At 54.4% G+C, this 237,933-nt stretch overlaps 6 protein-coding genes, 1 long non-coding RNA gene and 1 other non-coding gene across 12 annotated transcripts; 4 read left to right on the top strand and 4 right to left on the bottom strand.

The window, feature by feature from the left end:
- Window positions 1–649: 649 nt before the first annotated feature.
- POP1 (POP1 homolog, ribonuclease P/MRP subunit) lies at window positions 650–21,135 on the bottom strand. The gene is made up of 16 exons (XM_055126837.1): window positions 21,030–21,135; window positions 19,593–19,736; window positions 18,261–18,407; window positions 17,330–17,505; window positions 16,119–16,367; window positions 15,372–15,459; window positions 14,795–14,982; window positions 12,344–12,585; window positions 11,845–11,938; window positions 10,798–10,903; window positions 10,324–10,443; window positions 6,370–6,485; window positions 5,255–5,446; window positions 4,002–4,156; window positions 3,196–3,399; window positions 650–2,273 (listed from the first exon to the last, which is right to left on the bottom strand). The coding sequence occupies exons 2-16, from the start codon at window positions 19,732–19,734 to the stop codon at window positions 1,700–1,702; spliced, it is 2,793 nt and encodes a 930-aa protein (XP_054982812.1). The 5' UTR covers window positions 19,735–19,736; window positions 21,030–21,135; the 3' UTR covers window positions 650–1,699.
- An 82-nt stretch (window positions 21,136–21,217) lies between these two features.
- RIDA (reactive intermediate imine deaminase A homolog) lies at window positions 21,218–31,544 on the top strand. Its single transcript, XM_004619887.2, has 6 exons — window positions 21,218–21,425; window positions 27,594–27,696; window positions 28,528–28,582; window positions 28,770–28,838; window positions 29,820–29,875; window positions 30,850–31,544. The coding sequence occupies exons 1-6, from the start codon at window positions 21,361–21,363 to the stop codon at window positions 30,904–30,906; spliced, it is 405 nt and encodes a 134-aa protein (XP_004619944.1). The 5' UTR covers window positions 21,218–21,360; the 3' UTR covers window positions 30,907–31,544.
- A 22,221-nt stretch (window positions 31,545–53,765) lies between these two features.
- Window positions 53,766–69,222, bottom strand: ERICH5 (glutamate rich 5). Its single transcript, XM_055127119.1, has 3 exons — window positions 68,864–69,222; window positions 57,425–58,078; window positions 53,766–55,995 (listed from the first exon to the last, which is right to left on the bottom strand). Exons 1-3 carry the CDS (start codon window positions 68,919–68,921, stop codon window positions 55,856–55,858), a joined length of 852 nt encoding a protein of 283 aa, XP_054983094.1. The 5' UTR covers window positions 68,922–69,222; the 3' UTR covers window positions 53,766–55,855.
- A 9,300-nt stretch (window positions 69,223–78,522) lies between these two features.
- On the top strand, window positions 78,523–80,528 carry RPL30 (ribosomal protein L30). 2 transcript variants are annotated; one of them, XM_055127700.1, is made up of 5 exons: window positions 78,523–78,597; window positions 78,687–78,739; window positions 78,873–79,018; window positions 79,716–79,846; window positions 80,435–80,528. In XM_055127700.1, exons 2-5 carry the CDS (start codon window positions 78,719–78,721, stop codon window positions 80,482–80,484), a joined length of 348 nt encoding a protein of 115 aa, XP_054983675.1. In that variant the 5' UTR covers window positions 78,523–78,597; window positions 78,687–78,718; the 3' UTR covers window positions 80,485–80,528. The 2 variants fall into 2 exon arrangements, with proteins under 2 accessions (XP_054983675.1, XP_054983674.1); XM_055127699.1 differs by lacking the exon at window positions 78,523–78,597 and having other exon boundaries at window positions 78,604–78,739.
- On the top strand, window positions 80,178–80,313 carry LOC129402961 (small nucleolar RNA SNORA72). Its single transcript, XR_008628972.1, has one exon. It is a non-coding gene; the product is annotated as a small nucleolar RNA SNORA72 (small nucleolar RNA).
- Window positions 80,529–85,005: 4,477 nt separating the features above from the next.
- Window positions 85,006–173,949, bottom strand: MATN2 (matrilin 2). Of its 4 annotated transcripts, none has more exons than XM_055126765.1 (19): window positions 173,823–173,949; window positions 164,306–164,473; window positions 151,161–151,730; window positions 142,077–142,199; window positions 129,904–130,026; window positions 127,995–128,117; window positions 122,770–122,892; window positions 116,343–116,465; window positions 113,322–113,444; window positions 112,350–112,472; window positions 102,517–102,639; window positions 100,652–100,774; window positions 98,567–98,689; window positions 94,854–95,267; window positions 92,446–92,598; window positions 90,642–90,710; window positions 88,962–89,033; window positions 88,205–88,303; window positions 85,006–85,406 (listed from the first exon to the last, which is right to left on the bottom strand). In XM_055126765.1, the coding sequence occupies exons 2-19, from the start codon at window positions 164,451–164,453 to the stop codon at window positions 85,351–85,353; spliced, it is 2,811 nt and encodes a 936-aa protein (XP_054982740.1). In that variant the 5' UTR covers window positions 164,454–164,473; window positions 173,823–173,949; the 3' UTR covers window positions 85,006–85,350. The 4 variants fall into 4 exon arrangements, with proteins under 4 accessions (XP_054982740.1, XP_054982739.1, XP_054982741.1 ...); XM_055126764.1 differs by having other exon boundaries at window positions 88,962–89,090; XM_055126766.1 differs by lacking the exon at window positions 100,652–100,774 and having other exon boundaries at window positions 88,962–89,090.
- Window positions 173,950–186,429: 12,480 nt separating this feature from the next.
- LAPTM4B (lysosomal protein transmembrane 4 beta) lies at window positions 186,430–213,072 on the bottom strand. Its single transcript, XM_004619888.2, has 7 exons — window positions 212,807–213,072; window positions 199,962–200,073; window positions 193,203–193,276; window positions 192,855–192,977; window positions 191,328–191,426; window positions 190,748–190,843; window positions 186,430–186,738 (listed from the first exon to the last, which is right to left on the bottom strand). Exons 1-7 carry the CDS (start codon window positions 212,903–212,905, stop codon window positions 186,661–186,663), a joined length of 681 nt encoding a protein of 226 aa, XP_004619945.1. The 5' UTR covers window positions 212,906–213,072; the 3' UTR covers window positions 186,430–186,660.
- Window positions 213,073–213,229: 157 nt separating this feature from the next.
- Window positions 213,230–220,173, top strand: LOC129402167 (uncharacterized). Its single transcript, XR_008628573.1, has 2 exons — window positions 213,230–213,794; window positions 217,519–220,173. It is a non-coding gene; the product is annotated as an uncharacterized LOC129402167 (long non-coding RNA).
- The last annotated feature ends 17,760 nt before the right edge of the window (window positions 220,174–237,933 follow it).

Here is a 237,933-nt window from a genome sequence, read left to right on the forward strand (position 1 = left end):
TACAGTAACCAAAACATAAACCGTTTACATCCAGGCCTAGCTAGGCCTGGGATTATGAGGTGTTGTATACCAACAGATACAGAAAAAAATTTTCAAAACCAGTGTTCTCTGGGCCATCGGGATGGCAAAGGGTCCGACAAAGGTGTCTGCGCACAGTCCTTCCTGCAGGGGCTGGACGGACCAGGCCGCCGCCCCCGCCCCCTCAGCTGCACACACGCTTCTCACCCGGCCAACATCTGGGGGCCCCTCTCCCAGGGGCGCACAGCGAAGCCCACCCATCTCTCCCATCACACTGGCGTTTGCCCTCCTGAAGCCAGGGCCTAGGCACCGCGGGAGCCGCGGCAGGAACCCCGAGGAGGAGGTCAGGCGCCTCCCCCAGCGGCCCGGGGCCTGGGAAACAGGTAAGGGACGGCGAGCCCCCGCTGACCGCTGGTCAGGGATGGTGTGGGGGCTGGGCGGGGGGCCGCACCCAGGAGGCCACCTCCCCCCGCACCACAGCACCCCCCCCCCCCGGGCGCTGCTGGGAGGTGACGCCCAGCACCCTCCGGTATGACCCCAAAACCCAAACAATAAAATGACTAGAACACAACCGGCTGCAGGTGATGCTTTACTTCGTTCTTGTTACAGACACTGTGGCGGCAGATTTCTCCCCCACCCCCGTCCCCGCTGGGCTGGGCAGAAGGCACTGGCACAGGAGGCGGCCCAGCCGGCCACGCCCAGTGCCCAGGATAATACTTGCCCCGTCCCACCCAAGTCATCACTCCCAGCCCTCCTGCAGAGAACCAGTGCATTTCCCAAACACCAAGACATGGACATTAAAAAGGGGGAAACAAACACATCCCACCCAAATTTGGCAAGAAGAGTGGGTGAAAAGAAAAACAAGACATGCAGAACAACAAATTAATGACCCAGAAAATTCTGACAAAACTGCCATGCACTGGCGCCCCCTAGGAGGCCCCAGCACCGAGCTGGCAATCAGACTGGGACCCACCCCACCCCCAGTCCCCAAACAAACAAAAGCAGCATTTGGTCATTTTCATCATCACTGAGCTGTGGCCTGGACCTCGGGGGTCAGAACGATGGAGAAGACATAAGCGGACGCCCTCCACTGCCTGGCAACTCGCATCAGCACACGGAAGGTTCTAGAGAGAAAACGCTTGGCTTCCTGTAACCCGGCTGCTTCCTAAATCAACCCGACGCGGGCATCGTCCTTCTTTTCTCCCCTCGGTGACACGCTTCCCGGCACGTGAGACGCGTGGGGCGCCCTGCAGCGCCACCGCCGCAGAGACCTCTCAGGGCATTCCGCGGGGTCACGTGCTGGCCAGCAACCAAAAGGAAGCAGGTGCGGAAAAATTCAGAAAACTCTGACCCGGTTCTAATGCCAGCCCGGGGGAGGCAGGGCCCAGGGCCGTCCACACTCAGACACCCTCTGGCCACCCACCCGGCCCAGCAGGCAGCAGAGGTCCTTTCTCCAGACACTCGACAACTCTGTTCTGATGCTAAGAAGGGGACGAGACACGGTCCCAGGGGAGCACGGGGTTGGGGGTCACATCCGCCCAATGACGCTCTGCAGGCCGGGGAGGCCAGAGGAGCCAGGCGGGGGCTGCAACGCAGTGGACACTTCATCCACAGGCCCCAGAGGTCACTGGAAGAGGGTTGGGGGGAGGGAGGGGGTACAGGGCCCGGCTCTCCGCTGGCCTCACACCTCGATGGCGATCCTGGCGAACCGGTACTGCGGGGAGGCGGGGGGCCGCAGCAGCACCAGGCCCCGCTGGGCGGCCGGCTGGCCGGCCAGCATGTCCAGCAGGCCTGTCACGCTGACGAAGCCCAGGGCCTCACCGCGGCCCACAGCCATGGAGAAGTCTCCCTGCGTGACGAAGCCGAGGAGCGTGCGGGCGCCGTGGGCCGTGAGGGGCGGCAGCGGGCTGGGCCACAGCCCTTGCGTGGGGACCGGCGTGGGGGCCGGCGGCGCCCCCCTCCTCTTCTCGCCCTTCTCCCTGCGGACGCGGCTCTTGAAGGGGTCGCTGTGCTTGGGCTCGTGGGGCCCCCCGTAGCCACGATCCCCCCGCAGCCGCTGCAGGTCGGCGGCGGCCGGGATGCAGATGAGGGTGTGCGGCTCCGGGCTGCCCCGGTGCAGCGGGAAGAGGCTGACCCACACCAGGGCCCGCGGGAAGCGGCCACACAGGGACCCACGGGCCTCGGCGCTCATCTCCGGCCCTCGCGCTCCTCCGGGCCCGCACCAGGCCGACAGCTGCTTCAGGCCGCGCCTGCTCCTGCGGGCGGGAGGGAGGGAGGGAGGGACACGGTCAGGGCCCCGCAGTCAGGGCCCCATGGCCAGGCGCTGGGCAGGATGTCTCGGGGACAGGGCAGGGGCCACACCCCGCAGTGCTCGTTACTCCTGGCTCTGCACTCGGGAATCACTCCTGGTGGCTCTCAGGGTACCACGTGTGATGCCAGGGTTGGATTCAAACCAAGGCTGGGTGGTGTAAGGCCCGTGCCGCCGACCCGCTATACCACAGCTCCAGCCCCGAATTCTAAAAATTTTTTTTAACTTCCACGGGGATCTGAAGTCTGGCATACTGGGTAGGGCACTTTCCTGACACACAGCCAACTAGGTTTAATCCCCAGACTGCAGATTTGCGGTCAGCACACAAGGCCCTTCCCAGAGCCCCACAGGGAGAGACCCCTGAGCACCAATGGGTGGGGCCCCAACCCCTCCCCCACCCCAGCTGCAATCAAGACCCAGCCCCAAATCAAAGAGCTTTTCTTTTTTTTTTTGCTTTTTGGGTCACACTCGGCGTTAGTCCTGGCCCTGCACTCAGGAATTACTCCTGGTGGTGCTCAGGGGATCATTTGGGATGCCGGGGATCGAACCTGGGTGAGCCATGTGCAAGGCAAACGCCCTCCCCGAAGTGCTACTGCTCCAGCCCCTAAAGAGTGTTTCCTTCGCTCTTCCTAGCGGCCTCCCTGGACCAGGAGTGCTGGTGAACTGACTGCCTGGGGAGTCACACAAGGGGCCCTGGTCACCCCTGTACCTCACCCATGAGGCACCGGCCCCGTGGGAGTCAAGGGGCAGCACACAGACACTCGGGTCTGCTCCCAGCTCCACAGGCCCCTCCCTGGCACCTACATGGCACCTTCAGACCCCCTGGCCGGAAATGGCTCCCAGCCCCCCTCTGGGCCCCCGGGACTCACCTAAGGACACAGATGCCACCAGCGCCCGCCTGGCCCGGACTCTCTGGGGCCCTGTCACCGGCCTCCTGGCCTGACCCCTGGGGCCCGGAGGCCACTCCCGCCTCGGCGCGGACCGCCCACTCCTGGGTCAGCTGCTCCCAGGGGCACCGGAAGGGCGCCAGCGTGCCCAGCTTCACGTAGTTGGGCCGCTTGGCAGGGGGCCGTCTACGGAGAGGAGAGAGAAGCAGGTCAGACGCAGTGGGGGGCCAAAGGCCCCGACCCCACTCGGCTCCTCGTTTCTCTCTCTAGCTGCACCCGTCAGTGCTCAGGGCTGACTCCTGGCTCTGTGCTCAGAGATCACTCCCGGCAGTGCTCCCTGTAGGGAGGGACCCTACAGGGCTCCGGGGATTGAACCTGGGTCGGCCAAGTGCTGTGACCTGTCCCCCCCGCCTGGCCCCCTTCTGTCCCCGTGTAGGGGACACGGCAATGGCCAGGCCCACGGCCAGCACCCGCAGGGCCCCAAGTCGGACCCCTGTCCCGCCTGTGCCCAGCACTATGCTGACAACAGCCCCTGTTAAAGGAGACGACGCATGTGCGAAGGTCCCCTCGGAGCCAGCTCTGGGCCCCACAGCGGCTGACGGGAGACCCGAGAGAGGCGTCTCCCAAACGGGGCGACGGAGAGGGAGGACAGGGCCCATCCCCCGCCCCGCGCAGGGCCCCGAGCACAGAGCCCGGGGTGAGCCCTGAGTTCCACAAACGAAAGAGAAGTCGCAGGCCACACCGCCCCAACCACTGCGCTTCCCCCCCTCCGAACACCCGTTCCGTACCTTCTGTACTTTTCCAGAAGCTCCTTCGCTCGCTCCTCAGCAAAGCGGGCCCCGGCGGGGGCGTCGGGACAGTCGCCAGGCACGCTCGGCGACCTGGTGTACTGAGAATGCACCAGCGTCTCCTTCAGGCCTCCGACTCTGGCGCCGCGGTAGATCTACCAGAAACAGCCCCGGGTCGCTCAGCCACCGCCTCCAGGGACAGAGACGGGGCTGCCCCCGGGGTCCCTTTCAGGGACTTCGAGGGTGTCTGGTTCTGGCACAAACGGAGCCCGTCACCCAAGCCCGAAACACCACCAGGCAGAGGGAGAGAGCCACGGGGGGAACACAGACGCCAAGGGCACGTCTAAGTAAATTTCACTCGGTAAAAACCAAAGAGGGCAGGGCACTTGTCCAGCACGCGACTGACTCAAGTTCGATCCCTGGCACCCCAGAGGGTCCCTTGAGCCCCGCTGGGAGTGATCACTGAGTGCAGAGTCAGGAGTCAGCTCTGACCACCGCCTGGTGTGGCCCAAAAACAAAACAAAAACCAAAACAAACAAAAAAACCAGGGGCTGGAGCAATAGCACAGCGGGTAGGGTGTTTGCCTTGCACGCGGCCGACCCGGGTTCAATCCCCAGCATCCCATATGGTCCCCTGAGCACCGCCAGGAGTAATTCCTGAGTGCAGAGCCAGGAGTAACCCCTATGCATCGCCAGGTGTGACCCAAAAATAAACGAAAACATAAACAAATAAAAATACATACCTTGCTGCGCACACACACACACACACACACACACACACACACACACACACACACACACACACAAAACAAAGCCCTGTCAAGCAGAATGCCCTTGTTTGGGGGCGGCCGGGCACACCTGGTACAGCAGCACGAGGGCCAGGGAGTCAGGACACGGGCACGTGAGCGGCCACCCCAGTCCCACCCCGGCCACGTCTCCCTCCTGGGCAGACGGCACAGAGGAGGCCGGTCTGCTTCCCAGCACCCTGGGGGCTCACAAGCACCTCCAGGAAAGACCCCCGAGCACGGGCCAGGAGTAGCCCCTGGGCAGGGCCAGGTGCCGCCAGCTCGCACAGCCGTGGCACAGAAGAAAGGCCTTTGGCGCTGGGCCGGGACCCGCTCGGGTGAAACGTTCCTGCCGGGCTGCAGAAGGCGCGCTACAGGCCGGGCTGTGTCGGGCCCCGGGACGGCACCAGACCCCAGGAAGGTGTGGGAGGCAGCTCGTGGCGGGGCGGGGGCCCCCGCGGGCACTTACAAAGGGGATCCAGAAGGCCATGCCCCAGCCCTTGGGGAGCAGCACGTCCCAGCCGCTGCCCCAGCCGAGACAGTCGTCACCAGCCACCTTCCCGGGCTGCTGCACCAGGAGCACGGGGATCTTGGACTCCTGCGGCCCCAGCACCAGCTGCGACCCCGGCACCAGCAGCTCGCTCCTCCTCCGGTTCAGCTCCTAGACGGGAAGGGCATCGGTCAAGACACCTGGGCCATCTGGAAGGTTCCCTGGGGTTCCCTAGGGCGGCTTCAGGAGCGCCCATCCTGAGCTGGTCCTCAGAGAAAGCACCGTGAGCCCTTGTGAGTCCAGAATCCACGGAGAGCTGAGTGCTCCCGAGTGCTCCGGAGCAGACAAGGTGCCACGTCTCGGGGGCCCCAGAACATGCACACACACAAACACATCAACATGCATGTATACACAGACACATGCACACACATGCCAGCAGATTCAAGGACACATGTGTACACACCAGCAGATACATACTTCATTCACACACATGCACACACATGCACATTCATGCGCACACACATGCATACACATGGACCTGCATGTGCACACATGCACACATGCATACACACGTGCACGCACATGTATGCACACATACACATTCATGCACTCATGCATGCACACACATATGCACAAACATGCACACGTGTGCATTCACGCACACATACACATATACACGTGCATGCACACATGTACCCGCAAACATACCTGCATGCACACACACACACGCACGCGTCTCCACACAACTGCCCCCATCTCTGTGCTCCGTCTGTAGCCGCACCCAAACCTCTTCCCACACAGGCGGCTGGGGGCACTGACTCGGCTCTAACAGCGGCCGCAGAGGGGGGAGAAGCCCGGCCCCCACACGGGCCCCCTGCTGCCTGCAGGGAGGCTGTGAGCACCCACAGGGCAGCCCAACGGGACCCTCATCTTCAAGCACCCCTTTCTACATACTCCACTCTCCCCTACTCTCTCTATACCCCACTCCCCCACCCCCTGCACACTCACCTCTCCCCTCCCCCCTCTCCGGGCCTAGGGGTCCAGGGAGGGGGCTGGAAGAAGGAGTACCCGGTGGCCTGAGAGAGGGGCGGTACCTGCTCGGAGAGTTTCTTCTCAGTGACGCTCCTACATACATCCGGGTCCCAGAGCAAGCTGTGGGCGCACTCGGCGGGCACACCCTCCAGAAGCAGCCGTTTGACCTCGTCCTGGTCTAAGAGGGAAGAGAAAGACCCTTCAACCCACATTCCTTGGTCGCTTCCCCAAAGAAGGGGGCGACGGCCCCTAGGGTATCGGACAGATGAGGGGTAGTAACAGCCTTGCAGGCAGGTGGCCGGGGCAGCAGGGGCACTGCCTGTTCTCTGCGAGAAGGTAGGTTTCCAGGGGCCAGAGCAATGCTACACAGGGAGGGCACTGGCCTTGCCTGTGGCTGGCCAGGGCTCGATCCCGATATCCTACATGGTCCCCTGAGCCCCGCCAGGAGTGATCCCTGAGTCAGGGCCAAGAGTGACCCCTGAGCATCGCCAGGTGTGACCCAACACATAACGGTTCCCATCTCGGCCACGCTGACGCCTCCGGGCACCACCGGGCTCACCCTTGACCGTGGCTCGCTGGCAGCGCCCAGACTACCGTGTCGGACAGGTTTCTGTCGGTCACGTTTTCTCTAGAGCGAGACAACGAGGAGGGGTCAATCCCACAGAGAGACCAGAGCCACAGCTCAACACTGAGGGGAAAGCCTCCCAACGCCTGGCTGAAGGAGTCGGGACGTGCCCAACAATGGGGGGCTGCATGGGAGGGTCACTCGGGCACCACCTGATCCACCTAAGGCCGGGGACAGAATAGGCTGGACATGACAGGGGCACATGGGGACAGACTGAACAAAGACAGACGGACAGACGTGATGGAAAGATGGACCCTGAGAAATCCTCACGAGCGGCTAAGCGCTGGCCCGGAGCTACAGCCTTACCCAGGCCGGCCTGTGTCCATCCCCGGCAGCCTCCCCGGTCCCCGAGCACCACCAGCTGGCACCCCTGAGCGCAGAGCCAGAAGTGACCCCTGAGCACTGCCTGTGTGGCCCCCAAACACAACAAGTACACACAGTCGTTGAACTCTCTCGGGCTGGGTTCCTCCCATGATGGGAGCGAGTGACCCCAGGACAGACACACAGACATGGGCACACACAGGGGTGGGCGGGGGGCTGGCCAATCCCCAGTGGGAAAGGAGGCCGGGCATCATCTCCAAAGAGCCTACACAAAAAAGAGACAAGGAAGAAGCACAGGGTCGGAGCTAGCAGGAAAGGAATGTGCAGTTCACATGGTAGAACATTCTAGAAGAGAGAGAAAAAAAAAAAGGCAGAGTGACAAGACCAGGGGTTGTAGGCCAATGGGGCTAGGGCCGGCAGGCAGAGCCCAAAGAGGGTTTTGGAGGGTGAGGCCACTCTGTGACGCCAACGGCCGCCAGTGAGCCCGGCAGAAAGTCACCGCCGAGAGTGACTCAGCTAGCCCAGGTCTGGCGGCTACGTGGGCTCGTGGCCCCTGGGGACGGATCGCTGAAAGGCGTGTGTGTGTGTCAGGCCGAAGCATCACCCTATTCTGAGTCCCCTGCAGAGCCCTGGACTCGGGCCCTGAAGGCCAACCGCAGAAGCCACCTTCCTCCTCCCTTAAGTGCACTTGAGGGGCCAGAGAGAAAGGGAGTAAGCGGAGAGAGCGCTGGCCTCTCATGACCCAATCCAGGTTCGATCCCCAGCACCCACTGGTCCCCCAAACCTACCAAAAATGATCTCTGCGTGCAGAGCCAGGACTAAGCCCTAAAAAAAGATGTGCCCCAAAAACAAAAACCAAATACAAAAAAACCAAAAACCATGAAGTATATTTGAAGATTGATAACTCAAAGCTTCATCTTTATCTTTTTCCAAACTCAAAAGTTTGATATAACTCAAAGTTTTACCTAGAAAGGTGAATGTACACGAAGGCTTTATTATTTAGGGTTTTAGTTAAGTCGGGATACACCTACTTCCCGTGAATTATGCAGATTTTTTTTTTTTCTTTTTGGATCACACCCAGTGAAACACAGGAGTGACTCCTGGCTCTGCACTCAGGAATTATTCCTGGCGGTGCTCGGGGGACCATATGAGATAATGGGAATCAAAACCCGGTCGGCCGCGTGCAAGGCAAACACCCTCTCCAGCCCCTGCAGAACTATTTAAGGGCCCAGCCAAAGCCCCGAGGTTTCTTTCTCCCAAGACCAGAAAGTGAGAATTGGGGCAACGTGAGAATGAGCCAGCAGGAGCCTCCAAACGTTCCAGAGAAGACAAGAAGACAATGGTCCTGCCCCCCTCCCAAGGCCCCTGTCTGGGGCAGGGACCCTGAAGAGTGTGGTTGAAGGGCAAGGCCGAGACGGGTGCAAGGAGCCAAACCACCCCCCCAACTGTGCGTGCACAAGCCGCCAGCTCCGTGAACACCGCAAGCCAGCCCGGCTCTGGAGGGCAGACGAGCAGATTAGTACTCGGAAGAGAAGCAACTCCTGCAAGAATGCCACAGAAAATTCGGGTTTTAAAATCTCCCCCAGAAAACCAGTTACTTACAGTGAGAAACTCTGGGCTAAGGAGGCCGGACAGAGTGAACGAGGCTAAGAAGTGACTCAAGTCCCAGGACCACGGGATCCCAGAGCACGTGCGCTGGGGGCGTCTCTGAAGGCCGGCGAGGAATCCAATTCCTAATCGGCTCTGCTCCTCCTCCTGCTCCTCCTCCCCTCCCCTCCCAGGCCCCCCCTGCACCTCACTTGTCCGTCAGCCTGGTCCCCGCCCTGAGCCACGCTTGGGCTTCAGGGATCTGCCAGAGCAGCTCCAAAAACTCAGGCACAGGTCACTGGTTTGGGCTGTCTTGTTTTTTAAAGACTCCAAGGGGCCGGAGAGATCGCACGGCAGGCAGGGTGCTGGCCTTGCATGCGGCCAACCTGGGTTCAATCTGTGGCATCCCTAAGAAAGACTGCCAGGAGTGATCCCTGAGCACAGAGCCAGGAGTCAGATCTGGGTACCGCCGGGTGTGGACCAAAAAACAAACCAAAAAAAAGATGAAAGAAACCTTAGGAAGGATGATACCAGATCACCACCTCTGTCTGGAAAAGAATGTGAGGCAGTCAAAGAAACTAGAGTGTAATTATTTGTAGTAAATTACCCCTTTACACTGAAACAAAGATGCTTTGAAGCAACTCGGAGGGCCTCCATCCAGAACCGGAGTGGCCCGTGGCCTTTACACCTCAGTCAGTCAAGAGACGCTCCAGCGTCAGACTAATTACCAGCCAGACCCACACAAGCTCCCCCACCCACTTTTCCTGTGATGTTCTGAGGCCACTTTTTTATTTTGGTTTTTGGCCCACGCCCGGTGATGCTCAGGGGTTACCCCTGGCTCTGCACTCAGGAATTACTCCCGGCTGTGCTCAGGGGACCATATGGGATGCTGGGATTTGAACCTGGGTCGGCTGTGTGCAAGGCAAACACCCTACCTACTGTGCTATCGCTCCAGTCCCCCAGACACCACTTTACAGCCACCCCCATAATCTCCATGTAACAGTTCCACGTGGAGGTTGAGGACGGAGAACGCACCCCCCTCCGAAACTCACAGGCTGATGTTAATTATTCCCCCATCAATTGTGTCTAAATAACCAGAAATAAACCCTGGGTGCGACTCACCCTTTAGCCAGTCCCTGCCCGGGACCCTCTCCCTCGGGCCACTGTCCCGCCTGAACCCAGACTCGAGTCACTGCAGCCCGGGATGGCCTTGCCAGGATTCGAACCTGGATCATCTGTACGGTCGGACAGAGGCTTCCACTGAGCACAAGACCAGCTGTGGGCGCAGAGAACCTCCCTCGTCTCCATCTGCCGGTGGCGGGCAGAGACACCCTACGACTCGCGGGGAGCCACGTGCCCTGCCGCCAAGGGCCTGCCCCTCACGGCGTCCCCTCCCTGGGGCAGGCAAGGGGGAAGAGAGTGGCCCGGGGGAGGGGGTGCTGGGGAGGCCGGGAGAGTCGGGGGGCCATGGGACACACTTTACCTGGACAGTTCTCCGGGCTGGGCAACACTCTGGCCCGCGTCTGAGGCAGGTTGACGCGCGGGTCCCCCACCGTCAGTCCCAGCACTGTACCTGAGGGGAGCTCTGCCGGGGACGATACGCCTTGGGGAGCAGAAGCAGAAACAGACATGGCACGAGGCCCCCATGGCTGCTGGCCGCTGGCCGTGCCTCGGGCCGATCCGGGATACGTCCCCGGCTCCTCAGAGGGTCCCCTGAGCACTGCCAGGAGGGATCCCTGAGCACAGAGCCAGGAGTCACCCCTGAGCATCACCGGGTGTGGTACCCAAACCTGATCACCCCCCAGCCAAGAGGAAGAGTCCGAGGAGCCTGTCCCTTTCGTGGACGGGTCCACACCCAACAGTGCTGGTCTCTGACCCCGGGGACGGTTCCGAGCCCCCTCCCGCCACCTCCCTGCCCGCAGTGGCACACAGCCCGCTCTCGCTCCCACCCACCTACCTGCCAGCAGCCGGAACGTGGCTTCCTGTCTGCGGTGCAGGTCCACGTGGGCCGGGCTGCGGCAGGCGTTGGCCCACCAGCCGTGCGGCGTCTCCTCCTCGGCCCCCTGCAAAGGAAGCTCTCCTGGTGACCACAGGGGCTCGGTTCTGGGGGCCCAGATGTCCCGACCTCACCCTGAGACCTCACAGGTGGGTGTCCTATGGGGGCCAGACCAGGACGCCCCACTCCATCCGGAGGGGGAGACGCGCCCCAGGGCCCCGGGTCTGGTGGTGGCTGTGGCCAGCAGAACGCCCCCCTGGGGAGGCTCCAGTGTCCTGTGCCATGGGAAGGGCAGCGGTGGCCACTCAATGTCTGCGCACAGTGGACCAGCGGCCAGGAGGCAGGTGCAGGAACACAGGGAGCAGGGGAGGAGCAGCCCTCAGGCTCCAATCTGCCTGTTGGCCTGTGTCAGATCAGGGGTGCGGAGGGACTGACGCCCTCTCGTCACAGAGCAGGGGTGCGGGGGAACGGACGCCCTCTTGGTCACAGAGCAGGGGTGTGGGGGACTGATGCCCTCTCATCAGAGCAGGGGTGCGGGGGCCCGGACGCCCTCTCGTCACAGAGCAGGGGTGCAGGGGGCTGGACGCCCTCTTGGTCGCAAATCAGGGGTGCAGAGACGGACACTCTCTTGGTTACAGAGCAGGGGTGCGGGGGGACGGACGCCCTCTCATCACAGAGCAGTGGTTCGAGGAACTGATGCACTCTCGGTTGCAGAGCAGGGTTTCGGGGGGATGGATGCACTCTCAGTCACAGAGCAGGGGTGCAGGGAACAGAAACCCTCTTGGTCACAGAGCAGGGGTGCCGGGGGGCTGGATGCACTCTCAGTCACAGAGCAGGGGTGCAGGGAACAGAAACCCTCTCAGTCACAGAGCAAGGGTGCAGAGGGACAAATACCCTCTCGGCTCCTCCTCCCGACCATCCTGGCTGGGACAGGAGAAGCACCAGGCCAGCCCGGGCCCAGACTGACCGTAGCCCGAGAGGTCCCCAAGGACTGAGTCAGAGGCTTACGGTGTGGACAGGCGCCGCCCTCAGGGCCTCCGTCAGGATGCAGTGGGACAGGGGACCGATGAGGCGGAATCTGTTGAACTCCATTGTCAGGTCACTGAAGACAGAAAAGCGCCAGCTGTGGAACTCCCTGCACTGGGGGTCTGAGTGGGGCCGCTGTCCCCGCTGAGAACGTCCCCACCACTGAGAACGTCCCGTCACCAAGAAGGTCCCCGTGACCAAAGACACCATCCCTGTCCCTGAGAGCATCCCATCATATTGGGTCAGAGCGATGGAACAGCGGGGAGAGCGTTTGCCTGGCATGCGGCTGAGCCGGGTTCAAGCCCAAGCATCCCATCTGGTCCCTCGAGCACTGCCAGAAGTGACTCCTGAGTGCAGAGCCAGGAGTGACCCCTGTGCATCACCGCCGAGTGTGACCCAAAACAACAACAAACTCCCCATCACCAAAACCGTCTCTCCCCCAGATCGCCCCGTGCCCACAAGCCCGCAGCCCCACCCGCACCTGACGGTGATGCCAGTGGCCAGGGAGAACCAGGCCCGGGGCTGGTGTGGCTGAGTCGCGTCGCCGCAGACCTTCTTGGCTGCTCTGGCACCTTCCCCACCGTGCCCCCGCCTCCTCTTCCGGCCAGGCTGCTCGACGGGCGATTCCGTGGGCTGTGCGCCGGGGGCTGGCGTCGGGAGGGGGTCGGGGGCGCCGGCCGGCTCCGTGCACTGGCACGCGGCCTGGATGGCCTCTAGGATGTCCTACGGGGACAGGCACATGGTCGAATGTTTTCAAGCTTGAATGCGTGACAACCTGAAGGCGTTTTCCTCTACTGCAGGCGGTTTCCTTTACTGCGTGTTTTCATCCTCCCTTTCAAAACTGCCCATCCTCTGGGCTGGAGCAATAGGACAGCGGGGAGGGCACCTGCCCTGCGGGGAGGGCACCTGCCCTGTTCGGAGCGACCAGGATACAATCCCCCGGCATCCCACAGGGTTCCCTGAACCCGCCAGGACTGATCCCCAATGCAGAGACAGGAGAAAGCCCTGAGCACCCCTGGCTGGGACCCTCTCCCCAGTCCCAACTCCCGAAATTCCCATTTTAGGGGCCAGAGAGATAGTATAGGGATTAAGGCATTTAATGCGACCCAGTTCAATCCCTGGCACCCGAGCACTGCCAGGGATCACTCCTGAGCACTGGGTCAGGAGCAATGGTACAGGGGGCACCCCACAGAATCCCCCGAGCAACACTGTCAGGAACAGCCCCCAAGCACCCCTGGGTTCGCGCCCCCCCCCCCCCCGCAAGATGCACAGTAATAAAATTCAAATTCCCACATTAAGCTGGGAACAAGGTTCAAGAGTTGAGTACATGGATGAGACCCGGTATCCTTCCCTGCCGAAAAAAAGATTTAAATTAAAAATTCCGATTTTTCTCCCTTCACAGGCTACACTAAATTCAAGGTGCCCAGGGGGACAGCACCAGCATTCACGTGTGAGGCCCTGGGCTTCCACCCCGGGCTCCAAAACAGAAAGACAAATTCATCAAGCTCAGAAAGCTTTAGGATATTCTGAAGGGTGCACGGCACCTGAACAAAAAAATAACTCCCCTGTATATCACAGGGAAGAAGAGAAGAGAAGAGAAGAGAAGAGAAGAGAAGAGAAGAGAAGAGAAGAGAAGAGAAGAGAAGAGAAGAGAAGAGAAGAGAAGAGAAGAGAAGAGAAGAGAAGAGAAGAGAAGAGAAGAGAAGAGAAGAGTCATCATTGGCGTGGGGGCCTGGGTGCGGGAGCACTGCACTTCTGACACTCCTCAGATCACACTGCCTTAAAAAGCTTTAATGAATTCTGTTGTGCAGGTTTTTTGTGACTGAAATCTCCAGGCTTTCTCGGGGCCAGGATGGGCTACCTCCACCCACCTCCCTGTACTTCCAGAAGCCTCGACAGTCACATCCACCCCCCCAAAGCAGCCACCCAATTGAAGAGCTACTCTAGCCTTACCACCCCCATAAAAATACCAAATACCCTGAACCTCTTATTTAGCACCTGCATTGCAAACCATAATGCACAAAAGGAAAAGGAGAGAGAGAGCAAGAAGGAAAGTTTCCCATAGAGGGAGGAAGGGGGTGGGGGTAGGGAAACGGGGGATATTGGTGGTGGGAGATGTACACTGGTGGAGGGATGGGTGCTGGATCATTGGATGACTGAAACGCAATTATAAACAGCTTTGTAATGGTCTATCCCACAGATATCCAATTTTAAAAAATAAAAAAAAAGTAATGCAGAGTTCATGCCCAATTCAATCAGCTTAATCAATGGCTGAATAGCAGTACTCCTACATTAAAAAAAAACTTTAATTTGAAAACAATAACAATAACAAACACCTCAATGCCCAATATTAAGGCAAATCATAGTAGTACACTGGCCAAACTTTTTGTTTATTGTTTGGGGGCCACACCCTGCAGTGCTCAGGGCTTGCTCCTGGCTCTGCACTCAAGAGATCACTCCCAGTGGACTCAGGGGACCATATGGGATGCCGGGGATCGAACCTGGGTTGGCCACACACAAGGCAAGCGCCCTACCCACGTGCTCACACTCCAGCCCCATTAAAAACATAATAATAAATTTAGAATTTTTTCAAGAGAAACTTCATTTCCGCCGTATGTGGGGACAGCAATGAAGGGAAGCTGTGCTAACCGGGAGTCTTTAAAACCATCAAGTTCCTCATCTTCAAAATAGGCTCTACCGGGACCCTAGATGCAAATGAACTGCCCAGGTGGGCCAAGGCTGAGACGGACCACCTTTCCCGGCACGGCCGTCTCCGCTTCTCCTTCTAGGAGGTTTACTGATGGGGGGAGACCAGACGGGCTCCATCCACTGGCCACACAACCTTCCCGCCCACGTCCAGACTGAGCTCTGGCCCCACCTGATGCTCCCCAAATCCCCACGGTGCAAAGTTCCGCGGCCGAGGGGGGCTCACCTGCTTCAGAGCAGGATGCAGCCAGATCCACAGCTGCCTGGTCTCGGCTCCGTCCCCGGGGCAGCTCGCGGGCTTCCAGATGAAGGTGACGGGTCCCAGCGCTGCCCGGGGGTACCCGTCTGCCCGGTACAGCGTGAGACTGCCCTGGCGTTTCCCAGACAAGCACTGGACGGCCGCGAACGTCAAGCCTGAGGGGAGCCAGGAACAGAATTCCTACCACGTCAGGTGTGGGGCCGCGTACAGAGCATCTCTGCCCCACGCCGTGGCCGTCTGCTCGGGGGTCAGGGGTCGGAGCCGCTGCCTTGGCCTCCCTGCCCTCGAGCCCGTGGCGTCTGACACCCGGGAGAGAAACGCTCGCGGAGATCAGTGACTTGGGGAGTGCTTCCTGCCTGGGCACAGCCCACCAAGCAGAGATGCTTCTCACCTGACACTGGCCAGGGCCAGCAGGGACCTCCCGGGTCCCGCAGCACCACAGACGGGGAGCAGGGACGGACTCCAATGCCGTTTGGATGGGTGCCCAATCCCAGAGCGCTCAGGGCAGCAGCCCGGGGAAGGGGCCGACGACAGGGTTACTTACCCGTGTCCGCGCTGCACAGGGGCGCCAGCGCCTGCAGGATGGGCCCCTCCCCGCCCCGCAGCTCCAGGCAGCAATAGTAGGACAGGTCCTGCGGGGAAGGACCCACAAGTCACGGCGGGGGAAAGGACACAAAACAGGGACAGAGCCACAGCCCAGAGGCATCCCGGGACCGAGACAGGCCAGCACTAAGCATCCAATAAGCATCCAAGCACCCCACGCCCCACCACCCCAGCACAGAGCCAGGAGTCAGGGCCCTGAGCACTGCTGGGTGAGACCTAAACCCAAACCACCACCATCTCCCCGGATCAGCAAAAAAAAAAAAATATAAATATATATATATATATATATATATATATATATATATATATATAAAGATCCAGAAAGGCCTAAACCAGACATTCCTGCTTATTTGGACGACCAGCCCTTTTCTTTTCTTCTTAGTTCTCAGTTTCTGGGCCACACCTGGCGGTGCTCGGGGCTCAGTCATGGCTCTGTGCTCAAGCATCTCTCCCAGCGGGGCTGGGGGAAGGACCCGGGGCGCCGCCGCCTGCAAAGCGCCCTCCACTCCACTCTCCCTCCGGCCCCCAGGACCCCTCCACAGAAAGGAAAAAGCTACTGAGCTCGCTCCATGCCAGCTGTCTCGAAGCCGACAGAAAGAAAGCAGCCCCGTCCCCGCCTCCCCGCCCTGCCCCACCCCCCCACACCCGGCCCGGGCCTCTGTGGCCCCTGTGGGTGCCGGCAGCCCACCTGCAGGAGGCAGCGGCTGCTCATGGCCCGGTAGCAGGCGCGGTGGCTCTTGGCAGTGGGCCGGTGGCCCAGGCAGTACCCCCAGCGCTTGACCATGTGGAACCGCTTGGCGTGCCAGATATGCGTCTCCAGCCACCGGTTCTTCCGCTGCCGCCGGTTGAACTCCAGCACCCTGTCGGCGTGGCAGCGCCGGGCGCGGTGGCACTTGCTCTTGGAGTGCTCCTTCTTCTGGTGCTCAGCCTTCTCCGCCTGCAGGCGCCAAGCAGGGGTGGGGCAGGCCAACAAGGAGCTTCGTGTTAAGTTGCGAACCCTCGGTTTGCTTCGATATTTTTTTAAAACTTTCTGGTTTTGGGGGGGTCACCGCTGGCAGTGCTCAGGCCTTAGTCCTGGCTCTGTGCTCAGGAGTCACCCCTGGAGGGTCTCAGGGGACCCTCTGAGCCACCTCATGTAAGATACTATCTTATATCTTGCGAGGGGGTGGGGGCAGTATTGACAATTTAACAGTATTTTCAAGACAAGGTGGGGGCGGGGGGTGTACCGTGCCTAAGGCATGTAGCAGGCTCTGACTAGTCACCCCAGAACCCACATTAGGGCTCACTCAGCCACAGGGAGCCAGGAATAACCCCTGGGCACAGCCAGGTGTGCCACGCGCCCAGCCCCCAATCTCTGCCCATAACAACGCTTAAAAATAATCTCTTTTTAAGAAGTTGGTCTTAAGGGTCAGAGAGATAGACACAGTAGCCAGGGCTACTTAGTTACCTTGGGCAGCCCACCCGGGATCAGTCTACAGCACCCCATGGGGCCCCCAAGCCCTGCCAGGAGTGATCCCTGAGCACAGAGCCAGGAGCAAGTCCTGAGCACTGCCGAGTGTGACCCCAAAGCCAAAATGATAGCGATTACAAAGATTTTAAAAGTGTTCTAAATGCTGTACCTAAAAGTAGCTGCATTATCCGACAGCTTGTTAATTTGGAGGGGGAGGGCAGAATAGTGACTAAAATCAAGTATTTTGCAAAATGAGCCTGTAGTTTCGGGTTGTGGTTGTTGTTGGGGGTGGGGGAGGGCACGGGAGGTCACACCCAGGGGTACCCAGGGGACCAGGCGGGGCTGGGGATCAACCTATATGGCAAGCGCCTTCACACCCCCGTGCCCCCCAGCCCGGGCTCCCGGCTTTCCTTCTAGAACATTCCATCAGGGTAAGCGGAGGGGCGCACCTCCTTCTGGGCCATCTCCTGCAGCCGCCGGGGCAGGCGTTTGACGTCGTGGCTCATGGCTCGGCGCCTCATGTGCCGCGGCAGCGTCTGGAACACCAGCGCGTTAGATGAGCGCTGGCCCACGGCCTTCAGCATGGCGCTGATCTCGGCCGCCCGGGCCTGTGCGAACGTGGCCGCTGCGGAAGGAACCGGCGCGGGGTGAGGTGCAGGGCATCCCGCGGGCCGCTCCACACGGAGAGAGGGGAAAGGAAGAGTGGCAGCGAGGGCAGGGGCTACGGGGGCCCAGGCGCTGGCTGGGGCGTCCCTGGCACCCGTGTGACCCCCAAGCACCGCTGAGAGCAGTTCCTGAGCAGAGCCAGGAGTAACTTCTGGACACTGCCAGGTATGGCCCCAAAACACAAAAGAATAGGTCAGATAGGGCCGGAGCAATGGAACAGCAGGTAGGGCATTTGCTTTTGCACATGGCAGACCTGGGTTCGATCCCTGGCACCCTTTATGCTGCCCCACACCCCCTGAGCCCACCAGAAGGGTCCTAGGGCACAGAGCTAGGAGTAAGCCCGGAGCAGTGCTGGGTGGGGCCCTATAACCATACATGAACAGAGAGGTCAGGAGGTACATGGAAGGTGCATGCATGAAGCAGGGGCTGGGGGTCAGGGGATGCCCACAGGTACAGCAGGGACAAGTGCCCCTGGGGAGAGTCCTCTGGTGTCATTTCTGGCTGAGACTGAGCTGAGGAACGGGGACGGCATTTTACCATGAGTTGGGGGGCGGGGGCTCGGAAGCTTCTAGGCCCAAGAGGAACCAGTTTCTAGCAGGGCCGGGGAGAGGCAGGTAGAGAAAGGTGCTTAGGAAGAAGGGAGAGGCAGTGGGGTCCTGCAGGGGGCGCAGAGCGGGGCGCTGATGGGAGCAGGGCAGGGGCGCCCACACCTACCCGTCAGATACTTGGGGATGTCCTGAGACGTGCCCTCAGGCCCCGCCTTCCAGCCCCCTTTCTTCTTGAACAGGACGGTGGACGAGGACTGCTCCCTGGCGTCCGGCTCACCCCTACCAGGCCGCTGTCTCGAGGGTCCGGAAGGCTCTACGGTGCATTTTTGAAAAGGACAAAGGAAAAGAGAAGTCACTGGCATGGCCCGGGGCAGGGCTGCTGTGTGCGGGGAATCTGGTGGACTGGACAATCCCAGGCCGGGGTCAGGGAACAACCCGTCCCGCATGGAGTCACCAAGGGCAGCTCTGAGCAGAGCCAGAGGAGGTCACACACGTGCTCCTTGGGTCGGGAGCCCCAGGAGGACACTTCCGAAGGGAGCGTTCTCAGACCAACAGGGAACATGGCCGCAGCACAGAGGGGAGGGCGCCTGCCAACCCAGGTTCAATCCCTGGCATCCTATAGGGTCCCCCCGAGCACTGCCAGGAGTGATTCCTGAGTACAGTGCCAGGAGGAACCCCTGAGCATTGCCCTTTGAGAGTTTCTGTTAAATAATAAACGAGCTGGGGCTGGAGTGATAGCACGGCGGGTAGGGCGTTTGCCTTGCACGCGGACGACCTGGGTTTGATTCCCAGCAACCCATATGGTCCCCTGAGTACCGCCCCAGGGTAATTCCTGAGTGCAGAGCCAGGAGTAATCCCTGAGCATCACCAGGTGTGACCCAAAAAGCAAAATAAATAAATAAATAATAAACGAGCTGATTTGAAAAGAGATGCGATAGACCCTCAAATTTTGCAGAGTTTTATGTATCTTTTTCATTTCTACCTTCATTAACAATAGCGACTACTCAGTCCTACGCCCTTGTTTCCTTAAAGCAGGGCAGTCATCATCCGTGTGTGTCTAAAATCCCCAACGTGCCGGGGCTGGAGCCACAGCACAGCCTTGCATGCGGCCGACCCAGGTTCGATCCCCGGCATCCCACAGGGTCCTCTGACCACCACCAGGAGTAATTCCTGAGTGCAGAGCAGAAGGAACCCCGAAACATCACCACGTGTGGCTAAAGAACAAAACACAAAGTCCCTGATGTTAGAACTGTGTAAGGCAGCAGGACGGTGATAGCGCATTTGGGGAGCAGCAGCAGAAAATAACCAAGTGGAGATTAGGGTGCCGGAGCCTGGGCTGGGGGCATATTCCGTCTGATTATGACCATTTTAGGGTCAAACGCCTGCGCGCTGGATGCAGTTCCTGCCACTGGTGTTGGTCAAGCTGTGGGATAAACTGGGGGGAGCTCCCCGGGAGCAGCGATCCAGGCCCCACAGGAACTGAAAGTGTTTCTCTCACCTGTTTTCTGCGGACAAAAGGGCTTTCCCCCTCCATTATGGAGCTTCCGGCCTCTCTCTGCCCCGAAGCCCGAGGATAGGGTCACATTGGTGGGCTGGTTTCTCATTTTCTTGGCATGCTTTCTTTCTTTTGCGTTCGACATTTCTGGAAGGGGAACGATAAAGTTAGTACTGCACGAGGGCTCTAATCCCAAAGCACCACTTTATTTTTATTTAGGGGGAGGAGAGCTTGGGACCACACCTGACGGCGCTCAGAGCTTACTCTGGGCTCTGGGGTCACTCTAAGAAGTGCTCAGAGAATTAAACACGGTGCTGAGGATTTGAACTAGGGTCACAGCTACCATAGCTGCATGCAAGGCACATGCCACATCCCTGTATATTATCTCACAAGGGACGTCCAGGATAGAACAGTCATGACTGCAAACTTGATTCTTCAATGTAATCTTCATATAACAGACGAACTGACATCAAAATGCTACCAGGATGCAGACCCACCACACGGCTGCATAACCAGGCCTCCCCCAGGGAGCCTCTGGGATTTAGGATATACTCCTTAAAGAACTTCATCAGGGCCAGAGCGATAGTACAGCGGGGATGGCGTTTGCCTTGCACACAGCCGACCCAGGTTCGATCCCCAGTATCCCTTATAGTCCCCTGAGCACCGCCAGGAGTAACTCCTGAGTGCAGAGCCAGGAGGAATCACTGAGTATCGCTGGGTGTGACCCAAAAAAAAAAAGAACTTCGTCATCAGGCCAGAGAGACAGCTGCGAAGGAGCAGAGGACACAGCGACCTTAACAGCAGTGGGGACAGAGTGACCTTAGCAGCAGGTGGGACCAAACCCAGGGGGACCCCAGGGGTCATTTTCTTGCAGGGGGCGTCCCGCACAAAACCGCTGCAAGGACACACACTCGCGTCCACAGCAGGGGCTGAAAAGCGAATCCAGACCCACTTATAAGATACCGAAAATTTTTAAAAAATTAAAAATTAATTGTGGGGCGGGCCGGTGGCCAGGCTCGCGCCTGGCTCGCTCGGCATGACGGAGCATTTGCACAGCCCAGCTCCGGAGCACTCTCGGAGGCAAGATCGGACACTCGCGCTGACGCCCGGTGACGAGGGTCCGGGCCAGGGGAGGGAACAGAGACCCCCGGGAAGTTCCCAGGAGACCCCTCCACCCGCGGGTGAGCCCCGCCCCGCCCCGATCTCGATGCGGACCCCCAAAGGGCCCAGCCCACCCCGTTAGTAGGCAGGAGAGGGAGGTGCAAGCCCGTTCCCTTAGACGGCCCTGGACCGGAAAATGACAGGTCCCGGGAGGGCTCGCGTGCAGGGGGCCCAGGGCAGAGGCGATCGGGGCAGGGTCTCAGCGAGAGCCCGGGCCAGGGGCGCGCCCCACACACCTCCCCCAGGTCTGCAGTCCCCAGCCCCTCGGGATTTACTCACTGCACGAGTGCAGCCGGGGCTTTCCGGGGTCCACACGACTCGTGCAACGCGACGATCCCCTCCTCGGCGACGTGCGCAGGAGAGCGCTGGAGGGCGCATGCGCCGGGGCGGCCGCCGCCTCCACGTGGCGCGGGGTCGCGCGGAGACTACAAGTCCCAGAATGCCGAGCGCGAGGCGCGGCGATTACATAAGTCCCAGGATGCCGGGCGCGGCCGCCCCGGGGAGGACTCGTTTCCCCCTGTGACTGCAGCCCGGGTCGGGTCAGTCCTGCGATCGCGACTCGCGCGTGCGCTCGTTCTCCTTCTGGCGCTGCAGAGAAACCGGCTGAGCCATGACTTCCTTGATCAAGAAGGTGATCAGCACCAACAAGTCCTCAGCGGCTATTGGGCCCTACAGGTAACCCGAGGCTCTGGGCTGCAAGGTGCAGGGGCTCGGGCGGGCCTCGGGGGCCAACGCGGTCAGCAGCCTTCGGAGGCTGCAGGAAAGGGGGCCCGGGACAGGGGGGTCGTACCCGGGAGCCCCCCCACCGGGAGCCTCGCAGCCGGACGCTCGGTGCCCGGGCAGTGCTGCGGGGGCACGTCCAGGGGCTCCAGGGGCGCGTCCAGCTCAGCTCTCTGCCCCGGCTGCAGTCCTGCAGCCCCGAAGCATGTTTTAGCAAGTCCACCCTTCTTTTTTTTTTTTAACCAAATCTTTTTTTTTCTTTAAATTTGTTGGTTTATTTCTAAGCGCAGAATTTGAAATCTTTCGTTAATTAACACTGTACTGATTTTTTTCCCCAAAAAGCTCAAACCACGTTAATACCAGAGCGTGGAAAATAAAAGGGGAAAAATGGGCCTGAGGGACAGTACAGCAGGGAGGGCGGTCGCCTTGCACGTGGCCGACCCAGGTTCGATCCCCAGCATCCCATATGGTCTCTCGAGCACCGCCAGGAGTAACTCCTGAGCATCGCCCAGTGTGTCCCAAAACCCAAAAAATAAAGTAAGCAGATGGGGTGGGGGGACATATGTGACACCCCCCCAGCAGAAAAAAAAGAAATCAGTTTGGCCAGACAGTCTAGCAGGTAAGGTGCTGTCCTGGCACCAGGCTGACCAGTGTTCATTCCCGGCTCCCCATATGGTTCCTGGTGCAGCTAGGAGTGATCCTTGAGCACAGAGCCAGGAGTACGGGCTGAGCACCACAGGGAAATGAGGGGCCGCTGATTTGAGTCCAAAATTCAGGCACTCTTCGTGTGTGGCTGGCCCCAGTTCCATCCGTGCACTACACACGGTCCCCAAACACCACCAGCAGTGACTCTGAAGAGCTAGGGGTAAGCCTGTGAGCTGCAGTTCCCACAACAAAGCAAAAATACATGAAAGGGAAATGATGTGGGCGGGAGGCTGGGGAGTCTCTGAAGCAGGCTACTCCGTCCCTGCCCGCTGTTTGACCCACCCTCTCCCCAGACAGCCCTGGGGGGTTGGGGGAAATAGTAATGCCAGTTTGAGCACTACACCAAGAATCTTGTAGAGACAGACAAGGGTGCCCCATCCTTCCCCCCAGGTCAGCTGTTGAGGTCCCCAGGAACTGGTCCCCAACCTGAGTTTTGAGGGTAGCTGACAATTTGCTCTTTGCAGAAGGGAGGTGGGTTCGCTTGCCTTGACACAGTTGGGTTTTTTTTCTAGACTGCCTCCCTAGCTTGGGGTTTTCTGTGGAGAGCAAAAGTCTGTTATTACGGTGTTGTGGAGGGGACGGGACCTTGAACCTTTGCTTATCTCTGTACTTTCTTCTGGGGTTTATGTCCCTAAACTGTCCACCTGCAGGGGTCCAGCTGACACTGCACTGGCCACATTAGCATCCTGCTCTGGTTTGGCAGCTTGGCTGACTTGGCTGGTGACAGAGTAGGGGCCTCCCTCTCTGTACCTACCTGTTTCTGAAACTTTACAGACATACTCCGAAGAGGGAGACAAACAATGGGAAAGGGGCATTAAAAAAAAAATGACAGAGGGGCTGGAGTGATAGCATAGCGGGTAGGGCGTTTGCCTTGAATGCGGCCAACCCGGGTTCAAATCCCAGCATCCCATATGGTCCCCTGAGCACCTCCAGGAGTAATTCCTGAGTGCAGAGCCAGGAGTAACCCCTGTGCATCGCCAGGTGTGACCCAAAAACCAAAAAATAAAAAATAAAAAAAAAAATTTAAAAAAAATGACAGAGACCAGAGAGATAGTACAGCAGGCCTGAGGTCGATCCAAGCTCAGTCCCCACATGGCCCCCCGAGCACCACCAGGAGTGACCCCCTGAGCACATCTGGGTGTGGCCCAAAAGCAAAAATAAAAAAGTGGGGGTTTATGAGATTCTAGCTGGGCACAGCGAGTTGGCCCTGAGCCCCAGGCCGGCACCATGTTTGTGCAAAGTGATGGTTCCCTTGTTGAAATCTCTCTCCTCCAGAGCCAGAGCTGAAGGCCCCGGGAGAGGCGCCCAGTGATGCTGACTCAGCGCCAGGCACTGCTCAGGGCTGTTTGGGCACAAAGCTGGCGCTGTCCCTGTCCAAGGTCACACCACGGGGTGCCGGAATGTGTCCTGAGTCTGGGTGGCAGAGCTCACTCTTAATCAGTAACTCTGCCGACCCCTGCACCCAAGAATTGCCAGGGAGTGGAACAGGAAGCCATGTCCTCGCCGTGACAGCTTCTGCGTCTGACCTCGGCCTTGGGAAATGCTGGTTAAGAGCTGGGCTGTGAACCCGATTTTTCCTTTCCTTTTGGCTTTTTGGCCCCAACTTTCCTTTGAGACTGGAGAGATGGTACAGCACGTCGGGCATTTGCCTCGCACGCAGCTGCCTTGGGGCGGATCCCCGGCACCCCAGATGGTCCCCAAGCCCCATCATTAGTGATCTCAGAGCTCACAGCCCTAAGCACAGCCGGGTGGGGGGGTCAAAGCAGAAAAAAAAAATTCAACAAGAATTAATGTCCATCATCTTTTTGCTCTTGGCCTGATCCCTGCCCCTTCGTCATGGCCCTGGGCTGAGGGGAGAGCTCAGGGTCAGAACATTAGCCCATGCATCAGATGGCCCCACAGGTGTCGCCCTAACAAAAGTAAGACGGCAGAAGGCCAGTGCAGAGTACAATGGAGAGGACACTGACCTTGCACAAGGTTGACCAGTCAATCCCCGGCACCCCATAAGGCCCCCCAAGCACCGCCAGGAGTAATTTCTGAATACAGAGCCAGGCGCAAGTCCTGAGCACTGCTGGGTACAGCCCAAATTTTTTTTAATGAATTAAAAAAGAATAGAGTTCAAATGTGTTCTTGGTCTGGGAAAGCAAGCCTGGAAGTGATACGCCTGGTGGGCTAGGAAGTGGGTCAAGTGTCCTTATAAAGATGCCAGCAAGAGAGCAGGAACTGTCCAGGGAACAGCGATGCCCTCTGGGCTTTTGAACACCAAAGACCATCTGCTAGTTTTCGTCATTATATACTGGAGGGGACAAAAATTACACACTCCAACTCACTAGTTAAACCCTGATGGAAATGTGTCTTAAGAGTCATTTGGTGGGGCTGGAGCGATGGTACAGTGGGGAGAGCATTTGCCTTTTATGAGGCCAACCTGGGTCAGACCCCCAGCATCCCATATGGTCCCCCAGAGCACCGCCAGGAGTGATTCCTGAATGTAGTGGCAGGAGTAACCGTGAGCGTCGCCAGCTGTGGCTTAAAAAACAAAATCAAAACAAAAAAATTCCGGAGACCGGAGTTCTGTGCGTGGCATTTCTAACAAGTACTCATTCTGAAAATTCTGGGCCTTCTCCAAGAAGGTTAGACCTGCTGGACTTCAGCCCCTGTGGTGGCCGTTGTCACTAATTAGCTTATCAACTCAGCACTTTTCAGGGCTTCTCCAGGACAGAGCCTGCCCGTGGCCACATCATGTGACCCGTATGTGCCTTTCCCTTCTACCCCCAGACTGTCTGAAAACTCAGAGCGTTTCAAAGCCAGCAACTATGTGGCACGGTCCATGTGGGTAGACAGTTCTTACCACGGTGCTTTGGAAAGTGAAGTAGAATGATACACATTGAAATGTTCTGGAACCCAAGGGCTTGGCTGTGGATAGGATTCTTAGGCTCCGGAAGTATCAACTCGGATTATTTTTGTGAAAGAGGCCTTTTTATGACCTGTGAGATATACCTCGCATAGCTCACATCATCTGCCAAGTCCAGCACTTAGCCTTTATTTGTTGGATATTGAGCCAGTGTTTGTGGACTGCCAGGGTTTTTGATCAAAGAAATCGCATATGGGCTTAGACTCGGCTGCCAAGCGGGGGCGGTTGAAGGTACCCCAGAGGGCTGGGGTATCCTAATTCTCTGGAGGACACAGACTGCTTGCTGAAGTTGCAGTTCAATGTGTGACAAGCTTACACATTAACACGCTCCGGGGTTGTCCATTGGTGGACCACGTTGAAAGCCAACGAGTGGAGAATCCCCAGACTCTCAACATTTTTAACAAGTGACTTAATGCCACAGAATTGAAAACCTCAAAAATGGTTGGAATGGTCAGTGTCTCCCCCCACCCCAGCCCGGCTGGGGTGGTCCTGACAGTCCTCAGCACCGCATCCCCTCACCCTAGCACTGACCCATCAGCCCTGTCAGCTGAGTGTCACCGAACAAAACAAAGGTGAATGATCTGTTCTGTTTTACCACCATTTACACAGAGGGGTTTGCTTTATCCAAAACCAAACGAAGGCCCTTGAAAATTGATTTGTTGGGTCCTTTGCAGATCTTAGTGCTGTTCTCTTTATCTGTGATTTTATCCTGATTCTGTAACGTAGCGTCCTCACCACAGAATTCCCCAGAAGCCACTTTGCAGCAATGCACCAGCCCTCAAGGACCTCAGAGGAATGACATTTCCACAGGAAGATGCCTTCTCCTCAGGGGTCTTGGTGTAGAGTTTGCCGAGGTGTAAGTGACACTAGAATCCACCCTCTTTCCATGAGGGTTCCCTGAGCTTTGCACCCTAGCCACAAACATAGCCCCATCTGTCAGCTACCTCCTCCTCGCTGTTACTCAGCCTTCTCTGAAACTTTGTATACCTGAAGTCAGCCTTTAGCCAAAACTATTGTTTCAGTAGGGATGTTTAAGTGGTTTTCTTTTTGGTTGCAACAAAGAACTTTCTGAAGACTTATTTATCATCTTTGCATTCATCACTTCTCTTGCGTGTCTGCTAAGGAAAAAATAAAAATTATTTATTTAAAAGAAAGAGAACACACACAAAAAAAAGTCACTGAATTAGAGAGAGAGAGAGAGAGAGAGAGAGAGAGAGAGAGAGAGAGAGAGAGAGAGAGAGAGAGAGAGAGAGAGAATGTGGCCAAGACTTGTACCCAGAGCCTCACACATACCAGGCAAATGCTGTTCTGCCGAGCTGCATCGCCAACTATAAATGTATGCATTTGCTTTTTTTTGGGGGGGTCACAGCCGGCAATACTCAGGGGTTGCTCCTGGCTCTGCATTTCAAGAATTACTCCTGGCGGTGCTTGGAAACCATATGGGATGCCGGGGATCAATCAAACCCAGGGTGGCCGTGTGCAAGGCCTTCCCCGCTGTACTATCGCTCCAGCCCATGTAAATATATGCATTTGTAAGAAACTGCCAAACTAGGTTCCAAATGGCTGTAGCATTTGGCATTTCTACCAGCGGTGTCTTTGGGTTCTACCCTTATGCTCCCCACCCACGCCCAGGGCATGTCCTGGTAATACCTGGCTATGGTTCGGGTTTGCATCTCTAATATTGATGATGACAGAGCCAGCTCCTCCTGGGTCTCCTGTGAATTACCTGTTCCTCCCGTACGCCCACTTTTTTATTGGGTTGTCTTCAGACTATTGCGTTTTACGATATTTTTTTCTTTTTCATTTTTGGGTCACGCCCGGTTTTTGGGTCATGCTCAGGGCTTACTCCTGGCTCTGTGCTCAGGGGGTCACTCCTGCTAGGGTGCAGGGTGGCCTCAAACCCCAGTTGGCCTCATGCAGGCAAGTGCCCTCCCTGTTGTACTGTCTCTCCAGCTCCAAAAATTCTTTATAGATTCTAGATAACAATCTTTGAGTTCATAAGCTCAAAGCTTTTAGCAAAAGAATGTTTTGCAGATATTGCTTCTCAGGCTATGGCTTGCCTTTATTTCCTTAAATAGGTCCTTTGGGGCCAGGGAGACAGTTCAAAGGGCACATACCAGGGCCAGAGATATTACAGTGGGTAGGGCATTTGCCTTGCACACAGCCGACCCGGGTTCAATCCCTGGCATCCCATATGGTCCCCCAAGCACCACCAGGAGTAATTCCTGAGTACAGAGCCAGGAGTAACCCCTGAGCATTGATGGATACGGCCCCCCAAAAAAGGGGGGTCACATACCTCACATATAGAAGGCCTGGGCTGGATCCTGACATCACGGGTGTAACCTAAATCCATACCAATAACTAAAAATGGCCTGAAATCCGCATGAGTTTGTCACTTACATGCCTCTGCTCAGGCACACCAGGCTTCGGACCGTGTGTATCTGAGCAGAGACCCTCAGGCTGTAGCTTCCTATGTTCCTCTCACTACGGGTTTCTGTTCTCTGCAGTCAAGCAGTGCTGGCCGACAGGACCCTTTACATTTCTGGACAGGTGGGCATGGACCCTTCTGGCCAACTGGTGCCCGGAGGCGTGGTGGCAGAGGCTAAACAGGTAAGTCCCTTCGCAGCGTTCTGCAGTATTGAGAGCTTCCTGGCATAGCTGGTCACTGGTCATTACTTATTGCACAACTCAAGACAGTTTTATGTCCACAGAAACCTAGAAATTTGGGGGCAGAGCAATAGTGCAGCGGATAGGTTGTTTGTCTTGCACAAGCCTGACCCAAGTCCAATCCCTGGCATCCCATGTGGTCCCCCAAGCCGCACCAGGAGTGAGCCCTGAGCCCAGAGCCAGGAAGAAGCCCTGAGCATCGCCAGGGGTGGCCCAAAACCAAAACCTAGGGGCTAGAAAGAGTACAGAGTTACGGCACTTTTCTTGCAGACAGCCGACCTGGGTTCAATCCCCAGCATCTCAGACGGACCCCTGAGCACCACCAGGAATGATCAGTCCTGAGCACAGAGCCAAGAGTAAGCTCTGAGCAATGCACTTAGACCCAAACAACCCTCCAAAAATAATAAGAATCAAATGGAACCTTGTTTAGTGTTCCCGAGCTCATCCTTATTCTGACGCAGAACTGGGAACCCCGTGAGGGATTCTGACTGGGGTGTAAGGGTCGTTGGCTAAGAGCTTCACAGGTCAGCAGGGAGAAAAGACACTGAGTCTCTCTCCCCATAAGGAAAGGGCCAATGTGACCATGTTACAGGATTCACACGTTCTGTCACTGGGAACTACAGAGGAGTCCTCGTGGGCAGGTGGCCTGGGAAGTGTCAGATGTCCTTGAGACAAAGACCTTTCCTGGGGCATAAAGCATTCGGAGGTGGGGGGACGTCCTTAAGCCACCCACACTCTAATCCCATGTCTGATGTCTTCCTGCCGTGCTTCCAGGCCCTGACCAACATAGGCGAGATCCTGAAAGCCGCGGGCTGTGACTACACCAACGGTGAGCAGCTGGCCCCAGGTCGTGCCAGAACTCCATGGCTGTCTCAAGTGGTTCTCATTTGAGTCCCGTTTCCATCACGTCGGTCGCCGGGCCGCACGCTGGGGTGGTCTTTTTTTTTTTTTTCTGTATGTGATGGTTGGGCTGCCACCAGATGCCTGAACCTAATGCCAGGGTGTGTTTCTTCCAGTGGTGAAGACCACCGTCTTGCTGGCCGACATCAACGACTTCAATACTGTCAACGAGGTCTACAAGCAGTGTGAGTAGCTCGGCCGCACTCCTCGTTCCCGTTGTAGAGAGAACCGAGAGGGTCTGGAGAGATAGCACGGGGTGTCGGGCCCTTGCCTTAACTGTTGCCAGTCGGATTCAGTCCCCAGCACCCACTCTGGTCCCCTGAGAACCACCAGGGGTCAGTCCTGAGCACAGAGCCTATAATAGTCCCTGAGCCCTGTGAGACGTGACCCTAAATAAATTTTTTAGAATTTGAAAGCTGGGCTCGGAGCAATAGTACAGCTGGTAGGGCCACTTTCCTTGCACGGAAATCTGTATTTGATCCATGGCACCCCCTAGGGTCCCCCAAGCCCACCAGGAGTGATCTCTGAGCACAGAGCCAGGAACAAAAACAAAAAATAATTTTTAAAGTCAGACCCCCCCGACCCAAGGTGTAACTCACCAAGAGAACAATTCCTTTGCATGTAGGAGGCCCCAGTTTTAGGCCCTGACAACACACACAAACGTGCACATACACACACACACACACACACACACACACACACACACACACACACACACCCCCAAATAAAACAACACACACAGGTTAAATGAGGTCAAAGTGTCAATGTGTGTTTTCTTTCTTTTTCCAAAAACCTGAGACATTTCTGAGAGTATAGAATTTGAAGTGATGTGGCAGTGTTTTGTCAAGCAAATACAAACATGAGCAGCTTTTTTCCAACGTTGCTGGTACCTGAGAGCTGATCTTTTTTTTCTTTTTTTTTTTTTTTCCTTTTGGGTCACACCTGGCTCTGCACTCAGGAATTACTCCTGACGGTGCTCAGGGGACCATATGGGATGCTGGGATTGGAACCCAGGTTGGCCGGGTACAAGGCAAATGCCTTACCCACTTTGCTATCACTCCAGCCCCCTGAGAGCTGATCTTTGAGGCACTTCCCCTTGTCCTATCTGGTCTGAAGGGTTGGTGTACTGTCAAAAAAAGACTAAAACGAAATTTCTTACAATGCAGTTTTCAAGAGCAACTTTCCTGCAAGAGCTGCTTACCAGGTGGCCGCTTTGCCCAGAGTGAGTACCTTTCAGAACCTTTCGGGGGCCAGGGACACTGCCTCCGGGTCTACGCTGTTAGCTGACCACCACAGCTGAAGCACCAGGGGAAAAGGTTATAATATATATATATTATATATATTATATATATATATGAAATAATCCCTGATTTCCAAGAATTTAAAATCTAAAAGGCCACACTCAACATGATGTGCATGTGGGGGGGGGGGGAATTGATGAATTTAAGGCATTTTAAAGCCTTGTCTTCACAATGAAAGCCACACGTAAATGTGACCAAATGAGTCCTTAAACTGAGGGAACGTAGTGGGCCAGAGGAGAGGGCACTTCCCTTGCATCCTGCTGACCCCTGACTGAATCCCTGGCACCACGTATGATCCCCTGAGCACACGGCCAGGAGTAGTCCCTGAGCACTGCCAGGTGTGGCCTGGAAATGCAAAGAAACCTGTGAGAGAAAGTGAAATAAGCCAGTGAGTCGTTTTCAAATTTCGTCAGTCTCGTTCTGGGCAAAGGCTTTGAGCTCTGACGTAAGACATTTGACTTGTCCGTTGTACAATAAAAAAGACCCAGATCTTCCATGGGAAACTGATCTCAAAAGCCATGGTGGCCATTTCCAACCCCGTCTGACTTGGGGGTCCTGATCCTCCCCTCTGCGTGTCCCTCAGGCTCACAGCTGTCCTCCCCTGAAGAAGGGCCCTGAGTGATATCCAGCATGGCCCTCCCGTGAGGCCTCTTCATGCATCTGTTGGTTGCCCCTTGGGAGTCTCGGCACCAGCAGCTGAGGCAGGTGGTGCCGTGGGAAGGACTCGGGGCTGGGCTGGAGCCCACGGAGCATGTGTCTAGGCCGGGCTCGTTCCTGTCCTCAGCTGAGGAGAGTGGAGTCTGACAGACTGGCCGTGGGGGGGCTGCTCCTTGCCCGCCTTCTTGGCGCACGTCTGTCCAGTGACCTGAGCTTGGCTCTGTTGTGTCCCCTCCAGGGAAGCCGGGTAGAGATCGAAGCCATCGCCCTCCTGGGCCCCCTCACCACAGCATGACTAAGCGGCCCCAGTGTCCTCTAGCCCGAGGCCTCGTGCCGTTTCCAAATCAACACCTTAATTTTCACCACTAATCTCCGAACCAGGAAGAGTGGCCATCTGCCATTCTGACGGGAAATACCACGTGATTGAATCGGAGTGAATGAAGGTTAGGTGAGGAATCCCGTCACGGAGGCCTCAAATCACACCCGAGACACTCGCCACATCGCCACTCGGATCAAGAAGAGCAAAGGCACAAGCAGGAAAGACGCATGCCTGCTCCGGAAGTGACAGAGATGACGCTTAATCCGATTAATTCCTACTCCTCTCACTAAGTGGACTTTTTACACTTGTGTCTGATTTTGCTTTGATTTAAACAAAATCCAGGTATTCAGGTTTGACTGCAGCAAAAGAGAAATAATTGTGCCAACACTTTACATAGGTCGTATTTTTCTAATGGAAATAAAATAAGTATTCAGATTAATTCCTCTTCAGCCAATAATGTGAACTTTTTTTCAGGTCAAGTATGATTTTGCTTGGATTTAAGTGAAATTCAGGTATTCAACTTTGATTGCAGTAAAGGAGAAATAATTGGACCAACATTTTATATAGATAATACTTTTCTAATGGAAATAAAATAGATACCAGATTTTCCTTGGCGTGACTTGTTCCCTCATTGTTTTTTATTAGCAGTTCAATTGATACACTAAAGCACACTGTTGAATTAGTGGGGAAACATGAAGGTGCAACTCCACCTGCTTTTTCCGGAAACTTCTTCCTGCTAACTTGTTACAGTTTGTTTGTTGGGGCACACACCTAGCAATGCTCAGGGCACGGAGCCCAGGGAACCATGGGGATGGAACCTTTGTCAGCCACGTGCATGGCAGGCACCCCACCCACTGCACGCTCTCTCAGACCCCTTGACTTCTGTTCATTTTGGTATGGTTGTAACCAGACTGCACATAACCGTTTTGAGTTGTTCTTTCAAGTCCTCACATTTTTCGGAGAATTGTTTCATGAGGAACTCCTGAGTGTTGAGTCTAACAGAGAGGTGCGTTGGCAGAAAGATGAACACGCCCTTCCCCGACATACCCATGTGAAAGGGCACGGAGCTGCTGAGGTTTGACGCCTGGTGTACTAGAGCATCTCGACTTGCTGACATAAATGGAACTTGGTTCGCTGCTCTGCAGATCAGTTTTGTTTTTGTGTGAGGGGCGGCATACCCAGCTCAGGGGTTATTCCTGGCAGTGCTGGGGGACCAGATGGGGTGCCTGGGATCGGACCCCGGTCGGCCACATATAAGGCAAGCACCCTCCCCACTGGACTATGGCTCCGGCCCTAGCCCTACAGACCTACAGATTTCTTTCTGAAGCATCTTCCCCATCTGAGTCGTAGAGCACAGGCCTTATATGGGGAAGGCCCGGGCTCAGTGCCAGCATGCACATATACACAAAGATCTTCCAGCACACCAAGGCCCCGTGACTGGATAATCCCTTTATGTCCCTTTATTTTATAGGGCTCTCTGTCTCTCTCCCTCCTACCCCTCTCTCCCCCGCTCTCTCTCTCCTTCCTAATTAGAACTATTTCCTTCCGAACATCTGCTGTCTACATAAAGACTTCTCTTTTATTTCAAAACCACCGGCCTGCTCTTCAGTGTGGAGATCCTTCTGTGCTAAACGCTTCTTCTCAGAAAGTAGCATGGAACGGCGACCCTCCCCCGCCTCGCTCCTGAACACACATACTGTTTCTGCTGATTTTAGATGTGGCCTGCTCATGTGAAGAGTTCAGCCCAAAGATGATATCAAAGCAGTTAACAACTTATAGAGCTGGAGACAGAGAGCACAGTTTTAAACTGAAAAAAGCCACTGGCCTTGCATGTGGCTCACCCAGGTTTGATCCCCGCACCCATATGATCTCCCTTCCTGATAGGCTGCAGTAGGGAGTGAGCACTGAATGGGTAAGTCAGGATCACGCAGCAGCATTTCAGATGTTTTGCTAAAGCAAGACAGTGTAACTCTAAAGGGCTGAGCCCAGGGCTGGAGCAATAGCACAGCAGGTAGGGCGTTTGGGCGTTTGCCTTGTACATGGCTGACCCAGGTTTGATTCCCAGCATCCCATATGGTTCCCTGAGCACCACCAGGAGTAATTCCTGAGTGCAGAGCCAGGAGTAATCCCTGTGCAATGCCGGGTGTGACCCAAAAAGCGAAAAAATAAAGGGCTGAGCCCAAACCCTCCCCACCGTTTATTAGGTTCACGGCCTTGGGGAAAGTCAGCTGTAGCTTCATTACTTAAGAGACAAAAACCTGCCATGAGGATAAAGAAAGACCTGACTGCATATCTCACACCTTCCACAAATGTTACTTCCTAGAGGTTAAAGCTCTTAAATTGAAAACCATATATTGACAAACATAAACAATGCTCTTCAGGATACACACCAATCAGATGTCTTCTAGGATTTGACAAAATAAATGGGACAACATCACTGTATCACTGTCATCCCATTGCTCATCGATTTGCTCGAGTGGGCACCAGTAATGTCTCCATTGTGAGACTTGATGTTACTGTTTTTGGCATATTGAATACGCCACGGGTAACTTGCCAGGCTCTGCTATGCAGGCGAGATATCTTGGTAGCTTGCTGGACTCTCCAAGAGGGGTGGAAGAATCGAACCTGGGTTGGCCGCATGCTAGGCAAATGCCTTACCCGCTGTTCTATCACTCCAGCCCACAGACAAATGCCAAAGGGAAAAAAAAAACATAATAGCTAAAAAGTGGAACTCAGGTGTCCACCGATTGGCAAAGTGATAAGTATTATCTATCCACACAAGGATTTTATTTGGTAATAAAAGGAAATTATAGGAACCAGAGACAAAGTTCAATGATAAAGTCAAACAAACAATGCAGGCAAACAAACATACAAGCCCACATTCACTCTTAGGGACCCATGATGACTCAATGACAAGATCACCTGCCTGCAAGCATTTATCAGATGAGGTTGCCAGTTCGATATCTGCCACCACTTCATGTGACCAAGTATGATACCAGCATATCGGCTGTTTGGGAAATCCAAAGTACCACAGCGAAAATGATCAATCTCTTGCAAGTACTGCAACAAGTATACAAGCCTCACAATCAAGTATGGCAAATACCACAGCCAAGAAACAACCCTCTGGCAAACACCACAAAATAAATGGGGCAACACTACCTCCAATTCACAGGTCTTGCACGATGAAAGCTGGAATAACAGTCCCCTCCACCGCACCAGGCCGACTCACTTGCCTCACTTGCCAGCTCTGCTCTCCAGATCCGAAAGCCAAGCCCCACAATTAATGGACATGCAGGTCTCTAGGGCCCCCTCAGGAGCGGGACGGGCGAGACCCCATCCTGCCCCACCAGCTGTACCTGCACCACCCCCCCATCAATGTGGCTGCACTAGCAGCCCAATTCCTCTTTGTAATCTCTGCAGAGACACCAAACCTCGAAAATTCCAGGTACACACCAGTTTTGGGGCCAGGAACTCTGGGGCCTTCTCAGAGTGGGGGTGGGCATCTCTCCTACCCCAACCCTATGCTTCTGGAAGCCTGGCCGCCAAGCCCACCTCCCACAGCTGCAGTCAACTCCTGGTCCCATTCTGTTGATCTTGAATAGAAGATCTGATCTCCAAATTAAAATATTTAAAGCTTAATGCATGACCTAGCATTAACTGAATTGTAAATCTCAGTACCTCAAATAATACTAAAATTAATTATTTGAATGTTTAAAGCAGAGGCCCGGAGTACAGCGGGTAGGACATCTACCTTGCATGTGACAGACCTGGATTTGATCCCCACAGTCCCATATGGTCCCCAAGCAGTGTCAGGGGTAATTCCTGAGTGCAGAGCCAGGAGTAACCCCTGAGCATCGCCGGGTGTAGCTTCAAAAGCAAAAATTTAAAGCAGAGCCAGAGAGATAGTAGTAAAGTGAGTTAGGTGCTCACATACAACCCAGGTTTGATCCCTGGCACCACATATGATCCCCTAACCCCTGTCAGGACTGATCCCTGAGCACAGAGCCAGGAGTAAGCCCTGAGAACCACTAGGTGTGGTCCCAAAAAAACAAACTATAGCAGTCTAAATATAGAGATAAAGCAGAATAGTATCTGACACAGAGCTGATAAGAACAGATGCTTTCTGTCACATGGTAAGAAAGGAACTATCCAGCCCCAGGAAACAGGCGGCACTTCAGTGAGTGGGTGGTGCTAAGGAGAGGAAGCCACAGCCCGCATTGCCCCATGTGGGTGCCAGAAAGATGCTCAGAAGACAGCACAGGCTACGGGCTCCAACCCCAGTACCACATCCTGTCATGCAAGACATGAGCTGGGAGTAGCCTCCGAGCACTGCTAGGTGAGACCCGAAATCAAACAAGGGAGAGTATCATGCTGAGTGAAATGCGTCAAAAGGAGAGGAGCAGATATCGAATCACTGCATTCATTTGTGGTATATAACAAATATATAGTACAAGACTAATATTTAAGACCAGGGAAAACAAGAGCTAGGAGGACGGGTCAATGGCTGGGATCTACCACAGGTGTGGGCGGAGGGTAGGGGAGATAGAGAAGGGACCAGTATGACAGTAATAGCTGGGAATGATCACGCTGGATAAGAACTGTGTTAAAAGTAGGTAAAAGAATATACATGATAGATAGGCTCTTCGCCCAGATGTGATCCGAGCGGCCACACATATGTGGCCCCTCTGGTGCTGAACGACCATGATCCCAAAGGCCATCTAACTTCCTTCAGCACCAGCAGCTTCTTGCAGAAATGCCTCCAGACTGTGAACTAAGCCATGGCCCCATGCCGCCCCAGGAGGGGAAAGGTTTTTCTCTCTTGGCTTTTCCTTTCCTGGGGGCAGTGTGGGTGCCATCGTATAAGGCCCACTAAACAGAGGTACGAGCTTGCAATGATGCGATTTTTGGCAGAAATTTCCCTGGACTTAGTTACTAAAATACAGAAATCCAAAACCTCATGTCTCTTCATTCTCAGCAAGGGAAAGCGAATTATCAAATGCTGCCTTTTCAGCAGGTTCGATTTGGGGGGGAAAATTCCAAATAATAATAGTGAATTTTATGTTGAAATATTGACTGTAATCAAAGTAAAGAGAAAGTAAAGTGAAAATTATCAGCTACACAGACAGGAGGTGGGGGTGGGGTGGGAGGTATACTGGGGTTCTTGGTGGTGGAACATGTGCTCTGGTGAAGGGATGGGTGTTTGAGCATTGTATGACTGAGTCTTAAGCCTGAAATCTTTGTAACTTTTCACATGGTGATACAATAAATTTTTTAAAAAGAATATACATGATAATCTTTCAGTATCTGTATTGTGGACCACAATTCCCAAACCGAGAGAGAGAGAGAGAGAGAGAGAGAGAGAGAGAGAGAGATTGGGGAGGGCGTGGGGATGATGGGAGGGAACCTGGGGACACCGGTGCTGGGAAACGTACACTGGGGGAGGGACGGGTGTTGGAACACTCTATGACTCAGATCAGAAGCAGTTAGTAAGGGTCTACCTTGCAGTGATCCGATAAGTAAATTTTAATTAATTAATTAAAAACTAAAGACTAAAATCAAACAGGGAAAGGGCGACAACTCTCCAATGTGCTGGAAGAGGCTGCATATGCTTCCAGAGCAGGGCTGCCGGGGGGCGAGCAGAGACGGAGCAGGCTGGCAGAGTGCAGCCGTGTGTCGGGCCAGTGATAGGCACACCACGGGGCACTGTGTCCATGCCCACAGAAGGGACAACACCCCAAACTGTGTCAGCAGGAGACTTTCCTCCACACGGTGACACTGGTGTGTGGCCATAAAGCCACACCCCGGCATGAGCCACCTGTGGTATGCAGCGACGGCAGCATCTTCAGTGGCAGTCGTGAGGGGGCAGGGGAGAGAGCCCGCCCAGGCCACGTCTCAGAGGAACTTGGTACCACTGAGCCTCCCCAGGCAGACGGGTCCAGGCTGAGAACTCACAGGCCTTCTTGGAACAGGGGCGGGCAGGGACACCCTCCAACACAGAAACTGCCCAGCTCCACAGCTGGGCCCCGTGGAACTGCCAAGACACCGGGTGGTTCCAGCAACACGGCTCCTGGACCCAGACATTTCAGAATTTCAGCCCAGTAGGATCACAGCAAATCTGATACAAACTTATTTGTTTGGGGTCCAGAGTGATAATAATAATATGGTGGGGCGTGTGTTTGCTTGCATCTGCCGACCTGAGTTCCACCCCTGGCACCCCATGTGATCCCCAGAGGCCGCCAGGAGTGATCCTGGAATGCAGAGCCGGGAGGAAGCTCTGAGCACATTGGGTGTGGCCCCAAAACCAAAACAAAATAAAAATAATCAGTATTACCTAGTTTTGAATTTTAGTAGAATACTCTATTTATGGACTGGAGCAATAGCACAGTGGGTAGGACGCTTGCCTTGCACTCCCCAGGTTCGATTCCTCTGCCGCTCTCGGAGAGCCTGGCAAGCTACCAAGAGTATCCCTCCCGCAAGGCAGAGCCTGGCAAGCGTATTCGATATGCCAAAAACAGTAACAACAAGCCTCACAATGGAGACATTACTGGTGCCCGCTAGAGCAAATTGATGAACAATGGGATGACAGTGCTACAGACAGTGCTGCTCTATTTCTGGACCAGAGTGATAGAATGGGAGGTAGGGCGCTTGCCTTGCATGAGGCTGAATCACGTGATCCCTGGCATCTCCTCGGGTCCCCTGAGTACAGCCAGGAGTAAGCCCTGAGCACCACCAAGTGTGGCCCAAACAAAACAAAATACCATTTTTATAACAAACCAAAAAATACCCTATTTGTCTGAGTTGTTTTCACTCCCCATGGTGGCTTTAAATTTGTTAGACATTTCCTTCCAACACTTAGTGGTGCGAAGAACAGAGACCTCTCAGCACTGGTGAGAAAATGTCTCTGGCTGAAGTCCTGTGACGCTCAGGTCCCGACCCTCCACCTCAGAGAAAACCAGTATCCTCAACTGCACATCCAGCATTTCTTCTTCTCTCACCTGGAGCTGAGATTCTGCTTGTCTTGATTTAGGGGCCATACCCAGCCGTGCTCAGGACTTACTCCTGGCTCTAGGTTTGAGGATCACTCCTGGCAGTGTCCGGGGACCATATGCGGTGCTGGGGATGAAACTGGGGTGAGCCACATGCAAGGTGAGCACCTCCCCCCCTCCGCCTCTCCCTCCAGCCCTGTGTCATGTATGTGTGAATCACTAACTAAAACATCGGTTGCATTGAAGATGCATGCTGAAAGTAGACTAAAGACCAGACATGATGGCCTCTTGGTATATGTATTGCAAACCACAACAACGCCCCAAAGTAGAGAGAGAGTAATAAGAAATATGCCTGCCACAGAGGCAGGGGGTGGGATAGGGTGGGGGTGGCAGGAGGGATACTGGGAATATTGGTGGTGGAAAATATGCACAGGTGAGGGATAGATGGTCGATCATTGTGTGACTTAAACATAATCATGAAAGTTTATAACTGTATCTCATAGTGATTTAATTTTTAAAAAAATTAATTAAAAAAATGGCATTAGGGCTGGAGCAATAGCACAGCAGGGAGGGTGTTTGCCTTGCATGCAGCCAACCTGGGTTCGATTCCCAGCATCCCATATGGTTCCCCAAACACCACCAGGAGTAATTCCTGAGTGCAGAGCCAGGAGTAACCCCTATGCATCACTGGATGTAACACAAAGAGAAAAAAAAATGACATCATTTGCCTTTTGAGATACTGGAAGGGGACAACGAGACCCCATTGGCGCGGGGCTGGTTTTGAAAGGAATGCCAGCATTTCCTGGCCGGACAGGCTGCTTCCTCCTGGGGTTGCTTTTTCTTCACCTGCTCAGAAGTTCTTCCGTGTCTCCCCCGAAGACACCGTCACGAATGCCGTGACTCTAAGCCGTAAGCAACCTGCCAGTCTTGCTTCCAGGGAGCAGGTGAGAAGACAGACGGTCACCTTATTTCCCAAGCCCCGTCAAGGTGACAGCAAACGGGCGAGAGGCGCCAGTGGTGAGCCATGGGGCACACTGTTGCTTCATGGGTCAGAGTTTCTGTTTGGGAGGACGGGAAAGTGCAGGGACATGAACCACGGTGGCGCAACCAGGTGAGTGAATGTCACTGGACCGAGTGCTTACAGGTGGAAGTGGAGGATTCTGTTTATTTTATCAGTTTTGCCAACTAAAGAAACTGCAGTGTCAGGCTGAGAGGTGGCGGGGAGCCCTGGGAATGGAGGATGAGACGAATGCGGGGTCCCGGGAAGGGCAGCCTGAGGAAGGGGTCCTGGAGTTCAAGTGCTTGATTCTCTGGGAGCCCCCCGCACCCCGCCTTGTTTCTCATTCAGCTCCCCACTCTGGTCAAGTACAGCTGACCTCTGACAGGGCAGAGTCGCTCACTCGGCGTGGTCAGTATTACATACACTCTAATTCAGTTGATTTCGCTTCCTTCTACTGGGTTTGGACTCATTATGGATGTCTATGACGTTGGCTTTTCTATCAGTTGTTTCTGGTTTTAAGTATCTGCCCTTGAACATTTGATACAACTCACCTACAAAAGTGGGCCATGGTGGGGCTGGAATGATAGCACAGTGGGTAGGGCATTTGCCTTGCACACAGCTGACCTGAATTCGGTTCCCAGCATCCCACATGGTCCCTTGAGCACTGCCAGGAGTGATCCCTGAGGGCAGAGACAGGTGTAAGCCCTGAGCATCATCACTGGGTGTGACCCCCCCCCCGACAAAAAAAAAGTGGACCAATCATTTTTTTAAAAAAATCTTAAGCTTTGGATTCCGTTTCTTTTTTTTTTTTTTGATTCAGTTTCTTTTCATGATATTTTTATCATTAAAATTTTGTTGTTCGGGGGGCTGGAGCAATAGCACAGCGGGTAGGGCATTTGCCTTGCATGTGGCTGACCCGGGTTCGATTCGCAGCATCCCATATGGTCCCCCAAGCACCGCCAGGGGTAATTCCTGAGTGCAGAGCCAGGAGTAACCCCTGTGCATCACCAGGTGTGACCCCAAAAAGCAAAAAATAAAAATTAAAAAAAATTGTCGTTCAGGGCCTGGAGAGATAATACAGGGTTTAAGCATGTATCTGCACATGGCTGACCCAGGTTTGGTCCCGGGTCCCCATATGGTTCGCTGAGCCCCACCATGAATGATCCCTGGGAGCAGTGCCAGGAGTGAATCCTGGGTACCATCAGGTGTGCCGCCCCCCAAAAAATACACCAAGTTTCTTTATGTTTCTATAGCAAACACTGGAGAAATAACATACTGAGAAAAGCTTTAAAACACTTTATTCCTAATACCACCTGTTCTATCCAACTTGTAAATATTGAACCAGAAGTACAAAATAATTTTATAAAATCTGTGGCTGTGTTTTCCTGTACAGCTAGTTTTATCCTATTCTGAGGAAATTATCATGATTATGTAAGAATAACACGTATGTGGCATCAACAAATATTGACAGGACACCAAAAGTGTGCCAGGAGTGAAAACTACTTCTCTTGCCCTCTAAAGAGTTTAGTTTTTTTTACTCGACCATTAGGAAGCACTAAAAGATAATTCCAGGGACCAGAGCAGTTGAACAGTGGGTAAGGCACTTGCCTTTCATGCAGCCAACCCGGGTTCGATCTTCAGCATTCCATATCTGCCTGAGCACTGCCAAGAGCGATTCCTGAGTGCAGAGCCAGAAGGAATGGGCCCTGGTCACCGCTGGATGTGGCTCAAACACAAATTCCATGTAATATTGAATTTCAGGTTTTTCCCTATCATGGCAAAAGTTGTGTCTCCTAAACTGTGATCAGCTAAGAGCTAATATACCAACACCGTTGCTCTCTAGCATGAAACAAGACTGGTAAAGCAAGGGTTGGAATCTTCTCTGGAACCCAATAGATCAGGGAGAAGAGTTCAGAAATACTGGACTCATTGATTCAAGAGATTTCAAGTTCCAAAATAGTTAAGTTTTTTTTTTTACTGAATTAAGGATAATATTTCACTTGCTATTATTTTTCAGGGTTTTTTGTTTTTGGTTTTATAATCTCTGGATGTTGGCTGTTGATGGGATTATACATAATCATGGGATTATATAAAACCAAGCTCCAGGAAGAGAGCGACGCAGAGTCTCTTGCCCCCGTGCCTAGCTGTCTTCACCAGGGCCCCTCGGAGAGGGTGGGTTGAATCTCCCTCCCTGCCCCAAGCAGAGCTCCAGCTTCTGGAACCTAGCCACAGCCCTGCTCAAGGCCACTCTCTACATACTTGGATGAGCCTCACACATGAAGGAACCGGCAGAGGAATCCAGGTGTGCGGGACCCAGGGCTGAGATCTCCAAGCCTGCTTGGATTGGGGCTGGGCCTCTTCTGCCCAGATCCCTCATTTTCCAGTAGCTTGGCAATTACACCCAGAGACTGCCCCCAGTGCCATGTATTCATTTTATAACCTAGTTTTCCCTCTCAGAGAACCTGGAAAGCTACCAAGAGCTTCCTGCCCGCATGGGAGAGCCTGGCAAGCTCCCCATGGCATATATATATGCCAAATACAGTAACAATGATGGGTCTCATTCTCCTGACCCTGGAATGCAGCACCACTGGGAAGGACAAGTAAAGAGAGGCTGCTAAAATCTCAGTGCTAGGATGAATGGAGACGTTACTGGGCCAGCTCAAGCAAATCGATGATCAACAAGATGATAGATAGTGATAGTGATTTTTTGGGGGGTCACACCCGGCGATGCTCAGGGGTAACTCCTGGCTCTGCACTTAGGAATCACCCCTGGCAGTGCTCGGGAGACCATATGGGATGCTGGGAATTGAACCCGGGTCCGGCCGCGTGCAAAGCAAACACTCTACTCACTGTGCTATTGCTCCAGCCCCGATAGTGATTATTTTTCAATTTTTAAATTATGCCTTCTTTGGTTTGGGGGCCACACCTGGTGGTGCTCAGGGATCACTCCAGACTGTGTGTTCAGGGATCACTCCTGGCAATGTGTGGGGGACCATATGGGATGCTAATAATCAAACCAAGGTCAATTGCATGCAAGGCAAGTGCCTTCCCCACTATACTATCTCTTTGGCCCTGAATTATGGATAATAATTCTATTTCCTCTTTCAGAATTGGCGTTTCTGGACTGGAGAGAGAGCTCAAGAGGCTGAGTGCAGACTTTGTGTACAGGGGACCCAAGTTCCATCCGTGGCACCACATGGCCCCTGGAGCACTGCTAGGAGCAGCCCCCTGAGCACACAACCAGAAGTCATCCCTGAGCACTGCAGGACATGCCCCAAAAACCAAAAGATAAAAGATAAGTTGATGTTTTTTGAAGTTTTTGCAAAGAACGTGCATTCATTGTCGAGTATGAAGTGAACAGTGACTCGGGGGGTCTCCAAGCAGTGAGGGTAGCACCGCTCCTAGCAATACTCATTCTGATGCTGCTCGTGCCGACCATGCTGGGGACCCCCAGGGTCACCCCAGCAGTACATGGGGAAGATATGTTACTGGGAATCACACCTGCGGCCTCCACATGCCAGGGTCTCTCCCTGGCTTAGAAATGATTCTTTTATTTTATTTTATTTTATTTTTTTCCTTTTTGGGCCACACCCGGTGATGCACAGGGGTTACTCCTGGCTCTGCACTCAGAAATTAACCCTGGCGGTGCTCAGGTGTAGGGAGCCATCTTACAGAGCTTGGCTCTTATCGTCTAGTCAAGCGGAGGCTGCTTGGGATTCCTGTGATCTTATCATTTCACCACTTGTCTCACTAGCCAACGGCCATGCCTGATCAACATTTTACTATTGTTCCTGTGGGGGTCCAAGCATGCATACCACCCCCTCCCACCAAGAGGTATAAGTATTGTAACTGCTGTGAATAAACTCTCTCTCTCCTCCTCCTTCTGGCGCTGCGTCTGTTCATTCGGTTACGTCCCCTCCTTAGCCCCACGAAGGGTCCTCCCTGCGGGACAGGATAGGACCCCACAGCTGGCGCCCAGCGTGGGGCACTAGGGGACCACCGAACGCCCGGTCAAGTTCACGTCGGCCGATGAATTCATGGAAAAGTGAGTGTCTCTGAGGGTCGCCTCTCTCTTGGCGCACACCCTGGTATGGGACCGGGCTTGAATACAGTCTCGTGTTAAGGACGAGACGGTCACTGGCGGAAAGGCTTGAATTCCCTTGTCTTGTGTGTATGTGTGAGTGATTGTGCAGTCTTGGACGTCCTCATCCTTGTACTGAGTCTGTGGCTCCACGACTTGGCATCCTTAAGATCCCTTTAAGGTTACGGAGTCCGATTGGGCTGTCTGCGATTCCACGAGGAACATATGGTCTAGGGTGGTGCTGGTTTAGACACCGGCCGCAAGTCACCTCTCAGGCTGATCCACTATGGCTAAGTTCCTCACCGGCCAGACATGCATCTGAGTGGTTTGTTATGAGTGTCCCCATCCCCCCCCCACCCCCTTCTTGTGTCTTTTGTGTTTTCATTTCTGTCGAGTTGGCAGAAACTACCTCCCAGTGTAGACAGTCACTGGTGGAAGGTCGAATCCCTTTGTCCTGTGTTTTCATTTCTGTCGAGTTGGCAGAAACTACCTCCCAGTGTAGACAGTCACTGGTGGAAGGTTGAACCCCTTTGTCCTGTGTTTTCATTTCTGTCGAGTTGGCAGAAACAGCCTACCAGTGAAGCAGCCACTGGTGGAAGGCTTGAACCCCTTTGTCCTGTGTTTTCATTTCTGTCGAGTTGGCAGAAACAGCCTACCAGTGACCCTTTCTTTTCTCTTCTTGCTTTATGGCCTGCTTATCCTCTGTTTCCAAGGCTCCCTCAGTCTGTGGGGATGAGGCCACCCCCATGCACGGAACTGACTCCTCAAATTCTACTACTATAGACTCTGACCATCCTGCTTTCCTACCTGAGCCCTCCCAAGCGGAGGCGCCTCCAAGACTTTAAAAAGAAAAACGGCAGTTGGCGACTGCTACAGGATCTACGAGCAGCAAATAAAACCATAGTCATTTTTGGGGCGCTTCAACCTGGACTGCCGTCCCCAGCAGCCATTCCTTCAGAAATGTATAAGACAGTACTTGATTTAAAAGACTGCTTTTTCTCAATTCCCTTGCATCCTGATGATCACCCCCGCTTTGCCTTTAGTTTGCTAGCTTCTAATTAGAAAGAGCCCAATGTACATTAGAGCAACCCCATTGTCAGGGGGATAAGACCAAAGATAATGTGGACGTGCGTAGGGCAGGTTCAGGAATTTCAGTGTGAATGTGGTGAGTGGGTGTGCACCCTCGTGAAAGAAGGACCGGTCCGAGCGAGTGCAGGAGTATGCTTTGTGCGTGTGCCTTTAGTGTGTGTGTAATTGTCTCATTATCTTTCTCTTAGTTCTGCTTATTATTATCAGCAGAGAAGGCAGGAAAATGCAAGATCATGTGGTTAAGTGTTTAATAGTATCAGGAAATAAAAGTATATCACTAAGGTAGCCTATCCCCAAATCTGATAAGAAGTCACGAGTTCCCTGCCTCAGAACTAGTCTTGACCAAGAAAGAAAAATGCTAGCATCTGACCACCTTAGGTTTCAACAATTTTGAAAAGGTTTTGCCGGCTTATATCAACAAAAGCACTTTCTTGACCCATTTTTAACAAGCAGGAAACGGGCTGGTCAGGCAGAGAAACGGGGAGCAATGTTCCCAATCGGCCGACAGGGCTTAACTTTGCCCTGGGGACTTGTTCCTTCCTTTCTCTGTCTATCAGTTTTGTCCTTGCCGTTTCTGAAGGGTCAGATCAATAGATCAACTGCAGATGTGTGCACATGCACGTGTGGTGTTTTTAGTGAACTTATTGTCTGTCTGTTTGTTTGTCTGTCTGTCTCTCTATGTGGAACACTTGAGTGCTGGAGCGAGAGTGAAAATCAGTGGTAAAAATTAGGCCTGGGGAAAACAGGATCATCTCGAGAGATCAGAGTGATACGCAGTTCAGCAATTTAAAGGATCTATGTGATTTTGGAACCTGTTAGACCAGGTTTAAACAAAGATTTCTAATTAGAATGTGGCGCCTACAACGAAATTGAAATTTTTAGTCTAAATTTCTTATTGGAAGAACATTAATAGTTATTAACAGTTGAAATTCTTTTGAATTCCAGTAGCTGTACTATCTAGAAAAAGCTACAGAGCTAGAGCCAGAAAACTAAAAGTGAAATAAGAATTCAGAGAGTGCAAGGCTTTATCTTATAAGCCTCAGCCAATTTTAATGAGGAATTTAGCTGTTTTTCAAGCAACAGAGGTACAGAAACCCTCAAAATAAACAAAGTTTACTTGTGTTTCCATAAACATTTGACAGTCCAAATGCTTTTCTTTCTATGCTATTATCAAAGTTTGGTTAAAAAAAATATATATATATATATAAATACCCAAAGGGCTTTTTCTGTGTTTGAAAGCATATTTGTATTGTGGAATTGATAAAGTTAGAAAGCTTGTGATTTGAACTAACTAAGGTACGAGAACTATTGAACTTAAGCCAAAGAAGATTTACTCATGTTTCATAAAAATTGATGGTTTAAAGGTCTTATGCTGTTGTGTAAATGTACATATGCATCTATATTGGATTATTAGAATGTGAGCTGAAATAGTTGTGGTTAAAAACAGGTTCGAAGAGTAATGGTTTAGTTAAAATATGTTTTTCTAGAGTTATAAAATTGGTTGCAAAATTTATTCTACAAGTGTTTTATTTGATCTGAGACTCGGTAACTAAAATTTCTATTGATACTTAGCAAAGAATTATAATAGATTAATCTCAGGTGTCAGCCTGATAGTCTAAAGCCATAGTATTGGGCCTTGGTTAAAGTTTGAGATGTGGGAACTTTTACTGACTATTGTTAAGTCAGTCTGTCCAGTGCATGAAAATGCATGTTATTATTCTGATAACTTTATTCATTGCAAAGCTTTGTCACCAGGTATCATACCTAGCTCGGACCATCAGAGAACTTTGTACACAAGTGTGAGATCCTTAATGTTTTATGGTAATCTATGAGTGTTTTAATCTTTATATTTGTGTTTTCCTAGAAATCAGAATTCTAAGATGTCTCCTGGTTAATTTCTAATGTGAAGTGAACTTTTGCCAAGTGAATATATGTTGTAAGAACTTTCTAAACCTTTTTGAATATCTATAGAACTGACAATGCTTTTGAAATGGTATTGCAGAGTAGTTTTGTCGTGTTAAATGAGATGATTGATAATTAGTGTCCAAATTTGGGAAATCATGTTGTACTGAGTTTAGTAAAATAAGAGTTTAAATTTGTGGGACGACTATAAGGAATATAGATGTATGTCTTAAGTCAGAAAGATAATGGATGCAGATATCATCAGTTGGAAAAAGGAAAGTAATCCTGTTAAAGTGAAGTTGATTTTGAAATGGGTTGAAGGAAAGTTACAGGACAGAATGAATATAAAGGAAAGTATAGAAGGTTTGAGGTTGTGTTTGAAGGAAAGAAACTGATCACTGTTTTAAGAAACTCTTTAAATCACATGCAGAATTGTTCTAGTATGTTTTTTGGTGGGATCTATGGAAAAGATATTGGATGGATTGTCTGGACTCCTGTTACAGTGCTCTTAGATAATTGAATTCTTCAAAAGTTGCAGAAAATCAAGGGTTTTTCAAATGAGATTAAATGAATTAGACATGTTTAACTGTACACTGGACTCCCAGTACAGTACTCTTATTAATGGGAAGTCAAGGTTTTCAACATGGGATTGAATGGGTTAAATATGATGTTAAACTGTACACCTTTTTCTCTACAGATTTTAGCGTCTTTGACTAGGACCCACAACAAATGAGTGTGTTGTATCTCACTGTGAGTAAAGTGAAATGTTTTTCTCTTCTTTGTATCTTCGGTATGTTTTTGATGCTTCATGGCACTATGTTGGTTTGCATAAATCCAGACAAAAGTCTTTTCTCTCTGTAATAGGGTCTACCCCTCATGCAGACAGGAAAATCAATTATGGGACCCCAAAGCCCTCTTTCAGGGAAAGAGTCAAGGGATTGGTCTAAATGACAGGAGCAGGTATTTAACAGGTACTGTTTCAAGTACCCTACAAACCTCAGGGAGACCCTAGAGGCCAGTTGGCTTAAGGAAAGAATGGAAATCATCACTGCTATGGAAAATGAGAAATCTGGGAATCTGTGTGACTGACACAATCTGGGCCTACTCAGCATCAAGAAAAACCCTGGAAACCAGGATCTCTCCCAGCCCTGAAAAAGGGAAGGGATGGACTCCTTTCTGCCAGGATGCATCTACAGAAAAGGCCACCTCCAGTTCAACCTGAAAGCTCGAGACCATCCAGTTCATCATGGGACATTTATGGCCAGGCCTGGGTAACTCTGACGTGCCACATAAGATTAATGCCGTTATTGGTGTGCCTCCTGTCTTTAGCCCAACCCCCAGGACTTCTCAGTAAATAATGGGGTACCCCAAAATGGAGAGTTCTCCAATCTTGCTGTGTTTATGCAAAAGAACAAGTCAGATTTGTTAAGCCATCAGGCAAATTTTACAATGAAGGTGGAGAGAAAACCATGTTTCTGTAACTTGCCTTTTAAAGAATCAGATTCAAATTCTACAGAGTGATCTAGTAAATGTATTCTAATCTTGATCTAAAAGGTATCCCTTCTGGGTAATTCAGGTAAAATTTGTTTTGCTGACTGTAAAGTAAGCAGCCTAGTCTTTGGGACTCAATGTTGAACTTACTATCACTAGTCTGAAAGCCATCTTTCATGGGAAGGAACTCAGTACTGTGCTTTCTGTTTCATTAATGAACCTAGTGGAAATTCTGGGCTTCCTTTCCTAACACTTGTTCAGCATCAAGGAACTCACCAAGGAGAGGATTGGCAGCTTGACATGCAAATTATCAAACACTCATTCAAGGTATAAATATCTATTGGTTCCAATTGATAGCTTCAGTGGATGGGTAGCTTTTCCAACCTGAGAAGTGGCTTGGTGCTTCTAGGCCACTAGAAAAATCTGGACATAGGAAGTCATTTTCTATCTACCATGGGTAAAGCAGTTATTCTTTTCCATTGTTTTTATGACAGAAATGGGTATGGCATTATGTTGCTTTGGTTTCTGTTGCTTTAACTCTTATGTTTCCTAAGACAGCAAACTATTTTGTCCTTACTAGGTCAGAAAGGACCTTCCACATCTCCAGAGTCTAATCATTTCAAAGTGCCATCCCTCAGTCTAACTGATCTGATCTTTTCTTTCAGATAACTTCAGGAACCCAACCAGTTCATTGCCTGGGGTCCACTAAAACTAAGGTAGCTTGAGGTTTCACCCTTTGTGCAGGCAGGGTCTGCGCCCCTCTGTCAGCATGAAGCAGCTTCAGAAGATGGATCACCGACCATTTTCCCCTTAAAGATTTAAGGTGGTGAAATCTCTAGGGGGGAATATGATGTAGGCAGGTAGATAGGGAAAGGCCCATGGCAATGAAACAGATTAACAAAGTCTCTGGGAAGGAGAATCCTGAGACTGACCCACCCTGTGGATACAGAAAACAGACCTGATAAGACTTTCTAAAGAAGACCATCACCACTCCCAACCTCCCTGGTAACCTCCTTAGCAATGGACTTTTACCCAAGAAGAAGCCCCCACATGGGGGCAGGTTGAAGAGACCCTATAAAAGACACCTTGAACAAAGGAAGTGTGCGCATATGCTGCCTGAGCCCATGTGCTGCTTGTGCCATGTGGCCGAGCACATGTGTCGCCCGCATCTCCCCCCTTGAGATGTGTACTTTCATGCTTTCGTGTTTGTGTCACAGGGGATACCAGACAATGCCTCCCCTGACCACATTTAATTTAAAACAAAACAGGGGGAGATGTAGGGAGCCATCTTACAGAGCTTGGCTCTTATCGTCTAGTCAAGCGGAGGCTGCTTGGGATTCCTGTGATCTTATCATTTCACCACTTGTCTCACTAGCCAACGGCCATGCCTGATCAACATTTTACTATTGTTCCTGTGGGGGTCCAAGCATGCATACCACCCCCTCCCACCAAGAGGTATAAGTATTGTAACTGCTGTGAATAAACTCTCTCTCTCTCCTCCTCCTTCTGGCGCTGCGTCTGTTCATTCGGTTACGTCCCCTCCTTAGCCCCACGAAGGGTCCTCCCTGCGGGACAGGATAGGACCCCACACTCAGGGGACTATGTGGGATGCCAGAGATTGAACCCGGGTCTGCCGCGTGTGAAGCAAATACCCTCTCCACTGTACAACAGCTCCAGTGCCCAAATGATGATTTTAATAGTGAAGTAACCCACCCTTACTGCATGACCTAAGCTCCCATTCTCTACCACTTTCAAGCACTCACACGAAAAATTTTGGCTTTTGTGTTTGTGTTTTTGGGCCACGCAGCAGCACTCAGGGTATACTCCTGGCTCTGCACTCAGGGGTCACTGCTGGAGGTGCTCAGTGGACCATATGAGGGGCCGGGAATCGAACATAGGTCGGCCGTGTGCAAGGCAAATGCCTTACCCACTATACTGTCTCTCCAGCCCCAAAAGTTTATTCTTACCCTCTGCCCCCCAGAAAAGACTCTGATATTCAGAAATTTGAATATCAAACTCAGTCCACCCACTACACAGTGCTTGTCCCCCACTGAGCGGCCCAGGGCGGGTCACTGTCACCTCCCCACAGCCAGAGCCCCAGACGACAGTATGGCGAGAGTAAGACAGCAGTGCAGTATGACTGGGCGTGACAGTTCCCAAAGTGACAGCGGTGACCCCACTAGCGACAGAGCCTGACAATCTAAGTCTTGGATTAAATGTGTTTGGGGTGGTGGTGGGGGGTGGGTTGAAACATTTTTTTTTCCGTTTGTTTATGTTTTTGAGCCACACTGGCAGTGCTCGGGGCTTACTCCTAGATCTGTGCTCATTAATCACTCCCAGCAGTGCTGGGGAACAAACCAGGGCCGGCTGCAAGTGTGGCAAGCACCTCATTTCCTCTACCACCTCCACGGCTCCTCTAAAAGAAAATCTGAATCCATGGCCAAGTAAAGTGTCTGTGAAGGGTGACGTGTGCATCCGTGTAGAGTTGGGCTTGGGTTTGCAGTGGGGTTGGGTCACACCCGGTGATGCTCAGGGGCAACTCCCAGCTCTATGCTCTGGAGAGGCTCCAAGAATCATATGCAGTGCTGGAATGGGGGATGGAACCGGGGTTGGCTGCCTCCAAGGCACGCACCCTGCTGCTGTACTGCCTCTCCGGCCCATGCACTTGTCTGCTCACTGCACCAGGATCTACGCATTGTGCTCCTGAGTCAAAGTCTAGCTGAGGGAGCAATAATGTCCCAGGTTGACTGTCCACATTCTCCAGTGCATGCATTCCCTGCCCGAGTTAGTCAGAGATAATTATCATTTTAATGTCACAGTGCCCTCTAGTGGTCAGAGAGAGTGTGAAGTGTGTTAGTGTGTGTGTGTGTGTGTGTGTGTGTGTGTGTGTGTGTGAACTGTATAGTCTGGGAGCAAAACTGATCATCTTTTGTAGGATAACATTGGTTTTTCCTTTCTGCCTTGCCACAGGGAGCTTAGATTTATTGGGTTACTCCCATCACAGTGCTCCCATTCCTCTGTGTTTACTTGTAACCTCTTCTTTGTGCTCTGCTTCTCCAATCAGTCAATCACCTTTATCTCCTAATCAGACTCTGTTGACTTGTAAATATTGCTTTTCTCTTCTCCTTAAGTCCTTTGCATAGTTAATTCAAAGCAATGACCTTTCTGTGTAGACACAGGAAGACAGTTAATGCTATGCTTTTGTAACTTGGGAGTTATTTGACTCCGAATGGTATTCACTCCGAATGGTATTCACTCCTGGGCATCTGTTCTCTCGACTTAAGCTTCAGTTGCCCTTACTTCCTAGCATCCCAAAATCAGGGTCCCGAGGAGGGACTGGATGGATCCAGGGCAAGCTGTGAGCTACCCTGGCATCGAAATGGGCCTGGCCAAAGTGCCATAATACTCAACTATAAGTTAAGAGCATGGTCATGGACAAATTCTGTCATGATCCAGAAAGTAACAGCTGGATTAGGACCCTGCTAGGGTTAGGAAAGATTAATCTGGCCTGAGCACTGTAGTCTGAGAGCTATAGCGAGATGTCCCCAGGAAAGCCACCCTACAAGCTTAACGTATCTCTTAGTGTTCCATACAAAATAACTAATATTCACGTATCACACTGTATCACTGTCATCCCATTGTTCATCGATTTACTCAAGTGGGCTCCAGTAACATCTCCATTTGTCCAAGCCCTGAGATTTTAGCAGCCTCTCCTTACTCGTTTTTCCCAACGATTGGAGGCTCTTTTCAGGATCAAGGGAAAGAGACCTGTTATTGTTGCTGTATTTGGGATATCAAATATGCCACAGGGAAGTTGCCAGGCTCTTCTGTGCGGGCAGGATACTCTTGGTAGCTTGCCAGGCTCTCCAAGAGGCATAAATATATATATATATATATATATGTGTGTGTGTGTGTGTGTGTGTGTATGTATATATATGTGTGTGTATATATATATGTGTGTGTGTGTATATATATATATGTGTATTTTTTTTTCCTTTATGATGATGTGTTGCGACTGCAAAGCGGTCCAGGAGTATGTTCACTCCTGCATGAGACTTGGCCCAGGCGTGTGGAAAGCGGCCTGAAGTGTGGCGGCAGTGGTGTAGTGGCGGTCAGCTGCAGGGATGGGTCCCTTGGGGTGGGGAGGGCTCTCACCCACCCCCCTCTGAGGCACCCCTGGCATGGAGTCTGTGGCATGGTTACGGGGGCCTCATTTTATGCTCCCTTCTGGGAGAAGCAGCCGTGAGTTCTGGAGGGTGGCCGATGAGGAGATGAGGCTAGTGAGGGTGTGACCCCCGGGTCACAGGAGACTGGGGGAAGCAGGCAGAGGATCTCTGCTCCCGGGTCCCGTTGAGCCCAGAGTCCAAGATCACAAAGTTCCGCATTACCTGGGTTCCGTGGGACTTCGCTCACGTACACACATGCATGAACTAATATTAAGAAGTAGAATTAAGATATTAAGATGTTAATTATGTTAGTAAAATTAAGGTATTAATTAACATGTTCATTAAGTTATTGAACTAAGGAGAGGAGAAATACCCCTAACTGTATTTTGTCCTTGAGCAGAAGAAGGGCTTTTATATGTTGATTGTTCTACTGGGACAGGGATGGTGGTTGCCCCCAATTCGGGGAGTTGGGGAGAAATAAGAGAGAGAGAGACCGAGAAAGAGAAAGACTGAGAGAGAGAGACTGAGAGAGAGAGAGGCTGAGAGAGAGAGAGAGAGAGAGAGAGAGAGAGGGAGAGAGAGAGAGAGAAAGAGATCAAGGCTGCAAGAGGGAGCACGGAGAGATGAGCGAGGGAGCCGGGATTTCCTGGTCGTCTCGTGACTGCAGTCTCTGACAGTCTGGCTCCTGGCTCCTTAGAAGGCAAGAGAAAAAATCCTAACAGGGAAAGAATAGGTGGGCAATTTTACATAGATTTTTCACAAAGAAAGGGCCATGTGAATTGTTACTTGTCTTTTAAAATGTAGATAAATATACATGCTTTAACATGTGTGTATCTGGTGAAATGTATATTACCCTTTGCTTTGAAACTAAGAAAAGTTATACATAAAAACTTTGGGTTTTTTGTAGAGCAATCAGAAGATCTGAAAGGGAGGTGTTCACTGATGATTTGATACTTTCTGTACTACTTGAGTTTTTCTGCAGGCATTATTTTAATCTGTTAAAAATTAATTTATAATGTATAGGGAGTAATAGTAACGTGGGTGGGGAGTTTGTCTCAGGCACACGGCTGGCCTGGCTTTCATCCCCGGTACTCCATATGGTTTCCCCGAGCACTGCCAGGAGTGAATCCTGAGCACAGAGCCAGAAGTAATACCTGAATATTGCTGGATGTGGCCCAAAGCCAAAACAAAAAAATAAATCGTACATGGAATATTTAAATTTTGAAATACTAGAACATTATGTACTATCTGAACTGTCTTCAAAGGTTGGACCTTATTAATACTGGGGCCAGGGCTATAGATCAAAGGGCCAAGCACCTGCCCCATCCCTCTGTCCTGTCCTCTGCAGGGAGTACATGCCACCCTGAAGTCCTCCCAGCTGCTCCGTCCCTCCCTCACAAACAGGACCAGGAGCTGGAAGTGGTCCAGCAGTACAACACTTGCCTTGGGTGTGTGAAACCTGGATTTGATCCCACCACCACCATAAAATAAAATAAAGTTGGGCTAGAGTGATAGTATAGTGGGTTGGGCATTTGCTTTGCATTCAGCCAACAAGGGTTCGATCCCCAGCATCCCATAGGGTCCCCTAGCACTGCCAGGAGTGATTCCTGAGTGCAGAGCCAGGAGTAAGCCCTGAGCACAGCCTCAGTGACCCAAAAAGCCAAAATAAATACACAAAATAAGGCAGACCCATAGGCTCATGATAAAACCAGAATAAAAAGGATTGGCTCTCCCCTTAGGGTCTCAAAATTCACTATCGGGGGACCAGAGCAATATTATAGCAGGTAAGGCACCTGCCTCGCACGCAGCCATCCTGAGTTTGGCCCCCAACATCTTATATGTTCCCCCAGCTTACCAGGAGTGATTCCTGAGTGCACAGCTTGGAGCTTGGAGTAACCCCTGAGCATCACCAGGTGTGCCCCCCAAAAAACAGAAACAAATCTGTTATCAATCATTTTAGTTAGTTTAATATAGAAGCTCCAGTGGAAAAGTTCAGGTATTTAAACCTGAGAAGTTATTCTAAAACGGGGTATTTACCCCAAAAATAAAGGGGTCTAGAGAGAGAGAGTGCAGTGGGTAAGGTGCTTCCTTTGCATGTGACAGACCCCGGCTCAACCCCTGGCACCGCCAAGCATGACCCCTGAGCACAGAGCCAGGACTAAGTGCTGAGCACCATGTGGTGTGGCCCCAAAGCCAAGAAACCAACAAACCGAAGATGAGCCCGATGCTGGGCTACAGTGACAGCGCGACGGACCAAAGGGCGAGCTCTGCGCATGGAGTCCCGGGTTTGACCCCCCCCCCGCACCACACGGCCCCTGGAGCCCCACCAGGAAAGAGCCCTGAGCCGGGAGCAGACCCCGAGAACTGAAGGTGTTACCCCAAAACAGAAACAACAAAACACTCATATGTTTCCAGAATTTAATTCCAAACCCAGTTCGTTCATGGCAGAAGGCACTTGGGGGGTAAATTTTGCCCTCCTGACTTGGGGCGATTCTGGTAGTTCACATTCAGCTCTAACCAAACACTAGATGCCCTAGTCTCCACCTTCGAGCCCAATATTAAGTCCTGGAGCTCTAAAAAGGCTTGGGTGGGGCCCACAGCGCTGGAAGATGACAGGGGCTATGGCAAACCTAGGACACACCGAACCCGGGTTCCAGCCAGTATCACAGGGTCTCTGGAAGCACGGCCAGAGGGACCCCTGAGGTCCCTGTCCAAAAGGGACACCTGCGTAGCCCCAGCACCCTGGCCGGAGCAGCCCTGCTGCCTCAGGCACTGCCTTGGGCCACTGGTGAGTCCCTTAGACCTCCTGAGCATTGCCTGAAGCCCTCCCTCTCTCGCCCAAGAGATGGGACCCAAAGGCAGGGTTCTAACCAAACGCATCTAAAGTTCATGAACTCAGGGCTGGAGCTATAGTACAGTGGGTAGGATGTTTGCCTTGCACGTGGCTGACCCAGGTTCGATCCCCAGCATCCCATATGGCCCCCGAGCACCGCCAGGAGTAATTCCTGAGTGCAGAGCTAGGAGTAACCTCTGAGCACCGCCAGGTGTGACCCAAAAAGTAAAATAAATAAAATAAAATAAAGCCCATGAACTTGTCATAAGGAGCACACCACCGGGAACCCCGCCTTGGAGGACACAACGGCCAGCTGAGGGCAAGGGGCACCTGGGTCCCACATGGCCTTTCACTGTGAAAAAGCCACACCTGTTAGAGTGTGCAGCCCATGTCGTAAGAGCGCCCAGCTATGATCCTCGGAAAGGACTCGCTCCGCACACCTCCTAACTGTGGCCCAGACAGCTTTCCGGCTTCCTGGCCTGTGAGGGCTCTTGGGGGCGGGGGAGCTACACTGGGTGTGCTCAGGGCTTACTCTTGGCTCTGCTCAGGGTCACTCCTAGTGGGGCTTGGGGGACCATATTCAGTGATGGGGGTCAGCCCGGGGCGGGGGCCACTTGCACGCGCAGGAGCCCCTGTGGTCTCCCGCCCGAGCTCCCCCTGTCCCCAGGCTCACATGCAGGCCACGTGCGGCCTTCAAAGCCTGCAGTCAGCCTCGTCCTTGCCCCAGCACGGCGATGCCGTGACCGAGTTATCACTCGCTTCTGAAAAGTTGTCAACCCCTTTCTCTGACCTCTTCTCTCTTTATTTTTATGTTTTGGCTTTTTTGGCTCTCACCTGGTGATGCTCAGGAGTTACTCCTGGCTCTGCAGTCAGGAATCACTCCCGGCGGTGCTCGGGGGACCTGATGGGATGTCAGGGATCCAGTCTGGGTCAGCCTGTGCAAGGCAAACGCCCTACCAGCTCTACTATCACTCCGGCCCCCTCTTAGCTCTTTATTGGGAAGTGTCTCAATTTTTGATTCTGAATAGACCCTGGGCTGCCCCCTCACTTTTGGGGGGGTTTGGGGGCCCCATCTGGCAATGCTCAGGGGTCCCTCCTGGCTCTGTACTCAGGGGCCACTCCTAGGGGTGCTATGGGATGCTAGGGATCAAACCCGGGTTGGCCACATGCGAGGCCAGTGCCTCCCCACTGCCCAGTGGCCCCAGCCCTCCCCGTCACACTCTCACGTGAACCGAGGCCCTGAGGTCTCTGAGCTCGAAAGCCACGTGTATTCCAAGAGGCAAAGAAAACAGCACGGCTCTGCCGTTTCCTGGGAGGACCGGGACGGACGCCGGCCAGTCCCAGCTGCACACACAGAAAGGCTGAAAGGTCACGTCATCACTGGCTCCATGCATCTCCACCTTCTGGCCGCCCCGCGGGGACCCCCACAGCTTCCCCCGTTTCTTCCTCCTGTGTTTCGGCCCCTCCGCTCACTTTCTCATCGGCCGTCTCTGTTCTGACCACATCTCCCGTCTCGCCTGGGAAAGGAAGCAACAGACATCATCAGATTCCCCCCGTTAGCATGGACAGGCCCGGCGCCCTTGGCCGGGGTGGGGCTCAGAGGCAGGGCACACGCCTCGCACGTGGGAGGTCCTGGGGTCGGTCCCTGCAGTGCAAACCAAACGAACACTAAAGTGCCCCCAAAGCTGGCATCATCCCAGAGGAAAATGACCCTCGTGGCGGGAGCAACGATGCAACTGGGAGGCGTCTCCCTTGCGATCCCGAGTCCCCTGGGTCCCTGAGTGCAGAGCCAGGAGTCAGCTCCGAGACAGAAACTGAAAGGCAAAGAATTGTCTCTGATTCGATGGCTGAGTATGTGTTCATTAGAGGCTGGATTCCTCTTCAGCTTCGCTCTGGCTCCACGACACTGAGCATCTCATACGGGGCCCGGGAGACAGCGGCCTTGGGGAAATTCCCACTATTCAATTCTAACTCCCTGCATCTAGGCAAGGAACCCGTCTCAGCCACGCAAAAGGAGACTTGGCGCTCCAGCCTCCTCCTTCCCAGGGAAGCCCACAGACTCCCTGAGAGAGACAGACAGACAGAAAGAAACAGACAGAGAGACAGAGACAGAGACTGAGACAGAGACAGAGAGAGAGACAGAGACAGACAGAGAAAGACAGAGACAGAGACAGAGAGACAGAGGCAGAGAGAGATAGAGACAGAGACAGAGAGACAGAGGCAGAGAGAGATAGAGACAGAGACAGAGAGACAGAGGCAGAGAGAGATAGAGACAGAGACAGAGAGTTGGACCCAGGTCCTCCCACATGGGCGGCGCTCTCCACACTGAGCCATGTGTGTTTGTGTATGTGTCTGTGGGGGGGTGGGGTGCGTGGGTTTATGTATGACTGTATTCGAGTATGTGTGGGTGTGGGGGTTATGTGTGGCTGTGTGTGAATATGTGAATGTGTGACTGTGTGAATGTATGTGCGGGGGGTGTGTTTGCATGTATGATTGAGTGACTGTGTGCGACTGTGTGAGTACGTGTGTGGTGGTGATTGTGTGACTATGGGAAGGTGTGGGAAAGCTGAGAGTGAGTGATTGGGTGACCAGGTGTGGCTGTGTGAGTACCTGTGAGGGTATGTGTGTATGTGAGTGTGAGCATGTGTGCATGATTGTATAACTATGTGGGTGTATGTGTGGGAGTGTGGGTGTGATTGTGTGAGTATATGTGCAGGTGTGTGTTTGTGTGTATGAGTGTATGCGTGGGGGTGATTGTGTGAATGTGGGGGGGTGTGATTGTGTGACTGAGTGTATGTGTGGGTGTGACTGTGTGACTGTGGGGTATGTGTGATTGTGTGGCTGTGGGGGGCTGATTGTGGGACCACGTGATGGTGTGAGGGTGTGACTGTGTGACTTCTTGGGGGTGGGGTTGGACCCCTCCACCCCCGGCAGCAGAGTCTTTACCTTCCCTGTCTTGGCCGCCTTTGTCACAGGCATGGAGTCCCCCGACGGCGTCCTCACTGGCTTCTGTTTCTAGAGTTCCTGCTGGACGTCCTGTGGCCGCTGCAGCCAGGGGGCCCTGCCCCGTGGCCCCCGGGCCTGTGGCCTCCTGCAGGGGAGCCTCTGCCCCCATCTGTGAGGGAGTTGTTTCCTCCGGGGGCGGGGGTGGTGGCTGGCCCAGGGCTTCTGTCTCTGAGTCTGGGGGCCCGTCCCCAACCGCACCCCCAGGGGGCACTTCTGCAGGCAGGCCCTGGTTTCCATCCTCTGCTGCAGGACCCTCGGGCTCCCCCGCCGTCCCACTCGCCGGGCCCTGGGCCTCCGGGACCCCTTCCCCAGGGGGAGTCTCTGTCCGGGCCTGGCCCTCGGCCTTGCTCTCTGCCTCCCTTCTGCCGCCCGGCCGAGCCGCGCCCTGCTCTGTGGGCCCCGAGGGCGGTGGGTCCGCAGTGCCCTGACAGGGGGGCTGGCCAGGGTGGGCGCCGAGGCCATTGGCGGCAGACGCGGCCGACACCTGGAGCTTCTCCCGCGGGGCAGGGTGTCCCCTCTGCACCGGGTCATACGAGTTCGATTCTTTTGACACTGTCTGTGGCTTGGGCTGGGCGGCGCCTGACGCACTTTCTTCTGCGGTTGAAAAACACATATTTGCAGTTAATTTCTGGACAAATAAAGAAGAAAAGACAGGGGCTGGAGAGCGAGTTGTGGGGACGGGGCCCTTGCCTTACACAGGGCCGACCGGGTCTGGTGCCCAGAATCCCACAGGGTCCCCTGAGCTCCACCAGGCGTGAGCCCTGAGCACAGAGATGAGAGTAATCCCTGAGCACTGCCAGGCCTCGCCCTGAGAGCAGGGAGCCTGGTCTCTGCACTGAGGACGTGTGCTGGTGCCCAGAGGCACGGGGGCCCAGAGGTGTGCTGGGCACCACAGTGTGGGGCCAGGAGCAAGTCCCCCTCCTCAGCCGCCTCCCCTGGTCCTGGCCCATGTTCCCATGATCAGAAGTTCCCAAATGGGTCTCGTCTATGACCCCTCTCAAGAAACAAAATTGCTCTGCACATCTCGGAAGATCTCATTTTTTGTTGTTTTTTGATTTTGGTTTTGGGGTCACATCTGGTACTCGGGGTTTACTATACTATATATATATAACCTCAAAGCATGCACCAATGAATGATTTAGAATGAGACCTGGAAACTTTTCAAAAGAACCGCCAAGGTGATATGTGAAAGCAATTTATCCACATGGATAGGAAGCCCAGGGCCCAGAGGAACCAGGAGGGGGGGACAAAGAACACCTGCCTTGCAAGGATGCGGTCATGAGTGCGAGTCCCTGGGTTCCCACATATGCAAGGCGGGAGCTGGGCAGCCTTGCTATCTGCAATCCCAACTTCCCAATATTTGGGGGGAGGACCACACCCAGCAGTGCTCAGAGCTTACTCCTGGCTCTGTGCTCAGAGGGCCATAGGAAGTGCTGGCGACTGAACCTGGGTCAGCTGTATGCAAGGTGAGCACCCTCCCTACCTGCCATACTCTCTCCCCGGCCCCATTAACACACATTTTAAAATAGGATTGTGGGGGCTGGAGAAATAGTGTAGCAGTTAAGGCATTTGCCTTGCACACAGCCCACCTGGGCTCCAACCCCAGCATCCCATGTGGTCCCCTGATCCCGCTGGGAGTGATCCCTGCATGCAAAGCCAGGAGTAACCTCTGAACACCACCAGGTGTGGCCCCAAACCCTAAAATAAATGAATAAAACAAAACAGGATTGCTCGTGGCTAACAGTGTTCCAGATGCCAACTCTGGCATGATCACGCTGGCCTTCGCAAAGGCCAAGGAAATCTTCCCCAGATACCTGAGTTCCATCCTGCTTTTTGGCTTTGACTCTTTCACCAAGAAATCGTGCAACATCTGCTACTGGCCAGCTCCAGGCTGGACACCGGGCGACAGCCTCCGACCACGAAGGTCTGGCTCCTGAGGACCGTGTAGTTTCTCGTCTCCAGGGAAATTCAGAGACCACCTCCTTCCCTCATCGGGCCCTTGTGGTCCCTAGGCGTGGTCACCAAGGGTCTGCTCAGGCCAGGCACACGCCCGTGGCTTTGTCAGCCCCCGACCCGCGGCCTGGAGGAAGCAGGGAGGATCGCACGGCTTCACTGGCACGCACGCTCCTGTCCACATCCGGGAGACATTCTCTACAGAGTCCACGTTAGTAGGGAACAGATCCTGGGCCCTGAAATATGGTTCCTGCCCCAAGCCGTCCACGCTCTCTGTTTTCTGAGCCCTCCCTGCTTTCAAAGAACCCCGGTGAGGGGGTGAGGGGTGGGGGGCCCTTTCTCACCTGGCTCTGGGTCAGGCCAAGGCCCTGGTGGCTGTTCAGAACCTGATGCGCCAGCTCAGCCAACGGAACCGGGCGGCTTAGGCACCGCAGTGACAGATGCACAAAGGTTGGAGCAACGGGCCACATTGCAGAAGGGATTAGAGCCAGGGCAAGAACGCCTGGAATTCAGCCCCCGGCACCCCCTAACCAGACGCCCAAAGCCTGTCCCTGGCAACGAGAAACACTGGAGCTCACTCTCACCTGGCCATGCACGAAGCTGACCCTCATGGGCCCCTGAGCCCTGGGCGAAGGGATCCCTGAGCACAGAGCCAGGAGTAAGCTGAGAGCACCAGTCGGTGGGGTCCCTCCCAGTCCTACAGAGGAACCTCCAAGACGGGAGTGTCTTTTCAGCCACACGCTGCAGCTGTCTTTGGGCCTTCAGTGGGGACGGCGGAGAGAACAGTGATATGGAGGCTGGCCCCGCTTCCTCCCTCTGCCTGGCCCCCACCACGATTCCCCGATTCACCACAACACTGCCAGCAGGCTCACTCCCTCCCCCCCAGAGGGAAGATTTCCCATGGAGTTTGGGCTAAACCAACCGTGGGCGCTCAGAGCACTGGGGCATACGCTTTGTATGCAGGACCCCAAGATTCCATATGTGGCACCACATAGTCCCCTGAGTACTGTAGCACTGTAGCACTGTCCTCCCGTTGTTCATCCATTTGCTCAAGCGGGCACCGGTAATGTCTCCATTGTGAGACTTGTTACTGTTTTTGGCATATCGAATACGCCATGGGGAGCTTGCCAGGCTCTGCTGTGCGGGCGGGATACTCTTGGTTGGTTCCCGGGCTCTCTGAGAGGGACAGAGGAATCGAACCCAGGCCGGCCGCGTGCAAGGCAAACACCCTACCTGCTGTGCTATTGCTCCAGGTCCCCTGAGCATCACTGGGAATAGTGTCCAAGCATCCCCTGATGTGGCCTCAGAACAAGACAAAACAATGATGGTTGTCTGGGAGACGACCCAGTAGGCCAGACACATACATTGTATGCGGGAGGCCTGGATTCCAGCCCAGGACCCTGGGTGTAAGAAAAGTCAAATCAACTGCAGGGGGGTTTCTTCTCCCTTTGGTTTCCATCCTTCTAGGGCAAAGCTCGCGCTCCCCGAATATGCAGGAAACAATGAGGCTGACAGTGGAAGAGGAGGCCTCAGTTTCCCCTTGCCAGCTCCTGTGAGCACTCCCACTATTGATTGGCCTCTCCTACTTTTTTTGACCTCCTGCAAATTCCTGGGCTTTTCTCATAAACAGGGAGTTAACAATTGTTCATCATAAAAATTCTGCCCCAGAGCTTAAGCTCAGAAGGGAGGCTAAGACAGTGAACAATGGCCAGGAAGACGCCAACCAGCCCAACCACCCTACCGGTCCCCCTCATTCTCTGCAATATTTGTTGATGGATAAGAAAGGCAAAGGGCCTTTAAAAAGGCCTCCACAAAACTCTTACCTTTTTTTTTTTTTTTTTTTTTTTGCTTTTTGGGTCACACCCAGCGATGCACAGGGGTTACTCCTGGCTCTGCACACAGGAATTACTCCCTGTGGTGCTCAGGGGACCATATGGGATGCTGGGAATCGAACCCAGGTTGGCCGTATGCAAGGCAAATGCCCTCCCTGCTATATTATTGCTCCAGCCCAGAAACTCTTATTTTTAACTTAGCCCTAGGCTAAGTTCCTCCCCACCCACCCGGGGGGCTCCTTTTTCCTTCTCTTCTACTTTCCAATCAACTCTCCTACTTTCCAACTGAGTCTGAGCATCTTTATTACTCAATATTTTCATTCTTGAAAATATGGAAGGACCTGGAAGCACAGAACCAAGCCCGCTTCTCAAGCCCAGGTCCCCGCCTCGAACGTCGGTCTACTGGGAGCGTGGGACAAACAGACACATGCCCGCCCCTGCCTCTCTGCCCCAGGGGCCGTTCCCAGGCAGGGTTTCTTGCCAAGCGCACCAGAGCAGGGCCGAGGAGGAGAGGCACAGGCAGAGCCCGAGAGACAGAGAGAGGGTCACTCTCCTCCTTCCCAGACACGAAGCCCTGCTCCCAGGCCTGCACTCTGGGATTCTGCTCCCGAAGCAACCAGAACTGCCTTCCCTTAGCCCGCGTGTTCCCAGCGGCTCACAGGTGGCGCCTTTGTTCTCAGCTCAGGTGCGCTATCCAAAAGGCCACCAGAGCCTGGGCCTGAGAGCCCGCTGGGTCACACATTAACAGAAGGGAGAAGGGGACACAATGCCGCTCTGTCCTCCCTCGAGCGCTGGCCACTCCCCTGGGCCCAGCACCGCCTTCCTCTCCGAGCTCTCCCTAAGGGTCGCCTTCCTGGCTGCGCCTCCTGGGCCCTGGCCCCCACTCTCCCCCCTTCCTTAGCAGTGTTCTCTCGATCCCCGCATGCCCGCCTACCCATCCTCCCTCCGCACGGCCCCGCCAATGGCGTTTCTCCTCCGTGCAAAGCCTTGGAACCAGACTCGGCCACAGACAGGAACGGGGTCAGTGAGAAGACCAGGGCCCCGGGGCCCCGTGTTCCCGTGGCAAGTTCTCCATCACTCTCACATCTGTGTTACAGCAAAATGGGATAATGCTAATCTTTGCCTTTTATTTTCATTTGTTTGGGGTCACACCACGCTCAGGGCTTACCCCTGGAGAGGCTCGGGGAACCACAGGGAGCAAACCCAGGTGGGTGCTATGCTAGGCAAGTGCCCTGCCACTGTACTGTCTCACCAGCCCAGCTTGTGTTTACTGTAACAGGCTCTATGGGGACAGGAGGCCGACTCAGCGCCAAAGCACCTGCCTCATGAACGAGAGGCTTTGAGTTCGATCCCCAGTGCTGCCTCTGTGTTTTCCGCACAGTCCCAATGGTTCCACTCTCTGAGACTCCTGGGGCTTCAGCAACGAGTGCAATCTCTGAGCATTGCTGCCAAGCGTGTGTGTGTGTGTGTGTGTGTGTGTGTGTGTGTGTGAGCATCACAACCTACTGGGAGGGGGGGGTGATCCCCGGATATCACAAACACCACAAAGGGAATGAAGGGAAAGGCTCTTGTGGAGATCAACAAACTCCACCAGCAAGCCCGGGGGCGGCGGGGGGGTGCTCCTTCTCTGCACCCCACTCCAGGCCTGTTTCCAGACAGTTCTTCACTCACAGAAGATAATGCCTCTGGTGGGGGAGGTGTGCCCAGCACAGCCCTTGGATCACCGGATTACAAGCCCTCACACTCGTGGGCCTGCCCCTGCCACCCGCGAGCCCCCTTGGCACACCTGCGCATTCCAGTGAGATAGGCACAAAGGAATTCACCACCGCCCAGAAACCCGCAGAAGGCCCTCGGTGGGGGGCCTGGTTCAATAAGTCACACGGTGGGTGAGCGAGCCTGGGAGCTCTCTGCACTGCCACAGGGAAGGGCCTCCGGAACTGGAGAAAGAGCCACGGTGAGGAAGCACAGGAATACCCCGCGTTTCTGAGTCAGGACTGTAGCACTGTCGCACTGTCCTCCCATCGCTCATCAATTTGCTTGAGCGGGCACCAGTAACATCTCCATTGTGAGACTTGTTACTGTTTTTGGCATACTGAATACGCCATGGGGAGCTTGCCAGGCTCTGCCATGCGGGCGAGATACTCTCGGTAGCTTGCCGGGCTCTCCAAGAGGGATAAAGGAATCAAACCTGGGCCAGCAGCATGCAAGTCGAACGCCCTACCCGCTGTGCTACCACTCCAGTCCTGAATCATAACAGCAGACGAAAATGGTGTTTGCTGAGCATTAAAAAACTATGGACAAAAGGCCAGGGAGAGAGCTCAAGGGCTGGGCATGTGCTTTGCATGCATGGGGCCTGGGTTGAGTCCCTGGCATCACATGGTCCCCTCGTCTTCACCAGGATGGATCCCTGAGCACACGCCAGGGCCAGGAGTAGCCTCCAAGCTGCCCTGTATGGCCCCAAATTAACCCCTCACAAAAGCAAACAAGGGTCAGAGTGATACTGCCTCGGGGAGAGCATTTGCCTTGCACACAGCTGAAATGGGTTCCATCCCTAGCACAGCCCTGGTCGTCGTGTAGTGACAAATAAGGAACTGAATGTAATGAGAATCACGAAACTGTAAAGAGCATGAAGGGAATGTAATGAGAACTGAGACACCAAGATCAATGAGGGCCAGCCAGAGAAGGGAGGAGAGTGTTTCCTTTGCATGACCCTAATCAGCTGGGAAAGGGGCCCCCAGATGGACGGCCACACCGAATGGGCAAAAGATACTGACACCTGAAGGCTGGAAGAGAGGCTTCGTGTGTGTGTGTGTGTGTGTGTGTGTGTGTGTGTGTATGTGTGTTTCCTTTTGTAGATTATCGCCCACTCTCAGAGAATAAAAGAAAGACCCTCTCAGCAGACAGGGCTCCACTTCACTCTTTCAACTGGGGGTCCTCAGTGCTGAGCCTCTGATGAACTCACTCTCCTCTCCTGAGCTGTTTGCTCTCTCTGTTCCTTCACGGCTCATGCCAGTGCAACAGTAAGAGTCCTCCAGGAGTGACCCCTGAGCACTGCTGGTGTGACCCAAAACCAAGACAAAACCAACAACAACAACAACTTTGGAAAATATAGTAAAAAAAAAAAAACCCAAAGAAAACCTTTTTATTGGCCAGAGAGGTAGAACAGGGGACAGGCATTCGCCCTGCATGTGGCAACATTGGCTTAGTCTCCAATGCCTCGTATGGTCCCTCGAGCACCCCAGAGCTGAGCCTGAAGCACAGAACCAAGCTTGCTCCTCCAGCCCAGGTTCCCCCTTGAAGGCAGGTCTACTTGCTAGTCTCGAGGTATCCTGCCTGCCTTTTCCTACTCGAGAGAAACAGGTGCTTCTCCCTCTCTCTCCCCTCGAATCTTGAGTAAGCTTCAACAAACCCCACCTGGCGTCACACACGCACACACACACACACACACACACACACACACAAAGCACAGAACCAGGAGTAAATCCTGAACATAGCCAAGGGAGAACCAAACACCTGCTCCCCACAAAAAGAAAGTGGGGGTGACTGTGCCAAGCAATTAAGCAGAGAGTGGGGCTGGGTGGAAACATACTTCTACTGCAAGCATGCATCATGTCATGCTGGGCCAGGTGTGCAGTGCTGAGACTGTATTGCATGTCTAACATCTATAAATCTATAAATCTTATAACTATAAAATGCTCTGTCATTCAATGTATTAATACAATAATTTACTCTACCCTTCCCTCCTTCCTTCCCTCCTCCCTCCCACCCTCTTCCTTCCTTTCCTCCTTCCCTCCTTCCTTCCCTCCTTCCCACCTCCCTCCCTCCTTCCCTCCTTCCCTTCTTCCTCCCTCTCTCTCTCCCTCCCTCCCTCCCTCCTTCCCTTTCTTTCTTCTCCCCTTCCTTTCTTCCTTCACACCCAGCACTACCCAGGGCTTACCCCTGGTTCTGCGCTCACAGATCACTCCTGGCAGGCTCAGGGTACCACATGTGGGGTCACCTATTGAACCCAGGTCAGCCACATTCAAGGCAGCCTTGTGTCCCCGCTGTCCTATCTCTCTGCCCACTATATATATATATATATATATAATATATTTATATACTGCACTGATACTGTCATCTCGTTGCTCATCGATTTGTTCAAACGGGCACCAGTAATGTCTCTCATTGAGAGATTTATTGTTACTGTTTTTGGCATATCCAATACGCACAGGTAGCTTGCCAGGCTCTGCCTCGTGGGCTCGATACTCTCGGTAGCTTGCCGGGCTCTCCGAGAGGGGCGAAGGAATCAAACTCGGGTCGGCCGCGTGAAAGGCAAACGCCCAATCGCTGTGCTATCGCTTGGTGGTATAGTAGTGAGCATAGCTGCCTTCCAAATATATTTATATATATAAATAAATATATATATTTCTTTGTTGGCATGTAGGTGGTCACACATCTAACAGGCTCCTGACTAAGCTGAGGCAAAACGTAAACGTACGTATAGCATCTGGCTTAAGGAGAGTGCCACAGGAAGGAGAGGTCAGGAAATGGGGTGGGGTCCGGACAGCGGCCCCTGGCCCTGCTCCTGGGAGGCCAGTGCCCTTGGGCAAAGTTACCGGATCTGTCAACTGGGGTCAGGGTAATGCTTAGTCATATATCATTATCCAAATTAAAGGAAGCAATTCACTCAAGAAGTATTGTCAGGCGCCTGGTTACAAAGAGGAAACGCATTTCATAAACTTGGGCTGAGCAACATTCAATCAACAGTAGGAGGGGCTGATGTTGAGAAGTGCTAAGCAGCAGAACCAGGAATGAATTATTTACAGGGCTCTAAGATCATGGGCTGACACGCTGAACACACAACAGTATCACTTACAGCAGAGTGCCCACTCACGGGAGAGCACTGGTGCAAAGATCACTCACACGAGAGTGTTCCCACTCATGGGAGAGCACTCATGTGGGGGAGCACTCATGAGGGAAGCACTCTCGTGGGGAGCACTCCCACAGGGGAGCACTCTCACAGGGAGAACTCACACGGAGAACATTTACACAGAGGAGCACTCCTACAGGAGAGCCTTCACACAGGGGAAAGCATTTAGATGGGAGAGCACTCACAAGGGGAGCACTCACACTGGAGAGCACTCACATGGGGGAGTCGTTAAGGGTGGGTGGGGCCAGTCCCCACTGATGACGCGGGTCCCAATGGGGAACGATGGAGGCAGCCTGTCAATGGCCTTCCTATGCACTGGGGCTGGCTGGAGGGATTTTACTATATCAGAACAACATCTCTGGGGACTGGGGGTGACAGTGAAAGCGTGAGAAAGCTATGGGGCTGGGACTTGGGCTGAGCGGCAGAGCGCACACCTTGCGTGCCTCAGGCCCTGGGTTCCAGCCCCGGCACTGCAAAGAGGACCAGTGACGTAGACAGCTACTCAACATGGTGAGAAAGATCATTGGCGGCGTGCAGGGCAGGGGAAACCCAGAGCCCACCCGTTCGAACCCTTTTCCCTCTCACACCAGCTTAAGTCCGGGGAAGACAGGCTTTTAAAATCTACAATAGGGGCCAGAGAGATAGTACAGCAGGAAGGGCACTTGCTAGCATGCTGCCGACCCAGGTTCGATCCTCAGCACCCCACCTGGTCCCTGAGTACAGAATCAGGAGTTAGCCCTGAGCACCACAGGATGTGCCCCTCAATTAAATAAAGATAAAAGACAAAAAATAATTAAAAATTAGATAAAATCTAGAATGAACTATTATTTAGTCTCTGCTTTCTAAGTCAAGAAGCTATTTTCAGGGGCTGGAGAAAGTCCAGCAGGTAAGGTGTGTGCCTTGCATACCACCTGGCCTGGGTTTGATCCCCGGCATCCCATATGGTCCCCGGGATACCACCAGGAGCATTCCTGAGTGCAGATCCAGGAGTAACCCCTGAGCATCGCCAGGTGTGGCCTCCCACTGCCCTCCCCCCCAAACAAAAAGCAAAAGAAAAAAAAAAGAAGCTACTTCCAGGGATCAGAGCAGAGCAATTAGCAAGTAAGGCACTTGCCTTGTGCACAGTCAACCCAGGTTTGATCTCCACCACCATACAGTCCTCCAATGCCCACTAGGAATAACTCCTGAGAACAGATGTAAGCCCTGGGCACCACTGGGTGTAACCCCCATCCCACCACCACCAAAAAAAGAAGAAGAAACTACCTTTGGGATATCCGGGACAGAACAAAAGAGAAGCCAAAATAGTGTCAGGTATGACCCCAAAGTTTCCCAGACATTTCAGTATGGGAACTGAATCCAAGAAGGACTTATCCTGGAGAGACTGCCAATGCCATCTCATCTCAGAGAATAAAACACAAAGCACCCAAGAAATCGCCCCAGGCACGAGTGTCTCGAGAGCCCAGTTTGGGGGTCCAGCCTCCTGGAGGCTGGGCAGGCTGGTTGGCGGTCCCTGGAAGGGGGGCTGCCTGCTCCCTTCGCATCGCGGTCAGCATCAGAGGGCTGGGAACAGTGCCCAGGCCCAGCTTCAGGCCTTTCCCCTACTCCACATGATGCACTGCCTTCTGCCACACCGCTGAAGTGAGAAAAGATCAGACGGCACAAACACGACATCAACATTTCTGTCTGGGACAGTGTCTGGGCTTCGCAGCAGGATTCCTGAAAGCCATGAGCCCTCCAGCCAAGCTGGCCAGGAGGGCATCTCTGCGGTGCTGGAAAGATACCAGGGGCCACGCACGAGAGCACAAATGGTAAGCCACACGAAAGGAACGGGCTTAGACCTCAGGGCTGTGTCCCAAATACTAGTCCTGGGAAAACGACCAAGGAAGTGTGATCTCTCACGCCCGTTTCCTCTAGCCTATAACCAGCTTTCACCATTTCCCCAGCACACACATAGGCTGTGTGTCTTCACCCGGGGAGAGCAGGGTCTCTCGTACCTCCAGCTCAGACCCAGCCAAGCCTCTGTTTATGATACAGACGAGGCTCCGAGCCAGACTCCACGGAGTTCCTAAGAGTAGAGGTGACACCCTATTGTCACACATATTTATGCATGTGTGACAATAGGGTGTCCCAAGTCTGAGAGCATGCATCTGTACTCCGCATCCTGTGCCATCTCAGGCGGTGATACCCAGACAGAAAGGCACAGCCAGGAGGTGTGGACCCCAAAGGGCATGGGCTCTACTGGGTCATCAGGGGCCGTGAATCTGCTGGGGTGGGGGGTGGGGTCCACACCCCTTGCTATCTGAAGTGCATGATTTATATTCTTCACTCCCGAGGGTTCTGGGGGTGGGGGCTGGGCTGATGTGATTCCAGAGAATGGAACTCTCCCACTGAATAGCGTCTCCAGGGCTCTGAGATGAACTCTGAGGGGTTTCAACGGGCCCTGCTGTGGGGAACTGGGCAGGTTGTGACCAGGGAACCGCGGGGCATCCCAGCAAGCAGGTGTTCCCCATGACGGCGGGCGCCCAGGAGCATCCCAGCCCCCAGGAGCTAGTCGCGCCACGGGGGGGAGGGGGAAAGGGTGGGGGCGGGGAAACCCACTGGCACCCTCAGGGAAAGCTGACCCCTGCCCCACCCAACCCGAGAGAGCGCCCCAGCCGCCAGCCCCTGGGCAGGGTTCCCTGCTCACCGCGGTGGCGCCTGTTGCTGTCCCGGGCCTTGTGGAGGGCGCTGCTGGAGCAGCCCATGGCGACTGGCCGAGGCCACGGCCACGGCCACCGCCGCCGCCAGGTGAGCGCGACTCCGGTCCTTGGCCTTCAGGTGGGCACGACCCGGGTCCCCTGCAGCCAGCTGAGCGCGACGCTGGTCCCCTGCGTCCAGGTGGGCGCGACCCTGAGCCCGGCTGGATGGGGCGGGCGCGCAGGTGGGGCGGGGGGCGCCCTGGGCCCCCAGCGGGGAGGCAGTGGTCGCGGGGCGCGGGCAGAGAGGGACAGCCTGGCTGCGGCGGGGCAGAGCGCGGCGGGCGTGTGGGAGGGCTGAGCGAGTCATCACTCAACACCAGCCAGGGGGCGGGGGACCCCGCGAGGGTGGACAGTGGCTAGTGATTGGCCGGCCAACCCCGCGGTGCCGGCTTCTTGCGTAACCCCTGCGCGATGACGGGGAGCCGGCAGGAATCCAGAGCCCGGAGACCCCAGCCCAGGGGGCCCGCCAAGCCCCTCCCGCCCCCACCTTGGCTTTGAGTGACCCGGGAGGTTCGGTTTGGGGCGTTTGTTTGGGTGGCGTGGAAAGGGGGCACGCCCAGCCGGCTCTGGTGGGGGTCCAGCTGCCTACCAGGCAAGCCCCTGCCCGCTTAACTCTCTCCTGCACAGGTCCCCTCGCCACCGCCAGGCTGGCAATGATGGGGGTCGGCTGACGCTTACTGGCTCTTGCTCTCAAGTGATGCGCTTTGGGCAGGAATACCCAGACTGGGCGGGCTTGGGTTTATTATTAGTATCATCATCATCATCATTATTATTATTATTATTATTTCTCTCTTTCCCTTCCTCTCTCCATCCCCCCACCTCCACATCCCTTCCCAAGAGGTGATTGGGAATCACACCTAGCAGTGCAGAGGATAGAATCAGGGTCTTACTCATGGTACCAGGGGGATCACCTTAACCCCAGGACTATTTCTTCTGAGGTCCCCAAGCACTTTGATCAGCCAGTTGAGGAAATGTTGGCTGTTTGACTCCTTGTGATTTATGGTGATTTTTTGGGAGAACTCCTGGCACACTCCTGCAGGCACATGGGGTGCTCAGGAGACCTTATGGAACTCGCATGGGGGTGGAAGGCAAGTGGCTGTAACTGTAACTGGCTGTAACTGCTCTGGCCCTTAAAGGGAGAAACTTTGTTTCGCTGTGGGGCACACCCACTTCCTCCTGGCTCCCGGGGGCCATATGGAGTGCCAGGGATCCAGCCCAGGTCTGCCCCATGTAAGGCAACACCCCACCCACTGAGACGTTAAGACTAAGGGGCCAGAGCAACTGTACAGTGGGAGAGAATGTCTACCTTGCATGTGGCCGACCCAGGTTCGATCCCCAGCATCCCATATGATCCCCCCAAGCACTATCAGGAGTGATTCCTGAGTGCAGAGGCAGGAGTAACCCCTGAGCATTGCCAGGTGTGACCCAAACAAACAGACTAAGTAAATATGCTCATCAACCTTTTACCTGCTGCTTTTAGCAAGCATTAATTGTTGGGGGGGGGGGGGTACTGCAGCTGTGGGGGAGCCCAGGGCCCTCAGGAGAGCTACATGCCAGCCCCTGTATATAACATTCCTGCAAGGATGCATTACTCTCATGGTGATCAGTGATTTTTCTAAAGACTTTATTCCTTCTGTTTTGCTAGTCGACATTCTACCAAGAGGGGACATGTCCCCTTCTCGGTTTACTGTGCACTCATGCACATGGTAAACACACATCCTTCCACTGACACCACGCGTTAGTTTTCAGGCCTGCCAGAACTGAGCTCCACATTCTGGGTGATGTAAGCAACAGAAATGACACATCCACGGCATAAGCTCTCCCACCGAGCTGCATCGCAGCCCTGTCCTACCATTTGATCAGGACACGGGTCAGGCTGGAGGCTGGAGAGCTATGAGAGAGGCAGTAAGAGGTCTGCCCGCCTTCCAAGCAGCCGACCTTGATTCAATATCGCAATACTACACAGTCCCCTGAGCACCGCGAGAGGGTGATCCCCAAGCACAGAGCCAGGAGCACCCCGTAACTACCCCAAGCCCCAAATAAAGACACCGAGACAAGAGTTCCAAATGCACATGATGGCACTGAACCTTCCCAGGTAAGCTGGCCCCGCGGTCTGAGAATTCTGGGACCTTCTCGAAATGGGGCGGGCAGATTCCCCTTCCAGATCGAAGCCCATGGCCATACCCGGCACTCCGACATAGAAACTGCCCAGCTACACAACTGACCCTCATCCAGCCATTCAGCTCCATAGATGCTGGACCACACAGCATACAGTGGCTCTAAATTTCACCATAGGGCCAACCCAGTGGGATGAGAGCAAGCCTGATGGGAAAGGTGCAGGGAAGCCCACCGAACACATTGAGCAAAACAGTAACACGGAAGGTTCAACAGGCACCAACCAGCCCAGTGGATTCTCAGCCAAGGACTTCAAGTAACACCATTGTGAGACGGAACAATGATCCAGATTAACTCTTTATTTATTTATTCATTGGCTTTTTGGGTCACACCCGGTGATGCACAGGTGTTACTCCCGGCTCATGCACTCAGGAATTACTCCTGGCAGTGCTCAGGGGACCCTATGGGATGCTGGGAGTCGAACCCGGGTTGGCTGTGTGCGAGGCAAATGCCCTACCTGCTGTGCTATCGCTCAAGACCCAGTTCATGAATTAACTCTTATCGATCCAAGTTTTGAATATTCCATTTGCCCCTGTGTTGTAGCAGTATGAAGTAAATCTGCTGGTTCCTGATAAGGGGGCAGGTGGGGGGTAAGTGGGGACATTGGTAGAGACGAGGTCACCCTGGGATTGGTGTGGTTGGTGGGATTAGTGCTGGAGTACTTAATGCCTGAAACAATGTATCATGAACAACTTGGTAAATCATGGTATGATCATAAGCAATTAAGTAAAAATGTCCCAGATGCAGTTATGTTATGAGGTGCAGGGGACATCGACTTCAGGATTTGTGGGGTTAGTGGGGGATTATAATTCAGTCCACAACATTCTTTATTTTGATACTCAAATTGCCTAAACTTTGGCCTAGTTCCCTTCAAGGGCCAAGTGACACACAGCTATGGTCCTTAATGAATATTTATGCATAATACTATTTGAACTACACTGTATTATACTACTGGCTCCCTTTCCCCCTTCCCCTCCTGATCCCCCCTTTTTTTCCTCCCTCTTCCTGCACTCCCCCTGCAGTGCAGGCTGCCCAGCACTCTGAGGAAGGAGCATTCCCAGCCTTCCGATGTGTCCCAGACCTTCCTTCTCCTGACTGTCTCTGGGCCCAAGGAAAGAGCAGCATTCTGCGTGTAGCTGATTCAGCTGGACTTCATGGGGGGACTTCAAAGGCGAAAGATGACTGACCAGCTGGAGAATGTAGGGTGTGTGTGTGTGTGTGTGTAGGCAGACTTTGGGGTAATCAACATTCTGCATCACAAAACGCTGAAGTAGGGCTGAAGAGATAGTGCAGTGGGTAGGGTGTTTGCCTTGCACCCAGCCCACCAGGGTGTGATTGCTAGCATCTCACATGGTCCCCTGAGCACTGCTAGGAATGATTCCTGAGTGCAGCACTGGGAGTAATCTCTGAGCATCGTCAAGTGTGGCCCCCAAAACAAAAAAAAAACCCAAAAGCCCTGTAGAGCTGCGGAGATGGCTCAAAGGGCTGGAACTCAGCTTTGCGTGAGGGAGGCCTGGTTCCCTCCTCAGTACCACAAGGTCCCTGACGCACTCCCAGAGCACTGTGCTTAGAGTCATCAGCATGGGCTGCCACAACAAAATAACACACTCGAGGGTGCTTAGACCTCAGACAGTGACCTTTTCTCAGTGTCCTGCCAGAGGACAAGGTGATGGCCACTGGTGTCAGGCGAGAACTCTGCTCTGTAGAGGGCAGCCTTTCCTCTCCCACACCTCAGAGGGATGGAGAACTGCCTGTTGAGAGGCCCCACTCTCAACACCTGGCTGACCAGGCCCTTCCCTCCTGAACAAGCTTCCTCTAGAACCGAGTATTCTGGGGGTGAGGGTTCCACACACAAACTGGAGGGGGAGTCACAGGTTCTGCAGAACAGATCAGTCCTCCTGAAGGTGCATTTAAAGGGCCAGAGGGATAGCACAATGGGGAGGGCACTTGCTCTGTACGTGGCCCATCTGGGTACGATCCCTGTGTTCCATATGGTCCCCCAAGTACCACCAGGAGTGATCCCTGAGTGCAGAGCCAGGAGTAACCCCTGAGCATCACCTTATGTGTTCCAAAAACAAACAAAAAATAATGTCTTCTCATTGCCACCTCTCTTATCTCTTCCAGAGAAAATTTTTAATTAGCGTTGAGACCATTTTTCTATACATACATAACACTTGATTTTTTTTTTTAATGATGAAGGGCCAGAGACATAGTAGAGGTTGGGGTGTTTGCCTTGCCACACCTGATTCTGGTTTGACCCTAAGCACTGCTGGGTGTGGACCAATGGACTAATTCACTTTTCTCCAAAACAATGCTGAGATAAATATCTTTGTTCACACCCACTAAGAAACTTTGCCATTCTGTGGAGTAGATTTCTAAATGTTTAAATGCTTGGGTCAAAAGATCCTATTACCAGGGCAGGAAGGATAGTACAGAGGACAGGACACTTGCCTTGTATGCAGCGGGCTCAGGTTTGAGGCCCAGGATGGCGCTCAGCCCACCAAACACTGCCAGGAGTAAGTCTGAGCACAGCTGGGTATGACCCAACCACACTCCTATTCCAGAAAGAAAAGGGGGAAGATTCCTTAGCACAATGGCAATGAAGTGTTTCTCTGTCTCCTTCCAACCTCCAATATCCAGAAGAAACTTCTGTTATCTTGTTGTGCATACAAAACGTGTATGTGGGCGTGCTCCTTTACACACACTTGGGCACACACATTTTGGGGAGGGTTTAGATGCATACACAAATATGTTTAAAGAGGGCACACTCGCACAAATGCATTTGGAGGAACTGGGTTATTTCCTGTGCTCTTAGGGGTCCATGCAGTACAAACAATCCAATCCTGGCAGTCTGAGCATGCAGTCTGAGCTCCAGGGTCTGGCAAGTTCAGTGGGGAGAGCATTTGCCATGCAGGTGTCTGACCTATGTTTAATCCCTGGAACCAACCACATATGGTCCCCTCATCCCTGCTAGGAGTAATCCAGGAGTACACAGCCAAGTGTAGCCCAAAAGCCAAAAAAGGATTAATAAAAATTCTTAAAAATTAAGCAAAATCATTTTTTAAAAGTCTGTACAACAGTCCTTTGAGCTCTCCAAACTTTTTTTTTCATTTTTTGGGTCACATCCGGCGATGCACAGGGGTCACTCCTGGCTCTGCACTCAGGAATCACCCCTGGCGGTGCTCAGAGGACCATATGGGATGCTGGGAATCGAACCCGGGTCTGCCCCGTGCAAGGCAAAGGCCCTACCCGCTGTGCTATCGCTCCAGCCCTCTCCAAACTTTCTTTTAAAAAAATTTTATTAAAAAACAAGTGATTGGGGCTGGAATGATAGCACAGCGGGTAGGGTGTTTACCTTGCATGCGACTGACCCGGGTTCGATTCCCAGCATCCTATATGGTCCCCCGAGCACTGCCAGGGGTAATTCCTGAGTGCAGAGCCAGGAGTAACCCCGTGCATCGCCAGGTGTGACCCCCCCCCCAAAAAAAAAGCAAAAAAAAATGTGATTTACAAAGTTGTTCATTATACAGTTTTTTTAGGCATTCAGTGTTCCAACACCGCCAGTGTGACCTTCCCTCCACCAGTGTCCCCCTTTTTCTCCCCATCCTCAACCTGCCCCATTAGGCACAGAACAAATTTACTTTATAGTACTTGGTCAGAAAATAAATCAGTAAAAGCTAATTTGTGATTGCTATATTTTGACCTATGTAAGTAAGGAAAATAAAATCCTTTAATACAATAAAATATTTATTCTCATTTACATAAGTTCTCAACTCTGGAATCTAAAGTATATTGCATTAAATTTTATTTAATGTTTGGATCACATAATGGTAATAATCCTGCCTTATCTGTCTTTAAAAAACTTCTAAAGAAATTCTGTGCTATTTTGGAGTTTATATGAACTGGGTAAGGCTTACTTATGTAAATTCCCCCCCCCTACATTTTATATATAAATACAGTGGTTTGCAAAGTTGTTCATGATGATGTTATAGACATTCAATATTCCAACACCAATCCCACCACCATTATCACCTTCCCTCAACCACTGTCCCCAATTTTCCCAACTACCCCTTCAAGCTTGCCCCCACTGCACATCCACAATAATTTATCTTGTTTGTTATCAATAAATTACTAACAGAATGATCAAAATATATTCCTTAGAAGAAAATGTGTAAATTGTTGTATCTCACCATGGAGACATTCAGTCCTTGTATGAGGGATTATTGAGATGTTACAGGTTAAGCCTTGTTTGCTTAGCTGAGCCTCTCTATTACATTTCATCCAATCTGGAGTGCTATTACTAGATTATCTGTGTTCCAGAGTCTGCAGACGTTGTGCAGTCACTAAGGTAACCACGCACTCCAGGAAGTTCAGAATTTTTAAGTGGGTGGTACAACTGGAGTAAAAATTTTAACTGGGCAGCGGCTTTGAGGTGTGGATGTGACTGTTGGGGCTTCCAGAAGTACAGGGAGGTTGGGAGGTAGCCTGTTAAGATTCCGAGAAAGCCTAGGGATTTCAGCAACAAAATCCATACACCTAAATTTTCAGCAGGTTGATTTCTGGGTAAGGCTCTGTCCAAGACTAGAGTCCAGTCAGAAACAGGGCTGTGATTTTGCAGTGCAAAAGACATAGCAAGCAGCTGCCAAGGCTCTGACTGGGTTGGCCCTGGACTGGCCTACCCCTGCTCTGGGTACCCCAAATGTCTCCGCCACGCACAAATTTTCAAAGGATTTTTCTAGTGGTTGGTTGATCTCTTTTGAGATTTATTTACCTGGAGCAAGATCACCAGACGAGCTTACATGGTGCCAGAGGTGGCTCATGGGAGTGACTGACTGCCAAGACATCCAGAAGTACAGGGAGGTGGGGGTGGGGGGGTGGGAAGGGGTAGTCCATCCCAACTCTGAGAAAACCTCTCCAGACTTTTTTCCCCTCTTCTGGTGTCTGGCTTCAAACCTAGGACCTCATGCATGTAAGGCAAGTGCTCTACCACTAAGCCACATCTCCAGTCCTCATCGTTTTCCATTTCATCTCCAAATTTCCATCTTTTGGGTGACAGCCCCCTTTCTCCCGAGCCATGATGGGGGTCAATCGGGAATGTCTGAAGAATGGCCTTTTCCATTAGTCCCGAACCCCCTTTTCTGAATCGGGCTGGGTAGAGAAGTCAGGACCCCCACCCCAGGACTTTAAAGCCTCTGCAGAAAATGACAACTCAAAACTCTGACATTTACCAAATTACAACATTTAAGTCTTCACTGTTAATGTTTTCCCATTCGCCTCATGAATGTTACATTTCCACCTAATGCACAATCCATTTCCCGGTTTCAGCTCTGTTTCTGCTTTCTTCTCTGACTACATGCAACCCCTCTGGATTTTAGTTAACCCTGTAGATGACCTAGCTTTAAATCTCAGCCCTCATGTGTTGTTTTATTTTTTTGGGGGGAAGAGGGGGGCACTGCAGGTGGTGCTCAGGAATCATATGTGATGCTGAGACTAGAACTGGTGTTAGCTGCCTACACAGGTGTCTTAATCCCTGTACTATCCCTCAGACCCCAGATGATATGTCTTATTTAACCACTTTTCTAATTGTTGACTTGCTAAAGATGAGGCTAATGCTTATGAGGCTGTTACACAAACTAGTTAAGATTTGTGAAAAGATGGGATTGGATAAATAATACAATGGGAAAGGCATCTGCCAGTTTTGAATCCCCATATAGTCCCCCAAGCCCCACCAGGAGTGATCCTTGAGCACAGCGCCAGGAATAAGCTCTGAGCACAATCGGGCCACAATCCAAAACTTAAAATAAATAAATAAATAAATAAGAGTTGTGACAAGCCAGGGATGTGGCTCAAAGAAATCATGAATGTAGATGTGTGGTACATGAGTCTGGGCTCAATCTCTGCCACTGCAAAATAACAATAATCACAATAAACTTTCATGGGGCCAGAGCAAGAATACCGTGGGTAAGACATTAGCTTTGCATGTGGCTGACCCAGGTTCCATCCGTGGCATCCTATATGATTCCCTGGGCATCAATCACCAAGAATAATTCCTGAGTGCAAAGCCAAGCACTGAGCATCACCAGGAATGACCCCCAAAACCAAAAAAAGAAACAAAAACAAAAAATTACTCTCATAATAAACTTTTGTAAGACACAGTTTTGGATTAAATCCAGGTCCTCATACCTCCTAGGCCATGAGCACCACAACCCCACCCGAAACTTAAATGCTCAATATCTTTCCTCTAAGACACAGCTGTACCGTAGGCAGTGTCTTATCCCTGTATATCCCTGTATGTTCTTGGTCAGGCTGGAGCAATAGCACAGCGGGTAGGGTGTTTGCCTTGACACGGTCAGCCCAGGTTTGATTCCTCTGTCCCTCCCGGAGAGCCTGGCAAGCTACTGAGAGTATCCCGCCCGCACCGCACGGCAGAGCATGGCAAGCTACCCATGGTGTATTCAATATGCCAAAAACAGTAACGTCTCACAATGGAGACATTACTGGTGCCCACTCGAGCAAGTCGATGAACAACAGGATGACAGTACCACGACGGTGCAGTTCTTGGTCACTAGAGCATGGCCAGTTTGCCAAACGCCTGAATATAACTCCTCATGTTTCCCCTCCACCCGCCCCCACTGTCAGGTTTCTGAGGACACCTTGTATGCCCAGAGATTAACCCATAACTCAGTCCCATTCTTAATCCCATCCTTAAAATGAATGCCCATGGCCTGTCAGTACCAGTTTCACATTTCTAGTTAGGCTTGTGCCTAGGGTCATTTCACTGGCCCTGACTCCTCAATAGGATCACTTGACACCCCCCCCCCACGCTGGTCTACTATGGCCTTTCCATGTGACAAACGTTGGCTAATAGGAGAAAAGGAAAAGCACTCTCAGATCTCTGATGCCAACTGTGGTCAGCACCTCCAAGTGGTACCTGCAAGGAGCTGCGGTGGACCGTGCTGTGAAGTGGATGGCCCGCTCCCGAGCCTAAGGTTTTGGAAGATGCCTCACTGGGCGTGGAGAGCGAGGCCCTAAGAGCAACAACAAAATAACATACACCCTGACCGGCTGTCGCGGCCCTGGCCCGCAGGAGGGGCAGCGCGGGCGGCCACCGTGTCCCGAGAGGCCCAGGACCCCCGGGCGAGCCCAGGGCGCGCACGCGGCGGCTTCCGCCCGGTGCAGCGGGGCGCCGCGTCCCCGCAGGAACCACGTCTCCGGGCAGAGCTAAGTTCCCCCCTCGAAGAGACGAAGACGGGCCGGCTTCCCTGGCCTGGAAGGACACGCCTCGGCGCCACGGCGGGCCGCGCGGACAGCCGCCAGAGCCGCACACAGCCCGGCCCGCCGCAACGCGCGCGGCAGTTCCTATGGTAACCGGCGACCCCCTCTGGCCCGCCCCTTCCGGCGGCGACAGCACCACACTTCCGGTTCCGGGGCCTCGGGGCCGGAAGTGCTTTGCATGGTAGGAGCCCTTTCCTTTTTCTCTCCGCCCGGCCATCTTGGCGGCTGCTCGGTGAGCGAGCGGGTCGGGGCGGCGGCTCGGAGGCGGGCGCGGGCGGCCCCGGGTCCTCACCTCCCTGTCCCGTCCCCGTGTGTTTGCAGGCTGGGGCTGTCCCGCACCTGAGGCAGGAAAGATGGTGGCCGCGAAGAAGACGGTGAGTGCGGGGCGGCGCACGTGGCGGCGCGGGGCGGCCGGGGGACCGGGGCGGCGGGGCCGGGGCGGCCGCGGGGGCCGGGGCGGCGGGGCAGGGGCCGCCCTGCAGCGCCCGTGTCCTCTCCCGCCCGCAGAAAAAGTCGCTGGAGTCCATCAACTCCCGGCTCCAGCTGGTGATGAAGAGCGGCAAGTACGTGCTGGGCTACAAGCAGACGCTCAAGATGATCCGCCAGGGCAAGGCCAAGCTGGTCATCCTGGCCAACAACTGCCCGGCGCTCAGGTGAGCCCGTGCACGGCCGGGACTCCGAGCCGGGGTGGCCGCGGGGCGTGGGGGTCCCCCAGCCCGTGCTGACCCGCGCCCGGCGCTCCTACTGGGGGCCTGGCACGCGGCCGACCCGGGTTCAATGCTCGGCCTGCCATATGGTCCCCCGAGCACCACCAGGAGTAACTCCTGAGTGCAGAGCCAGGAGGAACCCCCCTGAGCATCGCCGGGTGTGACGAACAACCCCCCCACCCCAAGTCCCGCTGGTGAAGGCCGTGGGTGCGTGGCTCCATCCCACTTCCGGGCATGCCCCGAAGCCGGGGTGCTGGGGCAGAGCACCCCCGGGGATCGGGGCGATTTGGGGAGGGTGCAGGTTGTTGCTGAACGTCCTGGGGGGTGAGGTTTCGGGGATTTGAGCATCCTGCACCTGACTCCAGGGGCCCAGACCGGGATCCTGGCTGGGCTGGGCAGGACCAAGTCGCGGGGATGGAAATCAGGTGGGCGCTCCTGGGGATCGCTGTGGCTCAGCGCCCAGGCAGAGCATCCCTGAGGATTTCCCGTCCCCTCGTCCAAACGGGAAGTTTGATCTTAGAGGGTGTCGGGGGACCGTGGGAGTGTTGCATTGGAAATGTTAACTTCCTTCCTTAGGCATTCGGCATGGCATTGATCTGCCCCCTCCTTTTATTCATTTATTTATTTATATTGGTTCTCAAAGGAAATCTGAAATCGAGTACTACGCCATGTTGGCCAAGACCGGGGTCCATCACTACAGCGGCAATAACATCGAGCTGGGCACAGCCTGTGGGAAATACTACAGAGTGTGCACGCTGGCCATCATCGATCCAGGTACACTTCACACCCCAAATGCCCGTTCCTCCGTCACCACCTATCGCGAGTGTCCCGTGTCCCACAAATGTCTGGTTGCTGGGTCCAGTTAGTGGGATCTGCATATAGATCTGGAGTGAAATAGTGAACGTAAGGAAGCATGAATGTTTCCGATTAAGAGTCTAAGAAGTAATGGCTCAGGACTATAGGGAAAGGTGGACTTGGGTGGAAAAGGAGAGAAAAATCATCCCTGTGAGCTCATGAAAAAAGTAAAATGGCAGTTATGTGAGAGACGCCCCTTTAACATGTATGTCCGTTAGGTTCAGGGTCTAGAAAAGTTTTAATTCACAAACTGCGAATATTCTCGCTGTTCTGATTTTGTAGTAATCAGGACAGGCTAAACATTCGCTATAATAAGACCATGCATGTGTCCCCAGGCCTGGTTCTTTACCTACCTAAGTCTGGTCTTAGAAATGCTGGTGATAAATCAAGTCTGTGGGAACTGTGGGTATCTGGCACAACCATTAGAATGCTTTTGGAGATAACCGCCGCCAATTTGAGTGTTACCGGTTGCCACTACATGTAAAATTATTGTGTTTTATTTTCTAGGTGATTCTGATATCATCAGAAGCATGCCAGAACAGACTGGTGAAAAGTAAATCATGCAAAAGTTTTCTGTAATAAATTAGTTATTTTAAAAACACTAGTGGTTCCAGTTACTTTGTTTTGGGGTGGGGGTGTGGTTTGAGACACCACTGCCTGTGCTCAGGGACTCCTGTTCTGCACTCGGATCACTCCTGCCAGTGGTCAGGTCAGCCATACGCGAGGAAAGGGCCCTCCTGTTCTGTCTCTGCAGTGTCTGTCATTTTCTTGAAACAGCAGTGCTCCTTCCTGAAGGGTTAGGGTAAAGCTTACGGGTTAACCTTATATCCCAGTTGCTATGTTTTAGTAAAGGGGTAATAATGTATGTCATTCCTGCCTTAAGAGTTTTTTGGAGTGGGGGTTGTTGGGGGCCATTGCCTGGGTCTGCTGCCAGCTCTGTTCCAGGGTACTCAGGGCAGTGCTCAGGACTAAATCCAGAGCTGTGTGCAGTATGTGGCTCCCTTGAACCATCTCTTCAAACTTAAGCATTGGATTTTTTTTTTGGGGGGGTCACACCCAGCAGTGCACAGGGGTTACTCCTGGCTCTGTACTCAGGAATTACTCCTGGCGGTGCTTGGGGGACCATATGGGATGTTGGGAATCAAACCCGGGTTGACCGCAGGCAAGGCGAACGCCCTACCCGCTGTGCTATCACTCCAGCCCCAGCATTGGATTTTTTTTTTTTTTTTGCTTTTTGGGTCACACCCAGCAATGCTAGGGGTTACTCCTGGCTTTGCACTCAGGAATTGCTCCTGGCAGTGCTTGGGGGACCATATGGGATGCCGGGGATCGAACCCGAGTCGGCCGCATGCAAGGCAAACGCCCTACCCATTGTGCTATCACTCCGGCCCCAGCATTGGATTTTTTAAGACAATTTTTACTTCTGTCTTAGGACATAGTTGGTATTGGGGGGGGGGGGTGTCACACCCGGCAATGCTCAGGGGTTAGTCCTGGCTTTGCACTGGGGAATCACTCCTAGCAGTGCTCGGGGGAACCATATGGATGTTGGGTACCGCAAGGTTTCCCAAGCCCACCAGCAGTGATCCCTAAATGCAGAGCCACGAGTAAGTCCTGAGCATGCTGGTGTGGCCCCCAAACAACTACAGGGGCCACAGTGCAAGAGAAAGGAGCTTTGCTGCGTGTGGCCAACCCTGCTGAAACTGGCACCACATAGGCCCTGCCAGGTGTGGCCCCAGCAACAGGCTTCAACATGGAAGTCACTGTAAGCTGGTGCTGATCAGTCCAGACAGCTACGAGTGTCTGGCTGGCAGCTCTACTACTTAACTTACTCTTACCTGTAGACCTCAAAGGACGATCTAAGAGTGGAGATCGTGGGGTAAGGAAGGCAAGAGTACTCAGTACACTTCAAAGATCCACTTTGTGGAGCCATTTGGGCTGCTGGGGAAAGCTGGTATGTGAGCGCTTCATGTGTTACACGGAGTGGGAGTATGGACACCCAGGTTGCCTGCATGCATCTGGCAGTGACATCAGGAAATGCACATGGTGGGTTCTGAGCACCACCGGGTGTGGCCCCCAAAGCAAAATGAAAATTAAAAAGTAGCCCCGTGAGGTACAGCATATAGGATCCTTTGCACACGGCTGACCCAGAGGTTCCACCTCAGCATCCCATAGGGTCCTCCCAGCACCACCAGGAGTAATTGCTGAGTGCAGAGCCAGGAGTAACCCCTGGTAACTTGTGTGACCCCCCAAGCCCAGGGAATAAACTTTATTTTGGTTTGGGGGCCACACCACACCCCATGCTCAGGGATCATTCCTGGAAGTTTGGGGGGCCCCATTTAGTGCTGGGGACGGAATCTAAATCAGCCTCAGACAAGTGGGCCTGCTGGACCATCCAGCCCCATGATGTCTGTCCATTTAATTATCTGGACAACCCACTGAGATAGGGGTACCATTAGTTCCATTTCACTTTTTTTGTGGGGGCCGGAGGTGGGGGAAATCATACCGGGAATGGGTTACTCCCAGCTCTGCACTCAGGAATCATTCCTGAAGGCGCACGAAGAACCATATGGATGTCGGGGATTGAACCTGCGTCAGCTGCATGCAAGGCAAACGCCCCTATCGCTCCAGCCCCTAGTTCCATTTCAGAGCTGAGTAAATCAAGGGTTGAAAAGGTCGCAAAACTGGGATGAAAAAGTACCTGAGGCTGACAGGACAAGCAAGGAGACTAGGGAGAGCAGCTTTTCCAGTCAGCAAATGACTGACGGCCTTCCCCTTCCCCAGCCGGGCGAGCGTCCAGTTTCCAGCTGCAGGCCGCCAGAGGGCGCGCTACTCTGCAGGAGCCGGTGCTGACTGGGAGCTCCTGGCAACATCTCTGAAGAATGCAAATCCATCAGTCCTACCTAGAAAACCTGTTTGCAGCATCAAGCCAGTGACTCAGATGGGAAGACTGGCAGGAGATGGAACGCCTTGGATCATGATTTTCGGGAGTTTAGGCCTGTGATGTTCTTCCTACAGGACCACCCTGCCTGTGGAGAGGGGTCTGGAACAGTCGTCTTCAGCACACAGGTGTTCTGTTTGGCTCATGACTAAATTTCAGTCATACAGTGTTCTAACACCCGTCCCTGCACCAATGCACATTCCCCAGCACCAGTGTCCCTAGGTTCCCTCCCATCACCCCCAGCCCCTGCCTCTATAGCAGGAGCTTCTCTCTCTGTGTGTCTCTCTGTCTCTGTCTCTGTCTCTCTCTCCTTTTGGGCATTGTGGTTTGCAATATTGACACTGAAAAGTTATCAAGAAAATTCCCTGGGGCTGGAGCAATAGCACAGAGGGTAGGGTGTTTGCCTTGCACATGGCCAATCCGGGTTTGATTATAGGCATCCCATATGGTCCCCTGAGCACCGCCAGGAGTAATTCCTGAGTGCATGAGCCAGGAGTAATCCCTGTGCATTGCTGGGTGTGACCCAAAAAAGCAAAAAAAAAAAAAAGGAAAAGAAAATCCCTTTACCTACTTTCAACCTTCAGTTCTTGTCCAGCATGATCATTCCAGCTATTATTGTCATAATGGTCTCTTCTTTATCTTACATACCCTCAGCCCCACACACTTGTGGTTAGATCCAACCATTGAACAGTCCTAACCCATTTTCCCTGGCCATGGATATTAGTCATATATATATATAGTATATAGATAATATACTATAAATGAATGCAGTCATTCTCTATCTGTCCCCCCCCTGACTTTTGTTGCTGTTGTTAGAGGGACCATTCCTGTCAGTTCTGGTGCAGAGGCTGGACACACCGCGTGGAATCTTGGTTAGCAGTATCCCTGGTCTCGTTTCAGATTTGGGATCATACCCAGCAGGGCTCAGCTGCCTCCTGGTGGTGCTCAAGGGACCATGAGGTGCTGACTCGAAGTCAGGCAGTCCTGTCCCGGGCACGGCATGGACTCGGCTGTCCAGCTCTCTCTGGGCTCATCTCAGGTTTGTGCTTCGGGGGTCACACCTGGTGATGCTCAGAGCTTACTCTTGCAGGGCTCGGGGGATCATATGGGATGCCGGGGACCGAACTAAGGCAGCCGCATGCAAGGCAAGTGCCCTCCTGGCTATTCTTTCCTCCAGCCCCTCATTTAGGCTTCTTGTTTGCGGACGAGACCCAGCAGTGCTCAGGAGCTATTCCTGGCTGTACTGGAGAGCAGAGAGGGCGGCCTGAGGTGTCTGCCCGCCAGCCTTGAGGTTCCTTAGTGAAGCCTCCAGTCCTGTTCCTCCTGATCTACGAGCTGACAGCTGAGGCCGCCCCACCTCTGACCACCTTCCCACTTCCCACTTTCCCAGGGACAACCACTAGTTTGAGGCATATCCTTCCAGAATGCTCATTCTTCATGTACATATTTACATACTTTTGAGGCGGGTTATTCTTTTTTAAAACAAAGATTCGCTTTGAAAAATACAGAAACAGACATCTCTGAGACCGGCTTTCGAGGTTCGTCTGTGAGTTCTATATTGGGGTATTCAGCACATTCCTTTTACAGTGTTCATTTCCTCCCTCTGCCCAGCTTTTTAATGCATAGTTTTGCCGTAGGTGCTGTGGTCCAGCCTGTCCGTTCTTGAGGTTCCCTTCACCTTGTTTCGGGGTGGGGGGTAGGCAGCCACACTGAGGGAGGAAGCTGGGCATGAACAGGGCCTCTTACACTCGGACTCAGGCCAGGCCTTGTGTGCTACTTTGTTGCTTTTCCAAATTCTGTGAATTGCTTGTCTAGAGGCACTAAATCCCCCTCCTGTCAGAGTCAGATGCTGACTGTAAATTCAGCGCACTGAGAGTAAACAGGTTTTTCACAGCCCAGAGTGTGAGTCCGGGGCTGCGTTGCAGTTGCTGGAGATCAGAGGGGTCCAGGGAACCTACCCACACACATTCTCACAAGCAGGGACCAGGGATACCCCATTTCCACACCCAGAACAACATTCTAGGATGCCCTGAGTTGGCCACGTGGAAGCTGTTTTCCTGATTGCCTTCGAGGTGCCGCATGGTCGCATGTTGGGAATTTCCCCTATTCGAGGGAGCACAAATGAGGTCAGACACAGAGAACCATTCTCGGGGGAATTTTAATATTGTCTTAAAAAAAAATCCAACTTGTCAGACAAGTACATAGGCCCGATGATTTTATGCAGATATCCATATACACACTGCAAGGTAAAGTCCAATACACGGAGAGTTTTGCCTGTGGCCAGCGTGTCCTGCAGCACGTAAGATCTCAGCCGAGGCGGGGCCAACCAGGAAACCTTGAGAATCCTGTTGGCTGTTTCTCCCCCAGCGGATTACACGTTAGTGTTTACTCTGGGCTTTTTTGGTGCAAACAGGCTTTGTCAGCCGGGTTGGGTTTCCCAGGGTGGCCGGCATGAGCCTGGGCGAGTGACCAAGCACTTGCATCTTCATCTGTATCTCAGGCGGTTCTCCAGGACCTCCAGTCGCTGGGTCATCTCCTCCAGTACCCCTCGGGTTAAGGAAGAGAGCTGGAAGTCCCTGGCTCTGTGGACCTTCAAATGCACCTGCCTTCGCCTACATGAAAACGGAACTGTCCTGGCCCGAGTGACCGTGTACATGAACAGCCCTGTCTGACCCCCCAGCACTGTACACGTAACCTCTGAGCACTGCTGGGTGTGACCCCCCAAACCAAACCGACTCCCTTCTCAAATTGAACTCTATAAAATATAAGCGGGGGTGGAGGGATAGCACAGCGGGTAGGGTGTTTGCCTTGCATGCGGCCGACCCAAATTCGATTCCCAGCATCCCATATGGGCCCCTGAGCACCGCCATGAGTAATTCCTGAGTGCAGAGCCAAGAGTAACCCCTGAGCATCACCGGGCATGACCCGAAAAGAAAAAAAAAATCACTCACTCCCTCACACACACAAATAAATAAAAGCCTTCCTTCTCAGGGCTGCTAAGGATTTCAGAACTGACTCGTGGGGCTGGTAGTACAATAGGTAAGGCCTTGGTCTTGCACCGGGCCGACCTGGGTTCAATCCCTGGCGCCCCATATAGTCCCCCATGCCCTGCTAGGAGTGGTCCCTGAGTGCAGAGCCAGGAGTAACCCCTGAGCACCACCAGGTGTGGTCCCCACCCTCCAAAAGAAACCAAGTTTATAGGAACTTGTTTAAACAAAGTGCAGGAACTTTTAAATGTATTTCCGGTTACATACTTTCTAGTCAAGACAGAAGCTGGCTTTCATTTTGGGTTTAGCCCATTTTGATTTTGGCCCACACCCTGACAGTGTGGCGGGACTAACCCCAGCTCCCAGCTCAGTGGTTGGGGGCCACTCCCAGCAGTGCCTGGGGGGCCCTGCCGTTCTGGGGACAGAACCCAGAACTCCCACATGCAAAGCCTGACCCCAGCCCCTTAGGCCAACCCCTCAGCCCATGATTTTTTTTTTCCCTAGTGAGTATTTCCGCTCACTAGAGTGAGTCTGCACTAGCGTTGCTCTCGGGGCCAGAATGGATGCGTTTGGAGAGTGTGGAGGAGAGCAAGTCAGACCTCGGGAAATGGGAAATCAGGACAAACACTTCCACCCTGGCACCAACATGGGCACTAGGTAGCGGCCTGGGAGAACTCAGCTGTCCTGTCACTGCTCCCCCATGGCCTGTGAAGTGGACTGGGCAGGAGAGGGGAGGTGACGGGCCACTGGCCTCTCCTCCCGCTCAGCCCTGCCATCAGCTTCCTGGGGGCAAAGACAGCTGAGTTTCTTTTTTTTTTCCTTTTGTTTTTTGGGTCACACCCCGCAATGCTCAGGGATTACTCCTGGCTCTGCGCTTAGGAACTACCCCTGGTGGTGCTCAGGGGACCACATGGGATGCTGGGAATCGAACCCGGGTCGGCAGCATGCAAGGCAAACGCCCTCCCCGCTGTGCTCTCGCTCCAGCCCCCGGCTGAGTTTCTGAGGGCCTTGGATTCCCGCCTCAGCATGGGAACTGTTGTGATCTAGTCCTTGTTACATAAGCCCGCTGGCACAGAGCAAGCTCGGAATGAAACCGCTTCCCTGGGGAGCGGCCGAGGCGGGCCCAGGCCGGCCTTCCCAAGCTTACTGTAATCTGGAGTTCAGCACCGCTGCCAGGGCGCGCAGTCGGAAAAGCACTGAACCCTCCTGTCTCCATCATCCCGGGCAGTCCTTTCATGTGGGATAGTATTCTAATGAGTCACCGGTTCCTGCTGCTCCCTTGACAGAATGCTGTCATCTGTACAGTGCTGATTTATCAGAGCTCCTGCAGGCCCCCACAGAAACCAAATAAGCCTGGTCCGGAAACCACACACACACACACACACACACACACACACACACACACACACACTCGAGCACACACACAGAAACATACACCACACACACAGAGAGAGAGAAACACACACACACAGAAACACACACAGAAACACACACCGCATACACACAGACACATACAGAAACACACAAACACAGACACACATCCACCACATACACACACACATATACATCCCCACCCACCACATACAGAGAAACACACACACACAAACACACACACCACATACACACACAGACACATACAGAAACACACAAACACAGACACACACATCCACCACATATACACACACACATACACATCCCCACCCACCACATACACAGAGAGAAACACACACACACAAACACACACCACATACACATACATACACACGCCCTAATCCCTACCCCAACACACACACCCCCCACCCCTCACAGCACACACACGCCCCATCCCACAACACACACACACATATACACCCCACTCCTACCCCACAACAACACACACATACACACACTACCCCCAACTCCCAACCCCACACACACACACACACCCCACCCCCCACCCCACCCCAAGCAGCTGCAGCTACCGCCCAGCTACGCCACTTGGCTCCTAAGCTGGGCTTTACTCCAAACTCACACCTCTTCACTCCATGCCATCCCCCGCCTCTGCAGACGGGAGCCTGACGCACGTGAGACCCCGGGAAGCTCCTCTGACTCATCCCAGCGCAGGAGGAGCGACACCCCTCCGTCTTTACTCCCCAGGCTGCACGTACTCACCAGCTGACAGCCTCATGACAGCCTGCAGAACAATCTAGAACAGCCTCATGGTAGGGCCCGCCTTGCCTCTGCTTTCCCTAGTAAGCGCTTCCCCCAGCTCTGACTCGCCTTCCTTTGCTCCCTGCCCACTGCACCACAGGAATGAGTAAGACAGCAGGAGGCACCTCTGCACCCCTCCGGGAGCCGCGTCCGGAAGGATATGGCGCTGGCTCAGCTTCTGGACCTTCTCATTGGCCAGGCTCTGGAAGGCCATCAGGTGCTCACACTTGCACTGCTCGGGGTCCATGTCCAAAGGGCGTCCTGAGAAAGCGGATGCAAGGCGCTCACCTCAGTGACCCGCCGGGAGCTCAGCGGGGGGCCACATGGTCAGCCACACTAGCCTGCCCCAGAGAAGGTGGGAGGAGACTTCACACCAGCGTGGCCTGGAGGGTGGGTCCCCTTTGTTATTTCTCATAGCAGAGCAGACTCCTCGATGCCAGGGATTGAACCCGGGACCTCACACATGTGAGGCGCGTGCTCTACCACTGAGCTACATCCCCCAGGAGTAGACTCCTGAGCTGGAGCGATAGCACACCGGGTAGGGCATTTGCCTTGCACGAGGCTGACCCGGGTTCAATTCCTCCGTCCCTCTCAGAGAGCCCGGCAAGCTACTGAGAGTATCCTGCCCGCACGGCAGAGCCTGGCAAGCTCCCCATGGCGTATTCGATATGCCAGAAACAGTAACAACAAGTCTCCTGGCTATGCTGTGGGGGCCCTCTGGGACTTTTCTCACCAAGCTCAGCTTCCTGCAAGGCCGGCGCCGTCCCCCTGGCCTGTCTCTCAGCCCGGCCCCTTTGTTTAAGCTGATGGGCTCCTCTCTGCCCCAGTCCTACTCTACTTCCTCTCGTCCTGCACCTCCCTGCGCCGGGCTCATGAGTGGGCGCGTCTGCTGTCAGCCAGTGGGCTGGGCCGGCATTACCTGCAGCCGAATGGGAAAGCTTCTGGGTGCCCCGCAACACATTCCCGTCTTCAAACAGATAGCGGTGCTGCACTGCAAAATTAGAACATGACAGGAGGTCTTGGATACTTATGGTGACCGGCTCGGACTCTGCAAAGAGGAAAGACTGAGGTCAAAGCTGCAGAATGCAGGATGCAGTTCGGTTTTTTTTTTTTTCCTTTTTGAGTCAAACCCGGCGATGCACAGGGTTACTCCTGGCTCTGCACTCAGGAATTACCCCTGGCGGTGCTCAGGGGACCATATGGGATGCTGGGAATCAAACTTGGGTCAGCCGCATGCAAGGCAAATGCCCTACCCGCTGTGCTATTGCTCCAGCCCCCGCAGTTTGGGTTTTTGTTGTTGTTTGATTTGGGGGCGACACCTGGTGGTGCTCAGGGATTACTCCTGGCTCAGTGCTCAGGAATGGTTTCTAGCTTGCTCAGGGGACCATCTGGGGTGCTAGAGATCAAATCTGGGTCGGCTGAGTGCAAGGCAAATGCCCTCCCCGCTGTACGTGGGCCCCAAGTCTGCATTTCGAGCCCATGCCCCGGCTGTCACTCACTGTGAGGAGTGGGGTGGGCTGAGTCTGCCTCTGGCAAACTGTGGTGTAGTCTGAGCAGAGGGGCCAAACCCCACCAAGGACTGAAGCAGGGAGGGAAGTTTCCCAGTGGTGGAGGGAAAGAAGCCATTGTGGGTAGAATCCATACCTTAACTTTCTCTTGTTAACCTTGTAAGTATTTTATTTATATATATAAACTGAGGCCAGAGAGTAGCACAGCGTGTAAGGCACTTGCCTTGCATGCAGCCAACTGGTGTTTGATCCCCAGCATCCCAGAGGGTCCCCCAGCACCGCCAGGAGTGATCCCTGGGTGCACAGCCAGGAGTAAGCCCTGAGCATCGCAGGGTGTAGCCCCAAAACCAAACAAATCTTTTGTTGTGTTTAGGGTCACCCCTGACAGGGCTCTGGGGCTCTGCCCAGCTCTCTGCTTGGGGTGACTCCCAGCCCTGCGGTGCTGAAGACCAAAGCCTGTGCTCCAGTCCAAGCACTAGTCCTCAAGCCCCTCGCTCGAGGGGCATTTGGAAAGCCACACCCAGCAGTGCTCAGGGATTACTCCTGGCTCTGTGCTCAGAAGTGCCCTCTGGGGCCCATGTGTGAATCGGGGGATCTGAACCAGGGTCAGCCACATGCAAGGAAAGTGCCTTAGCCCCAGGATTGCATTATCTCTCCAGCCTCGATTTAAAAATTATTACATGTTTTGGGGCTGGAGTGATAGCACAGTGGGTAGGGCATTTGCCTTGGACGCAGCTGACCTGGGATCGATTCCCAGAATCCCATATGTTTTACTTTTTTTTTTTTAATAATTGCAACTTAGCATTTCATTGTAACAAGCAATATAAAATATATGACTGTGTAGCTGCCGGGGGGAGAGCTGGGGCTGGCGCGGGGACCCGGGGAGGCTGGGGGTGGGGGTGGCAGAGAACACTGAACGCCCAAGACAACTGTATTTGGAACAACCTTGCAAACCACGATATTTAAATAAAATTTTAAAAAATATCTTAATTACAGGCGTTGCACCCAGTGGTGCTGACGACCCGAGCCAGAGTCTCGCAACACCCTCCCCCCAACACACACACCCCGATTTCACGCACCCCTCCGCTCACCTGCCGGCTGCTGGCCCTGCTCTGGCCCTTGTGCGGGGGAGTCTTGGCTGCGGTCAGCGTCTTCCAGAGCTGCGGGAGAGTCGGGGAACAGCAGTGAGGCCACCTGCCCCCCCCCCCCGTCTATTCCTCGTGATCCCGTGGCGCCAGGCCATGCCAGGGCCCCGCTCTCCAGGGGAAGGAGCCACGGCCTCTGCTATGGCACAGGAGGCAGGTGGGCGGGGGAGATGTGGTGGGTGCGCGGGGGTGGCAGGAGCCCCTGGAGGAGTGTCAGTGCCCACAGAAGCGCAGAGAGGCAGAACCTCACCCGAGGGCACTGTGGGCGGCCAGGTCTTCCCATCCCTCCCTCCTCTCTCTGCTCTTCCCTGCAGTCTGTTTTGGCTTGGGGTTTTTTGTTTGCCAGTTCGTCTGTTGGTCCACACCCGGCTATACTCTGGGCTGACCCCTGGCTCTGTGTTCAGGGATCACTGCTGGAGGTGCTCGGGGGAACCATGCGGGATGCTGGGGATCAAACCCAGGTCAGCTGTGTGCAAAGCCAGCGGCCTCCCTGCTGTGCTATGAGTGCGGGCTCTGTTCTCCAGAGCAGAGAGATACGTGACAGGGACTGGCCAGTGACTGGGCCAGGGCACCCCAAGAAGCCTGGAACTGCAGCCCAGGTCAGCCGAGCCCGGGGTGCCAGCTCTGGGGTACGAGCCCCATTTCCGGCTGGATCTCATTACAGCCTATGGACTCAGGGCCACCGTGGTTGTTCAGCAGCAAGGGCTTTTCATACAGCTGACCCAGGTTCAAGCCCCAGCCCCCCACAAGGTCCCCTGAGCCTGCCAGGAGTGACTGCTGAGTGCAGAACCAGCAGTAAGCCCTGAACATCACCAGGTGTGGCCATAAAACCAAAAATAAATCAGTAAGATAATAAATAAAATTTAAAAATAAAATACATTAAAATAAATAAAAATAATTAAATACAAGTGACATCTGCACTTGTATGTTTACTGCAGCACTGTTTACAATAGCCAGAATCTGGAAACAATTCGAGTGCCCGAGAATAGATGACTGGTTAAAGAAACTCTGCTACATCCACACAATGGAATACTATGCAACTGTTAGAAAAGATGAAACCATGAAATCTGCATATAAGTGGATGGTCATGGAGAGTATCATGCTAAGTGAAATGAGTCAGAAAGAGAGGGATAGACACAGAATGACTGCACTCATTTGTGGAATATAAAGTAACATAATAGGAGAGTAACACCTAAGGATAGTAGATATAAGGGCCAGGAGGATGACTCCATGGCTTGGAAGTTGATCTCGTGTGCTGGGGGAAGAGGCGGATGGGAATGGAGAAGAGATCACTAAGTTAGAGGCTAGAGGGATCACTCGGGATGGTAGATGCATACTGAAGATAGACTATGGACCAAACATGATGGCCGCTTAGTACCTGTATTGCAAACCAGAAGAGTAAAAAGGAGAGAGAGAATAAGAGGGAATATGCCTGCCACAGAGGCGGGGGGCGTGGGAAGGGGTGGGGTGGCGGGAGGGATACTGGGAACATTGGTGCTGGAGAATGGGCACTGGTGGAGGGATGGGTACTCAAACACTGATTGAAACGTAATCACAAAAGTTTATAAATCTGTGACTGTATCTCACAGTGGTTCATTAAAATAAAAAAAATAAACAAGACAGACAACTATTAAAAATAAATCAATCAGGGCTGGGGGGCTGCAGCCAGGTAAGCCATGTGAGCCCTCTGGGCTCTGGCTCCCCGTGTGTTTCAGGCCGTCTCACAGCGGGGTCCCGCCCCGAGTGGTACCTTCGCAGATGCCCTTCTTCAGCTTGTCGCTGATCTCGCCCATGCTGCTGAAGTCCTCGGCGTAGAAGAGATGCTTGTGGGTGGGCGCCGAGGCGATCTCCTGCAGCTCCTCCTCAATGGCCTTGCCCACGCCCACAGCGTACAGCGTCACACCTGCGGGCACAGCGACCGGGAAGTGGGCCCTGGCACGTGGCGCTAAGGCAGAGACTCCCGAGGGGTGGCCCCTCGAGGGGGGTGCCTGGCCTCTGAGCTCTCGCTGGGGAAGTCGCCGGCCACACCCCCCACTTCTGCCTGGGTCCCACTTCTCTGGGGCACAGGGGGAAATGGCACGTAACCCCGCACCTAGGGGTGCCGCTTCAGCTCAGCCTCAGGAGGCCACACACACACTCTCACATACACACACACACTCACACTCACACACACACAGAGTGGTCCACCCTAGACCTTCTCGGGGCCATGCCAAGTGCTCTCCCTCTGCCAGGGACTTGGGAGGCCCGCTGCTTGCCAGCACGGATGTCTTCTTCAGGCTAACTCCTGAAGCTAGTTCTTCTCTTAAACACACATAAAACATAACTTCAACCAAAGTCTGCACAAGGTCAACTGCCAAGTTCAGCACATTTGCTCTGCGCGGCTTCCTACAGAGGGAGAAGGAGCCTGTCGCCGTGGGCGTGTGGGTTGGAGCCGTGAAGCTCAGGAGAGGCCGTTCCTCCAGCACCTCGCTCCCTCCCACAACCAAGCAAACACATTTCTCCTGGAACACCCGCTGGGTGACGCGCGGAAATCTAGGGGTCAGGGGCAGACCTTGCCCTGGCCTGTTTCTCTGAGTGAAGATGCAGGCTGTGTGTGTGTATGTGTGTGTGTGTGTGTGTGTGTGTGTGTGTGTGTGTGTGTGTGTGTGTGTAGGTGGGGGTAGCTGTTGGTTCTCAGTCCTTCCAGCTGATGCAGGACACGTTCTGTGGCTTCTGCTCTCACGGGTGAAGACACCACACATGACTTGCAAGATCTGTCAGCACTGGCCAAGTGGCCTCCTGGGTGCCAGGCCTTCAGCTGGGAACCAGCAAGGTCTTGCATGAGTTTATGGAGGAATGTTCTAGGCATTGTACTATTCCTTCATCCCCCAGTTGTGCAGGGACCACGGGACAGGCTGCCCTAAGCTCTGCACCCCTCAAGTCTTGGAAGGTTCTGGAATTTCCCCCTCCTCCTTAAAACCCCGCTACAGGGGCTGGAGAGATAGCACAGCGGGTAGGGCATTTGCCTTGCATGCGGCCGACCCAGGTTCAAATCCCAGCATCCCTTATGGTCCACTGAGCACCGCCAGTAATAATTCCTGAGTGAAGAGCCAGGAGTAACCCCTGTGCATCGCCGGGTGTGACCCAAAAAGCAATAAATAAATAAATAAATAAATAAAAATTGAAAAAATTTTAAAAATTAAAAAAAAAAAACACTACACACAGTGCCCTCAGCAAGTGCTGAGAGAAGGTGTTTCCAGACAGAGGGTTCACCACGTCATTTTCTCTCTCCCTAGCGAGTCCACACCCGTCCCCTGAAGCCATCAGGGCAACAATCTGACCTAGCCTGGGGTTTCTTCGTGTCATGACTCAGCCTCCCAAGTCCGACCTTGTATCTCATACAAGGGAGCCATCCTGGACCTCGAGCATGAAACCTGGGGTCAGGAAACTCTTGGCACGGAGGGAGAGCTTCACCAACTGCAAGACCACCTGCCCTGTGAGTCTCAAAAGCTCACTTGGCTGGGGCTGGAATGATAGCACAGTGGGTAGGGCATTTGCCTTGCACGTGGCCGACCCGGTTCGATTCCCAGCATCCCATATGGTCCCCTGAGCACTGCCAGGAGTGATTCCTGAGTGCATGAGCCAGGAGTAACCCCTGTGCATTGCCGGGTGTGACCCAAAAAGAAAAAAAAAAAAGCTCACTTGGCTTCCGCACACACAGGAGCGTCTACAGGGTATTTCCTCACGGCGTTGGTTAAGAACAAAGAAGGGCTGCTGAGGGGACAGTAGTGCAGGTAGGGCATTTGCCTTGCACGCAGCCAACCCGGGTTCAATCCCTGGAACCAGGTAGGGTCCCCTGGAACCCCATTAGAGGGTTTTGTGTCCCCCTGAGCACAGAGCCAAGAATAAGCCCTGAGCAACTCCAGGTATGGCTCCCCCCAACAGAAAACAACCAAAAAGGAAGCAAAAATGGTTTCTGAAAAGCTCCTTCCACTGAGAATCTTTGTCAAACTCTTTGGGGCACAAGATATAGCTCCTGGATGTTAAAGTGTTTCTGGGCTCTCCACTGTGGCCACTAGAGGGCAGTCAAGGCAGGTGGGCAGGGAATTGACAGGAAGCCCTTCTGCACTCTCAAAGAAATCTCACTCCTCTCTCTAGCCCCCTCCCAGCCCCTATTACCATTGGCCTTGGCTTTACTGGCCCACTCGGAGACGTCATCCTGTGCCCGCCCATCGGTGAACACGATGGCCACGCGGGGCACCCGACTGGAGAGAGGCCTGGCTCCTTCGACCTGGGTGAAGCTTCTTTCGAACATGTGTTTGAGGGCCAGGCCCGTCATGGAGCCCTTGCCCATGTACTTCATGTAGGCCACGGCCTTTTTCATGTCCTTGGCTGAGCTGAAGTCCCTCAGGGTGAACTCTGAGCGGACCTGTGTGGAGTACTGGAGCAGCCCCACGCGTGCCGCTTTGGGGGACACGGCCAGGGAGTCGATGATGCCGGTGACAAACTGCTTCACAATCTCAAAGTTCTCTTCCCCGAGACTCTTGGATCCATCGATCACGAAGACCAAGTCGATGGGGCCTTCCGTGCACCCTAGGGGAAGGAAAAGACAGCTGACACATTTGAAGGATTAAAACAAAACCCCTTCCTCACAGGTGTGAAGAAAGTCATGTTTCAGAGGGAGAGAGGAAGACCTGGAGAAGCTCCTCTGCTCGGCCTGAGAGGGCCCGCGGGTGGCAGGAGGCACCGGGACTCAGCACCAGCATGGTCTGCCGGCCTTGAACCAGACGAGTGAACTGATCAAAACAGTTTGTTTTCACTAGCAGAAAAAACACAGCCCGAGTGCAAACTGTCCGGGGAATGAGACTGCACAGCACCAGGAGATGCCTCCAGCTTCACTCTGCAATGGCCGCACACTCCCCCACCCCCAGGCACGCTGAGAGACCACAGAGCACTGTCCCCCAACGTCAACACTTTCCCGGAGCCACACTGAGGAGGACTGCACCCCACAGTCCTCAATCATTCCAGAAGCGCGAGCCCAAGAGGGCTGGGAGCAAGGCGGGGGGGGGGGGGCAGTTGGATGGTGACAGAGACCAAGGTAAGTACCTCGGCGCAGAGTGGCTGAGAGGCCGGCATCCCGGGGCAGAAGGTGCCCTAGATGCTCCTCCTCGGTGTGGGGGGGAGGGTTGCTGATCTCAGCCCCCAACACCCACCACCCATCAGTACTCATCGAACACTGTGAGCGGGTGGCCGGAGAGGGCAGAGGTGGTTCAGGGCACACCCGCAAGCTCCCTGCTGAGCCAGCAGTCCTGGAGCCGGGTCAGAAGCACTGCAGGGCACTCAGGGGCCAACGCTCACCGCTTCACGCGGACCCTGAAGCCATCTGGACGGGGAGGGAATTTTTTGGTTGTTTTTATTGAGGGCTGCCTCTGGAAAACTCACAGCTCTCAAACGGCTGATCTCATTTCCAACCATCTCCAGGATGCGATAACACATTCTCTTTTATCTATCAAGCAGCTGCCTCATCTCTGCGAGTGAAACAAAACAACCTAAGCAAGAGCCACACATGGAGAAATATTTCCAGGCTTGGCCTCAAGAGCGTGTGAAACGTTAATTGTGTGTGCGTGTGTGTTGGGGCGGGGGAGGGGTGGGGGCAAGGCGAACACCCATGTTGGAAAGTTCCTTTTTCTCCTTCTCATCGGTCCTCCTCACTCGAGACCTGTCGATCATTCATTAGTCGGAGAGGACAGAGCCAATTCTGAGATTGGTGGAGATTCTCAGTCGGTGGGAACCAGCCACAAAGACCCAGCAGCAAGCAAGAGACCCTCCCGCCAGCGTCCTGGCACATCAGCCGCATGTTCCACCAGCGAGCCTGCCTTTCTCCTTGTCCCCACACATGCTTTCCCGACAAAACCAGCGCTGCAGCCTTGGACAAAGAGAGTCGTGATGGCGTCTGTGGGCAGTCAGAACGCTGGACGCAGGGGGGGACACACGGGAAGGGGCGCCCAGTGCTGACCGCTCACGAGTCTCCAAGCCGAGGGGACAGCGTGGACACCCCACGGTCACACAAGTGTCCCAAACTGGATTCGTCACACGTGCACTTCCTCAACTGGCCACACAGCTTCTCAGATTGTCTTTGTGTGGCCTTTCTCTCCTGGGGGTGGGGGGGCTCATCTTGGGCAACGTATCCACGGGCCCACGCTGACCGCCACTCGGATACCTCAAGTCTTTCTACAGAGATCCCCGGTTTCTTACCTGATTTTTCACTGGACTTCATACTAAAATATCTCACCACCATGCTTTCTTTCTAAACCTTCCTTGTCTTTTCCATAATGCACAGACAGGGAGCCAAAAAGAGATGCATTTGTATGAGGGATGTGCTTTTAGGGGCCAAGACACTGCACAGTACATGTGAGGGCCTGGGTTCGATCCCCAGCAACTCATGACCCCCTGAGCACTCCTGGGGTGGTCCTCATGGCCCCCAGCACACACAGGCTGTCTCCAAAATACAAAAATGGTTTGAGGTGTGTGTTTAGCTATGTCTATATATCAATCCTTATCAATCGCTCCATTGTTCTATCATCTGCATATCAGCTGATCAACGAACTATCACCTAGTTCCAGGCTGTCTGTAGAAGGAGCCTTTTGCGAAATGCAGTCACTTAATCAACTCTGAAACACGAACCATCGGGGGCTGGACAGAGAGCGCAAATTCTAGCCTGATCTCACAGAAGCCCTTTTTAATAAACAAGTGGTGAAATGTCAGGGAAAATGAGTGTTCAGCGAGAGACAAAAGCTAGGGGTCAGAGAGACAGGACAGCGTGAGGGCACTCGCCTGGCATGCGGCTGAGCCGGGTCCAGTCCCCACCACACCGCATGGTCCCCGATATTGTCTGTCGGGAGTGATCCCTGAGCACAGCCACGTGTGGCCCAACACACACACACCACACACACACACACACACACACACACACACACACACACACGAAAGCTAGGCGGCCTGTGTGTTACCTGTTGGCCCTCAGATCAGAAGACTGGCTCATTCTCCCTGGGGCCCTCAGGGACCCCCGGGGCCAGCCTGGAGGTCAGTCTGGCCACCTGATGGACAGTTCACCTGCCGGTTTCTACCTCACAAAGCCGTACACGCTGCCAGATATTTTGTGCAGCACAAGAGCAGAAACCGCTCAGGGTCATCTCTGAGAGAGGGGTCAGCTAACGTCAGTGCCCTGAACAGAACAGCAGTCGGGGCTTAAAACACAGGAAGTGGCACTAAGTGTAGCTCCAGGACATCTTAGGAGAAGGTAAAGAAAAAAAAAAAAAAAAGCCCAGTCGTCGGGCTGGGAACAGGCTCTGCACACGGTCATGCAAGTGACCTGCTCTGCCAGCCTTCCCGTTCCCCTCTGCACATGTGACTCCCAGGGTCAGTCCACGAGCACTGTTAGGGTCAAACACAGAGCTGCCCTGAGTACCTCCAGGTGGGACGCCAGACCAAATAAATCTGCTATTAAAAAAACAAAAACAAAAACATCTTTTTAATGCCTTCATTACTCAGGGGACCAGTGTGGTGCCAGGGATCAAACTGGGGTGGCCACAGCGCCCTCCCGGCTGCCCGTCGCCCTCCCGAGTCTCCTCCTTCGACACTGCATCCCTCGGTCCCTCTCCCTCACCTGCAGCGCCCCAAGGACTCAATTCCCCAGCATGGAGCCAGGCACGGCCCTGGCCTCTTCATTCCAGGCTTCCTCACTCCGCCCGGGACCCTCTGTGCCCGACAATGAAGGTGCCAGAAACCCGGAGGCCATGAAAGCTCCCGCTGGCCCCTGGCAGAGGAGCCCCCGGAAACCACCCCCGAGCTCGCCCCTGAGCTGGCCCCCGGCCCCTGGAAGCATCACTCACGCTTGCAGCGTCTCCCGTCCTCGGCCAGCACAAAGCCCTCGGAGCACTTGCAGATGTAGGAGCTGCCTCGGTTCACGCACATGTGCTCGCAGCCGTGCGCGGTGGACTTGCACACGTCCTTCCCTGGAGGGAGCAAGGCCGCGGGCGGGGCGTCAGCGTGTGAGGGGGCTGCAGGACCACCAGTGTGGGCGCTGTCCCCTCCTCAGGGCCCCCAGCCCCAACGGTGACCTGCACACACGGGCCTCCCGGGCTTTCACTGTTGTCTTTTTGATTTATTGGTTTGTTGTTTGGGGGCTACAGCCGGCAGTGCTTGTGGCTTACTCCTGGCTCTGCACTTAGGGGTCACTCCTGGTGGGGCATGGGGGATCATATGGGGGCCAGGAATGGAACCCGGGTCAGACACGTGCTTGGTGAGAGCCCTCTCCACTGTGCTGTCGCCCAGCCCTGGTATCATTAATCATCATTCGTATTAGGTTACTGACATCGCGGCCACCAGCCCAAATGGCAGGGTGGGAGATCTGGGGGTCCTGGACGGACAGCATCATTATTCGCATCATCGTCAAGGTCCCAGTGGCGTCTAAGCCTGAACACATACCGGGTGGATTTAGTCTAATATTCAGAACTAGGCTGCAGAGACAGCACAGCGGGGAGGGCGTTAACCCTGCACGTGGCCAACCCAGCTTCCATCCCCAGCATCCCTACGGCCCCCTCAAGCCAGTCAGGACTAATTCCTGAGTGCAGAGCCAGGAGGACCCCTGAGCATCGCTGGGTGCGCCCCCACACTCAAAAAGGAAATATCTGATGTGCTTTGGGTTCTGATTTTTCCCCAGAGGCATATTCCCCACCACAGATTTCCCAAATACTCCAGCCTTTTAAAATTTTTAACTTGGAAAAATGCAGGGAAGCAGAAATCAAACCCAAGGCCCCAACCGTGCTGGATCAGTCAGCATCACGGATGGCGCCTGGGGCTGTTTCTTACGTGACAGTACTCTGGAACTGGAGTTTTGAGGCGGCAGATTCCTCTCAGGGGAAAGACAGCTGAGGAGGAAGCGGAAACTTTGTTTCCAGGAGCTCCGGGCTCACTGGGCACAGGGTCTTCCCACACACACACCCACACATACAACACACATACCACACGTGCACACACCATATACCCACACCACACACAAATACAGCATGCTCTCCACACCCCCACATACAACACACACATCACAGCCAGACACGACACACATATGACACAATCATACATACACACCATACTCACACCACACATGCAAGCCACACACAACACACACCTACCGCAATCACACATGCACACACCACACACCCCACACAACACTATACAACATGCAACACACCCCACACAATACATATACACACCCACACACATATACAACTTATCACACATACACACACCATACAGACACAACACAGACGCAACACACACCATGCAACACACACTCTACAGCCTCCCACATACACCATGCAACACACAATACACTCACATATCACACCACACAGGTAACACATAATACACACTCTACAGTACACAAGCCTCACACCCCACATGCCTCCACCACACAACACAATGCACACACACCACACACACACCAGTGAGCTTGCCTTGGAACCTGCTAAGTGACACACAGGGCCACCCCTTAGTCCCTCTCATCCTCCCTCCCTCCTTCCTTCTTCCCTTCCTTCCTTTTTTGTTTGCGGGGGGGGCGTTGGCCCACACTTGGCAATACTCAGGTGTTACTCCTGGCTCTGAATTCAGGGATCACCCCTGGTGGACTTGGGGAAGCATGTGGGACCCCAGGACGGCCTCCCTGTGGTACTACTGCTCCATCCCCCTCCCCCGCCCGCGCCATCACCACCACTTCCTCACCACGACTCCTGGAAGAGCCCCCAGGCCCACAGACTGGGTCACAGGTGCGGGGGCCCGAGACGAGGACGCAGGGCATCCCACACCCTCTGGCAGGAGAAGGGGTGTCCAAAGCCCCCGCGGGGCCTGGGCCAAGGAGTGGTGGCGGGCAGAGGGGTGGCAGCCGAACCCAAGAGAGTCGCTCCCCCACCAGCACTCACGGTGGCAGCGCCTCCCGTCGGGGGCCAGGCGGAAGCCGTCCCGGCACCTGCAGCTGTAGGAAGAGCCACTGCTCACGCACAGGTGCTCACAGTCATGCGCCCCCTCCTGGCAGACGTCTCTCTCTGGGGACAGGAAGTGGGGTGAGACCCTCCCTGCCTCATCCTGCTATCCTGCCATCCACCCACCCATCCATCTACCCACCCATCCATTCACCCGTGCAACCATTCGCCCATGCCACCCAACCTTCCACCCATCCACCCACCCACTCACCCACCCACCCATCCACCCTCCCATCCCTCCACCCGTCCACCTACCCATCCACCCACTCACCCATCCATCCATCTCTCCACTCACCCACCCACCACCCATTCCTCTACCCACTCATCCATACACCCACCGACCCCCATCCCTCCATCCATCCATCCCTCTACCCAGCCATTTATCCTCCTATGCATCCACCCATCCCTCCATCCATCCATCCCTCTACCCAGCCATTTATCCTCCTATGCATCCACCCATCCCTCCACCCATGCAACCATCCACCCACCCACACATCTACCCATCCCTCCACCCACCCATCTACCTACCCGTCTGTCCTACGACCCAACCACCCACTCAATCAACCCAGCAATCCACCCATCCATTCACCACCCATCCAGTCACCCCTCCATCCATCCTTCCATTCACTTATTCCTCCATTCTTCCCCCCACCCAGTCAGTCATCCACCCCTTCATCTATCCACCTAACCATCCACCCATTCATACACCCAATCAACCATCCACCTACCCATCTACTCACAATGTACCCTCCCAACCGTGCCACCCTCTCCCCAGCTATCCCGGGGACCCCAGGGATGGAGACGGGGTGAAGGCAAAGAAGTGATGGACGGAGGTCAGGGAGAGGGGGACAGGGGTTTGTAAAGGGTTTTGAGTAGGTTTCGTTCTGGTTTCTCAACGGAAGGCAGGCCATGGCGATAATCATTTCCCCTGGGCCATACACTCCCCCTGGGATTAGCCAGTGCTGTGGTGAGGCCCCATCTGGGGTCTTTTTCGGAGAGGGCCACATACCTGTCAGTGCTCTGGGGATAGGAGGTGGTGCCAGGGACTAAGCCGGGTCTCAGAGGGCAAGGCCAGTGCCTTCACCCCTGTCCTACCTCTCTGCCCTGAACTCAGATTCTTACATCTGCAGGGTGAGCGCTCTACCCATCAGCTCCTCCGTGGGTCTGGTCCTTATCATTTTAGGGCAACTTTAGAAAAATTGAGACAGCACCAACTTCTCACAAACCCCAGAGTGAGCTTTCCTCATGTACAACTGGACAACACATTTGTTTCAACAAAAGGGCCAATACTGCTATTACCCTCTGATACAGCAGAGGGTGTGGGAGTGGCGCTTGTCTTACATCCAACCCGAGTCCGATTCCCAGCATCCCATATTGTCCCCTGAGCACCACCAGGAATTATTCCTGAGTGCAGAGCCAGGAGTAACTCCTGAGCATTGCCAGGTGTGACCCAAACACCAAAAAAAAATTTGTTAAAGAGCATTTCTACCCAGTGGCCCAGATTCTGTTTGGGAATCCCACGTTCCCACTAAGTGGCTTGGTGGCATCCAAGTGACTTCTGGAGCACCTGCTTTACCCAGAGATCAGACTGTGGGTTTCTACAGAAGTCAGACACAGCCACGATGGCCAGTGCCTCTAAAAACAGCCTCCAGGCTGGAGAGATGGCACAAGGCTTGAGGCAAACTGTAGTTTGAATCCCTGGGAACACGCATGCTCCCCCGGGTGACCACCAGAGGGCACATCTGAGCACAGAGCCAGGAGGGGCCCCGGGGCCCCCAAACCCCCAAATAGAACCCCCCACTTACTCCTGCAGCCCTTGCCGTCCTGGGCGAGCGTGTACCCCTCGAAGCACTGGCACACGAAGGAGTCCCCGCGGCTGACACAGGAATGCTCGCAGCCGTGGTCCCCCAGGGCACAGGCATCTAATTCTGGGCGTCCAGGACACAAGAGAGAAACACAAGAGGAATGATTTGGGAATACAGGGATTTCTTCCATCTTCAAAGCCATTTTAGACCCTAGAAATGGAAACAGTCCCATACCCCACAGCGCACATTTCTGGACAGAAATCAGGTCTCTGTGCAAGAATCCCCAACATAATACAAAATAAATGAATGAGCATCTATTTGTGGGCGGGCTGGGATGGTGGTGGGAAAATTCAAAATAATGGAAGTGGGAAGGTGTAATGGTGGTCGGATTGGTGTTGAAACATTGAGTGTAAACAACTACTGATAACAGCTTTATGAAAGTTGAATTAAAAAAAAAATTAGAAATCCCCAAACGTGGGGCTGGAGAAATAGCACAGTGGGTAGGGCATTTGCCTTGCACGCGGCCGACCCGGGTTCGATTCCCAGCATATGGTCCCCTGAGCACTGCCAGGGGGTAATTCCTGAGTGCACTGCCAGGAGTAACCCCTGTGCATCACCAGGTGTGACCCAAAAAGAAAAAAAAATCCCCAAACGTATGGGATGGAGTCAAAGGGCAGCGGGTGGGCAGCAGGTGCCCTGCACAAAGTCAGCCTGAGTTCAAATCCCAGCCTCACAAAAGGTCTCCTGAGCCCCACCAGGAATGATCCCTGAGCTAGAGCCAGGAGTAAGCTGACACACACACACAGACACACACACACACACACCTTACACACACACACATACACACACACACACACACACCTTAGTGTAGAAAGAGCACACAGAAATACAACCACATTGCTGGCCCCAGGGGATGTGTGGAGCAAAGATATGGAACGACTGGGGAAATCTGTCTCCAAGATGAAGAAAGACAACCCAGTCCTTTGCAACAAATCCGATATGAAAGGACTGAAATAGCTAAAGTTAAGTTCGATTTTGCTGATTCTCCAGTCACTGTCATATCAACTTCCGGCCTCCTTCAGCAACGCAGACGGAAGTGCCACCGAGGACCCATTTACTCGCCAGCAACTGTTCCCCCGAGTCCTGACTCGCTGTCCAGGCACTGGCGGGCTCACTATGACTCAAGTGACATGTCTGCTTTGCATAGGTATGAATACACCTCGGGGAAAGGCTACTGAGAAAAAGCAAGTTCAGGGACTGTCCATGGCAGGGGCCAGAGTGATAGCACAGTGGGTAGCGCACTTACCTTGCACATGGGAGACCGGGGTTTGATCCCTGGCATCCCACATGGTCCCCTGAGCGCTGCCAGGAGTGTTCCCGAGCTCAGAGCCAGGAGTAAGCCCTGAGCACTATCAGATGTGGTCCCTAAACCAAAGACCAGGACGCAGGGCATGCGGACAGCCTGTTTAACCCCGTGCTGCAGTTAGGGAAGAACAGCACCCCAGGAAACACAGTATTTGCCACTTCCAGAGACCGAAAGGCACGCGGCAGGCTGGGAGAGGCTGGGTGGGACCCCTGGCCGGTCACAGGGTCAGACAGAGACAGCAGGCAGGACAGCAATGGGGTCTGGGCGCAAGGCTCATCCTTGGAAATGAGGCGAGGGCACAGACAGGCCAGGCTGAGACTCGGGCACACGGGGCCGGGCCCCAAGATTGAGCCCATGACAGCAGCAGAGGGTGCACATGGGCGGGGGGGGGAAGGCAGTTGTTACCGGCCTTGGAGCCCCTGCTTGTTTTCCCTGAGGAGGGAATGAGCAGGGGAAAAACTGGCGCGTGGGAGCGCCACGCCCTGGAGGTTGACCCAGTTAAGGGGGCCGAAGGGAAGGCTGCGCCTGATCCGCCTTGGCCAGGCCAGGAGCCACACTCTCACTCCTGTCCTGTTCTGTGAGGGAGTCCGAGGAACTGCCCGCATGCGCAGCTGCAAACAGCAGCTGATAGCGCGGCCCGCCCAACTCGCAGCCCTGGGCTTTCCCCGGAGTGTCCACCGTGTACTAGACAGTCAACGAGCTTTGCGATGAAGTCGCTGTATGTTTCCTGCAGTCCCCCCCGGCCGCCCCTCTCTGCAGCGCTCCTTCCCCCTCGGGGTAGGCTCGGCAGGCAGTCACTGCCCACCAGGCCTGCCGGGCCGAGTCTCTGAACCCGCAAAGACCAGGAAGAACGATGGCGATGTTATGATGATGGATGGTTTGGGCCACCCCTGGGCAGTGCTCAGGACTTATTCTCAGCTCAGTGCTCAGGGATGATACCAGGGGTGTTCGGGGGCCACAGGGGGTGCCAGGGATCAAACCCAGGTTGGTCCTGGACAAGGCATGAAGTGCCTTAAACCCTTTATTATTCTTCATTGCTGCGATTACTGTGGGCAGCTCTCCTGTGGGGACCAAGCCCAGGCTTCCTGCATCAACTGCTTCCTGCCACTCCCCACCGCCCACCCGTAACTGCTTTACAACCGGGCAACAGCCACAGCCACCCCCCATACACACACACACACACACACACACACACACACACACACACGGCATCCCTGAAGTATTTTTTTTCCTCTTTATTTACTTTTTGCTTGTTTGTTTTGCTTTTTTGGGTCACATCAGTGATGCTCAGGGCTTACTCCTGGCTCTGCACTCAGGACTTACTCCTGGCGGTGCTGGGGGGGAGGGGCCTTTGGGATGCTGGGGATTGACCCTGGGCTAGCCACGTGCAAGGCAAACACCCTTCCTGCTGTGCCGTCGCTCAGGCCCCACCTGAAGTATTTCTTGCTGCAGGGAAAACCCCTCCTGTGCGCCAGCCCCAGTGGCCCTCTGGCCCCCACTCACCAGTCCGGGGAGCAAAGCCAAGATCAAGCGCTAACGGGCAGGCGTGCCCGCTTGGACACTGACTCCGGGCCGGACCGAGACTGCCCTGCTCCCGCCTCACACCGCACGGGCTCCTCGAGGAAGCTCGCAAACACGGAGATTCCGTCTTCCTTGGGGAAGCACGTCTGTCAGCTTCTGGGAGCGCTGCCCCAGCCCCGGGCCTCGGGAGAGCGCGCTGGGAACTGAACCGCGAGGAGAATCTGGCTCCGGACCCATGGCCTCCGCCGCTCCTGACTCAGGCAAAGCCTTTCCGGAAGGCTCGGGGTCGCCCCGCACGGACCGAGGGGAGGAAACGGAACCCCAGACGCCAAAACTGCAGCCGGCCAGCTGGCCCTGGAGCGGGGCCTCCCCACCCTTACCCTGCCCCGAATCCTGAGTGAGAATATTCGCTGTCAAAGGGAAGTCCCAGTCCAGACGGCCTCGGGCTCCGCTTTCCCCTGCCGGACTGCGGGGAAGGTCTCACACACAGCTGACCTGCTTCCATCTCTAGCACCCCAGATGGCCCCCAGGGCCCCTCCAGGCGTGGCCCTCAGCACAGGTCCAGGAGGAGGCCTGGAGCACTGCCAAGCGTGCTCCCCTCCCCAAATCAGAAAAGCAGAAGCGGTGAAATCCCTCCCAGCAGCCCCCTCCCCGAGGCTCTCCCCAGGCACGGAGCACTGGCCTGGCCGCTGACCCTCCCTGGACCCACGTCCCCGACCAGCTGCAGCACGCCTGGGCTTCCGCGGTCCCAGATCTTTAGAATCGTTGCATGCTTGAAAAAAATCTGGAGCCGGGGTGAAGGGGAAAGGGGTGGCAGGAGGGGTTCATCGGTCCCCTCTTTGCCCCACTCCCAGGTCAGCAGGAGGGGGGAGTGCTGACCGCCGCCCTGTGGACATGAGAGTCACTGCAGGAGCATCCAGCAGCCCCTACCCAGCAACCTCACCATGGTGCTCCTCTGCAGATGCGCTCGCACCCGGGCAAGGGGCAGACCAACAAAAAGCCAGAAACAGTCCAAGCAGGAGGCACCACGGATCGGAGGATATCAACAGACACCCCCCTTCCAGAAAGCAGCCAGCCGGCAGAGAAGCCCCCTGTGTGGTGACATAAACCATCTCCGCCAGGGATCACTGAGTGACGGCAGAAAGCATACAGCACAGGCGTGAGGGAGGGGAGGGAATGAAACATTGTGTCTGCTGAGGTTTCCCAAAGAGAAACACCAATGATGCAAGCAGTGTAAAAGGTCACGGCTGTGTAACAGTCACTGGGCAGCCCTGGATTGCTGGGAGAGCGCTAAAAGGGGTGACGTGGTCAGAGAGGTGATGGAGGGGTTAGGGCGCCTGCCTTGGGGTTAGGGTGCTTCCCGTGCATGTGCTGACCCTGATTCCATCCCTGGCACTACAGACCCCTGCTGCCCTCCCCAGCACGGCCAGGTGTGATTCCCAAGTGTGGAGCCAGCAGTGAGCCCCGATCACAGCAGGGTGCAGCCACCCCCTCCAAAAGCAGCCTGGTGTGTACTAGGGGTCCTTTCCCTGGTGCTTTCAGATCGTGGTGGCAGAGCACACTCCACGCGTGCTGGCACGTGTATCTTCACGGTGCAGACGTCACATAACACCCAGGCACCGGCTGTGGGGCCCAGGACCCCTCCAGCACCCTCGGCTGCCGCCCAGTCTCAGCATGGTTATCATCCTGCAGAGGGGGGGATCTGGGCCCTCCCAGTGAAGGTCAGGGGCTCTTCCTCCCTGCCCAGGGCACTTTCTGGTGCTGAGGGCCCCTGGGTGATGCCAGAGACCCCAGCCCGTGTCACCGCGGCAGCGGCCAAGTGCCTCCGCCCCCACGCTCTCTTTGGCCCCACCAGCAGAATCATGATTTCGGTTTGGGGGTGGGGGCACACCCAGTATTCAGGGCCTACTCCTGCCTCAGGTTGACTTTAGGTTGACCTTGCGACCACTCACAACTTTTGGACTAGCCACTATTTTCGGACTATCGGACTATCAGACTATCGGGGCTGGAGCGATAGCACAGCGGTTGAGCGTTCACCTTTCACGCGGCCGACCCGAGTTCGATTCCTCCGCCCCTCTCGGAGAGCCCGGCAAGCTACTGAGAGTATGGAGCCCGCACGGCAGAGCCTGGCAAGCTACCTGTGTGTACTGGATATGCCAAAAACAGTTACAATAAGTCTCTCAATGAGAGACGTTACTGGTGCCCGTTCAAACAAATCGATGAGCAACGGGATGACAGTGACTCCTGCCTCTGTGCTCAGGGATCTTCTGGGTGGTGCCAGGATGGAACCCAGGTCGGCCGGGTGCGGCGAGCCTTCCCTCCTCTGCCATCTCTCCAGCCCCCTTGCTGGTTTTAAACCGCTGCACCAAAATGCCTTCGACCCATCTCCTCCTGGCTGGGGGTTCAAGCGATTCCTAATCATCCCCATTCCGATGGTTACTGCCTCGGCCATCCTAGGGCATGCCTGCCCTTCCGAATAAAACGTAGTCGTGGGTCACAGAGAATCGTGTCATCCGGAACTGCCCCGTTAAAGACCTGACACACACACGCTGGTCAGGATTTCCACACCCTCCTCCAAAGAGGCCCCACAGAGGAATGGACGCTAGTCTCCATTTCAACGGCTCTGGGGGCTGCCTCTGTGTGTGTGCGTGTGTGTGTGTGTGTGTGTGTGTGTGTGTGTGTGTGTGTGAGAGAGAGAGAGAGAGAGAGAGAGAGAGAGACTGATTTGTGAGGGCTGAGGAATTTCCCCATCAGAGTTTAGGGGGTCTGGGTGTCACTGCGGTGATACTCAGTCACCCAGGGCCAGCAGAGCCTGACGGACCTCAGGTTCCCGCACACACCCTGCTGCCTGCCAGTACCCAGATCTTTTCAAAGTCTTTCATTTATTTATTTATTTTGCTTTTTGGGTCACACCTGGCCATGCACAGGGTACTCCTGCTCATACACTCAGGAATTACTCCTGGCAGTGCTCGGGGGACCATATGGGATGCTGGAATCGAACCTGGGTCAGCCACATGCAAGGCAAACGCCCTCCCTGCTGTGCTATCGCTCTGGCCCCTCAAAGTCTTTTAGATGGTTCCAATAAACTGTCAGGGGCAGGGCTGGCTGCCCAGAACTCCTGCTGGGAGCTCCCCCAGGGGTCCAGATTATTCTGTGCCAGCCACTGTGAACTAGACAATTTCATCTTTCACTTTTTTGCCTTTTGTTTTCCACCAGAGAGGGGTGTTGGACCACACCCAGTGGTGTTCAGGGGCTGCTCCTGGCTCCGTGCTCAGGGGTCACTCCGGGTGGTGTTCAGGGATGATATGGGATGCAGGCACAGAGAGAGATCAGCCGTATGCAAGGCAAGTGCCTTAACCCCTGCACTATCACTCCAGCCCTTAAGATACAAATTAAGGGGCCAGAGCAATAGCACAATGAGTAAGGCATTTGCTTTGGGATCACCCCAGGTTTGATCCCCAGCATCCCCGTATGGTCCTGAATGCAGAGCCAGGAGTAACCGGCTGTGCGCCTCCACATAAAATCATCATCATAATAATTAACAAATCCAAAAATTTTAAATGCAAATACAAATTAAAAACAGCGAAGGTAAAAAAAAAATTAACTACAAAAATGTGACTCAAGCTACCTCGTTCAAAATCCATGAGCAGGGGCTGGAGGGAGCGTGGCGGGGAGGGCACTCACCCTGCACGGGGCTGCTCAATGTCCCCCCGAGGCTGCCCCCAGCCCCGCCAGGAATGATCCCTGAACACAGGGCCGGGAGCAAGCCCTGAGCACAGCCGGGGGTGGCCTAGAAACAAAATCCCCCCTAAATGGCATGAACAAATCTGTTTCTAATTTAATAGACAAAAACCCATTAAAGAAGGTTCTCGTGGCTGTCACACGGAGAGAGGCGGGCTGGAAGGGGCAGGCAGGGCTGGATGGGGGAGGGCGTGGGGAGAGTTTCAGGCCAGCCCACGGCTGACAGAGAGGGGCCCCCCACATCTGGGCTCTGCAGCTGGTGAGTCACGCAGGGCTGTGGGTCCACCCCCTGGGGCTGTGGTCTGTGGGCACCCATCTGTGGGGGCCACCGTGCAGGAGGTTATTAAGGCCATCCCCTCGGGGTGGGGGCAGGCGGGGAGCCACAGAGACCGTCTACCCACCGAGGGGAAGAGGCCTGCGGCTGCTGGCATTTCTCAGAGGCCCTCGCTGACACGCTGGAGGCATCTGCCCGACGACCCACGAGCTGCAGGGCTGTTGTACGTGGCTGGGTCTTTCCCTCTCCTTCCCGGGAAGGAACGTGGGGTCTCACTCGTGAAACACGTGCTGTGCAGCTGGGTTCCCACCCCCTCCTGGCACCCCTCCAAGGCCCTCACACTGGCAGATATGGAGGGAGGGGAGCTGGGTGCCCACCCCGTTTCTGCTCTCTGTTCCCCACAGAAGAGACAATGGGTGGGGGCTGGAGTGATAGCACAGCAGGTAGGGCATTTGCCTTGCACGCAGGTGACCCGGGTTCGATTCCCAATATCCCATAGGGTCCCCTGAGCACCGCCATGAGTAATTCCTGAGTGCAGAGCCAGGAGTAACCCCTGTGCATCACCGGGTGTGACCCAAAAAGCCAAAAAAATAAAGAAGAGACAATGGGACCGGGGTGACAGCACAGCGGTGAGGGCGCCTGCCTTGCATGCAGCTGACCCAGGTTCTATCCCCTGCATTCCATCAGGTCCCCTGGGCCCGCCAGGAGTGATCCCTGAGCACAGAAGTACAAGTGAGCCCTGAGTACCATTGGGTGCGGCCTCAAAATAAACTTGGGGGGTCACACCCAGCAGTGCACAGGGCTTACCAGGCTCTGCGCTTAAGGATCACTCAGAGTCACAGAGGGTGCTGAGGACAGAACCGGGGCCAGCCAGGCAAACACCCTCCACACTCCCCGGACCCAGTGGACACTTGCTTCTGGTGGTTACAGGACTGGGCAGACAAAAGGAGGGTTGGCTTCCCCGATGATGCCAGGAAATTACAACCAACACATCCCAGCCACACAGCTGGCATGGGGGGAGGGTAAAGGGTAAAAGTCATTTGGCAGCTCTGACTTTGTCTGTGTTTCCCCCCACCTCCACCCCAGGTCCAGACAGTGCTCAGGTGCGAACTGTAGCAGCTGACAGGCTGCCACAAGGACCAGGCATGTCACCCAATAATACAGTGGCCAGGACTGTGAATCTGTTCTGAACTCAAGAAACTTCTCCCCACCGCCCGGTCAGACCAACCTACTGTGGGGCCAGCCCCCTGCCCAGGGCCACGGAGTATGTCTGGCTGCTCGGTGGCCACAGTCGCTGTACCAGCCACAGAGAGAGCTGACCATGACCAAAATGACCAGCCAGATTGTATCTTATCCCAGCTCTTAGATGACTCTGATTTTGTGTGTGGCATTGCTGGGACCACTCCCAGCTGTGTGGCTGCTCCAGTGGCCCTCGGTGACTGGTCCCGAGCCCCCACACGCCCCAGCCCTCTGCAGAGATGCTCCTGTCCCGGCCCCCCTCAAATGTGACCACGTTCTCAGTCGCTGTCTTGGTCCACCTGGGAACAGGCCTTGGGAGGAGAAAGCACAGGGCCATGGGCGAAGGTGGCAGTGCACGTGGCTGACCCTGGTGGCATCCCCTGCACCACCAGATATGATTCCTGAGCACAGAGCCGGGAGGGAGCCCGGAGCACCACTGGTTGCGCCCCCCACCACCAAAATAAAAAAAAATAAGGCTCTCCACTGACCAGAGTCCACTGTGGGGAAATGTGCCCAGACAGAGGACAGGAGAGGAACAGGAAAGCTTCTCCCCTTCTCCCGGGACTGAGAGAAACCACAGAATCTCCTGACAGTGGCCCGAGGGAAGTTGACATGGGGCTTTCTGGAGGGCAGGAAGGTGAGGGGGCCCTCTCTTTGCACAACCAGTGTGACGGCAGGGGGTGGGGGTGGGCATATATACCGTTATACTGTTATACTGTTATTCGGGTGCAGCGCCAGCAGGCGATTTCTCTGGCCAGACTGGGGTGGAGGGAAGCGCCAAGACACCAGGTTCTGTGTAGCCTCAGGCTGGCAGCATGGTGGAGGGCGAGCAAGAGAGCGAGCAGGCACCGGCGGGCAGCCCTCACTGCCCAGGCACCAGCGACCAGGCCTCACTGCCCAGGCACCAGCGGGCTGGTCCTTACTGCCCGGTACCAGTGACCAGCAGGCACAAGCGGGCGGCCCTCACTGCCCCTTGGCTCCTGCCCTGTGTCCTCCCCACCTTAGATGACCTCCTCCAACCGCATATCTGATGCTGAACCAGGTCTAGTTAGGGACTGGGGGTGGGCACGAAAACTGCAGGCCCCCTGAGATCAGCCTGGAGCTCAGCCTTTTCGGGGACTCTGTGTCGCCCAGAGAAGCGCCCACACCAGCCCCCTGAGATCCCAGAAGCTGGTCAGACCCGCCCTCCCCCGGACCCAATTCCCTCCGCTGTCTGCTGACTGACCTTGCCACTAGCTGGGCTCCGCACACCACCAACCCCAGCCTGGGGGCAGGATGCTTAGGGGCAAACCCCTACTCCCACCCCATCTTCCCAGGCTGCCCGCCCGGGAATAAGCCTACTTTCTCCCACCAGCTCTTCCTCAAACACTGGCTTTCAGGCGCTGGGCACCCAAGAGGACCTGGCAGCCCGCCACAGGCCTTGATTGGGAAGCCCACCTCCGTCCCCCAGTACCTCTGGGAGCCAACCCCAGCACAGAACTGCGGGTAGCCCTGCAGGGTGTGACTCCCTAAACCAGAACAAAGCCGGCGGGCAGCCAGGGGAAACTGCAAAGTTCTCCGAGAAAGGGCGAGACACCAGGGTGGCCGAGGTGCAGGCTCTGTCCCGAGAAGCCATTCTGCAAGCATGTCCAAAGGACCTGAGTGGGGACAGTGCACGGGACCTTGCCCCTCCCAGAGCCCCGATACACTCACTGGCACAGGTCTTGCCGTCCCCGCGGAGCCTGTGTCCCTCGGGGCAGCGACAGATGAAGGACGTGTCTGTGCTGACGCAGGTGTGCTGGCAGCCGTGGTCATTCAGCAGGCAGTGATCCACCCCTGCAAACCCGCTGGCTGTCACGCACACACCCCTGCAGGCACGCAGTGCCCCGCAAAACCCACACACAGCCCCAGCTCCGGGGAGCGGATGCAATTGGAGCGGTGGGGTAACCTCTGCGGCGTGTCTGCGCCCACCCTCTGCCACGCTGCAGGGCACATGTGCTCATTAGCTCCCGCGCGCTGCCACTCACATACACAAGCGTTCAATTGGCCCACGCTGCAGCGCGCATGCGCATACTTTTCCACGTGCTGCTGCTCACATGTGCACGCGCCGTTTCCCCACTCTGCAGCACGCATGCGCGCACTCTCTCCCACGAGCTGCTGCTCACACGTGCATGCACTGTTTTCCCCACACTGAGACGCCCATGCGTGCACTCATTCCCATGCACTGCTGCTCACATGCGTATGAGCTGTTTGCCCACACCGCTGCTCACATGTGCATGCGCGCATTCTCTCCCACGCGCTGCTGCTCACATGTGCAAGCACTGTTTTCCCCACACTGCAGCGCCCATGCATGCACTCATTCCCATGCGCCGCTGCTCACACGCGAATGTGCTCACTCGCGTCCACACTTCCATGCACATGCTCTCACTCTCCCACACGTTGTTCACACGCGCCTGTGCTGCAGCGCGCATGCTCTGGCTCTCTCCCATGCGCTGCCGCTAGCATGTGTGTGAGTTCACCCGCGCCCACGCTGCCTTGCGCACGCACACATTCTCGGCCACACTTCCATGCGCATGCGCTCACCCGCTCCCAGGCTCTGCCCCGCACGCTCGCTGATGTGCACACACGTGGCTGGGAGCCACCCCTTTGGGTGGTGGCGGGGGAGATGCGGGGAGCGGGACTCACGCGAGCAGGTCTTGAGATCGTCGTTGATGAGGAAGCCCTCGGAGCACTGGCAGACGTACGAGTCCTCGGTGTTGAGACAGAGCTGCTCGCAGCCGTGGTCCTGCTGGGCGCAGTGATCCACCCCTGCGTGGTGACATGGGACCGTGCAGAAAGAGCTGGGAGTCCTACCAGCGGCGCCCCACAGTGCTCCCCACCCCGGCTGCACCAGCCCGAGCCTTCGAAGGTGGAGAACACACTGGCTTGTTGCTGGGCCGGGGTCTTCAGGCACCCGCTGCAGCCCTGCAGTCCAGGCGGGGGCAGGCTGCGCTCCCCGGCGGGAAGCGCATCCAGGGGCAGGGGCAAGGGCTCGCCCACCGGTGGACAGTCAGGCTGACAGCGCAGGGTTCTGCTCTCGGTCATGCCTGGCGCTCAGGTCCAGCGCCCAGCTCCTAACCCCCAGTGGCCTGCACCCTGCTTCTGAGGCTGAGACGTGGGAGGATGGAGCCTGCTTTCTTGGGGGGTCTCGGGAGAAAGCAGGTGATACATGACAAGCCCTGGGGCAGGACTCACTGCAGAGGATCATTTTCATCAAGAAGTTGTTCTGGGGTGGGCATTTGCCCTGCACGCACCCCACCAAGGTGCCATCCCTGTCATCCCGTATGGTGCCCTCCCCCCAACACTGTCAGGAGGAGTTCCTGAGGGCAGAGCCAGGAGTGAGCCCTGAGCGCCACTGGGTGTGACCGCCCACCGCCAAAAATAAAAAGGGAAAGGGGGAAAAGTCATTCTGGTAGGAGAGAGCACAGTAAGGAGGACATTCGCTTCGCACACTGCCGGCTGCAGTTCAGTCCCCACCATCATATATGGTCCCGAATCCCACCATGAGTGTTTCCTGAGCACCGAGCCAGGCATCAGCCCCGAGCACTGTCGGGTGTAGCACACAAAAAGCACAGTGTCGCAGCTCGGGTCCTGTCTGAGTAGCAGGTGTCCCCCCAGCCAGACAGCAGCTCTGTGTGGTGCTGGGCCGGGACCCCCGAGTGCTGCTGTGAGGACCGTTCCCACATCTCCCACAGGGGGATGTACCTCCAGAGGCTTCTGTGATTGGGATCTTGTTCAGGACACCCAAGTGTCCTCTTGAACACCCATAGGGCCTTCTGGAACATCCCACCTGCTGCCCACACAGGCAGGATCTCAGGCACCAAATGAGTGACTTCACATACTCTTCTGGCATGACCTGTCTTGGGATCCCCGGGAAAGTGATTACCTTGTGCCTCAGTTTCTCCACCTTTAGCTCAGGAAAGAATGTGGCTGTCTCTTGGGAGTAAAGGGAGTGAATGTGGGCCAGGAGGAGGGGTTGAGGAACTGGTGCACAAGCTTTGCATGCAAGAGCCCCCGGGATCAAACCGGGCACTGCATATGCCCTGGCAAGGCTGAAGGCGGCCCCCAAACCAAAAAAAAAAAGAATCAGAATTAGGAAGTGAATGTTTAGGCTTGCTGTCAAGGGCCTGGGGGAGCAAAACATGTGACTTTTCCTTGGGACTCTAGACAGAAAGGTCTTGATTGATACTTTCCTCCTTTTCATTTTTCCATGAGCTTGCTACTGATTTACATTATTCAGGATTGTTGGCATTAAAAAAAATTGATTCCAGAGAGAATAAAATGGTTCCTTCTCCTCTGACCCTTCTCTGAGCTCTTCTTGGCAGATAGGGCAGAGGCAAGGAGGCCAAGGATCCTGGGGGCGGGGTGGGGTGCCCAGTCAGCCAGTGTCCATCTGCCCGGGACCCCCAGTCACAGGCCCTGTGGTGTTTCTTTACTGGCCTCCTGCCCCCAGCATCCATCAGCCCTCAGAAACCATTGCCTCATCAGGCACAGACTTGGGTACCAACTGGGGAGTTCAAAGTTTCCCTGGTCTCCGTGGGAGCCGTCCCGGGAGGGCCGAGGGGGCCCTTCGTTCCCTCTGCAGATGCAGGGGTTTCCGGCAGCCTCCTCTGTGTCCCCAGCCCTAAACAGCTGCACTGTTGTCCCGGCTGACAATCCGTGTCTGTGCCCAGGGCCGGGGCAGATGTGTGCCACTGCCCACAGAGGCCGTCTGTGCCCGGCACGTCCCCAGCACCCCCCCACACACACACCCCAGGGCGAAGGCAGCCCCCGCTCTGCCGGCCGGGGTCAGAGTAGATGGTGCCTCATAAAAAACCCGGCCGCCAGCTGGCAGGGGCGGCGAGTTTCCGTGCGCTGACATCACCGCCTGGCGCCTGCTGGGAATCACACCACGAGGAGAGGTCCCTGCATGAGACAGCCACGCTCTCAGCTGTACGGAGCCGGAGGACCATGACATCCCACAGCCTGGGCCCCGGGGACACCGGGCACCTCGGCTCTGTGGAGTAACAGTTACCCTCTGTGATTCGAGGCGGGGGGGTGTGGGGGGGCGGGGGAAGCTGGGCAAGGGGTCAAGAGCTTGTGGCGGTCCTGGCCATCCCCTTGCATGACCCCTGAGGTCACCTCCACCTTTTTGTTCTGTTTTGCTTTTTGGGTCACACCCGGCGATGCACAGGGCTGCACTCAGGAATTACTCCTGGCAGTGCTCGGGGGACCATATGGGATGCTGGGAATCGAACCTGGGTCAGCCGCATGCAAGGTAAACACCCTCCCTACTGTGCTATCACTCCAGCCCCCACCTCCACTTTCAAAAAGATCAAACTGGGGGTGGGGGTGGGGGTCACGTGCCTGGAGGTGCTCAGATGGCTGTGTTTTGGCAGAAACACGGTGCTGGGAATTGACCCGAGGCCACTGTGAGCAGGGCCTTAGCCCCCGTCCTTTTTCTCCAGCCCCTATGTCCACTTTTTGACAAAGCTTGAAAAAGCCACGTGAAGTGTCCAAGGCCCGACTAGAGGTCTAAAGTGTGACAGAACTGGGCTCAGTGCTCCCCAGAGCTGAGTGTGTGGACACCCGGCCCTCGGGGGCGGCCGGCAGCCTCCGTGGTGACTGGCGCCTGCGGGTGGCCTTGCTCGTCCCCGAGCCCCGACCCCACCGACCCCGCACACTCACGGCTGCAGGTCCGGCCGTTGGGGTCCAGCGTGTAGCCCCGGCGGCAGCGGCAGGAGAAGCCGCCCTCCGTGTTGATGCAGTCGTGCTGGCAGCTGGGCTTGTGCAGGGCGCAGTAGTTGATCCCTGCAGAGGGAGACCCTGCCTCAGGCTCCGTGGGGGGTGCCAAGCCCCGGGTCGCTGATGGTAATATTCAGGGGCTTGAGCCCAGAGAGCCCAGCACCTGTTCCCGGGGAAGGGGTGCTCTAGTGCCCTCTCTGTCCCCTTCCCCCGAGTCCAATCCACCGTCTTCTGGGCACCCTGCCCCGAGGGCTCTGAGCACAGCACGGGGAGCCACACTTGGCAGAGCTTCTAGGAAAGGAAACACGGGCACATCCGGCGATGCTCAGCAAGGCCTGAGAGGCGGGGACGGGGGCAAGGGTCAAACGCTGCACCTCACTCTGGGGACAGGGAGAGGCACGTCTCTCGGGAGGTGGAAGCAGAGGAACCAGCTGCCCAGAGAGACCCCCTTTACCGTAGAGACACAGAGACCCCCTTTACCATAGAGACACAGAGACCCCCTTTACCATAGAGACACAGAGACCCCCTTTACCATAGAGCTGCAGCAACCCCCTTACTGTAGAGACATAGTGACCCCCCCCTCTGTTGTAGCGAGACAGAGACCCCCTTGACCACAGAGACATAGTAGCCCCTTTACCATGGAGATGCAGTGACCCCCTTTGCTGTAGAGACGTGGGAGCTTGGCCTCTGCCTGGGGCGGAGAACTGCAGTCTCATGGAGGAAGCAAAGGAACTGGGGTTGGGGGAGGCCTGCCAAGTGGGGTCTCCCAGCCTCCGTGGCTGAGCTGGAGCCCAGGAACTCGCTGCTGGCCGCTCCGGACAGTAGGACACATCAGAGGGCTCCTGACACCCCACTGTCTCCAAGGGGCCAGCCACACAGCCTGGATAGAGCCGGATTCTGGCACCCAGGCTCTCCTTGCCTGGTCTCAGAATGGGAATCTTTCCAAACGGATGTCTCAGATGTCAGTGCTCGCGGTGGTTGCCAAGAAGAGCCGCTGGGTCACACGGAAGTGCCTGCTGGCCCTTCCGAGGAATGTCCATGCTGTTTCCAGCAAGGCTGGAGCAGAGACGTCCCCGCCCCAGTGATGGAGCTTCCTTTCTCACCCCGGCCCTGCCAGCACTGGCTGTGGTCATCTTTGGTTTTTGCTTTTCATATCTTTTTTTTTTTTTAATATTGGCCATTCTCACTAGTGGGCGGTGGTTACTGTCATCCTGATTTGTGATTTGTGTTTTCTGCTAATAAGGGACAATGAACATGTTTTCTCACGCCTACTGGGCATCTGCGTGGCCTCCATCCTTTTCAGAGAAGTGCCTGTTCATCTTCTCATCCCACTTTTTCAGTCTGTTTGTTACTGGGCCACACCAGTAACAAACCCTGAGTGAGGCTCAGGGCTGACTTCTGGTTCTGCGCTCAGGGCTGACTCCTGGCTCTGTGCTCGGGGCTCAGTCCTGGGAAGGCACGTGCTCCCTTCCCTGCCGTGTCCTCCTCTCGGTCCTGGCTGGGCATCTCCAAGACAGTGCAGGCTTCCTCTGCAGAGCACAGCTGCTGTGCCTGGCGCAAGATGTGGACTGGATTCTGGGAAAGGGGAGCGAGTGGGAGCTAGGGCCTCCCCCACACCCCGATCAGAGGGGAGAGATGATCACCAGGAACTGGGCTTGAGGGGAGGAAGAAGTGGCATGAGAACATGAGGACAGCAGTGGAGGGTCTTGGGGACTTTGGTGGTATGTAGGTACAATAACTTTGTACATCAAAACCATAAAGGTTTGGGGGCCGAGACAGTAGGGGAGAAGAAGCCCTTACCTTCCAAGCAGATGGCCCTACTCAAGTGTCCAGCACAGCCGGGTCTGCCCCCCCATACTCCCTGCAAGCCAGAATTATTGCCACACCCAGTAATACTCTGCCAACTAGGTTGAATGGTTGGATGCCAGGCCCCAAGGACGTGATGCCTGGGACAACCAGGGCCATGCCAGTGGACCATGCAGTGCCTTGGTTCAAATCAGGTCCACATAGATCCCTGGTCCCTGTACTATCTCCCTCACAATGACAGATTTTTTTTGGCAGGGTGGGGTGTTGGGCCACAAGCAGCTGCATCCACACAGGGACACTCCTGGCACTGCTCAGTGGACCAGATGTGGTGCCAGGGATCGAACCTGGGTTGGATGCTTACGACCACCTTACCAGCTATACTGTCTCTGTCTGTCTGTCTGTCTCTGTCTCTGTCTTTCTCTTTCTCTCTCTCTCTCTCTCTCTCTCTCTCTCTCTCTCTCTCTCTCTCTCTCTCTCTCTCTCTCTCTCTCATTCTGCTACAAATTGTTTCTTAAGAATTTAACCTTAGAGGGGCTGGAGCGATAGCACAGCGGGTAGGGCATTTGCCTTGCACGTGGCCAACCCAGGTTCAACTCCCAGCACATCCCATATGGTCCCCTGAGCACTGCCAGGAGTAATTCCTGAATGCTTGAGCCAGGAGTAACCCCTGTGCATCGCCGGGTGTGACCCAAAAAGCAAAAAAAAAAAAAAAAAAAAGAATTTAACCCTAGGTGCTGGAACAATAGCACAGCAAGTAGGGCATTTGCCTTGCATGTGGCTGACCTGGGTTCGATTCCCAGCAATCGATATGGTCCCCCAAGCACTGCCAGGAGTAATTCCTGAATGCTTGAGCCAGGAGTAACCCCTGTGCCAGGTGTGACCCAAAAAGAACAAAAGAGAAGAAAAAGAAGACGGACACGCAGGATCATGAAACTGAGAGACGCGGAACCCCTTGACTGCTCACCAGCCCTGCCACCACCGGACCAGAGGCTGTTCCAAAGCATCGCTTCCCTGGCTGTCCCGAGAACGGTTCCGAGAGCAGAGGGTGTTCCCCCGGCCCTCCGCAGTCCCGTGTCCCCCCGTGTGGGGCTGAGACACACGTGCACCCCTGCTCCATTCAGCCCAGGTTTACTGGGCACGCGCTGAGCAGCCTCCAGCCGTCCCGGCCTCTCCCCTCGGACTGTGAGTGCCGGCCACAGCCAGCTCGGCGTGGCTTCGCCTGAAAGGCCCCTAGTGGCGTGGAATAAGTTTAACGGGGCTTGAGACTGTCCACTCCTGCTGGACACAAGGGCAGGGGACAGGAGACCATGGGGTGGAGGGCCACACTGACCCCACCACCAGCAGCGCTGCAGAGACCAGGGTCCGTGCTGACAGTCGGGAGCCCCGGGAGGATACGTGAGTCCAGACCAGGGAAGCAGCGTGGCCAGGGTCACCCTGGCCAGGGGGGCCATTCAGGGACTATGTCTGGGGGTCTCTTCTCCATCTCTCTCCATAGAGCTGGAGTCAGCTCCAAGGAGCCCTGGGGGTGCCAGCAGGAGCCCTCCTTCTGCCCGCCTCCACCCACTCTGCCCGGGCTCCAGAACAGGCAGCCTGGCCCACACGGGCCTTGCCAGCCGCCTGACATCACCAATGGCACTTTCTAGAAGGAAAAGACACATCCTCACTCTGCCTGGATGAGTTGGAAGGACAAACCTGGCCAAGAGCCTCCTCTGCAGGGCCCTGCCTTGAGCTCACTTTCTTCTGCCCCAGCCGAATGGGATGGCCTCAGAAGCCTTTGAAAGGACAGTGGCTGTGTCCACGCCCCAACGACGTGCCGATGGCTGGAGTCTGCGGTGCCCTCACCATCCTGAGACGCGCTAACAAACTCCAGACTTCCAGCCCCGTTTCCTTGCTCTCCCGCTCCATGCCATGTTCCAGAGGGCCGCCGGGCCGCTCCCGGCTCCAGCTGTCTGCCCTCATGGACCGAGCACAAACTCTGAGTCAGGACCGCCCTCGGGACGCGTTGCAGCAAAGACAGTGGAAAATGCAACGGCCGGGCAGGGTGTGGGGCCCAGGGCAGATGAGGACAGAGGGTGTGAGAAACAAATTCCATTTCTTCTTGGAGGCAAAAGGAGGACACCTGACTAGAGAGAAAATGGGGCCAGCATGGCTGAACAGGTGTGGACAAGGGTGCGTGAGAAGCTTTGTGGACACAGCCACCTGCCCGCCTGCCCATCCGAGAGGCAGAGGTCAGACTCAGGCCAGTACCCCAAGCATCTCTTCAGGAGGAGGCCATCACAGAGGGGACAGCAAATTCAAATGGTATAAGGTGCAGGGCTTCCAGAAACTTCTAAGGTGGGGCAGAGCAATAGCACAGCGGGTAGAGCGTTTGCCTTGCACGGGGCCAACCCTGGTTCGATCCCCAGCATCCCATATGGTCCCCTAAGCACCGCCAAGAATAATTCCTGAGTGCAGAGCCAGGAGTGACCCCTGAGCATCACCGGGTTTGACCCAAAAAGCCAAAACAAAACAAAACCCAGAAACTTCTAAGGGACTTCTCTGAAGAATACAGTGCTCCCAAGTTTCCCTCCCACTCCATCTGGACACTGCGAGCCTTGGAGCCACACACCCGCCTGCCTGTAAGCAATTTCCCCGGGTGTAGACAGCTGCAGACACACTCGGGCTGAGGAAAAGGTGTCAGTTGCCCGGGTGGGGTGGGGTGGGCCCGGCGGGAAGAAGGAGCCCTCTGCCATGTTGCATGCATGTGTGGTCGGGTGGAAAATTCTCCCTCTAATTGTTTTCATGTCCTGCCTGCTCCCAGTCCAAACCTCCACGGAACGCTGGTGTTTTCTCAGGGTCTGCTTCCGGCAGGCGTAAAACTGCGCCTGCGCTGGACGGGCTCGGCTTGACAGTACCTGCTCGCTGCCCGCTGGACACATGGGCAGGAGGGCAAGCATAGGCTGAACCGCATCAACAGGGAGGCCTGGCCAGACTCAGTGACACGATTCCTGACGCTTCTGCAAGGAGGCATGTGGCCGAGCCTGGGGCCAGGCAGGCCGGGGACGAGCACAGGGCCACATGTGTTACCAGGAAGCAGCCAAGGAACAGAGAAGCATGTACGGCCTGGGCCCAGGGAGATGCCTCCGAAGACTGGAGCTTCGGCGTTGCCTGCAGGAGACCCGGGGTTGAGCCCCAGCAACCCCTGAGCACCAAACCAGGAGTAGCTCCTGAGCACTGCCAGCTGTGCACCCCCATGGAAAAAGGAAAAACAAAGTACAACATTAGGCCAGAGATGCAGAAACCATGCCATTACATATGTGAGGATCCGGGTTTGGTCCCTAGCACCATACAACAAAACAAAAACAAAAACAAACCTTGAATGGGAGTTCTCAAGAGTTCTTTGAACCACAAGGGAGGGTGTAAATAGCTGTGTGTGCTCAGGGCTATTCCCTGCAGTTGGGAATGACTCCTGGCACTGCTCAGGGGACCATATGGGAGGCGGGTGACAGTGTGTGAGGCAAGTGCCCTACCCACTGGACGGTCGCTTCCGCCCCAGCACTAGGAAGACTTTTTGAGAAATAAAAGGAAATAAAGAAATCTCAGCACGAAGAGCTCCCCTGGGGCTGACTTCCAGCAAGATTAAGTACCATAAGTCAAATGAGGGCTGCAGCTTCTCCAGGCTGAGAACTCTCTGTTTCATTCACTCTCTCATTCAAGATATGTTGAGCCGGTGCCAGAGGCTGTTGAGAGTTCAAGAGCAGCTGACAGAGGAGGGTCTGTCCCTCCGGCCTCCCCGTCTCCCGGGCCAGTTGCACTGAGAGACCTCTGGGGCCCTCACCCTAGACTTCCCAGTCAAGGCCTGGCCATGCCACATGACGGGCATCTGGGCCACTCAGCATGGCCTCGAGCTCAGCCCACTGAACCGCATTTCCTTGAATGCTTCAGAGTTCCAAGATTTTTACTGCTGTTGTTGTTGTTTGCTCGGGGGCCACACTCAGCAGTGCCCAGTGGTTACTCCCACTAGCTCTGCGCTCAGGAATCACCCCCGGCGATGCTCAGAGGACTGGATGAGATGCCAGGGATCGAACCCGGGTCAGCCGAGTGGCAGGCAAGCGCCTTACCTATTGCACTATCTCTCCAGCTCCCATCCAAGTTTCTTATTTTCTTTCTGCAGATCGAAGAAGCCACGGCCGCAAAGTCCCCTCTCAGCAGCCGCCAAAGGTGTGATCTTGTACAGGGGCAGGTGGCAGGTCCTGGGACCACCTCCCGGGGAATGGCCTTTTCTTTCTCAATGTCTCAAATTCATGGGGACTTCGGAGAGGGGTGGGAGGAGGATGGAGCGTGTGCCCTTACTCACAGAGCTGAGAGTTTCAGCTCACCCTCCAGTTTGCTACATGAACCCCAGGGGCAGAGGGCGTGTACTCAATCTCTGGGAAAGGCGTCCCTGGCACAGGGTGCGGGGCTGGAGAAGGTGCATAAACACCATCGCCGGGCACAGGCTGATGCTGCTGGAGATTTGCAAGGCAGGGCAGCACCGGAGGCAACAGGCAGAACAAACCCTTCCCCAGCACCCACTGCCACTTACTCCTGCAGGTTTTCCCATCGGGGTTCAGGGTGAAACCTTTCAGGCAGCGGCAGGCATAGGAGTCGGCTGTGTTCACACACTCGTGCTGGCAGCCGTGGTCCCGGGACGCGCAGAAATCTATCTCTGGGAGGAAAGAACAACGCGGTAAGGACCGACCAAGCACAGTAAGGACCAACCAAACGACACGTCACAGAGACTCGCCGAGGAGGTTTCAGTCTGCACTTGTCCCCACCAGACCAAGGCCCCTGGTCCCTGATCCTCACCTACGAAGGGAGCTCTTAGGGATGCTCTTCCCATATTTGGGAAGATGGCTTCCCCAAGAACTTTCTCAACACGTGTCCAGGCGGTTATGCAATGAGCCGCTTCCTTGTCTTGGCTCACTGCAGAGCCACGAAAATGAGCGTGTTGGGTGTCTGCCATCTCCCAGGCTGGGAAAAGCTTAGCGGAGTGTTTTATGGAATCTGTGCAACTAAAACAATGAAATCTTCCCGAAGTCAAGCTCCAAAAGCACTCAAGCTCATCAGACACACAGCCAAATGACAGACTACAAAATCATGGGGGGAAGGGGAATGTTTCGGATATAAAGCTACTCCCTCCTCCAGCTGTGTTACAGATTGCCGGTCTCAAGCCTGCCTAGGGGGAGAATGTGGTCCCAGTTTCACGTGCCTTTCAACCAAGATAGCAGGGGAATATTCAGGTGGGACTTTCTCAGTGGCAGTTTATTTGCACATTCTATTTTTTAAATTTTTTATGTATTATTATTGTTATTATTATTTTGCTTTTTGGGTCACACCCGGCGATGCACAGGGGTTACTCCTGGCTCTGCACTCAGGAATTACTCCTCTCGGTGCTTGGGGAACCATATGGGATGCTGGGAATTGAACCCGGATTGGCCGCATGTAAGGCAAACGCCCTACCCACTGTGCTATTGCTTCAACCCCTATTTGCACATTCTAGATATGGAAATAAACCATCCTTTTAAAGGATCTGATCAAAGTGTTTGGTAGATGAAACTCCCATCCACTGTACAGATGAGAGAATTGCTTGAAATAAGTTGCCAGTGATGAGGGTCTTTCAAAAAAAATTCCTTCTGAGGACTTTGTTTTAAGGAACAAATGAACTACATAGCCAGGCACCATATTTGGTCCCCTGAGTACTGCCCTCAGTCACTCCTGAACCCTCCTTTGGATTATAAAAGTCACTCACATCCCCTTACATTGGAACAGACTGTTCATTAGTTTGGGGGCCAGGGATGTGGTTCATCAGTAAAACTCTATGTTAAGGTCTGAACCCCAGAAACACACACACACCCCAAATAACAAAAAAGTATATATTTATGATTTGGATAGATATCTTTGTATAAAGTTTACCTAACTTCATTAAGGAAGGGTTGTTAAAAATATAATAAATAAAATCATGAGAGTGCCAAAGGCATAGTAGAACAGAGAGGGCCATTGCCTTGCATGTAGCCAACCCAGATTCAATCCCCGGCATCCCATGTGGTCCCCCGAACATCTCCAGGAGTGATTCCTGAGTGCAGAGCCAGAAGTAACCCCTGTATATCACAAGAGTGGCCCCCAAAATAAAACAAAAAAATCCTGTTGACATTAAATGCTTTTTACAAAGTCTGAATAGCAATTAAAAGTGTTCATGATTTGGGGCTGAAGCGATAGCACAGCAGGTAGGGCATTTGCCCTGCACACGGCCGACCCAGATCGATTTCCAGCATCCCATATGGTCCCCTGAGCACTGCCAGGAGTAATTCCTGACTGCAGAGCCAGGAGTAACCCCTGTGCATCGCCGGGTGTGACCCAAAAAGAAAAAAAAAGTGTTCATGATTTAATATCATGCTGTATGATCTCAACTCTATGAAGAGATGCATTTAAAAAAAACTACAGAAAAATACAGCCCTTTGGTAAAAAACAAAGGTCATCTGTTTGCGGCGAAAGGTCATTTCATTTCAATCTCATCTCTGTGTGATCAGTTTCCATGATCATAGAGAACTTCTGTAATCAGAGAAAGTATTCAAAATAAGCCCTCATATTCATCATTGTGAAGCAAGTTGCCATGGGAAAGGGCAGAAATAACATTAAATAAGAGAATCGTGTGGGAGGTGCCCAGGAATTAGGGGAGAAAATAACCAGGACCCGCCAGTGCTGGAGTTGACAGCTTCACACGCTGCTCTCTGCCACACACCAGAGTCCTTTCATTGTTAGTTTGTTTGTTTTGGGGGTCGGTCACTCCTGGCTCTGCATTCTGGAATTATTCCTGCTGGTGCTCGGGGGGACCATATGGGATCCTGGGGATAGAACCCGGGTTGTTCCCATGCAAGACAATCTCCTTTCCCGCTATCCTATCACTCTGGCCCCCCGTCCTAGGCCTTCTCAATGCTCCACATTGTCCCAAGGGATCCAGCACAGCAGAGACAAATTGACCAGGGTAGGGGTGATGGCAGGGCCCAGAAACAGGAGCTGGGAGTGGTGATAAGGTGTCCCTGGCCAGGGAGAGGGGTGGAGAGGCAGAAAGGCCACGGGCAGGCTTTGAGCTTTCTCCTGGGCCTCATAGAGTGAGCAGCTGACCCAGCTCATCCTGTACAATGGGTCCCCTCCGGCCATCCTGAGCTCTGGACCTCTCAGCCTTCCACTGGGGGCCCCTGGTCAGCTCCCCTTGCAGTGACCGAGGGCTCTGGGTGACTTGGGCCCCACAGATGAGCTGTTTCTCAGCAGGACACTTCTCCCAGCCATGCGGGGACGCTGAGCGAGCACGAGGGAAGGCTCTCGAGTGACCTGCTGGGAGACCTCCTGGTAGCACAAAGTCAGACATCTTACTCCTGGGACAGGCGGGGACGTGGATGAGTGAAGGACCAACCAGCCCAGGTCACCCAGCTAATGATGCAGGGGAGCAGGGATTGGAACAGAACCCAGAGCGCCAGGCTACCCTTGGCTAGACAAAAGTGCTCAGGATCCTGCATCAGCACAATGGCTGCAGGTTTCTGGCTCGGAAAGAGGGGACGGAGGTGGAGGTGAGCACACATAGGTGTATTCATGCGTGCTGTCTGTACATCCATTCATATCTTGATTCATCCAGCACCCATCCACTATATCCACCCATCATCTCACCTTCCATCCATTCACCCACCCAGTCATCCAGCAGCTCCCTTTATATATCCTTCTATCTGACCACCCATGCATCACCCACCCATCCATCACCCACCCATTCATCCATCCACCCATCCATCTCCCATCTACCCATCCATCCATCCATCCATCCATCCATCCATCCATCCATCCAATCATCCACCAACCCATTCATCCAATTATCCATCCACCTATCCATTTATTCATCTGTCTGAACACCCATACATCACACATCCATTCATCCAAATCCAACCACCCATCCATCACCCACCCACCCATCCATCCATCCACCAATCCATCACCCACCCACCCATCCACCCACCCATCCATCCATCAATCCATCACCCACCCATCCACCCATCCACCCACCCATCCAATCATCCATCCCCCCATTCATTTACTCATCTGTCGGACCTCCCATCTATCACCACCCACCCATCCATCCATCTAATCATCCACCCACCATTCCATCCATCATCCATCCCCCTTTCATTCATCCATCCACCCATCCATCCACCCACCCATCCACCCACCCATCCATCCATCATCCCATCATCCATCGGCCATGCACAAATCCATCCACCATTCTCCATCTATCCATCCATCCATCCATGCTCAATAGACAATAATGTACCATCCAAACACTGGGCGTGGACAAGACACTGTCCTAGCTTTTCTCCGTTGGCACCCCACTCACACATGTCTCCCCACAGAAAAATGGTTCTGCCTGAGACTCAGCCAAGCACTCTCCTGTAGGAGGCACTTGTCCTGACTCACCCCCCAGCTAGGTGGGGCTCCAGAAATGACCACTTCCTTTCCAGGCTCCTCCCTGCACCAGCTCTGCCCCTTGACAGGGCGGCTAAGCTTCAGGGATGCCTTTTACAAAGCACAGCAAGTGTGTCCGGCTGGGCACAGCAGGTCTGGTTTGGAAAGGCTGTGGGTACATCTGGTTTTTATGGCTTGAAACCCTGTTTTCTGATTGATGTCGCCTCCAGAGACGTCTTACACCAAATTGCTACTAAACTTCACTCTTGAAATTTCCAGGAGGCGGCTTAGTGCAAGACTGCGTGCCCTGTGTGTGTGAGGCCCTGGGGTCCAACCCTGGCATTGAGGTGGGGGAACTAACTGTGCCAAAACTTTAAAAATGAACTTCTGGGGGCTGGAGAGATAGTACAGCAGAAAAGGCATTTGCCTTGCATGCAGCGGACCAGGGTTCAATCCCATGTGGTCCCCAGAGCATGCCAGAAGTGATTCCTGAGTGCAAAGCCAGGAGTAGCCCCTCAACAGCGCCAGTTTGGTCCCAGAAACAAATAAGGAAAATCCCCTCTCTGAGAGGAGAGGAATCCTCACAGACTGACTTACCTTCTCATTACGGAGTCCTTTTGCAAAATTAGTGATCAGTCTCGTAGATTGGGGGGCGGAGGCCACAGGGAGGGGGGAAAGTACGTAGTGCCCAGGGAACCCTGAGGTGCTGGGAGTTGAACCCAGGTCATCCACCCGCAAGGCATGGTGCTCCCGCCCTCTCTCCAGCCTCACCCTTATACATTTTTATAGGCTCACCTTGGAAGCTGAAATTGGCTCCAACTTGCTGGGCACAGCGAAAACCAAATAGAGCTAAATAGCTCAGATCAAGCCGGAGCCGTTTTCAAAGCAAACCCTCCCGCGTCCAGGGAACCACCACGTTCAGCTCCTCCTGCTCAGCGACTCCCTGGACTTGTGGGGAGTCAGGCTGAAGCCCACAAGCCACAGAGCTTCAATGGAAACCTTTCTCCGGCCCCATTACCCGGGCACTGACAGCTGAGGCAGCAGGAAGTGAGGTGGTTCTGGCATTCCACAGCTCAGCAGACGCCAGGGGGACGCCCACTGGTGCTCTGGGCTCAAGTGCCTCTGGGCAAATGCCTCCCCGAGTGGGCTGGGGGCCCAGGGGCTGCTTCTTGGGGCCACAGGAACGGCCTGGCCACGGAAGAACATGCAGATGGTCTTGACCCCCCCACCCCTGGGTCTGTGCCTCGTTGCGTGCTAACTCAGACCCGGGGTTGCCGAGGCTCTGGCTTCAAGAGCCTGATCCCATGTGCACATGTAACTTACTTGTGCAGGTTTTTTGATCTGGGTTAAGGGCAAATCCTTTCGGGCAGCGGCAAACATAGGAGCCGTCGGTGTTGACACATTCGTGCTCACAGCCGTGGTTTTCCGAGGCGCAGTAGTCCACAGCTGCCAAGAGAAACGGGGTTCAGGAGCAGCACAGGCCCAGTCGTGCTCTCACAAATACTGACTAGGATTATTATTGGGGACCGAAAAGGGTGAACTGAAGGGTCGTAGTGATAGTACTGCAGGTTGGTTCCCACTGGTTCCATGGCCACCGCCAGGAGTGACTCCTGAGTGCAGAGCTAGGAGTAACCCTGAGCATTGCTGGGTATGGGGCCTCTCCCCTCAAACCGAGGAAACTAAAGATGCATCCAAAGCAGGGGATGCAACTTATCTGGCCTACAGTCCCCTTATGAGAAAAAAATTAAATTACCCAGTGCTCTCTAGAAATCCACCTTCTTGAAGCAAATAAACAGAAAGTACACCCCAGCTTCATGCCAGGCTCCAAATGCCTCCCCCGTATAATTTCAGTGACCCCCCAAGGGGGGGTTGGAACAATAGCACATTACCCATTTTGGGAAATAATAAAGTGTTTTCTCTCCCACCCCCAAAGCAGGAGACATGTCAGGCCATTTATAGCTCAAGCCAAATTAAGACCACACAAACCACGGTACTTTGAACTACAGAATTCAAAGGAAAACAGTTCCAGGTGTACACACACACACACACACACACACACACACACACACACACACACACACACACACACACACCAGTTCCCAAAAGGGACAGCAAAGTCCCCAAAGATGCAAAAGCTCTTAGCTCTGCACGAAGAACTGGGTGTGGACACACACTTGTGCCAAGCTGTCTTTGAGAGTGAGCCCTGAGACCAGACCGATCAGCCCCAGACGATGATGAAAGATAAGATAAATTGAGAAGGGGTGGCCACCCCGTGCAAGCCACAGCTCTGCTCCACAGCTCCACCGCTAATCTCAGGGGACACGTATGCCGAGATGCTGAAACCCATCAGCCCAGTTCTACAGACCCCGGGACTCCTGGAGCACTGCAGCACCTTCCACCCCAACACCTCTGACAGCCCGGGAGGAGGGAATCTGTCGAGAAGGTAGCACAGACGCCACTGACATACACGGAAACAACAGCACAGAAAGCCCAGCCGGCGGCAGAGAGCTTAGGGTGCCCTCAGACAACGAGCTGAATAGCCCCAAGGTAAGACTGAACAACTTTCACAACTTTCCATTTACTGAAATATAATTTTTTTTTTGGGTCACACTCAGCGATGCACAGGGGTTACTCCTGGCTCTGCACTCAGGAATTACTCCTGGTGGTGCTGGGGGGACCATATGGGATGCTGGGAATCGAACCCCAGTGGGCCGCGTGCAAGGCAAAGCCCTACCCGATGTGTTATTGCTCCAGCCCCCTACTGAATATTTTTCAATGATTCCATTAGCCATTTTTTTGTAATAAGCAATATAAACTAAATCATTTTGTGCCTGTCAAGGGGGCAGGTTGGGGGGATGGGTAGAAAACTGGGGACACTGGTGGAGGGAAGGTCACACTGGTAGAGGGACTCATGCTCGAACAGTGAATGTTGGTAGCAACTGTATTATGAACAACTTTGTGAACTGCGGTGTTTGAATAGCACTCAACACTACTGTCCTTTTGTTCATCAATTTGCTCGAGCGGGCACCAGTAACGTCTCCATTGTGAGACTTGTTGTTACTATTTTTGGCATATTGAATATGCCACAGGGAGCTTATTGCAAGCAACTTCATAAAAATAAAATAAACTTCCAAGGAAAAAAAAAAAAGAACATGTGGATCCACACCCAGGACCTCCCCGTCCCACTCAGTCTCTCTGCTGTTCCCGGGATGGCCAGGCTGGCGATACTCACCCTCGCAGCTCTTCCCGTCCCGCGCCAGCCTGTAGCCCCGGTAGCACTGGCAGACAAACGAGCCCAGGACATTGACACAGAGCTGCTCACAGCCGTGGGCCTCCCCGACGCACAGGTCCTGGACTGAGGCAAGCACAGGGTTAGACGCCCTCTCTGCACGGGCCATGTCCTCCCCCATGCGACAGCCCTTCGGAAAACGCCCTTCAGAACTGCATGGGAGGGATCAGAGACAGCAGACGGAGAGTCAAGGAGACAGACAGAGGGCAAGGGCACCTGATGCCCTGTGGCCCTGCGCCGACCCCTCTTAACGCTGGTGAGTTTATAGGTCTGTGTGAAAATGCTTTCACAGCTGGGGCTACTCCCCCCTAGAAATGCAATAAAGGGGGCTGGAGAGACAGTACAGAGAGTTAGGTGCTTGCTTTGCATGCAATCAATCTCATTTCGAAACCTGGCACCACAGACGGTCCCTCAAACACAGTCAGGAGTCATCCCTGAGCACAAAGCCAGAAGTAAACCCTCAGGAGCGCTAGGTGGGACCCCAAAGCCAAGTTTATTTATATATTATTTATTTGGGGTCACATCTGGCGATGCCCAGGGGTTACTCCTAGCTCGGCACTCAGGAATCATTCCTGGTGGTGCTCAGGGGACCATATGGGTACCAGGGATTGAACGTGGATCAGCTGCATGCAAGGCAAGTGCCCTCATCCCAGCCCGTATCTGAAGGCGGCTCAATCCACGTATGCCTGTTTCGCCCACAGCCGCATGGCTGGCCCTGTAATGACCAGTTTCAAAATTTCTACTAATTGTTTATAACCAGAACTTTTGGTTTTGTTTTTATTTCGAGGTCATAGGCAGCGGTGCTCAGGGCTTACTCCTGGTTCCATGCTCAGGGATCCCTCCTGGCGGGCTCAGGGGGTCCGGGGATCCAACCCAGGTTGGCCGTGTACAAGGCGGGAACCCTTCGAGAGAAGTAGTGTAACACAATGGACCGGGGCCCTAAAGTAATCAACAATTTTCACCCAAAACCTTGTGCCCGCAGAGTAGGGTGGGGGAGGCAGGAAATGCTCATTCCTAGAGGGGCAGGGGACCATCCTTGGAGGGGGCAAGGGCCACACCCTGGCTGTCCCTTGAACCACAAGAGACTGTGCCCTCTGCGCATGTGCTGCCTGAGCCCATGTGCTGCTTACGCCCAGGTGGCCGAGCACATGTGGCACCTGAGCACATGTGTCGCCTGCATCTCCCCTCTTGAGATGTGGACTTTCATGCCTTCCTGTCAAGTGCTGGGGTGTGTAGGGGCTCTCTCCACCCTCAGGTTCTCTCTCGAGCACGTTACTCCCCACTCTCTCTCCCTCCTTCCCTTCAAAGCCTCCAAATAAAATCTGTCATACTTAAAAGAGAGAGAGAGAGGGGCTGGAGCGATAGCACAGCAGGTAGGGCGTTTGCCTTGCACGCGGCCGACCCGGGTTCGAATCCCAGCATCCCATATGGTCCCCTGAGCACCGCCAGGGGTAATTCCTGAGTGAAGAGCCAGGAGTAACCCCTGTGCATCGCCGCATGTGACCCAAAAAGAAAAAAAAAGAGAGAGAGAGACAGAAAAGAGAGAGAGAGAGAGAGAGAGAGAGAGAGAGAGAGAGAGAGAGAGAGAGAGACTGCACCCTCCCACCCTCCTGCCCTTTCTCCCCAGCTTGGAATCTGCCGGCCTGGGGCAGCGGCTGGCGGGGAGGAGGCAGCAGCACTGGCGAAGCTTCCAGACCGTCCAGGACACAGCCGGGCTGAGGGTCACACAACCCACCCGGGATAGAACGCCCCGCCAGGGGACCCGAGGGATAGCAGGGGTCACGCCTACTGCCTTGCTCACGCCTTGACCTGGTTTGAACCCCAGCACAGCAGCGATGCTGGGAATGACCCCTGAGCCTCACCCGATCTGGCCTCAAAACCACCCACAAAAAGAAGAAATCCTGCAAGCCTGCCAGGGGGTGGTGTTCAGACCCAGGGGTTATCGCCGTGACTCCTGGCTCCTTCCTCTAAGCCTAACCCCAGACCTCATTGGCCCTGCAGTCTAAGGGGGAGCCCCCTGATGGGGAAGGGAGAGGGCTGCTCACTGTGAGTCCAAAGAACCACTTGGCCAGTGGGCTGGGCTCCCCACGCCTCACCCTGCACCTGCCATGCTGCGGATGAATGACCCTGAGTGCTCTGTGCCCCGATCCCATGGAGGGGGGAAAGGCGGTTTACTTGAATGCAACAGACAGGCACAAATACAGCTGGGGCTCTGACAGAGCAATATCACAAATGAATCCAGATGCTTGGAGCTTCTTCCCCAGGATTTGAAACACACATTTATTTATTTATTTGTTTATTTATTTATTTATTTATTATTGAATCACTGTGAGATACAGTTACAAAGCTTTCTTTTTTTATTTTTATTTTTTGCATCACACCCAGTGATGCACAGGGGTTACTCCTGGCTCTGCACTCAGGAATTACTCCTGGCGGTGCTCAGGGGACCATATGGGATGCTGAGAATCGAACCCGGTAGGCTGCGTGCAAGGCAAACACCCTACCCACTATGCTTCTTTTTTTTTTTCTTTTTGGGTCACACCCGACCATGCACAGGGGTTACTCCTGGCTCTGCACTCAGGAATTACTCCTGGCAGTGCTCCAGGGACCATATGGGATGCTGGGATTTGAACCCAGGTCGGGCGTGTGCAAGGCAAATGCCCTACCCACTGTGCTATCACTTCAGCCCCAGTTACAAGCTTTCATATTTGAGTTTCAGTCATACAATGATCAAACACCCATCCCTCCACCAGTGCACATTCCCCACCACCAATGTCCCCAGTGTCCCCCCTCTTTCCAAGCTTCCCCTACCTTTATGGCAGACAGTTTCCCCCATATTCTCTCTCTTCTTTTGGGTATTATGGTTTGCAATACAGATACCGAGAGGCCATCCTGTTTGGTCCTTTATCTGCTTTCAGCACACATCTCCCATCCCGAGCAATCCCTCCAACCATCACTGACTTAGTGATCCCTTCTCTATCCCAGCTGCCTTCTCCCCCAGCTCACAAGGCAGGCTGCCAACCATGGAGCAATCTTCCTGGCCCTTGTGTCTACTGTCCTTGGGTGTCAGTCTCATAGTATGTTATTTTATATTCAAATGAGTCCCACAGCATTCTTTAATGCAGTGTCCCCCACGGAGCTTCTCAGTCATGTCAGCTGACTGGCACTTGGAAATTAACTTAGAGGCCACTCAGGCCAGTGACCACTACGCATGGGCCGTGCCTCTGTCCAGCCCAGCAGAACCGTCACCCGCCTCTCTCTCATCCAGGTTCCCGGCAGGACAGTGAGAAGTCCGTGCCTGCAACCTTCTGATGATCAGTTTATTTTGTTTATTTATCTTAAAAAAGAAAAACACGATCCACTGCTTTAAAAATAAACAGGTAAGCCCACAAGTTAGTGCTTCAAGCACTGTATGCTGCAGCATGAAGAGAGGTGGAGAACGAGTTTCTGCTTTGAGCACTGTGGCCAGAGCAGCCTCCTGGAAAGATTCTCTCATACCCACCCAGCAAGGTCAGAAGGAAGATCACAGCGTGTGGCCCTGGGGGGTGGGAAGGGCCGTGTTTCAGCCAGTGAGCTGGAAATAAATATGGCTATTTTATTTATTGAATTTTGGCTTTTTGGGTCTCACCCGGCCATGCCCAGGGGTTCCTCCTGGCTCTGCACTCAGGAATCACTCCTGGCGGTGCTCAGGGACCATATGAGATGCCAGGGATTGAACCCGGGTCAGCCGCATGCTGGGCAAACGCCCTACCCGCTGGACTCTCGCTCCGCCCCCAGATCTGACTGTTTCAAAGGGGAGGTGGGGAGACGTTTCCGAGAGCTGGAGCATGCACCTGGCATCCTCAGGCGCCGGACTCTGACCTCGGACACTGCGTGCCCCACCCGTGCCACCAGCAATGCCAGATGTAGTCCCGGAGGCCTCCAGCACCGCGTCACAGGGCCTGGGCACCAGTCGCCCACCGGGATGGCAGGGACTGCCCAGCGTGCTTGGAAGCCTTCCCTATCTCCCAGTAAAAGCGGATTACTCACGCAGGCCCAGCCATCACCGAGGTTAAAGAGCTCCGGGGAGAAGATACTTGGCAGTAGGTTAATCCAGCTGAGCTCAGGCCTTACGCCCCTCTTCCTCAGCTCCAGGGAAAGAGCCATCACAAAGGCGAACTAGCCGCCCACCCCTCCCGCAGCTCCCCCCAGCCAAGCGCCACCACCACGGGTCTTGCAGCCACGGATGGGTGAGGCCAGCTCAGGAAACTGAGTCTCCAAAGTCCTGGCACAAAGCACCAGAGAGAGCTCGGGGGCGACCTGGAATGGACGGACAGAAGCCTTGCCGGACGGCCAGTCACCAGCCCCGAGCTGGCCTCCCACAGCCCGGAGAGTTTCAGGAGAGAAGTTAGCTCAGACTTCCCAAGAGAATGACATCACTGAGGGGCCGGAGAGACAGTACAGCAGGGAGGGCTCTGCCTTGCACGCTGTCAACCTGGGTTCTATCACCGGCAACCCATGGAGTTCCCCCCACACAAGCACTGCCAGGAGTGATTCCTGCACACAGAAGAGAGGGAGGGAGGGAGAGAGGGAGGAAAGAAGGAAGGAAGGAAGGGAGGAAGGAAGGAAGGAAGGAAGGAAGGAAGGAAGGAAGGAAGGAAGGAAGGAAGGAAGGAAGGAAGGAGGGAAGGAAGGAGGGAGGAAGGGAGGGAGGGACGGAGGAAGGGAGGGAGAGAAGGGGGAAGGAATAACCAACATTGTGGGGACTAAGAGCCCCCGGGATCTGCTCAAGTTCAGCCGACGCTTCCCTTGCCCCAGGACCCTCTCCATCTCTCTGACCTCCCTCATGGGGACCAGGACGGCCCCTCTGTTTCCAACTAGAAGGAACATTTTCTTCTGATGAAGAGCATGAGGGCTAACTTCCATCTGGGCGGCACCCCAGGACTGGTGCTGCCTTTTTGCAACCTTGGACAAGCCCTGCTACTCCCCCCCCACTCTCCCCCCACACACACACACTTTAATGTCTTCCTTGGCACTGAGGCAGAATGACCTCCAGGGACCCTCAACTACTGCCCTGTCCCCCGAGACTCGGCCAGGAGACGGGGAGACGCCTGTTAGGGGGACCCCAGTTCACGGGGAGCCCGAGGGGGTTACTGCTCTCCACGGGGAGGGAGAGGTGCTGAGAGGGTTCACAGCTCTGCGGCCTTCCTCGTGTCCCGCTGCTGCTGTGATAGCTGCTGGCGGAGGCCTCACAAGGCTTGCTCCAGGCCTGTGTTTCCTGGCTGGGGGAGGGGGCCGCACCCCGGAAAAAACAAACCCAGGCTTCCAGGCAGGACCCAGCTGTCCCCACCCGGGCCCTTCCGCCCCATCAGCCCTCCTGCTTGGGACTCAAGATGCTCATTTTTCTTCGGGGAGCAGAGGAGGGTGGAGGATCCCCCAAACCAGGCCCTGGGACCTGAGCCATCTGCTGAAAGGAGGGGAGGGAGCGGTCAACAGGCAGGCAGGAGAAACTTCTTGAGGTTCAAGGGGCTAATTCCAGGCGCCGCCAGCTCAAGCTGGCCGTGGACTCCCCTGCATCCCCAGAGAGAGAGGACGGGACAGGGCCTGGGGTCAGCCTCACAGTCCCCCACAGCAGAAGCTGCTGGCCAGAGGCCCCGGAGAGACAGCACGTCGGGTGCTGAGGAGAACAGGAGAGGGAGAAGCCCAGACTCCACCAGCTGCCCCTCCTGGCCTCCCTCCAGCTCTGTAGCTCAGTACTCCCTGGGGATCTACTTCTCCAGATTCCTTTAATTTAATTACATAAAAAGCAAAAAGCTTTTAAAGTAACCCTGCGCCCTGGCTCGCAGGCAGCCAGCAGGAGCCAGGAGCACGGCAGGAAGGACGTCCAGATTCCCACGGCCGGAGGCCAGGGCGCAGAGGACACGGCCGAAGGCACTGGGGCGACACCCCCTTGCCTGTTTGCTTGCTCTGCTGGGGTGTCTCTCCCCCCACTTTATATAATTCCCCATGGCCCTGGCCTCAACCTTCCCTCCCCACACACCCTTCTCCACCATCTCGCCCATTTTCAGGGTTCACACACGCCAGGAAGCTCTCTCCCTGCCCGTTTCAGCCGCACCCCACCTTCTGGGTGGGCTTCTTCCTGGAAAAATTCCTTTTCCTTCAAATCCCAAACCCTTCTCTCGGACCCATCTGTCACACACACACACACACACACACACACACACACACACACAGCACCTCCATTTGATGCAACCTCCCCCCAAAGTTGGGATCCACGGGCCTGAATGAATACAGTGTGTGTAAGACCCATGTGCCAAGCTGGGAAGCCGATGACATCTGGTCTATTCCACTTCGTGTGTGCAAAGCACAAGGAACATTAAGATCTTGGTGTCTCAAATACATAAGAAAAAAAGCACTCATGGTTGACCACTTCACATAAGTGCCTGTACACTGCAAATAAGTATTAAGTTAAAAAGCACTTATTAGATAAGCGTAAGTATTAAACAAATAGTAAGAAGGGAGAATGAACATGAGAGATGGAGGGAGAGAGAAAGGGAGGGAGGGAGGGAAAGAAGGAGAAGAGGTGGAGGGAAGAGCACTGGGTGGCGGATGAGAGGGACAGAAGAAGAGATAGGTGGATGGAGGAATAAATGATGGAAGGAGGGTTAAATGGATGAGTGGACAGAGGGAAGGAGGGGTGGAGCGATGAAGGATGGAGGGAGGGGGAAAGAGATGGATGGATGGATGGATGGATGGATGGATGATGGGTCAGTGAGGACAGGAAGAGGATGGGGGAGAGAGACAAATAAATGGATAGAGGGAGGGGTCTCTATCCCTCCACTTTATCTAATTCCAATCTGGCACACAAATTACTGGCAGACTCAAGTTTCAAATATGTGGTTTTGCCCCATGACAGCTGTGTTCGCCCCCTACCCCCTCACCAAAAGGTAGGGTTGGAACTCAACTGGAGTATCACATTATTCCAAGCCCTATTCTAGCTTACAGGCCCGCCCTCACCCCTGAGGACACCCCAAACCAAGCCCTCCAGATGGGCAGCCTAGCCCAGTGAGCATCCCCCACCCAGCCCCACCATTCTCTCCTCTTCGCCAACTCTCTCCTCCTCCAGGTGCCTGCTCAGGCCCTCCCAGGGCTGTACTCAGGTCTTTGCTCCCATAGCACCTGTTCTGATCTATCTATAAACCCACCCATCCATTCACCCATCTATCCTTCCATTTACCCATCCATCCATTCACACGTCCACCTGCCCATCAACCCTCCACCCATCTATATATCCACCGGTCCACACACCTACTCACCCACCTACCCATCCATACACCAACCTATCCATGAATATCAGCTTTAGTGATTCTATTACCTTATTTAAAAGGACCATATTTTAAATGTACAATTTGTGATTCTATTACCTTATTTAAAAGGACCATATTTTAAATGTACAATTTGATGAATTTGATCCATCAATCTACCACCACCATCACCAAGGCAACCAAAAGATATTCTCACCCAAACCTCTCAAGTCTTCTCACACCTGGGGACCCATCTTCCCGCTCCTCCTGCCTCCCACCCCAACCCCAGGTCACCCCTCACCTGTTCTGCCACACCCACAATTTATGTGAACAGAACTGCAGTTTCTCTTTTCTGGTCCTCTAGTTTCTTTTTTTTCTCTTTGGCGGCGGGAGTGGAGGCCACACATCACGAAGCTCAGGACTCACTCCTGGCTCTGCACTCAGGAGTTACACCTGGCGGTATTCAGGGGACCACATGGGACGCATGCAAAGCATGCACCTCACCCGCTGTGCTATCTCTCTGGTCCTCCTCCTCAGATTTCTTCCTCCAATGTGGGGTTCGAGGTGCCTGCAAACTACAGGTGTGCCTTCAGATCTTCTTTTCTCTCCTTCAAATTTCTGTTTTGCATGTATGTGTGTATTTGCCTGGTTTGGTGGCCACATTTGGCGGTGCTTGGGGCTTACTCCTGGCTCCGTACTCAGGGATCACTCCTGGAGGGGCTCCGTATGGCATGCAAGGCCAGTGCCCTACCCACTTGGCTCTCTCTCTGGCCCTCCCCCAGCCCAGGCCACCACCATTCCCTTCACTGGACGTTGGTGAGGGGGTCCAGTTAGGGGCTGGAACATGTAAGACTCAGTAAACATCCACGTTCACATCTTGGCTTCCACAAAACTTTCATCTCGCTGGGATAAATGCCCACACGCGGAATGGCCAGGTCCTGTGGCAGGAATGTATTTAACCTTGTAAGAAACAGCTAAACCTGCCCAAGGTGATCAAATCATTTTACATTCCCACCTGGCACATGGGTATTTCCTGTTCCCAACTTTGCCAAGGGCTTGGTTGATTTTTTTTTTTTTTTTTTTTTTGCTTCTTGGATCACACTCGGCGATGCACAGGGGTTACTCCTAGCTCTGCACTCAGGAATTACCCCTGGCGGTGCTCAGGGGACCATATGGGATGTTGGGAATCAAACCCAGGTCTGCCGAGTGCAAGGCAAACGCCCTACCCGCTGTGTTATTGCTCCAGCCCCTTGGTTGATATTTTTAAACATATTCATTCTCCAAAAGGAGAGAGAACAAGGGGGAATGCCCTGCCACAGAGGCAGGGTAGATCGGTGGGGGATGGGGTGGGGGTGGTGGGAGAGATACTGGGAACATTGGTGGAGGAGAATGGGCACTGGTGGAGGGATGCAAATGATCACTGTATGACTGAAATGCAAACACAAAAGTTCATAAGTTTGTAACTGTACCTCATGGTGATTCACTAATAAAAAATTAAAAATAAAATAAAATAAACATATTCATTCTAGCAGATGTACCTTTGGATCTCTTTGTGGCTTTAATTTGCATTTCCCTAGCAACCACCGAGGAAGAGTATTTTTCCCATGCTTCTTGGCCATTATGTATCTCTAGTGTTTATTCAAACTCTTTACCCTTTCTTTAAAATTTTGGGCCACACCTAGTAATGCTCAGGAGTTACTCCTGACTCTGCACTCAGGAATTAACCCTGAGACACTCGGAGACCACAGAGGAAGCCAGGGATTGAACCCAGGTCAGCTGCATATTTGGCCCATACCCAGCGCCCTCCCAGCTGGGCTATCACTCCCCCCCACTTTGACTGGGCTCTTTATCTTCTATTATGGTTTCTAAGAACGGTTTATACGGCCTAAGAGCCGCTGGTGGATATAGGTCTGGCGATATAACATCCCAGTCTGACACTTGCCCCTGCGTTCAAGTAACAATATCACTATATCACTGTCATCCCGTTGCTCATCGATTTGCTCGAGCGGGCACCAGTAATGTCTCCATTGTGAGACTTGTTGTTACTGTTTTTGGCATATCGAATACGCCACAGGTAGCTTGCCAGGCTGTGCCGTGGGGGTGAGATACTCTCAGGAGCTTGCCAGGCTCTCCGAGAGGGATGGAGGAATCGAACTTGGATTGGCCGTGTACAAGGCGAATGAATGCCCTACCCGCTGAGCTATCGTTCCAGCCCCAAGTAACAATATACTTTTAAAAAACAAGCACTCTCTGGGTGTGATCCAAAAAAACAAACAACAAAAAACCTTGCCAAGACCAAGGTATCTATTTTTTCCTTCCATATTTTCAACTAGACATCTCATTGTTTCTATCCTTTATATTTAGACTTAGTACTTGGGGCCAGAGATGAAACTAAGCACCTGCCTAGCATTTGACCCCTGGCACCTCACGGCCTCTCCAACACGGCAGGGTATGACCTTAGTGACTGTGAGTACTGTAGGACATGACAGGCTGAGCTCTGCTGTGCGACTCTATCCACCCAGCTACAATGGTTCTGTTTTAGTTTGGGGGAGCAGTTGTTTGTGGTTTTGTTTTTTGTTTTTTTTTTTGTTTTTTTTTTTGCTTTTGGCCCATACCCAGTGATGTTCAGGGCTTACTCCTGGCTCTGCACTCAGGAATCACTCCTAGATAGAGCCTAGGGATCCCGGGGATAGAACCCGGCTCGGCTGCATGCAAGGCAAGTGCGTTCCCCACTATACTATCTCTCCAGCCCCCCACACCTACAATATTAGTTCATTTTTATTGTTTGGTGAGATAAGTTTTTTTTTAATTTTAAACATGTTTATTCAGTTGTTGTAGCACTATTTGTCATTGCAATTATGCTTTCTCCATGAAATGCTTCACGGAACTATAGTACAGTGGGGAGGGCACTTGTCTTGTGCATGGTCAACACAAGTTTAATCCCAGCATCCCATTTGGTCCCCTGAGCACATCCAGGAGAAATCCCTGAATATTGCTGGGTATGGCTCCCCCCAACACACTCACACACAAAGAGCAATGAAATGTTTCACATCTTTGTCAGAAATTACTTCACATTTGTGATTGAGGTTGCTTGGGCCGTCCCCCGGTGTCTAGCTTTAGATAGAAACTACACTGCCCTGATTCCCATCGCTTCATCATTCTCCCCTGGGGCTGGGGAGATGGTCTGCAGGCAGGAGGCCAGGGTTCAACCCTGCTCCCCTGAATACCCCCAGGAGCGACTCCCCGAGCACTGAGCTTGGTGGAGCCCCGAGCACTGCCAGACATGGGCCCCTGAGACCAATATCATTAACAAGTGTAATTGGTTTTCAGATCAGATCCTTTAAACCCCCCCAACTTAAAACTTTTCCCCAAGTATTCACTGGTTTTCTTCATTTGCAGAGTCCATACTTGCAAATTTGCCTCCTTGCTTAAACTGACTTGCAACCCCCGATTAATCCTGGCAGCATTTCAAGGTCTGCCCCAGATGTTCCAAAGCCAGCCTGACAAACCATTTCCCGAGGTCAAGGGGGGTCCAGCCCTCAGGGCCACCTGCTTTCCCCTCCCAGCCAGCAGCCTCTGTGTCTGTTTAGTGGCGAGTGGCCTATTCGTTGGCATTTTCCTGTGAGCACGCTGACATCTGGTGTTCCCAAGTGTGGGAAGACTGTGGCCTGCCAGAGGGAGGAGGCTGTGTGCCGGCTGACCTCTACCCAGGGCCAGTGGACAGGCTGTTGGCTCTGGATTCCAGGCTGACAGTCCTCAGCTGGGCGGGCGTCTACAGACGCAACACGCAAAGTTCGCCCGGGTATCGAGAGAAGCTTTCGGGAAACGACTCTGGATTTCCCCAGAGCCCTGATCTCAAGTATAACGTGAAGCTACCCTGAGATGGCTGTCATTGAGAAGTGACATCAGATTGTCAGATCTGGACAGATGTAGAAGGGGAAAAAATAATTTAGAGGGGCTGGAGCACTAGCACAGTGGGTAGGGTATTTGCCTTGCACACGGCCAACCCGGGTTCGATTCCCAGTATCCCATATGGTCCCCCGAGCACCACCAGGGGTGATTCCTGGGTGCAAAGCCAGGAGTAACCCCTGTGCATCGACGGGTGTGACCCAAAAAGAAAAAAATTAGAATCAGATCAAATTTAGAATTAAAAAAAAATTGTTTTTAAGTATCCAGCCAGGGTTTTGCCCGAGATTGCTCTGAAAAAGAACAGGCATCATGGAAGCATTAAGTGGTCTGTTGCGAGACCCCATTTAGCACTCCATGAGTCCAGGTGCCCCCGTGCTGGCTCAGCATTAGCCAGTGTTGTGTCGGGGCCAGGAGGAGTGTGGCCAAAATAAGAAAGCCTTGAGTTTTTCTGTTTTGGTGTCACATCGGTTGCAAAAAAAATAGAAAGAGAATTCCTCAGGGCTAGAGACAGTGAATGGAAAGGCTCTGCAGAGCCTTTTATTAAAGGACAGCTTGGAATAAAGGTCATCATTAATCTCTTGAGCTTCAAAAAGCCATTTCTTTCTCGTTGGAGATGGTTGGAAGTGGCAGGGGTTGGACCCCACCTGGGATTGCTCACAGGACCACCTGGTGCTGGGGAGCAAAACTGGGCTCCCACATGCAAAGCCATTTTAGCTGTCTCTGATCCATGGAATCTATTTCTAAGAAGGGACCTCCCAGACTCTTCCAGAATCTTCTAGAACCTTCCAGACAGCTTCTTCTGTGCCAGCCCAGGATCTATGTGGACTTGCTTGGGGAAAGGCCCCAGATCAGGATGATAGGCCCCATGAAAAATAGAAAGAATTGAGTGAGAGGAGAGAGCAGAGGTGGGCACAGCCCCCTTACTTGTGCATGTCCTCTGGTCCGAATGCAGGCTGTAGCCAGGCCTGCAGCTGCAGACGTAGGAACCGGGGGTGTTGATGCAGTAGTGGGTGCAGGGCTGCTCCAGGACGCTGCACATGTGGGCCACTGCCAGGGAAGAGAGACGTAAGTTCAGGCCAGAACGAGGCATCTATTAAATGCAGCCCCCCACCCCCTAACCACTGGCCCCAACCCACGTGGGAAGGAGCAGGCAGGACCATGAAAGAGATGTCAGCATCTGACTTGGCCTTCCTGGCCCTTTCCAGCACTTGGTGCATCAAAGGTCTAGGAAAAGGCCATCGGCAGCCACTAGAGCAAGGACCATGGGGGCCCAGGGGCAAATGAGGGTGGCTAAGGGGTGTGAAATTGTTCACCGCCAAATAAAATGCGGTGCAGAGTGCTATGAAACGAGAGACTTCTTCTTTTTTAAAAAAATTATTTATTTTTTAATTAGTGAATCACTGTGAGGGTACAGTTACAGATTTATACATTTTCGTGCTTGTGTTTCCCTCATACAATGTTCGAGAACCCATCCCTTCACCAGTGCCCATTCTCCACAACCAATAAACCCAGCATCCCTCCCACCCCCCAATCCCATCTTCCCCCCACCCCACCCTGCCTCTATGGCAGAGTATTCCTTTCTGTTCTCTCTCTCCAATTGGGTGTTGTGGTTTGTAATAGGGGTGTTGAGTGGCCATGGTGTGAAACGAGAGACTTCTTGGGTTCAAGTCAAGGCTGCACTCTTCATTAGCTGTGTCAGCCTCAAAGATGACAACCTCCAGATATCAGATCAGGATTCAAAAGCAGACTGGGGAAAAAATACACTGGAATGCTGTTTGTTCACTAGACTTTATAATCAACCTTTTTAGCCACGCAATTAAGTGCACTGCTGGGTTTTGTTGTTGAGTGCCTCTAAGACGTTTTCTAAAACAGTCAAGTAAAAGAGCCCTCTGATGGGAGCGCCAGGGACCATGAAGCTTTGGAACCTTTTGGTCTTGATTTTGTCATCTTCTTGGTTGTGTTTGTATAAGGAACAGTTGTTTGAGACATTGCAGAACGCACAAAACAATCTACCATGACACTGTTCGATACTTTTTTTTTCTTTTTGGTGCACACCTGGTGATGCACAAGGGTTACTCCTGGCTCTGCACTTAGGAATTACTCCTGGCGGAGCTCGGGGGACCATATGGCATGCTGGGAATCAGGGAATCAAACCTGGGTCAGACACATGCAAGGCAAACGCCCTACCCACTGTACTATCGCTCCAGTCCCAAGTAATGTAAATTTTTTAATATTGCAAAGGTCATACACAAAATTTTTGGTAGTGGAAAATGCATTTGTACATTCTGTGTTTCCCTAATCTTGGTCTCAATTTAAACTATTTCTGTATTTCATTCTGAAGCGCCTCAGTGTTCAGATATTTGGGCTCTGGTGTCCAGTTTTTCTGGAGCTCATAAAAATCTTTTTATCCCAAGATCTTAATTTATGACTTTACCCTGTATGATGCAACTTGAACATATTTAAAAACTCTTGAGCATCAGGGTAAACAGAGCTCAAGTTATGCAAGTGTTCTTATAAACAAAAAAGAAGACCAGATGTAGAAATATATTTTTATGATGCTAAAATAAAAGAGATTTTCAAAAGCTTAAAACAATGCCATTAATCCAGGGCTAAGAAAACAGCCCGACTGAAACTGGTGGCATATCTTATGCATATGTCTCTTTACTTCTAAGGAAGATATGTTGCAGCCAAGAAATAAAGGAGCGGAACTATTTCATTTCCTAACAATCCCATTTAGACGGATCATCAGAGTTTATGTGTGTATGTGTGTGTGTGCATTTTAGCTCCTGATAAAGTTACAAATAATATTAAGAACATTTGTAGAGTAAATTTAATAACGTTTAATTCACCGCGAGATAGATAATTGGTTTTGTGACCACGGGCCATTTTCTTCACCTCTTTGTATAAAATAGGTGTAAAATAGGGACTTCAGAAGAGCAAAATAATGAAGGTGTGAGAAAGGGCCTGGGAAGGAAAGGCTGCTACATGTGACTGTGGCAGCGGGGCTCAGCGTGGGGCCTTTGTGCTCCTCTGCTCTGTGAATTTATCTTGTGTAAGCTGACCTTCAATTTGGGTTTTATTCATTAATGGATAATTAATTTATTAGTAATTAACTAAAATTATTTTTATTTTTTATATTATATTATATATATTATATATTATCTTATATATCCAAATATCTGAACACTGAGGTACTTCAGAAATGAAATACAGAAATAGTTTAAATTGAGACCAAGATTAGGGAAACAAAGAATGTACAAATGCATTTTCCACTACCCAAATTTTGTGTATGACCTTTGCAATGTTAATTTAAAATAAATAATTATTAATTAATTAATAATTAATCATAGATTCTATTTATTCCTCTCTCCATCCATCCACTTATTCATTCATCCATCCTCCCATCCATTCATCCATCCACCCACCCTCCCATTCATCCATCCATGCTCCCATCCATCCATCCTCCCACCCATCCATCCTCCCACCCATCCATCCTCCCACCCATCCATCCTCCCATACATCACTTCCTAGCCATTCTCCCATCTGTCCACTCTCCCCTCCATCCGTCCTTTCATCCATCCACCCACAGCAATTCTCCCATCCACCCACTCTCCCATCCATCCATCCCCATCCACTTTCCCACCCATCCTCCCACTGTCTCCCATCCATCCATCCTCCCATCCATCCTCCCTTCCATCCCTCTGGAAGGGCTGGTCTATCCTTGCATCCATTCTTCCATCTACTGTCTATCCTTATGTACGATCTTTCATACAGCCGAAGATGCATTCCAGGATGAGTGACATAAGCGGATGGAGATTCAACTGATCTCTTCACTTGTAGATATTTTATTTACAGACTTGCCTCCTCACTGCCACTGCTCTGTAACCCTGACATCAACACTCTGGGGCTCTCACTGTCGCTCAAGGACTTGCTCAGGTGGGAGTTGGAGTTGCGTGAGCGCCTGTGCCTCCTGAGGCGGGGTCAGGCCACACTCTGCTTTCTCACTGCAGCTCTCAGCTCAAAGCAATGCCCTTTGTGAGCCCCTCTCGAGCCATCTGGGGAGTATTCTGTGCCTTTTGCACAGTGGCCTTGTGGTCTGCGATGGCCCTGGGCACAGTGAAGAGCCGAGTCTGTGTCCATGTCCATGTCTGGTATTCCCTTGTGCAAGGAGGCTGGAACAGGCCTCCTGGGGAAAACAGGTGTGTTGGACGAGTTTAGTTCAGGCATGAATCATAGTGCTGTCGGCTGCAGGTTCAGTGCTAATAAATCTACTTCATAGAATCAACCCTGTGTTTGTATTTATTTATTGGGGCTTGGGGGGGCAAACCCAGATACATTTAGGGCTTACTCCTGGCTCTGTGCACAGGAGTCACTCCTGAGAGCACTTAGGGGACCATTTAAGGTGCCAGGGATCAAATCCTCTGCCTGGACAGATGGAAGAATGGCTGGGGATGGATGGATGGATGGAAGGATGGATGGATTGCAGAATAGATGGGTACGTGAATGGGTGGGGATTTGATCCCTGGCACCCAAGATCAAATGCATGTGAAATAAGTCCCTTAACCCTGTACTATCTCTCGGACCCTCAAACCTGTGTAATTAGTTTGGTTTGGGGGCTGCACCCAACAGTGTTTAGGCACAAAAATACTCCTGGCCCTGGAGTAAGAATTACTCAGGAATTATTCCTGGTGGTGCTCAGGGGGCCATATGGGATGCTGGGGTTCGAACCTGGGTCAGCTATATGCAAGGCAAGTGCCCTACCCACTGTGCTATCACTCCAGGCCTCAGTTCTGTGTGTTTAAACACAAACACTCAGGGCCAGAGCTATAGCACAGCAGGGAGGCTGTTTGTCTTGAACATGGCCGACCTGGGTTCGATCCCCGGCATTCCATATGGTCCCTCGAGCACTGCCAGGAGTGATTCCTGAGTGCAGAGCCAGGAGTAACCCCTGAGTATCACTGGGTGTGACCCAAAAAGAAAAAAAAAACCACGTAACCACTAACAGATGAAATGTGGTCTGGGGCTCATGGGATGCTCGCTCTGGTCCTCTCCAGGAGCTGAGGTCCAGCGTCCACTGCCGCTGTGTCCATGTGACTGTAGGAATCATGAGCATGAATAATCCTCACTGACATGGGCCTCGGCCTGACCATCGCCACCACCTCTTGTTAGCTCCTTTACTGGCTTTATCTGGTAGTGGAAAGGCTGATCTTCACTGGGGTCAGCATCTCCCGTCTAAGCCAACATTTGGTCCTCTCCCAGTCTGTGGTCTCGACGAACATTCTCGAACATGCCTTCTCCAGTCCATGGGCAGTGGTTTTTCTGGGGCCTGCTCCTAGTTTATTTATTCAGTTGTTTTTTAGGTCACACCCCAGCAGTGCTCAGGGCTTACCCGGGCTTTGTGCTCCTAGAGAGGTCTGGGGGACTCCGTGGTGGCGAGGATCCAATCAAGGTCAAACCACCTGACCTGCAGTACTATGTCAGCCCCTGGCACCCAGCCTAGTCTCCAGAGTGGGGCCTACCAGCACCACCATGAACTCATGCCTTCACGTTCACCTGAGAACAGGAAAGCTGCCGCACTGGGCAGTGGGTGTGGCGGGGAAGGCACTGTCCTGGGCTTCTCCGGCACCCTGGAATGTTCTCGTCGCTCTCCAGCCCGCTGCCCTCATCACGCAGGACCCAGGGCCATCTGCAGTTGCTCGGGGCTCTTGCTCCCAGCACAGGGTGTGAGGTCCCGTGGGGTGGCCCAAGCAGTCAGTGGGGCCCAGATGGTCGGCAGACACAGGAGGCCCCTGCAGCTGTGTCAGGCAGAGGGGCTGCAGCCAGGCAGCAGCTGGGCCCAGGGAAGCGCGGCCATGGAAACAGCGAGTGTGGTGGCTCTGTGCTTAGAGGCATGAATGCTCAACCTCAGCGCCTGTGCTCTCAGGAGAACCTCCGAATTCCATCCTCTCCCCTGCCCCAAGAGAGTAGAGGAAGCCAAGCCCGGGGTGGGGAACCACAGCTGGTCACGAGGGCCCAGTGGGGCCACAAAAGGTGTGGGATGGGTGAGCGTGTGAGATCCAGGAAAGAGTCAGAGGGCAGAAAATGCTGTCTGGGCACTGAACACACACACACACACACACACACACACACGTGTCTGACTGTCCGGGGTCCTGAACACACACACACACATATATACACACATGTCTAACTGCCTGGGGCTCTGAACACATACACACACACACACATGTCTGCTACCCAGGGCCCTGAACACACACACACACACACACATACACACATCTGACTGCCCGGGCCCTGAACACACACATACATACACACACATCTGACTGTCCAGGGCCCTGAACACACACACACATACATATACACACACATGTCTGACTGCCTGGGGCCCTGAACAACACACACACACGCACGCGCATGTCTGACTGCCCAGGGCCCTGAACACACACACACACAAGCACATACACACACATGTCTGACTGCCCGGGGCTCTGAACACACACACACGTGTCTGACTGCCCCTGAACACACACACACACACACACACACACACGCGCGCGCGTGTGTGTCTGCTGCCCAGGGCCCTGAACCACTCACACACACACAAGCACATACACACACATGTCTGACTGCCCGGGGCTCTGAACACACACACACACACACATACACACGCGCGCGTGTGTCTGCTGCCCAGGGCCCTGAACCACTCACACACACACAAACACATACACACACGTCTGACTACCTGGGGCTCTGAACACACACACACACACATGTCTGACTACCCGGGGCTCTGAACACACACACACGTGTCTGACTGCCCCTGAACACACACACACACACACACACATACACACGTGTCTGCTGCCCAGGGCCCTGAACACACACACATACACACACACACACATACACACACATATCTGACTGCCCAGGGCCCTGAACACACACACATATACATGTGTGTCTAACTACCCGGGGCCCTAAACACACACAGTCTTTGGCTACAACAGAGGAGCATGGGTGTTAGGTGTCTCTGGACCCCATGTGCTTTCTAGAAGTTTCCCTTCCTTCTCATCCAAAGGCACGGTCACTAGCAGGCCCACTGAGTCAGGAGGCGGCAGCCCAGTGGGGGGAGTGCCCATCAAAGCCCTTTCCTGGAACCAGAGCTGAGAAAAGGGCATGCGGGGAGGCCGTGCTCTCAGCCCTGGGGCTCAGAGAAGGGGCGCTGAGGGGGGACCTGGAGAAAGCCTGGTTGGTCCCCAGGGCGCCTCCTCACATCAGGGGAGCAACGCCCTCCCCTAGTTCTGAGGCCAGCTCCTGTCCAATCCCTAGTTTCCCCCAGAAAACTCAGCCCCTCGTCGATGGTCAGATGTTACTTCTTCACCCACAAACACCCAAGGGTGGGCAAAGGTTGAGTTCAAGAGCGCTGGGCCCACTCAGCCTGTGGTCCAGGGATGGGGGTCGGGGAGCCCTCCCTCCTCCCTCCCGCTGCCAAGGCTCAGGCCTGGAACCGGCCAGGCTGTGTGTCCAGGCCAGGAGCTGCTGTCAGCGGGCCGAGCCACTGGTGGGCGCGGCCAGGGAGTTTTAATTAGGAAACGCAAGTGTCTGGAAACGTCTGTGAAGGAAGGCGTGAAGCGCCCTGAGGAATGTTCGACCAGATGGGACTTGCTTTGGCGCCTTGGAGCTAACAATGGTCAGACACATCGTCAGCCCCCTACCCCGGACCCCCCTTAACGACAAAGGGGTGCAGTCAATGGAGGCTTTGCCCAGGGCTTTTGCCTCAGGGATGCTGTTAAGGCCTGGTCTGGGGGGTAACACTCCGGGGCTTTGGGGTCACACCCAGCTCACTCCCGGCTCTGCACTCAGGGATCACTCCTCGCAGGACGTGGGGCCACACGTGGCGCCAGGACGGGACCCAGAGACCTCCCATCCAGCATTCGGTCTTTCCAGCCATATTTTCTGGATGTTTTTCCATATCCCTCCCCTTCCGAGGCCTCTGGGGTGCGGACGACATCTCGACACCCCCTCTCCTGGCGGCGAGCCCCTCCCTGGGCCTGTCACGTGTGGGAGGAGGAGGTTTGGAGTCAGCGTCGGGCGGCAGGTGAGTCTAACCTCAACTCAGAGTGGCCGGGCCCGGGGGCCTGAGCGATAGCACAGCAGGGTGGGCGTTTGCTTGCACATGGCCAACCAGGGTTCGATCCCCGGCCTCCTGTATGGTCCCCTGAGCACCGGCAGCAGTAAGTCCTAAGCGCAGAGCCAGAAAGAACTAGAAATAACTCCTGAGTATCACCAGAGGTGACCCAAAATGCCAAAAAAAAAAAGACTGGTCAGGCACTGTATCAACCTTGAGGTTTACATCTGTAAATGGGGTCACTGGGGGCACGTGCCTGGCAGGTTGTTAGAAGCGGGAGATAAAATCATGCTTGGAGGGGTGGAGCGGGGGCCAGAGCAATAGCATAGTGGGGAGGGCATTTGCCTTGCATATGGCCGACCCGGATTCGATTCCCAGCATCCCATATGGTCCCCCAAGCACCACCAGGAGTAATTCCTGAGTGTAGAGCCAGGAGTAACCCCTGTGCATCGCCGGGTGTGACCCGAAAACCAAATAAATAAATAAATAACTTTAAAAATAATAGTAATCAAGCAAAATGACCTCTGCATGCACGTTTCCCAAGACAAATGAATGAAGTAGCTCCACCAGCTGGGGAACTGCTCTCTCGCACTCCCTCTCGGTACCTCCAGCCACTGGAAGTCATAGCCCTGTCCAGTGCCCACCCCGGGGAAGCCTTAGCTGTGCCTCGGGCCCTGTGCACTGTGGAAAATGTTGCTTCTGAGCCAGTTTCCAAGTGAGAGGCAGATAAAAATGTTCTTTCCGGGGCTGGAGCGATAGCACAGCGGGGAGGGCGTTTGCCTTGCACGCGGGCGACCCGGGTTCTAATCCCAGCGTCCCATATGGTCCCCTGAGCACCGCCAGGGGTAATTCCTGAGTGAAGAGCCAGGAGTAACCCCTGTGTATCGCCGGGTGTGACCCAAAAAGCAAAAAAAAAATAAAATAAAATAAAATAAAATAAAAATGTTCTTTCCCCCATGGCACTTTTTGTTTTTAAGTAGATCTCTGCATTTGGGAGTCTTGACATAATGGAGTCTGCTGTTTGAGGGTTTTTGTTGTTGTTGTCTTGTTTGGGGGCACACTGGGTGATGCTTAGGGCTCCCTCCTGGCTCTGCACTCAGGGGCCCCTCCTGGCAGGTCAGGGGACTATATGGGATGCCGGGGATCAAACCTGAGTCAGTGGCATGCAGGGCAAACGCCCTCCCTGCTGTGCTATGGCCCAGGCTACAGAAGCCTCTGCTGGGATTTTTTTTTTGGTTTTTTGGTTTTTGCTTTTTGGGTCACACCCGGCGATGCTCAGGGGTTACTCCTGGCTCTGCACTCAGGAATCACTCCTGGCGGTGTTCGGGGGACCATATGGGATGCCGGGAATAGAAGCCGGGTCGGCCGCATGAAAGGCAGATGCCCTCCCTGCTGAACTATCGCTCCGGCTCCACCTCTGCTGTTTTGAGGCTCATTCTCAGCAAAAGCTGTTTTAAAAATCAGACCAAGGCTCTTCAAGCAAAGACGGCTCAAAGGGCTGAGCACTCAGGAGCCACAGGCTAGACCCCTGGTGCCACTCAGAGCCATAAGCACAGCGGAGGGTGTCTGCACCCCCAAAAAGGACACATCGCAAGCCTAATATCCTTCTCCCCCAGCATCCACGGGGCTGGGGTCCAGCCGTAATCGCATCCTGGGAAGAAGTCCTTGGCGCGTGCCCAGGGCAGGTTTCTGCTTCGGGAGCTGAGCTCACACAGAGACTCATGCCGGGGGCAGGGCCGCACGCTCCCTCTGCCCTCCCTCTCCCTTCCACGGGCATCGCCGCCCCCACGCCGTGCCCCCTCGGCCCCACACCCACCAGCACCTTCGCGGGAGGCAGACAGCGACCCAGCTTTCCCCGCAGGCCCGGCGGCACGACTCACCGCACAGCTTGCTGTGGAACACGGAGATGAGCGACTCGATCTGGCTGAAGTTGGCCACCAGGAAGACGTGGTCCTCGTGCGGCTCGCTGCCCATGGCCTTCAGCGTGCTGAGGTCCACCTGGCCCACGCCGATGGCAAAGATGAGGATGCCGGTGTTGCGGGCCTTGGCGGCCACCTCGGCCACCGAGTCCTGGGGCCGGCCGTCGGTGACGATCATGAGGACCCGCGGCACGTGCTCCCGCAGTGGCCGGGCGCCCTCGGCCTCCGAGAAGGCGATGTTGAGGGCGTACTGCAGCGCCAGCCCCGTCATGGTGCCCGTGGCCAGGCGCCGCATGCGCTGCACGGCGCGCTCCACCTCCGACCTCCTCTTGAAGGTGCGCAGCGAGAACTCGTTCTTGACGGTGCTGCCATACTGCAGCAGGCCCACGCGCGTCGTGTCGGGGCCCACGTCCAGGAACTGCAGGATGCCCACCAGGAACTCTTTCACCTTGGCGTAGTCCTGGCTGTTGACGCTGCGGGAGCTGTCGATGACGAAGACCAGGTCCGCCCGCTTGTTCTCGCAGGAGCTCTCTGGGGAAAGGGCAAAGGTCAGACTCCCTTGGAGGCCCTCATGGGGGATCTGCGCCCCTCAGCGATGGCCACCACCAGCTGCCTGCTCCCCCCTCAGAAGGATTGTATGAATGTGTGTGCATGCATGTGTGTGTGTGTGTGTGCGTGCGTGTGTGTGACTGAGGGATTGTGCACCCTTTTGTTGTTGCTGTTTTTGTTGTTGTTGTTTGGTTTGGGGGCAGCACCAACTCGTGCTCAGGGTTACTCCTGGCTCTGCACTCAGAGCTCACTCCTGGCAGGCTCCAGGGCCCTCTGGGATGCCGGGGATTGAACCTGGCTGGCTGCGTGTAAGGTAAATACCTGCGGTGTTATCGCTCCAGACCCAAAACGGTGCATCTTGACTATGAACATAAACAACCCTGTCAGGTCCTCTGAGCCCCACCGGTGGCGATCCCTGAGCATAAAGCTACCGAAAGAGGAGCTGGAGAGATAATACAGAGGGGGAGGCACTTGCCTCCACACAGCCTTACCTGGGTCCCAGCCCGCCAGGGGCTCTGTCTGGGGCCGGGGGTGGAACCCAGGTAAGTAAGCCCTGAGCACCGCCAGGTGTGGCCCAACTCAAAAATCAAACTCTGAGACTTGGTAAGAGTCAGCAAATGAGCTCCGAGACTTGGCGAGATGATGGTGGCTGCAGGAAGGAACTCAAGGAAACACAGCCATGTGGAACGCTCCCCGCCAAATTCCACACTATTGTGAACACACGATAAAACTTCTTAAAGGGGGAGAAGGAATGGGGGCCGGAGCGATAGCACAGCGGGTAGGGCATTTGCCTTGCACGCGGCCGACCTGGGTTCGATCCCCGGCATCCCATATGGTCCCCCAAGCACTGCCAGGAGTAATTCTTGAGTGCAGAGCCAGGAGTAACCCCTGAGCATCGCTGGGTGTGACCCAAAAAGCAAAAAAAAAAAAAGGGGGGGGAGAAGGAAAATGCATCAAAGGCAGAGTCTGGAGAGCCTGAGGCAACATGGAGTCTGGGTAAGGCTGGGGGTGGGAGGCAATCCCCCAAGACAGAACCCAGCCCAGCTCAGAGCCAGGCACGGGTCAAAGGCCAAACCACCACACGCAGTTTCTGTGGAACGCAGAAAGCTCTCGGCCCCCTAAGCCTGGAACATCCCGCACAGACCTGCGCTGAGTCGGAGAGCGTCCGTGCCAGCTGCCCCGGCCCACGCGCCCCCCTCCTCACCCCCACATGCAGCCAGGCTGGTGGGAAGAAGCTCACACAGGCAGGTGCCAGCCACTGGGATCAGCACCCATCAAAACTAGGGGGGTGGGGGGCTGGAGCGAGAACACCACAGGGAGGGCATTTGCCTTGCACACAAAACGGAACAAAACAAATCTATGTATTTGTTTACAGAAGGGGACCAGGCGCTCCTCATGGCAGAGAACAGAACTGAAACCTTCCAGCTCTCGGGGCGGGCACCTCGAAATGTTCTCCATGTTGCGGCAGCACAGCTCGGCGAGGCTCGGGGATCCTCAGTGCTTGGGGATTCGCAATACTTGGGTATCTGCAACACTCAGGACTCCACAATACTTGGGTAACTGTGATGCCCAAATCTCTGCAATGCTCAGGTATAATAATACTCTGCAATACTCAGGGCTTTGCACTATTCAGGTATCTGCAATACTCGGGACTCCACAATACTTGGGTATCTGTGACATTCCAATTTCTGCAGTACTCAGGTACTACTACAGTACTCCGCGGTACTCGGGACTCTGCAGTGCTCAGGTACTACAGTACACTGCGGTACTCAAGGCTCTGCAGCTCTCAGCTCTCTGCAATCCTCAGGGCCTCTGAGCGCACGGGAGCTCTCCTGTGTGTCCCTCAAACATGCTGACAAGCAGCTCCCCGTCTCTCTGGGAGAAGCCCCCACCCCTCTCTTCTCTGGGAGAAGCCCCCACCCCTCTGCCCTTCGGCCCATCAAGGCAGGACTTTGGTCCCAGAACCCGTGGCCTGACCCAGTCAGGGTCGCACCGGGCCGTGCCAGCGGGGTGTCCAGCACCACCAGCCTCACGACATGCCTGGGGCCCAGGAGCAGCTTTTCGGCTGCGAAGGCGGGCACAGAGCCTGCAGCACCCACTCGCATTCTGCAAACACGACTGCCCGTAGCCTACGGCACGCAGCCTTCCCGTCCTGAGGAGTCTCCCCGCAGTCCCGTAGGTGGCCTGCATTCACACGCCACTCGGGAGGGAGGCCACACGGGGCTGAGAAGGAAGAGGTGTGAGTCTCCGTGACCCCTGTGCAAAGGGTCTTCACCTCTGGGACCCCCTGGCTCTTCTTACACAAAACGGGCACAAACACTCCTGTCCAGGACTGGAAGAACAGAAGCGAGGAACTTCTGTTCTTCTATTCTTCTTCTTGGTTTTGGGTTTGAGGTGCTCAGGGCTTACTCCTGACTGGGAGCTCAGGGATCACCCCCGGCCTATGAGGGTGGGGTTGGAACTGCATCCAGGGCAAGCGCTGTACCCTGTGTACCGCAGCAGCTGCTAGGGGAGCACTGACTGAACCCCACACCTGGCCCTCAGGCCTCAGCGGGGTGAGCGTCTGTATATTCCCCACCTGCCTCCAGAAAGGGTGACCCTCCTGCCTCCCACTTTACAGACAAGAATGATGAGCCTGGGAATGCTCAGACCCACACTGGGCCTCAGATGCAAAGAGCAGAGGAGCTGGGATCTGCACCCACCTCGTTTAGCAGCAGGTCCCAGCCCTCCCTGTCCCCTCTCCTCCCCATCCCCCCTCCCACACACACACCAACCCGGCCTGGGTCCCAAAGAGATTCTGGACTCTTATTCGTGCCAATTCCAGCAAGTTCCAGGCCAGCCGAGCTCCACGGGCCCTGGGGAGGGAGAGGCAGCGAGTCCTCGCTGGCCTGGGACCAGGACCTCAGAGTCATTGCTCCAGCCTGGCACCTGCCAAGACCTTCATCCCTGCTAAAGGCCTACTTGTATTTTTGTAAAATTGACTCAAATGCTGAAAACAGATGCCGCCTCCCCGCAGAGCTGCGGCTTGGTCACTCAGGGCCTGGCGCACGCCCATCCTCCTGCGCCAGCAGGCGGCCCCAGTGAGGGGGGTGAACAGAGCCACAAGCAGGAGGGGTGTGGGGGGGGGAGGTGGGGAGGGTGCAGAGACAACGGCCCCAGGAGCAAGGGGCAGGGACAGAGTCCAGGAAGCCCCTGGACACATCCCAGTGAAGCTCCCACCCGTGCCCACAGTTGTGCAGGAGAACAGAGACGCCTGAGCAGCCGCCTGAGCACGAGAAAGGTGCCCGTGCGTGAGCTGAGCCCCAGAGGGCGCGTGTCCCCGGGAGCAAGGAGCCTGACATCGGCCCACGAGCCGGCACACACCGAGGTTTGTCACCACCGCCGGCCGAGCAGAGACTGGGACAGCTTCCCCTGGGAGCAAACCGGGAGAGGGAGGAGAGGCCAAAGAAACGGGAGAGGCAGCACGGAGTCTGGGTAAGGCTGGGGGTGGGAGGCAATCCCCCAAGACAGAACCCAGCCCAGCTCAGAGCCAGGCACGGGTCAAAGGCCAAACCACCACACGCAGTTTCCATGGAACGCAGAAAGCTCTCGGCCCCCCTAAGCCTGGAACATCCCACACAGACCTGCACTGAGTCGGAGAGCGTCCGTGCCAGCTGCCCCGGCCCACGCGCCCCCTCCTCACCCCCACATGCGGCCAGGCTGGTGGGAAGAAGCTCACACAGGTGGGTGCCAGCCACTGAGCACCCCCTCCCCAGGCCGGCACTGGGTCCTGGTGACTGAAACAGGAGCAGAAGCAATGGACTGGAAGAGCAGAGCAGTGGCTGGAGAGATAGTACCACAGGTAAGGCACTTGCCTTGACCACAGCAACCAGGGTTCGAGCCCCAACACCCCAGTGGTGATCCCTGAGCACATCCAGATGTGGCAAAAAAAAAAAACTGGGGCTGGAGCAATAGCACAGTGGGTAGGGCGTTTGCTTTGCACGCGGCCGACCCGAGTTCGATTCCCAGCATCCCATATGGTCCCCTGAGCACTGCCAGGAGTAATTCCTGAGTGTAGAGCCAGGAGTAACCCCTGTGCATAGCCAGGTGTGACCTAAAAAGCAAAAAAAAAAAAAAAAACCTAAATAAAATTCAGTTAAGGTTGGGGACAACTAAACACTCAAAGGGGGACACTGGGAAAACAGGCATCACAGATTCAAGGCCAAGGGATTTGCCCCAAAGTGGGGAGCTACCATGATGGAAGCTTCTGGATGGCCCAAATTACTAAGGGCAGGGTACGAGGGAGCAGGGGGCATCAATATTCAGTGAAATATGGCTACACAGTGGTGAGAGTTGGTCAGTTCGACTGTCAGCTGCATCCTGCACTCGGCACACAGCCTGAACTTGCAACAGAAAACTGGGTCTTGCTATTTCCATGGCTTGGGGCCACGCCCAGTAGTGCTCAGGGACTATTCCTGGCTCAGTACTCATGAGTGGCCCCAGGAGGTGCACAGGGGTTTGTATGTGGTAGGATTCGAAGTTGTTAAGAGGACAAAGAATCTCTGGCTCCGGGCACATCTTTTTGACTCCACCGTTATTCCTGCACTAGCATATGCCTCAGAGACCTGGGCCCTACGCAAACAGGATGAGAATGCTATTTGGGTATCCCAAAGAGGAACTGAAAGAGCTATGCTTGGAGTATCACGTTTCACTCAAGTGAGAGAAGGAATCTGGAATTCTGACCTCCATCGACGATCAAGAATCAGGGACGCTGTCTCGTTTGCCAAGGCGTTGAATATCAGATGGGGGACACATAATGTGATTTTGAGACGACCACTGGACTAGAGCTGTTACCAACTGGATTCCACAGGACATCAAAAGACCCGTGGCCCCTCACCTATGAAATGGTCAGACTTCTTCGTCAAAACCCTGAACAAGCAGTTTGAGGCTCTTTGAGTTCCTGGAGCAAGCAGATACCATTAGGCTACACTAGCACATGACAGGGACGAATGGAGATGTTACTGACGCCCACTCGAGCAATTCAAAGATCAACGGGATGACAAGTGATACAAGTGATAACAAGGATTTGAGCCAAGGCTGGTGGGATGCGAGGCTTGGACCTTACAGCAGGTAAGGACATGTGGGGTATCTGGTTTCTGTGACCTAGAACCTATGTGTTTGCCAAAGACCCCATATCTCACACCTGGCACCTCTCACCTCACCTCTTGTACCTCACACCTGGCACCTTACACCTGAAGCCTGGTACCTCACACCTCACACCTGGTATCTTACACATGTGATGCCTTACACCTCAAACCTGGTCCGTCACCCTGATACTTCATACCTCACACTTGGTACCTCCACCTGATGCCCCACACCTCACACTTGATACCTCACACCTGGCACCTCACACCTGATACTTCATACCCCACACCTGTTGCCTCACACCTCACACCTGGTCTGTCACACCTGGTACTTCATACCTCATATCTGGTACCTCACACCTGAAGGAAAGGGGAGGGAGGGAAGAGGAGGGAAGGGAAAAGGAGGGGAGGGGAGGGGAGAGATGGGGTGGGGCGAGTAAGGGAGGGGAGGGGAAGGGCTGGCAAACAGGCCTTGGCGTCTGGATACCACGGTGTCCCTAACCGTCAGCTGCTGGCTGGGTTCCGTCATCCCGAGGCTGCCTCATTCGTTCCTGCAGGAGCAGCATTCCCGAAAGCTCAGGGGCGTCTCACAGCCAGACGGAAAGGAGGAAAGCACTCCTGCCACATCATACCATCTCCTCAGGAGCCGAGCGCTCAGGGACGGGCGAGGCTTGACCACGGCAGGATCCAGAACACTCCCTGGGCCGTTTGCTCTGAGCAGATGCCAAAGGGAGCGGCGCCCGGCTCGCCTGCAGAAGTTTCCAGAGGAAAAAGCTGCGCAGGGTAAAGCTCGCTGCAGAGCGCCCGCACCTCGGTCTTCCCCGCGCTCGGCCAGGAGGCTCCCGAGGAGACCAAGGCGCCTGAAGAGAGCAGAGCCCCCTCCCCACCAGCCCCGCCACCGTCCTGGTGTTCTCTCTCAAGTGGATAAACAATTCATATTTTTGTATACTGTTGGGGGGCCACAGCTAGCAGTGCTCAGGAGCTATTCCTGGCTCTGCTCAGGAGTCACTCCCAGAGGTGCTTGGGGGACTCGGTGATGCCAAACTGGAATGAGGATCAGCCACATGCAAGACAAGTGTATAATCCTGTATGACCCTTTCAGAGCCTTCTTTTTTCTTTTTTTTTTTTTTCCACACCAGCTCTGCGCAGGGCTTACTCCTGGGTCTGCACTCAGGAATCACTCCTGACAACGCACAGGAGACCATATGGGATGCGGGGGATCGAACCAGGGTCGGCCTCGTGCAAGGCAACCCCCTCCCTACCATGCTATGGCTCTGCTCCCATATTTTTTAAGTGTAGACCAAAATCAAGACCGACTCTAGGGAAGCATCTCGGCAGAAGACCTCATGCCTGGCAAACGCAGGGCCCGGCTTCAATCCCAGGCACCCAAAGAAAGCAAATAAATACAACCAGCAAGGGGCGGAGGGGGGGGACCTGAGCATGGCGGGAGGAGGGGACCTGGAATCACCAAGCCAGGGGGCTGCTGAGAGGAACTCAGAACTGGAAGGAGGAGCAGGAGGAAGAGGAGGAAGATGAAGAAGAAAAAAAGAAGGAAGAGAAAGAGGAGAAAGAAGAGGTGGAGGAGGAGGAGAAGGAAAAAAGGAAGAGAAGGAGGAAGAGATGGAAGAGGAGGAGGAAAGAAAGAACAGGAAGAGAAGGAAGAGGAGGGAGAGGAGAAGGAGGAGAAGGAGGAGAAAGAAGGTAGAGAAGGAGGAAAAAGAAGAGGAGGAGGGGCTGGAGTGATAGTCCAGTGGGGAGGGCATTTGCCTCGCACACGGCCGACCCAGGCTCGATTCCCAGCATCCCACAGGGTCCCCCAAGTACCACCAGGAGTAATTCCTGAGTGCAGAGCCAGGAGTGACCCCTGAGCATTTGCGGTGTGGCCCAAAAGGGGAAAAGAAAAAGAAGAGGAGGAGGAGAGGGTGGAGGAGAAGGAGGAGGGGGGGAGGGGAGGAAGAAGAGTGTCTGCATGCACACCCAGTGCCCCCCACCCCCTGCACCCTCTGTCCCCTGTCTGAGGCAGCCACCCGCCCTGGCTGGGCAATTGTGCTCCACCCCCCCCACCCCGCCAGGAGCACCTGCACTCGGCACAGGAGCAGCCCCAGGGCCAAGTCAGGCCAGCGTGGGGGAGAGGCCGGAAGGGGCCTGAGACAGAACCTGGAGCAGAACACCATCCTTGGTGCTGCCCCGGAGAGGGAGGGGCACAAAACCCCCAGCCGTGATCCAGAACCCAGCAGGCAGAGACCTCCAGGAGTGAAGGAGCAGCGGGAGGGTCCTGCCAGGGGCGGGGGTGGGGACCCCAAGGGCTGCATTGAAGGACAAAAGCCAGCAGGAGCAGCAGGGCCAGACTGAGGGTCCCAGAGGGGCCACCCAAAGTCAGCACCCCAGGCCCGGCACTCCCTCCCATCTGAGGCCCCAACCTGGGGCTCATGGATATGAATGACTGGGGAACAAATGTCGATACACACAATGGTGCTCTGAGGACCAGGAGATTGATCAAAGTACTGAGCATACATGAGAGGTCTGTGCTAATCCCTGGAAATGCATGAAGCATACGTGAGAGGTCTGTGCTAATCCCTGGAAATGCATGAAGCATATGTGAGAGGTCTGGGCTAATCCCTGGAACTGCATGAAGCATATGTGAGAGGCCTGGGCTTATCCCTGGAACTGCATGAAGCATATGTGAGAGGCCTGGGCTAATCCCTGGAACTGCATGAAACGTTCAAGAGGTCTGGGATAATCCCTGGAACTGCATGAAACATGTGCGAGAGGCCTGGGCTAATCCCTGGAACTGCATGAAGCATATGTGAGAGGTCTGGGATAATCCCTGGAACTGCATGAAGTATATGTGAGAGTTCTGGACTAATCCCCAGAACTGCATGGGGCACATGTGAGAGAACTGGGCTTATCTCCAGAACCCCAAAGAGCACATATGTGAGAGCTGGGCTTGATCCCCAGCACCTCAAGGTCCCCAGGCACTAAGTATTAAGCACTGGAGCCCATAGGAGGGTGGAGCCCCTGAGTGAGGCCAGGTGTGCCTCCGAGCCGGAGACAACGGACCTGCCCCCCACCCACATACAGTCCCAGAGAGGCCCAGGCCGCTACCCCGCCCTTGCCGCCCTGTCAGTGGTCCCCAGTTGGCGCTGAGCTCGCCTGGAAACTCGTCCCTCCATCCTGCCTGTCTGAGTCAGAACTTCCCACTGCACTTGGCTGTGGCGTCTGTCCCGGAGACTTTGTGACACAGGGGAAAGAAGCGAGCCCGCAACGTGCCCTCACCACCAGGCTGCCCTCACCTGCTCTGTTCTGCCAGGCGCCCAGCGCCCGGGGTTGCTATGGAAACCGGCAGGGCCCGCCCAGAGACCCACACAGCTATAGCTGCAGTGACGCGACGGGTTTCTAGGATGTTCCACAAATAGCCACTCTCCTGCCTCAGACACTGAGCGCAACAGGCAGCAGCTGCCCAGCAGCCCGCTCTGAGGGCTTCACCCCCGTACCAAGGCTGCTCTGAGGGCAGAGGCCAAGAGGCAGGTCCAGGTCACTAGCCACCTCCCCGGGGGCAGGAAATGCACTTTTTTTTTTATTAGTTTATTTTTAATTAGAGAGTCATCGTGAGGGTACAGTTACAGATCCATACATCTTTGTGCTCATGTTTCCCCCATACAAAGTTCGAGAACCCATCCCTTCACCAGTGCCCATTCTCCACCACCAGTAAACCCAACATCCCTCCCCCCCTCCCCAGTCCCGTCTCCCCCCACCCCACACTGCCACTATGGCAGGGAATTCCCTTTTGTTCTCTCTCTCTGATTAGGTGTTGTGGTTTGCAATAAAGGTGTTGAGTGGCCATTGTGTTCAGTCTCTAGTCTGTATTCGCCCGCATCACCCTTCCCCCACATGACCTCCAACCACATTTTACTTGGTGGTCCCTTCCCTGAGTTACCCAGAATGAGAGACCAGCCTCCAAGCCATGGAGACAATCTCCTGGTACTTAGGGAAATGCACGTTTTAAAGCATAAAGGGAGACATCAGGACCAGGACCAAGGCGCTTCCTGGCACGTGGCCAACCTGGGTTCAAGCCCCGGCACCATATGGGGGGCCTGAGCACAGAGCCAGAAGCAACCCCTGATCACCACCAGGCATGACCAAAGGAGAGGGCAGAGGGGAGGGGCAAAGTGCTGGCCACAGAGGCAGGCGGGACACTGGAGACACTGGTGGAGGGAGGTGGCCACTGAGAAAGGGGCTGGTGCTGGAACACTGTAGGACTGAAACACAATCATAAATATCATCGTACATCACAGTGATTCAATAAAAATAAAATAAAGGGGGCCGGAGCCATAGTACAGAGAGGAGGACATTTATCTTGCACGTGGCCCACCCAGGTTCAATCCCCAGCATCCCATAGGGTCCCCCCAGCACCAGCTGGAGTGATTCCTGAGTAAAGAGCCAGGAGTAACCCCCGAGCATTGCTGGGTGCACCTCAAGAAACCAAAGAAAAAAATTTTTTTAAAGATGTAAGGAGGGGCTGGAGCGATAGCACAGCGGGGAGGGCGTTTGTCTTGCACACAGCCAACCCAGGTTAGATTCCCAGCATCCCAGATGGCCCCCTGAGCACCGCAAGAAGTAATTCCTGAGTGCAGAGCCAGGAGTAACCCCTGAGCATCGCCGGGTGTGAGCCAAAAGCAAAAAATAATAATAAATTTTTTTAAATAATAAAGATGCAAGGAGTTGTCCCTGTCTGGGGCTGGCCCGGCCCTGCAGGCTGCCCCACGCTGCTGGGGCTGAGTCAGGGCAGGGGAAGCAGAGCCAGGAGGGAAAGCGGCACTGGGCGGTGGCCAGCTCTCGGCCCTCCAGACAATCCCGAGCACTCACTGCACAGTCTAACCTGGGCCCCCTCTCCCGGCACCCCCACCCGCCAGACGCCCCGCCCCCACCCGGCACAGAATCCCGCCTCTGCCTGTCCTCCTGGCTCTGCACCCCGCCCCGGGCGTCAGCTGCTTCTGCTCCTCTGCATCTCTCCAGACCCCTCCCCTGCATCTCGCCGCCGGCATCCCCTGTGGAGTGCTCATCACTGACCCTCGAGGGGCCATCGGCTCTCGGCCCCTTCCTGGCCCCCGGGTGCAGGGAGCAGCCAAGCGCCGAGCACTCCCAGCCCTCCCTCCTGCCCGTGTCCTGGGGAGCGCCAGCCGGGCTTCTCCGAGCTGGGAAAGCCCTTCCTGGAGGTCACGGGGAAGGAGCCAGAGCCACACCGAGTAGGGGTGTCCCGGCACTGTGTCCGCACCGGGGAAATCTTGCAGTGAAGAACTGCCACAGGGGTGCCTCAGGGGGAAGCAGAGCCGGCAGCTTCATGCACCCCTCCCCCAACCTCACAGGTGAAGCCCTAAACCTCCAACCTCAGAATGTGGCTGTGGCGAGAGCGTCCAGCAAGGTCAGGGCTGGGCCAGATCAGAGGTAGAGCACCCGGGCCCTGGGTTGCATTCCTGGCGCGCCAGCACAAAAAAGAAAAATAAATAAATAAAATTCAAGACCCATGAGGTTGTGGGAGAGAGGGCTGATCGGACAGGCCTGGAGAATGGGGGGGTCAGAGTCCACAGGAAGCCGGGCGGAGGATGCCGGAGGATGCCGGGGTTTGGGAGGGAAGGCGGGAGTCCACAGCAGACGGGGAGATGCCTGCAGCCCGCACCGGGATTGCCAGACCCTGGGGCTAGGAGAACTCAACCCTTGGTTAAAGAGGCTCTGGCAACTAACCTGCAACGTGGATCTTCTGGAATGTTCCCTGGCAAAAACACCTGCCACGTGTGTAGGTTGATCGTGGAGGCGACTCTCGATGGACCCTCCTTGTGTCCTCAGTAACTAAGAGTCATGAAGTACTTGACCGTGAACTTTTCCATGTATGTGTATACTTATTTGGGGGCTTTGGAGCCACACCTGGCAGTGTTCAGGGGCTACTCCCGGCTCTGTGCTCCGGGTTCATTCCCAGCAGTAATGGGGGTGACCATCCGCAATCAAACCCGGGCTTCAGCTCTGAGCTCTCCTGCCCCTACGCAGACATTTTTAAAGCAACGATGACCAGAGGCTAGAATGACAGGCCGCGGCCTTGCACGCGGCCGACCCAGGTTCTACCCCTACATGCTAAAGGCATGGGAGTATCACACTAAATGCACAGAAACACCATATTAAATTCACGGGAGCACCACGCTAAGTGCACATCACTGCTGCAAGCACATGTGCAAACTCCACAACTAAAATGTGTGATACACACACACACACCTCACACACACACACACCCCACGTAGACCCATAGGCGGTTCTCCCAGTGCCAGCCGCTTCACACGAGAGAGCACCTCTGTGGAGCGAGAGCTGTGAAGGAAGCCGCGTCTTCCTGCGTCCTCCTGCATGGCTGACCGCGGGGTCCCACGGCACGGACAGGGCAGTGAGCTTTGAGAGGTTCAGGAAACGGGGCCAATGCCTGCCACTCCTGGTGCAGCAGGCGTCTCTCCCTGCTTAGCACGACCTTCCCTCCCCCGGACACAACTGGCTCACTGCGTCAGGACACACCTTGCTCCCAGCATCCTACGGGCAGTGCTGGCTGCTGCCCCTGGCTCTGAGCTCAGAGATCACTCTGAGAGTGCTCGGAGCACCCTGTCCAGTGCTGGGGACGGAACCCGGGTGGGTAGGAGAGGCCAACGCCCCCTGAAAGAGCCACTGCCGCTCCGCTTGGGAAAGCCAGGCTCCGTGTGGTGCCATGAGTTTACAGCCTGCTAAGAAAAGCACACCAGACCCCAGGGCCATGGACCGAACTGTGCGGTCGTCTAACCACAGAGACCAAGGATGAGGCAAGTAAAGGTCAGAGGGTGACGCCTGTTTCCCTGCTGTGCCCTCCGCGTGCTGGCGCGAGGCCGTGAGAATGCCCTGGCACGGGGCACCCGGGCACACAGGCAGGAGGGCACAGAGCTTAGAAACCTCTCCTGGAGGGCAATCAGGACAGACATGCAGACACATACCCAATGCACACCCATTCACACACACACACACACACACGCACCACGTAGACCCACGGACAGTTCTCCCCGAGCAGCCCTTGGCCCTCCCAGGCCCACGGGACTCTCCATTAGCCCGAGTGACGAGTCTCTCGGACTTGCAGACCCTCAGCGCTGAGCAGCTCATGTGCGCGTGTTCCAGTGTGCGAGAGAAACCTTGAACCCGCTGCCCCGTCTCTGTATGTCTGTCCTGGCGGCTGAGCTCAGGCCTGTGGCCACTTACACCCACCCCTGTGCTGAGGCTCACAAAGTTCCCCACTGCCAAGCCCACTGCCCCGTCCCCGTCTCCCAGACTGTGGCCAGTGGGCACCAGGACCCCTGAGACTGTCCCGACAGGGGAAGGAGCCCAGGGGAGCAAGGTACCGCAGGAGACGCCCTCCCGGCCCGGCCGGTCACTCACCCAGGAGGCCCTGCTGCGGGTGGGTCCGAGCCGGCCTGGTCCTGGCTCGCAGGCTTGACCTGGCGGGCGGTGGCTGGCGCTCGCGGGCCTGCACGGGCAGCAGTAACAGCAGCAGCAGCACCAGGCCCCCCGGGGGCTCCATCTTCATCCAGACACAGCGGGGCTAGGCTGGGCAGACAGACAGACGGACGGGGTGAGGCTCCGGTCCTCTCCTGGGGCAGCCCCGTGCCCCCGCTGCCCCCACCACCCCCACCGCCCCCGCATCCCCACAGCCTCACTGCCCCCTCGGGCCCCGCCCCCACGCCCCCACTGGGAAGGGTCTGGCTGGCAGGCCTGGAGGACCCCTCGGAAACTCGGAAGGGGGGGCGCATAGCTGGGATTCTTTGTGACTTGCTCACAGGGAGCCGAGTGGAGAGGCTGGGAGGGGGGTCTCCCGTTCCCCTCAGTGAAGGTCCCCGGGCAGGGAAGCCTCCGAGCTGCAGAGGGGGCGAGGGGATCTGCGGGCTCCACATAACAATGTCCCTTCTGTCTCCTAATACTGGCTGGCCCCGATGCACACACGCACATGCACACACACTCACGCACTCACACATGCGCACGCGCACATGCACATGCACACCTGCACACGCACACGCACAGATGGATGTCACACACAGTTCCTCCAAGGATGCAGGACAGCCACCCCTCTCTGCCTCCCCGCCCTTCCCCACCCTCCCCTTCCCTCCTCCCACCCCCTCAGCCTCCCTCCCCATTCCTATCCTCTCTCCTCCCAGCCTCCCTCCTCCCAATCTCCCCCCTCCCAGCCTCCCTCCTCCCAATCTCCTCCCTCCCAGCCTCCCTCCTCCCAATCTCTTCCTCCCATCCCTCCTCCCAATCTCCCCCCTCCCAGCCTCCCTCCTCCCAATCTCCTCCCTCCCAGCCTCCCTACTCCCAATCTCTTCCTCCCATCCCTCCTCCCAATCTCCTCCCTCCCAGCCTCCCTACTCCCAATCTCTTCCTCCCATCCCTCCTCCCAATCTCCTCCCTCCCAGCCTCCCTTCGCCCTGTCTCCCTCCTCCCAGCCTCCCTCCTCTCATTCTCCCTCCTCCCAGCCTCCCGCCTCCCCGGCCATCTGGTGAGAGGCAGCCGGGCGCTGAGGTGCACGGCCGGACCAGCCTGTGCTCAGTCGCCCTGAGCCCTGCTACATGTGGCCTGACCGGCTCTTGGCCCTCCCAGGCCCATGGGACTCTCCATTAGCCTGAGTGACCGAGCACAGGTGGCTCCAATGTCCAGGAGTCCTGGCACCTTCGGGCAGTGGGGACGAGCCCCGGCGCAGAGGAGCCGGCAGCCGCACCCCGCCTGGCATGCGCCAGGCCTGGGTTCCATCCACAGCACCAAAAAAAATTTTTTTCTAATGTAAAAAAATTTTAACTCTTGGGCTGGGGAGAAGCTCAGGGGGCTGGACTGTGCGCTGAGCCCGCAGGAGCCCGGGGCCAGCCCCCCACACCTCGTGGTCCCCAGGCGGCCCCCCGGTGCCAAGGGCCCGAGAAATCCAAAGGAAAACAGGACGAAAGTCGCCGAGGAACACGATGCAGCCGAGAGGGCACCAATGCTGGGAGCCACGCCCAGGGCGAGGCGGGCACAGCCTCCCATCCTCCCACTTCCCGGAGGGGCCCAGTCAACCAGGGATCAGAAGACCCCGAGGGCCGTGATCCCAGCATTCCCAGGTTGGCACCTTCCGGGGGTGAAAAAGGGGCCCTGCTGGCCGGGCCGAGCCTCCAGCGCTGGGCAGCTTCGCCTCTGGCCTCGGCACTGACCAGCCGCCTGCCAAGGGAGGGGCAGGAGAGGAGGCAGATTCCAGGCGGAGAAGCGCCTCCTGCACAGTGCTCATGCCAGCCCGGCCGAGCAGAGCAGACCCACGCACACCTGCCTGCAGAGATCAACTGACACGGAGAAACAGGCTCAGATAAGTTCAGCGGTGAGAGCAATGTCACACAGGTGTAGGCTGGGGCTTGGACCCAGGGAAGCCACCAGTTTACCAATAGATTCACCAAGAAGCAGAGACCCCAGTTAGCTGGAAGTCAAACCCCTCCAAAGGCCACATGGGGTTTAACTGTTCCAACAGGAAATAGACAGGCACCACTCGGAAACGGACACACACATACACACACACACACACACACACACACACACACACCCTGAAGCATCATAGACCGTTTGCTCTGCAGATTGCCTATACGATTTGGCCGAGAGATGGACGGACCTGGCCTGTCAGCCCCCAAAGTCACACAGATTCTCACACTGGCCGGACAGAGCAAGCTCACTACTGAGAATACTGAGTATTTACCGACTCCGTGGCCACCAGGCCCTGGCCAGGTGGAACTCCTCAGAGTAACTGCAAGAAGGTGAGAGCTGGGTGGAGCAACAGCACAGCGGGGAGGGCATTTGCCTGGCAAGAGGCCGACCCGGGTTCTATCCCCAGCATCCCATATGGTCCCCTAAGCACCGCCAGGAGTAATTCCTGAGTGCAGAGCCAGGAGTAACCCCTGAGCATCGCCGAGTGTGATCCAAAAAGTAAAAAAATAAAAATAGAAGAAGGCAGGAGCTGGTCTAAGATTGGGTGACGGACTGGGGTGAAAAGTCAGACAGGTACATCAAGATCCACTGGGGCCGAAGCGACAGCACAGTGGGGAGGGTGTTTGCTCAGGGGACCATTTAGGATGTTAGGGATTCAACCGAGGTCATCTGCACACAAGACAAATGCCCTACCCATTGTACTATCTCTTTGGCCCCCAACTATGATCATTTCTTATGACGATCATCATTCATATAAAGGATTCATGGCTAACTGGGGACCACACCCCATGGTTCTCAGGAGTTACTCCAGGCATGCCCGGGGGTTATTCCAGCAGTGTTCGGGTGGGTCATATGGTGCTGGAGTTTAAGCCCCTGACTGTCACCTGCAAAGCATGAACTCAGCCCATTGAGCATCTCTCTGGTCCCTCATGGACAATTTTGTCAGACCACACCAAATTTAATGCAGCTTAAATTCACTTTCATGCTTACTTACTAATGACTATTGTTATAACAAAGAACTCCTTTTTTTTTTTTTTGGTTTTTGGGTCACACCCGGCTATGCACAGGGGTTCCTCCTGGTTTTGCACTCAGGAATTACCCCTGGCGGTGCTCAGGGGACCCTATGGGATGCTGGGAATCGAACCCAGGTCGGCTGCGTGCAAGGCAAACGCCCTACCCGCTGTGCTATCGCTCCAGCCCCTGAACTCCATCATTTTTAAATGCATACATGATTACCGCTGAAGAGAGAACACAGCATGGAGGGTGCTTGCCTTGCACATGGCCAATCCATGTTCAATCTCGGGTGCCACCAAGGGTCCCCAAGCCCCACCAGGAGTGATCCCTGAGCACAGAGTCAGGAGCAAACCCTGAGTATCACTGCATATGACCCAAAAAACAATGTTTTTTTTTAAATAAAAATACAGGGGGCTGGAGCGATAGCACAGTGGGTAGGGTGTTTGCCTTGCACGTGGCCGACCCGGGTTCGATTCCCAGCATCCCATAGGGTCCCCTGAGCACCGCCAGGGGTAATTCCTGAGTGCAGAGCCAGGAGTAACCCTTATACATCCCCAGGTGTGGCCCAAAAAGCAAAATAAATAAAATAAATAAAAATACAGAGACCAGAGAGAGAGTATAGTAGGGAGGGCACTCGCCTTGCATCTAGCCAACCCGGGTTCCATTCCCAGCATCCCACCTGGTCTCTGGAGCACTGAGAATAATTCCTGAATGTAGAGCCAGGAGTTACCCCTGAACACCACGGGGTGTGCCCCCTCCCCAAAAAAGCTGCATAAGTATTTGAATGTATTAAAACTTTTCCTTTTTCTAACAATGGCAAGACGGGTCACAGACTGGCAGAAAATATTTGCAAAGCATCTAAATTGCACATGACAGACTACATAGATTTGTACAGGAGACAAACCGTCGCTCGGAATGTAGAGACGACAGAACAGCCCGTCCCAGAATAATTACGAACCAGTGAGAAGATGTTCTTCCTTGTTAGGAAGAAAGCACATAAAAGCCCCCGAGAATTCTATTGGTGAGTCGCTACGGGAGGGTCACCTTGGCATGCAGGAGTCCCTGCTTCAGTCCCGGCCATCCCACAGGGCTCTGCACACCACCAGGAGCCACCCACAAGGACAGAGCCCAGGGCAGCCTCCAGGCAGTACCTGGCACAGCCCCCAAGCAAACAACACAGGATTGGCTGGGAGATGGGAGATGGTTCAGGACCCAGAGCACAGGCTTTGCATGTGGGACACTCAGTTGGATCCCCAGCACCTCAGGGTACCCCATCCAGCACCACTGCAAGTAGCTTCTGAGCACTGAACTGGGAGTAGCCCTTGAGCTCCTACAGATGTGCCTCCCACGAAAAGAAAGCCACAAGGACATTCCATGAAGAACCCACCGGAAGAGCCAGAATTTAAAAGCTTGTGTTTGGGGGCCAGAGGGATAGTACAGCAGGTAGGGCACTTGCCTCACGCACGGCCAGCCCAGGTTCGATTCCTGTCACCCCATCTAGTCCCCCAAATCCTACTAGGAGTGATCCCTAAGCACAGAGCCAGGAGTAAGCCCTGAGCACTGCTGGGTGTGACCCTCCCCCCCCAAAAAAAAATCTTGTAGAGGTGGGAGGAAAACTGGGACATTGGTGCCGGGAAATTGCACTGGTGGACGGATGGGTGATGGAACACTGTATGGCTGAAACACAGTCATGAGCAGTGTTGTAATGCTCTATCTCTCGATGATTCAGTAAAAAAAAAAAAAAAAAAAAAAATTATGGGACCAGAGAGCTGGGGTTCAAGGCGCTTGCCTTGCATGCTGCTGCCCCACTTCCATCCCACATGACATTCGGGCCCCCCCCCTAAGCACAGCCAGCGTCACTCCTGAACACAGGAGTAAACACATGTTGGAGTGTGACTCAACGCCCTCCCTCCAAAAAAAATCTATATAGGGGCTGGAGCAATAGCACAGCGGGTAGGGCGTTTGCCTTGTACGCGGCCAACCCAAGTTCGATTCCCAGCATCCCATATGGTCCCCTAGCATCACCGGGAGTAATTCCTGAGTGCAGAGCCAGGAGTAACCCCTGTGCATCACCAGGTGAACCCAAAAAGAAAAAAATCTATATAACTGAATATTGGCCCAAATGTGGAAAAAATGGAATCCTCATACTTTGCTGCTCAGAGTGCAAGAGGCAGGGCTGGAAAGACAGGGTGGGGAAGGCATTTGCCTTGCACATGGCTAACCCAGGTTCGACCCCCGGCATCCCACAGTGTCCCCCAAGCACCAATTACCAGGAGTAATTCCTGAGTAGTGCAGAGCCAGGAGTAACCCCTGAGCATCACTGGGTGTGACCCAAGAAGAAAAGAAAAGGAAAAAGAAAAAGAAAAAGAAACCAAAGGCAAGGGGCGCGGGGAGTTTGGAGAGCACTGGAGCAGAATCACCTGCACACCTGCCTGAGGACGGGGCCGCGAGACAGCGCTGCCCACCCTAGCACTGGAAGTTCTGCATCCTGAGACGCTCCTCAGTGCTGCAGCTCGCCCAGAAGACACGGAAGCCCGCCCCATGAAGGCGCCTTCGCGACGCTCGCAGACGCCTGTTCATAAAAGCCAAGTGCTGGCAACAGGCCGACTTCACCTACTGCCGAACAGAAGAATAGACTGTGCCCGTCTGGGCGCTGGAACATTACCCGGCAATTAAGGGAATGATGTGCTGGGCGGCTCTCAAAAGGATGACGTGGCATGAAAGCAGCTGGGCATGCATCATGCCACCCCCCGTCTGCAGCCCCCAGCACGGGGCCCAGGGCAGAGTGCCAGGGCCAGGGTGGGCGGCAGGGGAGACCCGGGACTGGGGCACCAGGGCTTTCCAGAGGCAGAGAGATGGTTCCATTCTGACTGCAGTGGCGGCTACGTGAGCCATCGAGCCATCGAGTCAAGGCCAGAGAGGACAGCAGGCAGGACTCGTTTGTGCAGCCCTCTGACCCGGGTTCAACCTCAGCCACCCCACAGGGTCCCCTGAGCACCGCCAGGAGTGATCCCGAGCACAGAGCCAGGAGTCAGCCCTGAGCACCGTCGGGTGCGGCACTCCAACAAACAAAACCTCACCCAATTATACTTGGGTCTCCCTCACAGCACGAGCGCGCGCACGCGCACACACACACACACACACACACACACACACACGGCACTGTGCTGCTCGGGCAGCTGACACCGGCCCTGGTGCTTGTTTTTGCTGGTGGCCCCGGATGGCCATCGTGGAAATCACAGATTTCCTTCCCTGAGCTAGCGCCGGCCCGAAGACAAGTCTCATGAAAGTACAAGGCGGTACCAGGGATTTTTTTTTTTTTAAAGTTAGGGGATTCCAAGTGCATTAAAATGATGGAAACTGTGACCAGGTTAAGCATCCTGCTGACCTGCTCCAAACCCTGACACCATGTATGGTCCCTAGACACTGCCAGGAACAGCCTCTGAGCACCACCTCTAAATAAAAAAGAAGGAAGAAAAAAGACCAAAGGAATGGGAGAAAGTGGGCACCCACAAAATATGTGTGACAATAGTCAGATCAGACAAAAATGATTTGGGTGTTTGTTTTGGGGTCACACCTGGCAGTGTTCAGAGCCACTTACTATGGCTCTGTGCTCAGGGATCACTCTCAGTGGTGCTCATGAGACCGTCCATGGTGCCAGGGATGGAACCAGGGTCAGCTAACTGCAAGGCAAATCCCTCAACCCCTGTACTCTCTCCCTGGCACCAAGAATAATTTTTTTAAAGCAATTGAGAAGAAGCTCTGTGGGGCTGGAGCAATAGCACAGCAGGTAGGGCGTTTGCCTTGCACACGGCCAACCTGGGTTCAATCCCCAGCATCTCATATGGTTCCCCGAGCACCGCCAGGGGTAATTCCTGAGTGCAGAGCCAGGAGTAATCCCTGTGCATCGCCAGGTGTGACCCAAAATGCAAAAAGAAAAGAGAAGAGAAGAAAAGAAAAAAGAAAAGAGAAGAGAAGAGAAGAAAAGAAAAGAAAAGAAAAGAAAAGAAAAGAAAAGAAAAGAAAAGAAAAGAAAAAAGAAGAGAAGAGAAGAGAAGAGAAGAGAAGAGAAGAGAAGAGAAGAGAAGAGAAGAGAAGAGAAGAGAAGAGAAGAGAAGAGAAAAGAAAATTAAAGAAAAGAAAAGAAGCTCTGTGCAGGCAGCCCAGATGAATGACGCTTTCTGGTCTGGCTTGTAGACCAGCTGGGATGCAGTTTGAGAAACACTCTGTGGGCAGGTGGAATGCAGACATGACCCCATCCACACACATTCCACGGGGCACTGGAGTGCGGGAAGAGCCGCCTTTTAAATCACAATGTGGACTTGTGTGGCACCGTTATTTCCCCTTCCAGGGGGACAATGAGCCTTTTGACTTTGCCAAGGGGGTGCGAGGAAGGAGACTGAGCCCCTGCCACATTATGGTTCTCCAGAAGAGAGAAGAGCCCACTCATGAATGAAAGGGCGGGGGCGGGGGTCAGCCAGGACCTCTGGGGACCTCTTGGGCCTTCGAAGAATTGAGCGGCGGGCCATGGAAGCAGCGTGCCTCAGCCCAGCTCACAAGAAGCGCTGGGTCTGCTCATCCCCTCCCTGCTCCTGGTGCCTCCCGCCCTCAGTTACCCGCAGTTACCCCCAAGAGCCCACAAAGCAGGGGGCGCTGGGCTCGGACACACTGCAGACCCGCACCATCCCTGCCCACTGGGCTCGGACACACAGCAGACCCGCACCATCCCTGCCCACTGGGCTGGGACACACGGCAGACCCGCACCATCCCAGTCCGCTTCCCCAGCCTGGCACTGCCCCACCCCACCCTCTGCAGCCTGCAGGGAGGGCCTGAGCCCAGACCCCGGACTGTCTCCACCCCTTCCTCCCCCTCCGGATGCCCCCTGCCCTATCTCAAGCCTCTGCTTCTCTCTTTTTTCTTTTTTGGGTCACACCCAGGGATACACAGGGGTCACTCCTGTCTCTGCATTCAGGAATTACCCCTGGCGATGCTCAGAAGACCATATGGGATGCTGGGAATCGAACCCGGGTCAGCCGCATGCAAGGCAAACGCCCTACCCGCTGTGCTATCTCTCCAGCCCCAACCCTCCGCTTCTCTTTCAAAGCTAATTGCAACTTCTTTCTAGAAGCCCCCGTGGTCTCCTTACTCCTTCTCTTTTCAAACACAGTCATGTCCTTTTTTCTGGAAATCCAGATGCCCAACGCTGGGTCCAGATGGGAGGGGACACTGGAGAGCTGAGGGGCTGCGGCAGGAGGGAGCCTCTAGAAGGGGAGTCTCGGAGCCAGACTCGGGTCCTAGGGAGAGACACGCACCCCAGGAGGGTGGGGACTGTCTTCAACTTGCCCACCTAAACGTCTGAGCAGAGGGGGCCCAGAGAGCTGCAGACATCCACACTCTCCACGCCTGGAGTCTCACCCCACTCCCTTCACTCACACCCCTGTACCCCTATCCCAGCCCCGGACACCCACCCAATCAACACAGGCAGGGTTGGGACTCGGGTGCAAAGCCCCAGGTAGAGATGAGGCTTGTCAGCCGCCAGCCCGGCCCCCAGAGCCCCTCATCAAACTGGGAAGGAAAGGACCCACGACTCTGCTTTCCTTCTTTTGGGGGGCCTGGGGGCACTCAGCCAGTGCTCAGGACTTAGTCCTGACTTTTCACTTGGGGATCACTCCTGGCAGTGCTAGGGACCAGATTGGGATGCCAGGGGACCCAACCCGCGTCAGCTGCATGCGAGGTAAGAGTCCTACCCTCTGAACTATCTCTCTGACCGCCACCCAGGCTATTTGTTTCCTTTCACCGGTTTGGGGGCACACCCGGCAGTGCTCAGGGCTTCCTTCTGGCTCTGCGCTCAGGGATCACTCCTGGGGTGCCACGGAATGATCCTCCTCCCCGCTGTACCATCGCCCCGGCCCCTGACGGCAGTTGCGCGGCTCACTCCTCACAGCCCTCCCTGCCTTTCATCATCGCCCCCCCCCCCCACCCCCGGACAGAAGTGGAAACTGAGGCACGGACAGAAGAGGCCGCGCCTGTCCCTCGCGCGCCCCCTGCCGGACAGGCCCCTCCGCATCCGCGGCCCCGCGCGCCCGCATGCAGGACAATTTGGCAACTTGGCTCGGGGAGTTAGTGCCCCCGAGGTGCCCCCAAGCCCGTCCCGGCGGCCGGTTCCTGGAGACGTGGCCGAGAGCAGCTGCCTGGGGGCGTCCGGTCCGCAGTCGGGCCGCGCGCGCTGCTGCGTCCTGCCCCGCGGGGAGCCCGGGCGCGGGTCTGGGGGCGCCGGCGAGGGGCCAAGGGCGCGAACGGGGCGCCCAGCCTGCCCGGGAGGGGGTGTCCGCGCCCCGGAGAGCCGCTCGGGTCCCCCCGCCGCGGGCCCCGCTGTCCTGGCCTGGAGGGGCGCGCGGGGGTCCCGCTGTCCCGGGGGGGCGCTCGGCGCTCGGGGGGCCCCGCTCACCTGCAGCGGCCGCGGCGCGCGCGGGGAGGCGGGTCCGGGGGCGCCGCCGCGGGGTACTGCCGGGGGGAGCCGGAGCCGCGGCCGCCGCGTCCCCTCCCCGAGCGCTGCCCGGGCTGGCGGCTGCTGCGCGGCTCGGGGCCAGCGGGCGGCGGGGGCGGCGCCGCGGCGGGCCGGGCGGGGCGCGGGGCGGGGGTCCGCGGCTGCGGCCCGGGGGCGGCGGGAGGCTGGGGGGCGTCCCTTAGGGGAACCGAGAGGCGCAAGGGGGGTGACCGGAGAGGTGGGGGGAGGGAGACCGGGCATGTGCGTCTGGGAGGGGGGGGGTCCCCTTGGGGGACTGGAAAGGCGCAGGAGGTGACCGGGCATGTGGAGGGAGTGTCAGACCCCTTAGAGATTGGAGAGATGCAGAGCACTGTTCCCTGAGATGGGGGTTCGGAGCCCGGAGGGCTGACTCCAGGTGGTCTCTTCCCTTTGAAAATGAGGGCGGCCAGGAAGGCCTTGGGGGACCTCGGGGAGCCCCTGCCCCAGTACCCAGCCCAGGGAGAATCCGTCGGAGTTGGAACCAAGCCCAGGGGCCTTGGCCAGGAGAGAGAATGTGTGTAGGCAAGAGATGAGCCGCGGGGGCCATGGAGATAGTACATTGGGAGGGCTTTTTAATTGCGCGTGGCTGACCTGGGTTCGATCCCCGGCATCCCAGCTGGTCCCTCCGTGCACAGCCAGGAGTAATTCCTGAGTGCAGAGCCAGGAGTAACCCCTGAGCATCGCTGGGTGTGACCCAAAAGGCCAAAAACCAATAAGAGATGAGCTGCTGCTGAGGTCCTAGGGCCCGAGCTGGGTGCTGGTCTTCAGGGGGGCATCATTCATGCTGAGTGAAAAAAGGACAAGTTTTCACAAGAGCCCGGGTCACCGCAAAGTGCCAATGACAATTAACAGGAGCAGGAGCCAGCAGGAGGCGAAGGAAACCGCTTCCGACCCTGAAGGGACAAGAAAGTCGGGTTCAGACAGGACCAGAAATGGCGGGCGGCCACAGGCAGCTTTGGGTTGTGGGGAGACAGGGCCGCCAAGGAGGATGCAGATGACCCAGCTGGGCAGTGGCAGAAAGGCCGAGGCCCCCCAGACCCTGCACCCAGCTCTCCTGCCCTGCCCAGCCCAGCAGGGAGAGTGGGCTTGGACCCCAGCTGAGCTAATGATGATTCCAAACGGGCACCTCCAGCCACTAAGCGGCTACACCCAGCTCAGGTTTTAACAAGCTCCAGGGCGAGGCAGGCCGACCAATGGGCTTTACACCTGGGCCGTGCCAGTCTGACTGCCCGAGTCCTCCCAGCCAAGCCTCTTGGATGGCAAACTGGATTCAGCCTAGACACACCACCTACAATGCCATGCCTGAGGCTCGCCCTGGGCCTGGCTGACCAGGTAACACCCCCAGCCCGAAGGAGAGGAGTTGACATCCCCACGTCCGCAGCGGGGGTCCTCAGTGGTGGGCCCAGCCAGGAAGCCTCTTGGGGGAACGTCTGGCCTCCGACGCCCTGGGTCCCGCAGCGAGAATTCTTCCTGACTCGGCCCAGCCAACATCCCTCCGGAGCTGGGGAAGTGGCGATGGAGTTTACGGGAACTTGAGTTAAACAGCGCTGCCTTATTTAGCAGAAAAGCGACAGGCCGCCCTCCCCACGGCCTCGACAACTGCCAGGAGTTATGACTGAGTGAGCAGAGTGAGACGGGTGCTCCCCAGGGCAGACCTGAGTCCTACAAAGCGGCATCTCTTGTCTCTGGGGAAGGGGGGGAAGGAGCCCAGGGCCAAGCTGTGGAAAGAGCTTTAGGTTGGCCAGGAAGGGCAGAGGGAAAGGAAACAAAGGTTGAGTACCTCCTCCTGCCCGCAGAGCTCAACAGAATGAACCACGCTGCCCGTCCCACCCCTCGGGGCCAGTGCAGAGTGTGGTGACTAAGGGCAGCTGAGAAAAGTCCCAATCCTGCTGGTTTAGTGGCCAGAGAAGTGGCCAGCTGAAGCTGGGGTCTCCATCACCCTCTCTCCTGGCAAGAGGAAGGGGTGTGATGTCCCAGGCCACTGGAGAGAACTGGAATCCACCAAGTGTTGAAACTGAAGCCAGTGGGCCCCACAGGTGGCTTAGGTGAGGCGGGGAGGAAAGCAAGAGTCACTGGTAACTGTCTCCTGATCTGCTTCTGCCCCTGCCCTGCCCCCCAGTCTCCCAAGGCTAGGACTGAATGTGAGGAATCGGTCCAGAGTTCCAGACCTTACCTCGGGGTTATAAGTGCTTGTCTTCCTCACAGAAAATTTCAGGGGTAGGTGATCAGTAAAGTGAAAACAGATTTTATTTGGAGATATTTAGGTATTTATTTGGAGGTATATAGGAAGGAGGGAGAAAAAGAGAGAGTATTGGGGCTGGAGCGATAGCACAGCGGGTGGGGCGTTTGCCTTGCAAGCGGCCGACCCGGGTTCGATTTCCAGCATCCCATATGGTCCTCTGAGCACCGCCAGGAGTAATTCCTGAGTGCAAAACCAGGAGTGACCCCCTGTGCATCACCAGGTGTGACCCAAAAAGCCAAAGAGAGAGAGAGAGAGAGAGAGAGAGACTAACATGATTGAGAGAGAATGTGGGCTTCTCCAAAGTCAGAGAGAGCCCCTACAAGCACATCCCAGCATTGCATATGAAAGTCCCCATCTCAAGAGGGGAGTGGAGGGGAACACATGTGCTCGGCCACGGGAGCACGAGCAGCACATGGGTGTGGGCAGCAAACAGGGCCCTACCCTTTGTTCAAGGTGGCTTTCGTAGGGTTTTTCCAGCCTGCCCCCAGATGCGGCTTCTACCTAGGTCAAAGTCCGTTGCTAGGGAGGTTGCCAAGGGGATAGAGCTGGGCGTGGTGATGATCTTCTTTGAAATTCCTTTCCTGACCTTCGTTACTGCTGGAGCATCTCCAGGTCTGTTGCTGGCATCGGGTGAGGCCTGGGTTCCTGTTTGCAGCATTGGCCCTATTGGTTTTATTACTTTCTAAGAATTCCTTCGCCATGGGGGCCCTTCCCTGTCTACTTGATAAACTACAAAGCCCGCTCTGCCGAGATGTGACCCAGGTGACCGCATGTGTGCGGCCTCTCCGTTGCTGAATGCCCATAAACCAGAAGGCCACCTATCTACTTTTGGCACCAGCAGCTTCTTGCAGAAATGTCTCTAGACTGTGAACTAAGCCATGGCCCCATGCCGCCCCACGAGGGGAAAGGTTTTTCTCTCTCCGCTTTCCCTTACTGGGGGGAAAAGACGTGGTGACCGCCATCTTATAAGGACCACTAAAGAGAAGTATGAGCTTGCAATGATGCAATTTCTGGCAGAAATTTTCCTGGACTTAGTTACTAAAATATTAAAATACAGAAATCCAAAATTGCACGGCATATCTCTTCATTCTCAGCAATGGAAAACAAATTATCAAATGCTTCCTTTTCAGCTGGTCTGATTTGGGTGGGGGGAACTCCAAACAATAATAGTGAGTTTTTTGTTGATATATAGAATGTAATCAAAGTAAAGAGAAAGTAAAGTGAAAATTATCAGCTACACAGGCTGGGAGATGGGGGCGGGACGGGGGGTTTACTGTGGTTCTTGGTGGTGGAATATGTGCACTGGTGAAGGGATGGGTGTTCCATCATTGTATAACTGAGACTTAAGCCTGAAAGCTTTGTAACTTTCCACATGGTGAGTCACTAAAAAAAAAAAAAAAAAAAAAAAAAAAAAACTACAAAGCCCGGTCAGCCCCTGGCTTCAGCTCAGCTCTGGGGGTCCCAGGCTACCAAGGAGCGTTTGGAGCTGGGCACTCACCGAGCCGCCTCTCATCTCTCTTTAGGAACCGGCTCCCGTCCAGACTTTCAACCCATCCTGGCAAACCTGAGACCTTTTCACTCTTTCACTGGGGGGGGGGGGTTGTTGTTGTTTGACACTTTCTAGGGCAGAGTAAAAACAAAGTGTCAAATGCCAGAAGCCCTCCCGTGTAAGAAGCCAGGGAGCAGGCTGGCTGCCAGCACTGTCTTAGCCCCCGGGCACTGGAAACTGGAGGGACATTAGTGTTTCGTCCCCAGCACCATTGAGGGTGCCCTGAGCACTGCCTGTGTGGTCCCCAAACAAGAACAGCAAAGTGGAGGGGCTCCCCTTGGTCACTCAGAGGAAGCCCAGGACGCAGGTCACTGGGGCTGAACCTGAGGGGACATTGCAAGGCAGTGCCTGGGGGCGGTGTGCATCAGGCACCAAAGCCCAGGTTTATTTATTTCTAAATAACCCCCCCCCCCGCCCACCTGGGGGAGCTGTGGGAAGCCTGGCGGGCAGACTGTCTCCGGAAAAGCCAGTGTAGGTTTGTGGAATATATGGTAATAGAATAGGGGACAGGCCCCTAAGGACAGTAGAGATAAGGGTCAGGAGGTCCACTCGAAGGCTTGGAAGCCCATCTTATGTGCTGGGGAAAAGGCAGCTGGGATTGAGAAGGGACCACTAAGTAAGTGACGGTTGGAGGGCTCGCTCGGGATGGGAGATGCGTGCTGAAAACAGACATGGACCAAACATGATGGCTGCTTAGTACCTGTATTGTAAACCGTAACACCCAAAAGGAGAGAGTAAGAGGGAGAATGGGCCTGTCACAGAGGCAGCGGGTGGGATGGGGTGTGGGGTGGCAGGAGGGATCCCGGGAACTGGTGGAGAATGGGCACTGGTGGAGGGATGGGTCCTCGATCATTGTATGACTGAAACGTAATCATGACAGTTTGTTATTCCGTAACTTTCTCTCATAGTGATTCATGAAAATAACATTTTAAAAAATAAAATAAAATAAAATAGGGGCTGGAATGATAGCACAGCGGGTAGGGCGTTTGCCTTGCACCTAGCCGACCCGTGTTCAATTCCCAGCATCCCATATGGTCCCCTGAGCACCGCCAGGAGTAACTCCTGAGTGCAGAGCCAGGAATAACCCCTGTGCATCGCCAGGTGTGACCCCAAAAAGCAAAAAAATTAAATAAATAAATTAATTAATTAAAGCCAATGTACGTCAAGAGCACATGGATACAGGGGCTGTTTCCCGGTGTGACCGAGACAGTTCAGGACTGCTCAGGTGCCCTGTGCAGACTGGGAGATGGGCACACTTCCACTCTTCCTGCTGTGATGAGAACCTCTGGCGTTGTTTGCGGTTAGTCTTGTTTTTCACTTGGGGGAGGGGGCGTATCTGGTGACGCCCAGGGGCTGGGCCTGGTACTTCCAGGGAATATGAAGTGCCAGAGTCCCGCCCCAGATTCTCTTGTGCAAAACATGTGTCAGCCCTTTGAGAACACTACTGACCTGCCGTAGGCACTTTTGGGACACAAGCATAGGATAGCAGGAATGGTTAGTGTCTTGGAAGCAGGTTCAATCCCTGACAGTGCTCGGGGGCTACTCCTGGTTCAGTGCTCAGGGCCCCCGTGGTACTGGAAATAAGTCGCATACCTCCTGCATGCCAAGCCTGAGCCACCTCTCTGGGCCCCACTCAAAAATGGGGAGAGGGGGGGTGGAGTGATAGCACAACGGGTAGGGCGTTTGCCTTGCACGCGGCCAACCCGGCCAACCCGGGTTCAAATCCCAGCATTCCATATGGTCCCCTGAGCATCGCCAGGGGTGATTCCTGAGTGCATGAGCCAGGAGTGACCCCTGTGCATTGCTGGGTGTGACCCAAAAAGCAAAAAAAAAAAAAAAATGGGGAGAGGGGTTTGGGCCACACCTGGAGGTGCTCAGAGGCTATTTGGAGCATCATATATGGGGTACCAAGCTCTCAAACGGGAAGCGGTCATGTGCAAACTAAGTACCTTGCCTCTTATAGTATCTCTTCATCTCACACACACACACACACAATTTTATTTAATTTTTGCTTAGGGGCAACATCCAATGGTTCCCAGTGCTTACTCTTGGCAGGCTCGGGGACCATATGGGATGTCAGGTATCGACCCTGGGTTGCCTGGGTTGGCCTTGTGCAAGGCAAACTCCCTATTCACTGTATTATCACTCCAGCCCCTCGTTTTATTATTTTTTATTTATTTTTTTGGTTTGGGGGCCAGAGTCAGCAGTGTTCAGGGGTTACCCCTGACCCTGCACACAGGAATCAATCCTGAAGGGGTCCCCTGGGAGACCAATGGGATGCCAGGCATCGAAGCCATGTTGGCCAGCTGTGTGCAAGGCAAGTGTCCTACCCACTGTACTATCTCTGTGGCCCCAGCCCCTCATTTAAAAAATCTGTGTTTACTCTAATAAGTTTATATATGTCTCAGGGGTACAATTTCACCCATCTTCTGCTTATGTCACCACCACACACATCCCCAAAGCACCAGTGATCCTCTGCCACAGTCCTCTGGGCCCCTCCCCCCCTCCCGTCTGCCACTTCCCTTGCTTTGCTTCCACTGCCGTCTTGTTTCAGTCTGGGGCGGAGTGAGCATTGGCTTCCAACTGTAGTTTCAGGAATAAGGCTGCTTCATCACCAAAATATTCCATTTTGGGCTCCCTTCCCCTCTGGGTATCTGCAACCTGTAGTCAGAATCTGAGTTTCTGTTGTTTGCCCCGTTGGCATGGACCCTTACCCTCCACAACAGAAGTGCCATGGTACCTGTTTTTCTCCATCAGACTATTTTCACTCAGCATAAGGCCCCGTTTCACCCATGTTGTCACAAACAGACTTTATTCTTGTTTATTTGGGGAAGGTGGTGGTAACTCCACCCAGCGGTGATCAGAGGTTACTCCTGGCTCTGTGCTCAGGGGACTATGCGGTGCTGGGAACCAGGCTTCCGGCATGCAAAGTAAAAATTTACCTTAAGGGGTCCAGAAAGAGTACAGGGGCCAGCGCGAGAGCACACTGGTAGGGCATTTGCCGTCCATGTGTCCGACCCAGGTTTCATCCCTGGCATCCCACATGGCCCCCCGAGCACTGCCAGGAGTAATTCCTGAGCACCACTGGGTGTGGCCCAAAAAAAAAACAAGTTTCATCTTCTCCAGTGGAGCAGCCTTGGACTGTTTGTGTGTCCCTCTGTGAGGACCGCCCTGGACCTCCCCCTTGCCCATAGGGCTTCCAAGCCCATTCCAGGTCCTTTCTCTCTGGGGCCCCTGCAAGAACATCTGCCAAGACCCTTTCGCACAGTCTGGAGCACAGCAAGGCCTGCACAGCGGTGAACCAAGTGTCTGTGGCTTATGGCCGACCAATGGACATTCAATGGCCAACCCAGGACACTTAGTGACTGTCACACAAGGGCACTCAGGAGTCCCTGTCTCCAGCGGCAGCTGATCAAGATACTTGGGCAGTCAGGACTTGTGTCTGTCAGTAGGACGCTCAGCCTGCTGGCCGACTCAACAGTTGTCCACTCAAAACCATGGAATAGGATCAGAGGGAGAACAGCAGCTAATCCTGGTCCAATCCCCGGCACCCCCAAGGGTCTCCCGAGAACCATCAGGAGTGAGCCCCGAGCACAGGGCCAGGAGTCAGCCCTGAGTAGGACCAGTTGGCCCTGGCACTCCCACACCCAGAGAAGCCTCCAGAATGGAAAGATGAGTAGAATGGTCTCTGCCACAGAGATGTGATTCTGTAGTTACATCCTGAGCGCCACCAACGCCAAAGAGGGTCTGGAGGGAGGGGTCAGCGGGGAGGGCACTTGCCTGCACGAAGTTGACGCTCGCTCAATCCCCAGCATCCCTTATGGTCCCCAGAGCACCGCCAGGAGTAATTCCTGAGTGCAGAGCCAGGAGTAACCCCTAAGTATCGCCAGGTATGACTCAAAAAAGAAAAAAATAAAATCAGTCAGGGCGAGGACGGCCCTTGCCCACATGTAGCCGGCCAGTGTTCAAACCCTGGCACCCCACACAGTCTCCTGCGTACTCTCAGGAGTGATACCTGAGCACAGAATACGGCTAAAAAGACAAGACATGGGGCCAGCAATAGGACAGCAGGTAGGTATTTATCTTACATGCGGCCAACCCAATCCTTGGCACCCATTCGGTCACCGAAGCTCTGATAAAATATTTCCTGAGCACAGAGCAAGGAGTAAGTCCTGAGCCTCACCAAGTGTGGCCCAAAAATAAAGAACAGAACAATACAAGTCGTGTAACTGTCCCCTTTAAATGGGAGGCAGGGTGGGGGGGACGCTGGAGCAATAGCACAGTAGGTAGGGCATTTGCCTTGCATGCGGCTGACCTGGGTTCAATTCCCAGCATCCCATATGGTCCCCCCATATGGTTCCAGGAGTAATTCCTGAGTGCAGAGCCAGGAGTAAGCCCTGTGCATCGCTGGGCATGACCCAAAAAGGAAAAAAAAATAAAATGGGAGGCCAGGTTACTGTGAATTCGGCCCTAGAGCCACATCCACCCCCGGGACACTCGACTGGCTTCTCACAGGGCTCAAGGGCCTGTGACTGCTGACCACAGACGATGGGGGCGTGCCAGGGACAAAGCAGGGCTCCAACATGCCAAAGAGCACAGGCTCTCGCCTTCCAGCCGTTTCCTCCGGCCCCCAAACGACCGTCTTGGTGAGTTCATACGCAGCAGTGCCCAGTGCAGTGCGGTGCTGGGGGTGAAACTTAGGGCCGTGGATGCCAGGGAGGTGCTCCCCGCTCAAGACATAGCCCCGGCCGGGATTCTTATATGGGTTTTGTTTGGGGCCACATCGGTGGTACTCGGGCTACTCTGGCTCAGTGCTGGGGGTGCGGCCTGGGTGGTCCCTCCTGGCAGCTCCAGGGACCATGCGGCTGAACCCCACGCAAAGCATGAGCTGAGCTGTATCTCCAGTCCCATGAACTCTATTAAGAACATTTTGGTTTGTGGGCCGAATAGTCCAGCGGGTAGGGCGCTTGCCTTGCACAGTGGACTCAGTTCGATCCCCAACACCCCCTATGCTTCCCTGAGCACCACCAGCAGCCATTCTTGAGCACTGAGTCAGGAGTAAGGCCTGGGCACTACTAGGTGTGGCCCCAAAATGAAAAAAAATTGTTTATGGAAATAAGGGGTTTTTGTTTTTCAGTTTGAGGGCCATGCCTGGTGTGCTCAAGGCTTCTTCCTGGAGCACTTCTGTAGTGATCGAGGGACCACCTGGGATGCTGAGGATCAAACCCGGGTCTGCGGTGTGCAAGGCAAACACCTTACCTACTGGACTGGTATTGGGAGAGCACTCGTCTGTACTCTCTCCAGTCTTTGGAAGGGAGTTTTAGAAAAATAATTGGGGGGTGGGGGCAGAGTGATAGCACAGCGGGGAGGGCGTTTGCCTTGCACACCGCTGACCCGGGTTTGATCCCCAGCATCCCATATGGCCCCCCGAGCCCGCCAGGAGTAATTCCTGAGTGTTGAGCCAGGAGTAACTCCTGAGCATCGCCGGGTGTGACCCCCAAATGCAAAACTTTTTTTTAACGTCTTTTTTTGGTTCTGGAGCCATACCTGGCAATGCTCAAGAGTTACTCCTGGCTCTGCACGCAGGAATTACTCCTGGCAGGTTCAGGAGACTATCAAACCTGGTCGGCCACACGCAAGGCAAGCGCCCTCCCCACTGTATTCTGGCCCCAGCCTTTCTCCTCCTCATCTGCAGGCCGTCCCCAGGGCTCCCCCTAGCGTCCCCGAGCAGAGGTGCGGCTCCGGGGCGCCAACTAATTCCTCTCTGCGCGCTTCCTGCTGCAGTCTGGCCAGGGTGGGCTCCTCACCCCGCCCCCACTGCCACGCCAAAGGGCCGACCCCCTGGCGCCCCCGCCTCCCGCCCCTGGCAGGTCTGCCAAGTGACTGCTTTAAGGACAGTGTTCGGGAAGGGGAAAGAGCTGGGAGAGGACCGTGGGCTGTGGCCCGCAGGAAGGCACCGGAGGCCACTTCCCTGGGCGCAGACGCACCTGGGGCCAACATTGTTCTCCGGCCAACGCCCACACCACTGGTGTGGCCCACTGGGCTGGGCAGGGCCTGGGGGGAGGGGAACCACCCCTACCCTCAAGAGTTCTCCCACGAGGGCCTGCGTGTCCCAGTGCGCCCCTGATATGCAGTTTCCGCTGCCAGGGAACCACAGGGGCTGCTTTTCTCTTGCAGGACTTTTATAGCACAGCAGGTAGGGAGTTTGCCTTGCATGTGGTCGACCTGGGTTCGATTCCTTCATCCCTCTCGAAGACCCCGGCAAGCTACTGAGAGTATCCCGCCCGCACGGCAGAGCCTGGGAAGCTCCCCGTGGCGTATTTGATATGCCAAAAACAGTAACAAGTCTCACAATGGAGACGTTACTGGTGCTCGCCAGAGCAAATCGATGAGCAACGGGACGATAGTGATACAGTGCTACAGCAATTGACTTTTGGTTCTCTGCTCATGCGGGCGACCCAGGAGGGAACAGCCAGGCCCAGACATTCAGGAGCCCTGGGGCCTGGGCTCCAGGCACTATGAAAAGGCAGGATCAAGGACAGACAGCCCTGGCACGTGGAGGGCTTCGGGGCTGCAGTGAGACTCTCGGGATCAGGAGGACGCAGCTTCTGGGTCGGCAGCCAAAGGGGCATCGGGCTTGATGTTTGGTTTCTGGACCGTACCCAGCAGTGGGCTACTCAGGGACCTGTGCCGAGATCACTCATAGCAGTGCTTGGGGGACCATGCGGGATGCTGGGGACTGAACCCAGGTCAGCCACATGGCGGGAACACCCTGCTCTCTGTACCACCTCCCCACCCCTTATTTACCTTGGTCTTGGCCTCGCTCCTGGCTGTTCTCAGGGATCGGGCCTGGTGGGATGGCAGACCACTCTGGTGTGCCGAGGAACAAACCCAGGTTGGCTTCTGTACTATTGTTCGGGCCCTTTCTTTTACATTGATCCCCCAATAACCTTAAGAAATCGCTTGGTTGTTTTTGTCTGGGGGCCACACCCAGTGGAGCTCAGGAGCTCCTGCTGGTTCAGTGCTCGGGGCAGTCGGGTCTGCATGCAGAGCATTGCCTGGGCCCCTCGCACCTCCTTCTCCAGCCTCCCCCACTCTGGAGCTGAACTCCAATCAATGGCAGAGTGCGCTTAAGAGCCACGGCCGAGGACAGTGTTGCATCTCCAGGGCACTGTGTGCACATCCTCTGGGCTTCACACCAAGACAGAGAGCTCCCCGCTTAGGCCCACCCAAGGGCGCCACTGTCCCCTCCGCAGAGCTTCATTTCCACGGAAACCACAGCTGGACTTCAGATTTGGTTGAGGTCAGGGTTGCAGGGCAGTCCAGTGGGCATGGCTCCAATCCCCAGCCCCACGGATGGCTCCCTGAGTACCGACAAGACTCACTCTGGAGCACTGAGCCCTGAGCACCAGTCTCCAAAACCAAGCCCAGCCCACGGTCCAGGGGATGGCCGGCCGGTGGCAGGTGGGAGCAGCAGTGCCAGGCACGGTGCCCACACTTGGGACGCTAGCCAACTCACAAGCTGCAGCTCCCCCCGGCTCCCTCCGGGGAAATAGCCCAACCAGCAGTCTGGTGGGCGGCTCACGTCCACTCAGGCCTGCTCCGCTGCCCCCCCTTCCGATCCCAGCATGGCCACTTCCCCGGGACACTCGTCTTCCAAGTCCGTTTCCTCTGCCACGAAACAAGAATGCCCACACCAGCAGCAGGGCGTTGGGAAGGCCAAGGTGCCTCCCGGAGGCTGATGGCAGAGGAGCAGGGGGGCCTCGGCAAGGAGGCTGCAAGGGGTGGCCTTGTGCTCTGCACTCAGGGGTGGGGTGTGGTACCCGAGTCCAGGGATGCCCGACACCGGTAGGAAGGGCAGAGAGGGACACAGAGCAGTAAAAAGAGAAGAAATAGCAGCAAGGGAAAATGAAAGTGAGGAAAGACTGAAACACGCGCCCTCTGGCTAAAGTGAAACCGGGTGAAGGACGCCAGACACGGCACTGACCAGAGCTGCCCCCACATACAAGATGGGGCTGTTCTCCATGCCGGCCCCGGACAGCAGCCCAGAGCTGGGGAAGGGGACGGAGACCTCAGCTGGACGCCGGGTCAGGGATCTGAGGCGGCCAACACACAGGGTCTGTTGCTACATACAAGCCCCACAGGCATGGAGGAGGGGACTTAACTCAGAGCCTCTCAGGAGCCAACTGGACTTGGGGCCCCACAAGAGTCGCTATCCCTTGCCGAGCTTCTTGGAGGCACTCGCACCATTCTAGGGGCTGTGACTGCTAGAGGGGCCAGCCCAGCCCTCCTGAGAAGATTGTATGAGTGAGTGAGTGAGTGAGTGAGAGAGCCCACTGACCAGCTGGGAAGGGCGTCCTGGCCCACCTGCCGCCCCGGGCCGCAGCCCCTGAACACAGGACCTTCCTCGCCAGAGACCGTGACAGGAGGGAACCACGGGCTGGTCACTGAGGAGCCTGCTACGGCCGTGAGGTGGGACGGCGCATCCCCAGGGCGAGTGCGGAAGGGACTGGACACCATCCTAGTGCTGATTCCCACTGGTGGGGTGAAACAGAGTGGGTGCCTCCTCGCCCAGCCACCCAGAGCCCTGGCGCCACCCTGACAGCCGAGGCCAGAGACATAGGCGGGTGCACGGTGAGCCTACGGCCTGCTCGCCCACGGGACTGTCTTGGAGGAGCCCCGATGTGGGAGCACTTCCGCTCACGGGGTCCCGCAGGAGGCGCCGGTGCACGCGTGGCTACCTAAGGGAGGCTTTATTGTACACGTTCTGGAAACCGAGGGGACAGGACTGGGGGCTCGTGCCAGGGCTCTGGGGCCCAGCAGGGAGGAAGGGGGCTTCTCCGGCTCTGGGCTGGCAGCACAGAAGCCTGCCAGCCCCACAGGGGTCTCGGGGCAAATGCTGGTGGGTCCTCCCGACATCTCCACGGAGGCAGAGGACAGCACTGCAGCGGGGAGGCAGCCAGCCGGGCTCAGGCGGACACGTAGGGCGGGGGTGGCTCCTTGGCAGCGCCACTGACACTGGCATCATCATAGGGGGGAAGCAGCACCTGGGGGCAGAGAGACCGGGTCAGTGCAGTGCCGTGCCCCCCGCACGAGGCCTGCAGCAAGTGGCAAATGCAGAGTCGGACCCCGAGGCCCCGGCTGCAGGGTCACAGACAGACCCCACACATACCAGCGGCCCCGGGGCACATGCCTAGAGGAGCGGCGTCACGGGGCTCCACATGTCCACCCCAGGGCTGGGCGCACTGCCCAACACAACACCCCGTGTTACCAGGGAGACGGGATTCCCTGGAGCCACATCAGCGGGCAGGAGAGAAAGACTCAAGTGAAGGTCACGAAATCTGACATCATAGAACAGAATCATTCCAAATGGTCAAAAATCCAGGAGTTGTCTCAGACTTGGGAAGCAGGACTCGTTCAAACGTCTCTGCAAGGTGCTCCCGAGGAGAGCCCGGGACCGCCCCGCCGCCTGGCTGGCGAGGGCCCTTCCTGCCGAGTGCTCAGCCAGATGGCCTGTCCACAATCCTGCAGTGGCCAGGACTGCGTTCCCCGAAGAATCCTATGTGAACTGCGTCAGCCTTCTCGGACACTCCCGGGACACCACTCCCAGATTCTGCAGTTATTTGCCTGGAGTTCTCACTGGGTTCTAACAAACACTCAACTCCAAGGAGCCAGGAGTGGGGGTGCGGGGTGGAGACGTGCCTTGCGTGCCTAAGCCTTGGGCTCCAGCCCCACCATCATCAGGGGAGAAAATACTTTAGGGGGGGACAGAGAACCGGCTCCGTGCGCTGGACGGCGGGGACACACAGGAGGATTGGGGCCCTCGCCCCACAGACACACCAGAAATCCTCAGGAATCTGGTGAAGCTGAAATAAAACAAAAGGAGGGGGCCGGAGTGATAGCACAGCGGGTAGGGCGTTTGCCTTGCACGAGGCCGACCTGGATTCGATCCCTGGCATCCCATATGGTCCCCCAAGCACCGCCAGGAGTAATTCCTGAGTGCAAAGCCAGGAGTAACCCCTGAGCATCGCTGGGTGTGACCCAAAAAGCAAAAAAATTAAAAAGAACAAAAGGGGCTGGAGCGATAGCACAGCAGGGAGGGCGTTTGCCTCACATGTGGCCGACCTGGGTTGGATCCCCATATCCCATAGGGTCTCCCGAGCACCACCAGGAGTAATTCCTGACCGCAGAGCCAGGAGTAACCCCTGTGCATCACAGGGTGTGACTCAAAAAGCAAATACAAAGAAAAGAACATCAGGAAAGAGCCAGAGCCACGGCTGGCATCAATCCAGCGCACCCCAGGGTGTCCCCGGGAGGAAGTACGTCCCTCAACAGCGGGTCACCCGGGGGCCCCGTGCTCCCAGGCTCTCACCTACGCCGGCTCTCTCCCCACCCCGCCAGAAGCACCCAGCACCGCTCCTCGCAAACCCTCTCCCACGCTGGCTCTCGAAATCTGAGCACGCACACGGTTCTGTCCTTTCCAGAGTCACAGGGTCACTGCTGGGAAGGGCAGTTGTCAGTCTGGCCCCGGCAGCTCTTGTTTGTGTTCCCATCTTTTATTTCTGTCTTGATATTTTTTTCTATTTTTTAGGTTTTGCTGGGGGTGGAACCTGGGCCCGCCGCGTGCAGGCCATGTCCTACCCACTGTCCTCTCTCTCGGGCCCTCTCTCAACGCCGTGGCGGCGCAGGGGGCTGGGCGGGAGACAAGCCCGACAGGGAGCAGCCACACAGTGCGGCCCCCGGGAGACAGCGGCCGGGTGGAGGGGTTCCGCAGCCGAGACGCACGTGGGAGGGGAGTCTGACACAGGCGGGATGGAGAGGAGCCCGGAAAGCAGCTGAGCCCGGACTGGCCTGGGGGGCAGGGCAGGGGAAGAGCTGCTGGCCCCCCGGGCTGGGGACAGACTCCAAGGCGTCTGTCGCTGCCAGGAAGCCAACTACCACCTCAAGCTGGAAAGTTGGGGAAATCCCAGCGGAAAGGAAAGTTTCCTTTTCATTTCACATTGGGGGCGGGGGCTCATGGGGCGGGGGGCAGCACATGGGGAGCAGCTGTTTCCCAAATGAGCTGGATGTGGCACTGGGCTGGACCAAGTTAGAAGTCCAGGAGCTGGAGCGATAGCACAGCGGGTAGATTGTTTGCCTTGCACACAGCCAACCCGGGTTCGATTCCCAGCATCCCATATGGTCCCCCGAGCACCGCCAGGAGTAATTTCTGAGTGCAGAGCCAGGAGTAACCCCTGTGCATTGCCGGGTGTGAAGCAAAAAGTTAAAAAAACAAAAAGAACGGGGCTGGAGAGATAGCACAGCGGGTAGGGCGTTTGTCTTGCACGCGGCTGACCCGGGTTCAAATCCCAGCATCCCATATGGTCCCCTGAGCACGGCCAGGGGTAATTCCTGAGTGCAGAGCCAGGAGTAACCCCTGTGCATCACCAGGTGTAACCCCCGCCCCCAAAAAAAAAGAAGTCCAGCCCCTTTCTCACTCCAAGACAACAGTTCAACACCAGCAGCTGAAGCGGATGTTACTGGACGATAATAATCAATCTGTTCTAGGGGGCTGGAGCAATAGCACAGTGGGTAGGGCATTTGCCTTCACGCAACCAACCCAGGTTCAATTCCCAGCATCCCATACTGTCCCCTGAGCACCGCCAGGGGTAATTCCTGAGTGCATGAGCCAGGAGTAACCCCTGTGCATCACCGGGTGTGACCAAAAATAAAAGAACAGAAAAAAAATCAATCTGTTCTAATTGACTCCGATGGAAAAATTCTAACAATTGGCAAATGATTCAAAACATGTCCCACTGGTCACACAACTGCTGCCACCGAGACACCAGGAGGGATGACACCCTCAAATATTGTTAACTAACTTATAAAATAAAAAAATTTAGGGGCTGAAGCAATAGCACAGCGGGTAGGGCGTTTGCTTTGCACGTGGCCGACCTGGGTTCAATTCTCAGCATCCCATATGGTCCCCTGAGTGCAGAGGTAGGACTAACACCCATGCATCACCAGGTGTGACCCAAAAAGCAAAAAAAAAAAAAAAAAAAAAAAAAGCAGGGCGGAGCCATAGCTCAGCACTGAGGGCACTTGCCTTGCACATGGTTGTCCCAGGTTCGATCCCTGGCATCCCACACAGTCCAGAGCCCCGCCAGGAGTGACCCCTGAGCACTGCTGGGTGTGGTGCACAGAGCAAACACCTGCACCGTGAGGATGTGACTGTGCGGCTCTGGCAGGTGGGAGAGCGGAGACAGGCCTGAACACAGGCCGCTACTCGGCTCACAGGTGCCCCGGAGCAGCCGTGTGGCCAGACAGTCACGCTGCTCCAACGGGCCTCTTCTCATCGGCTTCTCGGACTTTTAAAAAGAAAACCGTGAGGGGAGAAGAAGTATGGAGGAAGCTGTCCGCCCTGCCTGTAGCTGACCCCGGCTCAAACCCCAGCACCAGCCAGGGGTCGCTCCTGAGCACATAACCTCAAACACCCCCGGAGCAAGCGGGCACGTGCCCCACACAGGCTTTCAAGGGGGCTGGAATGATAGCACAGCGGGTAGGGCGTTTGCCTTGCACGCGGCCGACCCGGGTTCAATTCCCAGCATCCCATATGGTCCCCTGAGCACCTCCAGGGGTGATTCCTGAGTGCAGAGCCAGGAGTAACCCCTGTGCATCGCCAGGTGTGACCCAAAAAGAAAAAAAAAAAAAAAAAGGTTGGAGTGCACGCAGGGTGCTGGGGTGGACCCACATACACCGTGGGAGCAGCCCCGGGCTGGGCCGGAACAGAACCCCAGGCAGTGCCAGGTGTGCAGCAAAACAACTAAACCTGCCAGAGAGCTGAGCCCGGGGCAGCTGACGGGCCCCTTAATACGGAGTGGACGGTCAGCACGGCCAAGTCCTGAAGCAGTATGGCCACACTGCAGACCTGTAGCTGGAATTACGAAGGACAGCTTCCGGAGACTGCTGCTGGGTCAAAAACGGAGTCAAATGAAAACAATGAAGCAGCGAGTGCAGCCAGGTCCCGAGCACTGGCCCGCGAGCCCACAGCAGATACATCAGCGCCATCGCACATACCGTTGTGTCATTGCTGGTCACGTAGACCAGGACATCAGAGTTGTTGCGCCCGTTGATATACCGATAGCAGTTCCAGACGCAGCTGATCAGGTAAACCTAAAGTGCAGAGGCGGGGTCAGGAACTTAATGCCAATGAAAAGCACGTTACAGAACTTTTATATGCATCACCGTCGGTACAGGTATTAGCTCTAATAAGCAAAAGCCTCTAAACAAGGGGAAAAAGAAAAAAAAATCACAGCTCTAGATACAGGACTCTGTGTGGTGGCCTTACTCTACCCCAACGTTTCCCAAAATGACCACCGCAGGGGGCACTGGAATAATCCTGGGGGCGCTGAGTCCTTTTTTTTTTCTTCCTGAAACAAGGTAAAGTCAGCAGAGGCGCAGACCCGTGTCACTTCTTGAGGGGGGACTCCATACTTTGGGGGTGCTCCCTCCCCCACCCCGCGTTCGAGGTGTACTCTGCTTTCTTCCCCTCCAGAGAAGCCTCAATGCTGGAGCACAAATCTCTATCTAACTTGTCCTCTCCTTTATTCCTGGAATGAACCTTTTCATTTTCTTTTTACGTCAACCTTCACCTTACCTTGAAAGTCAAGATGATGCTGATAAACAGGAGAATAACAAAGACCAGGCAAGCAGGATTCACTGACATGATATCATCCTTGTAGGGAAAACTGGGAGGCTACAAAGGAAAAGCGTCTCATTAGCCGACCTTATTCATCACGCAGGACTGTCCTGGCCGAGCCAGGCATGTGGTCAGAGCAGCCTAAGCAGCTCACTCTGAATAAGAGCTACAAGGGGCTACTGCACCACCCAGTGTGGCCCAAAAATTAATAAGGAATAAAAGAAGACTACAAAACTTCTGGCCTTGGGGCGATAGGACAGCAGGTAGGGTGTTTGCCTTGCACACAGCCGACCCGGGTTCGATCCCTGGCATCCCATAGGGTCCCCCAAGCACCGCCAGGAGTGATTCCTGAGTGCAAAGCCAGGAGTAACCCCTGAGCATTGCCAGGTGTGACCCAAGAAGTCAAACACACACACACACACACACAGACACACACACACCCCTTCTAGCCTATTCTTCCAGGGAAAAAGTAAAACCTGTATGAGGGGCTGAAGCTGGTCAGCTCAGGTTCCAGGGAACCACTCTCGGAAGGGCTAACCCAGGGGCCAGGGATGCAGCTCCAGCACTGAGAAGGGAGGAAGCTGGGCCGGGTCACAGTACAGAAGGCAGAGTCCGGACTGTGCACTGCGCTCCTCGGGCTCGTTCCCGGGACACAGACGGCCCCCAGCTGACGGCCCCCAGCTCCGCACACGCCCTGCTGTTGCCCCAAAACAAACCAACAAAATCTGTGTGTGACACCTGAAAGCTTCATTTTGCAGTTCTACAAAACAAAAACTCCCGGGGCTGGAGCAATAGCACAGCGGGTAGGGCGTTTGCCTTGCACGAGGCCAACCCGGGTTCAATCCCCGGCATCCCATATGGTCCCCTGAGCACCGCCAGGAGTAACTCCTGAGTGCAGAGCCAGGAGTAACCCCTGAGCAACGCCAGGTGTGACCCAAAAAGAAAAAAAAAAAACACTCCCACAGAACTGCACTCACCGTCAGGGCTGCGGGGTGGCGAGGCCCTGGGACAATGAGAAGGGCAGTGGACACGGGTGGGGAGGACGGGAGCGCGGCCTGCGAGAAGCCCTGCCGCCATCGGACCGTAAGTCCCGGGCACTAAGCCAAGCTTTCTGCAGGGACGGGGAAGCCGGCCACTCGGCTCTTCCCTGCCCTTCTGGGAGATCCGAAGCACTTCGTGTAATGTAAGCGGGGAGTCGTAAAACACAGAAAGAAGGTGCCAGAGAAACCGGGTAAGGACTAAGGCGACTGCCTTGCCACACCCAAGTGACCAAAGCTCAATGCACGGCACCCTAGAGTCCCCGAACCCTGCCAAGTGCAGACCCAGAAGTAAACCCTGAGGAGCACTGGGTGTGGCTTAAAAACACACATGCGCACATGTGCGTGCATGCGTGCGTGTGTGTGTGTGTGTGTGTGTGTGTGTGTGTCTTTCAAGACCCACCCCCCAACCCCCTCACTGGGAAGCCGCACTGGAGGTGCCACCTACCAGCTGCCGTATGTATTCCTGAATGGAGTTTGGATACACAAGCACAGTGACTGCAACCAAGGCATTCAGCGCAAAGTCAAAGATCTGGTAACAGAAGAACGGGATGATCCAAGAAGCATGTTGCTAAACGTGAAGAGAAAAATCAGATGTTACTGGGTGCGGTGTTACCAAACTTTATACTGTTGCATTCAACACAATCTTGTCTTATTCTGAAAGAAACAGAAACTCATTAAAGCACCAGCCGAGAGCCAATTCAAGGAGCTCACGGGGCCACAGTGACTACTGGTTCTGGGACCGCAGAGAAGGGACAAGCACCCAGTCCCCAGGGTCGCTCTGAGCCCGGCTCACCTTGTACGCTCCGTACGTGGCCATGGCACAGATCAGGATCATGAGGATAGAAATGGCGATGGCAATGCACATGTCTGCCAAAGAGAAAGCAGAGTCAGGAGCACGGCCACGCTTCCCACACCCCCGCCGCTCTCGGAGGCAGCAGACCTTCAAGCCAGGAAACCTCCACGGTCCATTTGGGATTTAATGACAGTCGATGAAAAACACCCTCATTTTACATCTTAAAAGTTATTTTCATACTTTTTAATTACTTGCAAAATTACAAAATTAACTTGCCTCACACAATAGCAAATACCTTTCATGTTCATCTTTTTTTGGAGCGGACTTAAGGGCCGGTGACTGTGCTTCACACGGAGCCCTGGGTTCAATCCTGACCCCGCACCATTCCACACCCCCAACCACCGGGAAAGCCCCCCAAAACTGACAACTCAGGAAAACGACAAAGTGATAAAACATCCTGTCACCTCTCACGATAAGATATACTATTTAATACTGCTGAATGCCGATCTGAAGCGAGAACATTTTCACAATTCTATACTGACAAAGGAATATGCAAGTCACACCGAATCGCCTGTGTCACTAGCAAACACGACTGTCCCGACAGAACTGGAGAGCACAGCCGATGGGGAGCGAGAGTGATGGGCGTGCGACTGCCCGGCGCACGAGAGCTCCCGGCAGCCCTTCCTGAGGATGCGGAGCACGGCCCGGGGAGGACTCCCAGAGATGGAGTCCAAAGGTCCAGAGGACAAAGCGCCAAGGGCTGGGGCACATGTCCAGAACCTACACTACATGGGACCCACCCCCCTAAAATAAAGACAACAAAACTGGGGCTGGAGAGATAGCACAGCGGGTAGGGCGTTTGCCTTGCACGCGGCCGACCCGGGTTCAAATCCCAGCATCCCATATGGTCCCCTGAGCACAGCCAGGGGTAATTCCTGAGTGCAGAGCCAGGAGTAACCCCTGTGCATCGCCAGGTGTGACCCAAAAAAGCAAAAAAAAAAAAAAAAAAGACAACAAAACTGATTCCGTTTAGGTTTCCACAGGCTGTTGCACGTAGGGTGCTAGTTACAGCCTGGGGTTCAGAGTGTCAGGAACTGTGTCTGCTAATCACCGTGCCGGTAGGGGGCTCGCCTGCACGCAGCCGGCCCTAGGTTGGAGCACCAGCACGCTCTTCGGTCCCTTGAGCCCCGCCAAGAGTGCTCCCTGAGTAAGCCCAAAGCGCCGCTGGGTGTGGCCCACAAACAAAACCCAAATTCTCCCCACAGGAGCCCCAACAGCAAGAGCCCCAGAGGTCACACTGCCCTGGCGGCACAGCTCTGCCTGGAAAGCGCACTTGGAAACACACCACAGCCACAAAAGGCCAAACTGGAAAAGGGTCCCTGACCCTCGGTCAGTGAGTCACTGAGATCAACAGGCGTCCCCTAAAGGTCTATTTTTTAGTTGTTGTTTGGGGTGCTGGGGATTGAACCTGGGCCAGCCGTGTGCAAGGCAAATGCCCTCCCCACTGTACTATGGCTCCAGCCCCACAGTCCACTTCTAACTTTACTCTTCTCCATCTCCTGGATTTGTTTCCTTCCCCGGAAACACAGGGCAGTGACCGATTCAGTTTCCCGCGTCTTCCCGGACTAGACACAAGTCACACTGATGTCTCCCATCTAGTTTCCCTATTTTCTGGATTAGCCCCAGCCGTGCACACAATGTGTAGGCAGTAGCCAACCCAGCCCCTTCCGCTCATTCACTCGTGATGACTTCTCTGGACACTTCCTTCCTCGGGCCAACTGTGCCTCTTTGATGAATAGAATGAACTGACGTGGGAAGACAGACCCTCTGCAGGAGCAGAAATCACCGAGTGAGCTGCTTGCAGTTAGTAAGTGTCGGCTATGATTTTTTTTGCCAGTCATTAAACTTTCACAAATAAAACCCCAGAAACTCCATTCCTATGCATGCTGCTGGGGCCGGATCTCAGCTTTAGCTTCCCTTCGTGTGTCCAGGTGCCAGGGGTTCCACACGGTACCAGGGACCACAGCAGGGCCAACTACCACACCAGCCCGCCGAGCGCCCCTCTCCCAGAACAAGGGTCCAACCATTTACACTCTAAGCCCAGAGACCAATTCAACTTTTCAAAAATAAATTTTGGGGGGCCTGGAAAGATGGTACAGCCGGGAAAGGCATTTGCCTTGTGTGCAGCCGGCCTGGCTTCGAACCCCAGCACCTCATACGGTCCATGGAGCCTCACCGGGAGCCGTCTCTGAGCACAGGGCCAAGAGCAGACCTTGCACAATGCTGAGTGTCACTCAAAAACCAAAAACGGAAAAAGAAAACAAAGAGAAAAAAGAAAACCCACAAACAAAAAAAAAGAAAACTATAAGCAATCCATTCTGTACATAAAGTGAGAAACTCCAAATGCACTGGATTAATATCCACGACATTACAAAACATTACTGGGCTGGAGTGATAGCACAGCGGGTAGGGCGTTTGCCTTGCATGAGGCTGACCCGGGTTCAATTCCCAGCATCCCATATGGTCCCCCAGCACCGCCAAGAGTGATCCCTGAGTGCAGAGCCAGGAGTAACCCCTGTGCACTGCTGGGTGTGACTCAAAAAGCAAAAAATTTTAAAAAATTTAAAAATAATATAAAACATTACTATCTGTTGTTGGTTTTTGGGGTGGGGTGCTGGGCACACCATCAACACAAGGCTGTGCCCGGGGATTACTCCCAGCAGGCTCAGGGGACTGTATGGCTGCCAGGGATCGAGTCCGCACTGGCCACGGACGACTCGACAGCTCTGCACACTGGACCATCGCTCCGGCCCCCATTACTATTGTAGAGCCCGACACGCCGGCAAGCCTTTGGTGTCAGCGAATGGCGCCAAGGCTGTCCCTTGGCCCAACCCAGCATGGCCAGAGCAAATGGGGGAAGATGAGCAGGATTAGCAGAGTCAACAGAACCGTAGGGTTCCAGTGAGAACCTATTTCTAGACTTCTGGCCTGAGAAAAAAAATCCCGCTCCTGAAACAGTGCTCACCGCAACAGTCCTTCCACTCAGGGGAGCCAGGTATGAAGCGAGCACTGATGGAATAGCCCACAGCCTTCCTGAGAATCAAAAGGGGCAGGGTTGTCCGGACAAGACACTACTTGATGGGAAGGGTGGGTGGGAAGGAAGGAAGGAAGGAAGAGAGGGAGGGAGGGAGGGAGGGAGGGAGGGAGGGAGGGAGGGAGGGAGGGAGGGAGGGAGGAAGGAAAGAAGGAAGGAAGGAAGGAAGGAAGGAAGGAAGGAAGGAAGGAAGGAAGGAAGGAAGGAAGGAGGGAGGGAAGGAAGGAGGGAGGGAGGGAGGGAGGGAGGGAGGGAGGGAGGGAGGGAAAGTGGGAGGAAGGGAAGGAAGGAGGGAGGGAGGGAGGGATGAAAGGGAGGGAGGGAGGGGAATCCTGAAATTTGCTCCTACTTGGCTGGCGCAGGGGCATGAGGAGGAGTGTTGAGTTGGAGGGCGGGGCCTCCCTCCTGCAGTCTATAAAGAAACAGGGGAAAAATACCAAACACCCAAAGGCAACAGAAAGGGAGCACTTGGGGACTGGTCTTCAGTGGGCCTGCGGGGCGGGAGGCGGTGCAGGAGGGGGTGGATGGCACCTACCAACTCGGCACTCACAGCACAGGTGCCTGTTGGCAGCAGCTGAGGCAGGAGGGAACCTGGGACACGGGTGGAGGGAAGCAAGTGCCGGAGAAGGGGCTGGTGCTGGAGCGCTGCATGCTGGGACTCAGCATGAATACTTTCTGTAAACCACAGTGCCTCCGCTGAAAACAAAACGGGGGCCTGGGGAGACACCGAGGGCAGGGCGCTTGCACAGGGCCGGCCCAGGTTGGATCCTGGACCCCGTACTCCATCCGGCCCCAGAGCACCACCAGGAGTGACCCCTGAACACAGAGCCTAGAGCTAGCCCTGAGCACCTTGGGCTCAAAAACTAAAAACTGATTAAAAGGGTAAGAGTGACGGTACAGCAAGAGGGCAGGGCCTTGGCCTTTGCACACGGCCAGCCTGGGGTCAGTTCTCGCCGCCCCATCCAGCCCCAGGCCTTGAGGAGACTCCTGAGCACAAGCAGCTGTGGCCCAAAGACAAAACAAGGAAGAAAAGCAGGTTAAAAGGCAAAAGCCCCAGAGGCAGAGGGGTGGGTGGGGTGTATGTACGAGTGCGACTGCCCGGTGGCTTGTACGAAGCCAGTCCTGGCTCCGTCCCCAGCACCACGTGGACCCCTGAGCACTGCTACCACTCAGGCCCATACCAGCAACGTGTCGGTCAGACCCCCAGAACCTGCCCTCCCCTTCCCCCCAGCGTGGTCTGGACTAGAGAAATGCCCCAAACTGGCACACATCCCACACCTGGTCCCCTGGATGGATCCGCTTCTCATCAACCAAGGGATCTTCGTGCGGAACCTCTGGAACCACTGAGCATCTTCTCCTCACTGAGGAAATCCATGGGCCCCACAGCATTTGGAGAGCACCCCCCCGGGGACCACAGAGGGGACAGCGGGCACAGCGCTTGCCGTGTAAGCAGCCAACCTGTGTTCAATCCCCGGCACCCTGTTAGATACCCTAAGTCCGCCCGGAGCACCACTGGGACACTGTCATCCTGTTGCTCATCGATCTGCTCGAGTGGGCACCAGTAACGTCTCCATTGTGAGGCGACGCCACTCGGTATGGCCTCAAAATTCAAAATAAAACAGCACCGGGGTGGTGCTGGTGATGCCTGGGAGCTACTCCTGGCTTGGTGCTCAGGGGACCATGTGGTGCCAGGGATCAAACCTGGGAGTCGGGTCTCTCCAGCCAGCCCTCGGCTCGGAGCAGGCTGGCGCTTCCCCTCCCTTTTCAGGCAGCACCACCCAGAGAGCCCACCTAGAAGATGATCAGGTCCTCTGATCTAAGGGTGGGGGCAGACCCCTCGGGCTTCCCTAAGGGGACCCCCTGCAAGCTGATGGAGTCCGATCTGCTAAGTTATCTCTCCAGGTCTAAAAGCTCACAGGCCGCAGTGGCAGTGCCGCTGGGAAGGCTTTGAGCACCAGCCCAGGTTTGATTCTGTCCTAAGTGACCCCTAAGTGCAGCGCAGGAGTAACTCAAGAGCTGGCTTAGCAATTTGGGGGTCTCTCCCCCCACCCCGCACAGTGCAGGGGACCCACAGGGTTGGGGACAGAGCCCCGGGCATCCTCAGACAAAGCCCTGTCCTCCCTGTTCCTAGCATCAATACTTTTTTTTTTCTTTTTTGGGTCACACCCAGCGATGCACAGAGGTTACTCCTGGCTCTGCACTCAGGAATTACTCCAGGCAGTGCTCAGGGACCTTATGGGATGCTGGGAATTGAACCCAGGTCGGCCGCGTGCAAGGCAAACGCCCCCTGCTGTGCTATCACTCCAGTCCCTATCACTACGTTTAATTTTTTTTTTTTTTGCTTTTTGGGTCACACCTGGCTCTGCACAGGGGTTACTCCTGGCTCCGCACTCAGGAATTACTCCTGGCGGTGCTCAGGGGACCATATGGGATGCTGGAAATCGAACCCAGGTTGGCTGCAAGCAAGGCAAACGCCCTACCTGCTATGCTATCACTCTAGCCCCCCAGCACTACTTTTAGAATGAAGTGAGATACCGATACAAAATAGACAAGACACATGCAAGGCCAACCTTCAAAGCAGTTATTTAAAAGTTAGTAATTTGGGGCCAGAATGACAGCACAGCAGGTAGGATATTCACCTTGCAGGCGGCCGGCCAGAGTTCTATCCCTGAATTCCCATATGGTTTCTGAGCACAGCCAGGAGTAATTCCTGAGCACAGAGCCAGGAATAATCTGAGCACTGCTGGGTGTGTGAGACACACACACACACACACACACACACACACACACACACACACACACACACACACACACACACACACACACACACACACACACACACACACACACACACACACACACACACACACACACAAAATAAATCAGTCAGGGGCTGGAGAGATAGCACAGCAGGTAGGGCGTTTGCCTTGCACGCGCCCGACCCGGGTTCGGTCCCCGGCATCCCATATGGTCCCCTGAGCACCGCCAGGGGTAATTCCTGAGTGTAGAGCCAGGAATAACCCCTGTGCACCGCCAGGTGTGACCCAAAATGCAAAAAAAAATAAATAAAATAAATAAAATAAAATAAAATAAATCGGTTACATCTTAGTCCTATACCAAATTCCTCCCTGGTGTTCTTCTCTCTTCTACTTTCCAGTAAACTTTAAAAAATAAATTAAAATAAAAACTGATAAATTAGGTTACAGAGGTGGCGCCAAGGGCTGGAGCACAGTGTGTGGGGGGAGGGGCGGAGGTTCAATCCCAGGCATAACATTGCCTCCCTAGCACCACTGGCTGCAACCCAGTGGGCCCCAAAATGACAAGACAAAACTGAAAACAATGTTGACAGAAGATTGTGCGGGAGGGGAGGGAAATCTTAATTTAGACTGCTGCATTTAGTAGAGGAAAAATGCAAGCCAGGACACAAATGTCTATTAATCTGATTTGTATCGATGGGAGGAAAGTTTAAGTACCAGTTTTAGTGGCTCCCTGAATCAATATTTGTAATTTAGCAAGAAAAACTAGCAGCCCAGTTCCCTGCCCTTGAAAGCACTGAAACCGGGCTCGAGACCCAGCAAGCGCTTTGCACGCAGGGGGCGGGGCCCACAGGCCACAGGGAGTGCCAGCCCCCGCCTCCAGAGAGGACCGCAGACAGATGTACTCACTGGCATCGTCCATGAACTCAAACTCCCGCCCGAGCTCCGAGCTGGAGAAGCGGTAGTGGTCTGGGCTGGCCAGGGCGCTCAGCAGGATCAGCAGGACCACGGCGTTGACGACCTGCGGGAGGGACAGAGGGTCAGCCGTGAGGGCTCGCTGGGCTCCCCTAACTCAGGCCGGGACTGAGCGTACCATCCTGGGATCCGGGCCGGGGCACAAACACTGAGTGCCATCAGAAGGGCCCCCCACACACACACCTTCAAGTCCCGTGCTATACACTTCCTGCCTCGATGTACCTCATGCAGCACTGCCGTCAAACAGCCCCTTATTTTGCTCTCCTCCCCTCTGTCCCCAAGCATGCTGCGTGGCCAGGATTCTTCCTGTTCCAAGTGCTCGGTGCCTCTGCTCGGCACAGTCTCAGGGACTGCTCCCCTGCCCACCTGCAGGCCTCCCAGACGCTGATCAGCAAAATCTCCTGCTCCCTTGCCTGGGACGGCCTTGGGTGTGGTCAAGCGAACTCCCTTACAACACCCGGAGGGTGGGAAATCCCAGTGACCTCAAGTTTAAATCAGCACCAGACCCCCACTGTGGTGGGCACCCACGCAGATACTCTGCCGGTGTCCAAGGAGCAGCCAAGGGACACGGGGCCTCTCGAGTGCCCGCCGTCCTGGTGGACCCCATGCCCAGGCACATGCTAATGAGCAATGGCACCTTTACTCGAGTGGCCAGAGCCCAGCCTGTGTCTGGGGACTCCAGACACCACCTCCAGCAGCTCCGCCTCTGCCCACAGTTTGGTTCTACTTGTATTTCAAGTGGACAACAGCCGGGTATGACGCTAAGTGTGTGAGGGTACGTCTCCGAGTCCTGAAAGAACCCAATTGTTTGGTTATCCCCATTTTATAGATGAGAACACCAAGGCTCAGGAGTAGAGAACATCGCCCAAGAGGCTGCAGGGGTCGTACAGTGGGGAGGGCGGGTGCTCAACTTGCATGCAGCAGACTCAGGCTCCATCCCCGGCACCCCCCGTGCCATCCCCCTCCCCGCAGCTCACCAGGGGTGGTCTCCGACTGTCCCACAGTCAGACCGACTGTCCCGCACAAGACAGACCGATAGACCCGGTTCAACCCCTGCATCCTTACGGTCTCCCCGACGCTGCCAGGAATTCCTGAGTGCAGGGACAAGAGTAAGCCCTGAGCACTGCCAGGTGTGGCCCCTCAAAGAGAAAAAGCCCCAAAGGAACACTGTTCAAGCTACGGCAGCTCAACCTCTGTCGACACTCGCACCTGAAACCTGACTGTTTCCAAGCTCCCCGTCACCTTTCCGCCCCATGCATTCCACCTGCCCGTTTCTGGTGCATCTCCATTTCATTGTGTCTGCATATTTTTAGGACACAACCAGCTGTGTGCAGAGCTGGTTCCTGGGTCTGTGCTTAAGACTCACTCCTGGGGCCGAAGCGATAGTTCATTGGGTAGAGCGTTGGCTTCACACATGGCCGACCAGGGTTCGACCTCAGCATCCCATATGGTCCCTTGACCACCAATAATGGTGATTCCCAAGAGCAAAGCCAGGAGGAAACCCTGGGCATCGCTGGTGTGGACCAAATACCAAGAAAAAAAAAAAATCACTCCAGGCATGACTCAGAGGATTCAAGTGGGTGCTGGGAAGCTAAGCAGGGCCTCCCACATGCAAGACAAGAGTCTTTGTTTTTTGGGTTTTTTTTTTTTTAGATTTTTGGGTCACACCTGGCAATGCTCAGGGGTTAATCCTGGCTCTGCACTCAGGAATTACTCCTGGCCGTGCTCAGGGGACCATATAGTATGCTGGGGATGGAACACAAGTCAGCCGAGTGCAAGGAAAATGCCCTACCCACTGTACTATTGCTCCGGTCCCCCTCAAAAATACATCTTTAAAAATTGCTTAACAGGGCTGGAGTGAGAGTACAGAAGGACACTTGCTTGCATGTGGCCAACTTCAGTTTGACCCCTGTTGTCCCAAGTGGTCCCTGAGCACCGCCAAAAGTAAGCCCTGAGCATTGCTGGTGTGACCCCAAAACAATAACAAATTTGCTTAGCTATAAATCTCTTCGTGATTTGTCATAAGTATATATATCTTTTATGGCATGCCTGTTTTACCTAAATGCCAAGGGTTACATAACAGTTTCTCATGGAGAAAGGGGCCACAGGAAATTTAGCAAGTCCCATTCCAGAGACAGAGGCTCCCAAATTGATCTGGTTGGTCTACTGCACGTCATGGGGGCGGGGGGATGACTTTATAGCTTTACTCGATGGCTGAATAAGCAGTAGTACTCCTACATTAATAAATATTTTTTAATTTAATGATTTTAATGCGGTGCTCACCTAGAAGTCTGTTTTTTAGCAAAGTGGCCTCCTTCAGATGCACTGAGACTGACACCCCCTCCCCGACCCGTTCAGAGCCTGGGAGTGGGGGCCAACAAGGGGCAACACCACGCGGGGCCACGCTGTTCTTGGGTTCAGCAGCTTTGAGCTGCGAGTGGCCTATTTCCCCGAGAGCTCTCAGGACAGAGAGACGGTACAGCAGGCTAAGGCGCTTATCCTGCACGAAGCCACCCGGGGTTAAACCCCAGGCATCCCATATGGTCCCCCGAGCACGGCCAGGAGTGATTCCTGAGCACAGAGCCAAATAAAAAGAAGTTAGAAATAGGTCAGCAGCTAAGGCATCTTGCCTTGCATGCGGCTGACTCAGATTCACTCCCAGTTGTGGCTGAGAAACACGACCCCAAAGAAATAGCCATAAACCAGAGTATGCACGCCTGACAGCATAAAGAATCACAAGGAACCAGAGTACGCCGTGGGATACTGAAACAGATGCTCCAGCATGAGGTTCCTTTTCCGAAGACCCCAGGGCTCAGGAGATGGCGCATACCCCAGAGTGCTGTGCTCTGCCTGCCCAAGTCTACTGCAGGCATCACAGGGGGCGCCCCCCCCCCCCCGGCACTGCCCTGTGACCCTGAGAGGGGTGGGAAGGTTGGTGGGACGTGCAGTCACTCTCCTGGCCCTCTGTTCACACTTCAGCCTGCGCATCTCTCCCTGCTCCTGGCCAATCACCATGGCCTCTGGTCACGGCAAGCACGGTCCGAGTTTCTCTGCAAAGGAAACGTCCCGGCACATTTAGAGCATGCGTCCAGCAACTCCTCTGGGACGTGCTGAGAGCAGGCTCCTCGGGACCTGGCCCCGCCACACCAACAGAAACCTGTACTGAGGCAGGCTTTGTAGATCGACTAAGCCCCGGCAGGCACATGCTTGGCAAAGATGTTCTCTGATAAACTGTCAAGCGTTCTACATAACTCATCCCTCTACGTGCTTCTCTTTGAAAAGGCTACGAGATGAACCGTGGATGAAAAGAAGGTCGGCTCAAAAAGCAAAAAAAGAAAAAAAAAAAGGGGGCCGGAGCGATAGCACAGCGGGTAGGGCGTTTGCCTTGCACGCGGCCGACCCGGGTTCGATCCCCGGCATCCCATATGGTCCCCCAAGCACCGCCAGGAGTAATTCCTGAGTGTAAAGCCAGGAGTAACCCCTGAGCATCGCTGGGTGTGACCCAAAAAGCAAAAAAAAAAAAAAAAAAAAAAGAAAAGAAGGTCGGCTGAAATGATATGAGCCTGTTCTGGGGCCGGGTCCATCCCTGGCACTGTACTTCTTCAGCTCTTAGCTAGGAATCGACCCAGAGAATCACTGCCCGCTCCAACCCCCCCACCAGTCTTTTTCTTTTTGGGCCACACCTGGCAATGCACAGGGGTTACTCCTGGCTTTGCACTCAGGAATTACTCAAGAGACCATATGGGATGCTGGGAATCGAACCCAGGCCAGCCATGTGCAAGGCAAACGCCCTACCTGCTGTGCTATCGCTCCAGGCCCCCCACCAGAGAGTTTTAAAAAGAACACTACAAAAGCAAAATATTTACTGTTAACCCGGGGAGCTTGGGAGAGTTAAAATGGGGGCATAGGGGCTAGAGAGAGGTAGGGTGTTTGCCTTGAAGGAGTAATTCCTGAGCACAGAGCCAGGAGTAACCCCTGAACATCACTAGGTGTGGCCCAAAAAGAAAAAAGAAAGAAAATGGGGAGCATGGCAGCAAGTGCATCTTATCGCACTGCACTCGTGATCAGACGGGGATTTCCACAGCAGAGGCCGGGCCGGGGACATGGACAGACTGCGATTATTATGTAAGACTGGATTGTTAGCTGGGGATTTGGCACACCACTGAGCACGCGGGGTGGACCCAGGGGACTCGACGGGCTTCCCCGCGGTTATGAAACACAATCAGGTCAAGGTCAAATGCAGTCAAGGCCCCAAGGGTGCTGGGGAAGAGGCTCTTCCCAGAAGAGAGAACGGAGATCACTCAGTCACCGGTTCTGACCCAGTACAAGACTCACACAAACGAGACCCAGGTCCTGGAGGGTGGAGACTCGGGCGCAGGTTATGTGGTGGCCACAGCTCAGCCCAGCGCACAGCCAGCCGGAACACGTGTGAAGGCAGGCACGGCGGGGCCTCGGCTGTCCTGCTCCAGCAACCAGCCAGGAACTCTTCCCTTTTGGGTGGGGCTTTTTGGGCCACAGACCTGATGCTCCGGAGTTTCTCCTGGCTCCGCATGCAGGAATTATTCCAGATGAAGCTCAGGGGACCACAGGGGGTGCTGGGGGTCAAACCCAGGCTGACTGCACGCAAAACAAGCACGTCCTCTGGCCATACGATCTCTCGGCCCCTCACTGGCTCCTTTCTATTAATTTACTTCCCCTGGGTCACCTCTTCCCTGGTTCTGACAGTATTACTGATCCAACCCTGTCCAATTACTGAAGTGGATTAGACTTTTGTAAACTCCTCAGGGATCCCCAAATCTAAGAGAATGGCCAAGTAAAATTACAACCAAGTAACAAGAATCCAGTGTGAGCAGTAGAGTGGACTGAAGAGAGAGCAGTGGTCAAGATGCTTCTGCTGCCTTGCGTGTCGCTGACCCCGGTCCAATCCTGGTGCCACATATGGCCCAGTACCCCAGGCTCTGCCAGCAGTGAGCCCTGAGCTCAGAGCCTGGAGGAAACTCTTAGCACACCACACCCCTGGGGGTCAACTGCCCCCAGAATAAAAAATTTCTTTTTCCAATGTAAAATATTTAGGAAGTTGTTACAAGACCTGATTCTCTAAAAAGAAAACAATCGTCATATGAACAGTGACAAACCTAGCCAGGCCTTCCAGTCACATCTTGGACACAAGAAACGTCAGAGTAAAATAGTGACTCGGGCTGTCCCTTCTCAGAAGGTAAACCACGTAACACAAACTGATCTTCTGCCTGAGAACAAAGATCCAGACAAAGAAAACCATGTGCCAAGGCCAAGGCGGCCAGAGCCAGCCCACCGGGAGCGAGGGGAGCAGGGGGAGATGGGCATGAGCCCCAGGAACCAGCATGAAACCTTCAAGAGGCCCAGCTTTGGAGTAAGGTGAAGGGCAAGGAGGCAGCCTTCCCTGGACAGGGCCCACGTTTGCACTACCTGAACCCTGACGGCAAAGGGTTCAAAACTTCCATGCAGTCAACCTCGATTCAGTTACGGGCAACCCTCTGGCCCCAACCAAGCCCCACCAGGAGTGATCCCCGAGCGGAGAGCCAGGAGTAAGCCCTGGGCGTCCCCCCCGCCCCCACAGGGAAAGGAAAAAGGAAGAGAAGAGACAACTTTAAAATAATTTTTTAAATTAAAAATTTTAGGCTCAAGCAAAATCATCTCAAAACCAGTAGCGCCTGGAAAGGCAACAGGCTGCAGCCCCTCTGTCTCTCCACATTTCATCCTCTCTCGCAGGCACGGGCCCTTCAGTGCTCTGGAACTGACCTCACTGGCCAGCATGCCCGGCAGTGCCCTCCCTCTCCGCCCAGGGACCTGGTACAAACGCCCCCCCTTCCCCCCGCCAGTCATTTTTGGAGCCAGGCCTGGCTGCAGCTTCCTCCCACTCGCTTCATTCCAGCTTTCCCTCAGTGCTTTCATTTTCTAGTTTGAGGCCATACCTGGCAGTGCTCAGGGCTAACTCCTGGCTGTACTCAGAGTTTACTCCTAGCTCTGTGCTCAGGGCTGACTCCTGGTGGTGCCTGAGGGACCATCCGCAGAGCTGGAACTCAGGCGGGCGCCTGTGTGCAGGGTTCTCCTGCGAGGCATAGCAGGACACCAGCCACTGGAGCACCAGCCACTGGAGCACGTAGCAGGACGCCAGCCACTGGAGCCTTCTGACGTGGCATCTCCTGGAAGGTGCCCAGGTGGGGCTGAGGGTGCCGACAGGGCCAGAAGGAGCCAGGTGGCCTTGGCCACGCCGTCTCCTCGTGCGTTTGCTCACTGGGCTCTCCCAGCGGGGGTACCACAGAGCCCACAAAAGCCAAGCACCTGCTCTGTGCTGGGAACTCCACGGCCAACCCTGGCTCTTTGTTCCATTGCTTGTGTGTTTTGCTGCGCTCGGGGCTTACTCCTGGCGGTGTGGGGGACCATGGGAGGTGCAAGTAACAAACCTGGGTGGTGAACTGCAAGGCAGACACCTCTGTTCTCTTTATCCCTCCCTCCCCGTGGTGTGGGCACTGGCCCTCAACCCACGGATTCGCCCCCAGCACCCTGAAGGTCATTCCATTAAGTATTTGCTTAAAAAAAGAAAGTTCCAAAAGGCGCAGGAGTATATCAGGTTACTTTTTACTTTTTACGATCCTCCAAACTCTTCCTCTTTCTGTAAGTCTCGGATCCTTTGACTCATCCCTCTACAGGCAACAGGGTGCCTGGGAAAATTAACCTCCACCAAGACGTTTCACAGTGTTTGCATGTACTCGTGACTAAGTCCGAGGGAATGAGCCAGCTCAGACCTACTGAGCAGCATGTCCTAACCCTGCACCCCTGGTGTAGGTTGAGTCGGGGGCAGGGACAAGTAAGTTTGTCCAAACAGAGCAAATCTCAGGAGCTGGCCTCAGTATTACGGAACAAAGAGCGCAGGTAGGTAGGAATGAATGAACGAGTGAATAAGGCTCGGAGAGGCCGGGAGCAATGAGCGAGAAAGGGGGCAGCGACTGTGCTAATCTCTAAAGCCAGTTTCACGCAGGTCCACACCAGTCACAGACAAGGGCTTCCCTGTGTAACCCAAGGTCTTTGTGCAGGAGGGTTAACAAGTTTCTATTTGTATCTCAGAAAAAGACCCAAGGAAACTGCGATTTTAACAGACTGAACAACAATGACAAAAAAAGAACTCGGGTCGGCAAAGCTAGGAAGCAGCAGACTGGTTATGAGACTAGTGAGCACTGACTAAAGCCTAGACTCGGGGAGTGGGAGCAAAACCGAGAATCAGGCAGAATATCACTAGAGCAGTGAGTAGGGCGTTTGCCGTGCATGACGCTCATCTGGGTACAATCCCTGAATTTCATATGGTTCCCTGAGCACTGCCTGTCTTCCTTCTTTCCTTCCTTCCTTCCTTCCTTTCCTTTTTATTTTTTGCTTTTTGGGTCATACCCGGCAATGCACAGGGGTTACTCCTGGCTCTGCATTCAGTTAATTACTCCTGGCGGTGCTCAGGGGACCACATGGGATGCTGCAATTCAAACCCAGGTCGGCCGCGTGCAAGGCAAACACCATCCCCACTGTGCTATCACTCCAGCCCCCAGGAATATTTCTTGAGTGCAGAGCCAGGAGTAACCCCTGAGCATCACTGTGTGTGACCCAACAAGGGGGTGGGGGACATAAAAAGCAGAGGGGGCAAGGGGGAGGGGGATGGAGATAGTAATATAGCACAGCAGGCAGAGCACTTATGAAACCAATCCGGGTGAAATCCCTAGCACCCCCGTGGTCCCCTGAGCGCTCCAGGAGTGATTCCAGAGTGCAAACCCAGGAGTAAGCCCTGAACACAGCTGGGTGTGCCCCAACCCCCCAAAACTGAAGAGAAAAAGGGATTCCAAAAGACCACAGTGCTAACGAAGGCTCTTTCACAGCGGCCCTGACAGCAGTACGCACACGCTCACAGCTGCTCATCACTCAGGCCGGTGACTCCCCAGCACCCTGCGGGGATGGCAGGACTGAGGCTCATGTGGGGAAGAGCTCGACACAGTGCTGGCTGGAAGGCCAGGACAAGGCCACTGCGAGCACTGGGTGGCCATTTCCCACAAGACTATAGACACCAGGTGGAAGCTGCACGTGAGAGGGGACCCTGACAAGGAAACACCAGCCTGAAGAGCAGGATTAGTCCTGAGGCACGATGGCTAGATACCCTTCGTTGTTCCAAAAACTGAGGTCTGGGGGCCAGAGAAATCCCTAAGCACTGCTGAATGCAGCCCAAAATCCAAGGGAAAAAAGAGAAACTGAGGTCTGGTAAGACTTTAACAGGCATGGGAATGGCAGCCCTCTCGGCTTAGGAAAAGCTTCAGAGGAACAAAAGACTACAATAAAAATATCACCAAATGGGCCGGGGCAATAGTGCAGCAGGTGGGGTGTTCGCCTTGCACGCAGCTGATTCAATCCTTGCACGTTCAATCCCTGCCATTCCATATGGTCCCCTGAGCACTGCCAGGACTAATTCCTGAGTGCATGAGCCAGGACTAACCCCTGAGCATCATGGGTGTGACCCAAAATGCAAAAACTCTTCTGTAATCAAGTCCAAGCAACAGACTATCTTATCTGTCTGCATAAAAGATCCAAAATTGGGCCAGTTTGAGAAAAAATAAAACCAGTTTCCGGGGTCACGGGCCTCAACTTTGGATGTGATTCTTTACCTTCTGGGGTGCCCTCGGTCCTCCCCTCTGAGAAAGCCCACATTTTCTCCTGAACACCATTGTTCTTGGTGCTGCACTCATATTCCCTAAAGAAAACCACTTCACTTCACTATTGCCATCTCCTGAAACTCTACCCCTGGGGTAGATGCGCAGATGGAAACCTGGGCTAGTCAGGCCGTTCCTCTTCCCGCAAAGAGCAATGCCCGGCTCCAGAGAACGGCCCTGGAGGACTCGGGGCTGGGGCCACAAACCTTGTGGAAAAAGGACCACGCCGGCCAAGGAGGCTGGCGGGATTTCAGCAATGCACTTCCTGGGGGACCAAGGTGGGTCAAGAATGAGAGCACGGGGGCTGGAGTGTAGCACAGCGGGTTGGGCATCTGCCCTGGGCCGACCCAAGTTCGATCCCCAGCACTGGGGTCCCCGGAGCACTGCCAGGAGTGATTCCTGAGTACAGAGCCAGGAATGACCCTTGAGCATCACTGGGTGTGACCCAAAAAGAAAAGAATGAGAATAGTAACATTCCACGGGGAAACTAGCTCCGTGCCCCCCCCACCTCCCTGAACACTTCAGGACCCCTCAATCACATCTGCCCAATAAGCAGCAATTTCTACACCTCTGGCAAAGTCAAGCTTTGCATGACGGAGAAGAGTGCTCAATCTTGAGCACCGTGAAAAAATAACTCCAAACAATGAAACTAGTCCTACACAATTCCCGATAATTACCAAACCGGAAACCACCCAAATGTTGACCATCTGTCAACAGAACAAACAAAGTAGCATATTCAAACCATACTTTACGATAAAGATGGAGAAAAACGAAAGAATGGTTGTACTCCACGTAAACACATTGGAAAAACTCCTTTAGGGAAACTGGAGAGGTGGCACTGACTGGGCCCAGCAGGAGGGAGCTCTCTGGAGCTTCGGATATGCTAAGGAGTGCGGTTTACACCAGCCCGATGAAACGCACACCTTCCATCTGGGAATATCACCATATGGAATATTCAGGAGCAATAGCAGTTTCCATCCTGGCATCTCCTAAGGTCCACCAGGCATTATCAGAAGTAACCTGAGCACAGGGTGAGAAGTCACACCAGAGCATCATCAGGTGTGCCCCCTCCCACCAAAAAAGGGGAGAAGTACAGCAGGTAAGGCACTTGCCTTGTAAGCGCCCAGCCTGGGTTAATGACAAGCATCCCAGATGGGGCCCAGCCCCTCCAGGAGTAATTCCTGAGAGACCTAAAGACTAAGAAAAAAGGAAAAAAAGAAAGCAAAGACAATATACAAGATCCTACATACAAATCTTAAATGCTTTGTCACCAGACTGAAGGAGAAATTATCCCTTCACACCTTAAAAGTTTGGGTTTGGGGGGGGCTGGAGAGATAGCACAGCGGGTATGGCGTCTGCCTTGCACTCGGCTGACCTGGGTTCGATTCCCAGCATCCCATATGGTCCCCCAAGCGCTGCCAGGAGTAATTTCTGAGTGCATGAGCCAGAAGTAACCCCTGTGCAATGCCGGGTGTGAGCAAAAAACAAAAACAAAAAAGTTTGGGTTTTTTAATGGACAGTGAGGAGGGCTCTTGGGGCTGCCTTCGATCTCCTGCAGCACAAACAACCCCCAGGCCACCTCCCGGGCAGCCAGGAGTGATCCCTAAACACAGCCTGTTGTGGCCACCAAACACAGTTCCCTAAGTCTCAGGGAGGTAAGAACAGACTGGAACCCCCAAGAGACCCCCAGGAACAACCTTTAAGTCAGGAGTCTGACCACCCCAAAGAAAGGTAAGTGAAATTTTTGGTCAGCCAAATTATATCCTGCGTATGAATTTTGTGGTCTACACTGTTTTACTGGAGCGATAGCACAATGGGTAAGGCGTTTGCCTTGCACGCTGCCAACCCGGGTTTGATTCCTCCGTCCCTCTCAGAGAGCCTGGCAAGCTACGAGAATATCCCGCCTGCACGGTAGAGCCTGGCAAGCTTCCCGAGGTGTATTCAATATGCCAAAAACAGTAACAAGTCTCCCAATGGAGACGTTACTGGTGCCCGCTCAAGCAAATCAATGAACAATGGGATGAGAGTGACAGTGCTACAGTGCTACAGTGTTTTACGAGGATGGAGATCCCGGTCACAGCACACCACACTGTTCCAGCACCATTAGGAGTACTCCCTGAGCGGTCAAGGTACCGCCAGGCTAGATTTTGTCTTAGCAGGCACACAGCTCCGAGAAAGCTAGCTACCTTTCGAAAGACATCCGCTTCCCAGCACTTGCCATGGGCACCTGGAACTAGTGAGCAAAGTGCTTCCCCCTGTTATCTGAAGCACTGCCAGGAACAGAGGCGAGCCCGGGGCCCAGGAGAGGCCAAGAGAGGCAGCAAACACCCAGGCCACCCTCCCTATCTCCCTCATTATCCACAGAACAAAGGGCAACCCAGAAAGCCTGGCTGACCGCCCCAACTCCCTTATGTGCAAGCCAGGGACTCTCCCTGAAGCTGTACCACCCCCCAAAACCACCCAAAGTTTGCCATAAAGGGATGGGAAGAGGGAGGAAGCTCAATTCCGGAAGCCCACAGCAGCCTGGCAGAGGGACCCGCTCCCTCCAACTGTGCTGGGGCCTGGGGGCTGTTTGGTAGCACTCTGCATTCCTTTGTTTCACCCCAGGAGCCATCACAGCGCTGCTCTGGTCTGGCTGGACAACTGCCAGCAACAGGCTCAAGGAGATTTATCTCTATCTCTGGGGCCCGCGGAACATCATGCATTTGTCTAATGCAGTGCCCTAGATTTCACGAGTTTCAGCCACTGATGCTTCCAAGACTTCGGGTAACAACATTTTCACACAAGGTATTAGTAAGAAAATCTGTCTGCATCACCCAGAGGCCGCTGACGATCCTCTTGCTATGACTCTGACGTTCTCTTAGCTCCTTGCTAGAGTTGAAACAGCACAGTAACACTCTACCTGCATTCACGCGGCAGACACCCCTGCCCCAGAGACTTTTAACCACTTCACAGAGTTCCAAATGTCCACGGGATGGCCAGTAGTCATCTCACGGCTACAAGAAATAAAAGGGACCTGAGCGACAGTACAGCCTTGCTTGCATGCATTGGATTTGATCGCTGGCATGCCAAGCGGTCCCCAAGCACTGCCAGGAATGCTCCCTGAGTGCAGAGCTAGGAGTAACCCCTGAACACCAGAGGGTGTGGTCCAAAAACAAACTAATTAAAATCAAACTGAATAACACCGGGACTCCCACATGCCGACCGAGACAGCATAACAGCAGCGACCGAGTCCCACCTTTCAGGTCGTTCCTCAGGAGGCAGAATTAAGCCCTGGCCAAGGCGCTGCGCCTAACGCTGCACCTTTTGGTGCGTCTCATGTAGATGGGGAGCGGGGAGGTTACCGGGACCCCCAAGAGGCATCGGGGGCCCGGACGATAGTACAGTGGGGAGGGCGCTTGCCTTACTTGCAGCCAATGTGGGTTTGCTCCCCAACATCCCAGATGGTCCCCCGAGCACGCGAGGAGTAATTCCTGAGTGCAGAGCCAGGAGTACCCTTTGAGCATCGCTGGGTGTGACCCAAAAAGAGCAAAACAAAACACCAAGAGGCACCGCTCTGCCGTGGTCCGGTCCAGGCGTGCCAGCCTCGGCGTGGGTCGGGCACTGGGCAAGACCGCTGCAGGCAACCTCGCACCCCAACGCCCGATAAACACGTCGCCTCACTAGAATTGCAGAGCGCACCAGACAGCCCAGTGGTGGGCGTGGAGGATGAGCCCGCGGTGCAGGGGGTAGGGTTCGGGTTCGGTTCGGGTTCACCCGCCGCGAGCGGCTAGGAACCGCCTCCCCAGGGCCGCGGAGCAGCTGCAGACTCTGAGACCTCCCAACCACAACGCAGGGGGCTGGAGGGTGCACTCAGAGGGGCGTGCGGCGCGCGCGGGATCGGGAAGGGGGCGAGCGGGAGGCCACGTGCCCGGGGGTCCCCCCCCCACGACCGGCCGGGGGCGCGGCCAGGGCGGGACGTTTCCCCCAGGCCGGGCGTCCAGCGGGGCTCGGGCGGCTCCTCGGCGACCCCCGGGCAGGGCCGCGCCGCGAGGGGGGCGCGGGGCCCGCGGCGCTCACCAGGTACCAGACGCCCAGCAGGATGGTGCCCGTGCGGACATGGCAGCACAGGCAGCAGCTGTTGGAGTAGAAGCGCGTCCAGGGGGCGCCCATCTTCATGGCTGCCGGCCGCAGGGGCGCGAGCGCGCGCCCAACTCCGCACGTCTGAGTCGGGGGTCGTCGCGTCGCGCCGGTCGCGGTCGCTGCAAGCTGCGCGCGCCTCCCTCGAGAGCTCAGCCGGTGTGTGGCGCGTCTGGACCCAGCGCTCGCCGCTCGGCGGGACTGGGGGCGGGGTCTGGGGATGTGGGCGTGTCCGGGGCGTGTTAGGGGCGTGGTCTGAGCGGGGAACTTATCCGGCAGTAGGCGGGGACGGGGCGGGGACGGGGCGGGAACGACCCCCGCGGGGAGTCGTCACGTGGTTCGTTTGGCGTGACGTCACCGCGGGCTCCAACAAGGCGCCGCCAGCCCATTGTCCAGCGACTTAATCCTTACTGTGTGTAGCCGCGGCTGGGTGGGCGGTGGCCGCCGGGGTGGGGAGGAACGCGGGGCTTTCCGGCTCCTGTTTGCTGGATTGTGCAACGTTAGCTCGGGGTTGGGTTTCTTCCGAGGTCCCCGCGCTTGTGGGTTTCTCCCTGCTGGCTCACGTGTAGGTGCAGCGCGTGGGCGATGGGTGTCCTGCAAGGGGGAGGAGGGGAGAGCCTGCAGGGTGCTTCCCTTCCGCTGCGGCGCTTTTAAACGACCGCCCCATCGGTCAAGGGCAGTTTGTCTGGAGTCCCTGGGACCAGACTGCAGCAGTAATATTTCCCCAGAAAAAGGGGATGTGTGCCAAGGACAAAGGCTCTAAAGAAACCATCCTCACGCTGACGATCGCCACAGAGTGTCCTCCAGACACCACCACATTGAGTCCAAAAGAAACGGACGCTTGAAGGACTCCCGTTGGCCTCATTTCCTGCGAGCTTGGAGTTTAGGTCGTTCTCTAATCGCTGCTGACGCAAAGCCTTCCTGACAGGTGAGATTAGTGGCCTTGCTTCAAGTTTCACTGCAGACCCAAAGCGAGCGAGAGGTTTGCATTTACGTTTCTGAGTTTCAATTCAGGCCATACAAAGTGCGGACTGGGGGCTGCAGAGAGCACTGCGGGGAAGGCTGTGCCTTTCACGCAGACGACCCCGGTTCAATCCCCAGCACGCTGTATGGCCCCCTGAGCACCGCCAGTAGTGATGGTCCCTGAGTGCAGAGCTAGGAGTAAGCCCAGAGCACTGCTGGGTGGGCTCCAAAAAAGCTTAAGAAAATCCACTGGGGAACAAGAACAATTTGGGAAGGGCTGGAGATATAGAAGGGCTGGTCCGGCACTTGCCTTGCACACAGTTGACCCACTTTAGATCTCTGGTGGCTCATATGGCCCCTGAGCAGGAATGATCTCTGAACACAGACCCTTGAGCACTGCCAGGGGTGCCTCCCAACCACCCAAAAAGAGAACTATGAGTCTGCAAAGATTTTTCTTTTCTTTGTTTTTTCCTTTTTTTGTTCTTGGGTCACTAACAGTCTCATTCTCCTGACCCTGAAAGAGCCTCCAATCATTGGGGAAAACGAGTAAGGAGGGGCTGCTGAAATATCAGGGCTGGGACGAATGGAGAAATTTCTGGTGACAGCTCGAGTAAATCGATGAACAAGGGGATGACAGTGATACAGTGACAGTGTTTTTGGGTCATACCTGGCGATGCTCAGGGCATTCTCCAGGCTCTGCACTCAGGAATCACTCCTGGCCGTGCTCAGGAGACAATGTGGGATGCCAGCAGTCGAGCCCAGGTCAGCGGCATGCAAGGCAGAAACCCTACCTGCTGTACTATTGCTTGGCCCCAGCAAAGCTTTTCTTATAGAAAAAAAAAAAAACACCTTTGAATTCATTGTTTGGGGGTTTGGGGGTTGGATTTATTTTGGCTTTTTGGGTCACACCCAGTGATGCTCAGGGGTTAGTCCTAACTGCACTCAGGAATTACTCCTGGCAGTGCTCAGGGGCCCATTGAACCGAAGTCCACAGGCAAACAAACATCCTACTGGCTATACTTTTGTACTTTTGCTCAGGCCCCCTAATCATCTGAATTTTGAAGCTTTACAATAACCCACATTCAATTTACAGTTCTATCCTCCAGTAGAAATTATTCTAGTAAATAAGTGACTATTAACCATGGAGCATTCTTTTAACATTTTGTGAATGTTAAACTTCCTTTTAAGAAGATTAGCTTTTTGCTCACAGCTAGAATATTCCTACCTCAAACAAACGTAGTCTTTGATGAGCCAGGATATGAAATTTTCCACAGATCTACTTAAATAATTTTGCTTCTTCCTACCTTCCTACAAATGTAAATTCCTCCTCTGTTGAAACCATCCTGTTTTGTCAAAAATTACAAAGCCCTGAAATAATGCACTTCCATAAGGAAGAAGCTGTGTACACTCTGCTTTCTTGGGGCCACCCTGCAAACTACAATAACTGAAATTCTTTCTTTTATCCAAAGTGGTGAAAATAAAAACAAAAAAAAACAATCTTGTATACAGGGTCAGGGCAATAGTACAGCCGATAGCTCCTACTTCTTGCACGTGGCCTGCCCGGTTCAATCCCTGACATCTCATGTCACCAGGACTGATCCCTGAGAGTAACCCCTGATCATCACAGGGTGTGGCCCAAAAAAGAGAAGGAGGGGCTGGAACAATAGCACAGCCGGTAGGACATTTGCCTTGCTGGAGGCCGACCTGGGTTTGATTCCCAACATCCCATATGGTCCCCTGAGCACCCGCCAAGAGTAACCCCTGAGCATTGCTGGGTGTGGCCCAAAAAGAAAAAAGAAGAGAGAAGAAAAGAGGAAAGAAAGAAGGGAGGGAAGGAGGAAAAAGCAGGACTGTTTAGGTTTACCAAGCTGTAAAGCTGCCTCCTTGTCACTGTAGCTTCCGGAGTCATCCCCAGAGATGGAGCAGTGGACATTTGATCAGAAACTACAAGGACCAGGTCACAGTGATAGCGCAGCGCACAGGGGGCTTGCATGGCAGTTGACCCAGGTTCAATTCCTGGCACCACATACGGTCTCCTGAGCATTAGCAGTGATTCTTTTTTTTTGGGGGGGGTCACACCCGGCGATGCTCAGGGGTTACTCCTGGCTCATGCATTCAGGAATTACTCCTGGCGGTGCTCAGGGGACCATATGGGATGCTGGGAATTGAACCCGGGTCGGCTGCGTGCAAGGCAAATGCCCTACCCGCTGTGCTATCACTCCAGCCCCAGTGATTCTTGAACTGAGAGCCAATAGTCAGCCCTGAGCACCTCCAGGTGTGACCAAAGAATGAAAAAAAGAAAGTGGGGGGCTGGAGTGATAGCACAGCGGTAGGGCGTCTGCCTTGCATGCGGCTGACCCGGGTTCGATTCTCAGCATCCGATATAGTTCCCCGAGCACTGCCAGGAATAATTCCTGAATGCATGAGCCAGGAGTAAACCCTGTGCATCACCAGTGTGACCCAAAAAGCCAAAAAAAAAAAAAGTGGGAGGACCATATTGTGGGAATCACACATACCAAACTAGTGACCAGAGAGACAGCTCAAAGGACCAGAGCCCATGCTTTGCATGTGTGAGGCCCTGTGTTTGAGCCCCTCTGAGCCCATCCCTCGGGCAGGGACCTGAGGATGGTTTTCTGCCCCATCAAAACATACAGGAGAATTCCAAACATGAACGTTCAGATTTAGTTTTCTGACTCCAATGTTCTCTTTTGTTTGTTTTTTTTTTGCTTTTGGGGTCACAACCGGTGGTGCACAGGGGTTACTCCTGGCTCATACACTCAGGAATTACTCCTGGTGGTGTTCAGGGGACCATATGAGATGTTGGGAATCAAACCCCGGTCAGCCGCGTGCAAGGCAATCGCCCTACCCGCTGTGCTATCACTCCAGCCCCTCCAATGTTCTCTTTCATGTGAGAATTCCTCTCTCCCAGGATCTTCCCTTGACTAACATTGCAGGTGGCTTGGTAAAGTAAGAGTAAGAGAAAAACTCTAGCTTCAAAAAAAAAAAAACACTGTGTCCAGGGATCAGAGTGATAGTACTGTGGGCAGTGCATTTGTCTTGCACGCAGCCGACCTGGGTTCAATCCCTGGCATCCCATATGGTCCCCTGTGCATCGCCAGTAGTAATTCCGGAATGCAGAGCCAGGAGTATACCCTGAGCATGGCTGGGTGTGACCCAAAAATTTTTTTAAAAGAAAACAGCGCTCCCACCTTCCTGCTCAACCCACTTTAACCACCTGGAAATACCTGTCATGGGTCAGGACAGGTCAAGTCAGCGACAGGCACCTACTTACATGCCACGGACACTCACGCACTGCCGGCCCTTACCAGCTGCCAGCGGAGCCTGAACCGTGCATGTTCTGCAGTGCACAGAACTGGTCCTCACCACGAGTTCTCAGGGAGCCACTCAAAGTGGAGCAAGGAATTGGAAAGGAAAGGAAAGTCAGGCCTAATGTTGGCACAGGCCTTCTGGGTCCGCCTTCCCTGGCAGAACAATTTCAGAAGGTAAATGAGTAAGAGGAGTTCAAGAGAGAATGGGCCTTAGGGGGTGGCAAGCAACCTTGAATGGCTTTTGAGAGTCATTTACAAGTCTTTCAAAGGGTCTCAGCCTGGAATTCTCTGCACACTGGAAGTTTAAACCGGTAAGGCGAGGAGGGCCTTACTTGCTGCACTTTGTCTCTGCGCACCCAGGTACCTTGAACCAGCTTTGAAACAAGCGTTAGTGGTCCAAGAAGCAGCGGAAATAAAGAGACTCAAAAGGGGAGCCAGCTGCTAGAAATTCAAACTTCCCACCAGCACCAAAGTTACTTCCTACTTCCAGTCACCACCAGAGTTTCCGGTGATTAAGCAAATGTCCCAACAATTTGGGGGCGGGGATTGCGGGGTGGGGGTTGAGGGTGGATGTTTCTGGGTTTGCTATTCTAGAGCCCCACAGGCCAGATGACTCCAGACAGAGGAGCAAGGACCCTGGCTTGAGAAAGGAGGTTGGGAAAAAGAAACATCACTACAAGCGTGGGCTTTAAGAAACAGCCTTAGCACTCTGTCCTTGGATGCGAAAGAATGTGGGGTCGGACCTCAAAAGAGGACAGTGGGGAGGGGCGATAGTCCAGTGGGGAGGGTGCTGACCTTGCAAGATCCCCAGCACCCCTTGTGATTCCCTGAGTGCACCCCCCCTCAGGAGCACAGGAGAATGCCCTGAGCAGAGGGGGGAGGGGTGTCTCCAAACCACAAAACAAAAAAATGGGGCACGAGTAACTGCATCCCAGGGCACTTGTTTAGGGTTAGATGCAGTCACGGACGGGTGATGCCAGCTGAGTGACAGGTTTTCAGCAAGCGTCCTGCTCTGCTGCTCAGTTTCTGGGTCCCCATCCCGCCAGCCCCCAGCTCCCGGAGAGGTTGGACCAGGGCTCCTACTTCCTCTCCCTGTCCGATGTCTCTTGTTTGCAAATGTTAAATCCTTCCCCAAACATTGGCAATCTTCTGGGGAACAACAAATCCTTCAGAAGCTGCAGGGTGTGTGCGTTGGGGGGGGGAGGCAGGAGCACCCCACACCCTCAGGAGTGTAGAACAAAGATGCAGCCCGCCCCCAGCTCAGCCTTTTGTCTGGCTCTTAATGACTTTCGAAAGAGGAAGCCCGGCTCGGCCTTCAAAAGCTCTTTTCCAAAGAATGTGGAGAGGGGGATGGGCTGAACCCTGAGGGCTCCAGGGCCGCAGGCAAGGCCTTCGGTGGCCCTGCCCTGCCCCCCACCCCGTCAAACACGAAGGAACACGCCTGGGGTGAAGATTTAATGGGCTAATGAAACCGGCTGCTGACAACCCACTTGATCTCCAGCACCCACGAGGAGTAATTCCTGAGCTCAGAGCCAGGAGGAACCCCTGAGCATCTCCAGGTGTGGCCCCCAAACCAAAATAAGAGGGGTGCAGAGTGATACATTTACACAGCGGGTAGGGCATTCCTTTGCCTTGCACCTGACCAACCTGGGTTTGGAACCCGGCACCCCAGGAGTGATCCCTGGGTACAGAGCCAGGTGTCATTCCCAAAAACAAGTGAGGGTTCAAAAGGCTGGACTCACGCTTTGTTAGCAAGAGGCCCTCGTTCCATCCTTGGCACCCCCATGGGTAACCTGGGAGCATTGAGCCCTGCTCCAGAGCACCACTGGCTGTGGCTGGCCTAAGAGAGTAAAGAAGCCCCTTAATGTAGGCAAGTAGATAGGGAAAGGCCCTTGGCAATGAAAATTTAGATCTAACAGTCTCTGGGAAGGAGACTCTTAAGACTTGCAGATTCAAGAAAACAAAAGACCCGGAGGAAACCTTCAGTGGACCCTGAGAATAATGGGTCCCTCCCCAGGAAGTTCCCCAAAGAAGGCCAGCACCACTCCCAACCTCCCTGGTAGCCTTAGCAACGGACTTTTACCTGGGAAGAAGCCCCACGTGGGGGCAGGTTGAAGAAACCCTATAAAAGACACCTTGAACAAAGGAAGGGCGCGCATATGCTGCCTGAGCTCATGTGCTGCTTGCACCCGAGTGGCTGAGCACATGTGTTGCCCGAATCTCCTCTATTGAGATGTGTACTTTCATGCTTTCATACTTTTGTGTGTAAAGCTCGGTTTGAGCGGTTTGGGCCATGTAGCAGCAAAGGATAGGGTTAATGTTTTGCTAACTTGCTTGATTGCTTTCTGTAACTTGCTAAATTGCCTTCTGTAACTTGCTAACTTGCTTGATCACTCTCTGTAAAACAATACCTTGCAGTATGACCTAAGCTACACAAAACAAGGACCTGTTTCAGGAAATGAAACTGCCCAGACGCCTGGTAATGTCCAGGAAAGGCACGGACATATGGCAAAATTTACTCTAGCAAAGCAGAATGTTACTGACGACCCCCGCCTTGATCCCGAAAAATGAGGATGTTGATCTAAGTGACCTGGGAAAAATTAAGATGTTGATCAAAGTAACCTTGGAAAAATGAGAAAAATGAGAATAATGATCAAAGTAATCTTATTTACTAAGGTGTATAAAAAGGACCTGAACTCTCTATACGGGGCTCTCTTTCTCTCTCTAACCCTCCTCTGCGTAGGAGTGAGAAGGAGTGAGAGCGGACAGAGGGCCCCAGCGCACTGGCCTGAATAAATCCCCTTGCTGTTGGCAGAAAGAGCAGTTTCGGTTTTGTTCCTCCGCGCCTCCCCGGGGCAGAGATCTGCTCGACCCTCACAGGTTATGTGTAGGGGCTTCCTCCACCCTTGGAGAAGCCCGTGTTCTCTCTTGAGGGCGTTATTTTCACTATTCTCTCTCCCACTTATCCCTTCCTCCTTCCCTCAGAAACCTCTAAATAAAACCTATTTACTTCACTGCTTGTCTACTCTTGAACTTCTTTTCCGCAAGCGAGACAATAACCCAGTAACTCTGAGTCCTGGGTGGTAGAGGCGGCTGGGGAGAAAGTGACCATCTTTCTCCTCCCCGCTTCACGTAAGTCACCCAGGGGGGCCACCGACATCACCCTGAGTGGGGGAGACAGTTCCTAGGGCCCTCCTGGAGTCTGACCCCGGTGCTGCCTCTCCTCCTGTCCCAGCATCGCCCAGGGTGGGCCTCCGACCCCCAGCCCACTACGCCGGAGAACTGATGGGAGTGTCCCCAAGGCCAGTGAGACCCAGGGAAGAGGACAGCAGCCGTGTGCCATACCTGAGTCCTGGTACTATCTGCTCTGTGAGAGGAGAGGAAGCCTTCTAGGACCATCAGTGGCTCTCCAGACGAACCCCGCCCTTGGACAGCCCATTATTCCTTGGGGGAATGGGCACTTTCTGAAAGGCGTCTGGGGCAGGGGATGAGTTCAGACCTCAGAGGCCATCTCTCGGCTAGAAGGAATCATCTCTTACCTCTCACTGACAAAGAAAAGCAAAACAGGCGAGGAAGTGCTCTAATGTGCTTAGCGGGACAGACTCACCTCCGTCTGTCAGTCTGGGGAAAAAGATGGAGGTGGGGGTCACAGAGCCTCAACCTGTAGGCTAAATTTCACAGAACAAGACAAAAAAAAACCCTTAAGGCCCCTCCCCCAAATCCACAGGGAAGCATATATAAGGGCCACACAGACTGGTCAGCAGGCTCACTGTTTCATAAATCACACTTGCATCCTTTCTCTTTGGCTTGTTTTTGTTTGGGGGCCACACCCAGTCATGCTCAGGGCTGACTCCTGTCTCTGTGCTCAGGGGACCATATGGACATCCAGCACAGGCAAACGCCTACCCGCTGGAGAGGAGAAAGAAGGAGCTGGGAGGTTCTTGACTTGTTGGAAGTGGGGCAGGTGACCAAGGCTGTCAGTCGCCCAGAGCAGGTTGGGGGGAGTTTGTCTGTGGGAGACGGAGCTTCTGAACTGCAGGGCCCTTCCGAAGGGTAAGGCGCTGGCCCTGTGTGTGCCTCATTCAGGCCTCCGCACATGGTTCTCACGCACCATCAAGAGTGATCCCTGAGCACCACGGAGTGTAGCCAGGACACCTCCTCCCCATTCTCCACCCCCCTCCGAAGAAGAAAATCAGGCCCACTTGATGTGAGAAGCTTGAGGTACAAACAAAAGCTGTAGTGCCTTAGCTAGGTCATTTTAAGGGCCAGTGCAAAATGGAAACAAGGGGTCTTTGTTGAAAAAAGGGAAGAATTCCAAGAGGACGTCCAGGACACTGGGGAGAAGCCCCTAGACCACACAGCCGGTTTCTGGGGGCAGTGATAAGGGCCCTTTTCTGCAGAGTCTGGGAAGAAATGACTCATCACTGTGATTCATTCCCGACTCTGGCCGGAAGCCCAGACAGGTCAGGACAGTGAAGGTCAGAACTCGGGCCGATCCCAGCCTTGAGTGGCCGCCCGGTGGAAGTGGACGCCAAGATTGATACACCTCTCCAGCCCCGGGTGGGGTTATTAATTAGCTCCTCACTCAAGCATGAGAGTGTGGGGAGGGGGGCCTGCCGGTGAGGGGGCTCAGGAGCCCACCTTGTGAGAGAGAGTGCCCAATCCACAATCCCTCCAGACCTGGGAGCAGGATGTTGGTTAAAGCTCCTGTTCACAAAAGGAAAAGAAGAGAGAGAGAGAGAGAGCAATAGGGGGGTGGGGGGTGGGGGGGTGGGATGTTGGGGGATGGGGGTGGGGAAACGGGACATTGGTGGTGGGAAATGGACACTGGTGGAGGGGTGCGTGCTGGATCATTGTATGACTGAAACCCAATTATGAACAGCTTTGTAATGGTCTATCTCACAGTACTCAATTAAAAATTATTTTTAGGGCTGGAGCTATAGCACAGCGGGTAAGGCATTTGCCTTGCACGCGGCTGACCCGGGTTCGATTCCCAGCATCCCATATGGTCCCCTGAGCATCGCCAGGGGTGATTCCTGAGTGCAGAGCCAGGAGTAACTCCTGTGCATCGCCAGGTGATACCCAAAAAAGCAATATATATATATATATATATATATATATATATATATATATAAAATCATGAAATATATATTTTAAAAAGTAATGTGGAGTTCATGCCCAATTCAATCAGCTTAATCAATGACTGAATAAAGAACAGCACTCCTACATTAAATTAATTTTTTAAAAAATTAAAAAATAAAGCGTGTGTTCACAGCAAAGCAATCCTTTCTGCATTAATTCTGGTGTCGGGGCCAGAGAGATAGTACAGTGGGTAGGGCATGTTCCTTGCCACTGGCACCCCAAGCCCACCAGGAGTGATCCTTGACCCCAGAGCCAGAAGTAAACCCTGAGCACTGTCTGGTGTCATTCCCAAACAAAAGAAACAACAAAATATATCCAGCACACTGGGAGTCCTGGACATTCTCCCCAGCTCCTGATGACTCTGCCGCTGTCCCCAGGTGTGACCCAGGGGTCTATATGGCAGGCATCTGACCTTTTGAGCTCATCTAGCTGTGTCTGTGTTGCCCTGAAATGAAAAGAAGGCTTTTGTTTTGCCCTCAGGGGCAGAGAGATGAGACTGCAGACAAGAGTCTGATGCATAGTCAAAGAATTAGCAAAAGTGGGCTGGGGGCTGCTGCATTCCAGGCCACAGCAACACTATGGGAGTGGGGGTTTGGCTTGCAACTGACTGACCCAGACCCAGGTTCAATCCCCAGCATCCCATACTGTCCCCTGAGCATTGCCAGGAGGAATTACTGTGTACAGAGCCAGAAGTAACCCCTGAGCATTGCCCCAACCCCCATCCCCACCCCCAAAAAAGAAGTCTCCTCCTGATACTTGTGAACTTCCTTGTACTCACAAATAAATGTTAATATCTGGAAACTCCATAAAAAAATGCCCTCGTGGCCTGGAGCGATAGGACAGCAGATAAGGCGTTTGCCTTGCACATGGCCAACCTGGGTTTGATCCCAGCATCCCATATGGTCCCCCAAGCACTTCCAGAAGTAATTCCTGAGTGCAGAACCAGGACTAACCCCTGAGTGTTGCAAGCATTGCAAAGTATGACCCAGAAAGCCAAAAACAAAAGCAAAAACAAAAAACAGGGCTGGAGTGATAGCACAGTGGGTAGGGTGTTTGCCTTGCACATGGATGATACGGGTTCGATTCCCAGCATCCCATATGGTCCCCTGAGCACCGCCAGGAGTAATTCCTGAGTGCATGAACCAGTAATAACTCCTGTGCATCGCCAGGTGTGACCCAAAAAGCAAAACAAATAAACAATAAACGCCCACCCTGTGCTGAGGAGACATGTGGTAACCACACACCCCCCTTCACTAACATGTGAGGGATGAGTGTGAATCATGATGAGTTTGCACTAATACACAAATAAAAAGGGCTCTCAAGGGACCTGACTTAGTGTAAAGGACCAGGGATTTATCTTTATCTAACTTAGACCCCTGGGCTGGACAGCCAGTATGAGTAAAACCTGTTCATAAGGCTATCTCTGTGAGCGTGATAAGGCTATCTCTGTGAGCGTGATGAAGCTAGCCTCCATCACAGATGTGGCCAAGTACCAAAAACCAGAGAAAAAGGAATAGGAACCAGAGGGAGTACAGGCTTAAGGCACTTGCCTGGCATCCTTTTGACCCTGGCTAGAATCCCCAGTTCCACATATGATCTCGAGTTCTGCCAGGAGTAGGACCTGAGCACAGCCAGGTGTGGTCCCCAAACAGACACAAAGCGAAAAATAAAATAAAATAACAGGCCAAAGAGATGGTTCTAGAGGCCAAGCTATATAGCCGAGATCTTGAGCACCACTGGGTATGCCCAACCCCCACCAAAACCACATCTTTTTTTTTTTTTTTTTGCTTTTTGGGTCACACCCGATTATGCACAAGGGGACCCCTGGCTCTGAACTCAGGAATTACCCCCTGGCGGTGCTCAGGGGACCGTATGGGATTCTGGGAATCAAACCCGGGTCGGCCGCGTGCAAGGCAAACGCCCTACCCGCTGTGCTATCACTCCAGCCCCCCTTTTTTTTTTTTGCTAAAACCAAGTCATTTTACAAACAAGACCATTTGACCCCAAACTCAGACAACCTGAAATCTGCCTGCCTTCCCTTCCCTTCCTTCCTTCCTGCCTCCCTCCTTTCTTCCCTTCCTTTCTCCTTCCCTCCTTCCCTCCCTCTCTCCCTCCCTCCCTCCCTTCCTTCCTTCCTTGACTTCCTTTCTTCCTTCTTTTCTTCCCTCCCTCTCTACTCCTTCCTTCCTTCCTCCCTACTCACTCCTTCCTTCCTTCCTTCCTTCCTTCCTTCCTTCCTTCCTTCCTTCCTTCCTTCCTTCTTTGACTTCCTTTCTTCCTTTTCTTCCCTCCCTCTCTACTCCTTCCTTCCTTCCTCCCTACTCCTTCCTTCCTTCCTTCCTTCCTTGACTTCCTTTCTTCCTTTTCTTCCCTCCCTCTCTACTTCCTTCCTTCCTCCCTACTCACTCCTTCCTTCCTTCCTTCCTTCCTTCCTTCCTTCCTTCCTTCCTTCCTTCCTTCCTTCCTTCCTCCTTTCTTCTTTCCTTCATTCCCTCCTTCCTTCCTTGCTTTCCTCCCTCCTCTCTCCCTCTCTCCCTCTCTCCCTCCCTCCCACCCTCCTTCCCTTCCTCCCATTTTTTTAGGGTTTTCGGTGATGCTCAGGAATCACTCCTGACAGGTGTGGGGGACCCTGTGGGGTGCTGGGGATTGAACCCAGGTTTGTGACAGGCAAGGCAAGGGCCCTCCCCGCTGTCCTGTAGTTCAGGCCCAGCTTCTGAAGCTGGTGCGATGGTTGGAAGATGATTCCGAATCCAACAGTTTCCGGGCTCTTGCGTGTGGGGCGTCACCAGCACACGCCAACTGCCAGATGTCTGTGTGTACTCTGTGGCTCTTTGCTTCCTTTTGGTTTGGTTTGTGTTTTGTGCTTGCTCCTGGTGGTGCTTGGGGGACCAAGAGATAAGAGATTATGCAGTGCTAAGAATTCACCTGGCCGGGGGAAGGGGGGCTGGAGCAATAGCACAGCAGGTAGGGTGTTTGCCTTGGACGTGGTTGACCCGGGTTCGATTCCCAGCATCCCATATGGTCCTCTGAGCACTGCCAGGAGAAATTCCTAAGTGTAGAGCCAGGAGTAACCCCTGTGCAATGCTGAGTGTGATCCTAAAAGGAAAAAAAAAAAGAATTCAGCTGGGGTTGGAAGTGTGCAAGGCATGCTCCCTCACCTTTTCTGGGGGGCCACACTCAGTGGTGTTGAGTGTTGGGTCAGCCCAGAGAAAGACCCTTACCGATAAATCCCATTTCAGCCTGATTCTCTTCTTGAGTTGTTTCTTCCTTTCCGTAACCCCGTCCCAGAACAGGGCTTAATCCTGGTTCTATGCTCAGGGATCATTCCTAGCAGTGCTCAGGGGAACGCTATGTGCTCAAAGGCAGGTCGATCGGCTTCCTGCGAGGCAAGAACTTTCACTTCCCTATTATCTCTCTGGCCCCACAAATGGGGCTTTGTCAGATGCCAGCTGGACAGCGTATGCCTGGCGCATGACCACTTGTGGTTATTTGGCCTCTTTTGGTTGGGCTTGACTAGTTTAGGTTTGGGGCCACACTTGGCAATGCCCAGCGGTTACTCCTGCCTCTGTTAAGAAAGTTTGAAGATCGCAGCCCCAGGTGTGTGGGGGTCCCGTCCTGTCCAGCAGGGAGGACCCTTCGTGGGGCTAAGGAGGGGACGCAGCCGAATGAACAGACGCAGAGCCAAAAGGAGGAGGAGAGAGAGAGAGTTTATTCTACTGCGGTTACAATACTTATACCTCTCTGCTGGGAGGAAGTGGTCTAGTATGCGTGCTTGGACCCCCCCATAAGAACAATAGTAAAATGCAGATCAGGCATGGGCGATGGCGAAATGATAAGATCAGCAGTTGCATCCTTGTTACAGGAATCCCAAGCAGCCTCCACTTGACTAAAAGATAAGAGCCAGGCTTGTAAAATGGCTCCCTACACAGGTGGGTGGGAGAGAAGGGAGTTCACTTACAGGAGCGGCTCTCAGTGTTGAATGAAGGGTCCACTGTCCACTCTGCTTTCAGGCCATCACAGGCAGTCAGCCAGGCAGCACGTGGGCTCACACAGCGGGACTGCAGCCCGGGACGGGGTGATGAAGAACAGGGGTTCCCGCAGAGCGCGGGGCGACTCCGCTGGCTGTCCAGCCCTGCTGGTTTGGGCTTCTCTGCGCCCAGCATAAATCACCACTTATCCTCACCGCCTGTCCCCCCTCTCCCGCTGCCTTCTCATTTCAGCCAGCTCGCCCCCCAGCTCTGCAACTCAGAGTGGGGCTCCACTCTTGCTGGGGCCATCTGGGCTGCCGGGGGTCCACACAAGGCCAGTGCTCTTCCTGCTGGACCACCGCTCGGCCCCTCCCACAACTCAGGCTTTTTTTTTTCTTTTCTTTTTGGGTCACACCCAGCCATGCTCAAGGGTTCCTCCTGGCTCTGCACTCAGGAATCACTCCTGGAGGTGCTTGGGGACTGAAGCCAGTGCTGGGGGATGCCGGAGATTGAACCCTGGTCAGCCGTGTGCAAGGCAAACGCTCTACCCACTGTATGATCGCTCCAGCCCACCACCTTTGTGTGGTGACCAACTGAAGGTTTTCTTTTTCCTGGTGCTTCCTGTAAGCCCCTCTGCTCTTCCTCCGGCCCCTTATGTGACTTCCCATTTGTGTATTTTTGGTTCGGGGCTACACCTGAGCGTGCCCGGGGGTAGCCCCAGCTCTCTGTGTTTGGAGCTTCATCTGTGGTACTTGGGATCGAACCCGGCCCTTCCACGTGTGAAGCCTGCGCCCAACCATCAAGCGCTCTGGCCCAGCAGTGTTTCAGGCGTGAAATTTTGAGCCAGGGTGCGCGTCTAAAGGACCAGAGGGCTCCTCGCGTGTCGGAGACCCCGGTTGGGCCCCTGGCACCTGATGCTCCCCGCAGCACTACCATCCTGAGCACTGTAAGGATGGTAAAGGAAACAAGAGGAACAACATTCTGATTCAGGCGACAACCTGGGTGTGCCCAGGAAACATACGTAAATCACACTCGTTGTGAAAGGACCAGGATGGGGGCCCGGGAGATGGTTCAAAGGGCTGGAGAGGGAGCCAGAGGGTGAGCACGGCGGGCAGGGCACCTGGCAGTTTCCTGAGCTCCGCAGAGCCCTGAGCACTGCCAGATGTGGCCCCCAAGCTAAACGAAACAGAAAGGGCTAGAGCAGATGCATAAAGGAAGCCTCCCGTGGGTGCTGACGTGCTGAGGAGCAGGAGATGAGACGGCCAGGTGCGGTCTGAAAACAACTTTCCTTACACTTTCCCATGCTCAGTCTGACCCTGAGTAACTCACAAGGCCCCCAGCCCTGTCAGGAGGGGTGTGTGATTCAGGGGGACAGATAGCGGGCCAGACGTCACTCGGGGTTGGAGACAGGAAGCTTCTGGTTCATGAGGACACCGCCTGGGATCACGACCAAGTTCTGCAGACAAATGCTGGTCACAGTTGCACAATACTGTGGGTGGACTTAATTCTACCAAATTTTATGTTTAGAGTGGTGAAAAGGCTACATTTGCTAGAACATGTGCTTTGCCACATGCATAGGACAGAGTAGGGGAGTGGGTGAGGGGTGGATTGAGAGCAAGCCAGCTAGTCACAGAGTCAAGTCTCCGTTTAACTTTGAAATGGCTTTTTTTGGGGGCCGGAGCGATAGCACAGCGGGTAGGGCGTTTGCCTTGCACGTGGCCGAGCCGGGTTCGATCCCCGGCATCACATATGGTCCCCCAAGCACTGCCAGGAGTAATTGCTGAGTCAGAGCCAGGAGTAACCCCTGAGCATCACTGGGTGTGACCCAAAAAGCAAAAAAAAAAAAAAAAAAAGGCTTTTTTGTTGTTTAATTTTATTTGTTTATTTTGGCTGGAGCGATAGCACAGCAGGGAGGGTGTTTGCCTTGCACAAGGCCAACCTGGGTTCTATTCTCAGTATCCCATATGGTCCCCCGAAACCTTCAGGAATAATTCCTGAGTGCAGAGCCAGGAGTAACCCTTATGCATTGCTGGGTGTGACTAAAAAAGTAAAAAAAAACACAAAACACTTTTTTTTTTGCTTTTTGGGTCACACCTGACAGTGTGTAGGGGGTTACTCCTGGCTCTGCACTCAGGAATTACTCCTGGCAGTGCTCAGGGGACAATATGGGATGCTGGGAATCGAACCCAGGTCAGCCGCATGCAAGGCAAATGCCCTACCCGCTGTGCTATCACTCCAGCCCTGAAAATATATTAATATATTTCTTAAAAAATTGAGTCATCATGAGATACAGTTACAAAAAGTAGTTCATGATTATCCCAGTCTGCCTCTATGGCAGGCATTTTTTTCTGGCAGTCTCTCTCTCTCTCTCTCTCTCTCTCTCTCACTCTTTCTCTCCTTTTGGGCATTATGGTCTGCAACACTGGTACTGAAAGATTATCATGTCAGCACTCAGTTCCTGTCCAAAGTGACAAAACGATCACTCCCACTCTCATAGTGGTCCCTTGTCATAGTGGCTCCTTCTCTGTCCTAACTGCCCTCTCTGCCCCCCACTTGTGGCAAGCTTCCAACAAAATGGGTTTTGTTTGTTTGTTTTATTTTGGGGTCATATCCAGTGATGCTCAGGGCTTATTCCTGGCTCTGTACTCAGGAATTACTCCTGGGGGTGCTCTAGGGACCATATGGGATGCCAGGATTAAAGCCGGATCAGCCACGGGCAAGGCCAGCACCCTCCCCACTGTGCTACTGCTCCAGCCCCTGATCCTGAATTGTTAGGAGGCAGGGTTGACTTGCTTTGATCAGCTAGAAAGGTAGAATTTTGTAATACCTTATCTTGGCAAGCAGGAAGGGCAATTAATCTCCCATTTCCGGTTTATAGAATTCCTCAAGAAGAGGTGATGAGTCTGGCCAGAGAGAATACTCAGCGGCCAGAGGCCTGAGTTTGATCCTGATTCCATGGCGGCTCTCTCCCTCCCCCACCCGCTCACCCCCATTCGTCTCCCCAGCACCACTGGCAGCGACCCCAAATCACAGCGCCCTGTAGACATGGCCCCATGGGTTATAGACAAGAAAGAAAGATGTGAAACCAGGGCCAGCCAGAGATAGTACAGAGGGCGAGGTGTTTGCCTTGCACAAGGCCAACCTGGGTTCAATCCCTGGCACTACATAAGGTCCCCCAAGCACCGTCAGGAGTGATCCCTAAATGCAGAGCCAGGAGTAAGCCCTGAGTACCCCTGGATGAGCCACCAAACCAAAAAGAAACTCTATTTTATTTATTTATTTGCTTTTTTGGGCCACACCCAACAATGCTCAGGGGTTATTCCTGGCTCTATGCTCAGGAATTACTCCTGGCAGTGCTTGGAGGACCATATGGGATGCAGGGATCAAACCTGGGGTTGGCTGTGTCCAAGGCAAATAAATGCCCTACCCACTGTGCTATTGCTCTGGCCCCCCGTTTTATTTTAGTTATTTTACTTTATTTTTTTGGTTTTTGGGTCACACCCAGTGATGCACAGAGGTTACTCCTGGCTCATGCACTCAGGAATTATTCCCAGCAGTGCTTGGGGGACCGTATGGGATGCTGGGAATAGAACCTGGGTCGGTTGCATGCAAGGCAAATGCCCTCCCTGCTGTGCTATTGCTCCAGCCCCTTAGTTACTTTTCTCAAAAAGAAACTCTAAAGTACATTGCTGATGCAATGTACTCTGTGAACCTGTGAACTCTGTGTAACATCTCTGTGAAGAGGTTAAAAAAAAAATCTCCCTAATTATATCCCAACACTAGAATACTTGCTTTGGTGACAGTGTTTAACTTTCTACACATTTCTGAACTGGTTTCCCGCACACAGGAGCAGGGTCAGTAGCCGGATGGTCCAGAGATGGAGTTGGAGTAATGGTTCCGTCTTCTCGAGGATTCATCTCAAGGCTTTTAAGCTTATGAGACTGGTGTTCCTTCTGACTCATACTAGCACTTTAATTTTCCTTCTTCCAGCCATGGTCATAAATTAGTAAGGCCTAGGATGCAATAAAAGATTTCAGTGCTGGCACAAAGAGCTCCTTCCTGGGGCAGGGAAGCTGAAACTGTGAGTGTGAGCAGGTGGGGCCAGGGAGGGCCGCCCCCGAGATGAGCAGTCTCCTCCTGCCCAGGCGAGCATTCGAGAGCACCCAGAGAGCCCGAGCCATAGTACAGCGGCCGGGAGGGAGCTCGCCTTGCAGCCTTGCACGTGGCCAGCCCGATTCCATCCCTGGCACTCCCTACGGTCCCCTGGTCCCCTGAGGAGTGATCCCTGAGTGCAGAGCCAGGAGAAAGCCCTGAGCACGGCTCCAAATCAACAGAGAAAACAGAACAAAGGAGAGACTTAGTTTCATAGAATATCTGATGGGGGGGAGGCGGAGCGATAGCACAGCGGGTAGGGCGTTTGCCTTGCACGCGGCCGACCCGGGTTCGATCCCCGGCATCCCATATGGTCCCCCAAGCATCGCCAGGAGTAATTCCTGAGTGCAAAGCCAGGAGTAACCCCTGAGCATCGCTGGGTGTGACCCAAAAAGCAAAAAAAAAAAAAAAAAAAAAAAAGAATATCTGATGGGGGCAGGGGATTCGCAGCAGAGGATGGTGGCAGAAGATAGACGCAGAAATCCCTAAGCATGTTACTTGCAAGCGGGTCAGCCCCATTCAAGGACACCCCAACTGGGGCTGGGGAGATATTTCAGTGGGGAGGGCATTTGCCTCGCACATGGACGACCCCGGTTTGATCCCCAGTATCACCAGGAGTAATTCTCAGTGCAGATCCAGGGGGAGTAACCCCTGAGTATCACCAGGTATGACCCAAAAGGCCAACAAACAAACAAACAAACAAAACTCCCTGAACACCCCAAGCCCATCTGTGGTCACAAGGGTGGGGATTACGTTGGCCCTGTGTCCCACTGTAGTCCTGTGTGGTGACAAGTTTGCCTTTCTCCTGCCGCTCAGCTGTTTGTTCTCCGTTCTCCGTGGAGGCAGCGAACGTGACTCATTCTGGGGGTTCAGGATCTATTTTCAAGGAAAACATGATGTCGGTGGGCCCCACAGGTGGCATATGTGAAGCAGGGAGGAGAAAGATGGTCCTTTCTCCCTGTTGGCCTGTGGCACCCGGGACCCAGGGTGACAGGGGTCTTGTCTCGCCTCGCAGAAGAGAATTTCAGGAGTAGACAAGCAGTGAAGTGAAACAGATTTTATTTGGAGGTTTTGAAGGAAAGGAGGGAGAGAAAGTGGGAGAGAGTGGAGAGTAACGTAATGTGCTCAAGAGGGAACGCGGGCTTCTCCAAGGGCGGAGAGAGCCTACACACACCCCAGCATTAGACAGGAAAGCATGAAAGTCCACGTCTCTCTCTCTCTCTCTCTCTCTCTCTTTTTTTTTTTTTTTTGCTTTTTGGGTTACACCCAGCAATGCTGAGGGGTTACTCCTGGCTCTGGACCAAGGAATTACCCCTGGCGGTGCTGGGGGGACCATATGGGATGCTGGGAATAGGACCCGGGTCGGCTGTGTGCAAGGCAAACACCCTACCCACTGTGCTATCACTCCAGCCCCAAAAGTCCATATCTCAAGAAGGGAGATGAGGGCGACACATGTGCTTGGGTGCCACAAGTGCTCGGCCATGTGGGCATGAGCAGCACATGGGCTCGGGCAACATATGCACGCCCCTCCTTTGCGCAAGGTGGCTTTTATAGGGTTTCTCCACGCTGCCCTCACGTGGGGCTTTCTAGCCAGATAAGAGTTTGTTATTAGAGCTGTTGCTAAGTGGGTGGAGTTGGGAGTGGTCTTCTTTGACTCCTATTTTTTTTTTTTTGGTCACACCCAGCAATGCACAGGGGTTACTGCTGGCTCTGCACTCAGGAATTACTCCTGGTGGTGCTCAGGGCACCATATGGGATGCTGGGAATGGAACCCCGGTTGGCTGCGTGCAAGGCAAATGCCCTACCTGCTGTGCTATCGCTCCAGCCCAGAAACTCCTTTTCTTGACCTTTGCTCCTGCTGGGTCTTCTCTCTGAGGGGGGTCCAGCCTTCTCCAGTCTGGACTAGCTGAGGGTTAATCAGAATAAAGGAAGGGACTGAGGGTTCCCCAGTAGTCCCCTTCCAGCCTATAGGCAGGGGTCCAGTTTCCTCAGGGTCAGCTGCCGGAGAAGGTCTTACCCCATCTTGCTTTCTGCATCCACCAGGTGGGTCACACTTAGGCCTGGTGACTTTATTACTTCCCAGAAATTTCATTGCCATGATGTGTGGGGGGGGCCCTTCCCTAATCTACCTGCGTACATCAAACTCAAGAGTGGTCAGGCTTGACCAGCAGTGGCCGGGGACTTGTTGGGTACATGTGAGACCCTGGGGATTTGAGCCTGTGACCAGACACGGGGAAGGCAGGAGCGTCAAGCCTCAGCACCATTCCCGCAGGCCCAGGTGAAGGGAGCCGGTGAAGGGCACCGCTGTTCTTCCTCCTCTCTCTCTGGGTACAAGCGCCAGAGGGCTCTGGGGTCCGAGACTCAGCCAACCTCCTTGGGAACTGAACAGGGGCCAGACCTGCCGTGTGGGCTGGAGACATGCTCTGCAGGTTTCACAGAACTGCATGGCCCCCAGCATGAAGCCAGGAATAATGACCCCTAACCCCCCCACCAGTCAGGGGTCAGCGGGCAGGGCGCTTGCCCTTGCATGCAGATGCCCGGCATCCCTTGGTGCTCCCCAGCATGGCCAGGAGAGACTCTTGAGTGCAGAGCCAGGAGTAAGTGCTGGACACCCTGGGTGTGGCCCACAAAGAAACAAACTGTATTTATCTAAAAGCAGAGCCTTTGGAGGGAGTTCAATGCAGAACACTCTGTTTGCACAGGGATTTACATAGGAGATTGGGAGGAAGACAGAAGCTTCCTGGTGTGCTTTGTCTCGGCTGCATTAAATACTCTCTTGATGCATTTATGATTATATATTTTTTTACTTTTTAATTGAATCACTGTGAGATGGCCCCTTACAAGGCTGTTCAGGATTAGGTTTCAGTCATACAGTGTCCCAACACCTGTCCCTCCACCACTGCACATTTCCCAGCACCAGTGTCCCCAGGTTCCTTCACATCACCCCCCACCCTGACCCCCGTGTCTGACTGCCTCTATGGCAGGTGCTTTCCTTCTCTCTTTCTCTCCTTCCCTCTCCCCACCTCCTCTCTCTTTCTCTCCTTTTAGGCATTGTGGTTTGCAATATTGATACTGAAAGGTTAGGTTGATACATTTTTAAACACTGGATACTTAATAGCTCCACAAAGAAATAGTGTTTTTCGGGTCAAGGAAAATTTACTCAAGCTAATCTAGTGAATGGGGGGCCAGACAGATAGTATAGTGGGGAGGGTGTTTACCTTGCTCTCAGCAGACCGGGATTCAATCCTTGACATCACATATGGTCCCCTGAGCCCACCAGGGTTGACTGTTGAGCATAGAACCCGGAGTAACCCCTGAGCACTGCTGGGTGTAGCCCCCCAATTTTTTTTTTTAATAATCGAAACCATGATATTTTAGGTGGGGGCTACACCCAGCAGTGCTCAGGAGTGCTTCTGGCTCGGTGCTCAGGGAAACAGACCCAGCCTCCCACTTGTAGGCGTGTGCTCTAGCCCTTGAGCCATCTCCCCGACCTAAGGGACAGTTCTGTCTCCATCACTGAGCTCTCGTCAAGTCCTCAGATTTGCCTCCTTGACCTTCTGTATTTTTTTCCCCATAGAAATAAAACATTTCAGATAAAGTAAGTTCAAGCTTCCTACCAGCCCTCCCGGGTCCAGCCCTTCCTTGAAACTCTCTACATTTACAACAGCAAATTAATCGTCCCCCAAAGCTGGACACTAGCAAAGTAAAATTCTTACTTTGAAAACAATGTGCTTCCTGCCCCCCGGCCCCGCGACCCCCACCTTGAGTGGCCATGGGAACAGCTGGACCTGTGCAGCGGACAGTGACCTGGGAGGTCTGCAGTCAGGACACGCTGGTGACTGCCCCAGCCACGGCCTGGGGGTGCAGGAGGTGTTTGGGAGTGGCTGATGCTGGGTACCCCGACACCCAGGAGGGCTCCGAGCGGAAGGCAGAGGGGCCTCAGGACCAGGGGGAGCTGCAGAGGAACTGTGGGGTCTAGGCCCAGACGAGGATGCCAGGGCGAGGAGCTTGCCTGCCCAAGGCACCTTTGGCAGGCTTGTTCCTGGCTCTGGGTTTGATAACTGCAGGGAAATGTACTGGAGTTTTTTTTTTTTTTTTGCGGGGGGAGTGGGAAGGGAGGCTGGGCCACAACCAGCGATACTGAGTTACTCCTGGCTCTGCACTCAGAAATTACACCTGGTGGTGCTCAGGGGACCATGTGGGATGCCAGGGATCGACCCCTGGTCCACTGGGTGCAAGGCAAATATCCTACCCTCTGTACTAACGCTCTGACACCTGTACCACTACTTCTGGCAGAACTCAGGGGATTGTATGAGTGATGGGAATTGAATCTGGGTTGGCTGCACAAAGTACAAAGTACAAAGGCAAGTGTCCTGCCACTGTACTTTTGCTCCAGTGCCTGGTGTTTTTTTTATGGTTTATATGATGATTATGATGATCATATTTAGATATAACCAGGAATTCCTTTTTTTTTTTCTTTTTGGGTCACACCTAGCGTTGCACAAGGGTTACTTCTGGCTCATGCACTCAGGAATTACTCCTGCCGGTGCTCAGGGGACCATATGGGACGCTGGGAATCAAACCGGGTTGGCTGTGTGCAAGGCAAGAGCCCTACCCGCTGTGCTATCGCTTCAGCCCCTTGGTGAGTTTTTTTTAATTCTTTGTTTTGTTTTGATTTTGGGGTCACACCCCTTGATTCTCAGGGGTTACTCCTGGCTCTGCACTCAGGAATTGCTCCTGGCGGTGCTTGAGGGACCATATGGGGTGCCAGGGATGGAACCTGGGTTGGCCGTGTGCAAGGCCAACGCCCTCCCCGCTGCTCCAGCCAGAGTTTGTTTTCTCCTGGTGCTCAGCACTGAAGCTCAGGTGTGCACGGCAAGTGCTGCCGCTGAGCTCTGCCTCTGGCCCAGAAACTTCACTCTCAGCTCGTGAGTCTGAGGGTGCCCACGGGGTACTCCCACACTACGTGGGGGACACTGGTGCCGGGGGACATCAGGATCGAACCCGGCCCCCAGCGCGCAAGACCTGCGCATTCTCTCTCTCCTTGACCCAGTTTAGCTGTTTTCAGTAACAGTATATAAAGCATTTACATTGTGTTTTCTTCTCTTCTTCCTCCCCATCTTCCTCTTTCTCTTCTCCCTGGGAGACTCCTGGTTCAGTGCTTGAAGGACCATGTGATGCTGGGGATGGAACCCAGACCTCCCATATGCAAAGCCTGTGCTCCGGTCCTCTAAGCAACATCTTTTTGTTTCGGGGCCATACATGGAGATGCTCAGGGGTGACGCCTGGCTCTGCACTCAGGAATCACACCTGACTGTACTCAGGGAACCACCTGGGATGCTGAGGATCGAACCTGGGCCAGACCTGTGCAAAGCAAGCACCCTACCCACTGTGCCATCTCTCTAGCCCCAGAAATCACTGTCTGTGGCTGCAAGGGAGGGCACCCCAGAGGAATTTATTGATCACCCTGGCACTCACCTGTCTATAACTCATCTTTCCTAAAAATGTGCTCCCCTGTCCTCTTTTCCTATCAAAACTGCTTCTTGGGCCTGAGAGAGTTCAAAGTCTGTACAACTTTTTTTTTTTTTTTTTTTTTTTTTGCTTTTTGGGCCACACCTGGCAATGCACAGGGGTTAACTCCTGGCTCTGCACTCAGGAATTACTCCTGGTGGTGCTTGGGGGACCATGTGGGATGCTGGTAATTGAACCCAGGTCGGCCTCGAGCAAGACAAACGCCCTACCGGCTGTGCTATAGTTCCAGCCCCTGTACAATGTTTTGTATGTAGGAGCCCTGGGTTACACCCCATTGCTGGGTGTGGCAAAACCACAGACAAACACAAAAATCATTTGCATAGTTTTAACTGCTCATGACTTCAGTCTTACTACATTTCTTTTAATTTTTAAAAATTTTTGAGTCACAGCCGGCAGTGCTCAGAGATCACTCCTGGTAGGGCTCAGGGGACCCTATGGGGTTCTGGGACTTGAATCTGGGCAAGGTAAGGAACTCTACCTGCTGCTCTACTACTGTCCGGTCCCTTTGGCCCCAGAGAGAATGAAGAGGAACAGAGGGAGGGAGGGAGGGAGGTAGTAGAAGTCCAGCAGACTTGGGGGTCAGGAACATGGAGCCTCAGTGAATCACGGCAGGTGCTGAGAGTTGTGAATGGGCCATGAATCACTGGCTGAGGCAAGAACCAGATTGGACCAGGTTGTAAGAACAGGAACAGCAGAGTAAGCTGCATGTAAGCCCCTGTGACAGAGCACCCCCCAACCCCACCAGCCCCCGAGCGAGCACTGCCTGACCTGGCTCTCCCCTCAATTAAATAATAAAGTCTCAACCCTTTTTTTTTTCAGTGCCAAGAACGGCAGCCAGAGCCTCATACCTGCCAGGCGTGTCCCTGCTGCCAAGAGGTCCCCACAAGTCCTGGGGCGTCTCAGTGCAACTTTCCCCCCCTTCCCTGTCCCCCAGCATAGACCCCCAGGCCACTCCCTGGTTGCATCTAAACCTAAACATGGCTGGACTTTCGGTGTTCTGGGCTCACTGGAGGCGGGGCTGGGGTGGACTGGGGTCAGCTGCAGGCAAGCAGCGCCCGTCCCACCATCTGGACCTCTAGTCCTGGGCCAACCTTGTCTCACAGCCATCCCCCTGTCTGCCTCCCGGGTCTGCCAAGGTCTCTCCGTGGGAACCAGCTCCCCAGCCTCCCGCCATCCTCCCTACTGGCTCGGGCCCCAGCTGATTAAGGTGATCTTGGTGGCTTACCACTAAAAGTTGCTTTTTTATGTTAAGTGAGCGTGGAGGTGGGGAGCCCAGGACAGAGACAGTCCCCTCGCCACGGCACCAGGTTCCTTTCTTGATGCTCCCCGTACCCCCCCCACAGATGTCACCTCGGAGCTCCAGCTGTCTGCCCCATCACATCCACAGCCCTGGCAAAGTTTGTTGTTTTGGTTTGCACACTGATGAGCCGGGGCGGTGCCCTCCATACTCCCCTAGCAGTTCCGTAGAGCATTTAGTTACGAAGCCACGGAACAAACTTACAGGGTCTTCTCACAGGGTCAGGGTCCTTACAGGGATCTTCTTTCCTGGAGCCTCAAATAAGTGGAGAATTGTCATGGGGCTGGAGATAAATTCTGATTTCTTTTGCTGAATTTATCTTTGAACGCTATAATTTTCCTATGAATTTTGGATTTCGTAGGTGGACATGGATTGTTTTTTTTTTTCTTTTTTGGGTCACACCTGGCAATGCACAGGAATTACCCCTGGCGGGGACCCTATGGGATGCTGGGAATCGAACCTGGGTCGGCCGCGTGCAAGACAAATGCCCTCCCCATTGTGCTATCACTCCAGCCTCGGATTAAGTTTTTTTGAGCTGAGCCAAAGACCTCACTCATCACAGGCTCCTGGTGATGAAGAAAGTTAAGTTCACATCCAATGAGTTACTGAAATAAAGAAAATGTTTTCTGATTTGGGGAGGGAGGCCACAGCTGGCACTCTTGAAAGTGTCAAAGCTTCTCTGCA

The sequence above is a fragment of the Sorex araneus genome, chromosome 2 (assembly GCF_027595985.1).
Source record: "Sorex araneus isolate mSorAra2 chromosome 2, mSorAra2.pri, whole genome shotgun sequence".
Classification (NCBI taxonomy): domain Eukaryota; kingdom Metazoa; phylum Chordata; class Mammalia; order Eulipotyphla; family Soricidae; genus Sorex; species Sorex araneus.

Bases quoted from the DNA above. Each gene is read 5' to 3' on its own strand.
- ERICH5 (XM_055127119.1), bottom strand. From the start codon at position 68,921: ATGGGCTGCTCCAGCAGCGCCCTCCACAAGGCCCGGGACAGCAACAGG. The intron at 58,079-68,863 runs GTGAGCAGGGAA...TTTCAACCGCAG, and splicing joins CAGCAACAGGCGCCACCGCG to AAGAAAGTGCGTCAGGCGCC. The intron at 55,996-57,424 runs GTAAAGACTCTG...TTCCTTTCCCAG, and splicing joins AGGCGGCCAAGACAGGGAAG to GCGAGACGGGAGATGTGGTC.
- LAPTM4B (XM_004619888.2), bottom strand. From the start codon at position 212,905: ATGAAGATGGGCGCCCCCTGGACGCGCTTCTACTCCAACAGCTGCTGC. The intron at 193,277-199,961 runs GTGAGTACATCT...TCTCTTTGGCAG, and splicing joins TGAGTTCATGGACGATGCCA to ACATGTGCATTGCCATCGCC. The intron at 190,844-191,327 runs GTAAGGTGAAGG...TCTGCACTTTAG, and splicing joins GCATCATCTTGACTTTCAAG to GTTTACCTGATCAGCTGCGT.
- RIDA (XM_004619887.2), top strand. From the start codon at position 21,361: ATGACTTCCTTGATCAAGAAGGTGATCAGCACCAACAAGTCCTCAGCG. The intron at 28,839-29,819 runs GTGAGTAGCTCG...CTTACAATGCAG, and splicing joins CAACGAGGTCTACAAGCAGT to TTTTCAAGAGCAACTTTCCT. The intron at 29,876-30,849 runs GTGAGTACCTTT...TGTCCCCTCCAG, and splicing joins AGGTGGCCGCTTTGCCCAGA to GGAAGCCGGGTAGAGATCGA.
- POP1 (XM_055126837.1), bottom strand. From the start codon at position 19,734: ATGTCGAACGCAAAAGAAAGAAAGCATGCCAAGAAAATGAGAAACCAG. The intron at 16,368-17,329 runs GTGCGCCCCTCC...TGGCGCCTGCAG, and splicing joins AGGAGATGGCCCAGAAGGAG to GCGGAGAAGGCTGAGCACCA. The intron at 14,983-15,371 runs GTAAGTAACCCT...GGCTCCCCTCAG, and splicing joins CCTGTGCAGCGCGGACACGG to GCTTGACGTTCGCGGCCGTC.
- RPL30 (XM_055127700.1), top strand. From the start codon at position 78,719: ATGGTGGCCGCGAAGAAGACG. The intron at 79,019-79,715 runs GTGAGCCCGTGC...TGGTTCTCAAAG, and splicing joins AACAACTGCCCGGCGCTCAG to GAAATCTGAAATCGAGTACT. The intron at 79,847-80,434 runs GTACACTTCACA...TTTATTTTCTAG, and splicing joins GCTGGCCATCATCGATCCAG to GTGATTCTGATATCATCAGA.
- MATN2 (XM_055126764.1), bottom strand. From the start codon at position 164,453: ATGAAGATGGAGCCCCCGGGGGGCCTGGTGCTGCTGCTGCTGTTACTG. The intron at 151,731-164,305 runs GTGAGTGACCGG...CCCTTTCCCCAG, and splicing joins CCCGCAGCAGGGCCTCCTGG to AGAGCTCCTGCGAGAACAAG. The intron at 113,445-116,342 runs GTGAGTGTGCGG...GTCACCACGCAG, and splicing joins CAACGGCCGGACCTGCAGCC to GGGTGGATCACTGCGCCCAG.